The sequence below is a fragment of the Trichosurus vulpecula genome, chromosome 8 (genome assembly GCF_011100635.1).
Source record: "Trichosurus vulpecula isolate mTriVul1 chromosome 8, mTriVul1.pri, whole genome shotgun sequence".
Taxonomy (NCBI): Eukaryota; Metazoa; Chordata; class Mammalia; order Diprotodontia; family Phalangeridae; genus Trichosurus; species Trichosurus vulpecula.
The window spans coordinates 256,479,950-256,731,651 of NC_050580.1; the positions used below are offsets into that span (position 1 = coordinate 256,479,950).

The window sequence follows — 251,702 nt, forward strand, 5'->3', positions numbered from 1 at the left end:
GGCTATGTTAACAGCATGAAAACGATGTACAAGATTGCAGGTAAAGTAGCATAAGTGTTTCTCCACTGCCAAGAAATCTGGAAAGTGGAAATGCCATGCAATCTGTGATTAAACCCCAGTTAGAATATATTGAATATTGCATATAGTTTGAAGAGTTTGTCACTGCATTCAGTGTCAGGACTAATCTAGGTCAGTTACTCAAGGGCCTATTTCTCCATTCTGCTCCATCAGGAAATGCCTTGTGGCATCTCCACTGAGCACAAAAACGTATGTCGAGGCATTGTGGTACAAGGTAAAGAGTGTTAGATTTTGGAGTCAGAGGATCTGGGTTTGAATTCTGACTCTATTTACTACCTATGTGACTTTGGGCAAACCACCTAATGAACTCCCTACATGACTTCTTCCATCCAGTGACACCAACTTCCTGGCTATTCTGTGAACAACAGACTCTATCTCTGGGCACCAGAAATTCTGGTGAATGTCCCTCTCAACATCTAGAGAACATTCCCTCAGTTTAGAAGACAGCATCAAGCAATATGCTATTGACAAGGTGTTCATGCAAAAAATGTGCAGCTCTTTGTAGTGCACAAACAACCTGGAGCTCAAACTCATGAGCATAAGACTCCTTATTAGTGGAGAATGATTCCTCATTCTCCAGCCTGTGTGAGGGGCAAACCTGACAAGAGCTTGGGAAAAGAGAGAGCCTGCTCTGGCTTCCAGCTTCAAGAGAGGACAGGGAGAAAGACTCCAAGAAGAAGTCAGTATATAGAGGAGTTGGTGCCTTAATCATGCTCCCACCCCCCTCTTACCATGCTAGGGTCCTCAAATAATTTCTTCTTAGTTGAGATTTGGGACCCTCTCTCCCTCCCTCTGCCTCTCCCTCTCCCTCCCTCCTTCCCTCCATCCTTTTCTCTCTCTCTCTCTCTCTCTCTCTCTCTCTCTCTCTCTCTCTCTCTCTCTCTCTCCCTCTCTCTCTCTGTCTCTCTCTGTCTCTCTGTCTCTCTCTCTGTCTCTCTCTGTCTCTCTCTCTCTCTCTCTGTCTCACTGTCTCTCTCTCTCTCTGTCTCTCTGTCTCTCTCTCTGTCTCTCTCTCTCTCTCTCTCTCTCTCTCTCTCTCTCTCTCTCTCTCCATTAAACAGAGATATCTTGCTCCCAGTGAAAGAACTCAGTCACTTTGTGCATTGTCTGGCATATTCTCATTTGGTTTTCTATTGGTTATCAGCTTGAATAAATGAGTTCATTTGCTATTCTCTGTGTTTTTGTGTAACTGGCGTTTATTGGCAAGGGAGTCAAGCTTTTGGATACGTGGCTCAGAGCATTTCTTCTCTGTTAAAAGTAGAGCGATCAGGATAGAAACTTGAAACTAAGAAGTATTTCCCCTAGATTAACAATATCTAGGAGGACAGAAAGATATAATTCTAGCCTGATACTCCCTCTCAGAGAAAAGCAGAGCAGCCAGACTCCTGGCCCCAAGCTCCTGCTCCCCCTCCTGGCAGGAGTCAAAGTCTCCCTTGGGGAAATGTGATTGGAGTAGACTGCAGTGATAGCTGGAGTCCCTGCAAGCCATATCTAGTCAGACCCATGTGGACATACATAACTGAAATGAGAAGACACACAGAGACCCTACACTAGTAAGATGTGGTTTCCATACACCTCCCTATCCTTATTACCCTCCAGTTGCTGAGCACTGGGTTTAAAGTTAGATACTGGGGTTCGAGTCCAGACTTCACTTATTAGCTGTGTGATCTTGAGCAAATAGCTTTATTTCTTTGAGTCTCAAGTTCCCCAACTGTAAAATGAAAGTAATATGATTGATTAGCCAGAAGAACCTATGGTCCCAGTGGCTCCTATTAAATAACCCTGGTATGCTTAAGGCGAAACAGAATTTTCTTCCTACTTGGAACTGAATGATAAAACGTTCCTGCAAACTTGTTCATTCTACACAATTATAACTGCTCCTTTCTCATCCTGAGCAGGCATTAGGAAGGCCTACTTAAGTAGTTAATCTTTAAGTATTTAAATAAATTAAGTAGTTAATTTACCTACGCAAACTAAATAGTTAATTTTTGGAGAACCTTACTTTTGCTATTGGTCCATTGCTCCACCAGTAACCTGGAAGCTGCCATGGTAGGCCCTTTGTCTGAATATCTTATATAAATCCAGGCCTCCAGTAGCCCTGTGCACAAAGGGATATATCCCACTGCTCATCCAGGCTATCACCATGCATGCTATCCTATGGGAAAGAGGACTAGGGATACCTAATACAACTCTACCCCTGGCTGAATGGCTATTCATAGCTTCTCAGTCTGTTCTTGGCCGCAAGCATCAGTAAGACATTTTGATCCGTACAACTGCTACTTTGTGCCATTCGTCAGAACTGGAACTGAATTCTAAGCATTCATGAAAATAACCCAAGTTCCCCTCATTGATGGATTTGAGGGAATTGCATGAGAAATAGAATCTTAGGAACTTTCCAAAAAAGCTATTGTGCTCTGAGCCCCAACATTTGGAGAAATATAATTCTTAATCAAATGTACTTGCTATAACAATATCCTTGTACCACCTACTCCACAGGATTGTTGTGAGGTATGGAGTTGGTAAACTTCAAAGAGCTATAGAAATGTGAACCATTATTATCACTATTAGTCAGTCAAGAAACATTTGTTAAATGCTTACTATGTGCTGGTGTATTAGCAAGGCAATAAACACAATATTGACAATAATTGTGAATATGCGTATGTAGTTCTATATTGCAAAATATGAAAGACTCTCCATATAGAAGGCAGAAGAAGTAAAACATTTATTCAGACACCACAGGACCAAATCCCATAACCAATAAGTCCAACCCATCCAAGCAGCAACCAGCTCCCCAAACCAGTAAGCCTACTTTATCACAACATCAAGGAACTTAAAACACAGTATCACAGCATGGAGCCTTGCCATCCCATAACCTTCTGCCCCCCTGCTGGGGCCTTCCCACAAACACACTCATAGCACACCACAGGTCTGCTCTTTCCCTCAGCTCTAACTGCTCTCTCCCCATTTCCTGTGACACACTTTCCTTTTCCTCTCAACAAGCTCCTCCTAGCACATGTCACTTGGGCTTCCTAGGATGTAAACAGGTCACATAGCCTATTAATGGATGGGAAAGATCTTCAAATCTAAATTGTCATTACAGTGGGAATACAAAGGAAAGCGAAAAAAAGTCTTCCTGTTAGGCTCTCAAGAGCTCATAGTCAAATGGGGCAACATGAAAACAGCTATGGACAAACAGGACACATGCAGGGTCAATTGGAAGTAATCTCAGAAGGAAGGCATTAAGATTAAGGAGAATTAGGTCAAGGTTCTTATAGAAGAGGGGACTCTGACTTAGAACTAAAGGAAGCCAAGGAATCTAGGAGGCAAGGAAGAGGAGAAAAAAAATTCCAAATTAGATTGCGAGCTCCTTGAGGCCAGGAACTGTCTTTTGCCTCTTTGTATATCCAGCTGACTGACTGACTGGTGTCGACCATTATTAAGTTCGTTCATAGAAAGACAAACAAAATTAGTCTGAATATGAGTGTTTATTTCTCTCAAAGCCTGCAGAACGTGCAGATAGAGATACGCATGGAAGCTCATCGTAAGACAACGAACTCAAAGGTGGACAAAGCAGACCTTATGTCTTCAGAGCAATTCCCTCTCACCCCACCCTCCCTTCTGGGTTCAGGATGCCTATGTCAGCCAGACGTATAGTCTCTGTATGGTTAACAATGATATGAGACAGGAATTTCTTAAATGAATAGGTTGTAAATACAATAAGACAAGGCAGTTGGCAAAGTGTCAGTTGAAATTACAGTCCCAGGATATCTGTGTTTGCTTTACCATTAACATGATATAACATAGTATATGTCCATAAATACTTAAGATATAATACTGAAGTATTATAAACACTTAATTATACTTAATTATAAAAACACTCAAAGAGCAAGGCATATCTGTTATGGCAGAAAATGCAAAGCATTATGGTAGATTAAGCTCAGAGTGGGCCACAATGTCTCTCCTGCTTGGCCAATCCAGGTTTTAGTCCTTTCTCAAATCTTGGGGGTTCAAAATGGTTTGGAGAGGGGTATATACTGGCATAGGGGGGAAGCCAGTGAAAATGCCTCATCAGGAGATGAAGAATCCTGTGCAGGGAATAGCAAGGAGGCTGATAATCACTTGGTTGCACAGTATAGGGGTGGGTCAAACAACAACAACAAGGAGGGAGTGGTTGGGTGGGAAGTAAGGTCTAAGAAGACTGGAGACGTAAGAAGTACCAGGTTATAGAAGGCTTTAAAAGCCAAATATGGGTTTTTATATTTGATTCTGGAGGCAATAGAGAGCTACTGAAATGGATTAAAGTGGGAGGGCATTAAATGGTCAGATCTTTGTTCAGGAAGATCACTTTGACAGTAGAATGGGGAGGATGGCCTGGAGCAGGGAGAGACTTGAGAAAGGAAGACCAATAGCCCAGGTGTAAGGTGATGAGGACTTGCAACAGGGTGGTCAGGTAGTGTCAGAAGACAGAAGGGGCTACATATGAGAGAGGTAAGTAACAAATGTGGAAATGACAGGACTTGGCAACTGATTGGACATAGGGAGCAGGGAAGGAATGAAGAGTTGAGAATGACAGCTAGGGTGTAAGCCTAGGTGAATGGGAGGATTTGTGATCTATACTAGTGGAAGGAATACCCACACCGAAGAAATCATAGATCCTTAAAAATATTGAAATAAAATGCAGTTTATTTAATTGTTTTTTTAAAAGATAGGTTTCTTCCAGTAGTGTTAAGCTATCATAAAAGTAAATTCAGAAACAAATTAAACAATTCTTTCTTCAGTTATAGCCTGAGTGCAAAATTCAGCACTGTATTCTAGAAATTCCAGTGAAACACTTTATAGACTTGACAATGTTCTACTGAATCTTTGGAGAGCTGTCACAAAAAATTAAGGTAGGGAGAACCTGAATTAATTGTTTTCTCCTGTCAATGAATTCAGGTTGCCCTACCTGAATTTTTTGTGACAGCTCTCCAAAGATTTAGTAGAACATTGTCAAGTCTGCAAAGTGTTTCACTGGTGGAATGATACATCACCTATCCACTTTTTCTCACAATTTCCCCTTAAGCTTTCTAGACATTGCCTCAAGGATCTGTGACTTCACCTACCTAAGTACCCCTTTAGTACCTCTTTAGCCAACACTTTATAGAATCATGGGGGTCATCTCCAGTCATCCTGATCCCTATCTTGCCACTGGAACCAGATGGCTCAGGAGGAAAAAGTGAAGCTGGTGACTTTGCATGGCCCTCCCTCACATAAATCCAATTTACTTGCAAGTCATGGCATCACCTTCCTGATGTCATGGTCCTCTTCAAGAATGAAGGGCAAACAACAACCTATAGAATCATACCTTGGTGGATTTCTAATTTCATGGGTGTGGTTACTCCCTCCTCCAGTGCTAATTGCAATCCATATATGCTTCTTATCCTGTGTAATTCTCATTCTTGTTTTGCTAAAACCCTACATAATAGATGTACTTTGTAGGCCTTACTCTGGATTCAAAAATATTTCATGAACACTAATGCATCAAACTGTCCATCCCCAGTTCTCGTGAGGGTTCCTCCAAAGACATGGTTTCCAGATGACCTCACTATCCTGGTCCGTTCTCTTGTGGATGCTCTCTAATTTATCAATGTCCATCCAAGATTGGTGCCCAGAGCTGAACACAATATATTAGATCCTATCTATCTTCCAGCATACTTGATATGGCCAATCTACTCCTGTTAATAGAGTTTAAAATCTCATTAACTAGTATCAGCAGTTGAACTACATTACTAGGCCATACTGAGCTTTAGGTCAACTAAAACACTCATCTAAACTGCGCTAAGTACAATGCTCTTTTCAGGCTACCATGCTGCCTACCAAGATAATGTATGTTAAAGTGTTTTGTGACCCACATGTACAAAAATATTTCTAGCAGCTCTCTCTGTGGTGGCCAAGAACTGGAAACTGAGGGATGCCCATCAGTTGGGATGGCTGAATAAGTTGTGGTGTACGAATGTAATGGAATACTATTGTGCTATAAGAAATTATGAGCAGGCAAGACTTCAGAAAAACCTGGAAAGACTTATATGAACTGATGCTGAGTAAAGTGAGCAGAACCAAGAGAACATTGTACACAGTAACAGCCACAGTGTGCAATGACTGATTTTGATAGACTTAGCCTGTCTCAGCAATGCAAGGACCTACAACAATTCCAAAGGTCTCATGATGGAAAATGCCATCCACATCCAAAGAAAGAACTATGGAGTCTGAATGCAGAGCAAAGCAGACTATTTTCTTTTTGTTATTGTTTTCTTTTGGTTTTTTTCTTTCTCATGATTTCTCCCATTCATTACAATTCTTCTATACAACATGACTAATGTGAAAATATGTTTAATAGGAATGTATATGTAGAGCCTATATCAAATTGCTCACCATCTTGGGGAGGGAGGGGGAGAAAATTTAACACTTATGGAAGTGAATGTTGAAAACTAAAAATAAATCAATTAACTAATAAAAAAGTTCACAAAAAATATTTTTATCACTGTTAAAAAAAATAAAGTGCTTCGTGATTATAAAGTGCTATATAATTTTGTGCTGTCATCATTTAAAATAATGCATTGTCGTTATTTTGGAATATTGTTTTGTCTTGTAATGTTTTATCGCATTATCATTCTCAACTTTTTGCCATCCATAGATTTGATGGAGATGCCTTCTATTTTTTTTTTGACAAAGTCTGATAGGAAAATGCTTAACAGAACAAAGCCTCTTCGCCACTAGACAATACACTTCGGATTAACATCAATTCAATAAACCTTCATTTGGAGACTACTATATGCAGAATATGATAGATGGCAAGGATCAAGTGAGGAATTTTTGAGAATGGGGGAGACCTGGACATGTTGTTTTGTTTTTTCACTCGAAAAAACTGAATTTATTTCCATTTAGTACCATAGGATATTAGAACTAGAAGACTCCTCAGGGACCATCTACATTGATATGTTAGTGGGCAGTAGTGAAACAACCGGTTGACAGAGAGAGATTGAAAATAAGTGAGAGAGTGGAGATGACAGAGGTGACCTTTGCACTGGCAGCTCCCATGGGCTTAGTTATCATCTCTATGCTCTCATTCTCACATCTACCTATCCTGCCCCACTCTCTTTGCTGACCTCCAGTCTCACATCTCCAGCTGCCTTTCAGACATCTCAAACTGGATATCCAATAGACATCTTAAACTCAATCAATCCAAAACAGAACTCGTTATTTTTCCCCCTACACTGTCCCCTTCCTCTACCTTCCCTATTACAGAGGCAATATCATTGTTCCAATCCCTCAGGCTTGCAATCCAGTCATCATCCTGAACTCCTCAACCCCCACCCCTACACCCTTACTCACTTTCTGTCAAGTTTCACCTTTGCAAGATCTCTTGACTCTGAATGTCTTTAGATATTTTCGAAACAAAATCTAGCTTGAAAAGATGAAAGTTTGAAAACCCAATTTTTTTTAACTTGGTACCACATTCTCTAACACAAAGCCATTTTTTTATTACTAGACAGAAAGAGGCTAATTGAATGTTAGAACATTCCATACAAACGATTTTGAGCAACAGCTTCCAACACATGAACAAAAGTCTCTGACGTGTAAATTATCAGGGCTCCAATAATTCTTGTACCAAAATAATCCGTATTTGTTACATAATGGGACACTAGTCTCTGATTACCTAGGAATCATTTATCCATAGGTACAGTATTTGTCCTCCCACCATAAGAAATTGAGGCATAACGGGTTGCTTAGTAAAAGAAAGTCCCAGTGTTCTTCATAACGAGCTTGGGTCTGATGCTCCAAAAACTTGACGAGGTTACTCATACAAGTGATCTTGCAGAGGGGGTGGAAGATCCAACTGATACAAAATGACAGCCCAAGTTAAGTCTTTGTTTTGCAGTGACAGCTATAAAATGGCATTAGCATGGAACTGAAAAGATCAAGCTGTTAATGTGTTTTTGTTTCAAAATGAGAGGCAGCTGTTCTGCAAAGTGAAAGACTAGGACTAGAATCAGAAGAACATGGAACTTATTACCTATCAGATTTATGGATAGGAGGAGAATTTATGAATAAACAAGAGATAGAGGGCATTGTGGGGTGTAAAATGGATAATTTTGATTATATTAAATTTAAAAGGTTTTGTACAAATAAAACCAATGTAGCCAAGATTAGAAAAAAAGCAGAAAATTTGGGAGCGGAGTGAATTTATAGACAGTTTCTCAGATAGAGGTCTCATATCTCAAATGTACATACAACTTTGTCAAATTTATAAGAATATATGTTATTCCCCAATTGATAAATGGCCAAAAGATATGAACAGGCAGTTTTTGAAAGAAGAAATCAAAGCTATATGTAATCATATGAAAATAATTCTCTAAATTGTTATTGACTAGAGAATGCAAATTAAAATAACTTTGAGATACCATCTCACACCTATCAAACTGGCTAAAATGACAGAAGGGGAAAATGACAAATGTTGGAGGAGATGTGGAAAAGTTGGGACACTAATACACTATTGGTGGAACTGTGCACTGATCTAACCATTTTGGAGAGCAATCTGGAATTATGCCCAAAGAGTTACAAAACCTTGTATTCCCTTTGACCCAGTAATACCACTATTAAGTCTGTTTCTCAATGTGATCAGGGAAAAAGGAAAAGAACCTCTATGTTCTAAAATATTTATAGCAGCTTTTTTTGTGGCAGCAAAGAGATGGAAATTGAGGTGATGTCCATTAATTGGGGAATGGCTGAATAAGTTGTGGTACACGATCGTGACGGATTACTGCCGTGCTGTATCATGAGCAGGCTGATTTTAGAAAAAACATGGAAAGACTTGCATGAAATAATGAAGAGTGAAATGAGCAGAACTAAGAGAATGTCGTATACAGTAACAACAACATTATTCGTAGAGTAACCGTGTATGACTATTCTGAGATATTAGGCTGCCTACCAAGATGAATGGTTTACAGAGTCGCTGTGCTATTCTGAGCACTACGAATACTCAAATAAACTACAAAAGACCTATGAAGGAAAATGCTATCCCCCTCCAGAGAAAGAACTGATACGTGGAACTATGGATTGTATAGTTTCATATATTTATATTTGTGTCAAATGTTGGCCTTTTCTAGTGCAGAGTTGGGAGGAAGGGAGACAGCTTAGAACTCAAAATGCAACCCCACCAAAAAAAACTTTTTTAAAGCCAGAAGGCTAAAGCAGCAAACCATAAAAGGAAAAAAGAAAAAGACTTTGAATGACTTTTCACACAGCGGGATTTATGGAGTGCTCAGGGAGGGCTAGCACCTGTTGAGGGCTTGCTGAGCCCTTTTCAGCACTGCTCATCCACCTTTGGTATCCACCTGTTATCCAGCTCTCACCTGTGGCTCCAAGAAGCTGTAATAGGCATAGCGGTCACACCCCAGTAAAACTGTCTCTGCCGATGGGCTCAGTGAGGTTGAGAGGAGTTGACAGGCCTCAAGCCTATTGTTAGGGGCATGTCTACCTCAAGCGTGTGAAGTCTCCTCCCAGCAGAATTGAACGATATACTTCTATCTGTGTCCATGTTTATATATGCATCTATATCTGTATCTAGCAAAGTATCTCTTTACGGTATATGTGTACAGTTGTTTGCATGGTGTCTCTCCCATTAAATGTAAACTCCTTGAAGGTGGGGAACTTGCTTTTTCCTTTTTTAAAAATTTCTTATGCTTAGGATGGTGCCTGGCAGGCAGTAAGTGATTAATAAATGCTTATTGACTGACTGGATCAATTTCATGGTCAAATACCATTTTCTGCAAGAGGCGTAATAGAGTGTAAACGTAAAGGATTAGATGTTCTCTGTGTGAGTATAAAACCTCTCATTTATACTAAATACTGTATTATAAAAATAATGTGTAATATATCTATTACCTCACACTTAACTATATACATATAGCCTTCCATTTATACTATATGTATATGTGTGTGTGTGTATCTCAAACCTCCCATTTACTATCTATACATGTAAAACCTCCCATTTATATTATATATTGTTATATATTATATTATGTTATGTTGTATGGTACTATATTGTATTGTGTGGTACTATATTATATTGCTTTAATTTATTTAGATACTAGCTAAGGACCCAACTGGAGTGCTTTCCAGAAGTATTTTTTGTTTTAGAAGGAAGGAATTCTTTGTCGTATTGCCTATCTTGAAAGGTATAAATAAATACATCCAGTCATTGTAAACAAAACCTCAACAGAATAACTAGCAAAGTTCAGAAGCAAAAACAACAAAACAAAAAACACACTTTGTGCTCCTTGTATCATCCTGAACGACTTGTTCCATCTTTGGGGCTGGGTACCAACCCAGAAAATGGCAGAACTAGTTTTGCTGCATCACTAGGTCGCTCTGTCTTTAAAAGCCACAGTATTCATAGCCCGCATCTGCACTCAGTATTTAACAGCTGTAGCTTAGCGGGATGACAGTGAACACTGTACACTGCGGATATTCCTTTTTACCTTGGTCTCCAATTTCACATAAAGGAGTGATATATCATATATTAAAATTTTCTCATTTACACTATATCTATCTATAAAAACCCTCATTTACACCATATGTATATTACCTCCCATTTACATTGTATATATAAAACCTATTTATACCATATAAATACACGCATCTGTCTCTATCTATCTAATCTATTGTCTATCTATTCACATTTGGTAGTTCCAGAGAAAAGGTATGGGGTGAGGGAGAGTGGGAGAAAAGGACTAGGAAATGCTTCTTGCAGAAAGTGGTATTTAAACTAATTCTCAGAAGAAGCCAGATGGCAGAGGTGAGGGGGAAAGGGTTCCAAGTAGGGAAGGGGGCTCAAAGTTGAAAGATGGAGTGTCAAGTGCTGGGAACAGCAAGAGGTCACGTTGCTGGACTAGACTGAAGAACACATAATAGGGAGTAGAATGTGAGAAGACTGGAAAGGAAGGAAAAAGCTTTTGATTATTTGTGGCTTTGTAAACTAGATCTGAACACATCCAAAAGATTTATTGTAGAAGGTGTGCCCAGGAGAAACCAGGTTAACAATGTTAAAAGAAGAGGCTTTTGTTCTAGCATAAACATGCTTAATGGCATCACATTTGACACTTTGTTCGGCCATTAATTGTTGCCTCGATAGGTTATGAACCCTCATTGCCTTGAGTATTTGGTCCACTGACATCACATTAAGGATGATTAATGGATTCACAGTTTCAGGCACCTAGGCTATATTCCTTTAAAAAGGGAAATTGCAATAAAATTGAAAAGGTTTTGCACAAACAAAATCAATGTAGTCAGAATTAGAAAGGAACAGTTAAATGGGGGAAAATTGTTGCAGCAAATTTCTGAGAAAGATCTGATACTTAAGATATAGAGATGGCACAGTGGATAGAACACTCAACTTGCAGTCAGGAGGACCAGAGTTCAAATCCTGTCTTAGACACCTACTAGCCATGTGACCCTGGGCAAGTCACAATCTCCCTCTCAGCCTTGGTTTCGTCTACAAAATGGGGATCATGATAGCACTTGCCTCCTAGAATTGTTGTAAGGATCAGACAAGAGTATATACAGGTACATCTCTTTATATGAATATGGATATATGTATACACACACGCACTTGCCTCATAGGATTACTGTTAGGATTAAGTAAGAGTATAGATTACATATGTGTGTGTGTGTGTGTGTGTGTGTGTGAATACGGATGTGTGTATGGATGTATCTTTGGAAACCTTAAAGTGCTCTATATATATATATATATATATATAGGGAAGTGATAAAAATATATATATTCCATTTTGAAACAAAGAGTCAAAGAATATGGACAGATGGTTGTCAAAAGAAGGCAAAGCTAGCCACTGCCAGATTTGGGGGGCGGGTGGGGACAATGCCTTCAGATCACTAATAAGAGAATTAGGAGGCATAGTGCATAGAGCACTGGCCCTGGAGCCAACTATAGACGATTCATTTCTTCTGGTTTGGTTGTAATTTCACTTTGCTCATTTGCTGTTTTATCAGTTTGATTTTCTTCCTTTTCAAACTAGATTAGCTAAAATTTACCAATTTTGTTAATCTTTTCAAAGAACCATCTTCTAGTTTTGTCATATTTTTGTTTGCATTTACTTCTCATCTAGTTTTAACGTCTTCTTTTGGGCACAATTCAGGTTTATTTGTTGATTTTCTAATTTTCAAAAATGTGCATTATGTTCAGTTCATGAATCTTTTTATTCCTATTTGGTAATGGTTATTTGTAGGGATATTTTTCCTGACAACTGCTTTAGCTGCATCCCCATAATTTTCTTTCACGTATTATTCCTATTCTTTGACCATCCTCCAATCTAGCTATCAAAGGGAACTTTGAAGCACAAATCACCACCACCATTCAACAAACTCCAGAGGTTCCCCATTCCCTCTAGTAACACATATAAAACCCTACTTGGCTTTTCAAATCTTCCTGCCTTTCTGGTATCCTTCTGATGAGGGTTTGGGGTGAGAGGTGCTCAAAACCCCAAAGTACCGACACACCGGGTCGGGCCAAAAGAATTCGACTCAAGCTTTCTCAGCCAAGAGAAAAGATAAAGTTTATTAAGAGTTAGCCAAATAAGCCTGCCCCGAGAGATCCCACCCCTTGCGACGCCTGTAAGGAAAAAGGGCCAGACCCATCCGAGCTAGATTGGTTCTGACCAACCTTATGGAGGCAAGATGGAGATTATATACACAAAGGTTGTGGGAGGGATTGAGGGGTAGTCTGGGGTGACCAGAAGAGGGGTCTAGGGAGGGACTTAAGGATGAGGTCAGACTCCAGGGTGGGGGAAAATAGCTGAAGGCTATATGGAAATGACAGACCATAAAGGGCTAGGGTAACAGAGCTAGGGTATAGATATTTTGGTCAGGATTAAGGATGGGAAACAGGATTAAGGGTAGGAAACAGCTGGACAATAGAGGACTGGGCAAGGTAGGCATTTGGGCTTAATGGTTATAGCCTCAGGCCAAGGCTAGATCAAGTGGGAAGATTCAAGGAGAGTTCAAGGGTTCAAGGGGTTCCCAGAGACTGTGCCCTCATCATTCCCCCCTCAAACAAATAGGACCCAAATTCTTTTGGGGTCAGGGACGAAGGTCTCAGCTTCTGAAACTGCTTCCTGCTGACAAGGGGCGTAGTAGAGTTGGTCCCTGCATGGATGGGCCCTGGTCTGAGCAATCATCTGCAAGTTGATGGCTTGGAGCCTGGAAGAGATGAACTTGGCAAAGAGGTTAAGCAAACAAGCAGCAAACAGGCAGTATATGAGTATTGAGAAAAGACAATTTCCCCAGAGGGAATCAAAGATGACTATTTCATACCCAGCTCCCCCAACCACCGGTTCTGTGTACCACACTGCCTCGGGTTTCAGGAGCGTGTAGCACATCCAAATCAGGTCGGGGATATCCAAGAGCAAGGTTTGATGTTTGGTGAGCCTGTGGTTAGCCAGGCACTGGTGGCCCTCTGCTTCCAGGGTGCTCTGGCAAGGCAGAGCTTCTAGGGACTGGTCTGCTAGAGGCTTAGAAGCTTCCTCAATTGGAATGGCTGTAGCAGCCAGAGAATCTAATTGTTTTGGAAAACAGGGGTCAGATCCTAAGGACTGAATTAGGATTCCCAAAGCCTGTCCTCTCCTTCCTTCAGCAGAGTGAGTGAAAGGTTTTTCTAGATTAGGTAAGGCTAATGCTGGAGTGGTGGTCAGTTTAGTTTTCAAAGTCCCAAAAACTCGTGCTGGGTAGGGGCCCCACTCTAGAGGGAGTGAGTCAGGGCCTTGAGTGGCAATTAATGGTTGCAGTCTCTCCCAAGCCTTGGGCTTAATTGGATATTGAAGGCTATGGAGGGGAACTATGGCTGGGGTGGCAGAAGTAGCTTGCCCAGGAATTCCCTGATCCCAAACAATTGGCTCAACCTTCTCCCACACCTCTGGGGGAACATGGGGAGGTCTGGTAAACAGAGGGTAAAAGGAGTTATGAGGTTTGACTAGAGAAAATTGGCTTCCCAATTTCACCATCAGGTCCCTTCCCCAAAAGGGGGCAGGGCCAGAGAAGGAGTGTTCAGACAACAGATCCTTGATGCCCACGACCTGATGGGTCGAGGGGCATGTGGGGCCAGAGCAATTAGTTAAAACAAGAGAACATAGCCGTGATAAAGTGGGTAACCTTACCTTCTGCCTCGATTTTGCCCAGGGCTCCGCGAGAGAGGTGGAGAAAGTGGGAGCACAGCCAAGCCCCAGGCTTTCCCCTCCTTCTGAGTCTTGAGAAGACTGGAGGACAGGGTACTGGGAGGAGGCTCTACCACTTTTCCAACCTCGGGGACACCTCCAATGTCCCTCCTGGTTACATGCTGGGCACAGTCCTGGGGGCCTGGATCCTGGAGGCTTCTTCCAGGGGGGCGCCCTAGAGGGGCACTCCTTAGACCAGTGACCCTCCTTGTGGCATCGAAAGCAGGTTTCCCCACTGCCCAAGCCAATGGGCTTCCAAGGGGGCTCCCTGGAGGGGGGCTCCTTGGGTCTTTTCCTGGCCATGGCACCAGCTAAGAATTGAGTGTGTTCTCTGTCTCTAGCTCTTTGCCTGCGTTTCCTTTCCTCTGCTGCAACCAGGTCTCTGTTGTTGAAGACTCCAAAGGCCATCTCCGGCAATTGGACCTGAGGTGTTTGGGGTCCCATGGCCAATTTCTGCAGTTTCCTCCTAATATCTGGGGCAGACTGATTAATGAAATACATGTTAAGTATTGCCACCCCTTCAATTGAACCAGGATCCAAATTTGTATACTTCTTAATAGCTTCTACTAGCCGGGCTTGGAAAAGGGCAAGGTTTTCTTTTTCTCCCTGAGTAATCTCCCTAATTTTTTGAAAATTTATTTGCTTTTGAAATGCAGTTCTTAGGCCTTCTAATAGGCAAATTACCATATGGTCTCTCTTTTCTCTATCCTCACTCCTTTGATAATTCCATCCTGTGTCACTAGTGGGAGCAGCAGCTGTTCCTAGGGGATATTTTATGGGGTTATTGCCAGCCAAACTGTCCCCAAATTTTTGAGCGTGTTCCCATATTCTCCTCTTCTCAGTGGTACAACAGGTAGAGAAAGGGATATGCAAATCACACCAAGAAAGTTCAAATTGTAGGGACAGATCCCTAAAACCCTCAGTAAACTTAGTGGGATCTTCTGAGTATCTCCCCAGTTTTTCTTTAACTTGAAGGAGATCTGAAATGGAGAACAGAATATGCAATCTCCTTGTTCCAGCAGGGGAGGCAGGCATTTCCCTCAGGGGAAAAAGCCTTGAAGGTGCTGTGGGACCTGGAGCTTGGGGCTGAGGTAGATTAGACTGCAAGGCCAGGGCATCTGGCTGGCAAGGGAGATCAGCTAGTACCTGAGGAGGGGTAGGGGTCAGAGAGGGAGACACCAAAGAGACCTGAGTGGGAGCCACCTCAGAGAGAGAGGGAGGAGGTACTGCCATGCAGGCAGGGCTGGAACCTGAGTAGGGGTTGCCTCGGGGGCAGGGCCCATGGTGGTAGATGTTGCAGGGCCTGCAGCAGAGAGGCAGGCCATGAGGCCAAAACCTGAGTAGGGGTCCCTTCGACTGGAAATTCCTTCCTCCTTAGTAAAGGAGAAGTTAGGAGTAATTGTCGGGGGACAAAAAAAAAATAAAACAAGGAAACAAAATATACAGAAGGTACCTGAAACTTTCCCAAATTCCCAGCGCCAAAACAATTGAAAGGATCTGGCACATGCTTCCGGATGGGGCATCCATCCATGTCCTTCATGCCTCAGAAGCCACATAGGTTCATGGCCTCCGACATGACCACTGGACCAAGAACCACCTGATAGCATCAGGTTGACCAGGACAGTCTGGCTGTCCGACCCACTGAGACCACTGGACCGAGAACCACCTGATAGCGTCAGGTTGACCATGACAGCCTGGCTGTCCGACCCACTGAGACCACTGGACCAAGCTGGGAAGATTCAAGGAGAGTTCAAGGGTTCAAGGCGTTCCCAGAGACTGTGCCCTCATCACTTCCATCTTTTCTCTACCACATACTCACTATGCAGCATCACTTGTCTCCATGCTGTTCTTCACACACATCATCTCTTAACTATGGATTATCGATTTCTGTCCCCCGGGCCTGGCATCTTCTCTCTGTATGTTGTGCCCCCATTAGACTGTGGGCTCTTTGAGGGCAGGGGCTGTCTTTTGATTTTTTTTTTTTGTATCCCTAGTGCTTAGCAGAGTACCTTGCTTAATAGCAGTTGTAAGTGCTTAATATGTGCTTGTTGACTTGACTCAGCTGACAAAGTGCTTTTTAAGTGTAGATCATCTAATCATGTGACTCTTACTCAATGCACTCCAGGGACTTCCTATTGCTTCTAGGAGAAAAGACTCTTTTTTTTTTTCCTTCCCCCACCTCCTCCACCCAATCCATTAAAGGGCCCATTCCTTGGCTCCCTTCTAAAGCAGTCTTAATCAGTGGATGGGTGTTGCCTCAGTTGAATGAGAACTAGGAAAGACCTTAGCTTAAAAAGGCCAAGATGTCCCACTGCATTCCAGCCACCTCTAGTGATCCTGATCTATATAAGGGCACCGGACCCAGATGGCTCCAGAGGAGAAAGTGAGGCTGGTGACTTGGTACAGCCCTCCCTCGCTTAAATTCAATTCACTTGCAAATCATGGTGATAGGGTGATGGGCCCTGTATCCCTAAAAAGAAAAGACCATGTCTTTATTTTTTTTCTGGAGGGGGGGAGAAGGCAAGGCATTTGGGGCTAAGTGACTTGCCCAAGGTCCCACAGCTAGTATCATATCTGAGGCCAAATTTGAACTCAGGTCCTCCTGATCCCAGGGCTGGTGCTCTATTCACTACACCACCTAGCTGCCCCAAGACCATGTCTTTGAAAGCAACCCAGTCCCTGGAATTTTCCCATTGATTTCAGTAGCCCAGACCACTGGCCTCTCGCCACCTAGGTCACCTAATTAGCTTACCTGACATTCCTTTCACCACTGCTCTCGGCCTACCCCAGACTACTTGCATATACTCCACCACTCCTTAATCCCATCTGGATCACCCAATAAGCCTACTTGATATTAGGATCAGCAACCCCAAACTGCATTAAAGGCATCGATCTCCTGATGTCATGGTCCTCTTCTGGAATGAAGGACAAGACCTTAACAATGATAAAAGATACTCTCTTTTACTTTCAAAGCCATATACAGCCAGGCCCTAACCTAATCTTCTGGCCTCCCTGGGCATTAGTTCCACTCCCGCACTGTGTGTTCCAGCCCAGCTTCTCTCCTGTTTCACCCCAACATCCATTTCTATACCTGACTGTCCCCCCCACCTGGAACGTATTCACTCCTCACACCCACCTTACAATCTTCTGGATAGAGCCTTTCCTGACCCGCCCAACTGCTGGTACTCCCAAACAACTGCTATTCAAAGATACACACACACTCTTTATTTGTTGTTTCTCCATTAGAATACAAGCTCTTCAACAGTAGGGATTGTCTCCTTTGCATTTGTATTCCCAATGTCTAGCACACAATAGACATTTGATAAATTCGAGTCAAATTTTCTAAGCCTCAGTATCTTCATCTTTACGATGAGAGAATTAAAGCTAGATTATTTCTAAAATCCCTCCTTGTTGTAAAGTTCTATGCCTTTAAATTGCTTTTTGAATATAATCTACTGATTGTTTTTCCTGTGAAGTCGTTGCAAGGAAAAAGAAAGATTGGTTTTGGAATCAAAGGGTCTGGGTTCACATCCTGCTGCTACTTATTGCCTGTGTAACACTGAGCAAACCTTTTCTGAGCATCCGGTTCCTCATTTCCAAAATGAGAGTTGGATTAGTATATCTGTAAAACGAGAGAGCTGAATTAGATGATCCCCAAGGTCATCTTTGTAGCTCTAAATCCTATAGAGTTGGGTTCAAAAGAAACCTGGTTATTACAGGCCATCCACTAGGACATGGAAATAACTTTATTATACAGAAGTTTTCTTTATAATGTATTCGATCCAATAAAAGTGAAAACCCTTTACAACAACTGCCATCTCTGGGCAACACAACAACAACAAAACCCCACCTCGGCCCATTTCTTCCAAAAGTACAAGGAATACAACACAGGAATTGTGTATACGGCACAGTAATTTTGACAGTTCCTCAGAATTTACTAAATACAATTTGAACTATCTCAAAATTATTTATACTTTTGGTTTTAGAGACAACATACCATAGTGGGTAGAGTTGGCTGTGGAATTAGGAAAATCTGAGTTTAATTTCTGCCTCTGATACATACTAACTGTGTGACTGCAGGCAATTAACCTCTGAGTGTCCCAGCCAACACTGAAGACCACAAGGGGTAGCTAAGAGTTTGGTGGAGAAAGTTTTTACACAAGGAGTTCTCTACAGCAAATGAAATCACAGGTCTAGACCAAATGTGTAAGTCTAGATGCGTGTGGATATTTTACAGCCACAATTTATTTGGGTAACAACTGAGAATGAAGTTCCATGGAAATGCAAATGAAACCTTTTTAGAAATTTTATTAACCTTGCCAGCCAAACACAGGTTAAAAAATACCAATCTTGCAAACGATATTTGTTTGCACAACAGCTTCTAGCAGCATTTTATATGAAATTCGTACTCATGGAATGTGTCAGGTAAAAAAAAAATTAGGCAAGAAACAAGTTTTCAGTATTACAATGGAAGATGAAATTATTGGCTGCTTTCGCCAAGACAAACAGTCCCAGCATTGCTCTGTACTGCAATGAAATCTCCGGGAAGGTTTCTGGTTAAAGCACTGACAGTGTCCACCTCTGCGCTCATCCACATTAATGCCAGCAATACAGTTTATCTTCTACTGCAGCTGCTGTCAGAACCTTCACAGCGGCTCTAGGAATACTTGAAAGTGAAATGCATCAGTTTTGTTTTAAGAGAAACCCGTCGATCTAAAGTGCTAAATGTAAGGACAGGACTTGGATCTTGGACTCACGAGATAAATGCCAAAGTCTGTCACGATTTGTCACTTCCTATGAAAACTCACTGGATTTCGAGGTTTTTCTTTAATGAGATGATCTGGATTCAATGTAAGCTATCTTGTGGCTAACACAAGGAAGTTATAAAACACAAAACAGTTACAGTTTTGGGGGGAGTTAGCTTCCTATGTAGCATTTTAGTGCCGACACAAGCTGTCTACATGCTGCTTAAGGGGTCTTAGAAGCATGCAGGCCTAAGAGATAAAAAATACCTATTTTGTTTTTAACCATAGTATTACTTTGTAAAAAAAAAATGATGTCCTATGTCTGCTTCTTTCATGAAACATTAACATCAGAATTTCTAACACACCACACACCAAATAACTCTTTTGAGCTATCTGTATTCAAATGACAAAATTGTATTTTATACTTTTAAAAAAAAAGCACAGAACAGGAAAAGATAAAAGCTGATTTGTGAGCAAGTATAACATGAACATGAGTTTAGAGGCAGAGTTTTAGTGCATGTACAAGCATATTTGTTGCTGTTGTTTATTTAAACAATCTATAAAGGTCCATTTTCTCAAAACAGCTGCTTTTGCACTGAGCAGCAGTTCCTTCCTAATTTCAAAATCTCCCATTTTTTTCCCATTCCTAGAAATAAAAAAAAAACCCATTGATTTTACACAAACTCTGTAAAAAATAGTTTTTATGAACATACATATACCCTCTGAAGCCAAGAACTTGTTTGCCTAGTTTTACTGTTAAAATCAAATAATACCCGCTTAGAAAAGAGGGCTTGTCTATAAAGAAAACCAATAACCTCAAGTACTAGGCCTGTGCTGCCAGTTATGGTATTTATCGATTTGAAAGTCAAAAAGGTGGAATGTTCAAGATTTACTAAGCAAATGGTCTGCATTTTTCACTTCTTTAGTATAATTTCTTGGGCTTAAAATGTTATCTCCCTACTAGTTCTCTCTGTACAAATTATAGAACAACAAAGGAAAACAACAAAAGAAGGTAAAGAGCCCTTCCCTTTTTTTTCCTTAGAAAGGGGAAACAGAGATTCACCTGGACAACAGGTCCTCTACACAATCGCATACTGTTCATATAAAAGGTCTCTTATCCTATAAAAATCCTGACAAAGGCAGCCTTCAAGTCCAATGCGTCCAGTTTCAGTCTAAGAAAGAGGGGAAAAAAGGAGTTTGTTAATTTTATAAAACATTTAAAAAAACCCTCAAAAAAAAAACCCCCCAAATTTCGAACTTCACATTTCCTAGTAATACTTCTGAAACATAGGATACAGCCAAGTACACAGTAGGCACTTATTTAACACTGCTGAATTGAAATGTTTCTAGATCATCTCTATAAACATCAACTATCAATTAACTTGACAAGTTTGGGAGATAATTCTAGTTTGCAAAGACTGGGTAACAGCATATGCAATATGCTAATTCAGTGATCAAGCCTTTGTTCAATTTACCCCCTCCTAAATTTTCAAATCTTAAAGAAACACTCGACTCATGATGGCAAGAACTATCCACATCCAGAGAAAGCATCAGAGTCTGAATGAAGATTGAGGCACGCTGTTTGCTCTCTTTTTTTCCTCTTTTTTGGTTTTGTTCCTTCTTTCTCATGATTCATTCCACTGGCTGTAACTCTCCTTTACAACTTGACTATTGTGTAAGTAAGTTTAATGCGAAGGTATATGTAGAACATATATTGGATTCCACGCAGTCTTGGGAGGGAGGGGGTGCAGTGAGGGAGGGGGAGAAAATCTGGAACTCAAAAACCTGTGGAACTGAGTGTTGTAAACCAAAAATAAAAAATAAGTTTAAAAAAAAACCACTCACTCTACGGACAGCCACAAGATTATTGCAAACAAGTACACCTCCTACAAACTCAGCCTGGATTCCCTCTCGCAATAGAACTTGTTTAAAATCAGATAGTCTTGGCTCATTCATAAACACTGACTGGTGTCCAGGAACCTTTAAAAAGATGAGACAAGGGGGGAAGAAGCAAATCAAAATCAAAATACCAGGTATACAACTCCAGATATTTTCTATTAATCCCTCAAAGCCATTTGAGAGATGATTTCAGGAAAGCATGTTCCCTACTGTTATTCTGAATTTTACTTTTTTTTTTTAACATTACAAAGAACTTCATATTTTAATGGCTTTACAATAAATTGTATTAGTCATGCTTCATTACTAATACACCTGCTAGGGTTCTATTATGCTCAGCAACTTCACTCACTTACCTAAGGTCAATCAGAGTATCAGTACTAAAGCTAGAGTCAGAACTCAAAGACCCTCAAGTTCCCAATATTTTCATTGGTTTAATGGATATTTGCTGCTCCCCTTCCCCAAACTCCTGCCCCATCTCCACAGTGAAGCTAACAGTACTCTGGCACTTTACAAAGAACTGTGCCCTAGATAATCACGTATGGATGCCCTGGTTATCAAAATAAGTATGATAAACCTGTGGCTACTCCTCTATGACTGCTGCTGGGGGGGAGGGAAAGGTAGGGCGGACAGGGGAGGAGGTATTACCCTAAAAGGGGAAAAGAGATTTTCCAATTTCTCCTCCCAATTCCAAAGGAAGAATACTTTAGTACATACAAGAACAAAGGCTATAGTCAAATCATGATGCTACCATTGGGCTAAAAATGTTCCAAGGTTAAGTCATCCAGAATGCTCACAAAGTACTGTCAAGAACAAACAACAGTCTTACAAGGCAGTAAGTGGAAGGTAAGAACAGTACAGCCAACTCATTCCTGAATACCCAACTCAAATGCCTGGGAAGCAGGGGAACTGAACCTTTTTGTGTGCATGTCATGGACCCCTTCACAGAAAGATATTTTTAAATGCATAAAATAGCTGAATTACCAAGGAAACAAGGTTCATTGAAATAGTTTTCAAAACATATTTTTAAAGTTCACAGACTCCAAGTTAAGACTCCCTGTTCTAGTCAATAACAATGTTCCCTTTTAGACCTTCCATAGCATTGTTTCATAATGATCTAAAGCACTTAGACGTCATACATTATTTTTACCTTTGTATACTGTCTCCATTCTAGAGTGACTCACAAAGACAAGGATAACATCCTATCTGAACTTTGCATCTCTTTCAATGCCTAGGACCGACCATGCTTAGGCTGTAGGAGGTATTTAATAAAGTTTCATGGAATAATTAAAGAACTGACATATATCTGGAGCTCTGAAGCTTGCTGAGCATTTTAAATACATTCTTATTTTATCCCCATAACAACCTGCAAAATGTTACAGATATTAATCTGATTTTATAAAGCAGGTAACAATTGAAAAGGCTCAGAGAGGTGAATCAATAATTTGTCCGGGGATTCCCAACTAAAATGTGTTAAAGGAAGGATTAGAACCAGTTCTCTCAACTCTAAGTCCAATGTTCTTTCCATATTACTATGGAGATGCCTCTTCACTCAACGGGAATAAACAAACATGTGCTAATCTTTCTTAATGATGCATTGCAGGCCATGTAAAATTCTAGGGAAACATATCATAGCGGGGAGGTTTAGCAAGTTCAGGTGGTAAATTTAAATTTGCAAATGACCAAAAATTTCCTTATTAACTTATATATGTTGGAGATCCTCCATTTTAAACAAACCCTAAGCAAACCAGTACGGCAAAGCTCCAACTTAAAAACAGACAAATTAGATGATGTCACATTACAAAAAAGTATCTACCACAGAGTTTCTTCAAATATTGATAATTTAGCTTCAAAAGCCATGATTTCATGAGCATGGATTCTCCCTCCATGTCTTAATAGTGTTATAAATTGCCTCACCAAAAACATTCATCCCCTGATATCTAAACTGAGTGATGTGCTTCTCTGAACTTAAGTTAGGCTGAACTTCGTATGACTCCACTGTGTATGTAAAGGCTTTCTAGAACCCTGGGTATCTGCACTGTGGTGCAACTGAAGAAGAGAAGATAAAGGACAGGGCTGTCCTGGTACATTTAAATTGTTCAGATTTTTTAAATGATTCAGCTTACAAACAAAACTCAAAAGGAGCATGTCTTGAGCAACATACTTAGTAGTTTATCACTTGACACAAAATTTTATAGACATTATCGTTAGAATCATCCCTACAATGGAAATAAAGCTGAAAAAAACTGGAAGGATTAATTACGAAGAGAAACCACAAACTTTTTTTTACCTCATGAGGTGGCAAAGGTTCCAAAGTGGGAATAATTTCACTCTCTTCACCTGTTTCTTTGTCATCATCTCCAAACAGGCTCTTCATAGCTTTTTGCTGGGCTATGACACTAGCATCTGAAGGAGTATCCACCTGCATCTCTGAGTCTTCTCCATCATCCTTCAGTTCTCCTTCCTCTAAAATAACGCCTGTGTCTACTTTGGAAACTCGCATGTCTAGGACACCATCTATCCAAGCTAGTTCAGCATCTTTTGCTTTACAGAATTGAAGAGAGCTGACAAGTGAATCCTTTAACCTCACCTACATGCGTATCATACAACAGACATTTTGAAAAAATGAATGTTGGAAAAGAAAAAAAGAATGAACATGTTAATATTTTGTAGGATATTCAATTTTCATAAACATTATACTTATAAAAAAGTATATCAAAAACTTACATGGAAATTTTATTAATGAAGACATGCAAATATGCCCCCAGACCTTAAGATGATAAGATTAAAATAAAGGAGATCACCAAGCAGCAGTCTGAGTGAGGACTAGAAGTGACTATGGTAGACTGATGACTTTGCTGCCCTTAAGAGGAGGGCCTGCTAACCTCACTACACATCAAGTATCAGTATTATGTAACATCAATGGTTTAGTACAATTCATCATTTCCTTTTATCTAGAGCAGGGACATGAAGCTAGAACAAGCTAGAGTAATTTATGAATGTCCATGAAAGCAGCACACCCCCCCACCCCCAAAGAGAGTCTACAAACCCCTTTGTTTAGCTAAGCTACTCAGGGTTGGTGCTGGGGGGTGGGGTTTTGCTTCCCCTGGACTGGAGGATCCAGCTCCTTTTGCCTACCTCAGTGTAAAACCTCACAGCCCTTAGTAATTTCAGCCAGTAGTCCGCTATTTGCCTGGATTGTATGACTTTCAAGGAGCAGTTACTTGTACTGCTTTGCTTCCTTTGGCCAAAAGCAGGGTGTCAGCAAATGACAACAAAGCAGATGTGAATTTTTCTTAGATTCTTTTGTAGGAGTGTGTGGTTTGTATATTATTTAATAAACCTTGCAGTCAGATCAATTGAGTACTAAATTTTGTTTTCTTTGAAATCCTCAACCTAGTAAATAGTATGTCCATTTGTGTCCTTGTTCATTTTGACAAGTAATGTATGCTAAAGACTAGCACTTTCTTCTCATCTGGGGGGGACAGGAGGGAGAAGAAATGGATAGATATATATACCCTAAAATATGAAAGAAAAAGAGTTAAAGGATCTTGTTAAAAGTAGACAGTTAAGAGAATTAACAGAAATTTTAACTACACTGTTATACACTAAGCTACATAATTACTGTAAATATGCTCCCAAATCCACACCTAAAAAAAACCCCACACATGCCAATTATGCAAACACAAAAATTCAAAGGCTAAATTTTAAAAAAATCTGGCTTGAGGGGAATTGTGGGTGTGGAACACCAGATACAATGACACTCAGGAGATATGCTGGTTAGTTTTCTGAAGTACTTCTCTTCCCAACCCCTCTTCTTTTGTTATAAAGAATGGCTCCCTGGGTAGGGGAGGAAAAAAAGGGATATAGTCAGAAATGAAACTGAGGAAAAACCAAGTATCAATAATTTTTTTTAAATCTGGCTTGACTCACACAGACTACTGTCAAACTTTCCTGTGGTAAGAATCTATACTATTTCATTCAGATCAAGATAGTGGTCCTTTTTCTCCCTATCAAAAAAGCATTATTTCTACACAGCTCCAACTCTAGTATATTATTACCTGATAGATATGCGTTTCACTGGTGGCATCTACTGTTTCATGCAGCTTTGGCATATACACTTTAATATCTTTTCCACCAAAAGCTCGGCAACATTCTGCTAGGTCTTGACTGGCCTCTGGTGGTCCATGCACGATAATCAACTGCCGTGGTTTCATCTGATTAATTATTTTTTTAATGGAGTCACCATCTGAACGTCCTTCATAGTCTATATAAGTAACTCTGGCTCTGTAACAAGGTACAAAGTAACAGAAGCTTATTCTCCTCAAGTTAATTTTTACTTGACCTAGGCCACGTTCACGGCATTTCTCAAAAATGTCAATTTACAAACAGAACAAAGCATTCATTCCGATTTTAAAGACAAAAGCACCTATTGTTGTACTATAGAAAAAAAAGAAAAAATGCAAGACAAATGAGTTAGGTAATATGCATTATTAATAATAAAATACAATTCTTTAAAGTTAATGTATGTTTTCCACTTAACTTCTTAAACTTTCCTGCCTCCTCTTTCATCCCCAACATTTTCCCCACCCAAACTTCCTTAAACACAACTGAGGCACTTACTTGATTTCAATCGATTCTGTTGCAGAAATGCACTTGGTAGGAACATCTGATAAATCTTGATCCATAGGTTCATCTCCGTTTGTCAAGCCAGATTCTAATTTGCTTTTTTCTTCTTCAGTAGCTTGAAGCTCAGGCACTAAGAAATCTTCTGGTCTAAATAATGAAGGCTCACTATTAGTTCAGTAATATGCAAGATATTATTCCATCACTACCTAGTGGCACCATTAGTAACATCTGTCCAAGTATTTTAATCTATAAAGATGACTGTAGTTCAAAAACAATGCAAAATGTGACTGAAAAAAGTTCCACCTTTTACTATTCCGATTTTTGAGTTCTAAGATACTTATGATGACAAGTTACAAGGCACTCGTGCATATTTTCCTTAAGCCTATCTAAAATCCCCATGTCCGACTTCACCTTTGCCTTCCATGCAAGTTCAGTTCTCACAGGTAGAGTGAAGTATGGAAAGAGAACTGGATTTAGAGACAGAAAACAAGTTCAAATTATGTCAAAGATGCTAGCTTAATTAGGAGACCTGGGTTCAAGTTGCAGCTCTGCCAATAACTACCTGTGTGACTTCCAGTGTATCACCTCTTCCTCCTCCCCAACTCTGAGCACATGATTTTATTTTATCCTTTATGGAGAAGTTTTATATCTTCGCCATAAGCCTTTTCATTTAGCTGGCATCTAACTTCTCTTCTTACTTTTGCTACTAAACCTTGAAAACATTTTCTACCTCACTGACTGTACTTACACTCCCTTTTATTAAGTGCCTTCTCTAACATATTTGCAAGACTACTTGTCAAACATGACTTTTTCAGGCCTTGTTCTCCTCTACTTTTCTACAGAATGACTTTTAACCCTTCTGAAACTCCTCCCCTAGTGTCCTGTACTTTCTTGTTTCTCGCTATAACATGACCCTTCTTTTTACTTCTCCTGCCCTTTTAGTCCTAAAACTAGGCATGCCCCCACAAGATGTTTCTCCCATCCTCAGTTTATTTCAATACTCATATCCTTGAAAAATTTATATACTTTTCTACTGATGACTCACCAATCTAAAAAGCAGTCACCAGCCCTGACCTCTCACTTCTCCCATATATTCCAACCTTCCAGTAACCTGGGATAAAAATTTTAGAATCATCTTGACACTTAACCTTTCTCTCATCCTTCACATCAAATCTGCCACCAAATTCTATAGTTTCTTCCTTCCAAATGTCTTAGAATCATCTCCATTCTGACTATTACTCTTTAGTCCAGGTCTTAATCATCACAAAACTGGATTATTTATAACAGACTTCTAGCTTGCCTCATCGACTAGCTTTTCCACTCAACCTATATTACTTACTACCATTTCCATTATATAACTCCTTTCATATTGATCAAAAGTTCTCTACTACATTAAGTCTAAGTACTTCTGCCTGGCTTTAAAAGCCCTTTAAAAACCCTATCCTATTAGTCTACTCAATTTCCATTTACTCTTCAAAAACTTATCTCCAGTCAGACTAGTATTTTCTCATACAGTATGGGTCCCACTTCTGTGACTCTATCTGGAGATGCTCTCACCATTATCCAGAAGGCATTCTGACTATCTAAATCCTATCCCGCTTTCAAATCCCATTTCAATTTCCACCTTCTCACAGGTATACTCTGAAGATGAGAAATGAGGAACAGAAAAAGCACACCAGTCTAGGAGCTGGGAGCCTTAGGTTCTAGTCCTTGCTCTCTTATTAGCAAGCAGTGTGACCTGGAGCAAATCACTGACCTCTCTGAATCCCATCCGTATATCTCTTAATAGTATATAAAGGAGTCTTTGGGAACTCTACAATACTGAGCCCTTAAAAGATTTAATAATGCATGATGCTCTACTAATAAAATGGCTGGGAAGCCTTTCCCAGCAACACCAGCCCACATCGATTTCTTCCTTCTCTGAACTACTATTCAAAGTTAATACTATGGACCTAATCACCTAACCTCCTAGGTCTCCGTTTCATCACCTGTAAAATAGGAGGACCGGCTCAGGCAGCCTTTTTCTGCTATGTGTTGGTCTTATCCTCCTAACAAGATGGTCTTTGTCCTCAAGGATTTTTACATCTTATATTTATTTTAAAGACCAATTATCAAGTTTAAATATAAACCATAAGAAAAAAGAAAAATTAGCATTGCATAATATAAGAGTCCTGGATGCGCAGTCATAAAACTTGGGTTTGAATCCTGACTCTGTCACTTACTGCCTGTGTATTTTTCAGTAAGTCACTTAACTTCTTTGTTCTTCACTTTACTCACCTATAAAAAGGTGTGTGAGTGTGGGGAGAGGGGGGAGGGGAGTTGGCAGCATGGGGAAACAGGGCAAACTGATGAATGAGACAATCTTTAAGGTCCTTCTGGATTCTGAATCTATGATCCTCAGTCACCCGATCACAAGTTTAACAATCCTCCCTACAGGGAGTGCTAAGTTTATCTTCTAATATTGATCATAATCATTTCGATGTCCTATCTTTAGTGTTTATGGAAACTGAACATCATCTTCTATATGAAAAGTAACATACTCGAAGCCTACTCTATCACCTATCACTTTTTTCTAAGCATTTTTTAATATGTTCTATTTTCAGAGCTTCAATTATCTTCTTCGAACTCTTTCCAAAACTTCTACTTCAAAGCAACCTGGTATGACTGGAACCTGTGTAATGCTGGACAGATCATCTAATGTCTTCTGGATTTAGTTCTCTCATCTGTACAATGAGGGGGTTAGACCTAGGAGACCTTCTAGATCTAATTTCTACAAACTCAAAAATTAATACAGTAAACAGAAAATAAGAAATTAAGTTCACTAAGTTCAGATAATTCTTTTAGACTTACAGTCTAGTATACTTAATACTTTCACCGCCAAGTAAAAGGAAAGTTTGTTTCAATCACATACTTGATAATCTCTCCATACTCATCCCATTTAATTCTTTCTTCTGGGGCAGGAAACATAGGATAAGACTTTTTAGCCTGTTTGAAGAAACTTCCTTTTCGGCTACCTTCACCTTTCATCATCAAATCATGCTTGGTTTTGTGTGCTGACGGTTGGTCAATATCTTCTTCACCATCACTCTCATCACTAGAATCTATATCTGCCCTGAGATGATATTGAAAAATAGACTATAAGGTTTTAAAAATACAATTGCTTTCAAATTCCTATTTTTAGTCAAAAATACAATATTTAACAAAACATGGCATTGGTTGTCAGGTAATGAAATCATAGAAATACCATTGCTGGCTCAACTGTATAAGCTTCAACTGTGTGAAAAATAAATCTTCTCCTAAGATACCAATAACAAAGTCAAAAGAAAAATTTAAGCCTTAAATTAGTACTTCTCTAAAGTAAGTCTTTATCCAACGTGATCTCTGCTAAGATTTTTCTTTTAAGAACCAGTATTGAAAGTGACTTATTTAATCCCGGTAAAAATACTACAATCATATATTGAAAAAGTGATTCACAGTAATCAAGTTGGATTTGTACCAAAAATGAAAAGATGCTTCAACCTTAAAAAAATATATTTAATCACATTAAAACAAAAACATCTAAAACCACATACCAAAAGATGCAGAAAAATCCTTTGTTTTACAACACTTATTTATGCTAAAAACTCAGGAAAACACAGATATAGAGAGATCTTTCATAATATGATGAAAAGTATCCTTCTAAAATAAACTAAAAGTCAGAAATAAATGGAATGGGGGGAAAACCAGGAATTTTCCCAATTAATATGGGAGTAAATCAGGACACCCATTTCCTTTCTGTTATATGAAATGGTCCCATCTCTGATTTATCTATCTATCTTTCTATCTATAGATACTGGTCGTGTAACTCTAAGCAAAACAACCTCTCAGAGCCTCTGAACCATTCTCTAAAACCCTAAAGGCTGCAGAGATGCTGCCAGCTTGCACTGGTAGAGGGAGATTTCTCCTTTGGGAGTTACTAAGGCCAATGATATCACAAGTCCAGTACCAGCTAATACAGTTCTAGAAATACCAGTAATAGTAATAAGATAAGAGAAAGTAATTAATGGTAAAGAGAAGACAAAACTATCCCTATTTGCTTACGCAGTGTGATGGTTTACTTTTAAAATGCTAAAGAATCAGCAAAAAAAAAAAAAAAAGACGAAAATTAACAGCTTCAGTAAAGTTGCAGGTTGTAAAAGAAACACACAAAAATAAACAGCATTTTCCATAGAGCAACACCAAAATCCAGGAGGGAATGATAGAAAAGGAAGTCAGTGACACATAAAATATCTGGGATTTACCAAAGCCTAATTCAATACCTGTAGAACCACAGTTCTAACAAACTCCTTAAAGCAATAAAAAAATTAAAGAATTGGAGGAATATTCATCACTCATGTCTGCACTGTGCCAATACAATAAAAATGACCACCCTTCACTCTCAATCTCCTTGCCTGTCACTGGTTACTAAATCTGGTTGTTTCTGCTTCCACAAACACTGTCCCTCACATCTATTCTTTTCTTTCCACTCACAGAGCCACTACCTGATTTTGGGCCCTTATCAAAATTCACCGACACTAATGACACAGCCTCCTAATTGGGGCCCCCTGCCCCCGCCTCACATCTCTCCCTACACCAATCTATCCTTTACACAGCTGCGGAAGTGATCTTCCCCAACCGCAAGACTGCCCATGTCACAAGCTTAACTCACATTGCAGTAAGACCCTACTAACTGAAGAATCCACTAGTATTCTATCTTTAGCTTATCCTTTTATAATTTATATTTTTGTGTGAGGTTTAGTATACAAGTTTGTTAATACGGTAATACATATATGTAATTTATTTTTAAAAGGTAAATATACATATATTAGGGTACATGATCAAAAAAAGTTTGGAGTACACTATTATATGGGATCATTCTCTGAGTGGGGCATATACAGAGGGGTTTGTGTGCGCGCAAGCGTTATGTATTTGAAAATGAAGGTGATTTATAAACAAAAGATATTAATAACAACTGAAAAGTTTTAAAATTTTCAAGTAACTTACTCCTTTGATTGTTCTAGCTTTTTAGCAGCTTCCTTCTTCAGTTTCTCTTTCTCTAGATACTCTTCAAGTTCTTTTCCTTCAAGTTTCACACGTTTTCTCAACTAAAGCAGAATGGTTGAAGAAAGTGTCAAAGAAACTATTATCAATTTTGAGGTGGAAGAGGTGTGATCTTTAAATTTAAATTTTTTTCCCTTGAAATTATTCAATGTATCTGTTGGTGTTTACATTAACAGTAAAACTGAATCATCATGGCACTAGACTGGATTTAACTAATTAAACTGTATAAAATCACTACATAAGGTTAGCAGTTTTCTTCTACAACGAGCATGTCTATTTGTTGTTTAATAGAACAGCGGCTGAAATTTACATAATCTTTTGACATATGTACATCACCTGACAAATGTCACTCGATCTTCACTCTATACCATAGAAATTGCAGGTACTATGATCCCCACAATACAGATGAGCAAAGTAAGACCAGAGAAGTTAAATGACTTGCCCATGATTACACAGCTACTAAGTGTTCTAAGGAATACTTGAACTCAGGTGCCTCTGATTCTAGAGCCAGCACTGTATCATGTTGCTTACCTTTTATAATCTTAAAACTCACTTAAAATTTCTGATGTCTTGTTTTAATGATCACTCACAGATAAGCCATTTAATCATATTTTCTTATAATAATTTTACATTTCATATAATTTAGTAATTAAATATGCTCAGATATTCATAGATGAGATTCAGAAGGTTGTGATGGGCCACAAAAAAAGCAGCAATTATTTTTAATACATTTTACTGTCTCTCTCTGAAAAGGCATTCTTTTCATAATATTTTATTTAAGCAATAAATCCCTACATTTCTTTATGTTAACAGGGTCTCTTTTGCAGTTTCTAATATTTCTAAAAATGCTATGTGAACTTGATCTCAGTCCGATGCCTTGCACATAGAACAGCTCTGTAATCAAATAGTAAACATATTAAACTCCCTCATCTGACCAAATCAAGGAATGAAGCAGTCTAACTGATGAAATATCTTGGTCACTATATACAAACATACCTTGACTAACATTATGTTTCTAGGAAACCGATGATAAAGTGAAACATTACAGAGGGCAAGCAGCTCCATGGGAATTATCTTACAACCTGGAGATAGATTCCTGGGGGTCCAAAATTTGACTATAAAAGCCCCAAATGAGGCTTTTCAAAAACCCAAGAGGACAACAGGGAATTGAAGTATTACGTCTGAATTGAGCCCTAAGTGCACTGAACAAGTGCAGGTTGGGTTGAGCACTTTTTGTAGCAGCAAAGAACTGGAAATAAGTGCATGTCTATGGATTAGGGAACAGCTAAACAAACTGTCGTATGTAAAGGAATATTACTGTGCTTTAAGAAACAAAAACATGATGAATATGGAGAAACATGAAAAGACTTACACAAAAAAAGTGAAGCAAGGCGAGACAGAAAAACAACATTCATAATGACTACAACAATGTAAATGGAAAAAACAACACAACAATTGAAAAATAACTGCTGTGACACTGTACAAAAACAAGAATGGGCCCAAAGAAGACACCTCCTGCCAGACCTCTGAAGGCAGCGGAGGGGGAGGAACAGGGAGGAGTGGATTCAGAGGTATCAAATGCTACATATAATCTCAGATTTTTTAGTAGACTGATCAGTTTTGCTGATTTTTTTTTCTCCTTCCTTTAAAAAACTTTTCTTTGATATAAGGGGGGGGCCCTCTAGGGGAGAGGAGAGGGAAGAACAGGCAACAGAAAAACAAAAGATATCAATACATGTATTTTTTTTTTAAAACAACTTTCCTTTTGGAAAGTAACCATCTAATAATGAATTTCATGTGATCAACTCAACAATATCATAACAGCATTTTGTAGCACTATTGTAAGGTTTGGCTAAAAACGTATTAGTGACATTACTATGAAACAGTGTTGGCCGAGGTACCACTTGGGCAGTTCATGATTATAAGCCATACATGCATTAACAACTTTGAAAGAATTGGAATAATACAGTATCTTAAACACTAAAACTATGCTAAACACAATTTGATGTACTGATTTGAAATGTACTTTGGATTCTATAAGTACCTCAGAGTCATTGTTATAAATATAAACATTGATTTATACGTGAGATGTTCAAAAAAAATAAAAATTTTTTTATTAAGAGGATCCAGCTTGTGAGAATGTGCTAGAATTAGAAGTTAATAAGCTCTATTCCCCAATGATATAGATGAGCTTTAACACGTCATACATGGATACTAGTTAATATGTATGGTTTTTTTTCTTTATCAAAAAGTATTTATCAACAAAAGTTGAAATTGTACTTAAATGTAAATAATTATTTTTAAAGGAACATTTGTTTGTAATCCAGCTGTATGACACACTTCAAAAATCTTTAGGCAAAACCTAGAAAGGTGTTTCTTACCTCTATTTCCGTGATTTTCTCAGAAGGGTTATCTATTAGGAAACGTGCTAATGTTCCAGGGGTAGTTCTATAAGTTAGGATGATTGAATTTTTAGAGTCCTGGCACCACTGAATAAAGAGATCTCTTGAAAACCCACATTCCAAATCAGGCTGGCTGGCAAGTACAACTTTGGGGCTAGGCACACGAGCCAGATCAGAAAGACCATGACATAAAGAAAGATGGCGAAATTGAAATGGATTATTTCTTTTGTCTTCAAAACATCTCATCAATTTATCACTCATCCATTCTACCTAATTGGGGGGAAAAAAAGATAAGTCATTCAGAAATGGTTAGTTACTTTTCCATCTAGTTCTAGCACAAACTAAGTGTTCACAAACTATTTCAAATTAAAAATCATACATTCTACTCTAAGGTCCTCTAAGACACATTATAACCCTCGATGTAAAATCATTACAAATATACCACTAACTTTAAATTTTAGTATTTTACTATGAAAACTACATAATAAAATGTTTCTTTTTGTCCTTGTGACCAAGAAATTTAAAGCCAAATTCAATTAACTATAGAGTTGAATAGTATCTTAGAGGTCATCTAGTCGAACTCCCCTCCTTTTACATATGAGGAATTGAGGCCAGAAGACCTGTGTTGGCCAAAGTCACACAGTACACATGAGAACCAACTCCAGAACACAGATTTAAGTTCAAATTTGGTGCTCTTTCACTACACCACACCGACCACTGCAGTAATTAGCTTTTTCAGATGCCTCATCGCAATTTTTCCACATTATTCCTTTGCATATTCTTTGCTGTTTTTATACCTCACTGTACAATTTTATATCCTATTTAATTCATAAGACCTCTCAGAGATATACGGAGGAAGGCAAAGCATAAACCCTAAATATGTCTTCTTCTTGCCTAAAAATTATCACAAGTGATATCCCTTTCCCAAAAGAAAATGACCTCAAACGTTCTTGCATTCAAACAATGAGGAAATTTGGCTAAGTGAATATACAAAAAAAAAAAAAAGAAACAAAAATAAACAATCAGCAGAATTTGAAACTAAGAAGTGGACCAAGAACATTGTCCATACACACTAGCAAAAAACTTTTAAAAAAAAGCAACCAAAGAATCCCCACGAGCTTGAATTGCTGTCTCAAACCTTCAACCCCACTCATTGCATATACACATGATCAAATAAAACAAACCTGGGATTTAGAAAACTCCACTACATTGTAGCTGACGTTGTTCAGGAGTGCTAGTGAGTACACCCCCAGTCCTGCATCTTTAGTTCTCCAAATCTGATCAAGAAGTTGGGCAAGTTCCAAAACTCTGCCAGCCGTGTCCACAGCTATTAACACGTTCCCATCACCTCGAAGTGTTTCCAGGACATTTGCTAGAAAAATAGGAACATAAAATTTGGATAACAATACTTCGATCCAGTATTAAAAAAAGGTAATTTTGTCCTTCCCTTTATGTTTACAGTATGAAGATATGAAAGTTTAGAATAAACTGTATCTGATTTGGCATAGTAATTGAGGGCCAAATGAAGACCGAGATAAGGACATCATGAAATACTGTTTTTTGCTTTCTTAAACGCAACATGGAAAGAGTAAATGACTGAGCTGTCTGCACTAATAGAGGGGAACAGTATAGAATACAATAGAAATGTGTTGGCCTTTGAAATGTAGTATACAATAAAACTTCAATGGAAAAAAATCTATATACTAAGGAACCTTGCAGTGTCAACTGATGACCCATTTCAAACAATATTTGATACAACAAAATCTTAGTACAATAAAAGAATTTAAACATGTATTTAATGTGTATATGTGTGATTCTATGTGTGTTTAGTAGATGGTCCTATAAAAATACGATTTAGAAAAATATCAAAATTCTCTGGGCATTATAACAGATGACGAGAGACTTAGACATGTGCAAGGTGAGAGGTGAAAAGCCAAGCTGGAATGAAAAATGTTCTGAGGATAATCCTCACACTGTAGAATCAGCATCCACTGTAATGGATTCTTGTGTTAAGTATTATCATGATTACAGAGATTTAAAATAGAACACTGGAAAAGAAGGACACATATAAACCTTATCTCCTTTAAGTGGGTCAATTCAACTGTCACAATGAAGAACGGCAGGTACATAGAATAGCACATAACAATAATTTATTCTATAACCTACTGCTGATTTAAATATAACAAAATACATACTGAGTAGCTGTTCATCCCTTTGTTTTCGTCTGGGCTGCACATAAGTAGCATTAAAGGAATCTGTGATAAGCAATGAAGGTCTGCTTAACATTTCCAGGGAACATCCATTTAAGTGACTGTAAACAAGAGTTTAATTCTCAATATAAGATAAAGGATATCTCAAAAAATAAAAAAAATTAAAAAAAATTAAAAAAAAGATAAAGGATATCTCAATGTGAAAACTGCCACACATTATCACCAAAATAGCTCTACAATGACAACATAAATGCAGTATTATATATGCGCTCTACTTAAGAAAATCTGGTTTTAAAAATCAAGATTTACAAAACAGCTAAAATGGAGAGTAATTTTTCTGTACTACCAAAAGGAACCACCAAGATTCCTTTAAGTAGCAAGTGCTAAAAATTACCCATTGGTAAAAATTCAACAATATGCCATACTTCTAGGAACATCTATTATATGGAGCAGAGGTGTCAAACACAGGCCCTTAACCCCAGAGTGCAGCCCAAATCATATTAAAATGTGACTGGGAAGTATTTAACAAAATAAATAAAAATATAATAGAACAAAGATAGCATTAATATGTTGTTTACTAAGTCAATATGCGACCCTCAGGGGTCTTTATTAGACTGTTTAGTAGTCATTTCTATTTTAGTTTGACACCACTGAAATAGTGTATGTGACGCACACATACTGAAAATAACTTGCCATGCCAATTTTCACAGCCCCCTCCTCTCTTTTCCCCCAACAAAAATCTAGTTATGCTTATTTTTAGAAACTTAAGGGGAGTGGGGAGAGAAGAGGAGAAATCAACTAATATAAGAGTCATTTTGACAATAAGAAAAGCCCTTCAGTAGTTAAGGTTCTTGACATCTGATGCTTTGAGTTAATCCAAAATTAAGAGATTTGGGCAAAATAATTGAATCTAATTTAAATAAGCACTTTAATTTTCCAATTTCACCTTCATGTAAACGAAATTATAAAGTACATCCAATTGCATTTCCCATAATAACTTCTTGTTTTGACATACATACATCTCCCTCTTGTGGTTGAAGTCAACAGCATAAACGATTTCTTCTTCTCCATCTTTGACTATTTTCCATATTGTTCCTCCTATCATGTGACCAGCTGGCAGAGGTGTGATGGACAAACCATGCCCTTTGCCTGTATCAGCAAAAATAATAGTAACACTAAGACTTTGTGGACAACCCACTTGTGAATATGGAACTATTAGGTGACTCACGTGTCTGCTGGCATAGATCACAAGCTTTCTCTACATTCCCCACATAGTGACTGCTCAAGACTGAAACTGGGCACCAAAACAAGGGGCAATTTTCCTCAGAGAATAAATGGGCCACTAGGAACAACACCCTGTCCTAAGGGACTAGCTTTCTTCTGAATGTAGTAGAATGTATTCCCTGATGCTGGCACTGCTCTTCTCTAGCTAAAACTTCACAATCATTTGCTGAAGGAAAAATGAGAGAAGCAGTGAACTAGAGAAGGAATAGAAAAAAACCAGAAGAATGCCTCGCAAAATAAGTAATATGCATTTCTATAAAATACTAATGAAAACCAGGAACTCTATTCAAAATAATTACAAAATGCATGAATATCTAGAAATTAACCTAACAAGACACAAACAAGATTTATCTGGGTACAACTACAAAATATTCTTTAAAGGAATAACAAGAATTACCAGGTCAAAGAGAAAATGAGGCAAGCTGCCAGGAAGAAAACAATTTAAATATCATGGAACCACAGTTAGGATTACACCGCACCTTGCAGCTTCTACATTAAAAGATTGGAGGGCTTGGAATATGATATCCCCTAAAGCAAAGGAGCTTGGATTATAGGCAAGGAGCAACTACCCAGTGAAACTAAGCATAATCTTTCAGGGAAGGAGATGGATATTCAACAAATAGAGAGGACTTCCAATAGGGGACTTCCAAAGCTTCCTGATGAAAAGACCAGAGCTCGACAGAAAATCTGATCTTCAAATATAAGACTCAAGAGAGGCATAAAAAGGTAAAGAGGAAAGAAAAGCACCAACATGTTATTAATTAGAGCAAACTGTTTACATCCCTATAAGGGAAGATGACATTGTAACTCTTGAGAACTGTATTGTTATTATATCATTTAAAAGTGATATACATAGAGGGCGTGGGTATAAATTGACTTTGATGTGATGATAAAAATCTAAAAGAGAAGAGGAAAGAAGGAGGCAGACCAGGGTAGATTATATCACATGAAAAGGCACAAAAACCTTTTACAGTACAGGGAAAGAAGGGAGGGAGATGAGCATTATTTGAACCTTACTCTCATTAGATTTGGCTTAAAGAGGGAATAACATAATAGGTTAGGTATACAAATCTAACTTACCCTATAGGAAGCAGGAGGGGAAAAGAGAAAGAAAAGGGAGGGGGTAGATAGCAGGGAGGGAAGAAGTAAGGGTAAAGGGGAAGACAGGGGAGGGGGCCGATAGAAGGGAGGGCAGACTAAGGGAGGCGATGATCCAAAGCAAAACTCTAGTGAGGAGGGAAAGGGAGAAAGAAGAGAAAAGCATAAAGAGGGGGAAAATAGGATGGAGAGAAAGACACAGATAGCAATCATAACTGTGAATGTGAATGGGATGAACTCTCCCATAAAACAGAAGCTGACAGCAGAGTAGATTAAGAAACAATTCTACATGTTGTTTACAAGAAACACATTTGAAACAGAGGGATACACACTGAGTAAAGCTAAAATCCTTCAACAATCCTGATCTCAGACAAAGCAAATGCAAAAATAGATCTAATTAAAAGAGATAAGGAAACTACATCCTGCTAAAAGGTACCATGGATAAAATTGTACACACCCTTTGACCCAGCAACACCACCTCTAGATCTGTATCCCAAAGAGATCACAAAAATGGGAAAAGGACCCACACATACAAAAATACTTATAGCAGCTCTTTTTGTGGTGGCAGAGAATTGGAAATTGGGGGGATGCCCATCAATTGGGAAATGGCTAAACAAGTTGTGGTATATGAATGTAACGGAATACTACTGTGCCATAAGAAATAATGAGCAGGCGGACTTCAGAAAAACCTGGAAAGACTTATATGAACTGAGTGAAATGAGCAGAACCAGGAGAACATTGTACACAGTAAGAGCCACACTGTGCGATGATTGACTTTGATAGACTTAGCTCTCCTCGGTAATGCAAGGATCTAAGATGACTCCACAAGATTCATGATGGAAAATGTCATCCACATCAAGAGAAAGAACTCTGGAGTCCAAACGCAAAGCGAAGCAGACTCTCTGCTCTCCTTTACTTTTGTTTCTTCTTTCTCGTTGTTCCTCCCATCAGTTCTAATTCTTCTTAACATCATGACTGATGTGAAAATACGTTGAATATGAATGTAGAAGTAGAACCTGTATCAGACTGCATGCCCTCTTGGGGAGGGGGAGAACACTCAAAACTCAAAATCTTATATAAGTGAATGTTGAAAACTAAAAATAAGTAAATTAATTATATATTTAAAAAGGAATAAAGAGCAATCTATGGCTAAGCAATGTAAATACTTTTTTAAATGACAATATTACCTAAACTAACATGTAGATTTAGAGCTATACCAAATTACAGAGGGAATACTTTTTAGAACTAGATAAAATAACAACAATTCATTTAGAATAACAAAAGATCTAGCCAATCAAGAGAAAAAGAAGAAAAAGTATGAATGAAAGACCACAGCAATACCAGACCTCAAATCCTATCATAAAGTAGAGTCCATAATAACCAATTTGGGGGTGGAGCCAAGATGGCAGCTTGAAAACAGGAACTGGCTTAAGCTCTCCCACAAATCCCTCCAAACAACTGTAAAAAAACAGTTTCTAAACAAATTCTAGAGCTACAGAACCCACGAAATAACAGAGGGAAACAAGTCTCCAGCCCAAGACGGCCTGGATGGTCACTGGGAAGGGTCTATCACACCATGGTGGGAGCAGAGCATGACCCAATATGGGCCACACCAGGACAGATCAGGTGTGGAATAGATGGGGCAGAGCAGGCCTCAAAGCCCTGAATCACTGAATTGTGGCAGTTACCAGACTTCTCAACCAACAAACATCAAAGACAATGAAGCAGGTCAGTGGGAAAACTGCTGGATCTGGGTGAGGGAAGTGCACAGTCAGGTCCCAGCCCTGCAGCGGCAAAGGTGGCTGCAGCTGCAGCAGCAACACGGCAGCTGCTTCTGGACAAAGCCTACACAGTGGGAGGAATCAAGTGGCTGATCAGAGCGGGAATGCAGAGATCACCGTGCTGGCGCTAAGGCAAGGTTCTCTTGCTTTGCCCTGTAGTCCTGGTTGGCGATTCTTGGGGGAGGAGGAGCGCTGGTGTGGCAGAGCTTGTGATTGTGGAGAGGAAGTCCTCCTGGTTACACAGCATAAAAGAGTGCCTGTACTCACAGATCAGAGCACAGGCCAGGAAAGGAGCATCATACCACCTCAGAATAGAAGTAGCTCTGAAAACAGCAGTGCAAAACCCCTGAAGCTTGGGACAAAGCACTCTCCACTCTCAAAGCAGTCATACCCTGACAAAGAGCTCAAAAGTCAAGTAACTGCCTGGGAAAATGAGCAGGCAGCGTAAAAGGACTCAGACTATAGAATCTTTCTTTGGTGACAAAGAAGATCAAAACATACAGTCAAAGGTCAACAAAGTCAAAGAGCCCACATCAAAAGACTCCAAGAAAAATATGAATTGGTCTCAGGCCACGGAAGAGCTCAAGAAGGATCTGGAAAGTCAAGTAAGAGAAGTATAGGAAAAATTGGGAAGAGAAATGAGAGTGATCCAAGAAAATCATGAAAAACAAATCAATGACTTGCTAAAGGAGACCCAAAAAAATACTGAAGAAAATAACACCTTAAAAAATAGACTAATCCAAATGACAAAAGAGCTCCAAAAAGCCGATGAGGAGAAGAATGCCTTAAAAGGCAGAATTAGCCAAATGGAAAAGGAGATCCAAAAGACCACTGAAGAAAATACCACCTTAAAAATTAGATTGGAGTAAGTGGAAGCTAGTATAACTTTATGAGAAATTCAAAAATTATAAAACAGAACCAAAGGAATGAAAAAATGGAAGGCAATGTGAAATATCTCATTGAAAAAACCACTGACCTGGAAAATAGATCCAGGAGAGAGAATTTAAAAATTATTGGACTACCTGAAAGCCACAATCAAAAACAGAGCCTAGTCTCTCTTTTGCTGCCAGATCATCGCCATCATGGGTCTCATGCATGCTCTCGGGAAGGGCCTGTCCCAGTAGGCTCTGCCATACCACTGCAGCGTGCCCACGTGGCTGAAGCTCACCTCAGACAATGTGAAGGAGCAGATCTATAAGTTGGCCAAGAAGGGTCTGACGCCCTCCCAGATCGGTGTGATCGTGAGGGATTCTCATGGTGTGGCACAAGTATGCTTTGTAAATGGCAACAAAATTTTGAGAATTCTAAAGTCCAAGGGACTTGCCCCTGATCTTCCTGAATATCTTTATCACTTGATCAAGAAAACTGTTGCTGTTTGAAAGCATCTTGAGAGAAACAGAAAGGATAAGGATTCTAATTTCCGTCTGATTCTGAACGAGAGCCGAATTCATCAGCTGGCTCGGTACTACAAGACCAAGAGAGTGCTTCCACCCAACTGGAAATATGAATCATCCACAGCCTCTGCTCTGATAGCATAAATTTTGGTTTGTGTACTAAAATAATAAAGTCACGTCTAACTGAAAACAAACAAAAAAAAAAGAGCCTAGACATCATCTTTCAAGAAATTAACAAGGAAAATTGCCCTGATATTCCAGAGCCAGAGGGTAAAATGGAAATTGAAAGAATCCACCTATCGCCTCTTGAAAAAAGATCCCCAAAAGAAAACTCCTACAAATATTGTGGCCAAATTCCAGAGTTCCCAGGACAAAGAGAAAATATTGCAAGCAGCCAGAAAGAAACAATTTGAGTATTGTGGAAATACAATCAAGATAACACAAGATCTAGCAGCTTCTTCATTAAGGGATCGAAGGGCTTGGAATATGATATTCTGGAAGTCAAAGGAGCTAGGATTAAAACCAAGAATCACCTACCCAGCAAAACTGATTATAATACTCCAGGGCAAAATATGGATTTTCAATAAAATGGAAGACTTTCAAGCATTCTTGATGGAAAGACCAGAGCTGAACAGAAAATTTGATTTTCAAATACAAGAATCAAGAGAAGCATGAAAAGATAAATGGGAAAAAGAAATCATAAGGGACTTACTAAAATTCAACTGTTTTGTTTGCATTCCTACATGGAAAGATGATATTTGTAACTCATGAGACCTTTCTCAGTATTAGGGTAGTTGAAAGGAATATACATATATATAGACAGAGGTCACGGGGTGAGTTGAATATGAAGGGATGATATCTAAAAAATAAAATAAAATTAAAGGGTGAGAGAGGAATATATTGGGAGGACAAAAGCAGAGATAGAATGGGGCAAATTATCTCAAGTAAAAGTGGCAAGAAAAAGCATAATGGAAGGGAAGAAGGGGCAGGTGAAAGGGAGTGAGTGAATCTTGCTCTCATCGGATCTGACTTAAGGAGGGAATAACATACACACTCAATTGGGTATCTTACCCTACAGGAAAGTAGGGTGGAAGGGGATGACAGGGGAGATGATAGAAGGGAGGGCAAATTGGGGGAGGAGGTAGTCAAAAGCAAACACTTTTGACAAGGGGCAGGGTCAAGGGAGAAAAGTGAATAAAGGGAGATGGGACAGGAAGGAGGGAAATATAGTTAGCCTTTCTCAACCTGAGTATTATGGAAGTGTTTTGCATAATGATACATGTGTGGCTTATGTTGAATTGCTTGCCTTCTCAAGGAGGCAGGTGGGGTGGAAGAAGGGAGAGAAGTTGGAACTCAAAGTTCTAAAAACAAATGTTTAAAAAAAGTTGCTTTTACATGCAACTGGGAAATAAGATATGCAGGCAATGGGGTATAGAAATCTATCTTGCCCTACAAGAAAGTAAGGGGAAAGAGGATTGGGGGGGGGGGCCGGGGAGTGGGGTGATAGAAGGGAGAGCAGACTGGGGAAAGGAGGGTAAAAATGGGGAGAAAATTTGTAACTCAAAATCTTGTGGAAATCAATGTTGAAAACTAAAAATATCAAATAAAAAATTTTAGTATTTATTTTTAAGAAGTAGATCAATGAAACAAACTTAATTAAACAAGAGAGACAAAAGCAACTGAGAATAGTAGCCCACTGTTTGATAAATTCCAGAACATAACTTATTACAGGAAGCACTATCTGTTTGCCATGAATTGTTGTAAAGCAGCTAGCAGAAATTAGGGCTAGAACAACACGTTATATAATATTCTGTCAGTCCAAAAGATACATGTAAGCTGAATATGAAAGGTCAAACAAAAAATAATTAAATGAGACCTTACGCGCCCTTCACAACTGTGGCCACAGGAGAAATTCTTAACCAAACAAGGCATAGTAGAAATCATAAAAGATGACACCATTTTTTACTGCTTCAAATTTTAAAAGTTTTGCCTAAATAAAATCAATGAAGACAAAATTAAGAAATTGTAGAATGCAAAAATATTTGTATTAAATATAACCAATAAAAGTCTGATATCCTACACACACACACACACACGTATGTATGTAATGGACACAAATATATAACATCAAGAGCCAGTTTCCAATACATATGAATAGTTTTTAAAAGAATATAAATTCCAAGTATGAATTGGACTTGAAAACATGCTCCAAATCCAGCTTCTGACTGAGCTGAAATCAAAGCTGGGCTCTTTCAGCCTAGCAATAAAAGAAATGCAAATCCAAGGAACTCTGTCATTTCACCTCTGATCCACTAAACTAACAAAAAAGAAAAAAAGCAGGGGAAATCAATGTTGAGATATTACAAGGTGAAGCAGGCTGTTACTGTTGTTAGAACCACTAAATTCTAGATTCTGGACCACCAGTCTAGATTTCAATTTGCATTATGCAAAAAAAGTAAATTAAATGTCCATATCAGCACTACTACTACTGGGCATATACTTGAAGGAAATCAAAGACAGAAACAAAGGTTTAAAATACACCAAAAGTCATAACAAGAGTCTTCATAGTAGTGAAGAATTTTTTTAAAATATGAATTCCCATTAATTAGAGAATGGCTTAAAAAAAAATCATGGCAGGTGACTATAATAGAAAATTAAAATGCAGTACAAAAGGATGAATATGGGAAATTCAGAAAAACATGGGAAGATTTATACAATCTGATATAGCAAAATAAGGAGAACCAAGAGGACAACTACACCATAACAACGGCAATGTAAATTCAAAGATCACTAAATTAAAAGGGCTCAGCAACTGAAAAACTATCAAAAGTCCTAGGGGGCAGATGATGAAACATGTTCTCCCTCACAGCTGAGAAGGAAAGGGCTACCAGGACACATACACTACTGTATACATGGTCAGATACGGTCTCTGCATCAGATGTTTTGGCTTAAGTGTTTTCCTTTGTCATAAGGGAGGGTTAAATCTGGAGGGACAGTAGGAAATGACTGTAACATGAAAACAAAAAGCATTTAAAAACCTTACTGTCTCCTCTCAGACCCTCTCCTCTCCCTCCTCCCCAGGGCCTCACGCCATCGTTGCGTACACAGTAAAGACTCAGTTTATGACCACCTGGCTTCATTAATCAAACTCAAACTTTTCAAAGACTACATCACAAGGTCTGATGTGATCATCATTTTGTTGGTATTTAGTTTGGGATATCTGGGTCTTTAAGCTGTTTGGGAGAAGCTTTCTCTAGCCCCCAGAGGCAACATAAATTTTAGTGTTTTCAGAAGGTTTGAAAGTTTTATTGCAAAGCAGGGTTTTTTCCCTTAATTCCAATGGCTATTACCTTTCAGATTCACAATTTGAGAGAACTTGAGTTGCTGTATTTTATCAAAAGCTGCATCCACATCATCCAACGTAAAAAGTGTAAAATCCTCTGTATTATGACGAGACTAAAAGAACAACACACAGGGAAACAAAAGGTTAGTAAAAAAAAAAAGTTGTCACAGCTAAAAAATTTGAAAATATTAAAAAAATGTACCTGATAAAGATCATACATGAACATTTGTCCCATTTTATAAACAGGAATGGTTGCATAGATAGCACAATTCAAACCCAGTTTTCCAACAGCATATGGGAGGGCACCGAGATGGAGAGGATCAGGATGAGAGAGCAGTACTGCATCTACCTGGTGAACATGTCTAGAACACAATCAAAATGATTAGCTTCTGGCATCTTTTAGGGGTAGTATAGTGTAATGGAAAGAGTAAACTTGTAGTAAGGAAATCTGGGTTCAAATCCAAGTTCTGACACTTAACAGCTGAGCAGTATCATGGAGAAGTCACTTGGCCTCATCTTTCTAATCTGTAAAATGGGGATAATACTTGCCCTAGTTATCTTACAGGATTGTTGTGAAGAAAGCTCTCTGTAAACTTTAAAGCACTTTAGAAATCTGAATGATAATTATCTTATTCCCAAGGCAGAAATATGATGACAAATTCAAATTAGCCAATTCTAATGCTTGTTAGCAATCCCAAATCAACATTTTGTGATAGGTTGAAATTAAAAGCAAAAATTGGATTATGGATGTCAATTACAATGCTACCCTGTTCTCCTTTACCAATGGTAACAGAGCAGTCTACAACTATAAACATAACCTAAAATACAAGGTTCAAAAACATTGCTTTAAAAAAGGGAAAATCTGGAGAGTGAATTTAATTGTGACTGAGCTATGCATTCCTGCTTAAGATTCATGCATTCAAGTTGGAACTCTAGCAGGTACTCAGTTTTCTGGATAGTGACTGACAAATTCAGTTATTGTAAAACTTCAAATTAACCAGGATGCTTGGAAGAATAAGGTGTTTTGGCTGATCGAGAGTTGAACCAGAAAATACATTTTTTTTCAACTTCTGTTTGTCAAACATCTTTTTTTCACATGTATTGCTGCACTAGTGAGTAGTAAAAAGATTTTGGCCTTTCTCTGATAGATTAGAATCGCATAATAGCTTAAAGTTATCATTCTAAACACCAATTTTCATCACAGAATACTGCAGTTGCTGGAGAAGGAAATGGAAAACCATTCCAGTATCTTTGCTAAGAAAACCCCAAATGGGGTCACAGAGTCAAACACGACCAACCAACAAAATAAAGTATAGGATATTGTGCTGGATGTATCTTGACCCTAGAACACACCCTTGAAGTTTCTGATGCCTCTCTAAATCTCTGACATGAACTTCTTTCTGGTAATTTGTCTCTCTTCTTAAAGCAGGATATAGGAAAATGCTGGCAAATTAAAAGTTTGTTGCATTTCAACAGGCACATGTCATAAAGGCAACCAGGTAATATAAAATGAAGCTACTTAACTCTTTATCCACCATATCAAATAAAATTTTAAATATCTAATTTACCTTTTACTATGAGCACAATCAGAAAGAATATTAGGCTCACTAGGTAGAGGAGGAAAAAGGAGAATTGTTAAGAAATGACTTGTGATATAAAAACAAAAGGCTTCAATAAAATTTTCTTTAAAAATAAAAAAGAATATTAAACTTTTTTGATTACACCAAAAAGGCACTAAAGTATAGTAAAAAAGAGTATGCGCTGGCAATTACTTACTTCCTAAGGGAATCGATGATATCCATTGAAAAGTGCTCATCCCAGCCACAGTCCAATAAGAATCGAAACTCATCAACCTGAAGCAGATAGCAAAGTGCAGATTCTTCTTGCACCCCCGAGAGGGTAGTTAGTTTGATGATAGATGTCATTTTTGCATCCCAAGGTCAGCAAACAGAAAGGTTCCTTCAAAAGAAAGAAAAATAGCATTACAAGTTTATCTGATAAAGAAATTGAAGTCTTTACCAAACTGGTAAATACATGTGACTTAATGGAAATTGAATGAGCTAATATATTCAAATTCCTGTGCAAAAGCACAAATACCTATCATCTTTATCATCACAATAAATCACCAAGGACAGATAAAATGGTTGTCTTCTCCAGAGTCTCTGGGAAATGTAGATTTTGGGCCTTTTATTTGGCTAAAAACTTGGCCTTCTCCAGTTTTTTTTTTTAACTTTTTCACTCTAAGTAAAATCTTACCTTTTTAAGCCATTTTTCTCTCATTTAGACAAAAATAAATGCATATCATTTTTCTCTCAAAAGATATAATTACAAAGTGACAAATGATGATTTAACAATGAGTCTTATGGTCAATTGTGATTGTCATTATTCAAAACATTTTCAGATTTCCTTTTTTAGAATTCCTTTTAGAATCCCTGAGTATCAGAGCTGGAAGGTATCTTAAACTTAAGACCATTTTCCAACTCCTTTATTTTACAGATGAGGAAACTAAGGGCAGAGAGCTCAAGTGACTTGCCATTAGTCACAGTTAGCAGTCTATTCTTTTAAATTTCCTCAGCAGTAATAAATCATCTTCTGAGTTTGGGACTCATTTTTTGAAATAACTAAAAGTCATACGAAGCCTGAACATAAGATGAGTAAATTCAAGCTGGAGAATACCATTTTTTTGCTACCCCACCCCCCAAATATGAGGTAACAATTAAGTAATAGGGCTGGTTTGCTTACAATTTGGCTCAGATTATTCCAAAGTTGTTAAGCAGAGTTGCTACAACGGGAGGATAGCTTCCAAAGTGACATTAAAGGATAAAATCATTCTGATAATTTATGTTTACACAGCATAAATTAAATTATTTAATTTAAAATTAAATTATTATTTTAATTATTTAAATTACTTAATCAGCTGTATTACTTTGTAGTCAAAACCTTATATAAATCCCTTCAAACAGGATCATAGAATTCAACGCAATAAGCATTTTTAACAATCATGTGTCATGTTGCATTAGGTGCTGGGTTTATAAAGACAAAACCAAAACCAAACCAGTCTCTGCCCTCAAGAAATGTACATTCTATTAGAAGAAATCATGTACACAGAAAATTAAATACAAAATAATTTCCAGGACATAAGTGTGTGCACTCTGAAGAATGAGTACTATTGTCAATTTAACTGTCTATCGTACATTGGAAATCAGAATTCTTTATCTTCTTGGTTCTTCCCATGTTAACAGCCCAAACCCTACTGAATGAGAGATTTAGCATTAAGAGGCTCTGCAATGTTTTGGGGCTTGATGCAATCAGCAAGTTATCTACAAAAAAGAGTCCTAAAATGGTTCCTAACAGCATAATGCAAATGATTAAATTCCTCATCTACCAAATGCCTACCTTTGGGTTAAATACTATAAGAGATATATAAAATTAGAAAGAGTTTATCATCTTTTTTTTGAGGGGGGGGGGGGTTGAAGAGGAGACAAGACGAAGCAAAAAAAAAATAGAAATGAACAAAGACCACCACAAAAGAGAAATCAAAAAGGTGCTGAAATGAATATAATGTATAATGAAGTGACAAAATATGAGGAATCAAAAAATATTACCTTAAGGTTAGGTCAATTATCATCCCTATCTCTCTCTCTGTCACACACACCCCCTAGAACTCTAATCTCTTTTTTAAACTCCAATCCTGAAGGATATCTATACTAAGATGTCTGTCTATTCCACATCTGGAATTAATGTCCAAAATAGAAATCACTCCTCTCCCCACAAATCTACTCTTCCCGTAGACTTCACAATTTCTGCATCACCACTGTTCCATTCACAAATTATTCCCTTTCCCCAGACTTCCCCTGCAATACACAGTCTGATGTCAGATCTTTTCTACTCCACTTCCAAAATACTTCACAAATTTGTCCCATTATCTCCACTCATGCTATCACTACTCTAGTTCAGGCCCTAATCACTGATCACCTGGATTATTCTTAATAGTCTTCTAATTTTTCTCACTACTCCTAATATCTCTAATCGCCAATCAAGGTTCCATACAGTTGGCAAAATAATCTTCAAGTCTAGCCATGTCACCGTCCGTCCTTCTCAGAAATCTTCAGCTTCCTATTGTCTCTGGAATACAAACTTCTGTCAGTGAAATCCTGGCTCATGACCAACAAAATGGCACATAAGATATCTTTCAATTCTCATTAACTCTCAAAACTCCCCAACATAAAAATTATATGCAAGAAGTAAAGTGATTGCAGCTGTGTCAACAGGCCAAAACACCAAGAAGTCTACAGAGGTAACAACCCCATGAATTAATGGCAAAGAAGGCCAATTCTTTAACACATTCAGTAAGCACTACCCCCTCCCATCAGCCCCCACACTCAGGCAGGGCTGTACAACCTGACTCAGTTTGTGCCCAGGGACACCACTCTGTCTGATGCAGCAATGGGTTGTAAAAGTAGTACTCAGCCAGAGTACTAAAGAGCAGAAGGAACTGGGGCACTATGCCAGGGTCAGTTCTGTCCCCCCAGAAGTTACTGATTCCATGAAAAGGGAATTCAGCTTTGATGCCCAATCCCCCCAGGTGAATCTGCCATCAAAAGGGAAGGAGTTAGAAAGTATGCAATAAGGGAGTACAAGGGGGCCAAATTACTAAAGTTCTCGAGAGGAAGAAAATTCAGTTTAAAACTCTAAGCACAAGAAGCTATATCAATAATGAATGTACTAAAACAGAAGGGAAGACAGACCCTGGAATATCTAAATGAGTTAAAACATCTCTAAATAAATATTTCAAGACAAAAGAAATTGAGCCAACACCTAATAAGGCAAAGGTCACTGTCCATTCTCAAGATAGCATGGTCCCACAGCAGGACCAATTGGTTCAAGAGAAAAATAACAAGGATAAAAGAAGCATTTATGGCCTGTACAGTAGAAATAGTAGGCAGAACAAAAACAAAAAAAACCAAAAAAAAACAACTACCTTGAAATCCACAGAAACAAAAGAGAGAACAGTTGATTGAGAATGCAGAAACACACAAGTAAGGGACAATCTGGAAGAAGAGAAGCAAAAAGCAATCATGTTAAAACATGATCTTAAAAATGTGATCTCCATTTAAACAAAACATACTGATCTCAAAAACAAGATGCACAAAGACAACTGGAGGATTATAAGTCTCCCAGAAGAACAAAACAAATAAAAAACCCTGAACGTAATAATGGAAAAATTAACACAAGAAAACAAATTGTTAAATTAAAAACAAAATTACATGTAACTTCTGAACACAGAAAACAAAACACCACTAGAAAGTATGGGATGGAGAAGGGCAGAGTAGAAATGGACCACAAAATCAGGGACATGGGGAAATTTTTACCATGGGGCAATACTTCAAGTTTCTCTAATTCCTGCAAAAGCTGATGCTTTTAAGACTTGGTGGGGAGGATGGTCGAAGGGATTTACAGCTTTTACGAAGTAATAGCATAGAAATTGTTAAGAGAAAGAACTCAAAAATTAAATTATTTTAGCAGCTTTAAGAACACAAGATAAAGAAGGAATAAAAAAGTATAAGGATCATGAATCAAAGTCTTAAAGAGACGGAAAAGAAAGAGAATGAAGAGAATGTTGGAAAGAAATCCTTTTTGGAAAAAAGAAAACAAGTCAAAAGCTGAGGTGAGAGGAAGGGGAATTTAACTTGAGAGGGAAAAAAAAGAAGGGAAAGAATTGGATACCCAGATTAAAAAAAAAAAGATTAATTAAATTGAGCAAAGCTAAGGTTAAAATGGTAAGGGGGGGGTGGCGCAAGGAATGGAGCGAAGGAGGGACTTGAGGGTAAGAGAAAGAGAAGCTGTGGGACTGCCTCAAAGAAGATTAAAGAAGAAAAAATAACTGAAGAGAAAAAGTACTGTCTTTAAAGAGGAGGAATTTTTAAAATCCCATTAAGAAAAACACTACTAGAGACAAATGGGGGAAAACATAAGCCTAACTCTCATAACTTTAAAACTGATTGCATAAAACAATCCAATAAAACGAAAGAGTAACAGAATGAATAAGAAAACAAAACGCCACAATCAGTGGTTTACAACAAACATGCCTAAAAATCAAAGACATATACATAACAAAAATATGAGGTTCTAATAAAATTTACCGTGCCTTGGGTGAATTTTTTTTAAATTAGGAGTGTCAATCAAAGATAAAGGAAAAACAAAGAATTCACAAAATAAAGAGATAAACAAGGAAATCATATTATGCTAAATCATAAACTATTACCAATATTAAACTCATATGCTCAAAATGCCTTAGTATCTAAATTTACTTTTATAGTTTACATATTTAATTTTTCCCTTTTAAAAAAATTCTTTTTAGCATTCTTTTCTTTTTAAAATTGAGTTTCAAATTCTCTCTCTCCCACTGAGAAGGCAAGCAAAATGACATCAAGTATACATGTGAAATCATGTAAAACACACTAAATGAATAAAGGAAAAATTAACTGAATTCTAGGAGTAAAGCAACATGCCTACACTCCCCACTATTAGTTAATATAGTGCTATAGATGCTTGACACAAGTTCTACTTCTATGCTAGAAGGAACAAGACAAGAGAAAAGAATTAAAATGAAAAAGAGAGGCAAAGAGGAGAAAAAACTATTCCCAGGTAATGATATGATGTTTACTTTGTATTCATGATACAAGACTAAATGCCACCCTAATATACGTGATCAAAGCATAAGAACCAATAGTTCCCAAAACGAGAATTGAAAACTTCTAACAAACACATAAGCCAAATCACTAATAAGAGAAATGCAAATCAAACAATCCTCTGGTTCACTCTGCAAAGAGGCAAAGATAGTAAGAACAGTCAATGTTGGATGGGGTTGTAGGAAGATAGGGCACACCAGTACACTGTTGGTGGAGCTGTGAATCAATACAATTATTCAGTACAGCAATTTAGAATTATGCAAATTAAGTGACTAAAATGTCCATGACCTTTGACCCAGAGATTCTACCACTGGGCTTATACTCTGAGTAGGCACTAATAAAAAGCAACACTCCTATATATGGCAAAACTTGTAGTAATATTTTTGTGGTAGCAGAGAACTGGAAACAAAGGAGAAGCCCATTATTTGGAGAATGGCTAAACAAATTATAGTATATGAATGTAATGGAATATTACTGTGCTATAAGAAATGACAAATAGACAAACAAAGAAGGATGGAAAGGCATGAACTGATGCGGAGTTAAAATAACAATATATACAGCGGCTACAAGAGTGCAAATGGGAAGAAGAACCTCCACAAAATAACTACACTGAGTGTTGTAAAATTATAAAGAATGTATCTCCTTAAAAAGGAGAGATGAGAAATTATCCCCTTCCTTCCCCCCAACTCCACTTCGGGGAAGTGAGATTCACAGATGGGGAATACTGCATGTATTTTCAGCCTTTTTTGATGTTTTGATTGGTTTTGATAATTTTGTTCCTCTTCCTTTTTTTCCTTTTGGAGAGGGAAAGACAGGGGCAATACTGGGAGAAATTTTGGCTGTTAAAAGAGATCAATAAAAATTTATTTAAAAAAATAAAATAAACCATCTTCTGGCTCCAGTCTATTTCTCCAGACTTAATTCCTATCACTGCTCCAGACACAAGGCTACATTCCAGCAAAAATCAACTACTAGATGCTTCTCAGATTTTCATTTCACCTCCACATCCAGGCCTTTATTTGCACAGGTTGTCTGTACCACCTACTTGGAAAGCATCCCTGCCTTATCCACTCTCAGAATTTTCACCTTCATTTTGCTATTAGTTCAAGAGCCATCTAGGAGGAAAAGCCTCTCCCCAGGTGTTAATGTTCTCTCCTTCCTCAGTTTACTTTAAATTTGCTTATGCGCTTCCATATAATGTCCCCTCCATAGAAGGTAAGCTCCCTGGGGGGCAGACTTCGGTCTTACGAGCTCTACTACTTTGAATTTTCGTTGTGGTTCAGTCCTGTAGGTGACTCAATCTTTAGGACCCCATTCCGGGTTTTTTTGGGCCATTTCTTTCCCCAGCTCATTTTACAGATGACTTAACCAGGATCACACAGCTAGCGCCTGCCCTGAATTTACTAGCACTTAAACTTGAGCCGAACGGGACTGCCTCTTTCATGAAATTCACCGTGCCGTATGAAGAAAATAACTACGTCGGACATGGAGCCGGAAGAACTGGATTACAGCCAGAACCAGCTCCGTTACCGGCTGCGCAGCCACTGATGGACACGTCGCTTAACACCTGAGTGTTAATTTCCTTATCTGTAACCTGGGCACAATCCTCGCCCTACCCACGCACACACTCCTACTGTGAAGATCACGGCATCCTTGAAAGACACTTAAGGACGAGGGTCACTATTATTTCACCCCCAAACCCTGCCGTATCTTGACCCTTTGTGAGCTCAAATGCCCGTGGTTGGTGACAATGACAAGGACAGAAATAAGAACACAGGGGGCAGAAACACAAATTCCAAGATCCAACAGGTACTGGAAAGGAGGTGGTTATCTGTGTCCTTAACCCGTTGTGCCACGGACCCACCCTTTGGCATAAGCCCGCGTACCTTATGTGAAAAACGTTTTGAAAAGAGATCAGTGAAAATAAAGACAACGGGCAGCGGCCCTGTAATGTCTTTTCACTGAGTTAGCCCACGCGAGAAGGGTGAGAGAAGGGAAGTCATTCATTTAAAACACACATCTGTTAAATGCCTCTTCTAAGCTGGGTTCGAGCCAGGCTTCGAGCCTCAAAGAAAACAAGCCGAGGAAGGCGTGCCCACGGTCCGAGGGACACGCGAGGCTCAACTTCCCCCGGCTTCCTGCCTCACTTGCCACTTTCTACACAACGGCGGGGTGCGCAGCCTCAAAGCCGAAGCTCTTACACAGTCGAGAACGGCGTGGCGCCAAACGAGGGGTCGCGGGCTAATAAATGTGTCGGTAACGCGGGGAATGGGCGGATGCGGGCGAACAAGCGGACAACACCTACTGTGCGCCGGCCGCCGGAGCGGGGAGTCAGCCTGGAGACCCTCGGGAGGAAAGATGCAGGGACGTGGTGTGAGCGGGGACAAGCAGACGGACACAGCAGTCCAAGTCCCGAAGAGGCTTTACACGGCCGGGGGGAGAGGGCGCGGGGGAGGGCAAAAGCAAGGAAGCGAAGCGTGGGAGCGGAGGCGTCTAGTCTAGGCGGGCTCCCACCAGCGCCGGGGGACGATGCGAGGCTGCTCCGGATCGCGGCGGGCCTGGAACCACGAGGCTGGCGGCCGCGGCGGCAGCAGGAGGAGGAGACGTCCGGGGGCGCCTGCCTGCCCGTCCTCCCGGAGGCCCGGGAGCCCCCCTCTCCAGGCCGATTTTCCTCCTCTGCTCTTCCACTATCACTTACCTCCTCGGCCCTCCCCAGCACTCTTTCGTCTTCCCTTCCTCCCTCCCTCCCTTTTCACTTCTTCTCTAGGTCGGAGCCCGGATGAAAAAAGCCCGAGCGCCTCCTTCAGCAACAGCGGCAGCCGCCACTGCCCGCCAACAGCCAGCGCTGACCGGCAGCCGCCATGTTGGGGGGCGGGGCGAAGGGGAGGGGCGGTGCTAACTGGGAGCTACCACTTCATCCCGGGGGAAAAATAGACACAGCGAGGGGACATGAAGAATGCATCGACCCGGCCTGGGGAAGTTCCGCAGCAGCCGCACGGGTGAGCGAGTCCCAGAATTTAGTTTTCTGCCCGGAGGTCAAGGACAAACACAAACACGAAAAGGAGGGAAGCCGTGACTTGCCAGCACTCCTTGCCCTTCCCCCAGCGTAGGGAATGGTGGCGGCCCGCAGGACGTGACGGCGCCGGAGGTCTGGGTCGGAGTCCTCGGAGGCAGCAGCTGCCCTTGGCGGAGCTCTCGGCGCCCGGCCTCCAGGCCTGCAGGTGAGTCGGTGATTCGAGAGGGGAACAGAGGCCGGGGAGGTTCGAGGTGTGGGCCTCGGTTTCTTTCGTGCGGGCTCACGCTCGCCCCCCGGAGAACGGGCGGGCGGGGGGGGGGGGGGGGAGTCTCCCGGAGGGAGGAGGACGTTCATGGTCCCTTGGTCCGGCTGTGGTGGCGGCTCCTCGGACAACCTTGAGGGGTAGAGATTGGAGCTTCTTCTCGGGGGAGAAATCTAGTGGCATTTAGGAACGACCGTGACCTCCACGAGGACAGGAGCCTCGTCCTCCCAGAGCCTCATGCTGCGCTTTTGCTCCTAGGCGCTTCGTCTGATGACAGCAGAGACTCTCAGTCTATCAGCCAGTGAACAGATTAAGCGCCCACCGCACGCCAGGCACTGTGCTAAGTTCTTGGAAAACTGGCGTATTAGGAGGGGGTTCCTGTGTTACAGCACTGGGAGATTACAGGCTACAGCAGTATTTAGGACAGGTGGCAGTTTCCCTTTAAATTGTCTCTAAATCCCAGATTTTGGTACAACCACAAAATTTAATTCAGTTTCATCAATTTTATTTATCATTTGCTAAGCGAAAGATATTGTTTGGTATTTTTATCCCCAGCGCCTAGGCATAATACCTTTCTGTCTTATGGGAAACTGCATTCTTAAATACACTGACACCAACAGCATTCACATGTTTAAAAAAAACTGAATAGAATACATATTTAAAATCAGTACACGTGACAGCCTGGTGCAGTGGAAAACACACTGAACTGGAAACAGAAAACTGTTCACTTTAGGGCTATGCTAGAAACCAAACTTCTGGACTTGGAGTCAGGAAGACCCGATTTAAAATCCCTACTCAGACACTTGATACTTGTGTGCCCATGAGAAAGTCATTTAACCCCTGCCTCGGTCTCCTCATCTGTTAGCAAATCAGTAGGCATTTATTAATTGCCAATTAGTGCCAGGCACTGTGCTAACTGCTGCAGTTCCCCCCCCACACACACACCCACCCAGAAAAGGCCAAAGACTGCTATGTACAAAAATTACATATAGACACATACATACATATATTAAGTTAGAAGTACTTTTGATAGTGATAACCTATTGATTATATTTGAGAATGTTGCCATATAAAGAGTTGTAAAACTAGACCAGGTCATGCAGTCAGTCCAGCGTTTTCCAATAACCATACTTTTAGCTATTAAAGTTAGGGAGGGGGATGAGGGTGCATGTTTTCTCCATATGTGACAGCTCTTTCCTCCAAGGCTGACACATAAGAACAGAAAACTTGAAATAAGGAGCTATAATTGGAAGAAAAAAGATTCAAGAAGAGTTAGAAATAGGAACTATTAGAAGTAAAAGTTTTGTGATCAGTCAGAATTTGTACAGAGGCAGGAGAAAGTTTTCACATTGGGAGTTTCTTATATGAAGGAAATCACAGTTCTGGACCCCACTCTTCCTGCCCCTGCCCTCTCCCACCCCCAAATGCCTGGGTCCAGTGGTAAGGAAAAAAGAATCAGAAAGGATCCAGAAATGGGCCTGTTTAATACTACCCACAGTTTCACCCTTCAGTCCTTCTGTTCCTTTGACCTTCTGCCATTACTACAATGCAAACTCTTAACCCTGGGTGACTCCTAGCATATAGGAATTACCTCTTCTCTTTCTACTTCTGACCTGCCAAATGTGGAGGAAATTATGAAATCTTGCTGACCTGGGTCAACTATCTAATCTCACCTGAAATCCCACTGCCCCATGGGAATCCTTTTGTTATATTGCCCATTACATGTCCCACAAAGGCGATTTCAAACATTTAAGTGACCAGTTCATTCCACCCCACCTTATTCTCATCAATTGATTTTGCCTTCAGCTTTTCTGAGAAGACTGAGGTCATCCGATATGAAATCCCTTATCTTGGTGTAATGGAAAGATCACTGTGTTTGGAGCCAGAAGGCCTGAGTTTGGATGCTGATGGCTACTTAATATCTGGCAGTATCACTTACAATCTTAGCCTTAGCTTCCTCTTCCATAAGATGAAGTGGTTTGACCACCTGATATTTACAATCCATTCCAACTTGAAACGTTATGATTCTTTAAGTGTCCCCCTATTTCAGAGGTGTCAAACATACCTGGCAATTCTGAGTGCTGCCTGAATCAGAGTGAAATATAATTGGGAAATATCCTAACAAAATAAATAAAAATACAATAGAACATAGATAATAGTAACGTGGTTTTTCTAAGTCAATATGCTACCCCACAGGAATTATGGTCCCGTTTTTGAGTACCACTGCTGTAAATCTGCTGTCTTCAACCATCTCCCTTTTCCTTATCTATAATCTCAGGGGAAGAAGTGGCCCTCCTTACTGAAGTTAACCCCTCTACTTGTACTCTTAATCCCAAGAGGAGTCTTTGTCGCTCATCAATCGGGCCATCCTTCCTGTATCACCAATCTCTCCTTTCAATGGCCTCTTTCCCTCAGCCTACATTCTTAGATCTCTAGATCCTTAAAAAAAAAAAAAGTAATAATCCCTTAGAAGCAGCTAAGAGGCACCATAGATAGAATGCTGGGACTGGACTCAGGAAGACCCAAGTTCAAATTTGGCCTCACACACGTGGCCAAGTCATTTTACCTGTTTTCCTCCTTCTTCTCAACTGTAAAATGGAAATAACAGCATGTACCCCAAAGGGTTATTGTGAGGATCATATGAGATATTTGTGAAGTACTTGGCACAGTGCCTGGCACACAGCACTTATTCCCTGCTCTGCCCCTCGACCCTGCTTACCCCTTCAAGCTATCATCTTTTCTCTCTTCATCTTTACTGCCAAACTTGTAGTAAGAATAACCGGGGATTTAATGCTTCTCCACATACTCACTAATGATTTTATTGCTAAATGCAATGGCTTTTCCCCATCTTCATCCTCCTTGATTTCTCCATGGCATTTGGAAACATGGAGCACTCCTTGATAACTTCTTCACTGACATTTAAGATGCTTCTTCTTGTTTGAGTGTCATCTTCTCTCTTTTGCTGGTTTCTTTTCTTCCTCCTGACCCTTAAGTGTATATTTCCCTTGCCCTTATCTTCTCTCTCCATCCTCTGTTCCTTGGTTATCTCATGTACTCCCATGATTTTATTGGCAACTTTATGCAAAAGAATCCCAAATCTCTACCTTCTTCTCTCCCAGCCTTTCCCTAAAGCCCTAGTCCCATATGTCTGCTGTATGTTTCCATGTGAATTATCCTGCCAGAACCTCACATTGAACATGTCCAAAACAGTGCTCTTCGATTTTCTCCCTTGTCTTAAACCTGTGCTTCTCCTTACCTCATTTGTTTCTTTTAATTAGTGCCAGCTTCCTGGTCACCCAAGCTTTATATGTTCAGTACCTACCACAAGTACCTTGCACATGGTAGGTGTTTAATAAATGATGAATTTAACTGAACTGGACTTTAGGCTTCCCTGGGCATGAGTTCTTCCTTGAAGCCATTTCATTTACATATTACCATCCTTCATCCCTTATCACCTTTCCCTTCTTCTTCTATCCTTGTTACTGATGCTGAGTTTTTCACATTGAATCCCTTCCTCCCATTTACCCTGTGTCACACTACTCCAGACAGTAAAAGTACATTTTCTATGGTTTGTTTACAAAGGAACAAAGAAGATACAGAGCCAGAAAAACTATACCAAAGTAAGAAAAATAAAAATATACCAAAATAAGCCAGCTAGAACTTTAAATTAATAAAAGAAAACTACTTGGTCCCCAAATAGTCGATACTTCGATTTCTTGAGCCATTCTCTCTAGTCCCAGGTCCTTGACCTTAGCTTGGATCTTTAGGATTCTCTTTAGATAGAATCATTTATTCCTCCTCATAACCCCCAAGGTGATCATACCTTCTATACTAGAACATTCCAAAGATTATTTTGGGATTCATCCAGTAGTAATAACAACAAGCAACATAGTACTTTGTGTTTATAAAGCACTTTGCATGCATTACCTCATTTGAGCCTCACGATACAATTCTTTGAATTATTTTTATCCTCATTTTACATTTGAGGAAAGCCAGAAAGCATCAAAAGGATAATCTGAGCCTGAAGTCTTACTAAGTCTGATACTACTTCCACCATGTCACACTATGGATTAAACTTATTTGTCTGTTTTATAATATCTGTTTCACTCTCAGTCAATCAAAAAGTTTCCTGAATGCATGGTGGACTTTTGGTATTTTCCCCCCTTTTTAAAAAAGAACTAATAAGAAACTCCCTCTCCCAACGCAGGTCTTAAGAGTTTTAGAGTGTTTCCTGGGTCATTGTGAGGTTAAATGACTTGCCTAGGATCATACTACCAGGATGTGTTAGGGTTTGAGCCTATACCTTCCTGACTCCCAAATGGCATAAAAGCTCAATAAAAAGAATTAAAGGAAGAATTAAGGATGGACATTAGAATTCTCAGAATTTAAAAAGAAAAATACAACCATTTACTTAGAACAAACCATAGAAAATCTCACTAAAGCAGTGGATAGTGAAAAAGGTTGGTTTTCTAGAAAAGTAAGATGAAACAAATGCCCAGCTCCAATTGCATGACTCCATTCCATTCTCATCATTCAGCCATAATTGCTCTCTCCTGTGATCTCTAGTGGCTTTTTTCCAATGTTCATCCTTGACCTCTCAGCACCCTTTAACACTGTCAGTCCCTCTCTTCTCTTTGATAGTCTCTCTAAATTGTATTAATTTGGGCATATTTTATATCCCTAACTAGATCATAAGCTCCTTAAAGGCAAGGGCTATGTTCTTAATCATCTCTGTATTCCACTCAGAATGTAGCAGGGTGTTCTTCACACAGCATTTACTCAGTAAATGTTTGCTGAATTCATTCATCCTGGAGAGTTTTTAAGTGACTTATCCAATGGATTATAGGATTTAGAGAAATAAAGGGCCTTCCTTATAGATGATCTTCATCCACCAGCCTCATTTTGCAGTAGTGGAAAAGGGCCTCACAGTTTTGTCTCTTACCCAGATCATACAACTAGTTCAGTGCATCGTAGAATTTAGAGCTGGAAGGAACTGCATAAGTCCTTTAGGCTAACCCCTTCATTTTTTAGATGTAAAAACTGAGACCCAGATAGATAAACTGATTAACTTTAAGGTCCTAGGGATGGTATGTAGCAAAGTTAGGATTCTCACCCAGGTCTTCTGACTCCAAATCCATTTCTCTTTTCATTATTACACACTGCCTTCTGCATATTCCTTCTTAGTCGCTATATAATTAAGCACAATTTTGTAGTTCATTCATTTAGAGGAAATTTTTGTTTTCTGATAGCTCTGCTAGTCAAAGTAAAATGAAAAGATTACTGGCTCTGGGATCTAAGTATCTGGATTTATATCCTGCCTCTGTTACCATCTGTGTAACTTTGAGCAAGTTGCTTGACTTTCCTGTGCAGTTTCATCCTGTGCAAAATGAGAGTTGTACAAGAGGGCCTTTTCAGACCCTTACAGCTCTAAATCTGCTCTTCCTCCCTGAAACTCTTTGCAATAAATCTGAATTTAGGACCCAATTTTAGTCTCTGTAAAGAGGTTTTTGTATTAACTTGTAAATATCCATTGAAAAACCCTACTCTGCAGATTTCAGTTTTCTAGGAATTCTCAGTATTTCTTCATCTTCTTGTCCTCAGTACTGCAATTAGCACCATTTTTTAAGACACTAAGATCAACTGTTCTGACCTCCCTGTTAATAAGTTTTTTTGTTATGTTCATATTTTTCTTTTTATTAGTCACTTAATGATATTTGAAAGATTTACTGAGAAGTTTCTGTTTCAATAGATAGTAGTGCTTTTGACCTTCAAGCAAAAAATAAGTTACAAAAACTAAAATAATTCTAAATTAATTTTATGAGATGGATTAATTTGCCAGTAGTAGCTTCCATTTTGAAGATAGGGAATGGGAGAAGCAGCGTTATAAAGCCCTTTTGTGTTAACTCGTGCGTGAATGGGGAGACAAAACTCAAGAAACTATCTACTATTCAGGTCCACAGTGGTGGGTTCCCCATACAACAAACAGTTATCAAAGTACTTTTTGTGGTAGCAAGGAACTGGAAACAAAGTTGATGTTCATTGATTGGGGAATGGCTAAACAAATTGTGGTTCATGAATATCAAGGAATACTACTGTGCCTAGAAAAGGAAAAGCATGACTAATACAAAGAAGTATGGAAAGATTTGCATGAACAGTGAATTAAGCAGAGCCAGGAGAATAATATACACAATGAGTAGAACAGTGCAGAAGGCAACAACAACCACCACAAAAGAATTAAAACAGATTGCTGCAAAAAGACTGTAAGAGCCTTGTGATTAGGAATTTTTCATATATTACATTCCTATCAGCAGTGCCTAGGACAGTGCCTGGAACATAATATGTACTTGATGGTTTTTGATTTTTTTTTTCCTTAAAAAAAATCAACTTGCACACTAATCCATGCTACTGCTCCCCTTCATCTTCATCATATAAATTTTAGACATGTCATCTTGAGGAACTTGTATGCCCCTCCGTGGCTAACACAATTCCATACCCATAAATAATTTGAGCACCAGTTATTGAATGAATCAGTTAATGAGGCCCAAAGAATTTTAACAAGTTAGCAGTTTAAAGGAAATGTCAGTATTCTTATTTGCCTCTTCTCTTCCACTAAATAACTTCCTATTTTAGGTAAGGTTTTAGAGAGTTTTCTATCTTGTTATGTCTTTTTCTTTCTCTTTTTTTTTTTTTAAGCAATCATGGTGAATCTGATTCAGGCTGTGCGTGACCACTGGGTTCATATTCTGGTACCAATGGGATTTGTCATTGGCTATTATCTAGACAAGAGGAGTGATGAAAAACTAACTGCTTTCCGGAATAAGAGCATGTTATATAGAAGGTTAGTTTATATATGTTTTCTAAACCACCTGTTAACTGACATTATTTTTGACAGCAGTGAGTTAACAATAGTGTTCTACAGTTAGCATAAAATAAACAGAAGTTATTACATCCCCTTTGAAATCTCATTAAAATTCTGTCACCAAAAAAAAATGCTCTCACAATAAAATTGGTAAGGCATATCAATAGAATGAGGACAGTAGTCCTTGTGTTTCAAAAGTTCACTTATTATTAAGTTATTTGGAACTTAGAACATATTTTCCCATAAGAACATTGTTTGGGTATTTCTAACATCTCAAAAAACATGATTTCGCCTATACTTCAGAGATCTATGTCTTTACCAGTGTGGGTATTTCTTCCAGTAATGCATCTCAAAACCCCTATATGAATTAGGAGACAATGTGAGAGTTGCTATCACTGAAAAATTTATCAGCATATTATCGACCTAGTGATGAGTCTTAGATGATGATCTTCATACTGGAAGCCCTTCCAGTCTTGTAGGACCCAAGATCATTTCCATGTCATGATGAAGTATCAGTAGAACACTTAACTCATAGTAATGACCATGTTTTCGTGCATTTTATAGTTTTCAAACCAGAGTCTCATTTGATCCATAATAGAATCATAATGATAGTAATCTTAGTCTATGTCCCTCCAAGCCTTGAAGAGAGTTTTGGAGGAAGGTACATCACATGCAAAGGTTGGGAAGGGTGACTCAGGAAGAGGTACAGATTGACATGTGCAGATGTCACAGTGGGAGTTCCTCTGCTAGGCTATGAGCAGGGGAAGCTTCCAGCAGCAAGCCGCTCACATACTTGTTTACAGGTGTAGTCAAGAAGCTGCCTGCACTTTGTATAGATCTGGTCACTGTACCTCAAGAAATATATAATGGAGCTGGAGAAGGACCAGAGAAGTGCACCTGAAAAGGTCATGGTGATAGAGGCTTCCATATGAAGTCAGACTAACAAAGGAATTGGGCTGAGAATTTGAGAGAAATGAATAAAATCATGAAAGAAAGGGTAAAATGTATACCTTTCAGAATGCTGGACAAAACATCTTGAATAAGAACTTACATTCATACAGCATTTTACTTGTTAAGTCTCTGAAGGATAAAAGAAATAATTTGAGGGTACTGAGAAAGAATATGACCTAGCATGATGAGTAATAAGCTTAATAGAATTTATTACCCAAAAGGTGGGCTTCCCCTAAATGGGACTGAGGGATAAGGATGAAAAATAAAGGCAAAAATCTAATTTGACTAGGTTTTTCCCCTTCCCCTACTATTTTCCCCTACATCATTCACATTAATCGATACGCCTTTAGTTTTAACTGAGAAGATATCATGAAAACAAGGATTACCGTATTTTGAATATGATAGAAAGTAATAAGATCAGTTTGGAGCTAAAAGGACCTCAAAGGTCATCTAGTTCAATCCTCTCATTTTACATGCAAAGAAATTGAGGCCCACAGAAGTTAAGGAACTTGACAGAGCTCACATAAAACCTAGCAAGTAACGGAGTCAGGATTAGAACTAGGTCCAATCCACTTCTCTTTCCATTACGCGAGTGCCTCATAAAATAGTCAAATTAACAAAATAAAAAATAGTAAGTTAACCTTCCTTTAACTTTCTCTTTTCCTCTCACAAAAATTGTTTCTTAAATGTTTGTCCTTTTACCTCTCTTTTTCTTTCTACACAGGGAACTGAAGCCTAATGAAGAAGTTACCTGGAAATGAAGGCTTTGGCTGAATTGAGAAATTTTCATGTTGAATAAAAATATTTTATGAAAGAAGTGAAAAGTGCTTTCATTGCTTTTACTTAGGAAATTGTGTTGTCCTAATTATGATGAATTCCTATTTCAAACTAAGAGAGTAACAAGCCACAGAAAAAATTTCATTCATCCATTCGTTCATTCAGTTGTTCAGATGGATTTTTTTGTGGAGTCCCTCCAGAGGAGACAGGACATGATTTGCACTTCCTATCTTAATTCCCTATTGTTTTTACATTTTTGAAAACAAATCCTGTTCACAAATTTTTACAAAACTTTTCATTTTAAAACAAGGTATTTAATTTCAAAAGGAACAGAAAGCCACAGAGTTAATCATTAAAAAAAAAATGATGCTGTGCTTTGGCAGATAAACTTTAAATCTTCATTATATGGAGTTAGATTAAAATAAAAGATAGAATAGAGCTACTGTTTCAGGACATTGAAATTAGGGCATACACTCCCCTACTGTGGTATATTTTCTAGAAATATACTACTAAATGTCAAGGCATATGAAATTGGTTTCTCTTCTGACTCAGTCATCCATCTTCTTATCAAATAATATACATCTCAGCTCCTTGCTAGAACCAAAAGAATGTAATTTAGTACAGTCATTAATTAAAACAATACTTGAAATGATATTCCCTAATTCCTTCTGTAATATACTGTCAGATCTCTAATCAGGTCATTCTAGGGATATCAAAATTCCTAGAGTGAAAAATAGGGCAGTTCAGTGGTGCAGTGGATACTGTGCCAGGCAGACATCTTTCTGAGTTCAAATCTTGCCTTAGACACTAGTTCTGTAACCCTGGACAAGTCATTTAACCCTATTTGTCTCGGTTTCCTCATCTGTAAAATGATCTGGAGAAGGAAATGTCAAATGACTCCAGTATCTTGGCCAAGAAAACCCTAAAAGGGGTCAGGAGGCATCCAACATGATTGAAACAATTGAACAGAGTAAAAAATACATTTCTAAAAAATGTATGGAAAGTTCATTTTAAATTACATTAAATTATATATTGGCTCTGAGTCTAAGGAAATGAATACTAAATTATATTTACATGGAAAATCTCCAGTAAGTTGAGAACATTTTTCTTACTTATCCTCATAACAATTCTGTGGAAAAAATCAGGAGGTAAATAGAATACCTGAGGCATTAATGAGTCACACTGGAAATATGACAGAGGCATATCTGCCAGAAATCAGCTTAATAAGCTCTCTCTCAGAGCAATTTGGATGAATGCCCAAAGAGCTATAAACTCTGCAAACCCTTTGATCCAGCAATACCACTACTAGATCTGTATCCCAAAGAGATCATAAAAAAAGGGAAAAGTATCCACATGTACAAAAATATTTAAAGCAGCTGTTTTTGTGGTGGTCAGGAATTGGAAATTGAGGGGATGCCCATCAATGGGAATGGCTGTACAAGTGGTGTATAAATGTACTGGAATACTATTGTTCTAGAAGAAATGATGACCAGGCGGATTTCAGAAAAACCTGAATAGACTTATATGAACTGATGCTGAGTGATGTGAGAACCAAGAGAACACTGTACACAGTAACAGCAACACTGCAATGACCAACTTTGATAGACTCAGCTCTTCTCAGTAACACAATGATCTAAGACAGTTAAAGAAGATTCATGATGGAAAATGTCATCCACGTCCAGAAAAAAGAGCTGTGGAGTCTGAAAGCAGACCGAAGCATGCTGTTTTCTTTTTTTTTCTCATGGTTTTCCCCTTTTGTTCTGATTCTTCCTTCACAGCACAACTAATGTGGAAATGTGTCTGGTGGGACTGTACATGTATAGCCTATATTGGATAGCATGCCACCTTAGGGAGGTGGGACAGAGGGAGAAAGATCTGGAGCTCAAAATCTTATAAAGGTGAATGTTGAAAACTATCTTACATGTAATTGGAAAAAATAAAATACTATTAAGTGGCAAAAATTTTTTTTAAAAAAATCTCAGATGAGAGTTTCAAGACTTAGAACAAGTTTAACCTTAAGTATCTAGTCCTATATTGTTTCTCCCTCCTGTAAACTTCTAGAATACTGTTCTATCGATCAAACAACAAATGTTACACTTAACGCTTTAGGGTCTACCAAGCTGTATATACATTTGATCCTCATAAACAACCTTAAAGTAGCGAGAATGAAAAATGTTGCTAGTTCCCCAAATTTAAAGCAGACAGATAATCTAAGAGAAGTCCTCAATTCTCTTCCTTTTATTCCTCGTGTCATCTCTGGTCAAAAAAAAAATCCCTAGTCCTCTAGTCTATGAGCATCCTACTGCATCCTTGATCCTATTTCCTCCTACCTCCTCTTGAACCTTGCTCTAGCAATCAACCTCTATTTTCATTTGGCTCCTCAACATCTGCTTGTAAAGAAATCTCCCCAGTGCATGTGTACAGCAACAAAAACCTTCCTTTTGACCCTTCTGGCTCACCCTTCACTGCTAAATTTATTGAAAAATCTGTCTATGCCCAATGCTTCTACTTCCTCACTGGGCATGGTCTTTGAAATTGAAACATTTCCTTACCACCACTACTGTCCCACTAGCAAAACTGTTACCTCAAAAGTTGCCAATAATTTCCTTCTTAATCACCAAATTCTACATCTTTCAATATTGCTGAGTACCCCTCTCCACTGAATATGCTTTTTTTACTCAAGCTTCAGAGACACTACAATCTCCAGGTAGTTATCAAACCTCTAGAACTGTGTGTGCGCTTTCTTACCTAAGCTCCAGAGACATTACACTCTCCATGTAGTTATTAGAGTTCTAGAAGAGTGTGTGTGTGTATGTGTGATGGACTTCACCCTCCCCAATTTTATTTAAATAGTCGTCAAAATGTTCTTTAAAACAAGTTCAAGGACCCCAGGTTATGTACCCCTGCAGCTAGAACCTCCAGAGCTCTGCCTCCTTTGCTGCCACACACACACTTTTCTGTTCTCTGCTACCCATTAGCAATCTCATTCACACCATTTCTCTGCAAATGACTCCCAAATCCTATAGGTCAAGGCCTTCATCTCCCACTGCCCATCACCAAAATGTCCCACCAGTACCCCAAAGGTAATACATCCCAAACTTGGCTTTATCTTACTTCTAACAAGGCTCCTCCACCTGACTTCACTATTTTTATTAGTGGTGGCACCATTTATTATTAAGGTTTTCCTATTCCTTACACCTCAGTTACCAAGTCCTGTCCCATTTCTTTTCAGGCTATCTCACATCTCCCTCTCTTTTCCTACTGCCTTCACTTTAGTAGAGACAGCCCTTGTTACCACCTACATGGGTTATTAAAATAATTTTCCTGCCTTTGTTCACTCTCTTCAGTCCATATTGCTTCTAGAAAAAATCCAGTACACCTATATTGTTTATGTCATTGCAGAAATCTTCAGTGGCTGCTAAATAGAATTCAAACCCCTTAGCTAAGGAATTCAAGGTCCTCCATGATCCAGGGCTACTCATCTTTCCAGTCTTATCTCATTACTCCCTTCCACACTGTATTTCAGCCAAACCATCTATTTTCTATTTCCCAAATATACTCTATGCATTCATATTTGGTGGTGGTGGTGGGGTTGTTATTCATGCTTTTGTCTATACCTGGATGCTGTGTCCAACATTTCCCTGTTGAAAAACTACCAATTTGTTTTTAAAGCCCAATTCAAATGCGATTTCCCTCACAAAGCCTTGTCACAAACAGCTATCCCTCCCATGGCTTTCACAAAGTTCTTTGGTTTGCAACTCCCTAATATACCACTTCAATGCTATAAATGACCCATGATCTCATTAATGTGGATATTGCCTCCAACATTTCAGATCAAAACCCATCTGTGCTTGCCCATTCTGTATGACTGCTGTCCCATGTTTTCTTCTAAGTCTGCCACAGGAGGGTTATTTAAAGTTTTGGAGTTCTTTCCTGGGTTCTCTTAGTATGGCAAGGATACCAGTGATGAATTCAGGCTATCCATTGGTTATCTCTTGCTCCCACCATGTGACTTAACTCATTTTCTTTGAACATACATTTCTTTGATCTCCCTACACAATCATAAACTCCATCTAGGCAGAGACCACGTCATACATACCTAAATTTGGTATCACTGCCTAACAAAGCACTCTATGAGTTTAATACATGTTGGTTAACTGCTTGAATATTTCCACTCTAAAGATAAGGAAACTGAGGCTTAGAGGTTGCCATAGCTACAAGGCTAGTTAAATGGTGGAGTTGGCACTCCAAAGTCATTGTGCCTTCCTTGTATTACCAATGAGATGAGGAATATAAAATATCTTAGTTGTACCTACTGAAGTGCACTTTACAGCAATTATGTATTATCTTAACATTGTAAAATGAAGAGACTGGACCAATAAATGACTTGCATATGTTCCCACAGTGAATTAATGGCACAGCTGGCACTACAACCCAGGTTTCCTGAGGTCAGTCCCTCTCCCCAACTTGAAACTACCTCTTTAGTTGCCAGATTCTATAGTCATTAAAGTATAATGGGCTCAATACAAGCCATTCCCCAATTGAGAAATGGTCAAAGGATATGAACAGGCAGTTTTCAGAGGAAGAAATTAAAGCTATCTACAGGCATATGGAAAAATGCTCTGGATCGCTGCTGATTAGAGAAATGCAAATTAAAACAACTCTTAGATACCACATCTCTCCTGTCAGATTGGCTAAAATAACAAATCAGGAGAATGATAAATGCTGGAAAGGATGTGGGGAAATTGGAACATTGTTGCATTGCTGGTGGAGTTGTGAGCTGAGCCAGCCATTTTGGAGGGCGGTTTGGAACTACGCCCAAAGGGCTATAGAAATGTTCATACCCTTTGACCCAGCAATTCCACTTCTAGGGTTGTATCCCAAAGAGATCACGCAAGCGGGAAAAGGACCCATATGTACAAGAATATTTATAGCGGCTCTCTTTGTGGTAGCCAAGAATTGGAAATCAAAGGGATGCCCATCAATTGGGGAATGGCTGAACAAACTGTGGTACATGAAGGTAATGGAATACTATTGTGCCATAAGAAATGGGGATGATGCAGACTTCATAACAACCTGGAAAAACCTACACGACATAATGCTGAGTGAGCGGAGCAGAGCCAGGAGAACGTTGTGCACAGCCACAGATATATGGATTCCGTGAGGACCAACCCTGACAAATTGTGCTTTTCTCAGCAACCTAAGGGGCAAGGACAACTCCAGGGGACTCACGATGGAGAATGCTATCTTCATCGAGACAAAGAACTGCGAAGTTTGAATACAGACTGAGGCACACTACATGCTCGCCTTTTCTGCTTCTCTTTTGCTTTTGTTTTTGGGGGTTTTTTTTTTGGTTGTTTTTTTTTGGTTCTGTTTCTTCTTTCTCATGATTCATTCCATTGGTCAAAATTCTTCTCCACGACTTGACTAGTGCATAAATTAATTCAATGTGAAGTTATACATGACAGTTGTATGAGACTTCATGCCATCTTGGGGAGGGAGGGGGGAGGGAGGGGAGAAAAACTGGAACTCAAAACTATGTAGAACCGTGCGTGGTAAACTAAAAATAAATAAAGAAATTTATTAAAAAAAAAAAAGTACAATGGGCTCAGACAAGGGCAAAACCACTGTAAGCTAAACCAGTAAGGACAGCTGGTGGCACAGTGGATAGTGCTGCATCTGGAGTCAGGAAGACCTGAGTTCAAATCCAGTCTCAGATGTTTATTAGCTGTGTGATCCTGGGAAAATCATTTAACCTGTCTGCCTCAGTTTCCTTTTTTCTTTCTTTAAATTTATATTTTATTATTTATTTGGTATTTTTAGTTTTCAGAATTGATTTCCACAAGATTTTGAACTACAAATTTTCTCCCCATTTTTACCCACCCCCCCACTCCAAGACGGCATATATTATGTCATTGCCCTGTTCCCTAGTCAGCCCTCCTTTCTGTCACCCCACTTCCCCCCATCACCTTTTCCCTTACTTTCTTGTAGGGCAAGATAGATTCCTACACCCCATTGCCTGTGTATCTTATTTCCTAGTTGCATGCAAAAACAACTTTTTTTTTTTGATCATCTGCTTTTAAAACTCTCCTCTCTTCTCTCCCCATCCACCCTCCCTAAGAAGGCAAGCAATTCAACATAGGTCACACGTGTATCATTATGCAAAACCCTTCTACAATACTCATGCTGTGAAAGACGAACTATATTTTGTTCCTTCCTATCCTATCCCCTTTATTCAATTTTCTCCCTTGACCCTGTCCCTTTTCAAAGTGTTTGCTTTTGATTACCTCCTCCCCCATCTGCCCTCCCTTCTATCATCCCCCCTCCCTTTTTTTATCCCCTTCCTCCTTCTTTCCTGTGGGGTAAGATACCCAATTGAGGGTGTATGTTATTCCCTCCTCGTGTCAAATCCAATGAGAGCAAGTTTCACTCATTCCCCCTCACCTGCCTCCTCTTCACTTCCAATGAACTGCTTCTTCTCGCCACTTTTACATGAGATAATTTACCCCATTCTATCTCTCCCTTTCTCCCTCTCTCAATATATTTCTCTCTCACCCCTTGATTTTTTTTTAGATATCATCCCTTCATATTCAACTCACCCTGTGCCCACTGTCTCTATATATATATATTCCTTTCAGCTACCCTAATATTGACTGCCTCAGTTTCTTAATCTGTAAAATGGGGATAATAATAGCACCTCCCTTTCAAGGTTATAAGGATCAAATGAAATAATATTTGTGAAGCCTTTTCAAACCTATAAAGCACTATAGAAATGCTAGTTACTAAGAGTAGTAGTAATAGAAAAGTTCTATGGAAGAAGCTGGGACAGGGGTGGGGACCCTAGTTTGGATTCAGTCAAAGGGCAGCACTTGAGGACCTAGAGGGCCATATGAGGCCAGAAAGTTCCCCACCCCTGAGTTAGGACTTTTCTGGTACTGCCTTGTTGTGCTTTTTAACTTCTGATGTATTTCTGTCTTGCCTCCCCCTCTAAATTACTAAGTAGTTTTCATTTGAATAAACATTTTTTTTGTATGTATTCACTACTGCTCCCACAACAGTGCTATGAAATGCCTAGCTGGCTTCATCTTGGGATATTTTATTGCTCATTTACACTTCTAAAGGGGAGTCAATTCACAGAATCATAGACCTAGAGCTAGAAGTGGACCTCATCACCTAATTCAATCCCTTTAGGGAACTGAGGGGCAGAGAAGTTAAATGAGTTGTCCAAGGTCACAAGGGACAGTGACAGAGTCTGGATTTGAATTCAGGCCCCCAGGACCCCTTAAGAAAAAAGAGATTTCTTATTTCTGAACCCAGCAGAAAGCCTTCTTACAGCCTAAGTCTAACTACATCCTTACTCACAAACATCCCAGTAATCTCTGGGATGAAATACAAATTCTTCAATCAGGTATTTAGGGCATTCCACAATCTAATTCCAACTTCAATCAACAAATGCATATTAGGTACCTACTATGTAGTAGGCACTATGCTAAAGAGCTAGGGATGCAAAGACAAAGGTTGAACAGTCTCTGCCCCAAGGAGCTTATATTCTAAGAGGAGATAACTAGAACATATACTGGTATATAACAGGCATGTACAAAACAGACAGAAGGTAACCCTGGAAGGAAAGGTTCCAGCAGCTGGGGAGGACCAGGAAAGGCCTCCTGAAGAAGGTGGTGCTTGAGCTGAGTCTTTAAAGAAACCAGGGACTCCCAAAAGATAGAAGTTAGGAGGAAGAGCTTTCCAGGTTTGGGAAGCAGCCAGTACAAAAGAATGGAAACAGGAAGTATGGAAAGAAGGTAAAAAGGGGCCAGGTTCTAGTGACATTTAAATGCTAAACAGCAATTAGTGTTCATCATGTAGGGGCACAGTCATTAGAAAAATAATTTTAGCTGCTTTGTGGAGAATGGTTGGAGTGGGGAGAAATTTGGGACAGACTCATCCATCCAAGCTACTGTATTTTTTCAGGCAACAGGTCTGGCAGGGTAGTTGCTGTGTGAATGAAAAGAAGGGAAGCATAGTAAAGAAATGTCATGGCAACAGAAACCACAGGATTTGGCAACTTTTCAGCCTTGTTTTTTATTACTTCCCCTTCACTCTGGTCCAGCTGGAGTACTTGATGTTTCCTAAGTAAACACTGCACCTAATACTGCAAACATTCAAACTGGAGGATACTCAATGAACTCCCTCCTGGCTTATTTCTTCAAATCCTTATCTTCTTTCAAGGCTTGCCAAGTGTCTCCTCTTTGAAGATTTCCCTAAACCTTTATGTAGTGAATGAATGTTCTCCTCCTCCTCAAATTACCACCTACTTACACATTCTGCATGAAGTGTATGTAACCACTGAGGCAGTTAGGTGAAGCAATGGAGTACTGGATTTGGAATCCGAAAGACCTGATTTCAACACTCAATGAATTCCCTCCTGACTTATTTCTTGAAATCCTCGTCTTCTAGAAAGACCTGATTTCAAATTCTGCCTCAAATGCTTACTAGCTGTGTGAACTTAGGCAAGTTACTTTTCTAAGCCTGTTTCCTCACTCCAAACTGGAAATAACAGCACCCACCTCACACAGTTGTGTGATACATGATATAATATATCATAAATGACATAGTATATACAAAGTACGTTACTAACCTTAAAACACTAGGTGGCTCGATGGATGGAGCTGAAATGTGAAACCTGAATTCAGATTTAGTCTCCTGTACTTACTAGTTGTGTGACCCTGGGCAGGTAAACTACTACTGTAAAATGGAGATAAAATAGTACCTACCTCCTAGGTGTAAGAAATGGGAGGAGGAGTTTTGTTTCCACGTTACTAAAGGTGTACTTCCTCCCCCCCCCCACCCCAGCTTTAGCAGAAACCAAGCCTCAAGGTCAGTCAGGTGAGAGGTCAGAGGCTTGTAAGCATGTGCATACTTTTTGAGAAGGCACTCAGTGGAATTAGAGAGGCCAAACAGCTTGAACCAGTTTAAGCTTATCTAGGGTCTGGTCTTGGTCAAGAATCCAGGCCTACTGATTTGCATAATTTGCATATGTTAAAGAGGGAAAGTAGGGGAAGTAAAAGAATGTAGTTTAATCCTAAACTAAGACAAGGAAAATCTAATTAACTTCACTTTTGCTTCTGTATCCTTATTATCCTACCTACATAAACTGTATAACCTAGGAAAACTATGTAAAAAAATAAACATTGTAAACTAACCATGACTTTAGCAGGAGTGGAGGGAATGGTTACCCCTGCTCCTGCAACTGTATCAACATGAGTGTTCCAGTGAGTACTACACTGTTTCTCTGAAGGAACATAGTAAATGCCTTCTTCTGCCCACTCTAGTCCTGAGCTCTTTGGATGAGAATGGGCAAATCACATGGATTTTCCTAAGGTAAAGAAAAACAATGAGCAGCAGGAGCTTATTCAGGCTTCATTCTAGTTCCTGCCTTGGGGAGTCCTGTGATTCCCACTGCGGTGTTAAGAGGGTGACTGTGACTACTTGGGATTTCTGTGGGGAACCCTGCGGTCTGCACAGCCTTATTAAGAGGACATTACTTGGGACTTGTGGCCCTGTCTTGGGAGCCTTATGATCTTAGTGCTGTTCTAAGGGGCCAGGGGCCATCACTTGGGTCCTCCTTAGGGTCTAACCCCTGTGATCCCCACTGATTAAGGGGGCTGCCACTTGGCCTTCCTCTGGGAGTCCTGTGGTCTGCACAGCCTTCCTTACGGATTATCACAGGGTTCTTCCTCAGGACTTTGGCCCTGCCTAGGAAGTCCAGTGATCCCCAAAACCACATTTCTCACATAGGGTTGTTGCGGGGATCAGAGGAGATACTATTTGGAAATCACCTAGTATGGTGCTGGACAGTACACTCTTAATAAACGCTTGTTTCTCTTCCTTTCTACATGATATATCTTCAGTAGAAAGTAAGCTCCTTGAAGACAGGAATATAGTAAGCGCTTACTGCAATAAATTTGGGGCACTAGTTACTTTAAAATGAATATACACCTCTTTTAGCTGGGGCAAAACGATGAAAATGCTTGTTTCTAGGTTTGGCCTATGCTAACTTCCGTATTTCTTCTGGCGTATGTTGCGTGATGCCACTCAAACTGGTTAGTTTTAAAATTTACAGGAAGAAGGGGATATGTGTGTACACATACATTTATATATGTAATGGTGTCCCAAAAGTTCAAAGTATTTTGGGACACCCGGTTGAGTATATATTATGAATTTAGCACCAAAAATTGTGTGTGTATGTGCATGTGTGTATATATGTATATATACACATACATATATATACACAGACACACACATACACGTGAACCGATATATCACCCGCCTACGCAATAAATTAGTCATCTTTGTTCTATTAGGCTCAAATTTAAGTCTTCTCACCTCCAACCCGGTCCTCCTTCCCCTACCCCCCTCTTCGTCCCCCTCGCAGGAGCCTCATCTTTCGCAGGCTAGCACTGCGAAGGTGGGGGGGGGGGAGGGGGAAGCTTTCAGAACCCCGTGACTCGGGCTTCAGTTTCCTCCCAGTAAAAAGAGGGATAGAGGACCAAAGGATTTCTACGGCCCTTCTCCTACAGGCTCCAAACCCTAAGATCCGGAAAGCTTAAGGACCCACCTGGTCCGCCTGGACCCAGCTCAGTCAAACCATAGAGAAGAGCCCGCGGCGCCGGGCCCGGCCAAGAAGGTCCTACCGACAGCCCGAGGATGCTACAGGCTTCAGGAACCCGATCTGCAGGGGCCCGGAAGCGCCGGGCGGGCGGGGCGGGGCGGCTCCGCGACGATCACGTGAGAAATTACGCCAAGGGAAGGGCTCTTCGCGGACCCACTCCCTTCTTCCTACCCACCCCCTGCCCCCCCATCCCGCGCCTCCTTTTCACATGACTCGAATCTCTAGCGTTTTATTGGTTAGCGTCAGGGGCACGTGGGCGGGGCGCGGCGGAGCGGGTTGGGTTAGGGCGTGGGGGTGGGGATGGGCACAGAGCTGGGGCGGGGGGCGGGGGGAGGGGCGAGGGGCTGGAGGGGGGGGGGGTGGTTCGACGCGGGGCCGTTGGCTCCAGACAAATAAACATGGAGTCCATCTTCCACGAGAAAGTAAGTGTCTGAGGATCTGTAGGGCGCCCTTCCCACCTTGGGCAGTGCGGGAGGCGAAGGGTGTCCTGGGTTCTCCAGGGAAGCCGAGGCGGCCTCTCTTGCCACCTCCACCCTCCCGCCGGGGCCTACCTAGCCTGGGGAGGGGGCACCTAGCTCGGGCAGCTGCTTCCTTCCGAGGGCGCCCACCCATTTGCCAGCCCAAGGACCCTCCTCACGGAGCGCCGGCTGCCGGCCGCCGGCCTTCCAGGAGTCCGGGGAGGACCAGTGGGGCGGGGGTCGGAAGCCTCGGGGAGGGGCGGAAGAAGTGACTTGGAAGGGGACGGGGTCGTGTTCGTGGATGCGTGCGTTGGGTCAGCTCTTCCCTTGCTCGCTATTGTTTATTGTAATAATATTACCAATGCTCCAATTCCAGTTTTCCTCCCCGCCCCGAGCTCCCGTGTCTGCTGCTGTCAGGACGGGAGACCCCCACCCCGCCACCCCCCACCCCCCCGCCTCCCCACCTTGTAGGGTGGGTAGGTAGGTAGAGTGAGAAGCCTAGTCCGGAAAGCCCTCCTTCCCCTGCACTGAAGTGACTCTTTAATTACTTCAATACTTCAAGTCCTGCCCATCTTTGAACTGGCAGAGCGATGTAGCAGAAAGACTACTGACTGGACTGGGAATCGGGAGCTTTGGATTGAAGTACGGGGTCTGGAAGGTGTCAGCCGTGTGGTCCTTCCAAAGCCAGGCACACCCCAGTACAACCCTGGTTTCTTTGGGGATTTGCCCTTCCTGTCTTGCAGGCTTATTTTTGAGGACGGCATTTTTGAAAATCTAGTAGGCGCCATAAGACCCAGTTCAAATGCCACCCTCTCTGGTTCCTCTCCTTCCCCTGACCTTCCCCTCAGCCCTTAGCAGATAGCACTTTGTATTTTACTTCTTTCAGGTATTTATCGTGTGATATTCTGTGTCATCCCTATTTGTATTGATGTCTCTTATCTCTCTACTGTACTGCAAGCCTTTTAAGAGAAAAAAACCTAATTTCATTTTAAAAATTGTTATCCTCTCCAGTGTCCTGTGCAGAGTAGTTGTTTAGTCAATATTTGTAATTATTGTATGTCATTAAAAGCCCTCAAGCCAGGAATCTTTTCTCTCCCCTCCCCCATTGAAATGATTAGCCCAGAAGAGGTTTTGGTGTGGGGTGTCTGGACCACACACATATTCATCTATATAAGAAGTTAAGCTCAGCTTCAGTTTCTCATTAGATAAATGCTACTCTTCAGCCAACATGAGATTGTACTGGGTCATCTCAAACCTTTAATTAGTTGCAGAGGACTTTTGTACATATGTTTGTTCCTGATTGTTTCTTCCTTTTGATTCTTAAATGACCACTTGAAAATAAGGGCAATTAAATGGTTGTGGTATGTGGAGAAACTTGTCTTCTCTCTTTGTAATTATCAGGCCTATTGGGTGTGGGTGAAACCTTCCATGAACAGCTCAAGTCTTGTTTTCTTATTGTATAGTAAATGCCAGTGTGTAGAAGGGAAAACTGGCAGGATTAGTTTGGAAGAGTGCAGTCTTTTATGTTATCCATTATATATTATTTTGACATTATTTTGATAGGGTGAAGGTGTTTTTTTTGTACTTTAAATGATCAGGACTTCATTTAGACAGTTTATTCACAGATACCAAATAAAAATCCACCATAGCAGTATTATAATGGATTTGTTATAATAAATCTGAAGTAGTTCATTTTTTAAAAAATAGAAAGTTTTAGTTTCTGGAAGAATTTTCAAAATTTCTAAAGAAGATAATAGATTTTTCATTTTGATGATGTCAGTGGTATAGATACCCCATGATTGGCATTATTAATTATTTATTTTCAGAAAGAAATTTAATTGCCTGGCAGGCAGACATATAGTGAGGCTTTACTTATGTATATTTCAATACTTCAAAAGACATGTAATTCCATAGTTGTACATTCGCCTTCCATGATGCTGTTTGTAATCTTTCTACACATTGGTAGTCTGTTTGCTGAGTTTCTAAGATTCCAAAATTCACCAACATTCAGGTGATGGATGAGCCTTCCCAAGCAGCTAACCATTTCCTTGTTCAGTAGACAGTCTATTTCTTCTACTCAAAATCTTTCTGGTATGGTTGGTATGATAGGAAGAACTCATTGGTTCCAGAGGACCTGTGTTTGAATGTTGCTTCTGCCATTTAGTGCTCGTATGACCATATAACCTCTTTGGGCCTCAGTTTCCTTATCTGTAAAATTAATAGGTTGGAAAAGTTTACCTTCAGAGTCCTTCCAAAACAAATTTATCATCCTCTGATCAGCCAGTGCTCCCATTCAACTTCATGAATGGAATAGTCTTCATGAATATAGGGTTACCTCCATATCATGACATATTCATTGGTAATAGGACTTTAGTGGCAGTTGCTTCTGTATAATACATCAGATGTGTCAAACTCACTCTGGAGTGCTGCAGAATCAGATTTAAATGTATTTGAGAAATTTTAACAAAATAAATAGACAATACAACACAGGTAATACTAATTTATTACTATGCAGCCCCCAGGGATTGTTTCTATTTGAGTTCAACATCACTATAATATATGTCTTTAAAGTCATATGTATTTCTGGGTACTTCATTTTAGAATCCTTTAATCTTTTACATGCTACTTCATGAAATTACCCAATTATATTTTGGGAGGATAGAACCTGTAATTTCAGTGGTGTAGAAAACTTCCTCTACCAATGGAGATGGTTACCTGGTCTGCAATTTATGGTCTTAGAACATTGCCTGGGACACTGACAGATTAAGTGACTTCCCCAGGGTCACTATTACTGTCAGACTCAGAACTTGAATCTGGGTATGAGGTGACAAGGACCTGTACCAGTGTGTTGACTGTGTCACAGGAGAGAAGGGAACACTTGTGAGAAATGTGAAGGTAAAATTGACAGGACTGACAACAGATTGGACTTGAGAAGTGAGAGAGTAAGAAATTGAGAATGCAACCTAGATTTTGAGCTTGGCTGTCCAAAGGACTCCAGTTTGAGACCCTTGAAGTAGGAAAGGAAAGGCTCAAAGTCAGGAGAAAGGTTAGGGTTGGATAAGTAGATTTGAGAGAAGAGAACACCGAGAAGAGAATGATCAGTGATGTCAGAGGCTGCGGAGAGGTCAGAAAGGTGAGCGACAAGAAAAGATCTTTAGCTTTGGTAGTTTAGGAATCAGAACTGAAGAGGAAAGTTTCGATTGATGGTGGAGTTGGAAGCCAGACTGTATGGAGTGAAGAGAGTAAGAGCAAAGAAGTGGAGGTGTCCATTGTAGAAAGCCTTCTCAAGGAGTTTAGCCACAAAAGGGGGGATAGATATGGGATCATAACTAGCGGGGATGGAGGGATCGAATAAAAGCTTTTTGAAGATGAGGGAGACATGAGCTTATTTGTGGATAGGGAGAGATTGAAAATAAGTGAGAAGTAGGATTAATAAAGGATGATAATAAATCATTTAGCGACATAATAAATGTTGCTAAAAAGTTATATGTGTGTGAATGATCTCAGAAAAATGTTTAATCTCAGATTATCTTGCCCTTGTTACCCAGTACCCTTTACCTATCATAAACTAATATATGTTCAGGGAACAAAAACTCCATAAGGCATATTTTAGAAGTATGTAAGCACGTATGTGTTTTGTCCATTTTGCTTTTCTTTGTCCTTTATTGTTGTGTTTGAACTTCTTGTTTCTAGCATTAACTTCATCTAAAGTTCAAACTGAGCACGAATTTGTTCTTCAGATTTCCAAAGGTGACTTTTCAGCCCAGCACTTGTAGCCCTTCAGTTTCTCAGCCCTACTAATCACTGCTTCCACACAAAAGATAGTCCTTGAGTTTTAATTCCCATTCTGTTGCTTGCTGGCTATATAGATTTAAGTCATTTTGCCTCTCTGTGCCTCAGTTTCTTCATCTGTAATATGAGGATTAAACTAGGTGATTGCTAAGGTTCCTTCTAACTCCTATATTATTTGGTTCTTAGTGCTTCCTGTTCAGAGGCAAAATGAGTCTTGGATAAGTAAGGAGGTAAGCAAGAGAGGGGAAGCATGGAGCTGTGGAATTTAACCTAATAGAACATGACTGGAGGAATACTTGGGAGAAAATTGTTAACTCCAAAGCCTAATAGGAATAAGAGCTTTGAATGATCTTGCCTTCATTGTCAAATAATTGAATGTTGACTTTACTCAGGACTTCACATTCCTTCATAGTTCCTTTTGATTTAAGTCATAGGGCAATCTTTGCAACCTCATTTATTTGGAAACTTTCAGAATTGAGTATTTCTGAATAACTGAGTTTTCACATTAGCTGAATGGTTATCTATTTGTATAATTTTGCATATAACTTTAAAATGGAGTTCACATTTCCCTGCCTTCTCCAACAGTAAATAAATATCAGTTATACCAAACTATAATACAATGATGCCCTCAGAATTTGTTGAGATTTGTAGGTCTGGGCCCCTTATTCTTGAGTTCTTATCTGTTTTTTCCTAGTGCCTTTTTCTCTACCTTCTTCCATAAGCTGTTACCACTTCTCAGTAGCAGCCCTTGCCACAAAGTTGAGCCTGCCTTCCTTAAAGGACCTCTCTATAACCACTAATAAATACTCTGCCTAGATTCATTCCCCCATGGTTAGCATCATGATTTTTTTGGTCATTTTATCTTTCCCTATTCCTTATGACTCCTAACCAAATTCTTAGTCCTTGCTGTGATCTCTGGACCTTCTACCCATCAGTTCTTTTCCATGCCATCGCTTAACGTCATTTTCCTCCCTCCTGTATCTCTGCCCTTTGGTTAACTCATTGAAATCTTTACTCCATTCTGCTCTCAAATCTCTTGTTTCCTTGACTTATCGCCATCAAACTGTGCCAAAACTCCTGCCCAGAATTACTCTCACCATCTGCTTTCTATGTGCCCGTGCATATGCTGCTAAATGGGGCTGGAGAAAATCAGGAAACCAGTGTTGATTGAGTCGCCTCAAATTTATGTTATTTAATGTCAACAAGGCAATCCTAATCAATTTCCTATCTCTCTCACCAAAGAGGTTATTTGAAACCTATTTGTTTCCTCTCATTCTCTCTGATAAGGAGCTTTCATAGTATCACCAAAAAAAATGAGGCCATTAAACAAAAATTCCTTCCTCCTCTCCTCTTCATCTGAATCATCCTGACACTTCTTCCACTGTCTCCTGCTTCACTATAGGATGAAGAGGTGGCCTTTCTCCTTGCCAAGAAAAACCTCTCTACATGCATGCGTTCTTGGTTCTAAACAGCAGATTGCCCCCTCTATCATTCCCACTTTCTAATCTTCTATCTCCCCTTATATGTTGTTTCCCTGCAACCTACAAACCACCTTTGTTTCTCCCATCCTTAAAAAATCCTTCACTTGATCCTATCTGTCAGATATCATCCTATATCTCTTTTTACCCTTCTTGGCTAAGCTCCTTGAGAAAACCATCTACACTAGGTACCTCCACTTCATCTACTTTCACTGTCTTCTAAACCCTTCACAGCCTGGCTTCTGTTCATTATTCAACTGGAACTACTTTTCACAGTCAGCAATAATCTCTTAACTGTCAAAGCTAATGACCTTTTCTCAGTCCCCATCATCATCCTTCATCCCTCTCTATGTACTTAGACTGTTGATCATCAACTCCTCCTGGTATCTTCTTCTCTTTTCTTCCTACCTGTCTGGTTATTCCTCAGACTCTTTGCTGGTTTTGTATTCACATCATACCTAAGACTCTGTCCTGAACCCTCTTGTCTTCTCACTACATTAAATATGTTTGTTGATATCATTAGCTCTCATCTGCTCACTCATCTCTGTACAAATGATTCCCATATCTATATATCCAGCTTTGTCTATCTCCTAAGTGTCATTCCTGCATCACCAATTGTCTTTTGGACATCTTGAATTGGATGTCCTGTAGGCAATTCAAACTCAGCATGTCCAAAAATAACTTTCTCTTCCCCAAAACTCATTCCTTTTTCAAACTTTTCTAGATAGAGACATCACTGTTTTTCCAGTCACCCAGATTCGTGGCTTCAACTCTTGACTCTTACTCATCTTCACAAATTTGATCTGTGGGTAAATGTTATTGTTTCTGTCTCCACGACATCTCTTTTATGTATCCCCTTGTCTCTACTTACATAGTAGTCACCTTAGTTCAAGCCCTCCTTACCATTTGCCAGAACCATTGCAATAGTCAGTCAACATTTATTTTTTTTTTAAATGCAATTTATTTATTTAACATATTTGGTTTTCAGCATTGATTTTCACAACATTTTGAATTACAAATTTTCTCCCCATTTCTACCCTCCCCCCCACTCCAAGATGGCTTATATTCTGGTTGCCCTGTTCCCCAGTCAGCCCTCCCCTCTATCACCCCCCTCCCCTCTCATCCCCTTTTCCCTTCCTTTCTTGTAGGGCAAGATAAATTTCTACGCCCCATTGCCTGTGTATCTTATTTTTTAGTTGCATACAAAAACTTTTTTTGTTTTTGAACATCTGATTTTAAAACTTTGAGTTCCAAATTCTCTTCCCTCTTCCCTTCCCACCCACCCTCCCTAAGAAGTTGAGCAATTCAACCTAGGCCACACATGTATTATTATGTATAAGCCTTCCACAATACTCATGTTGTGAAAGGCTAACTACATTTTGCTCCTTCCCAACCCATCCCGCTTTATTGAATTTTCTCCCTTGACCCTGACCCCTTTCCAAAGTGTTTGTTTTGATTACCTCCACCCCCAGTCAGTCAACATTTATGAAATGCCTACTATGTACCAGTTGGTTTTCCTAATGCCTGTCTCCTCATGGTTCAATCCATTCTCCACTCAGCAAGCCAAGTAATTTTCCTAAAGCACAGGGCTGACCTCCCCCCTCCAGTAAATTCCAGTGGCTCAGTTACCTACAAGATCAAATATAATGACCCTCTGTTATTTAAAGCCCTTTACAACCTGGCCCTTTGCTACCGCAGTCTTACATTTTACACTCCTCCATGTATTTTATGTTCCAACTTCACTGGGCTACATACTGTTCCTTGCACACGATATAACATTTCCTTACTCCATGTCTTTGCTCTGAATGTTCCTCTTGTCTGGAATGCTATCCCAGTTCCTTACTTCCACTTGGGGAGAATGAAAAGTCAAGGATGTGAACCTGGGTGACTGGAATGATAGTGGTACCCTTGACAGTAATTGGAAAGTTCAGAATAGGAGTCAGTTTTTAGGGAAAGATAATGAGTTCTATTTTGGACATGTTTAGTTTGAGATACTTGTGGGTCATCCAGTTTAAGATGTCCAAAAGGGAGTTGATGATGACAGACTGGAGCTCAGGAAAAAGAGGAGTATATATATGCATACATACATACGTACATATATGCATATATATATATGTGTGTGTATATATACATACACACATGCACACATATATGTATATGTAGGAATCAGATGGCCTTTGAAGTCCCTTCCATATCTAGATTTCTGATTTTATTTTCAGCCAAATTCCTATTTTAGAGTCCAAACTCCAGGAAGCTTGACATTCATTTCAGTGAATAGTAGCCGTAGGAAAGAAGGCCAAGTGGTATAATGGAAAGAATTCTGGACGGAGAGTGAGGAAACTTGAATATTTAGCCTGTTTTTATAACTGTTTGGCCCTCAGTTTCTTCATCTGTAAAACTAATCTGTTGGACTAAGTGATTTCCAGTCTGTTCGAGCTCTTCATTCTCTTCTGTATTTGTCTGAACATCAGAAAGGACCTGGGAACCATACTGAGATGGCTTTAACCAGTAGGGGCCCAATCCCTAGGGTTATCTTCTACTCAAACCTCTGGCTTTTCACACCTGCCCATATACCACAATGTACCCTAGTTTGCAGAGAAGTGTGGTCTTATGTATTTGATAAAGCAGGGAACTTAGGATCGTAACTTTAGATCTCCCCTTAAGAACTCTTTTGGGCATCTTAGAGAGTAGTGAACCAACCATCTCATTTTATAGATAAGGAAAACAAGACTCATAGAGATTAAGCGACTTGTCCAGGGTCATACAGCTTATAAGTACCTGAGACAAGATTCAAATTCAGGTCTTCCTAACTCTTTCTAAGTTAGTTGAGAAACTCCTCTTAAAAGAATTTCAAAGTTACATAGCTAGAAGACTGTATTTGACATACCAGATTTTTCTCTGCTATATCAGTTCTTTCACAGTTAAAAGTTGGTATACAAAATAGCATGTTGGGAGATGGAGTAAGAAAGGACATTGTACTTGACAAAACAAAGTGATTGGAAATCAGTATGCCTGAAATTTCACATCCATGTTAATGGTGTGTAATCTCTCAAATGAGGTTACTGCTTGTTTATTAATTCTCCAGGGCCCTGAAAGTAAGAGAAACTAAATACTAGTAGTTGTAAAGTCAGTATGTGCTATATTAAATGATACTGTGATTTTTATTTCACGACATTTTAATATTTTATTACCTTGTAGCTAAATAGTTGATTAGACAGTGATTGCTTTGTTAACTGTTAAATTGTACCCTAAATTTAAGCAAGTAAGTTTAAATGTAGCATCTGAGCCTTTCTCGTTTCAAAGCTAAAAAGGTTGTGGGTTCAATGTATCAAAGACAAAACCACTAAATTCCTCTTCGAAGAAAATTACTATACAAAGATATTTAGCAAATGATAATCAAATCTTTTCTTTTGAATTATTAGCAAGAAGGCTCACTCTGTGCTCAACATTGCCTGAATAATCTATTGCAAGGGGAATATTTTAGCCCTGTGGAATTATCCTCTATTGCTCATCAGCTAGATGAAGAAGAGAGGATGAGGATGGCAGAGGGAGGAGTCACTAGTGAAGACTATCGAACATTTTTACAGGTAATGATATTTAGGTCTCTAGACCATTTTGCCCTTTTTCCATGAAGTATACTTTGAATGCCTTTTTTTTTAATTGCCCATTTTCTAGGGAATATTACACTTAATGATTGATTTGTTGAGTAACTGATGTTTTGAAAAGATGAACTAATTATTTCAGGAATTTGACCTGTTAATTATAACCATTAGCTGAACTTGTAAACTGGTGATTTTTAATTATGTATCCTAATGATAGTTTCTTCTCTTATCCTCTCAACTGTCAAAATTGAACAGCAACCTTCAGGAAATATGGATGACAGTGGTTTCTTCTCTATTCAAGTAAGTATTACTAATATTGTACGTTGCTTTCCAGATCGTTCCTTTTTCAGTCATTACAACAATATGAATATTTCTAAAGTTCTTCCATCAGGTTGACTGTAGGATTAGTCAGCAGTACTTAAAGGAAGCTACATAATTCTCACATCATTTTGCAGAATTTGAGCACTTTTAAATGCTTTTCAAAGTAGAGTTACATCATTTTCAATTAACTTTTAATAATGGTTCTACTAACAAACCAATATGTTTCAAACTTATTACCTCTTGGGTTAATTTTTGCCAGTCACTGCAAAAATCAGCATTTAAGCTACTATTTGTCTTTAAATCTGTAAAAATTTGATCCCTTGGTGATGCTCTGTGGCTTTTGCTTTTCTTTACTTATGGCTCTCTCCAGGGTCCTTGGGATGGGTAGGTGTGTATGGGCGTGTGGGTGTGTGTACATGTGTTTGTGGGATGCTGTCTATTTTGTATGAGTTTTTTCTTTTGTTTCTCACAGGGTCCTTTATGTGGTGCGTACAAAGTTACCTCTCAGTTCCTTTGAGGGGCCAATTTCTGCCTATCTCTTTCTTCATATTCTCCCTTTGTGCACCTACCTGGCCTCATCATTCAATTGCATTTCCTACCACTGCTTAATTGTGCTACTGTTGTAGGTAATGGCTACTGCTGGAGGCAGGATACGGGACTAGATGGATCAATGGTCTGATCCGGTATGGCAATTCCTATGTTCCTAATTGTGCTGCACTGCTCTTGATGCTAATTCAAGTTTGCCTGCTACATTGTGTCCCCCCTCCCTTTTTTTTTTCCTATGCCACTGCTTGGCTCACTTGCTACTTTATTAACTAGCTTGGTGGGGTGGAGGGTGAATATTCAGATTTAACTCCCTCTTCTTCCAAACAGCTTTAAATAATCAGCGTCAAGAGGTTTGATTCTTTCTATAAACCATAAACCCATGATCACATAAGTTTGAAATGCATAAGACCTGCATTTTATATCCCTAGAGTAGAACCTTCTTTGAGAGACATTTAATTATATCCTCACTAACTCTGGTAGTGAGCTTCATGTTAATTTTCTAAAGTAGCCCCAACAGCAGCCATATTCCAAACTTATATATTTAGATTTGTATTGTAGATTAGTTCTAAGACTAGAGCAAGACTGTGATAGCATATGCATCTGAATATTTGAGGCTGTGTTTTAGCTAGGGGTTGTGTGGTACTATGGGAACTTTTCAGCAAGAAAGCTAGTTTGATATTCAGTTCTTTTTTCAACGCTCTGTTTGTTGTGTGCTGTATGTAGATTTGTGAAGGTTGGGTTTTGAGTGTTGCCATCCTAAAGGTTTCCATTTAATAGCAGTTTAAACAAAAATAATAGCTTTGTGGGGGAAATCTGTGTAATTGTTAATAGAGGCTAAAATGGCAGCATTGCTTAAATTTGGAGTTGAATGGCTTATCTCATGAAAAGTTGCTATTTTTTAACAGGTTATAAGCAATGCCTTGAAAGTTTGGGGTTTAGAGCTAATCCTCTTCAACAGCCCAGAGTATCAGAGGCTCAGGATCGATCCTATGTAAGACTTTCTTTTTAGCACCCTGCTTTCATTTTTATACACACAAAAAAATAATGATAATAATAACAATAACTTCTCAAAGTGTGAAAAATCTGCATTAAACTCTTTTATTATGATGTTACCTTGTTTTGTTCCCTCAGCCTTTCCTTTTTCATCTTTTTGGGATTTATGTGAACATATGTCCTCTGAGCCTTCATGACATCTCAGTGTCTGTGGCAGTACAGTGCTTATTCTTGAATGGTATGTGATGCCATACATTAGCATGACATCACTCACTTTTCTGCATATTTACCACTATAGTTTGGAAAACTTTTAAAATATTGTTAACCACAAAAACCTAGACAGGGTAATAGATTGCCACAGTTGTACAAAAATATGGTAATTTCAAATAGTCACAGTAGGCAAGCTAAAATTAATATAAACTTAATCACTGGAATTATGTATTGTGTTTTATTTTTCTAGAAATGAAAGATCATTTATATGCAACTATAAGGAACATTGGTTTACGGTTCGAAAATTAGGAAAACAGGTGATTCCTTTTCTTTCCCTTGTACTATGCCCATTTCCTTATTTTAGCATCCCATTTAGGGTTTAGAAAATAGTCCCATTAGTGATACTGTGTTTATTTTTGTATTCCATAGCATCAGTTCAAAGTAGATATAGACATATGGTTGCCTTAAGAATATAATTATTTTGTGATCACTTTTTTAGCTGGCATGTAGAATCAGATAGTTTGAGTGATGGAGATAAAGCTTAGAGTACATTGGTAGGCCACTACTTGCTTAATGCCCTCTATTTGGTATATTGATTTATTGTTTTTGTATGATAATTTAAGTTCATGGCAAGATTCTAGAGTATATCAGTTTGTAAGTACTCTTAGAAAAGAGAGCAGTGGTAGACTTAGTCAAGGTAACTTCATGTCAGTTTCTTTTTTGACAAAGACACAGAATATGAGTCAGAGGGGGCCTTGAGAGACCCTTATCTGAACAAAAATCCCCTCTAAAATGTCCCTGGCAAAAACCCATACCTATGACGTGCTTGAAAACCTGTGGGAGCCCACTACCTTCTGAGACAGCCCATTCTACTTTTTAATAGCTCTTATTATTAGGAAGTTTTTTCCTTACATTGAGCCTAAATCTTCTCCTCTTCAATATCTACCCATTGCTTCCAGTTTTATTCTCAGTGGCTAAATGTAACAAGGCTGATCCTTCTGACACCTGCCAGCCCCTCAGATACTTGAAGAGAGTTATCATGATCCCCTCCTTCCCCCAAATATTCTGTTTTCCAAGTGGGACATCACTAGTTCCTACAACCAAGTCTCATAATGGAATAATCAAAGACCTTCACTATCTTGTTTGCTGTCCTTTGGACCTTCTCTTATTTATTAATGTCTTTTCTGAAGTATCAATCAATCAAGAAATATTTATTAAGTACCTTCTATGTGCTAGGCACATATAATACATAGAACTAAAGACCGTGTGCCAGATGTGGTCCTACCAGGGTAGAGTATGCCAGGACTAACACCTCTCCCTTTCTGGCCATGATACTTCCCTTAATGTAGCCTCAGATCACATTAGCATTTTTAGCTTCCATTTCACACTATTTATCCATTCTGAACTCACGGTTCTTCAAAACTCCTCTGAAAAAAAATGAAAAATCTAGATAAATTATATAGCATGTCCATGATTTACTAGTCTGTCCTGTTGTATAAGGTTAATCAGACCTGACCTGTATTTGCTGAAGCCTTACTGACTCTTGTGATAACTACTTCCTCTTCTCAATCCTCACTGTCTCTAATGATAATTCTAGAATTTTTCCACGAATCAGTCAGACTCAATAAGCCTATAATTACATATCTTACTCTTTTACTTTTTGAAAATTAGAACAGTGTTTGTCTTTTTTCAGTATAGGCACCTCTCCCATTCTGCATTATCTTTGAGAGATCACTGAAAATGGCTCAGCAGTCGCACAACTGCCAGTTCTCAGTTCTTTCATTGCCTTGGGAGGCAGTTCTTTTGGACCAGGTGGCTCAAGCTTATAAAAAATGGCTAGAGTGCTCACTTATTACTTCCCTGGCTTTCAACTCGTTAATGTCTGTTTTTCTTCTATCTTTTCCTATCCAAAGATTATTTACTTGGCAAAAGAAATCTTGCTATCATTTAATATTATCCCATGCAGCCTTCCAGTAATAGTCCTGTCTCTTCTTTGATTTTGATTTTTCCTAGTGTAGCCAAAACAAACAAAAAACTTTTTTTCTTCTAGGAAGTCCTTGCCATCCTGTGACCCTAGGAAGTCACTTAACCTTTCTTGGTCTGTTTCTTCATCTAGAAATCAAACAAAATTTGTGTAAAGTTTTTTTATAAACCTTAAAGCCTAAAGAGAATGTAGAATTATAGATTTAAAGTTTGAAGGAAACTTAGAGGTTATAACTTCCACCACCACCACCACCACCACCACCACCACCCCCTTGTTTTAAAGATAAGAAAACTGAGGCTAGCCTCTACTACATGACTTGTTGAGAGCTCATGTGAAAAAATTTGGTTTAGGTGGATTGCAAGTTCAGTATTAAGTCAGCAGTATAACATTGCAAACAAAGCTAATACAGTTTCAGGATGCATTAATTGAAACATAGTGTTCAGAACAAGAAAGGCTAGGATGACCTCTTAAGGGGCCTTCCAACTCTGAAAATCTATGATTCTGTGGCCCAACTAGCTCCCATATTTATTTAAAATTGTTAGGCCTTTTCTTCTCAACTCTTCTCTCTACCAGAGTATTCCTCACTTGAAGATAATAATGCTTTTAGAGACTAGGATATAATGCAGTAGAAACAGTGGTTCATGGACAGTGGCACGTGGAAATTTTCGTCTCTTAGTGATTCATTTGCCCCGCGTTGATGGTGACTAAAAGTCAGACCTATGTGATCATTCTTAAGTGTCAGCCAGACTTATTAGTTCTATCATCTTTTTCAAGGTGCCTAGGTTGTAATTTTGTTCTTCTTACACCTTTGAATAATAGAAGTGTCAATTTAGAGTCTTAAGAACTAAGATCATACTAGACTATTTTCTATCGAATTGTAATGGAGTAAATTTTATTAGGACCTATTCCCACCCCTTTAAAAAATAATAATAGTAATATAGAGGTATGACATTTTTTTTCAGTTTTCATTAATCACAGTCTTCTTGAATTTTTTGAAGTCTCCACTTGAAACAATTTTAGGCATTTAGAAATTTCTAATTTCTAGATCAAATGTGTTCTTTACAAATACAATATTGTTAAAGTCTGTAATATATGCTAATATTGATATTCTCACAATTTTTTTCTCCAGTGGTTTAACCTAAACTCTCTCTTGACGGGTCCAGAATTAATATCAGATACTTACCTTGCACTTTTCTTGGCTCAGTTACAACAGGAAGGTAAGAAAAACTAAGAATTTTTCAATGGAGTACTTAGCAAATTTTCTGCATGACTTTCAGACGTTTGGGTTTGTGAGTGAAATTGTTGGTGCCACAACTAGTCAGTATCACAACCAAAACCCCCAAACCAAAACTCAGTACCGTAAGTTTAGATACTAACAAGGGTTTATTGAATTTACTAGCAAGGGAGCCCCATCCATGCAGCAGAGATTCCCTGAAGGAATAGAATGACAAAGCTTATATAGGTTTCAATTTAGTCAGGATCTGACAGGGCTGTTGTTGGTGGAGTTGCCAGAGTAGGAATAGGAAAGGTGGTATCCCGTGATTGCATAGGGCCTGTTGCTGGGGGTTAGTAACAGAAAAGGCTCTTTTTCAGGTTAGCTATCTCTTGTAATTGTGCTCTAAATAGGATTATTCTTGCTGTTTCAGCAGTAAGGAAGATCACAGACAGGGTGGGGCTTGCAATACAGACAGTTAGGGCAAGACAGAGGAACTGCAGATAAAATGGAGTTGCTTTAGCTTTCTCTGCTACCTACAAGTTTCAGCTATTCATGTAACTCTTTTTGAGAAAGGTAGCAAAATGATGTTTTATGTTCCAATCTTTATGTTAAAATATATGACTTTCTTATGTTATAGCTCTTATTCTAAAATACTTTGGATATTTAGCTATGTATAGTAGTTCTTGTAATTTTTTTTCTTCAGGTTATTCCATATTTGTTGTTAAGGGTGACCTACCAGACTGTGAAGCTGACCAGCTCCTGCAAATGATTCGGGTACAACAAATGCATAGACCAAAACTCATTGGAGAAGAATTAGCTCACTTAAAAGATCAAAGGTAAAGAGGCATGTTACTTAAATAAGAATTTTCCCATATTAAGTAGATTTGGTTTTAAATAGATTGGTTTGTAGTCTCTAGACAACTTATGACTTATTATGACAGTTATAACAATTACGACCTCTCCCTAGATAAACCTAGGGTAGCAATTGTGTTAGTACAATGTCCTTATAAAAATTATGTCCAGTGCCTTATAGAAGTACGCTAGTTCTATGCTAATAGTGACGTATTTATATTTTGGTAAAATGTATTTGTTAAGGTGGTTTTTAGGGTTACCAAATATTTTATGCTTCCTGCTTTGTAGTATAGTTTAAGTCCTAGTACTGGTAAATCCCCTTGTCACTTTTATATTATTTCTCTTGAGACTTTTGATTCTTTGTGTTTCTTTAGATGAATTGCATTATTATTTTTTCTAGCTCTCTAAGGTAATCTTTTGATAAATTTGATTTCTGTGTTAAATAAGTAAAATGATAGCATTGTCATTTTTATTATGTTGGCAATCATGAGCCATTAATATTTCTCCAGTTACTTATTGGAGATAGTTACTCTGTCTATTTCTGGAAAAAGTGCTTTGTAGTTGTATTCATATGGTTCCAGTATATATCTTGGTAGATAGACTCCCAAATCTTTCAAATATTCTGTAGTCATTTTGAATAGAATTTCTCTATTGCTTTGTTCCAGGTTTTGTTAGAAATATGCAAAAATGTGGACATATGTGTATGTTATATCCTACAAGTTGGCTGAAATTAGTTTGAATTTTTTAGTCAACTCTTTTGGGTTCTCTAGATCATCATATTGTGTGCAAAAAAAAAGTTAGTTTCGTTTCTTCTTTTCTCATGCTTAGTACCTTAATTTTCTCCTCTTGTTATATAGCTATACCTAGCATTTCTAGAACTATATTGAATAATAGTGGTAAATACTATACATTTTTGCTTTCACTCTGATCTGATTGGAACACATTGTAATGTTTCTGCAGTACATATGATGTTGCCTTGATTTTAGATAAATACTACTATCTATATAAAGGAAAAGTCCATTTACTCCTGTGCTCTCTAGCATTTTTAGCAGAAATAAGTGTTAGCCTTTGTCTCAAAAGATTTTTTTCAGCATCTCATTATCATCGTGTTTTTTTTATTATTCTTGTGATTAATATGCACCATTATGTTTATAGTTTTCTTTAAGTCAATCCTTTATTCCTTATAGGAATCCAACCTGCTTATAGTGTATAATCTTAATATTTTATGGTAGCCTTTTTACAGTATTTTAACATTTTTGCATCAGTGTTCATTAGGGATATTGGTGCTTGTCAAATTTTTTTAGCTCTTGATATTTCTGTACATGTTTCTCATTGAATAATTAGAACTTTCTAATTAGAAAACCGAATTTCTTAGGTTTTTATTTAAATAAAAGCTTTTCATAACACATCTTCGCAACAAAACCTAAATAGAGTAGTTTTTCAAAATTCAGAATTAGGTGACTGAATTTTTATGTTTTCCAGAGTACAGAAAACAGACCTAGAGCAATCTTTAGAAGTAAGTCATACATATGATGGAACGGGAATGTTAGATGAAGATGAAGAGAATCTACAAAGAGCTTTAGCACTAAGTCGACAGGAAATTGATATGGAAGATGAAGAAGCAGATCTGCGTAGAGCAATTCGACTTAGTATGCAAGGTACCAATTTGCATATGCGTTGTTTCAGAAATCTTTCTGCTTAAGAAGTGTAGCATGGGTTTAAGTTGTTTAATTTTGATACCGGTTTTCATTACTTCCTGCCATTTCTGACTTTTCAAAATATACTTTCAATGTACATGTATAGATTATTCTCCACAGCTAATTTAATTATTTATAGGTGTTCAGATTAGTTTTATATCTGTCTGACAGAATTGCCAGGCCTTATCCTCAAAGCTTTTCCAGCTTGATGGAAAGAGCTTGTATTCTGCTAGCATAATCTTCAAGAAGCCAAGCTGGCCTCTTCACTTTATTGAGGCATCAAAGTAAGACTTTTAATAGAGTGCTAGTGACGGACTATCTGTGGCACAAGTGCCAGCCGAGCTGAATGTGGAGAAATGTATTATAAGAAAGTAGATCACCAGGTAATGAATTATTTTGGCCATAGCGATTCATGAAGCTAGTCTATTAAGGCACGTAAGGGATTGCAATCTGAGTTGGTAGAAGAAGAACTGACACTGATAGATCTTCTGAAATATGTAAGTGATGATTATGCTCTATTGGTTATAGCACTTTGTTTAGTGGAATTATTCTAATAGTTGCAGTGTCTAATGTGGGCCCACATGAGCTAGTCAGCTTTGGTCAGTTCAGTGGTTTTAACTACAGTGAACTGTTCTCCAAATGTTTGTGTCCACATGAGAAAATTTGGTCCTGTTAGACAATAATTCAGCACACATGCTCTACTGGCTTGATGGTATCTGCTACTTCCATTATTTGACACTACGGCATGGAAAGTATATTTCCTTTTTATATTTGACTATTTCCATCGATATCCGAATTGACAGAGGCAAGAAAAAAATAATTTGAACAGTGAAACGTTTACCCCATGGGGATCTACTCTGAGTAGTTTACATGGAGATATTAAATCTGAAAATGGGGGCTACCTGTAAATAGACACACACACAAGTAAGTACGTATACATACATGCATACATACGTATGTGTACATATACATGCATATGTGTACATGCACACATATACATGTGTGTGCACACACACGTACCGTTTTATTATAGACCCTTCTACTCTCATCCTAGCTGTAGACTGAGAGTTCTATACCATATATTAGCTGTGTAATGGGAGTAAAAAAGTTTGGTTCTCATTAACATGAGTTGTATTTAAATCATTAACAGAGCTCATTTAAAATCAGATTCATTGTAAAAAATAAACAGTTTAAAAACTTGGTGTAATTATTTTAGCTCAAATACAACCTTGTTTTATTACTGAATGGAAAAGTAAATTTTTAAAAAATTTTAGGTGGTTCCAGAAATAATATTTCAGAAGATATTCCACAGACATCAGGTACAAACTCACCAACATCTCTTACTTCAGAAGAACTACGAAAGAGAAGAGAAGCCTACTTTGAAAAGTAAAGTAGTTGATACTGAATTAAAACTGTATGTTTAAAATTTGTTTTGTGATTTTTGTAATGTGCCTAATTCTAAATGTTCAACTTTGACATACAAACAAAAAGTAAAAATATTTTCACTTAAGAATTCCTCCGGTTTACATGGTGAAGACTGACATCTCACAACATAGCCATTCATATATGCAAGCAAACAAGCTTGTATATAGGTCTATTTCCTTATTTCTGCATATTGGATTCTCCTTTCCCATTGGCCTCTCATAAAGTCAGAAGTGTTCCTTTGGGGAAAGTTTTTTTTTCCTCAAGATAAGATAAAATTATAGAGATAAATGAAGAAAATAATTTTGGATCACATTATTTCAAGAGAAAACAAAGTAGTATGACCAAGCCTGTTGCCTGTCTCTTTCTTAGAGCCTGCCTCTTGTTGCCTGGCAACAAACAGACTTTTTAATTTTTTAGCTCTGAAAATTCTTACCTTGAATGATAAGCAACAAAGGTGGCAATTCCAGCAGGGGAATAGGCACCATCCTGGCAGTGGTGAATTATAACTCTTTTGTGGGTAAGAAACAGGAAAACTTCTGAAAAAAAGAAAGGAAATATTTGTAGAGGAGATAGTTACTCCAAGTTCAATTCTGGACCCAATTTATTTACTGTAGCCCTTCTTCCTAGCTTAATTCACAGAATTGTTGCATATTGATGCAATTCTTGCTTCAGCTATTCATCTTCTTGTAACCTTCCTTGCTTATAGCTTCATTACTGTACTAGATAGACCTGCCTATTTCACATATCTTAATTCCAGATAAGAAATCTCCATTATCTTTGATTATTCTCTGACTTTCAAAAGAAATAGTCCTTCCTCAGTCATCACAGAGGACTATCCTTACTTCATGTTGGAGGTGATTGCCCTGCTTTGGAAAAGGCTAGCTATCAACAATAGATACAGTGGTGGTGTTGAGCCTCTGTCCTTCTTAAATTTAAATCATCATATGTCTGACATCAGATTTGTTTTTAAACATGTAACTTTGCTAAGTTTGAAATATATCAGATGTGGTTATAGTATATTGGCCAATATTTGGATTACCTTCTAAAATTGTCCCCCTCTTTTCCAACAGCCCATTGTCATGTAAATTTGTTAAAGATTCTATCCTCATATCTTAAAAGTTATAAAGTTTTTAGTAGATACCATCAAAAATTCTCTAACTCAGAATTCAGTGGTGGAATCTGGCCCATTTAATTTTTTCTAGCCTGTGATAAATAATTCTGAAAACAAATATACATGATGCTAACAATTTTAACTCTTTAAAAAATAGCATTTTATTCGCCATCTATCATCATTATAAAGAAAGTGAGTAGTATATTAATATGTTCATTGGCATGGCAGCAGACAGCTAATTCAGTTATATTTGATCCTTGTGTATGTTTTCCACTATTAATACATTTTTGTGGGAGAATGGCCTGTGATAGAAAAGTTGTTCCCTGGTCCTGCTGGAAATGTTCGATTTTTTACCTCGTGTACAGTGGTGAATACTCCTGTACGTAGATCCCTAACTTTCCGTAACGTTTCTCATTTTATACTACCTCTTTTGCCAAAGTGAAACTAAGTAACTGGTAAGATGTGCTTGTATTGGGGGAGTGGGGGTAAGGGTGGAGGTAGGGGGGAGTTGTCAGTGTATTCTAAGAAAAAGAAACATTGTTGAAGTGCAAAAAGTTATTCTTTCAGTAAATGAACTTTTAAAAACTCTTGTTGAGCAGTGCTGGAAAGTGAATAATGTAATGAGAGATCAATTATTTGAGTCCATCTGCTGGAACTTTCTCTGATTCTTCTGCTCCCTTGAAAAACTTACTGAGAGCAAGTGACTATCTGTGTGACCCATATGGTGCTAATATAACTGAGTACAGAATATGCTGAGTAAATATCATTTTGGTAAAACTACTAACTAGCCTTTTACTAACTAAGAAGGCTACAAAAAATGACATTTCTGGTATCTTCCTGGACAAATCTTGATTTTCATTGGAATTATTGTGGAAGTAGCTGAGTGTAAAGAATTTACTGCTTTGTGAACCTAAAAATTTAATAACATTTGTACATTTAATCACTATATTTTCATATTTGGATAGTTCCTTTTATAAGTGAAGAGCAGTTTGCTTTCTTGGAAAAATTTCTTCACTTTTTGCTGTCAACAGCCAGTTGTCTACTTTCAGAACTACTTGTTTGAAAATCTTAGCTTAAGAAAGGAATACGATACTGTCAAGAGATTTATAGCCTTATTATTAGAACTTACATTTAACCAAATCCTATGAATGACAACCTATGAATCAGGCACTTTTAAGAGAATTTGTTAGCTCTTTGGGTACTCTTAAATGAAATCTTTCCAATGTAGTTAAATTTGAATGAATGCTACTGGTGACCCAAAAGTTAATACATCTCTCAAAATATCTAAGTAACTTAAAAATATTGTTTCAGAAGTTTCTGACAAAATAGGAATAAAGTTCAAAATCATCTTAATTTAATCAGTGTCTAAAATCTAGAATATCATAAAGAAGCAAACAAACGCTAAAGTCAGAAATTATAACATGGTACCAGGTAAGCCAAATCTGGATACATATATCTATTTTCCGAGTGTAAATATAGGATAGTCAAGTGTAACCACAACATTATGAAAAAACACACAAAGTGTTGAAGATAGTTACTTAATGCTCTTTGCCATTTGATTTACTTTGTGTATAACTAGTCAATAAAAAGGCTTTAAGTGTATATCTTGTTTCAGCCATCATTTACCAAAATGATTAGAAATGTCCTTAGATCACTCTAACTTATTTGAACACTCAATACGTCAACCACAGCCCTTTCCCCCTTTGCCCTGACACTAAAGATAAGCCTTTGAAAAGGATGTTTTTAAAGAATCTCCTCAAAACTTTTATAACTATTTTTAAGTTGCATTTTAAAAACCATGCATTAAAAGTGCATGTAATACTTTAAATTTCATCACACTATAAATGAAATGATAGATCCAAAATCCATTAAGAGAGAACTCATTGTTTGAAGGTAGATAATTTGGTTGTGGCAGGATGGTATAAGTATAGAAATATGACTATTTCATTGTATACTTAATGAGGCCTCTTTTTCTGGGACCTTAGACACCCGGTGGTCATTTTCACTAGAGAATATATTTGTCCTAAGGCAGATATTTTTAGTGCTTCTCTATGGCCATTTAAAACCATATAATGAGCAGATGAATTGTTCTATTTTCATGAAATTTTTAGATAATTCAAGTATATCCTCTTTTCAATGGAAATTTTTTTTAAAAGTTAGACATTTAGAAAAATTGTAAAATATACTACCAACATTTTCATCTTTTAAAATAGAATATAATTTAGTCTTTTCTTTAAGAATTATTGCAGTTGTTGCTAAATTTTTGCTTTTGAGGTGTATAGATTATTAGTATTATTATTTCTCCCCTACACTAATAGCTTTAGTATGTGGACTTTGTAACATCTCTTTTGGGGAAGGAGAAGTTCCAAATAATTAAAGTTCCTTAATGAGTTATCTCCTGATAACTCAAGTGTCAGTGTCACTGAACTAATTGTGTCTTTATAAAATATTACTTTTTCATACTGCTACATGTAATCTTTCCATTTGAAGATTGCTTAGCAAAATTATTTTTGCTCTGTCATCAGTTAAATTGAGAATATACTTTTCCAAATTTTTCATGTTGCTAATATAAGCAACATAGCAACATATGCTGAGTTAGCATATGTTAGGTTTTTACATTGTTCTTGTAAAAAAAAAAGTTTCCTTTTTTTTTATTCTAAAAACCATGGCTTCTAAGATTTTATATTCTAAAAGTGCAGTTTTACTAGTATAATGCATGTTGATGGTCAGAAATTTTTCTTAACAGTTTTTATTTTTTATGTACTTTAATTTACATTTTGTAAAATATACAGATATGCCTTACTTTATGTATTAGATGGTCTGAAATCACCTTCTTTGATTGTAATCTCGTGTCTTTCTATCTCTCCCTTATTCTATCAGTCCATTATTTGTCTTGTAATGTTCCTCCCACTTCTCCTAATCCATTATCCCTTGTCTGGCTTCAGTTTCCTCTTACTATAGCCTTTACATTATGGTTAACCAGCTTAATTGTATACTAAATTCCATTCTTAAACCTGTATCTTCTTTTCTTACTGATGTTCTGTAATTTTGCTAATCCTCAGCCCTCATTCTCCAGCCCCACCCCTCCAAACACGTACCCCCAAGACATCCCCATCCCAAAAGGTGATATCATCTCCAATTTTTCCAAGAAAACTCAGTTCATCCAACTTGACCTTCTTTAGCCACAGCTTAAAACCTATACATTTTCACCCGTTCTCTGCTCTGGTCTCTGAGGAAGAAGTGACCTTTCTTATGAAGGCTAGCCCTTTTATATTATCCTTGATCCCAGCCCCTCCTGTCTCTCCCACTAGCTTACTTAGTCAAATCATTCCCTCTCTCTCTCATTTTCAGTCTTTTCTACTGGCTTCCCCTCTGCCTGTAAACATGACCAGATCTGTCTAAATCCTTAAAACATTATTATTTTATCTTGCCATTTCTTCAAGCTGTCATCCCACGTGTATCTTCCCCTTATTAAAGGAATCATAAGAGAATCATTGCCTGTTTCCTCACAACTCATTAACTTCTGGCTTTTAACCCTAACTACTCTAATGAAACTTTCTTGTTGAAGATTTCAAATGATTTTTTTAAATTACTAAGTCTAGCGACCTTTTCTCAGTTGTTAACCTCTCTGCATCTTTTGACAAAGTTGATTACTGTGCAATTTTGGATACTCTTCCCTTGATTCTAAGACACAGTGCTTTCTCCTAGTACTCGTAGCTGCCTGACTGTTTTTCAGCTTTCTTTCCTGGTTGATCTGTCTCCTGTAACCTAAGTTTGGGTATCTCAACAAGACTCTATTCTAAGTTCTCTTTTCTTCCCTTGTACACTCTGTCCTTTCATGATCTCTTCAGTTTCCAAGGATGCAGTTATTTCTACATCTGGATGTCCTACACCTATCTGGATGTCCAGCATTAATTTCTCTCCTAAATTCTAGTTCCTAATATAGCCACCTGCCTGTTAAATATCTACTCTTAAATGTCCCATTGGCATATTAAACACATTTGTCTAAAATGGAACTGATCAGTCCCCTGCCCCTTCCCAGAACTACTCCTCCAAACTTCCTTATTTCTGTCAAGATAACTATCGTCCTCCAAGGTGCATCATCTTAGGAGAGTCTTTGACTCTTTCTTTTCCCTGATTCACTCTCTGTCCTCATATCCACAAAATTGCCAAACCTTATCAATTCATCTGCAACATATTTCATTATCTGTCTTTGTATCTCTGTTCACAAGGCCATTACTCTAGTTCAGGTCCTTCCTAATTGTTGTCCCTGCTTCTAGTCTTTTCCCATTGTAAACTATCCTCCAAATAGAGCTGACAAAATGAATCTTTCCTAAGGTGTAAGTCTGACCTGTTATGCACTGTTGGGGGGAAAAAATACCCAACAACTTCATTTGTCTTTATCCTGTTGTCTCTAGAATAATATACAAACTCCTCAGCTTACTGTTTAGCACCCTCTACAATCTGGTTCCAGTGTTCCTTTCCAGATTATTTGATATTACTCCATTTAGCACAGTCTAGGTTCCAGCCAGTCCACAGTCAAGACGAAGGCAAAATACTTCTACAGTCTTATAAAAGGTTTTGTCCTCCAGAAGATTATAATAATAGTTATAAAAACCTCCTCATCATGTTTAAGTCTTTTTCAGTGCGTACTTGTGAGTGTTTTATGTTTTATGCATTTCTTTACTCCTAAACTGTCAGGGGGAAAGTTCCAGGCAAACTGGACTGCCATGATGGTCTTTGTATTTGACATGACAGTTTTCCCCTCTGTCTGGAACACATTACTTCTTCAGAGGATCAGAGAGTTAGAGCTAGAGGGGAACTTGGAAGCTATCAAGTCCACCTCCCTCCCTTTTTATAGATGAGCAAATTGGGGCACAAAGAAGTCAAGTGATTTGCCCATGGTCATACAGTCAGTAAGTGTCTGAGCTGAGATTTGAATCCAGATCTTCTTGACTCCATTTTGTACCCTAACTACTATACCACTGCCAGTTTTCATCTCCACCCATCAAAATCCTTATCTTCCTACAAGAATATCCCTTGTCAAGAGCTGGCTGTAATATTTCCACCACCATACCAGTTATTAATGCTCCATCACTCTTTAAATCACCTTGTCTTATACCTGTGTACGTGTTGTATACCCTAGTAGAATGTAAAATCCTTAAAGACAAGGACTTTTTCATTTTTATCTTTAGTAGATGCTTTAGTAAATGTTTGTTGGAGTCAGTTGAATTGAGGTGGTCCTGAAAAGTTAATTATTCATTAAGACAACAAACATTTATTGAACTTAATATTTTCAAGGGTCTGTGTTTAGTGATGGGCACATAAAGATGGAATGAGAAAAAGTCCATGCCCTTGAGGAACTTACAGTCTAGTGGGGGAAATTAAATAAGAACATAAATCATCTTAACAAAAGGTAGTATATATAAGTATATGGATTGGATACAATGAAAACTTTCTTTGAGATTCAGAGAGGAAGGGATAGTTTCCAGGTGGAATGATCAGAGGTTTTATGGAGAGAGGGGCAATTGAGTTGGGCCTTGAAGGGCAGGATTTCAACAAGCAGAGATGGGAGTGGGTGTCCAGCCCAGGCATGAGCCGAAGGACAGGAGGTAAGAGAGAGCAAAATAAGACTGGGAGAGAGTGTGTAGCACAAATTTGATGAGAGTTGTGTGAGAAATAGCTGAAAAGGTAGGTTGGAACTAGATTGTGGAGAGCCTTGAATGCCAAGCCAAGGAGTCCTTTAAATGCAAAAGGAAAATGATTTCGGCAAAGATTGAAAGGAGAGAATGGGTGTGGGTAATAATGAGGGTTCATACTTAAGTAGTCTTAGTGAATGTAGAGAGGAAAAGACAGATTCAAAAGATCCTGCAGGAATGGAATAGAAGGAACTCAGCAGCAGTTTGAGATCTAAGGAAAAGAGAAGCATCAAAGATAAACCCACTACTATAAACATCAAGATCAGGTGGTACTACAAATGAAATCATGAAGTCAGAAAGAGGAGCAGGTTTGGAAGGAATGAGCTTGGTTTTGGACATGTTGAATTTCGGGTACTGGTGGAATATCTGAGGGAAATGTCTTATGGTAGTACAGATAAGGATTTGAAACTTGGAAGAGAATTTGGGAATAGGAGTAATTTGTATGAAATTGCTAAAGGAAAGAGAGTGTAAGGTAAAAGATGAAAAGAGGGCCAAAGACAGAACCTTGGAGAACATTTTAAGGAGTCAGGAGGATGAGGAGACAGAAAAATGTTAAGGAACACAACCAGAAGAGTTTTGCTTGTGGACGACAAGGTGTTCTGGGGGAAAGACTGTTCAAAAGTAGCAAAAGCTCCTCAGAGTTTAGGGAGAATGACTGAAAAAAATGGATTGGTCATTGGTGTTGTTTGAGGGAACATTTTCATAGAGCAGTGGGGCCAGATGGCTTGTTAAGCAAAGGAAGGGCTGAGGGAAAAATTGTAGTGAAGAATTTGAGGTAACGTTTCCAAAAAACTTAGCAGTGAAAGAGAGAAAAATAGGATGGTAGTTAGACGGTCTAGAAGAGTGAAGAGAAAACCTTTTTTTTTAGGTTTAGAGACCTGAACCATGTATGTAGGCAAATGGAAGGAATCAGTGGCAATGAAGAAATGGAAGAGGCATAAGAGAAGTTGTGACTGCCAAAGCAAAGACCTGGAGAAAATGGGAGAGGATGAGATTAAGGACAAAGGTAGAGAAACTATCCTTTGTGAGGAGCAGGAGTTCTGTGAATAGAGGAAGGGGAAAAAGAGAGGGCAGTTAGAAGGATAAACTTTCAAGAACTGAGGGAATTCATGTCGCATGGCCTCAATATCAGTGAAATTTTTTAAAAAAGGCTCAACTTTTAAGTATTAGGACACTATGGGGGAAGAGAGGAGAGATGAAAAGGTTGGGAATAATTGCTGTGGGAAATAAGAGAGGAGTATAGAAGAAATGTCAAACAACAGCGAGACCCCAGCTGAACTTGTCTACTGCAGTATTCAACATCCATTAGCAAATATGAATAAGGACTTGTGGGAAGGGTGGCTAAGAGAATATAACATGGTAGCTGGCGAGACTTTAAAGGAACAGACCATAGGCTGTGGATGGAATTTAGGAAAGGCAGTGTTGGGGAGAGAGAAATGAGAGGATAAGGATGGGTCAGGAAGCCAGAGGTCATAATAAAGGTCAAGAGTTATTTTGGTGTGAACAAGGGGGCATGGGAGGTGGCATAACTACTTTCTAATTTACCTGTTTTATGAAAGCAGCTTTTTGCATGTCCGGTTTTCTTAAAGATGGGAAAAGCACATCCGTATTTTAAGAGTTATGAGTAATCAACCAAAAATGCTCTTTGCTTTCTGTTCCAGTGTTTGTACCAGTGAAGATTATAACTCCTGAAACAATTCTTTGTGAATAGTTTCTTTCATGGAGTATTCGTTATTGGGGTATATTTTCTTTAATTCACATTTGGTCTTTAAATGTTTCAGACAACAGCAGCCAGAACAGATAGCACATCTACATGAAAAGCCAACTACAGGTGCAGATGCACTTGAAATTGATCCAGGTATCACTTTTGTTTTTATTACCTTCTGATAACATTTGTTAGCTATTTAGACGTACGTACGTGTGTGTGTGTGTGTGTGTGTGTGTGTGTGTGTGTGTGTGTGTGTGAGAGAGAGAGAGAGAGAGAGATTGATCAGTGGTGTCAAAAGAAATGATCACTGCATGTTGACTCAGAAAACACAGATTAACATGATGTTGTACTACATTTTCAGTTATTTTGTTAAACATTTCCCAATTATATTTTAATCTGGTTATCATTTTGACACTTGATGCAGAGCTCTTTGTCATTTCTTTTATTTGGGATTGAAGGAAGAGACAAGTATATGTTGCTTTTTTTACTTCTCATATGGGTCACAATGGCCAACAAATCTATTATCTGGTAAGCAGTGACTAAATTCTCCTGACTTAACTAGTCTGGTATTTTAACAGCAATATTTGTTGCCAGGCCCATACCTAAAACTTTTCCACCTTGGTGTAGAGCTTGTCAAAGCTTATGCTTCACAGGCATAGCCTTTAAGAATTCAGGTTCACTTCTATGCCACAATGAAGCATCTGAGTAGGATTCTTGTTTTTTTTTTTTTAATTGCTTTATTATCCCCCAGAAAATGTTCTAATTCTTTTTTTTTTTTGTCTCTGACTGCCATAAATATGGAGTCTTTTTGTAATTCTCTGATTTTAGGAGGCAGGGAATCTAAAGCATTCCTAATGCTAGCAGTAGAAATGAATCTTTTGTGAAAGAAACTAGATATCTAGATGGTATCCTCAATTTATATTCAAATATTTAAAAGATGCACCTGCAACTTTAAAAATTACCTTTTCTCTAGTATTTTATACTTACAAGTTATATTCTAGTTCATTGCAAGTTTTGTTACAGTAATGAATTCATTTTTATAACATTCTACAGAGTTAGTTGAGAGCAGAATAATTCCATTTTACTATTGGAAAAATTGAGTCTCAAACAGATGAGTCAAAGCAATACTCAATTTCAAAATTCAGATTGGATTGTATATTGGCATTCCATACTTTATTAATTGAACAAGTTTTGATTTAATTGGACATACTGAGCCAGTTTTTGGCAGTAAGGTGTTAGGAAGTGAATAAAGAAAAAATTTGCATAACTGAATATTAATTAGATCTCTAAGAGCATATATTTTAGGGAGTTTGTTGCTTAATTGATTGTCTAGAAATAACCAAGTACTGTATTTAACTCCTTAATAGGTGACGATATGACTGAAGAAGACATGCTTCAAGCTGCTATGAATATGTCTTTGGAAAATGTTAGTAATAATTTGAAGACTGAAGGAAAAAAATAGCAAAGCAACTTTTTAAAAGAATATCAAAATATTCGTATTCCTCAACATTGACTTCTTGTGCAGATATATCCTATACAGAGCTCATTTCAGAAATACATCAGAGTAGCACTGTTCAGAAAAAAGTAGGGGGAGGTGGCTTGCAAATAAAAAGGATAGAAAAATGCGTAAAGTTTAGAACTAAAGACTATATCTTCCAAATACTAGCCGAAGAGGCATTCAGCAATTAAAGAAATAGGCAATAGTTTTCTAAATAATAACATTACTCTCTTTTTGGGGGTGGGCAATAACCTCTTAAATAGGAATTTTTAAAAAAACTATTTGCAGACCAACTGATAGGATCTAGCCACAGGTTTTTTCCAGCTCTGTTGAATAATCTGATTTCCTCCTGTCTCATAGTAGCTTGTTTCTTAGTGCCCCAAGTGGCTTTATTGCCAAGTTTTATTTGTCTGTAGTTAACAACAGGTATAATGTTTAATGGGGTGAATCGTTCTAGCCACAACTGTGTTTTGTGCGCTCTAGTTTTTTTTCCTTTATTTTTCGTTGTCTCTGACCTCAGTTTCTCTCCTATATAGTTTTCATTCCACCTTATTTGAAGTTAGCCTGTGATAGGAATAATTTCCTGTCGTTTTAATATGCCATAAAGGGCTCATATCCTGTGACTGATGCATTCCTGGATTGGAAGGGAACCCTTCAGAAGTGAGGTGTGGAGACAGAATATGCAGCTTGGGGAGAACAGAACTATTTTTCCAGGTGCTTTATGAATATCTTCTCTATTATGTCAAAATGTTACAGCTTTAGATGAACACCCCTGCGTTACACACCTCAATGTCAAGTTTCCTCTGTTACTAAGGAAAATGAGGGAAATAAAGTATGCAAGCTAGCTTGTGTTAATTGTAAGACTTAAGGTCCGAGATATATGTGTAATGAACTAAACTGGGCTACCTGGTTTAGATCATCCTGCAGCCTTTTATTGTGAATGGTGCTTTCTGTTTTACACAAATTTGAAATGTATGAAAATGTAGATAAATGCTGCTTTGCCTATATTCCATTTAACAGAAATATTTTCACCCATACAATAATCTTGGAACACATGAAAATAATTTACTTACTAAATTATATATAAAATTATGTTGTGACTTGAAACATACTATTTAGCTATAAATACAATGATAATTGGATTATTCAATAGCAAGTGAGGTTGTAAATAAAAAAAGGTTTTGTCAAACATCCTTTTATATGGTTCCCAAATGACTTTTTGTTTTATTGGAGTAGAATAGTGCTGTAATTTGGGTTGAGATTAACAGTGCCTTTTTGAAATAGGCATTTTGCTCCTGCCATCAGCCATTATTTGTTTTCATCTTCAGAATTTTTCAGAGTTAATATATTAAATAGGAATGTCCAAATTGCATCTCTGGAAACTAAAAATATCGTAGTATGTCATTAAAAAAATTATGGATGGCTATACTGATCAGGGAAAATTTTTTGCTCTGAGATATGTTGCTAGATGTCACTGAAAACATAGGAAATGCCTTTTATTGATGAAGTAATTTTTACTTGAGTGTGAATTTTTAAAAAAAATACCCATCTTGTGCCATATAAAATTTTCCAAAGTGAACCATATAGTAATAAGAAAAAGTTTTGGCTGCTAAGTCTTTTTAAGTATCTTTAATTTATAAAATAAAATTCTTGATTTTAGAATACAATAGTGGATAAATCTGGAAATATGCACAATTGTCCCTACAGTTTTGTATAATATTTCCATGTCTGTTTTCCATTGCCTTTTCTCTTTGAAAACCTACATTCAGCCCTTCATATATTTGAGTTAATGCTTTCTCTAACATAAAAACAGAGCTAACTGTTAAGATTGAAACAATTTTCTCTTATAGTTTCTTACATAATAAAAGCTCTTAATGGAAAATAAAACACAAGGCTTAAACCCTTGTAATGCCCAGATGAAACAGTTTTTAAAATAACACGTCAGCCTTAATTCTTGATGCTTTTTGTTGACTCAAGTTGGACCCTTAGGCCAGAAAGTTCAGACTGTATTCAGTTATGTCTACATTGAACATACCATATAAATTTTATATTCTAAAAAATAACTAGTGTATTGCCATCTTATCATGGAATATAGACATGGAATATAGATTTTTGATGGCTTAAATTCTAGTCATTCAGATTATATTCCTTAGTTCATATAATTTCAAAGATGGCTGCTCCATAATAATCCATCGTACAAAATAATTTGGCTGGAAGTCACACACCCCCGCCCCCACCTTCCTTCTTAATCTGGCATTTATACAGTGTGGTATAAAACTTGTGAATTTGTTTAAAATTTTAAACTGTATAAAAGTACACCAAATCCTGCCACTTTCTATAAGCATCTTGTACAGAAGTCAGATTCTACAACTTGACAGTAGCCATCCTGCTGAGATAAAGTTTCATTTGTGATGCTAATGTAGGGAACTACTGTAAATGTTCAAAACAGGATTTCTATTTTGGGTCAACAATTAGGAGAATATTAATGTTTAATATTTAAACAATATTTATTCTTATGTAAAATGAGTATTAAACAGGATTAACAAGGTACAGAAGAGTTTTGGTTGGATCTCCATAATATTAGTAATAAGTAATGACAAACTTGGAAATACCCATATAATGTGTATTTTCAGATAAGTGAATGACTTTTACATGGAAGGAGTACTGAGGAGATTTTTGTTTTAATTTGCAAGGAGTGATATTAAGATTAATGTATAAATAGTAAAAATTTGGAGACAGACTATATCTTAATGTGAAAAATTCAAAAAGGTAAAATTTACATTTTTGTTTAAAAAATATTAGGCAAATAGTTTTTTTTAATTCTTAAAACATTTTGTTTTATTAATGGAGATCCTTTTTTAAAGTAAACTGCCACATGGAGATTTTCCTAAATTAAGACTGTATATTGCTAAAAATCTAGTAAATCAATTAAAATAAAGTCAGATATATGTTTTAGTATCATAAAACAAAGCTTCTCATAGCTTAAATTTATGCCAAAACAAGAAACTAAAAATACAGCCTAACTTCTCCCTATCAGTACATTCAATGCTGTTTTAAAAATCATGTTCGTGCCAATTTCTGTAATATGAATATGTATTTATAGTTTTCGTATTGGCAGACAGGACCTGCCAGAATGCAGAGAAAAGCTTGATTAAGTGTGTTAAAAGAAAAAAAAAAGTGTAAAGTTTTTTTTTAATGCTTCCATTAGCTTGAAAAACAGTACATTGAAATAAGTTGTCACTTTAAAGAGAATATTTTTTAATCTGAATAAAACCTCTCTTTGCATTTGAAAGATCCCGTTTACTAATTTGCTACAAATGGATTGATTTCTGTATTTGGGCCTTCCTTAACATATGTACTTGCATTTATTTATGCACATATACACATTTTTTTTGCCTTCATTTGAAACAACATTTCCAAACACTTGCTTTACATTTCCTAGAATAAATAACATGATTTTGAAGTGATAAGCATTTTGATTGAAGAGGATCTAAATAAATGGGAAGGAAAAAGTAAATAAGAATCAGTTTCACTTATTTTTAGTTTAATTTTTAGATGAGTTTGGGTTTGTTTTTTGTTTTTTTTTTTTTTTTTAGAAAATTCATGCCTTGAAATATTTGCTACTGAGTTTTTTCAATCATGATTGCAAATGAAATTTTAAAGGCAGTTTTCATTTAATAGTGATTTAAATTCTTTGAGATTTAGAAACATTCCTGTAACTTTTAGAAGGGAAGGGTGGACCTGAAAAAATGTAATTTAGTGTTGTGGAATTGTTTTTGTTAATTTCCTTAAATATTCTTGCCCTAAAAACTGTAAGAAGACTATATTACTGGTATGATAAATTTTAATTTCATTGTAATTACTGTTTCTATACATTTAAAATGAAAAGTTTAACTTTCTTCATTCTGTTTTCAAGGTCTAAGTGGATTCCATCATCATTAATCCAAAATTTGATCTGCCTTTTAAAATTTTCCTGTACAAAGCCCTTGTAAATTCTTAATCTGGCTCTTCCAAAATGTGCTGTATCTTTTGAATGTTAATAGGTTCCCTTCTCACTTGGAAGTAGGCATGTTTAATTGGTGAAATAAAGGAAATATATCATGGTTTTTAAACTACCTGGGTCTTTTAGACAAAGCTATGGCAGGCATTAGCAAAATGTGTATGAAAGAATACTTTCTAGGCTTAATTGGTTAACAGTTACGTATGTCATTTTGAGAAACACTTACCAAATATGTTTCTGTCATCTTACACAGATCAAAGATGTGTGTTTCTGGGGGGATTTGTGAGGGTGTAGGTGTGTGAGCGCGTGCACACATGTGCAAGATAGCCTAATGTCTTATTTTTTGAAAGAGGAAAATATAAAAACTTGAAATGTGATTGATTTCTATACCACTGGATTACTAGGTTTTTGTAACTAACACTCTGTATAAATGGAAATTTTAAATGCAAAGAATTTAAGGAAAACATCATAAAAGCAAAACATTTTGTTTTGACCATGATAGAAATGCACTGTGACAGTGCTGTTTTCTCAGGGCCCAACTCTGCAGCCCTTTAGTGTGTACAACTCTATCTGATTTTATTTGGAAATATTAACACACAAAGGTTTTCATGTCTGGTCCTTAGGAAAGTCAGACTTCCAAAGCACTGTTTGAACATTAAGGATTCTATCTTATTTTGGTGGATGAACAACTAAGTTGTATTTTAAATATCAAAAGTTACTAAATAAAGATTACTCTGCTTTTTTATTTCTGTCTGTAATCTTTTTAACTTCGAAATCTGTTTACATGTCAGTTTTTAAAAACTTTGTTATTATGAACATCATACCTTTAATAATTTTTTTGTTTATCTTAATAACTTTTACAAACTAGTTTAATGGAACAGATTTCAGAAAACTGTATCTATGCAGAATTTAAATTCTCTATAGTACCTTAACTAGTGTCAAGTTGATACAAAATGTTAGAGAAAAGTTTAACAGTGATAAATACAAAGAACATCAAGATCATTAGAATTGGGTAGATATGAGAGAGGTGTCTCTCCATGAGTAATTCCTCCCATTTCTAGGTCAGACCAAGAAAGATGGCTTGGGGTGGGTTAATGACCAATCTCTAGTAAGAGAATTTAGAGGGTAAAAGGGAGAGGGCAGGGAAAGGAGCTAACTTTTTTTACGTTATGAGCCTTGTGCTAGATGTGCTTTTGGTAGGTTAATTATATTTCTACACTTGATCATTTACTATAGAGCAGATGTTCTTAGCCTTTTTTGTGTTATGGACCACTGTGGCAGTCTGATAAAGTCTGTGGAGCCCTCAGAATAATTTTTTTAATGCTTAAAATACACATATGCAAAAGAAATCAATTATATCGAAATACAATTATCAAAGTATAGGTTCACGGACCTCAGGATAAGATCTCTTGCTGTAAATCACATACACATTATAAAAGGTATGATTTCAGCTGACAAAATAGACTGTTTCATCATGGGAAGACAGTAGTGGTATCCCTACACAGGTCCTTTATATATCCAGGTTCTTTTTTTCTGCTTTCTACTGAAATTCTGAAATCCTTGTTTGCGTTTCAGTGTATGACCTGGTTAAGGGGTAGAGACAGCTTCTGGCACACCAGCAAGATTTACTTCCTATTTTTCAAAATTGTGATACGGCAATCCAACTGAGCCCTCAGTGTTGTGATTAGATCACTTCTAGATAATGGGGAAGATACAACATTTAGATAAGACACTTCCTCTTGAGGAGTTTAAATCTAATAGAGATTAAAACACCAACACTGATAGGTTGATATCGTAATGATCACATCATTGTGTATAATTCTCCAGGGCTCTGGGGGCTTTCCTCTAGGTCTGACATTCCTCAGGTGACTCTGGAGGAGAGAATGTGGTTGACAACTTTGCACAACTCTTCCTTGCAGAAATCCAAATCATACACAAGTCAAGACATCACCTTCAAGAGGTCATTGGTCTTCTTTGAGAACAAAACAAACATTAACAAACAAAAACAACTTTCCATCAATGCAATATTAGACTGTGTTATCTTACACTTTTGCTTCATGACCAGTCTGCTTCCTTTTCCAATTTCCTGTATCTTGTTTGTCACCTTCATATGCTATAACTAGAAAGATATTGCAATTTACTTATACCCAGTGTGAATCTCTCCATTTTGATTCTTCAGAGATTATAGAGTTCAATGATTTACAACCATATAGCCTCTCCAAAAGAATATTAGTGTTTTTAAATGATTTTCTTTCGGAGGAGGGAGGATGTCTGGAGGGTTGGGGAGAAGTTTAGAGTCATTGAAAGCCCTTTTTGCATCTGTAATCCAGTCCCCTTTTCCTCTTACTAATTGTAGGCCCAGGTACAAGGTGCAATCCCCACTTATGGCATAGGTGCTGATAGGCTGATTAAAGAGTTTGTGAGAATCTAGTTCACAGCATCTGAGTAACAGACAATGTCAAACTCACTCAGGAGCCATCCCCAGTGTAGTTTACCTGAACAAATGGGCACCCAGTCCCTGCTTGAAGACCTATAGGGAGAAGGAACCCACCACTTCTCAAAGCAGCCCACTCCACTTCTGAACAGCTCTCATTATTCGATCATTTTCCCTGAAATCAGACCCAAATTTGCCTCTTTGTACTCTGATCCAGCTCACAACCCACCCATTTCTGCCGTATGACTCACTATGTCCCACCCAAAATGAAAAGGTGGTGGAGTGGGGGGCAAGGGAAATAATCTATTCCACCTGAAACCTGAATCATAACGAGATATTCATTCACCTTAACACAGATATATCTTGAGCCTAAATTTATTCAGTGATAATATACCAAAGTACACATTCCATAGCGTGCCTTTTCTAGTAAGGATGGGATAGGACTTCATTTGGCCCCTTCTTTGTGCCAATTTGGTTTTCCAGAGGACTCCAGAAATAGCAAGCCTTTTTTTTTTGTTTACTTAATATTTTGTTTTCCAATTACATGTAAGAATAATTTTTAACATTTGTTTTTTAAGATTTTGAGTTCTAAATTCTCCCTCTCCCTTTCCTTCCCCCCCCCCGCCTTGAAAAAGCAAGCAATTCAATATAGGTTATACATATACAGTTATGTAAAACTTATTTCCCATACTAGTCATGTTGTGAAAAAAAAAATCCAACACCTAAGAAAAATAAAAAAAGAAAGTATGCTTCAATCTGCATTCAGACTCCATCAGTTCATTTTCTCGAGCTTTATAGTATTTTTCATCATAAGTCCTTCAGAATAGTCTTGGATCATTGTATTGCTAACAATAGCTAAGTCATTCGTAGTTGACCATCATATGGCATTGTTCTCCTGGTTGTGCTCACTTCACTCAGCATCAGTTCTTGTAAGTCTTTCCAGGTTTTTCTGAAATCCGAATTTTCTGAAATCTGAATTTTCTGAAATTCATTTTTTATTGCACAGTAGTACTTCATTGCCTTCATATACCACAACATTGACATGCATCCCCTCAATTTCCATTTTTTTGCCACCACAAAAAGAGCTGCTATAAATATTTTTGTACATGTGGATCCGTTCCCCTTTTTTATGATCTCTTTGGGATACAGACCCAGTAGTGGTATTGTTAGATCCAAGGGTAGGCACAGTTTCATAGCCCTTTGTGCTTAGTTCCAAATTGCTCTCTAGAATGGTTAGATCAGTTCCTTCTTATTTGATATTAAAAATCTTTTTTTGAGCTCCTCCAAGAATTCTTTTTTGGGCCTGAAACCAATTCACATTTTTTCTCCAAGGCTTTGGATATACTGGTTTTGACATTGTTGTAGTCTGAATTTGTGTTTTGTTCTTCCCCGTCACCATAGTAACTTTCTAAGATCAGATCGTTTTGTTGTTGTTTGCTCATTTTTCTAGCCTATTTCTTGACTTTTAACTTTATGTTAAAGTTGGGCTCTGGTCCTGGGGTGAGGGGGCACTGTCCCAAGCTTCAGCTTTTTTGTGCAGCTGTTTTTATAGGTAATTCTGGGGCCTGTAAGTTTTTTGTTCTTCCAAAGTGGTATGATCCAAGGAGATGTGTGTCAACTACTCTCCTGGCCTGTGCTCTGGTCTATGAGCAACCACAAGCACTCTTTTCCCCCCTGGAACTGTGCTCAGAGTCCCTGCTCCTCTGCAGCTGCATGCTCTGGTGTGCTAGTACTCCTCCTTACCCTGGGAGCACCACCCAGGACTGAGGCCAGCATCTACATATGGACAATGCAACAAAGTCCTGCATGCAGTGGCATCAAAAGGACCACTGTAAATCTCCCTCTGACCCTCTTACCATCTGTAGGTTGAGAGTTCCAGAAGCTGATTCAGTTGCCCCCAAGGCCTGCTGTTGAATTGCTGAGGCTTGCCCTGAGGTTGGCTTGCTGGGGTGTTGCCTGCTCTGCACTGTGCCCCACTGTCACTGTGGTGTGACAGATCTCTCCTGCCAACATTCTAAGTTGTCCTGTGCTGAAAAACTGTTTCACTCTGTATTTCTATGAGTTCTACTGCTCCAGAATTCTTTTTTGAGGCATTATTTAAAGTTGTTTGGAGAGGAATTTGAGAGAGTTCATAGTCCCTACCTTTCTGCACTATCTTGGCTCTGCCACAGATTGATCCGTAAGGCTTTCTTAAGGTATGAGGTAGAATATTATGTTTATACATGCAAGTGTTTATAGGAATCCAACGGGAATGTCTTTTTTTAGTCTTTTTAAAAACTTCAATCCATTTTGAACTTTAAAAAGACAAAACAAGGATTCAATATAAAACTATGAATTTCCATTTCACAGTTTACTTTTTCTGAAAAAATCATGTAATAAATCCTACACATCCGTGATGAAGGGGTTGTCTTTGAAGGACACAGGGATCATTTTCAAAGCTACCCTGCTTTTTCAGACCAAAAAAAAAAAAAAGGTTTTCTTTTGCTCTGCTGGGCACTTTTTTCCTCCTTCCCTCCTCACCCCACTCTAAAGAATGCTACCATTAGACACAAACATGTATATGTATAAAACTATACTACAGACCTTATCAGTTCTTTCTCTGAATATGGATAGCATCTTCCTTCATAAGTCCTTTGTAGCTGATTTTAGTATTATACTCGGAATGACTTAGTTATTCAAAGTTGTTCTTAAAACAATATTGCTGTTACTGTATACAGTGTTCTCTTGGTTCTGCTCATTTCACACTTAGTTATTTCATGCAAGTCTTTCCAGGTTTTTTTTTAAATCAACCCACTCATCATTTCTTATAGCACAGTAGTATCCCATCACAATCATATACTGTATCTTTTTTAGCTATTCCTCAGTTGATGGGCATCCCCTCAATTTCTAGTTCTTTGTCACCACAAAGAGATCGGCTATAAATATTTTAGAACAAGTTATTTTCCTTTTTCCCTAATTCCATTGAGGAACAGATCTAAGAGTAGTATTTCTGGGTCAGAGGTTATACACAGTTTTATAACTTCGGGCATAATTCCAGATTACTCTCCAAAATGGTTGGATCAGTTCACAGTTCCACCAACAATGAATTAGTGTCTCAATTTTTCTACATCCCCTCCAACATTTATTACTTCCTCCTTCTCTATCATTTTAGCCAAATTGATAGGTGTAAGATGACATCTCAAAGATGTTTTAATTTTTAATTTTCTAATCAATAGTGATTTAGAGCATTTTTTCATTTGACTATATATAGTTTTTATTTCTTCATTGAAAAACTGTCTGTTCATAACCTTTGACCATTTATCAATTGGGGAATGACTTGTATTCTTGTAAATTTGACAAAGTTCTTTATATACTTGTAATATGAGACCCCTATCTGAGGAACTGTCTATGAAAATTTTCTTCCAATTTTGTTTTCCTTCTGATCTTTGCTGCATTGGTTTTATGGGAATTTCTTGAAGAGGGGTACTTGCTTTTAATTGAAGGTAAGCTATTCAAAACATTTGTGAGATTTCAGTACATGTTTAGGGGACCTGGGATGCCCAGTTTAATTGGAACATAATATGAAATGAAATGTTGAAAAAGTAGAGTGATGCCACATTGTGGACAACCTTGAATGCTAAATAGAGAAGTACATAGAAAGCAATAAAGCATCCCTGAAGATTTTTGAACAGAGGAATGATATGACCAGAGCTATTTATAAGAATTATAAATTTATAAGATTATAATTTATATATTACAACATATATAAATTATAATTTATAAGATTATTTTGGCAGTGTTATAAATTGTAGATTCTTTCCCATTAGACTTTATGCTTCTTCAGGGCAGGTTCTTAGTTTTGTTTTTTGCCTTTCTTTTTATCCCTGGCACTTAGCACAAAACCTTGAACATAGAAAGAACTTAATACGTAATTGTTATGGTGTTCAAAATGAAAGGAGTGGAGGATGTTTTGTAAGGAGGTTCCTACAGTAGTCTGGGCAAGTGGTAATGAAGACTTACTTATACTAGCTTGCTTGCTTTGGAAATAGATGGGAAATGGGACTCTGAACCCTTGGTAACTAAATCCCTGGTAACATGGGGTACAAGAAGGGCTAGTTTTAGGGAAGAAGACATCTATATGCTTTCCATCTGTAAGACTGTTCTCAGGATAGATTACAGCTCCTCGAAGTCTCATTCTCCTATAGTCCACTGCTTCCCCAAATTAATAGCTGATAGCTGAAGGAAGAAGAAAACATGAGGTCACAGAGTTGTCCAGAGTCAGGGTAAAAGCATACTTTATTTAATTTACCGAACTGCCATTCTCTCATTAGCATGTCATGTGTTACTTTGTGTTGTTTCCTTAATCCCCTTGTTTTTTGATTGAGTTAGAGCTACAGAGGACAATTGGAAGCAAGGAAGAGAAGGTGAGAGATGGAACAGAAGGAAAGTTTTTAGATTTTTGAGTTTTTCTCACGCGCGCGCACACACACACACACGGTATGACTATTGTTCCTTCCACCCACCCAACCCCCAGGTTCATGCAATGCAGCAGTCTTGGGGTCAGCCATTTCTGACTCTGTGAACCTGGGGAGATCTCTCAGTACTGAAGGCAACTCTCTTAATCCTATAAACTGCAGAGCTAGCTGTTACTGATCTGCACTGGTAAAAGTTTTCCTCATCAGAAATTGCAGGTCTGATTAAAAAAAAATCACTTCTCTATTGACTGAGGCCTTGTCAAGTAAACAAATCATTACACTGCCCTGCCTGAGAATTCTTGCTTTAGTCCACACAAATGTTTCACCATTCTGCTGAGTAGCCGTAACATGCTTCACTATTAGTCCTCCGAAGTCTTGGTCTTTCACTGTCATTGCTCAGAGTTCTGAAGACTTTCAAGACTGTTTCATTTACGTTATTGTGTTTATAGTGTAAACTGTCCTGGTTCTTAGACTTCACTTTCCATCAGTTCATATGAGTCTTCCCAAATTTCTCTAAATTCTTCATATTTGTCATTTCTTATGTGCAATAATATTTTATTAACCATAATGTGTTCAGCAATTTCCCCAATAAAAACATGTGTTTTTGTACATAAAAATGAGGAAAGGTAACAGTAAAATTGTCCAATGATCAACTGTGAATGACTTAGCTCTTCTCAGCAATACAGTGATCCAAGACAATTCCAAAGGATGCACGATGAAAAATGCTATCCACTTCCAGAGAAAGAATTGTTGGAGTCTGAATAGAGTTCGAAGTATACTTTCTTTCCATCTTTTGGTGGGGTTTTTTTTGGTCTGTTTTTTTTTTCCATAACACGACTAATATGGAAATAGGTTTTGCATGATTGCACATGTATAGCCTATATCAAACTGCTTACCAACAAAGGGAAGGGACAAGAAAAGGAGGGAAGGAGAAAATTTGGAACTCAAAAAAAATTTTAAATGTCTAAAATTGTTTTTACATGTATTTGGGGGAAAAATAAAATAATATTCAAAAGAAAAGCTCTCCTGATTCAGGAGGTCAGTGGTTCTGATGAGGTTGGTGGGAAGAAGAAAGGTGGATTTGAATTCCAGAAGATTTTAATGGCTATGGAAGATATTGCCTTTCTTACACAATATATTAATTTTGACCACTACCATATGCTTATAAACAACATTTATGACTGTTAAAAAAGACCGTATAAGCCAGCTCACAATTTATATAACACTGTAGAGTCTATACTGAATAGAGAGACACAAGTATAATGAATATGCGAAGAACTCCAAAGCACATGGCTTAGAAGACCCAAGATAATTCATATTACAGAAAAACTAGATAACGAAGCTTTCCTGGAGAGAATACCTAATCAACAGAAAATCCCAACTGGAGTGAAACATTTGAACAAGACAACATTAAAATAATTTCAATCACAACTCACACTTTAGTGAAAATCTAAAAACTCAAAGGAAGCTCCCTTTAAATAAAGCAAACCTCTAATTTCCCACAGTGGTTGTTTCAAAAATGGCAAGTTTCCTCATCCAGGAAAAAAAACCAAACTTTTGCTCCATTTCAAGCTATCGTATCCTTTTCCTTCATAACCAAACTAGAAAAAAGCAAAACACATTCATTGCCTCCACTTTATCATCTCAACATATTTCAATCCTTTATAATTTTGCTTCTATCTGTACAACTCATGTGAAACTATTCTCTCCAGGGTCACCAATGATTTCTTCGTTGCTAGATCTAATGGCCTTTTCTCGGTCCTTATCCTTCACTACTTGGCAGTGTTTAGCTCTTTTGATCACCTCTTCTGGATGCTCTCTCCTAAACTTTTGTCGTTTAGCTCTGTTATATTCCCTTCCTATTTGATCACTCAGTCTCCTTCTCAGGATCATCATCCATGTCCTACTCTACAAAGGTCTGTCCTTGACCTTCTCTATATTGTCTCTGGTGACTAGCTTTGATGAGTTCGATTGTCATTTCTATGCAGATGATATTTATCTAGTCCTCATCTTTCTTCTGAGCTCCAGGCCCGTATCTCAAACTATTAATATTTCAGAGGATCAGAAACTGACTATCCAAATATCTGATATTCAGAACTGATACTTTGTGCAACTCTGCCTCACTTAAATCCAATTCATGCACAAGTCAAAACATTGCCTCATGTTGTCTTTGGTCTTAATTAGAACAGAACATGGTCTGCATTAGAGCGTAGAAAAAATACAAGAATTAGAATTTTCATGTTCTATATCTAGATAGCTACAAGATAGACAGATGATGTATAGAAACATCACTCATAGATATCAAACTCAACCTGTCTAAAGTAGGTCATACCTCTGTGGAAGAAACTGAACTAGCTTCTTTTTGTCCCCTGGATAAACTTCAAAAACATCTGTTGAGCATTTAAAACCCTTGACAATACAGACAATTGAACTCATGGAAACTGAGTTCACCAAGAAAGACAATATGTAGAGAGAACCCAGGACAAAACCCTGGAGAACAAGATGTGGATGATGGTTCTACAAAGAAGATTAAGCAGTGATTAGGCAGACAAAAGGTGTTATATCAGTTTGACTCATATAGTCCCGGCCCCCTAAAGTGCAAGTATGCCAAAACTAATAAACCTAGAGACTAGGTATTAACCCCTTTCAGCCTTTTGGTGTATTGGCACAAATAGAATTAAATTCCTTACTTTGCTGCCTCCCTTCCTTATTAGGCAATTTAGAAAATACCCTTACTTTAGATAAATAACAAGAAATTGTTATCATGCTGTCCCTTTATCTAAAATTCTATATGACTTTGAGCCCTGAGGGTCTCTGGGCCTTTGATGAAGCATGAATGCTCTCCCATATTGTCTTGCCCACTGTAGGCATGGAAGCCACACATCACAAGTATCCCTGCTAGGAGTTGTCTTTCTCCCCTTATAAGTAGCAGTAAGGTTGATTAAAGCTATCTTTGTGTGGGCTGCTGCTATCCAAATATAGGAAGAATAGACATTAAATCTGAGCTTTATTGCAGATTAATGGAGAGTGAGTACCTTTTAAAGACCCTAGGGACTATATCCTATTAATACACAATATCTGACAATCAAAATAGATACTTTGTGCAATTCTGCCTCACTTAAGTCTAATTTACACACAAGTCAAAACATCACCTCATGATGTCATTGGTCCCCTTTGAAAATGAAGGAGAAACAACAATCAGAATGGAACATGGTCAGCATAGAGTCTAGGAAAAAAAGAAAATACAAGAATTAAAATTTGTCATGTTCTACATCTAGAGAGCTAGATGATAGAAAGATGATCAATGATGGATAGATTATAGGTAATGATGGATGGATGGATAGATAAATAATAGATGATTGATAGATAAGGTAGGTAAGTGGATGGATAGATAATAAATGATAGGTAGATGATGGATAGATAATAGATGATGGATAGATAGATAAGGTAGGTAAGTGGATGATAGATACGTAGTATGATACAATGGAAAAGATCTGGGTTTGGAACTAAAGGACTTGGGTTTAAGCAGGTTCTGCCACTTACTACTTCTATGACCTTACGTAACTGACCTCTGGTCAGTTTCCTCGTCTGTAGAGTGGTGTAGTGGGAACAACTGTATCTCTGAAGTTCAGATCATGTGTTCTATGCTTATTTCTTGCACAACCTTGACCAAGTCACTTAACTTTCCTGGGCCTCAGTTTCCCCATCTCTCTGTTGTGTTTTCCCTGGCATCCTTTAAGTCTCAGCTAAAATCCCACCTTCTACAGGAAGCTTTTCTCCATCCCTCTTAATTCTAGTGTCTTCGCTCTAGTGGTTATTCTTGATTTATCCTGTCTATAACTTGTTTGTACATAGTTATGTGTTGTCTCCCCCATTAGACTGTGAACCCCTTGAGAGTAGGGGCTGTCTTTTGCCTCCCTTTGTATCCCTAGTACTTAGCACAGTGCCTGACCCATAGGAAATACTTAATAAACATTTATTGACTGACTGACTGATTAAAAGGAGAGAGGTTGGATTATATGCTCTTTAAGATACCTTCACACTTTAAATCTGTGAAATTATGAAAGGGGTGCCATCTTATAATAGATTAATGACCGTATTCGAGTCATGGAACTGCCTTTGTTCAGATTCAGTACTCACCAAGCAACTGTCTAATTTGGTTTCCCAAGTAAACTTTCTTATCATGAAGAGGATGTACTGACTGGCAGATACAAATATTTTGGTCCATTTGGCAGTTCTTTTTCATAATATATATTAGCCTACTGACAGTTTATAAATAAAATTTCCTGTGTATGTTTCCTTTTTTTACCCTAGGCTAACTAGAAAGAGAGATATGAAGGGTCTTATCTAAAATACCAAGAAATATGAAGCTATTGCATTCCAGCTGGAAACTTACCCATGAAATTTTGGGAAAAGAAAAAGACAATTTCTTTGCTGATTTTAGGGGTAAATGTAAAAAAAAGACAATTAATATGGAATACTTGCAGTTGATCTAGGCATGAATCTTCCCAGGGATTTCAGAAAGAGTGGCAGGGAAACGGCTTTGGTGCATTCTTTCAGAGTGAGAAATCAAATGGCTTCATGAAGATATTTACAGTTTTTTTCTCCATTTAAAAAATTAAATATGAATGCCAAACTTTAAATGTGAATGCGAACTCAGATTCCATAGAAGAGTAGAGAATATACTCCTGGATGCTCTCTTTTCTCTATATTTTCATGACATTACTCTTTCTTGATTTTCCTCCCATCTGTCTGATCATTCCTTAGTCTCCTTTGCTGGTTCATCATCCATATCACACACCCTATCTTTGGTGTTACCTAAGCTCTGGATCCTCTTCTCTCTCTGGCCTTATCAGTTCCTATGGATTTAGTTATCTTTCTTTCTGCACAGATGACTCCCAGACTATGCATCTAGACTTAGTCTCACTTTTGTCTTTGTGTCCCCTGAGCCTAACATAGTGCCTGACACAGAGTCAGTGCTTAATAAATCCTTGTTGATCAATTGATCAGTTACCTGGGTATAAAAGTCTCCCTAGACTTCTATTCTCACTCAGCCATCATCTCCAATCAGTTGACAGGTCTTTTTCATGCAATCAAAAAAAAAATCGATGTTGCTATCCAGATGAGACTCGATGGTGGGAAGAGCATAGTAGAGAGTTCCAGTGTGTGTGGGAATTCACCCTCTATCTTGCAGCCATGTCAATAGGAGTAAGGGTGTCCTGGTGTTTTGTTCCCCAGCTCTTCCCTCTGAAGCAAGATCAAAACCAGTGGCCACCACTGCTGCTGCTGCTGTTATTGTGGCCAGTGAATGAACGTGTTGCTGTGCTGGCACGCACCATGACTGGTGAGCTTGCCCATGTACCTCCTTGTTTTGGTTTCCTTTTCCTCAGCCTAAGAATTAGGGAAGGATAGAACTCTCATTAACGGAGTCTTTCTCCTCATAAGAAGGAATCTAAAGTCAGAAAAGCTGATTCTTGCTTCAGCTAGCTATGCGGCCTAGAGATGGCTGCTATTCTGTCCAATAAATTGTACCACTTTTGTTCTCTGTTTTTCATTGCTACTATCATGATTTCTGTTTCTGTAAATATAAATATAGTGGCCACTAATTCTTGTCATAAGGTTAATATTAGCAATGTTGAGAGAGGTTTAAGGGAGGACTTGAATTGGGGTATTAAATGAGGAATAGATATGTCCCACTTCAGTGTAAAGTGCAGGAAGGTGACAGAAGTCATCTTTTGGGGAATCACAAATTCTCTGAAGGCATTTTGTGATAATAGTCTCAGTCCAGCTCAAACTCTTATAAGCAGGAGAGACTGTAAGCAGTGAATCAGGAGCTTGTAGACGTAATAGAGAGAATTTTTTGAGCCATGACCTCCTTTGTCTGCTCCTAGGAGAATGGTCCATGGAGAACTACACAAACCAAACTACATCTTTCCTAGATATTCTTGTTTTGGAGTTGCCTATGTACACCATCTCAAAAATCAGCCAGTCAACAAAAGCTTATCAAAGCACTTACTGTGTGCCAGACACTATGCCAAGAGTGGCTTTCAACTCTCAGGCTATGTGGAGAGCGTGGCAAAAATACAGAAGGATCCAATGGAGCTTTCACAATTCAAGATGGACAAGAGATGGTTAATCTTGCCTTGTTCTGGGCAAGATCAAAGGCATGCAGTTGGGAGTTTTATCATATATTGTTCAGCGCTTTTATGGTTCCTATGCCAAGATCAAAACATTGTACAGAGTAGAACATCCTCTGCCTTTTCTTGTGGGGAGTTATGACATGTGATTAGAGTTCAATAAAAGTTGAAGGGAGGAGGCAGGATTAAACTAGTAGGTAGGTGCTCAAAGATGATCTGAGTGGGTAAAGCCACATTAGATTCATACCCTAGGCTAATATGTAAGGATAGTCACCCATGGAGAGATGGAGCTAGAGAAGAGAAGGTCTTCCTGAGAATCAAATAAATTGTCATTTCCCTAGCACCATAAACACTAGAATGAATTTAGGGTTCACTCAGCACCTGAGCCCTCCTATTGAATAGGATTAGATTAAAGGGTGTCAGTACCACTTGGTGAGCAAGTTGTATCCTCTGAGAAGAATGTGAACAACCTGAAGTCATGGACTCTTTAATTTTTGTTTTTGGATTCCCAGAACCTAGCATAGCGCCTTGAACACAGTAAGACCTTACTAAATTTTTTGCTGAATGAATGAATAACACTTTAAAAAAATCTCTGTAATGCATTTATTGTGTAATGTTGTTTCTTACAGCTATTTGTGTCAGTGTCCCACCCCTGTAATACACCAAGTTTCGTGAGGGCAGGGTTTTAGTCTCATCTACATATTGTACCATCCCCTGTGCCTAGTACTGAGTACACAGTGAACAATCTTAGATGTTTGTTGAATGAATCGATCTCCTGATTGAAGTATAAGGCAGTGTTCACAGAACCACACCTACATATTTCTTGAACTTATGTAAGGACTCTAGTAATAACGATGATAATTAATATCTTACATTCATGTAAAATACTTTACGATTTTAATACTATGCTACCTCTTCTCTCCTACTGCATAGTTTCCCATTCCTAATGCTCTAAAGAGATCCCTTCTAGGAGCTGGAAGCTGTGATATTTGGAAGTGATTTGGGGTTCAGAAGAAATTCTGTAGGCTCCCTGCTGCAACTAGTGTTCATTGCACGGATCTGTCTTTATCTTATGGCCCTACAACAGCTATTCAATAAAGTCCCAGAATCCTTCAGAGGTTTTCTAGTTTAACCTGAACCTGCCCAGGAATCACTTGCACAGTATTGCCCAATACCTTGAGAGGCAACCTATTCCATGTTAGGAAAGCCCTCATTATTAGGCAATGTCTACTTACGTAGAGTGGAAACATATCTATGTTCAATGTCTATCCATTATTACTTGTTTTGCTCACTGCCAACACTTTGCCCCATCCCATGGCCTAAGCACAATGAATATCCTCCCCCTTCCACAAGACAGCTCTTCAAGTACCAAAGATTGTCAAATCTAATGCCTCTTTCACATGATAGAATTTCAGATACTTGAGGTTAACTCTCATGTGTCCCCTAAGTCTTTTCCTTTCTAAGATGAACACCCCAAATTCCTTCTGTAATGATACACTGACCCCACTTTCTCAGGGCCAGGTGACCTCCAATCTCACCTCAGAGTTCTAGAGTGCCTTGAAGAGTTGAGGATGACTTTTTCTCTACTTCAATTGACTTTAGCCCCCACTCACTACGTTCCCCCATGTTTTTAGGGGGCCAGTAACTATCACTCAAGTAATATCTAACCACCTGATATCAACTAGCTTTTGTAAAAGGATATTTACTTCAAAGGTATAGCAAGAACAAATGTACAAATACTATCCCTAGCACCTCTACACTGTCTTTATCTCTGGGAGTTGGGGGAAATTAGGATCATAAACTACTCAGTTCTTACATAACATTAGTCCCACCGAGTCTATGTCCAGATGTGTCATCTCTGCTGGACAAGTCCTCACCCCAGCCTCCACCAGGCTGGAGTCCCCAAGATCCTCTTCAAGGTTGCTTCCTCTTCCCCAGGGTATTAATGCTGGGTTGGCTGCAACACTTGGCCTAGGGTCCAACTTTCAGATTTATGCATCTCAGTCTCTTAACCTCTCAAACTCTCCAAGGATGCTAGTCCAGGAATGGGGAGCCTACAGCCTCTAGGCCACATGTGGCCCTCTAGGTCCTCAAGTGTGGCCCTTTGACTGGATCCAAACTTCACAGAACAAATCCCCTTAATAAAAAGATTTGTTCTGTAAAACTTGGACTCAGTCAAAAGGCCTCACCCAAAGATCTAGAAGGCCACATACGGCCTCAAGGCCACAGGTTCCCTACTCCTGTGCCAGTCCCTACACTTAGAAAGGAAAAGAATGAGCAAAAAATCCAAGACCCAAAACTGACAGGGCTTTTTGAAGATGCTGACAGTTCTGACTGCATAACCAATAGAAAAAGGCTCTTTTTAACCATATGAATAGCCAACTTGTAATAGCCAATCTGTTACAGAATGTCCATTCATGTGCCAGTATATCCAAGGCATTTCCCTTATACATCATCACAATTCTCCTGAAAGTAGCTTCCAGAAGTATTCCACGTGAAGAGATGCCATTTCGTGTAGTCCAGGCATGCACCAGACCTCTATTGCGTTTTGATTGATCTATGCTTCATAAAGCATGGTTTCCAATCCCCATAGGGTTCTAGTTGTCCTGTTCTGGTTGCACTTCAGTTTGTCAATATCCTTTCTAAAATGTGGTAGCCAGAACTGAACTAATGGACATCTTAATCTTTTTGTATAAGTACAAATTGCTTTCCAAAATAGTTGTATTGATTCACAGCTTCACCAACAATGCCCTAGTGTGCCTATCATCCCAGTATAGCTCCAACACTTTGTCATCTTTGCCAGCTTTCTGAGTTCGAGGTAAAACCTTGGGATTTTTTTATCTGAACACAGTACTCCAGATGTGATCTGATCTACAGCTCTTCCAGTCAGTCAGTCAACAAGCATTTATTAAGTGCTTCATACTGGGCATATAAAGAAAGGCTAAAACAATTCTGGCCCTTAAGGAACTTACAACATGGAAAACCATTGTACATACAAGGTAATGTATATATACAAGGTCATTGGGAGATAATCTTAAACTGAAGGCGTTGGTACGGGCAAACCTTCTTACAGAAGTTCAGATTTGAGCTGACTCTTGAACAAAGTCAGGGAAGCCAGTGGGGCCGAGGTCAGCACAAAGAACATTCCAGGCACAGGGGACAGCCAAGAAAAAAGTAATGGTGTTTGTGTAAGACACAGCAAGAATGCCAGTGCTTCTGGATTGTAAAGTACATGGAAGTAAAAGAAGACTGGAGAGATGGAAAGGAGTCATGTTGTGAGAGGCTTTAAAAGCCAAAAAGAAGATTTTATATTTGACCTTAGAGATGACGGGGAACCATTGGGATTTATTGAGCAAGAGAATAACGTAATCAGGTCTGTGCTTTAAAATGTGGTCATTGTGGCAGCTGTGTGGAGAACGGACTAAAACAGGGAGAGACTTAAGGCAGGGACAATGTTTTTTTTCACTGCAACTTTGGTTACCTATTTTGGCTGCCATGTCAGACCAAGCTCATTTTGAGCCTGTAGTTCACTAAAACCCTCATATCTTTTCCTTGCAAATTGCAGTCCAGTCTTCCCTAAACTATATTTGTGAGGTTGATAATTTCAACCTAAATGCAGAATTTTGAATTTGTTTCTCTGAAATTTCATATAATTATATTCTGCCCCTTTTTCTAGCCTGTCAATACTTTTCAGGATTTGAGTTCTGTCCTCCATGATAGCTAGCCCTCCCAACTTCATGTCATCTGAAAATTTGATGATTGTGGTAGAGTACAATTCTTCATTTTGTTGACTAGCGTCACATGAGAAATGCTGTCATATGCTTTGCTGAAATCTAGGTGTTTTATGTCTACATCATTTCCTTGTTCTATCACTCTATTTATCCTATCAAAAAAGAAAATAAAGTTATTTTAGTATAACTTTTTTTTAAAGTACAACCTTTTTCTTGATGACATTATGTTGCCTCTTCCCTGTCTAAATGGTCATAAATCATACTTTTTAATACTGAGTTCTAGATTTTGTCAGGAATTAAAGTCATTTGAATTGAAGTCATTTGCAGAATCCATTTTCTTGACTTTTTTTGATAATTAGAATAAAATTTGCCCTTCTTTTGTACTGTAGTACCTCTCTCTATCTCCATGATCTTCAAAAATAAATAAAAATATTTTATATAGTTTGTTTTTATATCACCTGAATTTCCTCTTGTATTCCTTTCTTTTCCCTCTCCCAGAGATCCATCTCATACAGTAAAGAACTTTTTAAGAAAAAAAAGGAAAAGAGGAAGAAAAGAAAAATGAATCAGCAAAACCAATCAGTACACTGAAAAAAAAGATCTGAAAATATATGCAATGTTCCAGAACTGTGGATCCCCTACTTCTGAGGAGGAGATGTCATATTTCTTCTTGGGGGTCATGCTTACTCTTTGTAGTTTTGCAAAATGCACTTTCAATTGTTTTGTGATTATTCCTTTCATTTACATTGTTGCAGTCACTACATGTGTATACATATGTGTGCATATGTATACATACATACATAGGCTCTCCTTGCTTTACTTTCCAATAGTCTATATAATAATAATACCTAGCATTTATATATGGCTTTAAGATTTTCAAAACACTTTATCTCATTTATTTATTTAATATTTAATTAACATAAAATATAACATTTAATTTAGTTATATTTAATAAAGATATAGTATATAAAATATAATATTTAATTATATATAGTTATCTCATTTCATCCTACAAGGTAGTTGTTATTATTATCCCTATTTTGCAGATAAGAAAACTGAGGCTGAGAGAGGTTACATGATGTTCACAGGGTCACATACCTAGTGAGTATCTGAGACAGGATTTAAACTCAGTCTTTTTCACTCCAAGTCCAGTTCTCCATGCACTGTGACACTTAGCTGACTCATATAAATCTTTCTATGCTTCTCTGTATTCCTCATATTCATCATTTCTTAAAGCACAGTAATATTCCATTCCATTCATGATTTGTTGAGCCATTCCCTAATCACTGGGCATTTATTTTGTTTCCAGTTCTATGCTATCACAAGAAGTGCAGCTATATACATTTTGGTGTATATGGGGATTTAATTCGTATCAATTACCTCCTTGGGGTACAAGCCTTGTAGTGACTGGAATCTTTGCATCAAAAAATATGGACATCTTAATCTTTTTGTATAAGTACAAATTGCTTTCCAAAATAGTTGTATTGATTCACAGCTTCACCAATAATGCCCTAGTGTGCCTATCTTCCTACTATAGCTCCAACACTTTGTCATCTTTGCCAGTTTGCTGAGTTCGAGGTAAAACCTTGGAATTTTTTTTATCTGTATTCCTGTTATTAGTGACTTGAAACATTTAAAAAATATAGTTGTTAATCATTTGCAATTCTTTTGAGAACTGTTTGTTCATATCCTTTGACCACTTATCTATTGGGGAATGGCTTTTGGTCATTTGTATTTTTATTATTTGTCTATATATCTTGAATTTTTGCTCTTGTTCAATCATGTCAGTCATGTCAGACTCATCACAACCCCATTTGCAGTTTTCTTGGTGAAGATTCTGGAGTGGTTTACCATTTCCTTCTCCAGCTCATTTTACAGATGAGGAAACTGAGACAAAAAGGGTTAAGTGACTTGCCCAGGGTCACACAGCTAGCAAGTGTCTGAGGCCAGATTTGAACTTAGGAATAGGAGTCTTCCTGACTCCAGGCCAGGTGCTCTATCTACTGTGCCACCTACAAGTGCCATATGCCTTGGATACTAAACCCTTATCTGAGAAATTTGATACAAAGATTGTTTCCCCAGTCAACAACTTCCTCTCTTATCTTACATCATTAATTTTGTTTGTGCAGAAGCTTTTCAATCACTTGTAATCCAAATTAGTTATTTGAGTTTTTGTAATTGTCTTCATTCCTTGTTTGATTTCCTTGACCTGTTAGGGATGACTAACCATGGCTCAGTATTGCCTGTTCCAATTTATTCAATATTTTCGTATAACCCCAGAACTTTGCTCTTACATGTTCTGGGTTCCATCTTGGGGACTTCTCACTAAATATCCTTTTTTTCCTCATATTCCCGTCCAGAATTTCCTATATGAACATAAGAATTTATATAGTAACTAGGTATCTGCAGAAGTACAGCCCTTCAGCTCCTAGGTATAATCAACTAGAAAGTACTCAGGCTAACAAAGAACTGAAAGTAGGACAAGCTTTATTTAGTCAACTCTCCTTTTTTTTAGTGAACCTCACTTCTCTGGGATCTTAGTGCTTACAGCAATGGAGAGGAGATCTTCACTCTCCCATCAGAAACCCTCAGGTTCACTAGTTGACCCTCTCTGAGCCTACATACTTTATAATTCACCTATATCAAAAAAGGATAAGGTTCAGGCTTGCATTTCTATATTGCAATTTTGTCTGTTGCTGATCTATGGCTCAGGCTCCTACTTGTTCTAGGAGTTCCTTCATGTCCAAGAATTCCTCTGCTAGTTACTGTAAGACAAAAGACTTGGTCCAGCAACTCCACTATCATTTGTCACTGCCGCTGGCTTGTTTTCTTGCAGCCTCAGCTTGGCTCAGTAACTCCTTGTCCCTAGGTTTCTTTGTCCGAAAAATCATCTTTCAGAAGCGCATCTAACTATGTTACTCCTCTGCTCAAGTAAACTTCAGTGGCTGGCTCCCTATTGCCTCCAGGATTAAGTACAAACTCCATTTCACAGCCCTTCATGACTTGGCTCCCACCTACCTTTCCAAGAATATTGCACTTAACTCCCTTCCCCATACTTCATTCTTCATTCTAGGCAAACCAGCCTAATCTCTGTTCTCTAAATTTGACCTTCTATCTCCTTCTCTGTGTATGTAAGATAGGCTTTTGTTCAATGCCTAAAAAGCATTCCTTCTTTGCTTCTGCCAGCCAGAATTCCTAGTGTGGCTACTGTGAAGACCAGGAAAGATGGCAGAGTAGGAAGAAACAGTATAGTCTAGCTCTTTTCATAATTACTCCAAAAAAGACTGAGGAAGAGTACCAGACTGAGTGATGACTAAGGAATCCCCAGAGTAGCATCAGTGTGTCCTTTTCTTAGTCCAGGTTTATATATGGAGACAACTAGGGGTCTGTGGGTACTGGGGAAATGGGGGAGGAGTGTTCACTAGGAAGATCCAGGAGTCAGGGTTAGGTTCCATATATAGGACAGGGAGCACCGAACAAACAAGCTGGCAGCTGGTAATTGGCAAGCATTTATTAAGCACCTACCATGTGCTAAGCTCTCGGAATACAAAGAAAGGCAATAAAGGCAAAAAATGGTTCCCTGCCCTCATAGAGCTCACAGTCTAATAGGAGAGACAATATGCAATCAATTAGGTACAAACTTGTCTATCTATCCATCCATCCATTGTAACGCCAACGCAATGCCCATTGCAGTTTCTATGAACATGCGTTAAGTATTTCCAGGGTTGGTTCGCAAATATAATAAACTCTCTTCCTCCAAGACAAAACAAAAATATTTATTTGGAACATTACTATTAGGATACCAGAAGGCAAAATTTAGCAAGGTGCTCATCACCAATCCAGGGAGTTCTGACATCCCAAGCATTCCTTCAGTCAAGCCTCCCTGCAAGAAAGCCCATTTCTCCCTCCACCTGCTTCTTTCTCCACCCACACTCTCCTTCCAAGGAATATGATGTATACTGTTTCCAATCAAAGACTTGATTGGCACTTTATTGGCTTGGTGCCAATCAAGAATTAGAGAAGCTTGGAAATCAGCATTTAATTGGAAAGGAGCGGAATTCCTTGTGGCCCAGAGCCTAATTGGCTCTGTATCAGGGCTCCATGTGAGGGCTATTAATGGGCAAGGAAGATCTTATATCACATTAACTTTATATCCATCTGTCCATCTGTCCATTTATCTACCTATCTATCCATCCATTTATCTATCTGCCTATCCATCTGAGATCTATTTTGTTTTTTGGTTGTTTCAACTCTTTGTGACCCCATGTTGGGTTTTCTTGGCAAAGACACTGGAGTTTGCCGTTTCCTTCTCCAGCTCATTTTGCTGATGAAGAACTGAGGCAAACAGGGTTAAGTGACTTGCCCAGGTCCACACTGCTAGTAAGTGATGGATTTGAACTCAGAAAGATGACTTCATGACCTCAGGCCCAGCACTCTATGTACTCCCTGGGTGCCCTACACTGAGATCTATATGCATATATAAATAATGTATTTATATATATTATATAAACACATAACACTATTATAGAACATATAATGTTTTATACATTATACATAACATAGTAAATGTTTTTATATTCTATATTCATATATTATATAAAATATTGCAAATATAGTAAATATGATAGCACATTGTATATTACAGTTATAATCATCACACAATACATGATACATTATAATTTATTACAATATTATAAATATGTTATACATTATATATTTATATCATATATATATGCATACAAGATAAATCGGAGAGAATGTCAGAGGGGGCACTCTGATTAAACAAGGCTGGGAGAGGCTTTTTACACAAAGCAGTAGTCTAGCTGCGTTCATTTGACTCCGACCCTTTCAAAGCCTCCAGTTCCAGATCTGTTGCCTACTCAGCTCTTTCAGACCGCAGGTCCAGCGCTCCTGCATAGCTCCAAAGCGCTTTGTCTCTGGTGACTCTTTTCATGCTCCATATGGTGTCGTTAGGTACAGGAGTATTCTTCAGAACGCCTCACCGGTCTCTATTTTAAGCTCGGGGTTGTAACAGTAACAATCTTTCTCGTCTCTATTTTAAGCTCGGGGTTATAACAGTAACAACCTTTTTCGTCTCTCCCGCCGCGCTCAGGTCAGCGCCTCGCGCCCTGTTTGGGGGTTAATGGATGTTTGTGGGATGGAGGCAGTGCCTGGTGCAAAGGGCCACGCGTGCATCGGGAACAGAAGATGTGGCTTCTGATTCCACTTCCTAGCTCCCTAAACCTCACTTGTAAGAATGAAGGCGCTGTACTAGATAAACGGAATCAAACTTTGCCAACCTTAAGAGGCGTTTTATAAAGGCCACATTAATTTTACATTACACTTCATATATTAATACAATAGAGAATAACATTTAGAAAGCCTATGAACCGCCTCACTGGCGCGGCTCATTTTATCTAATGTAGAGGGGAGATAACACGTAGTTAATCAAATGTCAGGGAAAATCCGATTGCCCCGGCTGCAGCAGTACACCGTGAAGTGACACGTCGCCCTAAGTACAATGGAAGCCTTTCTCTAAGCTGGCAAACTCTGGTTTTTTATTTTTTATTTATGTAAACCCCAGGGCAAGTGTTTAGGGATTAGCGGGGAAGGAGGAAGTGCTCTCTGGGGTGAATACTGAAGGAAGCCCGGCCCTCGCCCACACGGTCCTCCGACATCCCATCGTCCCCCGCGACACGGACACGTCCTCTCCTCGGCGGCCGCTCTGCCCCGCCGGTGCCCGGCGCCCTCTCGGTGATCCGCCGCAACCCCCCCGAGCGGGTGTCATGGCTGCCGGCGTCGAGTTGGCAGAAGTCGTCCGCGGGGCTGGCGGAAAGTGGTCGAAGTAGCCCGACGGACGTATGCCCCGGCGTATCAGGAGCTCCCGGGCATGAGCCAGGCTTCCCTCGCGGGGAAGGATTTCTCGGTGTTGGCGGGTGTCCGTCGTTCGCGGCCCGCGAGCGGTCTGGGCGGTGGTGGGCTGTGGAGGGGCCGGCCTTTGGCTCCCTTCGGAGGCCGGCGTTACCTTGGAAACCGGTGGAGCGCTTCGGGCGTGTGACCGGGGGGCTGCGCTCTCCGCGGGACCCGGGCACTCGACTGTCGGGACGAAGCTCAGGCCCAGACGCGGAGGGAGCTGCTTCGCACTCAGCCGCCGCGATGTCTTCGTGGCTGGGCAGCCTGAGCTCCGGCCTGGGCCAGTCCCTGGGGCAGGTGGGCGGCAGCTTGTCTTCTCTCACGGGCCAGATCTCCAACTTCACCAAGGACATGTTGGAGGGCACGGAGGAGGTGGAAGGTAACGCCGGGGCTCTGGGGAATCCCGAAAGGCTTTGGGACCCGGACTGTCCCTTAAGGGTCGTCCAGCCCAGCCTTCGTATTTAGCAGTGGGGACATAGAGGCACAGAGAGGCGACGTGATGTGGAAGATCACGCCGGTAGTGATACTGCACCGCCGAGCTGTCCGGCCCCCAGTTTTTAGCCATCCCCTGTACAGGTCTGGAAAGAAATGCCACATTTTTCTTCTTTTCCTTTAGCCTCCTTATTTCCCTTTCTAGTCTGAGCTCATTCTGTGAAGGAAGGTTCCTGCCCTCCTCTCCCTTCCTTGCGGTCCCCTCTCTCTTAGCCAAGGGCACCTCCAGTTTCCTTATCCCTCTTCCCTCCCCCCAACTCCCGATTTAGTCTTCAACTTAGAAATGGTACCTCGGCATATTGGGCAGGGACAAACAACTCTTCAACGGTATTTTCCTGTCTAGGAATGCCTCTTTCTGGAATTGAAGGTGGACCTAGGCTCCGAGTCTAAACATAAATAAAAAATCTCATTATTCTAACTCAGAAAATATATTTGTTTATCACAATTTTTGCCAATTTAATTTTTTTCCCTTACTGTCCCATCTTTGTTAGACCAGTAAAACCAAAACACTTTTAACTGGCCTGAATGCTGTTGACTAGCCCCTATAAACATAAAGCAGCCTTTTCTGTGTTTTCTCTGACTTAGGGTATCTTCTATTAGTAAAACATGGCTGTGTTTTAAAAATTGATTCTTATGCTTATCACTTCTTTTGCTTTTTCTGCAGTCAAATGACAGTGCACTTTGACTTGTGCTTATTTTTATCTGTATTCTTTTTTTCATTTTCTGCATTTTTCCACTGTCAGATGGTGCTTTATATTCCAATAGTACTTCACAGTTTTCAAAGCATGTTTTCACTAATATAATCCTGTTGAATTTTGACAACAGCATTGTGAGATAGGCACAATAGACATTTTTTCCCTCAGTTTTTACAGTTAAGAAAACTGAAGCTTAGAAAAGCAAAGTTAGAGTTCCTGATCCACTGGAACCTAAGTAATCTAATATTTTAGATTCTCATTCCTTTTTCCTTTAATTACTGTTCTTGTAGACTTCAATAAAGAACAGTGACTCACCCAGAGTTTCACAATAGCAAATAATAGCTATTTGCAATTATATAGCACTTTGTGATTACAAATCGATTTGTATCTTGTGTCTTATGCAATATTCCCAACAGCCCTGTGAGACAGGCACATTACCTAACACTAACAAGGGGTGCTTCTGACACCCGGTCTTTAGACCCAAAGTGCAGTGTTCTTTCCATTGTATTGAAATACCTCTCATAAAGCTAATTGAAGGCTAATATTTACCAACATTTCTCTCTGTTTGACACTTTGTAATTGCTTTTTAGTGATTTTGGAGAGTCACAGAATTTCTGAGTTGGAACATCAGTGACCTACAGCTAGGTGGTACAGTGTATCAGGTGCTTAACTAGGAGTCAGGAAGATCTGAGTTCATTTCCTGTCTTACACTTAATAGCTGTGTGATTTTGGGGTAGGTCATTTTATCGCTCTCAGCCTCAGTTTCCCCTTGATGGGGCATGGAACCTTCCAGCTCTGAATCTGTGATCCTGTGATGCTATGTGGTCCAGCCTATTCCTCTAAAACAATCTTTACTCTATCTAAGAAGTGGTCATCCAGGCCCTTCTAGAAGAATTTCAGTGAAATGTAACCTACCACTTTCAGCCTTTTGCACTTTGGACAGCTTTACTTCTCAGGAAGTTTTTCCTGAAATCAAGCTTAAATTTGTTTCTTTGCATTTTCCAGTCTTCCGCTCTGTAGAGACAACAGAGCAAGTCTAATCATCTTCCATAAGATAGCCCTTTGGACGCTTGAAAATTTAAAATTGATCCTAAATGCTTTCCTCTTTACGATAAAGATACTTAGGGTGAATGTTCCTTCAACCAGTCTTCATATGATGTAGACTCAAGGCCCTTTACCATCCTGGTTGCCCTCCTTGCTTATGAATACCCTTAAACTGTGGTCCTCAGAACCTAGTTGAGTACTCTCGATATGGTCTGACCGAAGTAGAATGTAGAGGCGTCACTACCTTTCCATTCTTGCAAGCATTGTCTCTCTTTAAAAAAAAGTTATAAACTGGAAAATAATCAACAAAAATAAACATTTCCATGTGCAAAGTAGAACAGAAAAAGACTGCATATAAAACCATGAATCTATATACAACTTAGTCTTAAAAAAGTACCTGTTATGATAATTTAACATGGTAGTAAAGACATTGCTCTCCCCTTGCTTGTGTGTCTTCTGAACTTCTTTCTGCTTTCTTCTGCGTATTTAAAAAATAGCAGTGCCTATTTTAATGTAGCCCAAGATCTTATTAACCTTTTGGCTGCCTTATCACATGCTGACTAGCCTTTCACTCTACTAAAACTGGCATTTCTTTTTTTTAGACAGTCTGCTCTTTAAACATGGCTTCCCCATTCTGGACTTGAGCTTGGCTTTCTTGAACCCTAGTCTAAGACTATATTTATTCCTATTTAATTTCTTCTTATAAGCCAGTTTAATGCTGCAGACTGTCAACTTTTTCACTCTTGACTCTTGTTAACTATCCTTTTCAGCTTTTTGTCATTTTCATGTTTGATGAGCATATGTTTTATGCCCTTATTCAAGTCATTGATAAAATTGTTAAACTGCATGGGACCAAACACAGATCCTTAGGGCAGTCCATTGTATACATTGTGTCAAGTCTATGATTAATGACTACTGTTTGAGTTCAACTATTCAACTAGTTGTGCATCCATCTAAGTACATTATTATCTTATCCAGTGGTTTCCAAATCCATGGGAACTGGGAGAGGGGGATAGGAAGGGACAAATTTAAGTAATGGGAATTTACATAAAGCAAGAACTGTCTGTATACATATTGGGAGTGCGTGCTTAAAAACTTCTTACTGATAGGGTTTTGTGATAAAAAAAACTTGAAAAAGCATTACTTCACATCTTTCCATCTTTTCCAAAAGAATAACATGAGAGACTTTGTCAAATGTCTTTCACCTGTCTATTTAAGTTGTATCTTCAGCATTCCCATTCTACCAGCCTTCCTAATCCTGTGGAAACTGGAAATGAACTTAATCTGTCATGATTTGTAATCATTCAGTCCCTTAGGCTTTTTAAAGTGCCCACTGTGTTTTAGGCATCTTACTAGGTACTGGGATAAATCCAAAGGTAACATAGTTACTGCCCTTAAGCTTCTATTTTACTTATGTTCACACATATGTAAATACAGGAGATAAATGCAGAAAGATATGAAGAGCAAATCACTTAACACCTGGGGGAATGAGGAAAGACCTGTTGAAAACAGTAGCATTAGAACTGAGCCTTGTAAGGAATTGGAAGTATAAAAATCAGAGGTGAGAGGGAGAGCATTCCAGGAATGAGGTAAAGGCCGTGCAGAGGGATTTTGGTGGGAGATGGCATGTCATGTATAGGGAACAGCAAACAAGATGGAATCTGGGGGCTGGGGGGGTTAATATGGAATCAGTGTGTAAAGATACTTTAGAACCAAATTGGGAAGGGCTTTAAATGCTAGAAGAGATTGTATTTTATCTTAGAAGCTTCTTAAACAGTTAACTAATAAGGTCAGACCTGCACTGTGTACAGGATGGATTGGAATAGGGGAGAGACACAGGGAGATAAATTAGGAGACTAGGTGAGAAATGACAAGGGCCTGGACCAGGGTGGTAGAGAGAAGAGGATGGGTATAAGAAATATTGAAGCAGATTGGATTTGGGGAGATGAGAGTGAATGAAGTGTTGAAGATAATTCCAAGGCTGTGAAACTGAGTGACTGGAAGAATGGTGGTACCCTAGATAGAAATGGGGAAGTTAGGAAGGGTGGGTTTGGGGGAACAATGATGAGTTCTGTTTTAGAGATGATGAGTTTGAGATGCCTTTGGAGCATCCAGTTGGAGATGTGATATTGGAGATCAGGAGTGAGATTAGGGCTGGATATATAGATTTGAAATTATCTGCATAGGTATGATCATTGAATTTATGGGGACTGATAAAATTATTAAGAGAGTCTTGAGAGAGAAGATCGCCTAGGACAGAGCCCCGGATTACACTCACACATAGGACATGGATGATTATACTGCAGAGGAGACTGAGAGACAGTGTCATACAGGTAGGAAGAGAACCATAACAAAACAATGTCTAGAAAACTTAGAGAAGAGAAAGTATCTAGAAGGAAGGAATGGTCAGTAGTACAGAGTACAGTAAATACAGAGGTCAAGAAGGATAAAGACTGAGAAAAAGCCATTGAGTTGAGTAATAGATTATTGGTGACCTTGGAGAAAGCAATTTCAGTTGAGTGGTGTGAATGAAAGCGAGATTGCAAGGAGTGGAGAAGTAATTGGAAAGTTATGGAGTGTTGGGAGTTTCTTCTAGGAATTTGGCTGTGACAGGGAGAAGAGTTAGAGGCCAGTAGGTTGAAGAATTGGTAAGGTCAAGTAATGGTCTTTTATTTTTTTTTGTGATGGTGGAGATTTTAGTTATTTTGAAGGCATGAAGGAAGGAGCTAGAGGATAAGGAGAAACTAAAAATTAGGGTAAAAAGGGGTAATTGCAGGGGAAAACTGCAGGAGGAGGTGAAAGTCTATGCATTCATGGGTACATATAGGTTAATGCGGACAAGGAGAAGGGCAGCTTGTCCTAAGATGAACAAAGGAAAGGATGGGGATGGTTCTAAGACGATTTGAGGTTTTAAGTAGGATGGGAGAGGGAGCTTGTGAAATACGAAGTGAGATACTCTTAAGTGAGGTTGTGATGATATGTCGGTGGCTTAAAAGAGAATAAAATGTTTGTGATGGTCATCAGGGGTATTGTGATGAAAAAGTTAATCAGGAAAGTATAAATGAGTTGGTGTGGAGCAGTGCCATCCTATTGAGATTGGATTAAATAAAGGAACCAATCAAGCATGATTATGTGACTTTTTCCATTGGCATTCAGCAATAAGTGAGCAGGAGCAGAGAAGGCAAAAGGTGGGAATAATTTAGTGTTGGGATTGGGAAAAAAGGATAAATACCAAGAGGACAATGGGACAAATGATCCAAGCATCAAGGACATAATAAAATTCAACTGATTAATCAAAGGGTTAAGATTTTGAAGGGAGGGATGTGAGGCCAAAGTAAGAGTTGTAGCCTGAGAAAGCTGTTTGTAGTTCACTCTCAAGAGGACCATTGCATCAAGAAGTTGATGCTGTGACTTGCAAATGAATTGGATTTGTCTGGGAGGGCTGTGCAAAAGTCACTAGCCTCACTCTCTCCTCCAAAGCCATTTGGGTCCCTTGGCCAGATATTGCTCAGGATGACTGGAGATGGCTGTCTCTCACTGCATCTGGAGCCATCTTCAGTCATCCTGATCAATGTCTTGCCACTGGACCCAGATGGCTCTGGAGGAGAGAGTGAGGCTGTTGACTTTACACAGCCCTCCCATAGCATCACTTTCCTGATGCCATGGTCCTCTTCAAGAAAGGAGGCCAGACAATCTGGGTGTAATAGTAGCTGCTCTACTGGGACCCAACTGACCAGTTGCAGTTTGGCAACGCAGTCCCTTCCTTCCCTTCTTCCTTCCTTCCTTCCTTCCCTTCCTTCCCTCTCTCCCTTTCTCCCTCCTTTCTTTCTATATAGGGAATCATACTCTTATCTGCAGGTGCTTTGCCCAAAGGAATATTTACAAGATATCTTGGGGTTTACTGGCTAGATTTTTTTCTTAAGAACTATACCTTCACCCCACATCACTCAGGCTTTCATTGATTAGCCAACAATAGGTCCCAGCCTAACCCTTAGGTGGCCATTTTTTGGGCCTGCATGGCTCTGAATGAGTATAAATAGTAATTGTTTCTGTTTTGGCTGGTAACCCTGAAGGTCTTCCCCTCCCAGATTGATTTTTTTTTTTGACTAGGTAAAAGAGGCCATTCTTTGCCTCAAACTGAGACCTGGGAAACACCTTAGCTTAAAAAAAAAAAGCCTGCGAAAGCAATGAAGGGATGGAGTGACTGGAATTTGTAGTGAATTCAGAGATAGGAGATTTGGGAGGGGAAGGCACTGGGAGAGCTGGCAGGACAGAAAGTTATAGTCAGGAATTTCAGTTTTATGGATTGTGAAGGTAGAACAGTTTGGATGATGATATCAAGGGAATGAGCATCCCTGTGTGTGACTAAGGTAGATTAAGGCAGGTGCGCGCACGCGCGCACACACACACGATAGCATTTGAGGAGGTTAATGAACTGGTAAGTAACAGTATTTGAAGAGATAACATAAGTTGACATCTTCAAGTGTTAAGGGCAGAGTTTGGTGTTGAGAGGAAAAGACGCTGTGCCGGTACTGTACGTCTTGAGAAAGGAGGAAGAATTATCCTTGAGACTAGTAGGTAGTAGTTACTAGGTTCTGGATAGGGTGATATATATGGATATATATGGATGGAGTAAATCTCAAAGCAGGAAAGTCCTGGAGTTCAAGTGGTTGAGGGAAGGCCTGAAAATGTCAGTGAAAAGCAAGAAGGATCCCTCCTACTCCTAGTCTAGTGTAGTGGAATGCATGAGAGTACTTTCTAATACTAGATACAGTATTTTCAGGGGAGGGTCAGGTTTATGTGAGTATAAGAGGGAGAAAAGGTTGAATGTTAAGGATTATTTGTTAAAAATAGAATGAGCTATTGTTATTCTATTATTGATGAAGTCATGCTGTCTCTTTGTGATGAACACTTCCTTTTCCATATATTCATTGACTAACCTTTAAAAAGTACATTATAGAATTTTGTTAGGAGTGGTAGTCAAGAAGGGCTCCATTCTTTTCCTTTTTTTTCTTTGAAAATAGGGACATTTGTACTTCTCTGGTTCTATAGCCAGCATCTCTTCCATTTTCTAGAATTTTTCTAAAAGTATTGGCAATGGTTCAGCAGTCACATCTTTGAGTTCTTTCATTACCCTAAGTTGTAGTCCTTCAGGGCCTGATGATGTAAATGCGTCAAGGTACTCTTCCCTTTCTACCTCCCTTAAGTATCAACTATCTAAAAGACATTTTTGTTTTTGCCTTTGCAGTCCAGATTATTATGCTTGGAAGAGAATACAGAAGTGACAATAAGAGCTTTGTTTTCTGTCCTTTATCGTCATCCCTCTCATATTGATCTTATTTTTATTTTGAGTCAAGTAAACAAATCAACAAGCATTTATTAAGTGCCTACTACATATGCCAGGCACTGTGCCATGTTCAAGGGATACAAAGAAAGGCATAAGATAGTTCCTGCACTCAAGGAACTCGCAGTCCAGTGTGGAAGACATTACATAAATTATGTACAAACAAGGAACATAATCAGCAGAGGGAAGACACTACTATTAAAGGAGATTGGGAATGGCTTCCTATAGGAGGTTAGATTTTATTGAAGCTTGAAGGAAGCCAGGAGGCTGAGGTGAGAAAGGAGAGTCCGGTTGGTAAAAAAGCATGGAGTTGGAAAAGGGAGTGTCATCTGTGAGGAACAGCAAGGAGGCCAGATGCTTACTCCTTTGTTTTTGAGCCGCCTTTTCCCTAGGAATCGCAAAACAAAATGAAAACTACCTCACTCTTCTTTTTCTTTGTCTTTAGCATTGCCAATCTCATCTGATTTTTTAGGGCTTTGGACACCATTCTTATAGGACTATATACACATTTTTTTTGTCACTTCCTCTTCCTTCCATCTTCTGCACATACCTTTACAAATTTAAGTTGGTTGCATTCCCTGTGTATTCAGATCTGTCTTTTTAGACAACTTCCATCTTTAGAACTGTTATCTTCAGAATTTCTGTGTAGAGAGCTTTGCATTTCTACTAGATTGACTGTCTTGTTAGCATTTTATGCTTGAGGGTCCAACCAAACCCTTCTTTGAACCCTTTGAAATCTGTTTTTCTAAAATCTTGGGTACATGTCAGACTACGCTCAAATATATTCTCTTTCTTTACTACAGATTTCCCATGATTCTAATTAAAGTCACTTTCTCCTTGTGGGTGAGAATCTTTTCTGGAGTAGCATTTCTTCTCCTTGCTTCCTCTACCTAAATTTTTTTTTTTAAATGATCCATTTTGTTTTTATGTTAGTTATTTCTATATATTGAAGGAAAACTGGTGGTGGTCTGAGTTTGGCTCTTGGGCAGTTTGTCAATCCCTGGGCTAGATGATGTCTAAGGAACCTTCCAGCTTTAACTCCTATAATGATGAAAGCACTAGGTACTTTACTAGGTACTTTTTTTCCAACAAGCCTATGCGGTAAGTTATACAAGTATTATTATGTCTATGTTTTATAGATATGGAAAATAAAGCCTGGAGAGCCTTACTCTGATGGTTTGCCCAAAGTCATACAGTTAGTAGTGTCAGAGCAGGGATTTGACCCCAAGAACCTTAACTTCAGATCCATTGTTTTTCCCACTATATGAAATAAGCTTTCCCCAATAACGGTGTTTGTTTAAATCAGTGAGTCAACACGCATTTATTAAACACCTGCTATATGCGAGGCGCTGTATTATGTGCTGGGGATGCAAAAAAAGTAAAAAAAAATTGCTCCCTGCTCTCGAGGAGCTCACAGTACAGCGTGAAAGATGGCATGGAAAGAACAGTGTACTGTGTACATACGAGATATGTACGGTGTGAATGGAAGGTAGGGAAGAATAGGGAAGGCGCTGGGAGAGGAGGAGAGGGAGAGAGGGAGAGAGGGGGATATCTTTTATAGAAAGTGGGATTCGAGCTGAGTCTCAAGGAAAGCTAAGAGGTGAAGGTAAGGAGAGCGTTTAAAATTGTTGCCATTTGAAATGACTTACAAATAAAGATAAAATACCCCTGCTTTTGTAAGATAGGAAGATAATTAATACCTCTACGAAGTAGGTAGTGTCAAGTATTATCATCCCTGTATGTTACAGCTGAGGAAGCTGAGGTCCAAAGAGGTTTAAGTTACTTGCCCAATTCATATTTCTATAGTACTTTCAGACTTAATGGTTTTTTTCCTTAAATAACCTTGAGTGGTAGGTTGTGCAGGTATTATTTTACTTGTACAATCTCTAAAATTGTATATTTTGCAGATATGGAAACCAGTGCTTGGGGAAGTTAGGTGGCTTGGTAGACTATAGTAAGTTTCAGCCAGATTTCGAACCTAAGTCTCATGGTACCAAATACATTGCACTTTGCTCTATATACCACTTTGCTCTGTATACCTCTTATTGTTAGTGATGCAGTATTTTGCTTTGAACATTGCCTTGCTATCTTTGAACTTTTTTGATTGGATTTTAAAATTCTGTTAAGGCAATTTACTGTGCTTAAAGTGTCCCTCCACTTTTAACAGGCTGAATGAAAGTCAATGCATATTTCTTATTGACCCTTATTTAGAAAATTGGTGTTTACTACTGGGAGGGCAAAGCAGGCTGTGGGGAAAGAAACATTTAAATCTAGCTTTGAATCTAAAAGTGTATAAAAGATATATAAGATTCGGTTTCACAATTTTCGATGAATTGAATTACCTAATATATAAAATAAAACAATACTTTTCACTAAGTCCTATTTGGAATGGGATAGAAATATATGTATTAAGATTCCCTCAGGGCTTACGTCTTTGGTTGCCTGGTCATTGTTTTCCTTTAACACGTGGAATTTAATATTTATTTAGTGCCCATAAGAGTATGACATCATGGTGAAGACTTCAGCATATTACTTTAAAAACAAAAATAATTAAGTTTTTAAATGCAGGTAGTAGTATCTGAATACTCTAAACCAAAAGTGTCAAACTTGCTACAAAACTTTTAGATGTGACTGAGCCATATTAAAATGTAATTGGGAAATGTTTAACAAGGTACAGTAAAAGGGTATATAGAAATTCTGTACAAATTACAGAAACATAGATAATGTTAATTTATGGTTTTCTAAGTCAGTATGAGGCTGACAAGGCTTTGAGTTTGACATTACTACTCTAAAAAATTCTGGCATTTGACCTTGAACAATGGCGTACAATGTCAGTTATAGTTATGGTGTTTACAGTTACCAGAATTATTTGAAAAATCTGCTCTTAAAGGGGTGAGACATTCCCAAGGTATTTTATCCATTTATAGTATTGAAAACTACTACAAGTGTTAGGTACACCAGGCCAAAGGAATGTCTTTAATTCTTTCGTATCACAAAGGAGAATCTTATGGAGGCAGTGCCAAAGTTGCTATTGACATTCAAGCTTTTGTCTTATGGTCGTTCCGTACTTTTAAAAAAGGTTGCACTGTGTGATACAGTAGAAAGCACACCAAATTATAGTTAACTCTGCCACTAAATTAGATCTGAGCAGGTCAGTTAACATTTGGGCTTTGCTTTCCTCATATGTAAAATAAAGATGTTGGACTAGGTATTCTCTTAGATTTCTTCTGTCTCTTAACATTACATGTTTGTGGTAGCACCAGGTATATTTATTTGTTTATGTAGCAATGATTAAAACATTTAGGGTCTATTGTTTCTTTCAGCTACTATGGGAGAATTCCAAATGTTCAGTTCTAGGATGAAGGAGATTGAAGCCATTCATACAACCCTGAAGGCAGAGGTGAGGAGAATTACAGATTTTTCGACTATATGAACTTACTCCATTTCGCCTTTTTTTTGTTTTTTAAGTGAAGTTGGTCTTCATATTACTGCTGTAATGCAGTATCAGTAATGATAATTGAGCATACTGTTGTCAAAATATAGGGGAAGTGATCACATATAACAGAGTTCTTAACCTTTTTTGTGTCGTGGACTCCTTTGACATTCTGGTGAACCCTATGGACCCCTCCTCAGAATAATGTTTAAACTATATTGAAATAGTTATCAAGATGTTAACAAAAAAAACTTCAGAGGCCCCGTGTGAAGAACCGTGTTATGAGTATCATTGGTGTGAGGTTGCTTCTGATATTTCATTCCTGTACTATCTTGCTAAAGTTGCTACATATAAGATTGAGAGAGAATAAGAGAAAATCAGCTTTACTTGGTTCTCATGTGTGAAGACGAATTTTTACATATTCTTATTGTTTACTATTCTCTTTTATTCTTACCTTCGTCTGTTAGAAATAGAAAGATGATATAACATCAAATTAACAATTTGAGAATGCAGTTCTGTTGTTTGTTCTTTTTAAATTTTTTCCCAACTTAAAAAAATACGAGGATATTATTGGGATACATTGGAATAGAAAATGTTGAAGCTACAAGCTAATTTTCTTAGCACTAAGCAGACACTTGTTAAGGCTACATGTTTTGTGGTCTATGATTAAGAATAATGTAGATAACTTGGAAAGGTTTTAAAGGAGAACCACGAGGTGATTGTAGAAATTAAAAAAAGAATTTATGAAGAAAGATTGGCAGACCTCTGATTACGTAGCCTGAGAAAGAGAAGGATGAGGAGGGACTTAATAGTTGGACAATGATCGTCTGGTTTATTCACCCCTGTAATAACATTGTTAGTGGTGGTCACACTGTTGAGCTGTTTCATCAGTAGTATAACTGTCTTGGTCAGGCACTACAAATTGACAATGAACTGGACCAAGGATTGCATAGGAAGAGAGTGTGCTGGATCACATTTAGTCCATTTCCAGAGGTTCACATGTGCAACTGACAGTTGAAGCTGAAGTCCTGGTGTCTAATGACACTCAAAGAAACTATTTTAGAAAATAAGCTTATCGGGTAGATTTAATAGCTAGATTTTGTTTTCTTGTATGTTATCTGCCTTAGTATTGCTTCAGCTATGATGGGTTTGTTTAAAAAACATTTTAAACATTTAAACAAACAGTGATGCGGGGCAAAAAAGAGTAGAAAAAACCTAGATTAATAATTTTTTCAGTCCGTAAATGTTTTTTAAGCACTTAACTGTGTACAAGGTATATTCTCGGTTCTGAGGCTATGGTGATGAAAAATGACATGGTCCTTGCTCTTCTTAAGGAGTTTATAGTTTGTATATTGAATACTGTGTGCATACAAATAAATGTGATTCAAAGTAGAGTGAGCATGAAAGGTGGTTTGGAAAAGATAGAGATTGCGAGCAGAGAAACCGGTAGTAGATTATTGTAATAGTCCAGGTGAAAGATTGGGCCTGAACTTTGATGGTGGCCATAGAAAGAAGGGGCTGATGCGACAGGTAGAATGAATAGAACTTGGTAACTGGTTGTGGGAGAGGTAAAAATCTGTTTAGGATAACTTTTAGATTTGGAGTCTAGGTGACTTGAGAACATGATGATGCCATCAGTAGAAATAGGTAATGTAACTGGAGAAGTTTATTAGGGGAAAAGATAATGAGTTTGGTTTTGGACTTACTGATTAAACTGCTAGCTGGCCATCCAGATAGAGATGTTTGTCAGGTAGTTAAAAATTCAGGGGAAGATTGGACCTTAAGCGTATAGAGAGGAGAGACCAGAAGACAAAGCCTTGGGGGACAAGCATTTATAGAAGGCAGAAGAACAACAAAGAACCAGTGAAGGAGACAGAGAAGGAGTTCATACAGATCGGAGGTTCTGGAGAAAGCAGTGTCCCAGAAGCCAAGGAATGAGTTAGTTTCCAGAAGGAAGGGTATGATTAATAATGTTACATGGTGCAGAAAGACCAAGAAGGATAAGGACTGAGAAAAAGTCAGTAAATTTGGCAAGGAAGAGGTTCCTTGTTTATTATAACCAAAGGGTAGTTAAATGTTAACTTTTTTGCGTACTGTGGTACAGGTGAAGTAGTGCTGGATTTGGAGTTGGCACCAGCCCAGTGCTTGACATCTTGGATGAGGCACTTAAAATCCCAGTTTTCTCATCTTTAAAATGAGGGGGTTGGACTTGATAGTCTCTAAAGTCCCATCCAGCTCTATCATGCTGTGATCCAAAGTTGGTGTTGAGAGACCATGATTTCTTGATTCTTTCTTAAACTTGCATTGCCAAGTTAATTAAAAGAGTTTAAATTTTCTGGACCTCTGTTCTTGTATTTGTTAATATTACAGATCCTGTTTTGGATGTAATGTGTACGATTTTGAACTCTCTTTTATTTACTTTTCAGTGTACATATTTTATTCTACCGGTAGGTTGATTGTTGTCATTAGTGCTCAAAGAGGACCAAAATGACGTCACTACGTTGGGGTCCAGGCATAGTGTCCCTGACTGTGACTGATCAGACCAGTACTAGCTCTCCAGGCTCTCTACTACAGGTCAGGCACAAGCAGTCCGTATGGACATTTGGAGTGGAGATATCTCTGAATTTGTGCATCTCATGCTTTTTGAGCCATTGCAGTTCTGCTGTGCTCATGGAGCGTAGTGCCGTCGTTGATGCAGGCGTGCCATGCTGTTGTGGGAGTTCCTGTGCCATTGTCTCTCATGTTTCACAACCAATAGAATATAAGCTTCTTGACAGCAGGGATTATTGGGTTTTTGTCTTTGTCTGTTCAGTACATAGAATAGTCCCTTGCAGATATTAGGTACTTAGAAATGCTTATGGAATAGAAATAGAGAACAAGTGAGGGAACCATTTCTTCCCTCGCCTGTTAACTCCATAGCTTTGTTTATTAGTCATAGGTTCTCTGGTATTTTCAGGGGCATTCATCCTCTATTATACAAGTGTGTGCATGTGTGTTGGTAGCATAAAATTCTTAAAAAGCTAACTTGAAGGATGGTAGTAACTTCTAAATCTATCTTTTGTAGCAATGTTTTAGTTTTAATTCCACTATCTTGACTATGTTCTTTTATATAAAAAAGAATTACATTAAGTGGGCTAAACTAATTTAATATTTTAGCCAGTACAACTAATATATTTATATTTTTTGCTGTGCTTTAAAAAAATTTTTATATAGATACACACTAGTTAAATACATTCCATTCGTCTAACATGATTTGTTAACACTATGTATTTAGAAGTGTTAAAACAAACTGCTATATTTATAACTTTTAAAAATTAATTTATTTTGCTTCAAAATTCAGCCAGTTAGCGGTTTTGCCTTTGTAACCTTGATATGATAGTAGTAAATAAAATTTCATTAAGCTTTTAGTCTTTTATAACTACCTTGAAAATTAATATAGTACAGAATGGTGTCTTAATATTTATTCCTGACTTATACATTTTAAAAAATGCACTGTTTTCTTCCCACATAGAATGAGAGACTTAAGAAACTTTGTAGTGATCTGGAAGAGAAGCACGAAGCAGCAGAGCTTCAAATAAAACAGCAATCTACAGATTACCGAAATCAACTACAACAGAAAGAGGTAAAAGAAGTATTGGAATTGGAAGTATTTATTTACTTAAGTAGGTTAAAATTTTTCATTTCATTTTCATTTCATTTCATGAAAATTACATAAAAATTTAGTAGAAGATGCATTTACAGTATAAAATTTAGATTATTACTAATTCAGCCAGACCTATTTTATAGGATGTTAAATTACATGACTTTGCAAGTTACTTGCTTTCTTTGGGCCCCAGTATCCTCATCTGTAAAATGAAAGAGTTGAATCAGAACTCTCAAACTCCTAATGTTTCTAGCTCCAAGTTTCTTTGATTCTATTAATTCATTTCAAGTCATAGTATTAATAATTCAATATCTGCCTTTCAAGAGGAGTTGTCATTGTACTAAATAAACCTCATCAAAATTATTTTAGCGAACTTTTTTTTTGTTTAGAATTTTAAACTTCTGGCAGTGTGATACACTTTCTAGAGATCCAGCCTCAGAGTCAGAGAGATTTGGGTTTAAGTCTCACCTCTAACACATACTGACTGTATGACCCTGCACAAGTTACCTGACCTCTTATTGCCATAGGAAGCTCTCCGGTACTACAACCTGCAGAGCAAGTACTCATCTACATTGGTAGAGGAAATTTTTTCACTGGGCCCTCCATATATCAATGAGCTGCAGGTCTGGTCCAAAAAACCCCAAAGAGACAAAAACTTCCTTAGAGATAGAACACTCAGTAGGCTAGCAAACTAGTCATTTTGTTTTTTTAATAATACCCCCCCTCCCCCCAGGCTACTGTGTAGCTAGGAGCAAGTTGCTGACTGTTTTGTCATATTTCAAATTAGGGGTTGCTAGATAATGCCTGACACTGTTTCCAACTTTACAAAATTCCATGATCCTTCAGTTTTTTAAGTACTTCAAATCCATTTGACAATTCCTAATGTTATAGCAGAAAAATAAAATGAATTATTAGATTTTAGATTTTTCTTTCAAAGTCAGGAAAACATTTATTAAGTGTTTAATATGTACCAAATACAGTGCTAAGCATTGGGAATACAAAGAAAGGCAAAAAACAGCCCTTTACCTCAAGGAGCTCACACTCTAATGGGAGAGAAAATGTGTAAATAAGTAGGTACAAACAACATATACACAGGGTAAATGAAAATAATCTGAAAGGGAAATGCATTAGCAGCTGGGAAGCCTGGTAAAGTAATTTTGCAGAAGGCAGGATTTGAGCTGAGTTTCAAAAAAAGTCAAGGAGGCTTGGAGATAGAAGTGAAGAGGCATAGAATTCTAGGCATGTGGATAGTCAGTACAATGATAACGGAGATTGGAGATGGAGTGCTGTGTTCACGGGAAAGTTCACTGGCTTCATTGTATCATAGTGTGAAGGGGGAGCAGAGTGAGGGGTTAAGAAGACTGGAAATGTAGGTAAGGGCTAGGTTGTGAAGGGCATCAAATAGCAGAGAGGATTTCACATTTGTTCTTGGAGGTAACTGGGAGACTTTGGAACTCATTGAGTAGGAGGAGTGATAAGGTAGGAACTGTGCTTCAGAAAAATTAATCTTTTTGGCTGAATGGAGGATAGATTGGAGAGGGTAGAATCTTGAAGTAAAGAGGCTGAGTTAGAAGGCTAGTGTTGTGTAGGGGAGAGGTGACGAAGGCCTAAACTATAGTGGTAGCGAGGTAAATAGAGAGGAGGGGATGTATGTGAGAAATATTGTAGAGGTAGTATTGATAGCATCTGGCAAGAGATTTTGTATGTGGAGTGAGTGAGAATAAGGCATTGAGGATGACACCTAGGTTTGTGAGCTTGGGGGACTGGGAGGATAGAAAAACCTGGAAGAGGGGAGGTATAGGGGTGAAAGAGGATGACTTCTGTTTTGGGCTTGAGTTGGATGTGCCTGTGGGCCCTCTAGTTTGAGATGTCTGCCTTGTTGGAGGTGTGTGACGTATCTTGGCAGAGAGACTAGATAGACTTTTTGACTAGTTAATTTTCTCTATGAAAACCAGAGGCAAGCTGAGCATGTTGTTGTTTATCTTTCAATAATGTTTGGCTTTATTTTAGTGAAACTATTAATTTTGCATTGTTATGGTCTTTTCTTCATAGTAGTGCTGACTAAACTTGTTAGTTTCAATCAAGAGCTCATGAACTATTAGATGAACTAACAGGATTGTCAGCTCCGTTAGAGCAGAAGCCACACCCTTATGTCTTCTACTTTTGAATTTTCCGTAGTTTCTGAGAGTTCAGCCATCTTCTATGTAGCTAGCTATCTGGTCAATTATGATTTGTTTGTTACTAACTGTTAGGTTTTCTGTGGCGGTGAGGGAGTATTGAGGGAGATAGGGGAGGGGTAGATTCCTTTATTGGGTTGTTTTCCTTTTTAGCTTGTTTAGTGACATTCTGTGTTAAAAATAAATTTGTCATATTAGGATAAATGTAAAACTTTTAAAGCTACAGTTATTCTATAGGGGCATAATGGTATTTTTTCTCTTTCTTGGATATGAAAATGTTCTTTGTGACAAAAGAAATCTTTTGCATTTGCAGATGTATAACTCACTGTATTTCTGTTCTATGTGCACGCTTAGAGCAGTGGTCATGTATTGCATCGCCTCGCTGGGAGAGAAAATGACATTTGAATTCTTTCAGTGTTCTGTTGGTCTAAGTTTTCTCTTAATCATCTATTTGTCGCTCTTAACCTTGTATTCATATTGCCCCCAAAAGATGTAAATTATGTCATTTCTAAAATGTGAGTTAACTCATATGCGCTAACATGTGGTAATTAAGTTTCCATTACAGAGCAGCTGCAAACAGAACATTCCATGCATCTATATTCTGTTTCTCTTAAGGAAGTACAATGATGGAAGCAACAAGTAAAGCCAGCTCTTATGACAGATTTTGGGGGAGAGAGAGAGAGAGAGAGAGAGAGAGAGAGAGAGAGAGAGAGAGAATGTGTATAATACAATCATTTAAATGAAAAACAATTCCTGTGTTTGTTTATAGCACTGAAGAATTGATACTTTTATCTGAGTAATTTAGAACGTGGCTACTTAAAATAACTCAGTTAATGAAGCAGGATTGTGTTGCTTTGTTTTACATATATAGAAGCAGGCTTAGTTTACCTGACATCTTTCTGATCCTTTAGTAGTGTAAAGAAAACCCATAACTAACTGAGGACATGCATTGCTATAGTTTTAGTATACAAATTAAACTAACATGTATTTAAAATACTAACTTCTGTGAGTATCATATTGGGTTGCTTTATTAATGAGGGAAATCTTATAGTTTAAGAGGCTCTAGGGGACTGGAGGTTCCTTAGTGTGCTGTGCAAATTTTGGTCCTGAAGTCATTTTACTCTCCTGTTACTGTTAACCGATTATAAAATGGTAAGTGTTGTTATCCTTAATATCTTTACTAAAATAGACATTATGACTGTGTAGGTGGAAGTCAGCCATCTAAAAGCAAGGCAAAATGCACTGCAGGATCAGTTGCAGAAGTTGCAGACAGCTGCTCAATCAGCGCATTTGGAAGTTGGCAGTTTACCTTCAGCAGCTACATCAGCTTCCTTTGTTCCTGGAATTAGTCATCATGTTTCAGCTTTCCATGGAGATGACATGGACTTTGGGGATATAATTTGGTCACAGCAAGAAATAAACAGATTGTCAAATGAAGTTTCAAGACTTGAATCTGAAGTTGGCCACTGGAGACATATTGCTCAGGTTAAATAAATGTTTTTTATCAATAGGAATTGAAATAGTGAGAGACAACATGGAATGATGCATAGAAAGCCAGCCTTGAAGTCAGGGAGACCGGTGTTTAAGTTCTGCTGCTGATGACAACTGCCTGTGTGATTCTGGGCAAGTTGCTTAACCTTTCAGTGTCCTAGGCAACTCTAAAACTATTAAAGTGCAGAGCAGTTGCAGTTCTATAATAATAGAAGGATTTTTTTTCTTAATTAATTAATTTATTTTTAGTTTTCAACATTCATTTCCACATTTGAGTTCCAAATTTTCTCCCCATTTCTCCCCTTCCTCCTAGTCCAAGGTGGCATGCATTCTGATTATTCCTTCCCCCAGTCTGCCCTCCCTTCTGTCCTCCTGCCACCTTTACAACCCCCGCACCCCCGCCCCATCTCCTTCCCCATTACTTTCTTGTAGGGCAGGATAGATTTCTATACCCCATTGCCTGTATATCTGAAGGAGTTTTTCCTTGCCAAACGTTCCCCATACCAATGAAGTCACAAGTCTGGACCCTCTTCCAAGAAAAGAAAAAGGAAGTACTTATTTGTATAAGATAAAAATCTGTTATTATATGATGATTTTTGCAGGATTCGAGACCCCTCTGTATTATTTTTCATGCCTTATTATTTAATTTCTGGTACAATGTTAGTGTGAAACTTGCAGTAATAGAGCAGAGACCATCACTATCTTGACCACACTTTTTTCCAAGGAACCTATTTGCCTGTGAGGTTCAGTAGAGCATGATTTGAAAATCATGATTTAGATTTTGAAATATTAGACTCAGAAAAATTGGGTTATTTCTCATTTGGAATTAATCTTACTACTGTAGAAACAAAAATGTCTTAAGTTGAGAATATAATTCATTTATTTGGCTTTTGAGATTGTGGTCCAGTTATATTAGGAAAGAACTTTTCTCAGTTATGTTAAAGTAAAGATGTATATCTGTGGTCAATACCCCTATAATTTATGCTTTCTTTAAAAACACCAAAGATTCTAGTAACTCTCAAAGACAAACCATATAAAAAGACAATCTTTTTGTCAGCTCATTTCCTCAGAATATTTAAGTTTAGGGATTGCTTCTCTATGTTTTGACAAATGTATAAGATCTTTGACTACTGTAAATATTAAATGGTGATGAAGATTAATGACAGATTTTGTGCCTGAAGTAAAAAGAGAATAAATGAAACTTATTTTATGTTGTTATTTGTTCTTAGAACCAAAGGATATTCTAGTTAGAGAGCAAGAAATCCTTTATGTAAAACACATTATACAATATCTGTTACTAGGTTAGAACTGGTATTAACATTGCCTACATTTGGCATTTCCATATTTTTTCTTTTAAGAAACTGCCACATTACAGTTTCATTTTCAACAAAATAGTAAAATCCACAGTTTCTCTGCCTAGCTTTAATCTTTATAGAAATTCCATTTACTCAGCTAGTTTATGGACTTCTTAGGTAGGGATTGTATCTCGTAATTCTTTTGTATTCTCTCTGATAATAACCATAATGCTCAGTGCATTCTGGATGAAGTGAAAGCTATGTAATTAAAATGACTTAAGTTCACTGAAGAATTTTATGGCATCTTTTGGAAGATCTCTTTTAGAGACCATGAAAGTATATTTATGAGCCAAGGATCATGACCCAGGGGTGGGGATATGTCTAGATATAGAACAGTTTCTCTTAATACTTTGAATAATGATATTTACGTTATTAAGATGTTTTTATACTTGTTCTTGAAAAACCAATTTGGGTGGGATTGTTTTTAGATAGTGTTTTAGCTTTTTACTAATGTACAAATCAATATAGAAAAATATGTTTTCTTAATTCTTTTTTTTTTTTTGTTCAGTCTTCCAAAGTACAAGGAACAAATAGCTCTAATCAGAGTGAAATCTGTAAACTTCAGAAAGCTATCAAGGTAAGATGGTGTGCTTGTAAATGGACTACCATAATGTAGTCCATAATGTACAATAATGTATAGCCCAATTTCTGTTAAAATTGTACTTCAGAGTATTAATAATAAATGATTCTGTGGCTGTAATGCTCGTTTATTTCCTATCTGTATTTCATACCATTTCTGCTCCCTGTTTAAGGTACATAAAAAGACAACTCTTTGTACATGATGATTTCCAGAGTATACTGTACATGTGTTTGTTTTTATTTATATATGTGTGTATACACACACACACACACACACACACGTACACACATAATGTGTATATGTGTATAACATGTGCTCTTCAAAAATATAGTATTTTTCTAAAATTTTAAAAGTAGGACCAAAATCATAACTTATTCATTAACATGAATTTAGGGAAGTACTTTTTTTTTCTTCAAGATTCTAGTCAAGTGTAGCTATAGCTTTTATCTAGTGAGAAACTTAAAAATTCTGTGGAGTACGACTTTGCAAAGAGACCATCCTCTATCTTAGTACTCTGAAAAATGTTCTTAATGTTTATGAAATGCCTTTTTTCATGGGTTTCTTATGGATTTGTTGATGAGGCACTGCTACAGTTATGCCTTTGTTTTATTTAGTTCAGGAATAGCCTTATTAAGTGACCAGTCTCTAAACTGAGACAGTCTCATTTTATAACACTGTAATTTATTAGTGATTCAACCTTTGCAGAGGAATGAATGTTGAACATGGTTTTGGAAAGACCTAGATTTGAGCTCCAGCTTTGATACTTGCATGACACTGATAAGTAACTTTACCTTTCAGTTTCTAGGCTTCAGTTCCATTTCTAAAATGGGGTCAATAATACATTTATTACTAAATCATAGGGTTGTTTTAAATCCTTTGTAACTCTTAAAGCACTAAAGAATATAAGTAGTTTCCATTCACTCAGAGATAGAGTTTTTAAGGCCACATATTTTGACCAAGATTGATTATATGGTTTACCTTTATTAAACAAGAATTTTAAGGTCACAGAAGCTGATGCAGTATTTAACTGTCACTCAGGTGAGGAAATGTTGATTACTTCAGTGTTATAATTTATGTTATTCAGTGAAATTAATTTCTTTGTCCCGGAAGTAGAATCCTTTCAATTTGTATCAGTTTTTTTTTCTTTCAAGAAAACTGTGTATGTATTTATGTATGCATGTGTGCATGTAGGTATGTGAAAATAATGAATTGTCTTTATGGTATGAATTACTTCTCGGTACTTGTTATTGAACATAATTAATTTAGAAAAGTTTTTATATAGTCAGTTTTATATCTATATATGGACTATCACTTGGGACATTATTTTAGCAGTTTAAAAAAACTTTGACTCTTTTGTCAACCAGCTTGCTTTTAGAGTAGCTTTACCTTGCAGTCAGTTGGTGTGTGCACAAGGACTATTTTATCAGCCTACACCAAGTGTAACCAAAAATGTAAATGACTATGGAAAAGTCAGGAAATGTCAGCCAAAGTGATTTTTAAAAATTTGTGTGCCGTTTTTGATTTGCTTATTCTCTGTTGACTTTGAGTTTATTCTTGTTCCATTAAACATGGATAATCTAAGTAGAAATAGAAACTTCTGTTCTTGAAATCTTGATTGAGAGGAAGCATGATTTCAGATCATTTCAAATTTAAATTCTGAGTTAAAATCACTCTTAACCTTAAAACATTTAGGATATTTCAGTGTTTTAATGTAATAATTTAAAACTAACTGACAACAGTAACTGATTTATATTCCTTTTATTTATTGAACTTAAAAGAGGATTGATTTTTGTTCTTTTTTTATCTTTAGGAGCTTACACAGAAGTTAAGTCAGGAAATTGATGATCATCAGCATGAACTGTCAGTGTTGCAAGATGCACATCGACATAAACTAGGAGACATAAGTCGTAGGCATAGAGAAGAACTGGCCGAATATGAAGAAAGAATTGAAGAGCTGGAAAAGCTGTTACATCAAGGTATTAATCTTGCCTCCATCATAGTTACCTTGTAATTGGTAAATTATCTATGTAAATGTATTATTATTGTTATCTGAAAAGCATTGATACAAGATCAGTATATGTAATAGCAGAAGTTGCTGAGATCTAATTGGTTTGTTTAGTGGCAGTTGCAGACATGAAGAATTCACTGACGGGGCATTCACTGACAGAATTCACTGACCTATCTCTGTTTTGTTTTTCCTAGTGATAATTTCATTCACTAGTAACAAATGGGTAGTATAAATTAACTAATTCAGAGTTAATTTATATTAGCTCTATCATATATGTTAACTAATTTTTTTTAACTATATTAACTTTTGGAAGCATAATTTCTCTTGATACATTTTAAGGTTATGTTTCATGATTATATTTCTTGTGCTTCTACAAAGAGCTGACCAGAAAGAGTTATTTGTTGTAACTCTAAAGTACTCAATTTATATAAATTTTATCTATTAGAAACTGACCCCTTATTAACTTGTTAGTATTTATTATTCTTATATATGCAAGAATGTAGAAGTTGAAATTTTTCTTAGAGATAAGTTTCCACTTCAAAAATTGAGCAGCAGTTGTCTCTTCACAGTGGACTAGGACAGTGGCGTCCACATGTTATCATTTTCTGTGTCTCCTTAGTCTCTTTTTTGCTACCACTTTTTCCAGATAATGCTAGCTTCTGCAGCACCAGATCAAGGAGCCAGAGTCTGGCTTCTAAAGGTTTGTATGCAAAACTAGAATTTCTATTAGGGAGCTGAATTTCAGGTCAGGAAGTTGGACTTCCAGTTTCCTGATCATGAAAGTTCCAGTACAGTCTGGGCATTTTACAATAATGACCCTGAAGAAGCTACTTGGGAAGAATGACCTGACTTCACTTAAAAGTTTGCAGCAATGGTAATCTGGCTACCAGTATTTTTATCATCTCTCTCAGCCTGCTCGCGTATAAAATCTCATGGTTTGAAAAGACCTTAAAGGTCATATAATATAACCTGTTCCTGAATTCTGTTTTACAACTTCCATTTACAATTCTCCCTTTCGGGGTAAATGGATTGGAATTGCAAATTTCCATTGTGTATCTTGGTGAAAACACTTTAAAAATAATGGAAGGTGTTTTTATTTTATTTCAAACTCACATGTACATACTTTCCAGCAAATGTTTCAATGACTTTTTAAACTTCAGTGTTTTTAAAAATAATTAAAGTTGGTTTTATTATTTTGAAATTGATGAAAGAGTATTTCCATATACAAAGAACAGAAAAAGAGGGAAGAGCGTGCATGAAATCATGAATTTCTATCGGATACAGTTTGTTCAGTACATCAGTTCCAAACCTGTCATGCTTATCTTTGTTTTCCCATGTCTCCTTTGTTCTTTCCTGCTCGCTTTTAAAAAATGCCCGCGTGATCGTATTAGCTTCTTTTTTCCTGCTCTGCTGTCATTACCTGCTGCTTTCTTACCCCCCTCCCAATAAATAAATAAAACAACCCTCAATTGTGATGAATAAGCCCAGTCAATTAATATGAATTCACATATGGCCCATTACTGAAAACGTGTGTCTCGTTATCTACCCCTCGTCCGTCATCTCCTTGTTAAGATTTGCGAATCCTGTTCTGTCGTGATCCTCTAGTCATAGTCGATCAGTGCACAGAACAGTTATTAAGGCTTTCAGAGTTGTTTTCCTTTAATGCTGTAGTGACTGTGTAGTTGTTGTAGTTCAGCTGATCTCCTACTAGGCCCAGGTGTTTCTGAATCTGAACCTTTTGTCATTTCCCGAGGTGCGGTAATAATTCCATTACACTAATTTGCTTAGCCATCTCCCAGTTGATGGGCACTCCCTTAGCTCCCAGTCCTCTGCTGCAGCAGTTGCACAGAAAGTGCTGTTCGGATATCTTTGTACATATGCATCTTTTGACCTTTTTTGAATGTAAGCTTCACCTTGTATCCCTTTGTCAAAGGATGTGCACAGTTAAGTGATGTATTTTTTTCTTAGGTTCAGCTTCAAGTGTCTTTGTAGAATGGCCATGCTGGTTCTCAGCTCTATGAACAATGCATTTGGTGTGCCTGTTCTCCCATTTCCTTCGTTAACGGTCATTTTCCTTTTTTTTAATTTTCTTTGCCAATCTGATGTGTGTGAAGTGGAGCCTTGGACACTTTCATAGATTTGCCTAGCGTATTTATTGGGCTTTCAGCTCTTAATTAATAGGCTTAAATTTTATATTTGTTTTCCAGATGGCTCAGAGATTGGGCTTAGTGATCATTCTAAAGTTCATGAAATGCAAAAAACTATTCATGTTCTACAAGCCGAAAAAATGGAATCAGTGAAGAAAATACAAGAACTTGAGGTTGAAATAAAAAATAAAGACCAAAAATTGTCTTTAACAGAAAATGAAAAAGAAATCTTGAACAAAGTACAAGAACTTTTGAATGTGGAAAAAAGCCAAATAATACAAGAATGTGAAAGGCTGAAAATGGAAGTCAGTCAGTTTATTATAACAGAAGAAGAAAGAATTCTCCCAGATAATATGTCCATCAAAGAGGAGCTGTTGAGACTACAACAAGCATTGTCTGGTATAAGAAGTTTTTGAATTTCAGATCGTTACTAATTTTAGCACATAGTAGGTGCTTCATAGTTTTGAGTATATGAATAAATTGCTTCTCTGTACAGTATTTCACATTAGAAAATTAATTAATTATGGCATAAAAGCCACTATTGAAATGCTCTGACCTCAAAATACCTAGAAAATATGAATAGAACTGTTTTATTCATGGCTATTTATCATTAGGCTGTAAGTGGCATTTCTCAAGCAAATCTTAAAGAGGAGTAGTATTCCATCTCTCTCTCTCTTTTCCTTCCAATTTCCATGTGGGTATAGCTTATGTTATAGGAGAGCACATAGACTGAGAAATTTTTGCACGTTCTAATATTATGGAGAAAGCTGACGGAGTACTCATTCTTTTATGTAAATGGTAGGCTGATGAATCTATTCTGCACCTAATGATCACACAGGCAGGCAGTTCACTTAGTGTAGCTTTCCCTCTATCCTAACTGAATTGAACCTTGTAGTAGTCTCATGTCTGTTGGTCTGAATGATAAGAAAAGGGATTTTCCATTTCTGTGTCCAGCAGGCCACAGTTTCTTTTTGTGCATATGGGAAAGAATAGAACCCATTTTTATTAAGTTTGTAATTTTTAAACAATATACACCAGTATATGTCTTTTTAAAAGGAGTTATTTTATTAGGGTTGTTTTTTTTTTAAACTCTGGGTTTCTCCCTCTCACTCAGTCTGGAAGTACAAACAGCCACTCACAGACTGAATTTCAATACTGTGATTGGTATAGAAATTTTAAATTTTAAAAATTTGGCATAGAAATTTTAAAAGAGGGTTTGCCCCTCTTTTAGGCAGCCTGGTGGCTGGCCCCATTACTCCTGGGGTCTTACCTGGTACCAGACTTAGTATGTACTTCAGCTTTACTGTAATTTAGAACTTGTGAGCCCAAGTGATGCACTAACTCAACCTCTCCAGTAGCAGAGACTACAATTCTCTGTACAGGTGACCTATAAAGGTGTGTAGCACCATGACTAAAAAAAAGGAATTGGTACAATTCATCATCTGACAGCTGTTTTACACAATCAAGATCATAATTATTTAATAGACTAAGATTAACATTTATTTATTTTTGGAAGACAAAAGTGAATGGCTTTGAGTGTCAGAACAGAATGACAAATGAAAAAAGTGAAAACAATTTTCTGCTGCATTTTTCAGCCTAGTATCTTGTTATGCTTTTTTATTCCTTTCTCTAAAAATTTTTATCTTAACCTGTTTAAACACTTAATTTTTGTTGACTCAATTTTTTTTTTCTGGAAGCAGCACCTTTTAAAATTGTTATCTATGTTAGATATGGTAGAACTCTGTTGTAAGAGTTACTTAAATTTTTTCTTTTTCCAACTTAGTCCCCACAGCCTTTCGTAATATCCAAAATAGGTTAATCATATTTTTCAACAACGTAATAGTTGTCTGTGTTTTTTGTTTTAATAAAAACCATAATTGTAACCCATGTAGAATTAAGTTATAATTCTATGCTATTTGATAGCTTTTTTAACTTTATAGCACAGATTGGGCAGGCATGCATAGGTTGTAATCTGCATTGTTGGAAGGAGGGCTAGCTTTGAAGTCACTGATCTGTTGGAGTATATTATCTGAAGGTATGGTGATTATACTATGAAATACTTGGTACACTAGGATGTGGTTATGATAAGCTTATGCAAGTATCATTCATTTCATTGTATTTGTAGACATGCATTCTGCTTATGTTAATTGTGACGTGGGTATGCGTTATATTTTTGAATTTAGAATATAGGTGCTGATTTATGCACACTAAGAATTATGAAAGTTTTACACTTAGGAATTCAATTTTCTTTTTCAAATTTAACATGAAATAATTTGTTTTCACAGATGCACAAGAGGAAATAATGAGACTGAGTAATATAAATCAGGTAAACCCATGTCAAAGGAGAATTTTTGGTCTAACATTAGCTCTTGAGCATTTATAAGAAAAACTGCACAGTTGATTTTACTCTTTCAACTTTTGCTAGACATTCACACGTATTTACTTGAGGAAGCTTTTATCCTTTGTACTTTTATCTATTTTTATTAATATCACAAACTTTTTGTTTCAAAATACAGAACTGAGGAATTTGTTATAATGCAAAGGCTAATTTAAACACATGGTAACTTATGTGTGAGGGAGCATTGGAATATGGAGATAGAACAGTTTGCATGAAATACGGAAGATATTTTGAGTTTTTGTTCAATAAATACAGAAGGACATTCTTTTTAAAAAATTGCTTGAGACTTTTTCGATGATTTGAATATGCCTGAGGTGAATGTTCTTTATATGAACATAGAAATTCTTTAAAAGAATAGATTGTTTTTAAAATGAGGTGGATGACTGAGATCTTTCTGAAGCATCCAACTCCTTAAATCTGTGGTTATGACACTTAAGAATACTTGAGAAAAACACTATTGTCCATAGTTCTTTTATTTTAAACATAGTGCTTTTCTCACAACTACCGTATGAAGTTAATAGTGCAAATATGATCATTCCTGATTTACAGATAGGGCAGTTGAGGTTTATACTATTCCATAGTGTAGTTTACTAGAATTTTCACTTGAAATTCTTTTATCGATTTTCTGAAATTTACAGTGGAATATTTTTGTAGGGAAACATTCTTACTGAAGATAGTCTAGAACTTAAGAAGAGTCTGCAGATACTAAAGGAAGAAAATTCATCATTGAATCAAGAAAAGGTATATGCTGTGGAAATGATATTAAAAAATCTTTAAAAATTTTTATTTTTTCTGTGTAAATTAAAAGCAATAAATGTGAAAAAAAATAAGAATTTAAAACTTTCTCAAACACAAATTGAAGTTCATTCTCTGTCGTTTTGATCTCAGAATGAATTTTCCCATAAAGTTTAATAATGGTGGCTATGTTCTTAGGCCAGACTATAAAAACTTCCTTAACTTTTAATCTAGTTAAAACTATATAGTACTTATTTTCCATTGCTAGATTTACTGGTGGCCACTGTACTGGGCAGCCTACTAGCTGACTAAGATCCCAAGCCTCTGAGGTCTCTTCCAATTTTAAATCTATTATCCTATGAAATAGAGAAGGTTGAAGACTAGATATTATGGCCAGGGTATTAATTCATGTTGAAAAAGGGATGTTTAGTTATTCTGAATCCCATTAATGAAACTGAAATTAGGATTCAGAGTGGTAGGCTGTAAGACAGAAACAAGATTTGTCAGTTGAATCAATGAACCAGACTCTGCACTGAGTGACCCAAATGGGGCAGATGTCACAATCATCATGCACAAACATGGTTTGGTATTCAGGATTTGTTTGAACTAGACACAGGGAAACAGGTGATGATTGGAGTTTGTGAGGGGAGGCTTAAGAACAGGCGTAGTAGATGAACCAGAACAAGGAAGAAAAGAAACAAGCATTTGTTAAGCACCTGTTGTGTTCTAGGCACTATGATAAATGCTTTACAGGTATCTCATATGATCCTCAAAGCTTTGCTTAGAGGGAGATGTTATTATTACCTCCACTTTAGAGACTGAGGAAGTCAGAGGTTAAGTGACTTGCCCAGGGTCTTAGATCTAGGAAGTTGCTGAGGCTAGATTTGAAATTGGGTCTTTCTGACTCCAGGCCCAGTGCTTTATCTCTTCTGCCACTTAGCTGACGCTAGAACAAACAGGCCAGTCCGTGCAATATTGCAATCATGAGAAGGTTAACTCTACTTCCTGAATTAGTCTTTTTAAAATTTTTCTGGTTATATTTTAAATGCCCTGTTTGATGTGAAATGATAAAAGCTGATCATGTGTGAGGTGTTCTTTGAAGTGAAGTGGGATTCTTTGGCTCCTGGTGATGGCAGCCTATGGGTTGGTCCTCTTGAGAACCCTGAAAGTTCTTATAATAGGGCTCTAGAACTTAACTAGTACTTGTAATACTACTTCTGTGGGAAAATGTATTCAGAATTCCATCTTTATATATCAGCTAGTACATCTTTGCTCACTACAGCCTCAACTTCTAGAACATGGACTGCATCCTTGGTTCCTTCCCTGGTAGGTCAATAGAAGTAGGGACTTGTCTAACTCCAGGACATCAGCAACAATTCATGGGGTTGGGGGATACAGGCTGTTTTGGCAGTTAAGTTAGGGGTTCCTTGATATTAGGAGGCAGGTCAGGGTATCTCTGAAATATTCTTGGATGGTGGTAGTCATTCCTACAAAAGGAATGAGTGAGAATGAAAAGCTGAGGTGCATTTGTAATACCTACAAGTTAGGGGGTAACATCCTTGGAAGTGGATTTGGCAGTGATGTTTGTGGTCATGGAAGAAAAATGGAATTGATTGTAGTAGGATAATATATTTTACTTCAGGGATCTATGATTTTATCAGTAAGTATCTTTTTTACTGGCATAGATTGCAACTCTTCTGAACTTTAGTAGATTTATTTTCATGAATTGTTGTGTCTTGAAAAGAATTCATCAACTGGGAGGCAGTGTGATGTAATGAAAAGATTGTTGGATTTGGAGTCTGAGGACCTGGATTTGAATCTTGCCTCTCCTACTTTCTGTGTGACCTTGGGTAAGTCTCTTAGTTCCTCTGGGCCTCAGTTTCTTCAAGTATAAAATTAGAAGGTTGGATTAGATGTTGTATTAGGTTACCTGTGTCTTTAAATTTGTGATCCTGTGGTGTCCAGTGTTCTGATGATGAGCTCTTCTGACCTTATTCAGGCTGATCCTCAGATATCAGTTCATCAGTCTGTGTTTCTTCCAGTTTTGTGAGATCTTTCTGATCTCATGCTTTGCTAGTAAATACGAAGTCACGACTCTTCTACACAGAGACATCAAAGTAGGCATTTTGTTGGGTGAGAATATTAGTTAAGTGTTTATTGAAGTAACATTTTTTTGAATTGGTGAGTGAAAAGGGGAGGATCTTGTTACAATGACAGAGCATGTAATGGGGAGGAATGGAAATTTCTTGTATTTTTGCAAGTAGAGGCGGTGCCTTTTTAGCCAACACTATTTTTCATATGTAACACATAAGAAGGTTGATCATTTTTAGTTTGGTTGCTGCCATCATAGATTGTAATGTTTTTGTCGAATTTTTGTATTTGGAAAGCATATACTGGGATAGCGAAGCCTTTATTAGTCATTTTTCTGTTATTAGGAAAATGGGTTTGGGTACTTATGTATGTTTCACTGTACTTCCACATGGACCTTTCCAGCATTTATTCATCCGTTTCCAGCATTCGTGCATTCAAATCCACTCATTCATTCAATGGAAACCTTTTAAAGGACTATAATATACAGTGCAAGACACTATACTATTGCTTTGAGCCTAGGAATACTACCATGCTTTCTTAGTGAAACTCAGAACAGTGGTTTAACCATTCACATTGGAAAAACACTGGGTAAAAAAAGTCATTGTCAAAGCAGCCCATTCAGTTAGTCCAGACGGGTGTGTGTGTGGGGGTGGGTGTGTTTTGAACAGTTACTATAGACAATGAACTGGGCTCAGAACTGAGTGAGTAGAACTCAGACTGGCTGATGCCTGGTAAACCAGTCACTGCTGGAAAACCTCACAGCTTTAATACCAATATTGCCTTGGTGATGCTATATATAAGTTGCAAATCATGGAACACTACAACTTTGGAAGTCATCAAAATTAGAAATTATCCAAAGGGTAATGGGACGTTGCATATAGTATTTACATAGACTGTAATAGTGTTGGAACGTAGAAAGACATTGTCCAAGATTGGTATTATCAGAAGAGGAAGTGGAGCAGTTTATGTAGCAAGAGTGAGAAATAACTGATAGCAGTTTCATTGGTACTACTGAAATAGTTTTAAAAAACAGAGGAAGCCCATTAATGCATTGGGTGGATCATCTTTGAAGGATTTAGGGAAAGAAAAGGACAAGAATTGAACAGAATGAAGTTACGATAGAAGGAACACTGAGACCCCTGAAATCGTGGATCTCTTACATTGTCAGTGTATCTTGTGCAGTGTACTGTGTTAGGCCCTGGAGGGAGAAACTGACAAATAATATACTGGTCCTAGGTTAATGGGTCTGTAGCAGGTAGGTAAGATTCAAGACATAGCCTACTTGATGCCAAGGAGGTAAAATACAAACGATTCTGTATTTTGGAATTCAGTTGAACAGATATTTGCTAAATTCCTATTATGTGCAAGTCACAATGGAAAATAGAAAGATTAACAAGATCCTGCCCTCAAGAAGCTTAAAATCTAGTAGGGTAGAGAAGACATATTTGCAGGTAACTGTAATAAAGGGTAGAATGTGATTAGTGCTAGAAGAAAGATAAAATATAGGACATCCCAGGTAGAAGGAACAGTATGAAGAAAGATCTAGCAACAGGAAAGACATGGAAGAGAAGACTAGAGTCAGAATATAAGGGCCTTGAATGCCATTCTAAAGACTTTTGAATTTATTTTGTAAGTCCTAAAACCTGTTAAAGGATCTTGAGTAGTGTGGTGATGTGATCAGAATTACACTTCAAAAAGACAAATCTGATGGTGTGTAGAATGAACTGGAACCAGGAGAAAGGAATAGCAGAAGAATGTTATGAGTCTGAATTAAGGGAGTCATAGTAGAAAAGGAAAGGAAGTAGCTGAATGCCTTTTGGATTGTATATATGTATATATGTACGTAAACACGCACAAACATATATTAACCCAGTCTTATATTTTAAACCTTGGTGTTGTCATTGATTCTTCTCTCTTACCTTTGATATTTTGTTTCCATTCCTCTCCCTCACTTACCCACTCCTATCTGCCTCCGCCATAGTCCAAGCCCTCATTAACACATTCCTACACTATTGTTATGGTCTCCCAGGAAATAATATTCCCACCCTAATTTTTTGTTTTCCACCAAACTGTTTGTTGATATGGCTGCCAGACTTAATTACTTTGTTGACACTCATTTGTTTTAGTTGTGTCTGATTCTTAATTACCTCAACTGGGGCTTCTTGGCAGAGATACTGAAGTGGTTTGCCGTTTCCTTCTGCAGCTCATTTTACCGATGAGGAAACTGACGCAAACAAGGTTAAGTGACTTGTCCAGGGTCACATAGCTAGTAAGTGTCTGAGGCTGGATTTGAACTCAGGAAGATGAATTTTCCTGACATCAGGCACAGTGCTCTATCCTCTGCACCACCTAGCTGACAGACTTAGTACCATTTTGCATAGACCTGGTCATGTCACTCCTCTACTCAAAACAGTTTTAGGGGCTCTCTGGAATCTATCAAAGTTTATATTCAGCCAGGCATTAATTCTAAGTCTTCTAAAATGTGGTGCAAAACTCCTTTTCTAGCCAGATCTTTCCTTTCTCTATTCTTCCGTAAAACCAGACCACTTGTCACTTATCTAAATCCTGTACTTTATAACATTCATACTTTTGTTTACATTCTTTCTTATGTCTAGAATACTCTCCCTTGTGCTTTTCTGTTGAGTTTTTAACACAGTCTTTAAAAGCCATCTTAAAGGTTGCTTTCTGCAGGAAGCCTTTTCTGATATCCCTACCCTCATTCAGTTAGGATCTTTACTCTAAGATCTCACATATGCACTTATACTTACATATTTATCATGGACTGTTTTTTTCCTTCTTTTTAATTCTGAACTTAGTAAACAAGAAATAAACATTTTCATGTACATTGTAGAACGTAAAGGAGAGGATTGTACATTAACTTTAGATTTACTATGTAGTGCTTGCTTTTCTTTTTAGATATGTAATAAATTGAACATGTAACTTTTCCCTATAGAGCTTTAAAATTACTATTTTTTATTGTGAATTTTTTTTATTAATTTATTTTTAGTTTTCAACATTCTAAAATTATTGTTTTTTAAAAATAAGATTTTATTGATATATTTAGTTTTTTTACATTGCCTAAATTTCTCTCTATATCCTCTACTCTCCCGGAGAGCCATATCTTAATAACTAGCTTTTTTTAAAGGAAAAAGAGGAAGACCAAAAAAGTAAGCAAAACTGACCGATACTTTGAAGAAATATGAAATTTACTTGTTGTTCTGCAACTATGGTCCTCCCATCTCTGCAAAGAAGTTCGGGGAATTATATTCTCAAATCTCAGATTTTTCAGGGCCAAGGTTTTCCTTTATAATTTTGTAACATTCATTTTCATTTGTTTAGTGGTTGTAGTTCTTTCCATTTAAATTGTTTATGGTTTTCTTGGCTCTACTTACTTTGCATCAGTTCATTGGTCATGTAAATTATGTCAAAATGTTATTTTCAAAGCTCTCTTGCTTGTCTGGTTCCTTCAGGCCTTCCTTCTGTTCTCGTTTATTTTTAATATGATGGGTTGTTTTATATTGTAGTTATTTGTGCATATGTCATCGTGTACTACTGAACTTTAAACTCCATGAAGATAGGAGTAGTGTTTAATTAAACTCCCTAGTCATCCTTTCAGCAAACTTTAAGTACCTACTTGGTACTGTTCATTGTGCCAGGCACAGAGGTACTCTCCACTTAAGGCATGGTCCTTGCTCTTGTCAGATCTGTTAGGGGCAAGGGATTAACCTTAATGATGAGTAGAGATTTTTTTTGTTAACCATAACGAAGAGGGAGTAGGATGATTCTGAGAAGAGTTAGAGGAACCAAGGGAGTTCATAAGAGATGGCTTCAGTCTTTTCAGGAAAGTAGGAGATTAGGTCATTTGCTCTTCATTGTTGGGGTGGGGAGAAGAGAAACTACGGGGAACTCTAGGGATTTGATTGTGGTAGGGCAGGATTTGTTGCGTTGCCCACTATGGTGTAGCTGAAGTTATGTAATAAAAATTTGTAGTGGTTTAAATTAATTTGATTTCCAAGACATCCTTCAGGTATGTGCACCAGTCCTGAAACTATAGTGAAATGCAGCCTTCATGGAGTGGATGCACTAGCACAGTAGGGAGTGGTCAAGTGATAGGGGGTTGTCATAAAAAGGGGGGGTGGGAGGGGCAGAAATGGAGAGAGGGTAGGAACTAAATGGGGGAAGGAGAGAAGGGATGTAGGGAGGAGAGAAGTCATTTGAGTTGAGGAGGTATGGTCTTAAATAGGACACAAATTTTGACATTAGGTGACTAGAATGATAGTATGTCAGTAACAGATACCGAAAAGAAAGGATAAGCTGGTTTGGGGCATAGGATGATGAGTTTAACTTTGAGTATTTTTATTTTGAGGAACTAGAGAGAATTATGGAAGAAAATGTCTAGCAAATGGTTGTAAATGAAGGCATATAGCTTGGGAAAGAGATGTAAACTTGGAGATAGAAGATTTGAGAGTCACCCATTTAATGGTAATAGTTGAAGCCACAGGAATGATGACATTGTCAAAGGAGAAAATAAATTTGAGTTGTTAAGATATAGCATTTTTAGGCTCCTAACATCCTGTGAAGTAGGTAGTATAAATGTTGTCTCCATTTTACACATGAAGAAATAAATTCTGAGAGTTTAAGTGATCACATGGTAAGTATATAAGATGGGATTAAGGTTCAGATTTCACTGACTCCTAATTCTCATATTGTTTTTTAAATAAATGATTATTGCTGTCTGTTATTCCATCTAGCCACTGTATTCTCCCTGCTAACTCCCTCCGAGAGAGGTAGCCTTTATGATAAAACGTGAACAATGGAAGGAAGAGAAAAGCACCACTAAAACTAAACCTGTCCAGAAAATGTGATATCATGTGCTGTGTCCCTTACACATGGTCCCTTACTTCTGCAAAGGTGGTGGGGGGAGGTCTCATTTCATATCGCTTTGTGCTGTGCTCAGTCATTTTAATTTCACAGCATTGTTTGGATTGTTTTATTAGTGCTGTTCTTTCCATTTACATTGTCGAACTGGTGTGTTGTTTTCCCTGGTTCTGCTTAATTGATTTTGCGTGGTCCAGATAAGTCTTTTCATGTACTTCTTTATTCATCATTTTATATAGTACAGTGATATTCCATTACCTCCACATAACACATTTTCTTTAGCTTTTTCCCAATTTATTGGCATCCATTTTGCTTCCATCAAGTTGGTTGAAGTTGGACTCAGGGATAGAGGTGGAGGAGTTAGGCTTGGGCAGTGCTTTCTTTGCACATAGAGTTTAATAGATGGTTTTTTTAATTGAATTGGAATAGAAAGATAGGTACCTTTATGGTATGAGAGAAAGAATTTCAGTTCAGTTTAACAAACATTTGTATGACCTATGTAATATATACAAGGTCCAAGCACCATTAGGTTTATATTTCTCCTAGAGTGTAGGTTGCAGTGGCCCGCAGATTAAATCTGACCTATGGCCGGTTTTTGTAGGGGCCCAGCTAAGAGTGGTTTTTACATTTTAAAATAAAGTTTTGTTGTTTTTGAAAACATAAAAAAAAACACAGTCGTGAGCAGGGGGTGTTCAAAAACAGATTTTGGCCTATAGGTTGTAGGTTGCCAACTCCTGTCCCAGAGAGTGATGCAAGTAGTTATGGATAAGTGAATACAATATAATTTGAGGAGGAAAATTCTCAAGGTGGAAATAAGGGAAAGATTACATGTTATGCATGAAAGACTGTCTCAGTGCGTGTGCAGAGATGGGAGAAGGAAGGCTGGGTTTACAGACTAGCTCAGGTTGGCTCAAATGAAGGGGAGTAATATAAAATAAGCCTGGAAAGGGAGATTAGAGCCAGGTTGTTGAGGACTTTAGATACTAGTCTGCGAAGTTTATATTTTATCTTCTAGACAACAGAGAGGGAAGTAGTGAATATTTTTTGAGTAGGGCAGTGACAAGATTATTGCCTGTACCTACTCTTCCCCAGGGAAACTTGTTTTGGCAACTGTAATTTATGAATTGGAGTGAAACTGGAGGTGGGATACTAATTTGGAGGTTATTGCAGTAGTGTAGGCAAGAAGTGATGAGGACTTGAATTAGAATGATGTCCTTGAGTGTGGAGAGAAGGGAATGTATGTGAGAGATGGTATACAGGTCCAATAGCATTGTCAACTGATTGGATTTGTCAGGGGAAAGACAGAGAAGAGTCAAGGATGACTATGAAGTTTTGTACAGTATGGTGGAGCCTCAACAGATATAGGGAAGTTTGGAGGCAAGTTTATAGGGGAAGGTGGGGTGTTCCATTTTGGACTGAGTTTGAGATGCTTAAGGGACATACAGATAAAAATGATCCATGGAGTTTTTGACTTAGGACTAACCTTCAGGAGAGAGATTAGTGTTGGATATGGGAGTCTTCTGTCTAATGTTTGTAATAGAATCTATAGGAGCTGATGAGATTATCAAGAAAAAGTATACCAAGAAGGAAAGAAGGCCCAAGATAGAGCCTTGAAAGATACCTACAGTCTGTAGGTAGGAGGTAGAGGATGTTTTAACAAAGGAGATTGAGAAAGGAGCAGTAAGATAGGTAGAAGGAAAACCAATGTTATGAAAGACAAGGGTGGAGAGAACATCTAGGAGAGAGGGTGATTGAAAGTGTCAAGCTGCCAGGAGGTCAAGGAGGCTGAGGATTGAGAAAAGGCCATCAGATTTAGCAGTAAAATCCTTGGTAACCTTGGAGAGAGCAATTTCAGTAGAGTTGTGGGATTCAAAGCTATAGTGTAAGGGGAGGAGGAATGATTGGATGGTGAGCAAGTGAAGATAGTGAGTATTAGGAGCTTTACAGTGAAAGGTAGGAGAGATAGAGGAGGGTAGCTTGAGGAGATGGCTGGGGAAAATAGAGATATTTTAAAGATTGGAGCAGACCTTTGCATGTTTATAGGTTTTATTTGGGAAGGAACGAGTAGAAAGGGAGAGATGTAAGAGGAGGCAGAGAGGGGATGATTCAGCCAGTAAGCTTCCCTAGCAGATTGGAGAACACAGATCCAAGACACAAGAGGAATTAACCTTATCTCCAAGAGAACATAGAGATTTAATCTGGAACAAATGAGCAAAAGCTGGGGAATGGTAGAATGGTTTTTAGGTGTGGTGTTGAGAAGAGGGAAGTCACGGGTGGTGGGGGGAGGGGAGGGTGGTTTTGATTTTCTTTGTAAAGTAGGTTAGGTCCTCTTGAGAAAGGTACTTGATAGCATTTGAAGCAAGTTGCTTATGTTCTGTTATTTTTTACTGTCATTATCACAATTATTTTGTTATGCTGACATATAGTGTTCAATTTCCAGGCTGCTACAGCTTTTCTCCTTTGGTGGGGGGGAATATGATTTGTAAAAGCTATGTTTTTACAGAGGCCTGACATTATTAACTTTTTGTACTCTTTCCTAGTTGGATTAGCAGAACCTGATGGCTTCCAGAAAAGAGGTATTAACTCTTTGATGTGAACAGAACCAGCAGTTTATCTTTCACAACTGTGACCTTGTCATTTTTTTTTGGAAGAGCTTTAGGTTCTAAAGGAAGATTTTAATAAGGCTACATTAGTCATTACTTTTGCATGTAATATTTTAGTGTTAAACTTTTAGGACCAAGTAAATCCTGTAAGGTTTGGATTCATAGAGATGGACAAGGACTTAGCGGTCTATGATACTTTTAATTCAGTGAATAGCTATAGAACATGGTATACATACCTCTGTACTGCAATTCGGAAGTACCAAATGCAAAATGGAATTGGAAGAGGGGATATCACCCAGAATTGTGATGTCAGTCAGTTAATCAATGAACATTTATTAAATATCTACTCAGTGCCACACATTGTGCTGAACTACTGGAGAGATGTGAAAGATTCTCCTCATATACTTTCCACAAGGCTCATAGTTTTAGTTAAATCAACCAGTAGGAATCAGTCAGTCAACAAACAATTGTTACGCCCTCCTGTTTGTCAGGCACTGTGCTGGGTATGGGGCATGCAAAGACAGACTGTCTGTTACTCCACATCTCCACCCCATTGCCAAGTCTTGTGTGTATTCTGCCTCCACAGTATCTTTTACAATTGTCTGTTCAAACTCCAGTGGCTTCCTGTTCCCGTTAAGGTCATATGTAATTTCCCTGATTGACTTTTAAAGAGCTTTACAACCTGCATCCAGTCCAGTTTTTGAGGTTTATCATATACCACTCAGCTTCATTCACTATATGGTCCAGACAAAATGACCTCTTGCAGTTCCTTATATTTGACGCTCCACCTCATATCTCTGTGCCTTTGCACACTTGATCCTTCTTGGACTACATACCTTCTCCACTTGTGTCTTAAAATTCTTAGTGCCCTTCAAAGGTCAGCTCAAGCATGCCCTCCTATATGAAGCCTTTCTTATCTCTTCAGCTGCTCCCCGCCTCCCCCCCCCCAGTTTATCTTGTATTTAAATCATAAATACTTAATATATACATCTGCCTGATAGAGTGTCAGTTCCTTAAAGACAGGGACTTACCTCTTTGTCTGTATTCCCAGTGACTAGCAGACTGCCAGGCACATAGTAGGTGCTTGAGGAGTGCTTGTTGATTGAGTGACAAGAAGGAAACAGTATCTGCTCTACGTCCTGCTTGGGAGAACAGCACACACCCAAATAAGAAAATAAAAAACAGTATCCATACAACCTAAGTACGAGGTTATTTGGGGAGTGGAGAGGGGAGGAGGCACTAGTAGCTTTTAGGGATGGGAAAAGCACCCCGTGTTGGAGCTGAGTATTGAAGGAAAGTAGAGCTTTTTTACAAGGACAGGGTGAGGCTGCCTATTCTGGGCATGGGGACACAGCATTGACAAAGGTACAGACAGAAGATAGAATGTTGTTGTCTGGGTGAAGGACAGTAATGTGGAAAAGAGGGCTGAAGTCAGGTTCTGAAGGTATTTAAATTTTAGAGGACTTCAAATTTGAGCCTGCCAATCAACAAGCATTTGTTAAACCTTTACTATGTGCTAGGTGCTAGAGAAAAAATACAAAGAATGAAACAATCTCTCACCCCAGGGAGCTCGTATCCTAATGGGAAAGACAGCTAGTACATGTGTAAGTGTAGGACCAGTTTAATTGTACAGGGCACTCTCAAGTGAGGAAGTTCTCCCTACAAATTGCAATCAGTTTAATACCTTCTCTGCAACTTGAGTATTAGAGAGTTACCTAGAACATGAAGAGGTTAAATGACTTGGCCAGAGTCATAAATTATGTATTCAGTGGGAGGGGGTTTGAACCCAGGCCTTCCTGACTCCAAGGCCAACTCTTTACTCTGCTTCTCACATATACAGCCAAATGACAAAGGGTTGAGGTGTGATAGAGAAGAGAAACAAGTAGAGGCAGGTAGTGGGGACAGCTTTTTAAGGACATTTGACTGAGAAAGGGAGGAAAAATATAGGGCGATAGATTGCAGAATTAGTGGGATCTAGTGAAGGGTGCTTATTTTTTTTCTTTTGAGGATGTGGGAGACTTGGGCACATTTGAAGGCAGTAGAGAAGGAACCAGTGGATAGGGAAAGGTGAGACAGGAGGGAAAAGATGGGAGGAGAAAGAGGCAGAGAGAAAGAAAAATGTGATGATAATTGTGGTTACGATCTGCTGGAGAAAAAAAATGTATGTATTTACATATACACATACATACATAGATACATATATATCTATGCACAAGTTGGTCTTGGCAAGGAGAAAGTCTGCCACTTTGTTAGAGATTGAGAAAGGAGAGAATGGGACATGATGTAAATAACTTTTGAAATAAAAACAACAGGGACGAGGGAGCTCATGGTTAATGTGAGTTCAGTTGCCTCGGTTTTCTGAAGGGCTGAGATGGAGGGAAGAGAAGAACCTCAGCAGGGGTTGAGATAGGGAACCAGTTAGGGAGGAATAAAAGGACCCCCTTTTTGCTGTGAAGGGCCAGTTGAAGAGCTTTTTGGACCATGAAATATTATTTTGGGGCAGCTAAGTGGTTTAGTATGGACAAATAGGTGGTGCAGTGGATAGCGTGCTGGGCTCGAGTAGGACTTGAGTTCAAATCCAGCTTCAGACACTAGCTATATGATCCTGGGAAAGTTACTGTTTGCCTTAGTTTTCTCACCTCTGAAATGAGCTGGAGAAGGAAATGGTAAACCATTCCATTGTCTTTGCCAAGAAAATCCTCAATGGGGCAACAAAGAGTTGGACACGACTGAAAAACAACTGAACAAGATCCAACCTCAGGCGTTTGCTAGCTGTGTGATCTTGGACAAGTCACTTAATCTGTTTGCCTAGGAGGTAGCTGGGTGGCTCAGTGGATAGAGTATTGGGCCTGGAGTCAGGAAGGCCTGAGGTCAGTTCTGGCCTCAGACAGTTACTAGCTGTGTGACCACGGGCAACTCATTTAACCACTGGAGAAGGAAGTGGCAAACTGTATCTTCGCCAAGAAAACTCCATGGACAGTATGGTCTATGGCAGGCTTGTACAACCTGTGGGCTGCAGACCGCTTGCGGCACACCGAAGGACTTTAGGTGACCCGTGAAGAATGTAGAGGAAAACGTCCTGTACAGTTTTCGCAGTTGGTGTGCCGCAAGTGGCCTGCAGGCTGCAGGTTGTGCAGGCCCGGTCTGGGGGTCACAAAGAGATGGACACAGCAGAATGACCGAATAACTACTTTGAATAATTACTTTGGCAACTGTGTGGAGCAAAGATGGAAGAAGGAGACATGAGGCACACTGACCTTTTAGGAGGTTATTGTAGTAGTTTAGGTGAGAGGTGATGAGGGCTTAAGCTTGCATGGTGGCCAGGGCTAAGAGAATACATGCTAGAGATACTTTGGAGGTTAAAAGTTCCTGGCTATACTTTCACTCATTTTTCTCACTTGTTGAAGCAAGGGAGTTGGAATACCCGTTACTCCCCAATGCCACGTTCAGTTTCTCCTCCTCCCATTGTCGCTCAGTAACCTCTCTTTGAGGTTCATGCTGTTCATATTTATCACTCAGTTAAAATCTTCATAGCTGTTGCTCACAGACCTCCAAGTCACTTCCCTTCCTTTCTCAGTGAATTCAGTACACGGCTCACAATTTTACCATCATCCCCCACTCCTACCTTCATATCAGGATATCCTGTCCTTCAGTATTGACTCTCCTTCAGACATCCTCACCACTCAGGTCCTTATCCTTGCTTCTCGTGAGCTACACCCCATCTCAGTCACACACAAAGACCCTCATCCCCTTGATTTTGCCATCACTTCCATGTTGAAGAATTCTGAAGTCCCCTTCTCCAGCCACAACCTCCCTATGTCTTCCCTAACAAAACCATCTCCATGGTTCCTTCCAGTCCTTTGATCCCTCAGTTCTCCTCCAGTCTGTTTCCCCTGTACTATCTCCTCTTTTCCCCCTCTTGACTCCTTGGTGAACAGTAAATTGTACGCTATCTGGTATATATTTATCCTGCTTTTTTGTATATATCTGTTGTCTCCCCATTAGATTGTGAACATCTTGGGGGGAGGGGCAGTCTTCTGCTTCTTTTTGTGTCTCCAGACAGCGCACTGACCAGCACATAGTGGGTGCTTAATAATTGTTCGCTAATTATTCATTGATTGGCAAAGTGACAAGATCTGGCAAGTAACTGGATCCGTGGGGTGAATGGGCTTGAGTAGAGCATGACTACAAGAGTGCAAGCCTCGGCAGAGATAGGGACTTGAGGAGGAAGATTGGATTTGGCCGGGGAGGATAGCGAACTTTGTTTTGGCCATTTTGGGTTTGAGCTGCCTGTGAGACGTCCGTTTGAAATGGTCAGTAGACTGTTGGTGATTCAGGACTGGAGCTCCAAAGAGAGACTGGAGCTGAATGATGTAGCTATTCATCTGCTTAGAGGTTAGAGTTGACCCTGTGGGAATTGGTGATGTCACCAGGAAAGAAAACATATAGAAGAGATTCCTATTCCTAGTTAAGTAGAAGCCACTTTACAAAATTTTCTGACCAACGGTTTTCATATTTGACTGAAACTCTAATTTTTCAAATATATCTATGAAAGCGTATCCTCCATTCGAAGAAATTTTTGATATTTGTTTAACTTTATTTATCTATTTATTCATTAATTCATTTTTAGAAGATAAGTTTAATTATCACTAGCTGATGGGCTAGCAGCTCTTTAGGACAAAAGGAGATATATACATACATACACACATATGCACATATAGACATATATGCACACATAAACACACACATATATGTTTGTGTATATAGATTATAGACTTGTTTTATACACACATGTGTGTACATGCAGACACATACACACATAATACACACAGGTGCAGTTATACACACACATGGTTTTGCACAATTTTAGGGCAACATTACATGAGGCAAAAGGAGACTCTCAGGTGAGGCTGCTCAGCCACTTTCCTTATTTGGTTGATTTGAATATTAGGATGTCAGGTGATTGGGGGGGGGTAGGACAAATGTCTTATCCTTGGGATTATAACTTTTTAACCTTGTCCGAAGAGTTGCCATAGATCAGGTTTATTCTGGTACTTTATTCTGGTTAATTGCGTTGACCATCTTGGTACAGAAGGTCTCTAGTTAATCCCATCAGAATATAATGGAGACCTCTTTCATATTTGCTTAATTTTAAAATGGAATCTTTGTCCACATTTGTGACTCTTTATAAAAGTGCCTCCATTAAGGAAAAGCTTGAATTTCTTGGAGACAAGCCTTGGTGAGAAAGTTCATGGCGTGAGTTTAAGATAATATAGAACAGTGGTTACTAATTTGTGTATCTTAAGGATGAGGAATTTTTGCAAAGTGTCCACAGAGTTGTATGTGCACCAAGCATTGTCATTGTGATCCACCAGAATATACAGTACAGTAATTAATTTCTGGCCCATATTAGTATTTTTCAAATGTATGCTTTTGCAATTAATAAAATACAAATTCTTAAAAAAGTATTATTGAATTCATAGTTGCTTTTTATTGTTATTTGTTTTCTTAAATCAGTAGTACAATTAATAAGACTAAACAAAACCCACATCATGGATGTGGGTACTGCTATCAGTGGTACAATTTGTGTCCCATTCAGAAAACACGAAATATGTATCACTTATTCGTCATCTAGTCATATGGGGGCTTCTGGAGAAGAAGACAGGCATTGGCTGTGGAGAAAGTGTAAATGACTCAAAGTTTCCTTTAACTTATAAGAAAGAATTTCACAACTGAAGTTGAAAGACAGCTGCATTACTATGATGTTAATTCGTGTGAATAAATGTTTAATTAAAATATCAGTCAAGCAATAAGCATCAATGACTGGTTGTAGCATTTGTTTTGTTGAGGGGACAGGCTTAGAGGGAAAAGAGTTCTTTGGATTCTTGAAGGTGAGAGGGAGATGAGCTAGAGGGGAAAATATAGAAAAAAGTGTTTGGGAACAGGCAGTAGGCTTCAGAGTCTTCACTGGTTTGCAGTTTTTCTTCTGCAGCTGCAAACAAAGGCAATTCTTTGTTAATCATTTTTTTTTTTAAAAACGTTCTTGACTTTATTTAAAGGGTCTTTTAAAATAAGCCTTGTTCCCTGGTCTATTTTTCTAAGTATCATTGTTTATGCTACAACAAAGTATTTAGAATAGATTCTGTGGGCAATCTGTGGTTTTCTTGAATTCCTAAGGTATTTTTTTACTTCATTTTCTTTAAAATTATAGTTATTATAATGTTCTGTAAAATAAAAAATTGGACTATATGTCCTCTAATGTCCACATCTAACTATAGGGCTGTTTTTGTTTATGGGACTAAATATCTTTTTTAACCTCCCTCTTTTCCCTCCAAATTTAAGGAAGAACTTCAAAAAGCCCTGTTAACGTTTCAAAATGATCCTGAAGCCATTAAGTTCCCATCTGCTGAAGATGTGAATTTGAAGTCAGAGTTAAATAATTTAAAAATGGATTTGGAAACAAAGAAACTAGAACTTAATGAAAGTATTGCTGAAAAAGAAACACTAATAGCAGAGTTAGAAGAACTGGACAAACAGAATCAAGAAGCTACCAAGGTAACGTAGAAAAAACCTGAGTCTGCGTGGTCTGCTCTTGATTTACTGAATTGTGGACTAGCAAACAAAATGCCTCTTAAGTCTCTGTTTCATCATGGACTGGCAGTGTAAATTTGGTCAAGATATTCTCTCTGTGAATGCATTTCAGCCACCCGTCAAAATATGATGTCACTTGCATTTTCTACCTCCTGCATACAAATCACATACGTGTGAAAATGTTCTTACCACATGGTTTGGATGACTAGTTGGTTTCTAAGGTCACATTCACCTCTAAATTTCTATGACTTTATGGGTTTTATTGAACATTATGCTCCACTTCAAATAATTTTTCCCCGTTAGTGCTAGATGTCTGTACCACATATGTTGCCAGGGAAATTGATCAGGGCTTCTGTGAGTGTCTACAGTGATGTACTTTTAGTTATTTTGTAAGGAAGGTGGCTACAAGAATATTATTTCATAGCTGACCAGAGAATCCTTTCAGCTCTTCAGTTGAGCGAGGAATTTACCTCAAGAAGGACTAACTCCACTGGAGGGCACTCTTGATGCTTAGTATATTTTCTTGTCATTTTAATTGTAGTCATATTTATGCAGTTTTCCCTGTGCATCAAAAGGTTTTTTTAAAAATAAATGTCTTATTTTTAAAAGAGCTAATTTTATTTTGTTCATAAAACTAATGCTAAACAGTTTGCAGTACAAGTTTGTGGTAATGGTAAGTCTTTTTTTAGAAGACTATGCAGGTGAATTCCATTTTTAAGAAAACTCTAATACACAAAAATCTGAATTTGTAAAACATAAAGCATGATTACAAGAAATTTCCCTGTAACCTCCATGCTTAAATAGAGAGCCATCTAATTGGTCTCAAAAAAATCACCCTGTGAAACTGTGATTTATACACAGCTTTCCAAGAATATATTTGTGTCTTGTGGCTGTTTACTCTCATAGGTCAAAATAAAAAAAGAATTGAACTTTGCTCTCTAAAATAGATGGCCATTCAAAAAACCCTAGTAAGTGTTAGAATAAAGTAAAGACCTTTTTGCCGTAAGCCCTATTGGAAGCCGATTGTTTATCAATTGTTATGTTGAAATTCACTTTAAAAGTAATTTTTATGAATATATTTTGTTTTTATAGCCATGTAATTTCATTGTAGCAAATGTAAATAGGCCATTTGGTTTATTCGAAAATATTTTTGTCATGCTGAGAGTTTCTTAATTAAAATATTTTTATGATATTCAATCGTTTTTGAGGTATTGCCAAAGTACAATTAAATTGTGGCTATTTTGGATGTTGTACCCCATTAGTGATGTCACCAGTTCTTGGTATTTAATTCAAACTCTCTGGATTTTGTGATACAGTATTTTAAGTTCTTATATTATACCATGTAAAGGGATTTTATCCTGCTATACTTAGTAGTAGTAGAATAAGATTGATTCCTAACTTATTATGTACTTTGTATAATACAGTTTTTAGGACTCTTACATTTTGGCACATGCAGCCTTGAGAGAGGATTGCAAATAGGTAAAAGGAAATTGTTGGTTTTTTCCCCTCACATTTTCCCTTACTGTTAATTTATTTAAAACTCAGCATGCAGTTGTGTGGATAATGTTTATTTGTTTGGGAAGATAAATATGAAGATACTCTTTATCCAAAACTTGTATGAAAAGTGCCTATAAAAAGAATGAAAAATAAAACCTTTAAGTTTTAGTGTTTTATCTTTTAATCTTCAAATAATATGATATAGGTAATAGGTTGGAATAATTCATGTGTACTGAAGCCTCCTAAATGGTATGCTTGCAGGCTTAAGTCATTACATAAATAAGTATTAGTTGCTTTGAAATATGAAAACCTGTTTCTTGTCAATTATGCCAGTTAAGTTGGAGCACTGTTATTGGAAACTAGTGAAACAATTATTCAATTTTAGGCTGCCAGATGTTGAGAAATGCAACCCTAAAGAGGAGAGGCAAGTAAATACAAGGAATTTTCTTTTTTTTCTCCTTATAATTAGTTTACTTAAAACTGGACATCCATCTGCCTCTGGAATATAAAATAGCTACCACATTAACATAAAGAGGCATTGTTAGTCAGTAAGTGTTTATTAAGCACCTGCTGTGTGGCCAGGTACTGTGCTAGGTATGCTTAGAGTTTTCTAATGTGTTCTTTTAGTGTAGGGATACATTATAGTTCCCAATTAATTGCTTTTATTTTATCTAAGCACTTTATGGAAAGGATTTTGTAAATAAGGAAAAGTTGGTGGCTTTTCATTCATACTATAGTTTGCTTTTTTCACACAATAATGATGATGATAAAAGAATGTTAATTTTGTTTTAGAGTATAGAGGAGAAACTTTTCACAACTTTATTGCTATGTAAAGCTTATCAGACTAAAGACAAAATTTTTAGGCAGATAGACATCGTTTTAAAAATTATATATTTTAAAATTATTTAAAAATAAATTTATCGATTATATATATTAATATTGATATTTATAGACACACTTCTATTAGAAAAGAATCTTTATATGCAAATACATGTGTTCTTTGCATTATGTACTGATTATAGTCTTTCTTTTAATTTAATTTCGGAAGCTACCAAAGCTTTAGTATGGCTTAGTATAAATAAGTAACAAACAAAATGGTTTCTCTTCTCTTTGCTTAACTCGTTTATCTTTAGTAGGAAACATTGTGTTTTGAAGTTATCTAAGACAAACTTGATAATATAAAGTTACTTCAAAAAGTTTGGATATTTTTAAAAAGGTAGTGACATATTATAAACGGCTGATTTTTGATGTTGAAGTTTCATGAACGTTTTTCATTTGAAATAGATAATTTTATAAAATATTCATAACTGAGACAAGGTAAAATGTTTTAAAATTACAATTTTAATTTTTATTTTTTCAGCATATGATTTTGATGAAAGATCAGCTATCAAAACAACATAATGAAGCAGATATCACCATTAACAAACTAAAACAGGATGTAAATGATGAAAAGAAGAGAGTTTCTCAACTTGAAAATGAAAAGATAAAAATTGCTAAAGAACTAGAAGTACACAAAGAAAAGTTTAATCTGAGGGAAGTAACCCTTCGTGATTTGAATATAAATAAGCAGGAACTTGCAGATAGGATTAAGGATTTAATAGATCAACTAGATAAATCACAAGAATACATTTCAAGCATTAAAAAGGAAAATTCAGAGCTTCAGGAAAAAGTAAGACAGAATGAAGAGGAACTTTTTATCACCAGGAATGACTTAGCTAAGCTTCTCAATCAAGAATCTAACAGTGACTTTCAGAATGACTTACTTAAAGAAAAGGAAACAGAAATTAGGAACTTAAATAAACATCTTTCAGAAATGAAAGAACTCAATAACAATTTAGAGAAAACAGTTTTTGATGTCAAAATGGAAAATGAAAAGTTGGTTTTAGTTTGTGAAGATGTAAAACAGAAACTCCAGGAATCTGTTGCTGTTAAGAATCAGATTTCTCTAGAAAAAGATACTATAATTGAAGCTTTAAGAATGGAGAAACGGCAGTTAGAAGGAGAATTACATCAGTCTGAAAAGAGATTGTTGGAGCAAGGTCACAAATATGAGCAAACCATTGAAGAATTGTCAAATGCACGCAAGATGAATACTTCTGCCTTGCAGTTGGAACATGAGTGTTTAATTAAACTTAATCAAGAGAGAGACTTTGAGATTGCAAAACTCAAAACCAAAATTGAGCAAATGGATAGTGACCATAAAGAAACTAAAGAAATCCTAACAAGTTTAGCAGGGCAAAAGGAGTTAACAGAACTCGTAAAAGAGAAGGAGATATTCATTGAACAACTTCAAGACAAAGGGTTGACACTTCAGAAGAAACTTGATGCACATATTCAGATTTCAGAAAAGAATGAAATTTTCAGACAAACTATAGAAGAAAAAGATAAAAATCTTGCAGTTATGAAAGAAGAAAACAATCATCTGAAGGAAGAACTTGAACGACTCAGGGATCAACAAAGTAGATCTGTGCCTGTGGCTGAGCCTAAAACCCTGGATATTATCACTGAACTTGAAACTGAGGTAACACAGTTGAATGTAATAAAGGGTAATCTTGAAGAAGAAATAAAACATCACCAAAAGACAATTGAGGATCAAAATCAGAATAAGATGCAACTTTTACAGACTTTACAAGAACAGAAAAAGGAAATAGATGAGTTTAAATCTCAACATGAGCAAATGAATATTACGCACACACAGCTGTTTTTAGAAAAAGATGAAGAAATAAAAAACTTACAAAAGACAATCAATCAAATTAAAACTCAACTGCATGAAGAAAGACAGGACATCCAGACGGAAACCTCTGTTATCTTTCAGGAAACTAAAGGTCAGACTCTTAATGTAGAAAATGGAAATGAAAAGCATGATTTATCAAAAGCTGAAATTGAAAGATTGGTAAAGGGAATAAAGGAAAGAGAGATGGAGATTAAACTTTTAAATGAAAAGAATGTTTCTTTAACTAGGCAGATTGATCAGTTGTCCAAAGACGAAGTTGGTAAACTGACACAAATCATTCAGCAGAAAGATTTGGAGATACAGTCTCTTCATGCCAGAATTTCTTCTGCATCCTACATGCAGGATGTTATTTACCTTCAACAGCAACTTCAGGCTTACATTATGGAAAGAGAAAAAATAATATCTGTTTTGAATGAAAAGACTAGGGAGAACAGTCAGTTAAAAACAGAATATCATAAACTCGTGGATATAGTAGCTGCCAAAGAAGCAGCTCTCTTAAAACTTCAAGATGAAAACCAAAAATTGACTAGTAGATTTGAAAGTAGTGGTCAGGACATGTTTAAAGAAACCATTCAGAACTTATCTCGTATCATTAGAGAAAAAGACATTGAGATAGATGCATTAAGTCAGAAGTGTCAGACTTTACTGACTGTTTTACAGACATCTGACTGTGGTAATGGGAATGTGGTTGGGGGTGTTAATAGTAATCAGTTTGAAGAACTTTTACAGGAGCGTGATAAATTAAAACAGCAAGTAAAGAAGATGGAAGAATGGAAGCAGCAAGTGATAACAACAGTGCAGAATATGCAGCATGAGTCTGCTCAGCTTCAAGAAGAGCTTCATAAACTTCAGGCTCAGGTTTTGGTTGATAGTGATAATAATTCCAAGTTACAGGCAGACTATAATGGTTTAATCCAGAGTTACGAACAGAACGAAACCAAACTCAAATGTTTTGGTCAGGAGTTGGCGCAAGTGCAGCATAGCATAGGGCAGCTTCATAACACCAAGGACCTTCTTCTGGGAAAACTCGATGTAGTCTCACCCCAGTTGTCAATTAGATCTTCAGTTGTTTCACCGACTGTAGACAGACAATCTGAAATGTCAAACGAGGCTTCTAAACCTCTACAACGAGAGTTAGACCAACTGCGGAAGATACTACAAGAAAAAGATGCAACGATTAGGACTCTCCAGGAGAATAACCATAGACTGTGTGATTCTGTTGCTGCCACCTCAGGGCTTGAAAGGAAGGAACAAGAAGAGATTGATTCAGAAATTAAGCAGATTAAGGAAAAACAAGACATTTTACAAAAATCACTTAAGGAAAAAGATCTCTTAATCAAAGCCAAAAGTGATCAGTTACTTTCCTTAAATGAAAATCTTACTAACAAGACAAATGAAAATGAACTTTTAAAGCAGGCAGTAACAAACCTTAAAGAGAGAACGCTGATTTTAGAAATGGATATTCATAAACTAAAGGAAGAAAATGAAAAGATCGTAGTGAAGTCCAGGGAAAAGGAAACAGAATTTCGAGCGCTCCAGGAGTCCAATATGCAGATTTCCATGATGCTAAGAGAAAAAGAATTTGAATCAAATTCAATGAAGGAAAAAGCTCTTGCTTTTGAGAAACTATTAAAAGAAAAAGAACAGGTACATTCTCTTTATAGGTATGTGGAAGGGCTATGGGGATTGGGGGAGAGTTTTTTCTTTATGATTTTGTTTGTCTCACATAATCATCTTTGTTGGAGAAAATGTAGAAATATAATTGGGTGATTTTTAAAAAAATTGTCAAAGGCAAGCCCGAGGGAGTGCTGGTTGTTGTTTTTAAGAGACTACTTCTTCAATACTAGATTTAATACCCGCTACTAAGTTCATAGGGTCTTCTGTCTACAAAATAGCAATGCTATTCATTATTCATATGAGAAGGAAATCTCTTTAAATTTTTCTGTTACTCAAACATGAAAAGGATCCCAATGCCATATAGTATCTGTCCTTTTTATACAGTACATTTTTACATATGAAATCCTAAGTACTTAATAAGTCTTATTTATTGAATGCTACACAGGCCAAGGCATGTGTATTTATAGTTCTTACTGTTATACCTAGAGAAGAGAGCACTTAGAAAGCAAAGCATCCCAAGAGACTTACCAGCGTACATGGTACACTCTGGTAGAATGTAAGTTACTTTAGGCCAGGGAATGTTTTACTTTTGCCTTTGTGTACTTAGTGCCTAGCACAATGCCTTGCATGTAGTAGTTACTTGATAAATGTATGAATTGAATTGAAACTTTTGTTCCATACTGCCATTTGAATGGAAACTTGAATACCATAGGAATTTTTCTGCTGCTTTACATGATTAGCTGCCTAAGTAGAGTAGTATATAGATGGGATTAGACTTCTGGTTACAACTAGCATTCCTTACTTAGCTTAAAAGGATCTTGGTCATTTCTGGGAAAAAAAAAAAGCTCTACAGAACAAAAGGTTGTTTCTTAATCACCAGCTGTAAAGAGGCATTCAATGAGTGTATAATTTCCCTATGAACTATTTAGATCTATAAAATATATTTTAAGTTCCTCAATAGTACATGCCAGCAAATAGGCCTTTTTAAATATATAGAACTCTTAAAGACCAACTTTTCATATGTCTGTTTCCTTTCTGTTGTTATTTGAAGGCATGTAACATATATGTTATTGTTATAAAATTCATTTGCCACCCCCCAACCAAGTGCATTAGAGTTAGGTAGCTTTTTAACATTGACTACAGTTGTGTGTGTGTGTGTGTGTGTGTGTGTTAACTCAGGATATGAATACACAATATGATTAAAATATACCTTTAAATCATTGTCATTGAGAAAAGTTTGGTAAGCAAAATCATTTTATTGAAAAGAAATGTTTTTAAGCTTTTGTATTATAGTTCACTTCTTTATACTTTATCTTTCTTGTACTAGCTGTACTTTTTACCTAGAAAACTGTTTGAAAATTTGGGGCTTCCTTTTCCAAGAAGAGACATTGAAATATAAGCAACAAATTGTTTAGTTTCAGTGACATGTTCTGAATGTTCTGGGGTCAAATTATAGATATTATATGTTATAGAAGTGAAATGTTTATATAAAACCTTGTTTTAGTACATATTATATGTTTACCTATATCATATGTATTTAAACAGTGAGAAAAATCAGTAATAAAACTAATATTTTTTAAAATGATTTTTTAGAAAATCTGGCTATTGCCTAAAACATGACTCTCCTTTAAAATTGAGAGGCTATCTTTCTTCCTGAAGATTATAATGTACTGTACTTGTGTGGAATGTTTTCAGGAAATAAATTTCCCTGACTGTTGAGTGGCTAGCATTCTAAAATTGCTTTCCTTAAATCTATGCCAAAATGTTTTTTTTTTGTTTCCATATAGCAAATGGCTTGTTTTCTCTTTTTAATACTACTAATTTTCAATAAAGTTGTTGGGTACATTTAATGAATGCACATTTAATGAATGCAATCTAATTCTTTGTTGAAACCAAGGGTTTTTTTAAAAAGACTATGTAGAAACCTAAAGATTGTTAATATTTTTTTTTCAAAAGGGTAACACTGGGGAGTTGAATCAGCTATTAAATGAAGTTAAGTCCATGCAGGATAAGGCAGTTAAGTTTCAGCAGGAGAGAGACCAAGTCATGTTGGCCCTGAAGCAGAAGCAAATGGAAAGCAGTTCCCTACAGAATGAGGTATGTGCTTCTATGAGAATTTTTTGTTGTTGTTCATTTTCAGTTGTGTCTGACTCTTTGTGACTGTATTTGGCGTTTTCTTGGCAAAGATACTGGAATGGTTTGCCATTTCCTTCTCCAGTTCATTTTTCAGATGAAGAACCTGAGGCCAACAGAGTTAAGTGACTTGTCCAGTGTCACACAGCTAGTGTTTGAGGCTGGGATTTGAACTCATGTCTTCTTGATTCCGGGCCTGACATTCTATCCACTGTGCCACCTATTTGCCCCTTCCATAAGAATAAAGAATTAAATAATCTTATTTGATTAATAAATTAGAAAAAATTCTAATAAAATTAACTTTTTTCACATAGCTTTCCTTACTCTTTTTCTCACACTACATCTCACTATTATCCACAAGTGTTCCCCTTCCAACATCAAAAATACTGACATTCTGACCAAACCCACGGATAACATCTCTTCCTATTCCTCACGTCTTTTAAACCTTTTTGCCCTCATCCTGACGTCTTATCCCTCCAACTTTCATTTCTTTCTGAGGCTTGATTTTACTTAGTCAGTGAACAAGCATTTATTAAGTGCTTCCTCATCACTCTGCTTAGTGCTGGAGGTACAAAAAAAAAAAGCCCCAAACACAGTCTCTGTCCTCAAGGTATTCATATACTAATGAGGGAGATGATAAGCAAATAACCGTACTTGGAAGGTATCTATCTCTCTCTGTCTGTCTATCTATCTCCTCTGTTCACACACACACACACACACCCCTCCCCCCCCATGTAGTAATGGATGTATGTGCAAAGGAGCCTGAAAAGGAGTGGTTATATAGGTGTACGAGGTGTTCAGAAGGACCAGCACCTCTGGCGTGAGGGCTTGCTGAGCCCTTTTCAGGGCTGCTCATCTACTTTTGGTGTCCACCTGATTCACCCAACTTTTACCTGTGGCTCCAAGAATCTGTAGCACATCTCAGCAAACAGGCTTAATCAGGTTTAGGGTAACTGACAGGCCTCAGAACTGTTGGTGAGTTAGAGGGATGTTTACCCCAAGCATGTGAAGATGTTCCCCCGAGGAATGGATGGCTAAGAGTAGTTTGTTCCAATGGCCATGAAGGTGGCTGAAGCAAATGCTGTGGAGCGCTTAGAGCTTGGTTAGGCATCGAAGACGCCAAGGTCATCCACTGCATCCTGGGCCATTGTTGATTGTCTTGGCTTTTGTTTTGCCATTGGACTTTGATGACTCTGGAAGAGAGAGTGAGGCTGATCACTTTGGGGAACTCTGCCTCACTTAAGTCCAATTCACACGAGTCAAGATGTCACCTGTTATTTCATTGATCCTCTTTGAAAACAAAGGACAAACAACAGGAGGAGAATGAGAGAGCAGTCATGAAAACCTAGAGAGGAGAGTGTGATCAACAGTGTCAGAGGTTGCAGAGAGGTTATGAAGGATAAGGATTGTGAAAAGGCTGTTAGATTTGGCAATTAAGTTATCATTGGTTTTAGAGGAGAAGGTAGTTGAATAATGAAGTTGGAAGCCAGATTATAGAGGGTTTGGAATAAAGTGAGAGGAGAGGAAGCAGAGATGAGTGTGTATACCCACATCACCAGTTGCCTTACTGGATATTTCAAATTGTATATCCTGGAGACATCTCAAACTAACCGTGTCCAAAACAGAACTCCTTGTTTCTAACCACCCCTGCCCCCACTTCCCTATATCTCTTCCAAACTTCCCTAATCCTGTTTAAAGCACTTTGTACTATCCTTCAATCTCCCAGTGTTGTTTTCAGCATCTCACTTACCATTAGATTAGGAACTCCTTTGAAGCCTCTCTCTGTATCTCCGGTGCTTAGCATAGTAGTAGGTGCTTCATAAACATTTGCTTACTGACACCCCATGTATCTAACCATTTGCTAGATCTTGCTATTTCTGCCTCCACAGAAATCTTCCATTTCCTTCCTTCAACTCAGGCAGACACCATTTTTGTTAAGGCCTTAGGATGTTCCAAAGCCTTAGAAACACGTACTGCTGTGGTACATTTCATTCCGAGAATTCAAGGGTGGTTTTTTTTTTTTCAAGTTTTTTGAAATGAAAGTTTTTATGAAAAAATGTGTGGTTTCTTAGACAAAAAAGACTGATATTCTTGTTCTCTCCTGAAAAATTGGAAAGGATAATGTAAAATAGGATGTCATGAGGGGTCAAGTCTGTTTGGATTCCTTCATTTTTCAGAGTGCTGCCCTTCTAGGTTTATAAACATAAGCAGAGGGGTACTAGTAGATGAGGATACAGGATAATATCTAGTCAATTGTAACTAAGCTTCGGTACATTTTTTCTTTTTACGGCTTACAACTGTGATTTTTGCCTAGGGGAATTCTTGGTCTGGAAGTTCCTCCCAGTAATAGAGATCAGCAACTCTTGTGTAACTTAACATCTTTAGATATAATAATATACCTTATAATTTGGTAAAGTAATTACCATTTAATAGTTGTGACATTTAATAAAATAATTTTAGTAAAAAAATTAAAATGAAGTATTATGAGCATAAAATAAAGAAATATGTTCTGCCCAGGTTCAACATTTTCGTGACAAAGAATCTCGCTTAAACCAGGAGCTGGAAAGATTGCGTAATCATCTTTTAGAAACAGAAGATTCCTATACTCGTGAAGCTTTGGCTGCAGAAGATCGAGAAGCTAAACTAAAAAAGAAAGTTACAATATTGGAAGAAAAGCTAGTTTCATCTTCTAATGCAGTGGAAAATGCCAGGTAACATTTAAAAATTTTAGGCATTAGACATACATTAGACCAGTCCTTTTAATATATGCAGAATTTTTGCTGATGTAATGAAAAATCTTTATTTCAGATTTTAATAAAATAGCTGATACACGTCATACACTTTAGATTTTATTAGGTAAATGATTATTACAGAATATGTGTTTCAGTGGGATATTAGCTTACCATTTTGTTATAGGTTAACTGTTAGAAAATAGGAAATAAAATGCCATTTTATTATAGGTTAACTGTTGGAATATAGGAAAATAGGAAATAAACTACATTACAGAAGCTAAGTTAATTAGGTAGTATGACTTGATATTTTTCTTGCTTATGAGACTATAGTCTTGAGGGAAGGGACCGTGTCTTAATCATCTTTATACATCCCTATATAGCCTTTAACCTAGAAATGTACTGAGAGAAACATGTAAAATTTTCAAGTTATATATCTTCATTATTCTTATACTCCAGCATCAGCTATATATGAAGTTCTCTCAGATCTTAAATTGAGAAAAATATTTTTGAAATGTATAATGTCAATTGTTTCAGATTTCAGTTTTGAAGTAGATTGCTTAATATTAAATAAATTTTATACTAGTTCAATAGAATAAGTGATTTTTCCCTCCGAATTTGAATAATCTGTTATAAACATGAAAATATATAATGAAAAATTATAAACACAAATTTTATAATACCTTATCATTGTCTAGTGTTTTGTACATTTTACCATCTTAGGATTTTTATTATTTGATGCTCAGATATTATAGGCCAACATGTTATTATGGGAAGAGTACTGTAGAGATACAAGAGACCAAGATTTGAAGTCTGACTCTGCTACTAATGCTTTTGTGATCTTTGGCAAGTTGCTTTCCATTCTGTGAGTCTCAATTTCCTTCTCCAAAAAGTGATGGGGTTGGACTCACTGATACATAGGCAGTCATTATATTCTTTTTATAAATGTGGAAGCTTTGTCTTAGAGAGATTGAAATCCCATCTTTTAGCACTATTTTTTTTTTCTGGTGCTTCTGTATGATTATGAATCATAAAACATGGTCCTTGAGAAATCAGTGTTGTGAGTCCTCCAGAAAGTACTAGAAAGATACATGGTAGATATAAATAGGTTGTAGGATATTAAAACCATATGCTAAATTATACATGTTACAGCAGTTATATGCAAGTATGTAAAATATGTGTGAAGTAGTAGAAAAGCTATCATCAGAGAAATTTAAAATTGGACCTACTAGTGGTAGGTTGTTTATGAGAGCAGCTGGTAATAGATGGACAGCTCCTTTACTATAGGAGAGCCATGTAAGGTTAGAAGATGTAGGGGAAGGCTTCCAGTATGTTGGGTAGAACTTTTTTGAAATTTATGAGAAGAAATAGTAGAAAGTCACAGAGAATGAGAAGGGCATGATGAGATAGTCTTTTGGACCACTGCAAGCAGTAGCTAAATTGATGAAGTCACAAATTTATTGAAGTATTGAAGGAGGTAATTGCAAAAAGCTTAAAGGAATAGAAATACACTTTTAAATTTTTAAGAAAGTACAAAGTTAGAATTGCTTCTGATAGTTTTACTTAAACTGAGTAAACCTAAATAAGAAAAATAAAATTCTTTCTAAAACTTCGTATGCACGGGAAATAATCAGCAGGCCATATGAAATGATAATTATTTAAAAAAATTAACTTGACAAATACCAACAAACATAGTGTTTCAATATACAGAGATCAGAAAAAAAGTATTGCATATGAAACCATTAATCTGATTACATACAGCTTATTTTTTTTAAGTATGTACTTTTAGTTCTAAAAATTATTCTACTTGCCTATGTTTCCTTCCAAACCCTCTCCTCTTTCCTATATGTTTTTTAAGTGCCTCATTGAAGCTCTTTTGTTTTTTACATTGCTAGTGCAACCTCCCTCACTACTACCCCTTCCCCTGCCCTGTAACAAGTTGGCATAATTAGGCAAAACATCCATGCGTAGGCTGTGATTAAAAATGTATGGGACCTTTTGTACCCCCACTCAAAGGCTGGGAGGGACGTTTCATCTTTGGTCTTTTGGAGTTGTAGTTGGTCACGGCATTAGTCATTGTTTTTAAGTTTTCCAAAGCGGTCTTTATGATGTTGTAGTCATTGTATAAATTGTTCTCCTGACTCTGCTCATTTCATCCTGTATCACTTCTTTCTAGTTTTGCCAGGTTTTTCTGTATCTATCCTTTCCATCATTTCTTAGGGCACAATTATATTCCATTGCAGTCACATGCCGTGATTTTATTCAGTTTTATTCATTATATTGAATTTATTCAATTTTATTTCCCATTCACTGTGCCAAATATGTGGAGTGGGTAGGTGATGCTAAGTGGGAGCTTTAAGTGTTTATGATGTTACATCTAATTTCTATTAAACAGCAGGCATTTGTTACCACGCATTTTGCCTGGTGCTGGGGATACCATGATAATGAATGAAACAGTCTCTACTCAAGGAACTTACATTCTAAAGGGGAAACAACAAGTATAAGAATAAGAATATACAGAATAGATTTAAAGAGAATAGCTACAAATAATATAAGTTATTAAATATAAGTAGTTTGAGACGAAGGGCCGTCCAACCTTAGGTTTTTATTGAAACAACAGACAATATATTTTGATTTGCCATTTTAGCGAGAGCTCTGCAGTAGCTCGGCTTTGTTTACTAAAGCATGCTTGTAGGTGGGTCACATTTTGGACAGCCCTGACTTAGAAGGTGGTAGGTACTTGAATTATGTCTTAAAGGAAGAGAGAGATTGTATGACGTGGAGGTCCGGGGGGAGGGGTACATTTCAGGAATGAGGACAGCCAGTTCAAAGGCACGGAGACAAGAGGTAGAGTATTGTGCATGTTGAACAAAGAGAAGCCAGTTTTGCTGGATTGCAGAGTCTAGGATGGGGAGCAGTATTTAGTGAGGCAGAGAGCTAGGTTGGGGCCAGGTGGTGAAAGGCTTTAAAATTAAGCAGAGGGGGTGGAGCCAAGATGGCAGCTGGAAAGTAAGGACTTGCTTAAGCTCTCCCCCAGGTCCCTCCAAACACCTGTAAAACATGGCTCTGAACAAATTCTAGAGTTGTAGAACCCATGAAATAGCAGAGGGAAGCAGGGCTCCAGCCCAGGGCAGCCTGGATGGTTGCTGGGAAGGGTATGTCGCACAGAGCTGCGAGCAGAGCGGAGCACAGCCCACAGAACCAACCAGACCGGGAGCCAGGCAGAACAGGCCATAGGGCCCAGAATCATTGAGCTGTGGCAGTTACCAGACTTTTCAACCCACAAACACCAAAGACAACAGAGCAGGTTAGTAGAAAAACTGCTGGATCTGAGCGAAAGTAGTGCGCTGTCAGCCCCAGCAACAGGGGCGCAGAAGTGATGCAGCTCTGGGGCTGCTTCCAGAGCTCCAGCTACGGTTGCTTCTGGCCCCAGGCCCACCTGGTGGGAGGAATTAAGTGGCAGATCATAGTGGGAGTGCAGAGCCTGCTTGGATCTGAGTTGCAGTCAGGGGTTGGAGGTTCTTGGGGGAGGAGGAGCACTGGTGTGGCACAGCTTTCTGTGTAGAAGTAGCTCTGAAAACAACAGCACATTCCCTCAAGCTTGGAACAAAGTTCTCTCTACTCTACAAGCAGTCGTACCCCGACAAAAAACTCAAGGGTCAAGTAGTTGGCTGGGAACATGGCCAGGCAGCAAAAACGTGCTCAGATTCAGACTCAGACTTTGGAATCTTTTTTTTGGTGACAAAGAAGATCAAAACACACAGCCAGAAGAAGTCAACAAAGTCAAAGAGCCTACATCAAAAGCCTCCAAGAAAAATATGAACTGGTCTCAGGCCATGGAAGAGCTCAAAAAGGATTTGGAAAAGCAAGTTAGAGAAGTAGAGGAAAAATTGGGAAGAGAAATGAGAGTGATGCAAGAAAATCATGAAAAACAAGTCAATGACTTGCCAAAGGAAACCCAAAAAGATACTGAACCTTAAAAATTAGAATAATTCAAAAGGCAAAAGAGCTCCAAAAAGCCAATGAGGAGAAGAATGCCTTGAAAGGCAGAATTAACCAAATGGAAAAGGAGGTCCAAAAGACCACTGAAGAAAATTCTACCTTAAAAATTAGATTGGAGCAAGTGGAAGCTAGTGACTTGATGAGAAATCAAGATATTATAAAATAGAATGAAAGGAATGAAAAAATGGAAGCCAATGTGAAATATCTCATTGGAGAAACCACTGACCCGGAAAATAGATCCAGGAGAGATAATTTAAAACTTATTGGACTACTTGAAAGCCATGTTCAAAAAAAGAGCCTAGACATCATCTTTCAAGAAATTAACAAGGAAAATTGCCCTGATATTCTTAGAGCCAGAGAGTGAAATAGAAATTGAAAGAATCCACCAATCGCTCCTTGAAAAAGATCCCCAAAAGAAAACTCCTAGGAATATTGTAGCCAAATTCCAGAATTCCGAGGTCAAGGAGAAAAATACTGCAAGCAGCTAGAAAGAAACAATTTGAGTATTGTGGAAACACAATCAGGATAATACAAGATCTAGAAGCTTCTACATTAAGGGATCAAAGGGCTTGGAATATGATATTCTGGAGGTCAAAGGAGTTAGGATTAAAACCAAGAATCACCTACCCAGCAAAACTGAGTATAATGCTCCAAGGCAAAATGTGGATTTTCAATAAAATAGAGGACTTTCAAATTTTCTCAATGAAAAGACCAGAGCTGAATAGAAAATTTGACTTTCCAATACAAGAATCAAGAGAAGCATGAAAAGGTAAACAGGAAAGAGAAATCATAAGGGACTTACTAAAGTGGAACTGCTTTGTTTACATTCTTACATGGAAAGATGATATTTCTAACTCATGAGACCTTTCTCAGTATTAGGGTAGCTGAAGAGAATATACATATACATAGACAGAGGGCATAAGGTGAGTTGAATATGAAGGGATGATATCTAAAAAAATAAAATTAACGGATGAGAGAGGAATATGTAGAGAGGAGAAAGGGAGAGATAGAATGAGGTAAATTATCTCACATAAAAGTGGCAAGAAAAAGTATTTCATTGGAGGGGAAGAGGGGGCAGGTGAGGGGGAATGAATGAATCTTGCTCTCATCAGATTTGACTTGAGGAGGGAATAACATACACACTCAATTGGATATATTACCCCACATGAAAGTAGGGGGAAGTGGATAAAAAAGGGGGGACAATAGAAGGGAGGGCAGATGGGGGAAGAAGTAATCAAAAGCATACACTTTTGAAAAGGTACAGGGTCAAGGGAGAAAATTGAATAAAGGGGGACAGGATAGGATGGAGGGAAATATAGTCAGTCTTTCACAACATGACTATGGGAGTGTTTTGCATAATGATACATGTGTGGCCTGTGTTGAATTGCTTGCCTTCTTTGTAAGAGTGGATGGGGAGGGAAGAGGGGAGAGAATTTGGAACTCAAAGTTTTAAAATCAGGTGCTCAAAAAAAATTTGTTTTTTCATGCAACTGGGGAACAAGATATACAGGCAGTGGGGCATGGAAATCTATCTTGCCCTACAAGGAAGTAAGGGGAAAAGGGACGGGGGAGAGGGGGAGTGGGGTGACAGAAGGGAGGGCTGACTGGGGCATGGGGCAATCAGAATATATGCCATCTTGGAGTGGGGGGGGGAGGGTAGAAATGGGGAGAAAATTTGTAACTCAAAATCTTGTGGAAATCAATGCTGAAAACTAAAAAATATTAAATAATAAAGTATGGAATTAAAAATAAAATGTAAAAAAAAACATTAAGCAGAGGAGGTTATATTTGCTCCTAGAGACAGTTGGAAATCACTGGAGTTTATTGAGTAGCAGGGTGACATGGTTAGATCTGTGCATGAGGAAAATTTCTTTGGTAGCAGCATGAATGGTGGACTGGAGTTTGCAGTAACTTGAGGTAGGAGGCTGTTGTAACGGTCTAGGGGAGAGGTGATGAGGAACTGAGCTGAAGTGTGAGTAGAGAAAAGGGAAAGGGCTTGTATGGGAGTTGAGATAGAAACAGCACTTCTCTTATTTTCCATATATTGTATGGATTGTATGGATAATGTATAGATTATCCCAACCCCTTGCCACCAAATCCATAATATGAATATTAATTATCACCAGTGAAATGAAATCTGGGTGTTCCTAAAGTGTGAACGCATAGGCAAAAATGCATGTTTTCAAGAAAGGAAATGAATGAAATTTTCAACAACATTTTATTTAATTGGCATATTAACAAATAACATCTTCAATATGATTTCCATCATTTGTGATGCAAAAGTTGATGCGCTTTGCAAGATTCATGTGAACTTGATGCAGTAACTCCACGTTGCCATCAATTTTAGCACATTCACTCTCTATAAGTTCAATCACGTGTGTTGCATATTTCATAATACTCATTTTTTCCTGCGTGTCAGACTTTAGGGATACCCTCTATACTGATGAATCGTTTGTCTCTGTGTGTGCCATTATAATACAGCCAATTGAATTGACTGACCCTTAAATGAGATCTTGCCACTTTCCCATGGAACCAATTCCAGGGGCTCTTTATTACCTTTGGGACACAATTTAAATTCCTCTTTTTAAGCTTTAGCCATCTTGTTTTTCTAGCATTTAGCATTTCTAACATTATTCTCCTTCCACACTTTGCAGTCTAACCAAACTGGCCTTTTCCCTATTCCTCTCATACTACACTCTACCCCCCATCTGTATCTTTGCATCGGCTGACTTATATTCCTGGAATGTACTCTTTCCTCGCTGCTACTTAATAAAGTCCTTCTTTTTGTAACTCAAGCACCCTATTTTTATGTGTAGCTTCATCCACTCGACTGCTAGTACTTCCCCCCTTCATTCTACCTTGTAGTTAATAACTTTGTATCTATTCTGCATATATTTATACCTCCATTTATTGTTTGCTCCTTTAGAATTTAAGTTTTACTTGAAAAGTTCACGTGAGCTTTGTATAGGTTTTTTTAAGTTCAGTTTTGTGACACTGATTTTCAGGAAATGTGGTCTATTAAAGACCATCAAAAGTTATATTATGATTAAAAGGGAAAGTCATTGGAGGAAAAAATGAAACCAAGATGCTGATTGTGCTTTAATGCCAAAATTCTAAAACATAATTGACTTGTTGCAGTATCATAGTGTCTTAGGCTTTGGAAGTAACTTAAAGAACCCTGGTTTTGAAATAAAAAGACTTGAATTTTATTCCAGTTTTGCCACTTCCTAGTTTGATGAAATAACTTGACCTCAACCTCCTTGAGCTTCAGTTTTTTTCACCTGGAGTAACTGTTGTATCAGCTAATAAGGGATATGAAGAAAATTCTTTGTAAACTTTGTAAAGGTGCTTTGTGACCATGTGATATAGCAGTAGTCTGATTTTTATTTTATTGTAAGACTTTTACATCTCTTGAAGCTTACCTTTCAAAGTGCCTTGTGGAACAGACAGCTGTGGCCCAAGCTACTTATCTTACTTCTTCCCACCTGGCTTTTGTTAGATATCAAAATAAGAATACTCATGAAAACTAAAGTTAAATCCTACACCAGAAGATCTGGTTCAGCTTGGACCAAATAACCACTAAGGTTCCTTCCAACTCCTAAGATTTTATTTTTCCATGAGAAGTTATAATTTACAATTTTACCTCTGACACACGTTGATAGAATTATATTAACATTTATTTTCCTTTGATGACTGTCTCTAGTCATAGTATCATTGGATCAGATATCTAGAGCTAGAAGGGACCTAAGAGGCCATCTAGTCTAACTCTTTGATTATATAGATGAGAAAAGTAAGAGAGCAGTTGTTACTTGTCCAAGGCTACACAGGTGGTTAGCATCAGAGATAGGATTTGAACATAAATCTTGTGTCTCTAGAGTCAATAACTTTGTACTTTACCTCACTGCCTCTTAATTCTTAATTTTTGATATTACCATTATTTATTGAAAATCACTATCACAATAATAGCTCAAAATTATTCTTCAATAAAATGGTTCTAACCTCAACTTGATTTAATAAATAAAATATTCATATCTAAAATGGTTCATGTTAAAGGCCTATTTTGTAAATGTTCCATTCTTGTTAAGGTATCTTATTTTGATTCTTTTTTGTTTTTAAGTCATCAAGCCAGTCTCCAGGTGGAATCTTTGCAAGAGCAATTGAATGTAGTTTCCAGGCAGAGAGATGAAACTGTACTTCAGCTTTCTGTTTCTCAGGACCAAGTAAAACAGTATGCATTGTCACTAACCAATCTACAGATGGTACTAGAACAATTTCAGCAAGGTAAATTATGTGTTATATCTGATCTAGTAAAAAATAATTTTATAGAGACAAGGTTTTTTTTTTCCTTTTTCCATTTTAGGTTACATGATCTAATCTCTTTACTCTTGAGGTCCACTGACCCATAAGAAATAAACATGGAGGGCCACACACAAATAACAGCTCAATTTATATTTCAGTTCTTTTATAAATTTCTGATGTCTACTTCAAAATTAGGAATAGGGAATATTCGCCACATACAGTAGGAAAATAAGCAATAGAAATAGGGCATTGAGGATAAATGAGGGAAAAGAGGGAAAAGATCAGCAAAAGGTATTGAAATGTATATTGGAGGTTTCACTCTGCTGTTTGTGCTGGCAGTGGTCTTCAGAGCATTTTCACCTATTATTTATTGCTCTTTGAAAAGTATATTAACTGATTAACCATTATCATAGCTCTTCAGCTGTACTCTGAATGGGATAACTGGAGCAGCTAATCTGATTTCGTATAATTTTCTGGGGACAACTACTCCAGTACCCATTAGTAAGTTTACCCTGAGGGCCAGATGAAATCAATTAAAGACTAGCTCCACTTCTTTTTAGATAATAATGTTACCTTTATTTAAAGTACTGCCTCTTTTTTCTAAAGTTAATGTCTTAAGTCAACTTTCCCTTTAAGAGAACATTTCAGATGTTTCTGTCACGTTACCAAAAGCTTGTTAAAATGTGTATGAAAATTTAAATAAAATGAAAACATAAATAATAAACTTTTTTTGTAGAGGAAAAAGCTATCTATTCAGCTGAACTAGAAAAGCAAAAGAAAGAGGTGACTGAATGGAAGAGAAAAGCAGAGCATCTGGAAGGACAGGTTACATCATTACAGGTAAGTAGAAGGGATTTTCCTTTTAAGTATGCAAAATATAATCTCTTATAGATTTCTCATTCTTATTTCTTTGAACAATTAACTTATATGTGTGAAATGATGTAAAATCAAGGTGAATATTAGAGAGCTCTTGTGTATCATAAAGGAGAACACTGTAATAAACTCAGAGGATGTAAATTTTGTCCCTGAATTTCTAGCTTTGAGCAAATTGTTTGATCTCCAGAGTGTATATTTTTTATTGGCAAAAAATAGATTACTGTCTGTTACTAGGCATTTAAAAACTATTTGGAAAGAAATAATTATAGCCTATATATACAGATATGTACATTCATACGTATATACATATACAAAATTGAGCTAGGAAATTGAGTCAGTCTAAGTCTCTCTAACCAAAGCAAATTGGGAAATAGAAGTAATACCTACAAAATCAGACACACAAACAACCTACATTCATCTTTATTTATACAGGTATTCATTTAACTTTTACTCTTCTCTGACTGTAGAAACTTTGCCCCCCACCCTCACCCCCTTTTCATTTTATTTGGAACAAATAATTTGATAAGGCATGATTAGATTGTGTGTCTGGTTGGTATATTGTAGCATTACTATACTGACACCTGACATTTAGAGATTTTTGTAGTTTCAAAAACTTTAAATACAGTAAGTTTCATAATAACTTCTGATGTTCACAGCCCTTTTGTGGATCATTAGTAAAAATAGTAGTACTCCTATTTCTGAGATCATTGCTATAATCAGTTTTAGATCTCTCTAGGTCCTTCGTTAGGGATCTTTCAGTCTGGCCACAACGTTTTGCAGATGAAGAGACCAAGATCTGGAGAGATGAAATGAATCATGATGATGTAGCCGGGGAGTGAGAGAGCCAACGTTGAAGTTCATCTCACTGGTTTCCATTCCACTGTTCTTTTCACTATATGCTATTGAGACTCAGAGAGGTTGTGACTTGACTAAGGTCACACAGCTAGTATGTGGAAAGTCAGGATCCAAACCCACATCCTCCAAATCTGCAATTATGTGGCATCTCTGAGGAATAAACAATAGCACATTAATGAATTTTCTAGATAATTGAAGATTATGCCTTTAGACACTGAAATTTATTTTAATCATTTTTGTTGGCATCTGTCTAATTCATAGAGTGTTTGCATTGATTGGGAAGCTTAGAGATCATCTGGTTTCAATTTCATCATTTTAGATAAGTAAACTCAGGCCCAGTGAGGTAAAATGATTTTTCTAAGCCCCGTGTATGGTTAGAATTCAGGTGTTTGAGTTTATTGTTATTTATTCTATATCATGTCTAAGATGCAATACCTTCCTTTTCAAAGAAAACTAAACATAATTTAACCTGTTCTTGATAATTCAGGGTCATCAATATTAACCTCACTTACTGAGTAATGGTATAATTATGTTCTTTGAGACTATTAATGAGTGTAACTATTATTATGCAAAATAGCTCTAAAATGCTATGTTTTTTGAGTAATTCTTTGTTTTTTATAGTTTTTGTGATTACTGCCTTTCTTTTAGCATTTTGTCCTCTTATAGTCCCAATAACTTCTTTTCCATCTTACTCTTTAAGTTTACCACTTCTAGGAGAGCTATTGTGGTAGTGTAGAAAGAACAGAGGAGTATGAGTTGTGAGGCCTGGATTAGAGTGCCATCTTTGATTCTAACTAGGTATGTGGCCTTGAGCCTCTTTGCCACCTCAGTATCCTAATCTGTAAAATTTAGAGACTGAATGACTACATGATCTCTGCAGTTCACGTCACCTGTAATTCATAGAATATCAGATTTGGACAGTATCCTAGAGGTCATCCACTCTAGTCTGTGTAGGAATGTCTGTTCTGAAATTCTCAATAACTTTCACACTACTTTATGAGGCAGTTTGTTCCACTTTTAGATAGCCCTGAATGTTAGAGGAATTTTTTCTATCAAGCAGAAATCTACCTCTTTGTACCTTTCACCCATTTCTTCTATTTCTGCCTAAAATAAGTTTAATTCTCCTTTTATGTGATAGCTGCTTAAGTGCTTGATGATAGCTTTGATACTTCCCGCTGTCTTCTCTTCTCCAAACTAGTTCTTTTATTGTTTATTTTTCCCCCTCACCATCCTAGTTGCCCTTTTTGAACGTACTCCAGTTTTAACTGTCCTTCTTATAATGTAGAATCTAGACCTAAATTCTGTGCTATTGATTTTGAATAGTAAATTCTAATGCGCTTTCTTCCCTTAAAGGAAAACTTGGAAGAAGCAAATGCTGCCTTAGATTCAGCATCAAGACTTACAGAACAGTTGGATCTCAAGGAAGAACAAATTGAAGAACTTAAAAAACAAGGTATGAATGTACATCTTTATTCTAAAACAGTAGTGTTATAATTGAGATGTAGGCATTTAATAGCTTTAACAGTATAGTCAGTCTCACTGTAGGGTGTTTGTGGCTTACATTCCGGTTGACTCTGTTTGTTCTATTCCAGTTCATTGAAGCATAGCGCTAATAACCAGGGCCTTTAATTCTGTTCCTTTCTATGCCTTTAATTTCACTCTGTTCTGTGGTCACAAATTGCATCCACAACTGTGGCCTGGCATCTAGTCAATTTTTGCCTTTTGTCACGAGGAGAAGATTAACTAGACTGGGTAAGGACCATCTGTCCATATCCATCACTCTAATGAAAAATAATTCTACATACATATGAAAAATGGCATGTATCAATCCAAATATCAGAAGATGATGTCAGGACGTTAGCATCTTGCTTACTTTTAGTTTCTTGAGAGCGGTTTACATGGAATAAATATTTATTGAGGTAAGGTATTCTATAAACTCAGCCAGTTCCTTGAGATTGTTGGTAATAAACTATAAGGACATAAATTTGAATTCAGACTTGTCATGTGGCACAGTGTACATTTTGGAGAATAACATTTGGCTAATATGTCATCCCTGTGCATAAGCTCTTTGGTTATCTGTGAAAGTGGTCTATTCTAGGGCTGTCTCTGAAAGTACTGTTCAAAGGACTCCTAAGAATTTATAAAAACATACATATGGCTCAGGAGAGGTAATATACCAGAGACAAGGATCTATGTTAGGTGATAGCTGAATAGCCCAGAAGCCAGTGCTCATCAGTGGGACTGTGTTACTCAGGGTAGTCATTGTGTCAGAAACCATGCAAGCTAGGAGTCAGTGCATAGATAAATATTGCATGGTAGGGCAGGTACCGTGGGCAAGGACTCAGGCAGATGAGACCCTAAGAACAAACAAAGTCCAGACAGGCTGTTAGGAAACAGAAGGTCTTTAGAAACTCAAGAGGCCAGAGAGTTATCCAGGAAAACAGATGTAAAGTACTAGCACCAAGAATTTCTTGGTTTTGAGTCACTGATCCATAATATTCTTATTCACATAGAGAGCAGTTCCTGGGCTCATTGGTGGATATAGGAAAATGATTACACCTCTTTAGGAGTATATGGTTGGAAAAAAAATCCGGAGTCCATCACCTCTTTCCGAGGAAGTAGGTGGCATGCTCTGTCGTCCGTCCTTTGGAATGAACCTGTGTTTTGGACATGGCCAATGCAGGGATTTGTTTTGCTTGACTATACGTATTTGTTACAAGGGTTTTCTTTTTTCTTTTTTTTCAATAGAAGAGTAGGAGGGAGAGAAAAGAAAGTTAACAGATCCTAACAGGTCTAGCCTTTATACAGTTTGGTCCATAAGACAACTGGAAAACATTGGGAGTTCCAATCTACCCTAGTTACTAAAGAAATCTACATCCTAGAAACAGACTAGACAAATAGAGCCAAGAAACATTCTCAACTTACAAAGGATTATCACCTCATGTACTAAGTCTATAAAATCTAACCAAGCTCACAATTGAAGACATTGATCTGAATTTCATAATTCCTAGCAGCGGGAACTTTGCGGAGTCAGAAACTCTTCTGTTTGATCATAGATGACAGGTATTATCGAAGTTCCTGAACTACTTGCTTCTCCAAAAATATTACCCCTTCAGTAACGATGCCATTTTAAAATCTTATCCACAGATTTTGTTACATGTTTGTTGTCTGTGTATGTTATTGTCATATTGTATCATCTACTTCACTGATGCATATGAAATTCAAAGTAATTTTCATCTTGTGTTCAATAACTTTGGAGTCATTTTATAGAATTAACCAAAAACACACAAAAGTTCTGTTATTCTTAAACAACTATGGTATTTGAGGCAAAGGCAAGCAGCCATGTTGTACAGATAGGAAAGTGGTGTAAAAAGACATTTCTTCTCTTAAAGTTTTAAGTATGTTTTTGCCAGTTTTACAACCCTTCTTAAAAGGTGTCATCTCATTCATCTGGTTGATTTAATTTGTCTTTTTATATACATTCATAAATGTTAAGATTTAAATTCTTAAGAAGCTATATGCCTTTTTGATATTATAAATAATTTCTTAACTTACTTGATTCAGAAAGATCATTGTAGTTTTGCTTTCATAGATCATTAAGCACTTTAAATGTTGATGGATGTTGTAATACTGTACTTTATTTTTAACACAAAACTTGGCCAGACAGTAAAGAAATTTGCCAGGAGAAACAACTTTGAAAAAGACAAATGACTTTTGCTCTAGGAGAGTACATAGTGCATTAAACTGTAGAGGAAAAGTTAATAGATTGTTTTTCTTTATAAGCATCCGTAGATTGAGGATTAGAATGATTAGTTAATATAAAGCTTCAACATTTAAACAATATAAGGAAATACTTTAAAAAAAAGTTGTGTTTTATTCAGAGTTTTTAATTATCTCATCTCTGTAGAGATGAGATAATTTTTTGTTGTATACTCGGCCTAGGAAAAGCTAAATTCAATTGGAAACAGGATAGCCTAACCAACCAATAAGACCTGTTTAATGTGTAGTAACAGTATTAAAATTTTAAGTTGTTTAATTACTTTAGCATTTAGTCATACAGTAAATCTCATGTAGATAAGACCATAGCAGTCATCTAGTATGACTTCTGTCCAATGCAGCAGTATCCTTTACAAAATGTCTTACAGAATGTTTAAATGCTTTCAGCAATGGTGCACTTTTAACAAGGCAGTCTCTTCCATTTTTGAAGGTCCTAATAGATTTATAGTTGAATGTCTAGAAAAGTCTGGTGCAGTAGAAAAAAAAATAGTATCATCAATCAGTCAATAATCACATATTTATTAAGTCCCTACAATGTGCCAGTCACTATGTTAGAAGGATTTAGGAATACAGATACCATGGGAGAGACAATGGGCACTTGTAAATTTCATCAGCATTATTAACATTTTTCTTCATAATTTTCAAAAATCTAGTCAGAGGCTCCCAAAATGGGTGATACCACCCCTTTTGGGAATAATCCAGGGGGGCAGTAGTAGTCTTGAGTGCCTTTGGGGGATGTTGAATAAAAATAAGGGGGTGGTAGAAGCATAAGAAAAGAAGAAAAGATAAGAAAATTTTGAAAAGCCATTCGTACATGTTTCATCTATTGTATAACAGAGTTTAAGTTGTAGTGATTACATTATTTTCCAAATAAACATACAAAATGTTTATACTAATCAGTGGTCAAGTCGGCTGATAGGTCTTAACAAGAAAGTGTTGACAGGTGAGTATGTTGCACATTGTTGGAAAGTCCAGCATGCATTGACAGGAATATGTTCATGTAATGACCTGTTTACAATATGATATTATGCGGTTACATGACGCAGTTTTGCTTCATCAAAATTTCAATGCAGGAAAAAAGCCCACAAATTTACAATGAATTACTAAATTTAAGATGTGTCATTTAAAAAAAATTATATATTTTTTGAAATGACACAAACTTAAAAAAACACTAAAGGGTTAAAGAAGGTATATTTCCAGGGGGTGCTGAGTATTTTTTTTTTTTTGAAAAGAGGGGGTAGGCCAAATAAGTTTGGGAACCTCTGATCTAAATAGTCAACAAATAGTCAAGCTTGATTTGCAACATTTGTTCAGTTTCTTTGGTATAAATACATTCCCCCATTAGATTGTAAAGCTCCTTAAGGACAAGAACTGTCCTCCTTATTTCTCTTTTCAGTGTTTAGCACAGAGCCTGGCACATAATAGGTGTTTAATACATGTTTATTCATTTATTCATTTATCCCTGCACTGAAAATTTAACAATTGGCTCTAACAAGCTGGTTTGAGCTGGTTCCATCATCACCTCTGAAGTAAGGGCACTAGCTTTTGGGGTATCAGGAAAGGTTTTATGTAGTGTATGGTACCTCAGATGTATCTTAGAGGAAGAAGGTTCTTTGTGAGGTATTTGGGTAAGTGGATATGGGAAGTGGGCTGTAGAGTGTAGTGTTCGAGTAATAGAAGGCTAATTTAGATTGATAGCAAAATGTGGGAGGAGTAGGAGGAGTGTCCAATCAGGCTAGAAAAATAGTTTAGGACTGGGATGTGTAGGACTTTAAAAGCTAAAAAGAGGAGTTTATAGTTTATCCTAGAGGCAATAGGAAGTTACTTGAATTGGTTGAATTGAAGAGTAACGGTCAGATTTTGATTTGAGGAAAATCTTGGCAGCAGTGTGTAGGTTGTCATGGAGTAGGGAGAGACTTGAGGCAGGAAAACCATAAATATAAAGAGATTTATCTGACTAACATCCAGTGGAGGAACTTTTATCACTGAAGCATACAGCATGAGAAAATAATGAAAAGGAACATGTATTGACAAGTCTTGCATTTTAAACTGTATAAACAGAAAGATAAATACTGATCTGTAATATAATTATTTCCATCCTTTGGGAATAACTTTTGCAACATTTTACCTAGAAAATGTGTTTCCAGGTCCTCAAGGGCCTGGGTTTGAATTTTGTTTCTGACACTAGCTGGGTAACCATGGGTAAGTTACTTAATCTCTCTGAGTATGTTTCCTCATCTGTGAGATGAGAGATAATAATGCCTTACAGTTGTGAGCGTCAGTTGGATAATCTATCTACAGCTTTTAGTAAAATTTAAAGTGCTGTATAAGTATTATCATCACTCCTCAAAAGGTATTTCATGTGTTTTCTCTCAAATGGAAAGAATATTGGTACTCCAGACAGCCTTGTTTTGGTTAGCATTCACATTTTCACTAATATATTAATCTTAGGGGAAAACATGTTGCAGTGGAATCCGTATTTGAATTTAAATGGATATTTATGCTAATAAGTTGTCATGTAATTTTGCACACTAAATCGAATTTTTTTTTTTATCTTATGCCCTTGTTCTTTATAACCGTCCTCAAAACTTTTTAAGTAAAAGAAATGCTATATTAGATAGATAGGTGCTTAGTTAAAAATAGAAATAGAAGATGGAAAATAATGTGAAAGCTCTTGTTTTGCTAGCAGTCAATCAGTGGTCTTTTATTAAGCCCCTGCTAGTTGCCAGTCATTGTACTTGGTGCAAGGCATTCAGAGACAAAAATGAAAGACAAGCAGGCAGCTAGCATTTGTTAGGCACTTACTTTTTGCCTGGCACTGTAGCAGGTGCTGGGGATACAAATACAAGTAAAAAGGAAGGCAATCCCCTGCCATCAAAGGGTTTACATTCTAATGGAGGGAGACAACACACAAAAAGGAGTTGAAATGTTGGGGACAAGGCAGAATCACAGCTGGAAACAAAATGAAAATTGGCAGGCCTGGGCCCTTCCACAAAATGGAGACCCCAGGAAGAAAACTCAACAGTTGGAGAAGGGGTCTGGCATGGCAAAAGGGATGTTTTGCTGGGAGGATCCAGGGTGGATGACAGGCCGAGGAGGCCACAGGTGTTGAGGGAGATTTCAAGGTGAGACTAAAGCTCAGGTGTGAGGTATTGAAGTCCAGAAAGTAAGAAGCACAGCTGAGAGGGGAATAGTCTTTGCCCTATTGAAACTTACATTGTAATAGAGGGGAGGGTTGGTTGGTATTATATGCATAGGTGTATACAAAACATATAAAGCAGATGGATAACCTTAGCCTGGAAGGCTCTAGCAGCCTGGGAGCATCCAGAAAGGCCTTATGTAGAGAGATTCTAAAAGGTAAAAGAGAACCTTCTAGATATGCCAAAGAGCCAAGGCAAAGGCACTGAGACAGTGGGGTATCACATGTGAGAAATGGCAAAAAGGCTATTATGGCTTTGGGAAAAATATGTGTATAGGAGGATAAAGTGTTAATGAGATTAAGAAGCTAGGATGGAGCCAGGTTGTGAAGACCTTTATTTTTTTTAAAATAAGTTTTTATTGATATCCTTTTTTTTTTACATCATCATAGCTATTCCTAGTATACTCCTCCCTCTCCTTTCCATTTGCCCTTCCCCTCTCAGAGAGCCATTCCATATAATCCAATAGTAGTTTTTAGAAAGGAAAAAAAAATCAGTCCTAAGGAGTAGAGGGATTAGAAATGACAGGGAGGCTGAAGACTAGGTTTTGTAGGAGTAATGTATAGGAAGAGATGGAATAATATAATTGAATAAGGGAGTTTCAGAGTATTTTTTTTATCATGGAAGCATGGAATACTTGGGGGTAACGGTATCAAGGGTGTGAGATGTACTGGGAGAAGTAGCATGGGATTTGAGTGGATTATGAAAATGGGAAATGAGTGTTTGTGGGAACACCAGTGTCCATGTTGAAGTCTTTAGTATAAAGGCAGGAGTTGAAGTGAAGGGACTATGAGGCAGGCATTGTGGTCATTGAGAAAGGAGGGAGCAAGTACTCAAAAGAATAGTGAATTTATGCTAGACTTTAAATGGATATTGTAACTGTAGACTGAAGAAAAAAGGATATTTTTATACTAATTTAGTCTTCACCACCTGAGATTTGTTGAAGGTCTTCTCACTACTCTGATTTTTTTTTCCTTTTCAAGAAGATTTAGTCTCTATGCCTTACCCCATATTTTCTAAAAATGAGAATGAAAAGGTACCTTAAGAGTTTTTCTTTTAAGAGAAAATTTAAAAAATATATGAGATAGGACTCAGACTTTTTTCTGCATTATGAAGTATTAAAACAAAGGTTTACAGTACCATATGTAAAGGAAGCTTCTAACATTCATAGAACTACTTTCATGATATTGATTGATAGAATTTTCTACATAAGACATTGAGTTTTCTGGGCAATTATTTACACAAAAAACTTGTAACATTCTGTTGAAAATCTTCCAAATACATTCCCAGACACAGCTTTGTTGGCTAAACCTTTTGAAGAATTTCTTTATAGTTATCTTTAGCAAAAGTGGTATTTAAGTGGAAAAATATAAAAAGTGCCAGATGCAGTTTTTGAATTACCATAAATGGTTAACAGATTATTGTCATTTGGATAAAAGTCTGGATTCTAATAGCGTTGCTAAAACTTGGGTGTTAGTTTTGTTTTTTTAGCCTAGTTTATAATATGCAAGTATGTTGATTAGTTTCCTATTTTATAGATATAATTTTACTCATTTGAAACTGTAACCGGAATGGCCTTTGTTTTCTTTGAGTGACTCAGCTTACCTCATTGAGCCTCTGGACACTGTGGCTTGCTCTCCCGGGGCAGGAAGTCCAGCGACCATACCAGGAATCAATTTCCTGTGTGATGATTCATGGGGCTGACTGAGGGGAGGTGTTAGCTCCAGAACCTGGTCTACCCTAGGGGGAGGGGCCAAGTCAAGAACCAATCGGCCCTGGTCATTCAGGCAGCGCTTGATGATGTCAAAAACTCTATAAGAGGGGAGAGGACAGCTTGAAGCCCTCTCTTTCCTTTTCCAGTTGGTGTGGGAAGCAGCGGCAAGCAAGCGTGACTCTGGGCCAGCCCTTACTCTCAGGCCGAGCCCAGATGTTGGTAACTACAATTGGGGCTCAAAATCTTGGGGTAAGGGGTGAAGGTCTCATTTTCCATAGCTTCTTCATGCTGAAATTGGACGTAGAGCTGTGCCTGCCCCAAAAAGTCCCATTCCAGAGGTCAGTTCTTTCAGTGAGCTGGCAGGAATTCCAAGAACGCTACATGTTTAGGCAGTCACTGGAAAGTGCAGGGTACTTAAGCCTAAAGGAGACAGAACTAGCAACAAAATTAACCAAAACAAAGAACAAAAAGAGTAGGCAAGTATGGGCTATTATCCTTCAAACAAAATCATCTCCAGTTTGGTTGAGATTTCAGTTATGCAAATATTCAATATCAGAAGCCAAACTCAGGTGGGAAATGTTTCTTTTCAAAAGGAACACTGAGGAACACTTGGCTGAGGAAGCCAAGAGGATCCCACCCTAGATGGAGACTAGGATTGTCCTCCCAGCCTTTCCCCAGATGTACAAGCTTTCCTCTGTTAATCACATGAGGCCACCTTCCCTCAGAGTATGACTTCATCTGGCTTCCGTTTTACCCATACCTTAGCTCCCAACTTTATTCTGTCAATGGAGCAAGACCCTTTTGCTCCTGTTTCAAAACTCCATGTACAATATAATCTCAGGACATCGGCCCTTTCAGCGCAGTCCTCCGGGGCCAGGCTTATCAGCTTAAACCCTGGGAGGAAGGGATTATCTCCTGCTTTAGGCCCCTGGGAAACCTCGCCCAGCACTTCCACTCGCCTGTTTTCCTTCAGGTCTTCCTTGCTCCTAAGGCTCCAAAGTACCCGCCTGTTTTCCTTGCTCCTGAGGCTCCACAGAACCATAGCCACCTCAAGTACAAAGAGCAGTCCAAAAACAGGGAAACATTCAACCAACCCAGCACCCCAAAACGCCATGCTCTCTTGTTAAAGCCAGATCCTGCCGACTACACCATATGTTTTAACTAATGACAGGGTATTCTCTAGGAATATGATTTATAAGAAGCAAACGAATTTAACTACCATTCCTGAAGGAAAAGAAATATTTCCTCTGGAAAGGGAAAACGTCTGTAAGTACAGGAACAACAATCTGTGTTCTAAAGTTATCCATTAATATAAAAAATTAGAAGACTACAAACAAAATTAATTTTTAACACTTATTCTGGACTCAAATTTTTAACATTTATTCTGGACTCCTGTTTTGCTCCCACCCCTACCCCAACTTATTGAAAGACAGGAAATTTCTGAAGTTTAATGCAAATAAATTATTTAGTAGTCAACTAAAAATATTTTAAATTACCTAGACAAATGAAATAATTTTTTAAAATAAGTTTCTGTTTTAACAACCCAGCTAGCAGCTTCGGTGGGGGCGTAAGATTCCTCCCCCACAGCCGGCACCCAGGGGGCTGCCGGAACCCAGAAGGCTGCTAGGAAAGCACAGGTTCTTTTTATCTGCTTAAACAAGGAAAGTACCGATGTACTAACAGCATATTTTGGATTTCCGATAATTATATAGAAATGCACATAATTCAATACTGTTAAGTAGAATTTTAAAAAGACTTTTTAAGCACTATGTGAGATAGCCCTTCTGCTCACCTAGGCTAATTCTTCTACATGTACCCTTGATTTCATTCTTTTCCCCTTCCTCCATGGTTTTGTTCTATAGTCATCTTTTTTCTCTCATATATCTACTAATCATAATTTTTTCCCTCTCTACTAGCGTTTTTCTTTTTGCATGCAAACATGCTCAGTGTCTTCAAACCTAGAAAATGCCTTTTCCCTTGATCTCTGTCCTATATCGATTTTCTTTCTGTTATTGATAAAGTTGAACAGATTTATCTCTAATGCTTATACTTCCTAATTATCTGCTTTTTACCCGGCCTCTTGTAGTTTGGCTTTTATCCTCACCACTTTAATGAAAACTGCTCTCTCAAAGGTCACAAGAACTGAATTGTCAAATCTGTAACTCAACAACTCTGGCCAGTATTGTACCACTTCTGGATTCTTCATCTTTGCTGGATTTCAGAGACACTACAGACTTCTGGTACTTCTGCCTCTTTTTCTTATTTGTTTCCTTCATTCCTTCCTTAACCTCTTTCCTGACACCTTATTGTAGGTATTCCATGAAATTCTATCTTTAACCTTCTCTCTGTTAACTATTAATTTTATGATTTCAACTCTGAACTAGACAAACACTGATAAGTAAGAACATTTTCTTATGCAAAGAACAGAAAAGAGCATTGTATATGAAATTGTAAATATTGCCTACAGTTTATATTTTTTAAAAATACGCAATTTGACCCACCAATTTCAAAGCTATCTTACTTATCTATGTTGTCCTCTGCACCTCTTTCTGCCTTGTCTCTCTTGTTCACTTCCTTTAAATGTTTTATGGATGGCTCCCTCTTTTTATTTTTTAAACATTTCTAACACTAGCTCCTTTTTCCCTACATTCTTCTCCTTCACACCAAAACAAAATCCAAAATCATTCCCTTGTAACAAGTATAGTTAAGCTAAATTAAGCCAAATAAATTCATGCTTTAGCCACATCTGAAAATGTATACTTCATTCTGTACCTCTGCCAATGCAGGTTGATGCCCTTTTACCAACTTATAGTCTTACAAAGCTGGCTGAAGCACTGAGAAGTTAACTGATTCCTCAGGGTTATGTAACCATTATATGTAATATGCAGGACTTGAACCCCAAATCTTTCTGACTTCAAGGCTGCTTCTTTATCCATTGTACTGTGCTGCCCCTCTTTCTCATCCTTCTAGTTCTTCGTTACAACAAAAGGTGCTGCTATGTATATTTTTGTATATATGGGTACTTTTCCTCTTTTTTCCCTGTTTTTTCAAGTTTACTTTTAGTTTTCAACATTGATTTCCACAAGATTTTGAGTTACAAATTTTCTCCCCATCTCTACCTCCCACTCCACCCCAGGATGGCATGTATTCTGCCTAGCCCTTTCCCCAGTCTGCCCTCCCTTCTCTCACTCCACTCTCCCTCCTTTTATGTCCTTTCCCCTTACTTTCTTGTAGGGCAAGATAGATTTCTATACCCCATTGCCTGTATATCTTATTTCCTGGTTGTGTGTAAAAACAATTTTTTTTAACATTTGTTTTTAGAACTTTGAATTCCAAATTCTCTCCCTTCTTCTCTCCCCGCCCATCCTCCTTGAGAAGGCAAGCAATTCAGTATAGGTTATACATAAAAGTCATGTTATGTAAGACTAATTATATTTCCCTCCATCCTGTCCTGTTCCCCTTTATTCAGTTTTCTTCTTTGACCCTGTACCTTTTCAAAAGTGTTTGCTTTTGACTACCTCCTCCCCCAGTCTGCCCTCCCTTCTATCATGCCCCCCTTATCCCCTTCCCCCCTACTTTCCTGTAGGGTACACACCCCAATTGAGTGTGTATGTTATTCTCTCCTTAAGCCAGATCTTATGAGAGCAAGATTCACTTATTCCCTTTCACCTACCCCCTCTTCCCTTCTATTACAACAGCTTTTTCTTGCCACTTTTGTGTGAGATAATTTACCCCATTGTATCTCTCCCTTTCTCCTCCCAATATATTCCCTCTCACCTCTTAGTTTTATTTTTTTAGATATCATCCCTTCATATTCAACTCACCCTGTGCCCTGTGTGTGTGTGTGTGTGTGTGTGTGTGTGTGTGTATATTCCTTTCAGCTACCCTAATACTGAGAAACGTCTCATGAGTTAGAAATATCATCTTTCCGTGTAAGAATGTAAACAAAGCAGTTCAGCTTTAGTAAGTCCCTTGTGATTTCTCTTTCCTGTTTACCTTTTCATGTTTCTCTTGATTGTTGTATTGGAAAGTCAAATTTTCTATTCAGCTCTGGTCTTTTCATGAACACTGTTTGAATGTCCTCTATTTTATTGAAAATCCATATTTTGCCTTGGAGCATTATACTCAGTTTTGCTGGGTAGGTGATTCTTGGTTTTAATCCTAGCTTCTTTGACCTCCAGAATATAATATTCCAAGCCCTTCAATCCCTTATTATAGAAGCTGCTAGATCTTGTGTTATTCTGATTGTGTTTCCACAATACTCAAATTGTTTCTCTTTGGCTGCTTGCAATATTTTCTTCTTGACCTGGGAATTCTGGAATTTGGCTACAATATTCGTAGGAGTTTTCTTTTGGGGATCTTTTTTCAAGAGGTGATTGGTGGATTCTTTCAATTTCTATTTTACCCTCTGGTTCTAGAATATCAGGGAAATTTTCCTTGATAATTTTTTGAAAGATGATGTCTAGGCTGTTTTTTTGATCATGGCTTTCAAGTAGTCCAGTAATTTTTGAATGATCTCTCCTGGACCTATTTTCCAGATTAGTGGTTTTTCCAATGAAATATTTCACATTGTCTTCCATTTTTTTCATTCTTTTGGTTCTGTTTTATGATTTCTTGATTTCTCATAAAGTTGGTAGCTTCCACTTTGATCCATTCTAATTTTTAAGGAAGTGTTTTCTTCAGTGGTCTTTTGGACCTCCTTTTCCATTTGGCTAATTCTGCCTTTTAAGGCATTCTTCTCATTGGCTTTTTGGAGCTCTTTTGCCATATGGGTTAGTCTATTTTTTAATGTGTTATTTTCTTCAGTATTTTTTTGGGGTCTCCTTTAGCAAGTCATTGAATTGTTTTCATGATTTTCTTGGCTCACTCTCATTTCTTTTCCCAATTTTTCCTATACTTCTCTTACTTGCTTTTCCAAATCTTTTTTGAGCTCTTCCACGGCCTGAGGCCAATTCATATTTTTCTTGGAGGCTTTTGATGTGGGCTCTTTGACTTTATTGACTTTTGGCCATATGTTTTGATCTTCTTTGTCACCAAAGAAAGATTCTATAGTCTGAGTCCTTTTACTCTGCCTGCTCGTTTTCCCAGTCAGTTACTTGACTTTTGAGCTCTTTGTCAGGGTATGACTGCTTTGAGAGTGGAGAGTGCTTTGTCCCAAGCTTCAAGGGTTTTGTGCTGCTGTTTTCAGAGCTACTTCTGTTCTGAGGTGGTATGATACTACTCCCCTGGCCTGTGCTCTGGTCTGTGAGTGCAAGCACTCCTTTCTGCCATGTAACTACCAGGAGAACTCCTTCTCCACAGTCACCACAAGCTTTGCCACACTGGTGCTCCTCCTCCCCCAAGGCCCACCACCCAGGACTGTGACCCAGATCCAAGCAGGGCAAAGTGAGAGAACACTGCCTTAGTGCCAGCAAAGAGATCCCTGCACTCCTGCTTTGATCAGCCACCTGATTTCCCCCACCATCTGTGGGCCTGGAGGGGCAGGAGCAGTCCCCACTGCTGCTGCTGCTGCTGTCACCACCACCGCAACCACCTTCGCCGCCCCAGGGCTGGGGCTGGACCTTGTATTTCTTTCACCAAGGTCCAGCGGTTTTCCCACTGACCTTCTAAGTTGTCTTTGGTGTTTGTGGGTTGAGAAGTCTGGAAACTGCCACAGCTTAGTGATTCAGTGTCCTGAGGCCTGCTCTGCCTGCTCTGCTCTCCTCTCCTCTGGCCTGGTTCGTGGTCTCTTCTGGCACAGCCCATGCTGGGCTGCACTCTGCCCCCAGCACGGTGCAATAGACCCTTCCCAGTGACCATCCAGGCCATCTTGAGCTGACTTATTTCCCTCTGTTATTTTGTGGGTTCTGTAACTCTAGAATTTGTTTGGAGTCATTTTTTACAGGTGTTTGGGGGAGAGCTCAAGCAAGTCCCTGTTTTTAAGCTGCCATCTTGGCTCTGCCCTCTTTTTCCTCTTTCTTTAAAGTATGCATTTGGCATTTGTGTTGCTGGGTCAAAGTTTAGCACAGTTAGAAGAATTTTGGGGTATAATTACAAATGCTTTCTATAATGGTTGAAACAATTCACAGTTTTCCCAACAGCGTAGTAGTATTCTGTTTCCTCTTGCATCCACTGCAAAAATTGTCATTTTCTTCTTTTGTTATCTTTGCCAATCTAAATGTGAAATTGAACCTCAGAGTTGTTTTAGTTTTTATTTATCTTTTTATTAATAATTTAGAGCATATTTATATGTTGTTGATAGCTTGGATTTCTTCCCTTGAGAAATGCCTGTTTACATCTTTTGACCACTTATCTATTGGAGAATGGCTCTTGTCCTTGGAGAGCTTCTCCATGCCATATTAATGTTGTATTTGGTATAGACATTCATTTGGCTTAGACCAGTGCAGCTCAGAAGTCCTGGGTTCAAGAGATCCACCAGACTCAATCTCTCTGGAAGCAAGGATTATAGGTGTGCACCACCATGCTCAGCTCCACCCATTCTTTAAAGCCCCACTCAGATTCCCCTGTTAGGGAGTCTTTTATGATCCTCCTTGTTGACAGTAGTGTTCTTTCACAGATCACTCACAGCACTTTATTTTTTTTTAACTCAGATACATGTGTGTAATCACATAATGAATAACTTGATGTTTTATACCTGTTATACTACATAAGATACAGGAAGGCAGACTGTTTAGCACAGCAGTTTGTACATAGTAGGTGTTTGATAAATATTTATTGAATGAATTTTGAATTTATATTTTTAAACTTTGGTTAAGCATACTCTTTATGCTTTTGTTTATACCGTTTATTTTATTCATTCATTTGAATATCCATTCAGCAGACTTTCATTAAGCTCTTAGTATATACCTGGAAAAATTATTAAAACATTTTATCCATAAATTTAATTTTAGTAAATGGAATCTTTTGAATGATTTTTGCACTTAACATTCAGCTTTTTCTGAAAGTTTATGGACAAAATCACTTACCTTCTGTACATTGCCTCCAATAATATGAACACTTAAATATTCATGAAAATGTAAAGCTTTTTCATCTCTTAATCTTTAATTAAAAAAATTTTTTTCCTTTTCTGAAGTTATTGTATCAGAAATTAGCTTTGAGAAAGTACTAAAAAAAGCAATCTTGACTTGAACCTTTTTCTGATGGGTGTTACTTAAATTTAAAAGTATTCTTTATAGAACATTCTTTCTTTTATACAGCATTCCAACAAGATAGATTCCAAAGATAGTCAGTGTTAATAGTGAAACTCCAATGAGCTTTTCCCTCTCTGAAAAATGTAAAATCATTCCATGTTGTTTTAATGTAACTTTGCCATTGTGTGACCAAATATTTTATAAACAAAGAAACCTGGACTTCAATTTAAAAAAAATGGAAGAACCATTTTGGTATGTTACATTACCTCATAGAGATGTTACATTTGGCTTACAAAGCCACATTTTGCCTGCCTTTATATAAATGTTCCAAATTTGAGCTGTGGTTTGAATGAATTATGAATTTTTCTCCAGAAATAAAATTGATGAGAAATTGAGAGGAAGATGTGGTTGAGAAGTGGTTTTATTTAAGGATTTTTGAAGTGGGTATTTGGCTCTCTCAAACTTTTCCTGATTATTACCATTACCCTTCTGACCCTCATTCCTCAGATTCTGAGTGTTTTCCAGACTCATATTCAGAATATATTCTAACTATTGCTTGACCTTGAAACATCTTTTTGCATATAGGTAAAATATAATACTGCAAACAACTGCATTAGAATTAGGGAAGAATAAAATCTGGAACTCAAAATTATGTAGAACCATGTGTGGTAAACTAAAAATAAAAAAAGAAAAAAAGAAAAAAAAAGAATTAGGGAAGAATGAATAAGGATATATGCATGAAAAAAAATACTGTGTCACTAGGATTTTGTTGCCATTAATTGTTCCATATATATATATATAAAATTGATGCTTTAAGTACCATTATTTTGGTGTTAGGTTAGGAAGAGTTCCAGATATTTTTACTGTGTTAAAATTTTAATTTTACTTAAATTCTGAACTTTATCATTTGGATTTTTACAGTGTTTTTGTTAGGCTTTCTGTCTTTACCTCACAATTATTTCAGCTCATCTAGACTGGGCTCTCCCTTGTAACAAAAAAATCATGGACACAGTGACCATATCCGACAGTATATAATATTCTTCCCTGATGGTTCCATGACTGTCTGACTTGAGGGGGAATGTTTGTTTCACTGTCTGTTCTGTGGGATTTTCATTGATTTTTCAATTATTCAGAGTTTGACTTCTTTCAAGTGATTTTTTTCATTTACATAGTTGTAGATTTTTTTTTGTTCTGCTTCTGTTCTTACATATATTTCTCTGAATTTCTTATATTATACAGTAATTTTTTTTCATATGCCATAGTTGTTTAGCCAGTCTTCTAATGTGTACCCACTGTGTTTTTGTCTTTTTCCACCAAAAAGTGTGCCGCCATTGCTGTTTTGGCAACTACTTTTATATTTGTCCTTGGCATCCTTAGGATGAATGCCCAATGGTGGAATATCTGGGCCAAAGGACAGGGAAAATTTAGTCACTTTTTAAAAACATAATTCTAAATTGATATTCATAATGGTTGGATCATTCTGTACCTTCACCATCAATGTATTAGTGTGACTGTCTTCCTAAAGCCACTCCAGTATTGACTGTTCCTGCCTTTTGTCTTTTTTGCCCATTTTCTAGTTATAAGGTAAAACCTCAGAATTGTTTTAATTCGTACTTCTCAATGATTTGGGACATGTTTTCATGTGGTCATTCATACTTTGTAATTATTTGTAATTATTAATTAATTTGTAGTTATTCCTTTGTACTAAAAACTGTTGCTTCTTAACAACTTTGCAATTTCCTAGAGGCACCTTAGCTTACTCTTCTCTTCTGCTTAACTCTAGGCTCAACTTATTGTCTATTTATACTTCCTATTCCTGATATACATGTTGATGCACAAGCTCTGTAAGCTGTCAGTCCAATTGCATGAATGATTAACGCAGATGTTTTTAGATTAGATTTCTTTTAAGAGATTTTGTAGTGTCCCGGGCATAATGCAACCAGCATGACATCTGCAAGCATATGAGCATATGGAGAATTTCACCTCCTATAGGGTCAATAGCCCTCTTCAATTTGGACTATGCACAGATTCTCTCTTCCATCATAATGGCAAGCACCTTTTGGAAGGATACATCTCCCATTTTTACATCTCACCTGATGTTTATGGAGGTGGTCATTGAACAGATATTTCATAATTTTGGTGTGTGAATGGGTAACAACTTGTTGAAAGAGAGACTTTGAGGTCATGTTTTCTTTTACTGAATCAAAAGCCTTTTCCTAATAAACAATGAGCACAGTGGGATCTTGTATTTTATGCCTTTTTCAGTCAATTACAATATGGTAATAATATTTTATTTAGAGTCAGGGTTATTAAGATAAAATATTTATTAGATATAAATCATGTAAATTTCAAGAAGTCATTTCCCAGCATGATGTTTTAATGCCATTCATTTAGAGAGAGAGAAAACACTGAATAATAGACATGATCTAGTAGTAATCAAGGTGGTTATTTCTAATTTAGCATTGTCCATTACTTTTTTTCATTATCAGTAACTCCTTTGAATAGATTAATTGTGCACTACATCTTTTTCTTATTTTTATTCTTCTAGCTTCTAATTTTGATTTTTTACTGTAACCTAGAGTTTTTGCTATGGGTTGACTTTACATAGCTGATTCAGGAATGGCTCCCATATCATTAATGAGTCATTTCTAATCTGTTAAAATATGATCAATTTTGTGATGGTATTTGAAGCTCTTCGTGTACAGTACTTAACTGATTCTTTTCTTGAAGAAAGTGTTCATGATGTATATAGACCTGAGGCTCTGAGCCAGTTGTAGGGGTGAGTGGGAGGTGTAGCTGACTGAGGGCTTGGTGGTTGTTCTTCCCAGCTCCACTGCTTTAGGGGAGGAATGCTCCTGGGAAGCTGATGGGCATTCCATCCAGCCTATAACTGGGCCTAAAGTTAGTTGTCAGTTTTTAAGTAATTCTTAACTCGGGTTAGCAGATTTTTGTAGGACTAGCCCCTCTGTAGCCTGTTGTTTGCATTTCTTTTCTATTTGGCTTATCAAGCACTGGGTTATTCATTTCCATTGTTTTGATTTTCCCTTTTCTAGTGTGTTCCGCTGATGAAGCTATTTCTTAAGCAGTAACAGGTGGTTTTGATGACCACCGCTTTGTGGTATCATTTGAGGCTAGAAAATTCCTCCTGTCCCCCCCTTCACCTTTACCTGTATTAAAGATTTCATTTGATATTCTTGATCTTTTTTCTAATTGAATCTTGCTGTTCTTTTATCAAAATTTGGACCATTTTCAATGCAATCTTATGATCTATTTGGAGATAAGAGTCACATACACACGTGAAAGATTAACTAACATGAGTAGGCATTTTGTGATGAAGTGTCAAGTAGATGGTGAGAAACATACCATAAACTTTAGAGGAGGGAGAGCTCACTGCAGTCAGCTGAAGGAGAAAGACTTGAACTGGGCTTTGAAATGGGTAGAAAAGTGAATGCTGTTGACTTGTGTACACTGGAGAAAGCATTATGTTTGGAGCAGAGGAGCTAGGTTCACATTCTGGCTCTGCTACTTACTTATTATGTGAGCGTGGACTAATTTCTTTAACTGTCTTCAGCTCAAATATGAATGTAAATCCTATAGAATGTTGGCTTCTTCAGTGCAGGAACTTGAGTGCAGTTTTATTTATTGCAAATGCTTGCTGATTAATTGATTTCATGATTTAGTGACATGTGGGGTTATTTCTAGCTCCAAAATTCTGTGATTCTGTAACTGAGATAGACTGAGAGCATTTGTACTCCTAAGTCGTTCATACTGCTGCTTCAGAGGGTTGTTGTGCTGCTGTTTCAGAGGGATATTGTGAAGACAGATAAAGGAAGAAAGCTTTTGTTATTAAGTGCTTATTTGCCAGGCACTGTGCTAAGTGCTAGAGATACATTGACAAGCAAACAAGACAGTCTCTGCCTTCTAGGAGTTTATATTTTAATGAGGGAAGATAGGAGTTAGAAAGGGAGAGGGGAAGAAAGGATACCTGGATAGGAATAAGGTGATTGGTGAGGAAGTAGAGAAATCAAGCCAGAAGTGAAATGAGCAAGGCTGGGACCTCTTGTGAAATGACCTGGGATAAGGGTTTCACCAGCCAGGAAAGCAGGCCTCAAGGTAGAGGTTTCCACAAAGGAGAATATATGGCAAATTATTTTATAAATTGTAAAGCGTCATACAGTTATAGGATATTATTACTTTAGGAATTCTTGATTCTGCTTACATGAGCATTCTTCCCTCAATGTACATTGAAACCCTTTTGTGCATTTAATGAGTTTCTGTGGCTAAAAGTAGTCAACACTCTTCTAGGTTGGCCTTCTAGTGGAGTGAATTTCTCCAAACTTAGGCTGGTGTGTGTGGGTGCGCATGTGTGTGTCTGTGCTTGTGTGTTTGTAAACAGATGTAATAGTTTTGTTCTGAAATCATTGCTTCCATATTTGTTTTCTTTCAAACCAGAATTTAGTCTCATTTATAATGAAAAGTGAATGAATAGTTACAGTCATTTTAAAACAATTTTAAAAGCAAATGTTATAGAGAGGCTAGTTGTTGTAAGGGAAAATTTTCCCAACAATTAGCGCTATACAAACCATTGACTTCCCCAGGAGGTAGGAGTTCCTTTTCACTCTAGGATCCTTAAGCAAAGGGCTTGATAGCCACTTGAATATTGTAGGGGGGATTTGTGTTAAGATATGGGTTGGAGTAGTTGACCTCTGAGGACACTTAAAATGCTGCCAGTTGGTGATTCTATGAAAATTAATAGGAAAATATAGCGTAAACATAAAGAAAGAATGGTGGTTCACCTTAGTTCTGTGGGATATGAGGATGTTTCTTATTTTGAATGACCATCTGTACATTTTTATCTCATTCTCCTTTGTTGTACTGAAAAGAGATAACTTCCTATCTCAACTTGGATTAAGCAGTTTTTTTCAGCTCACATTATTAATTCATAAAGTTATCGGTTTAAACAAGGAATTTGATATGAAACATTCTTAATACAAAAGTCTCTTTGGTCCTGGTATATAGTTGGCTTTATGAAAAGTAATTCTACAAATTATCCGTGATAATTCCAACTGTGTCTTCAAGGTTTTGTAGGTTTCCCTTGTGTAGTAAGAATTTCTTTTTAAAAATTAATGCAGAAGTTTGTTTATAGCCCTTGAATCTGTTTTAATCCAGTTATATTAGAGCAAACATCCTGGCTTTCAATTTATACCTTTTTAACCAGGGTTCCTTGTTCTACCAGCTGTATCCTGGGCCATGTTCTTAGTTCCGTTAGACAGTCTTCCCAGACAGCCTACCAAGAACAAGGTCCAGCCAGGAAAATGGGATAAAGGAAAACAAATAATCCTTTCCATTTCCTAGCATTTACCGAATGACTCTGAAACTGCCACTGATATTTCTACCATGCTTAAATGGGTTCGCCAGACTTTCTAATGCAAGCAAATAAATGAGAAAACTCTCTCCTTTGCTTAGTTGAGCTTTTCCAAAGAGGATGAAAAACATTACCTAAAATGTACTATTGAACATTTTTGTATACCTTTTACCCTGACATGAATAAGATAAGTTGGAGCTACTGTACAGATTTATTGATTTCATTTTGAATTCTCTCCAAGTTCTCCCAATACAAGGGGAAAAGTTGAGCTAAATACATTCATATAAAATAAATGTTAAAATTCAGAGTAAAATTTGTATACGTCTTCTTGCATTTGATTATTTTTAATATGCTGTTTACTATATTTTTAATTCTTTAGGTGAGCTTCGTCAGGAAATGTTAGATGATGTACAGAATAAATTGATGAACCTAATAAATAGCACAGAAGGAAAAGTGGACAAGTAAGGGAGTTTTACTCTTTGTTGTCATATTTCACATTATGTTGAGATTTGTTTTTATTCTACAAATGAGTTTTAAAGTTTAAAAAATTGCCATATGCAGATAAGTATTAACCTTGTTTCATGTAATTTGTTCAACATTTTCATTTAATTTATATTTTCTTTATGATATAAATATTATGTAATTTAATTATATAATAATCTAGTAGCATAGATGCTTCATTATTTCCTCTTTTACAATATTTTTTCACCCTAAAATTTTTTGGGAAATTTTATTATTGCTTTAAAATTCAAAGCAAAATAGAAAAATTCTGTTCATAATATTTTTGGCCTTCACGTTATCTTTTTTAAAATGCAATTATTGTGAGGAAAGTGCTTTGTAGATCATAAAACATTTTTGAATCAAGAGCTCTTATTTCACCTCATTCACATTCATTGGTTCAGGGACATTATAGTCAGGCTGGTATAGTGGAAAGAACCCCAAACTTGGAATCAGATGATTTGTATTCAAATCCTGGTGTACTGGCAAGAGTTCTGACTTTAGAGACAGGAGAATCTGGGTTTGAATCTGGTCTTCCACACTGAGTGGCTAGGTGATCATTGATGAGTCACTTATCCTGAGGAGATCTCAGTTTCCTCACCTATTAAATGTGAATGTTAATAGTACCTACCCTGAAAAGTGGGTGTGAGGATCCAACGAGATAATATATGGAAGTAATATATAATATATGGAAAGTGCTTTGCAATCCTCAAAACCACTATGTAAAGTTAGCGATTTTTATTATTTTTATGTTACCTTTGACAAGTCACTTACGTATTCTATGTCAGATTCTTCATCTGCGTAGAATTTGTACTCTGTGTAACAAGGTCATTATGAAGAAAGCATTTTGCGAACCATAGATTTTAGCTGTTATTATTTATGTATTTGAGAGAGTCATTCAGTATTTACTATTACCCAATAATAATTGTGAAAATATAAACAAGGTAATAATTGAAGGGCCTAGAGTTCCTTGGTTTTCTTAAGGAAATTTGAGATGTTTATGTTATGGGAGATACTAGGCAAAAACCAGCATATACATTAAAAATTAATTTAGAGATGATTTTTCACTTTAAAATGTGGCTGTGCAAGGTGATTATTTGATAGGATATTACTATTATTATTACAGGAGGATGTAGGATTTGAGTGTTTTCACTTGAATTTGCTAGGATAAGAAAATGGGAGAGTAGCTAAGAATATTTGGTGCTTGGAATAATATATTTAGCGACATCTGTTTTGGAATTAGTATTTATATAACAGTTGATCTCGATTTAATTTTTTTTTTTTGTCTTTTAGGGTTTTAATGAGAAACCTCTTTGTTGGACATTTCCATACACCAAAGAATAAACGTCATGAAGTGTTAAGATTAATGGGAAGTGTCCTGGGAATTAAAAAAGAGGAAATGGAACAGGTAATGATAAGCTTATAACTAAAAGTGTTGCTTTAGAATTTTGTTTCTTGTTAAGTGTTAGTGGGCAGAATATTTTTACTTAGATTTGTGAGAAATGAAAACATGATTCTTTTCTACAGAAGATTCATGTCATCTGAAGTTAATTTAATTCCCAAACACATTAAATGTTTCCTTTGTATAAAACTTTATGGGAATACAAAGATGAAATAGGATAGTTCCTGTCTTTTAGAGTTTACAGTCTGCTATGGGATACGCAAATATATATCGATATGGTAACATATGACAATATGAAAAATGAAAAGAAGGGAGCTAAACAATATGCCTTGAGGAAGAAGTGATTGCTTTCAACTGGTGCGGTTGGGTGGGAAGGAGAGGAATCGGTAAAGGTTTCTGGAGGTCGCTGCATCAGACTGGGATTTTGAACAGGCTAAAAGTGGAGACTGGAATTGGGGTAGGGAGGAAGGTAGGCAGAGTTAATTCTAGCCTAGTGAGATTGTATTAATAAGGCACCAGGTGTAGGAGATAGCAGAATAAGAGAGAATAATGATAGGGTGTGGGGGAGTGAGGAACAATTTTGCTTAAATATTAGAATATGTGATGGTAAATAATATGAAATGAGGGTAAAAGGTAGAATCATAGACCAAAGCCACTGAAGCTTTTTGAGTAGGGGAATGATATAATCAGTGCATTAGAAAAATTGTGTGGACTGCAGTGGGAAGTACTATAAATCTTAGGTGTTTAATATCAGCTAACCCCTCAGAATCCTCCTTCTCTACTTATTTCTTAAAATTTCCACACAGTGAGTATTATGAATTTTTCTTCTTACAATAAATGATTCAGAATGTCAGTTCATTGGAGATAATGAAATTTCCCCCCCAAATTCCTTCAACTCACCTCCTCTCAAAACTTCTCACTATCTTCCCTAATGATTCTTTAGTCACAGAGAAATTCCTAGTCATTCCTCTAAAGCTAGTCTCTTTACTTATGCCCTTAATCCTATTGAGTAATTTCTCTTCTGGGACCTTACGCCGTTAGTCTCTTTTAAGAATCTTCAGTCTCTTCCACATCACTGGCTCTTCCTATCTACCTAATATCATGATCAGCTCTTAAATGTTCTCATAAAAAAACAAAACAGAAAAAAAATTCTCTTGATTTTTCAACACTATACATTTGCTGTTCTCTTTTGCCTCCCTGTCAGATCCCTTGAAAATGTTATCCCTACCTGGTGCTTCTACTCTCTGACTTAACATTGTCTCCTTGACCCTTTGCAATTCGGTTTTAATATCTATTGTACTGAAATTGTTCTCTCAAAGGTGATAAATTGCTTCCTAATCTGTGGCTTTTCCCCTTATTCTTCATCTTCTCTTACCTCTCTAGGGCATTTGATCATTACTCCTTTCTTTGAGGCCTTTCTTCTTGGGCTTCAAAGATGCTATATTCATCTGAGTTTCTTCTTATGTCTCTAACTTCACTTTTTTATGTTTGCTTTGTTGGCTTCCCATCCTATTCCCACTGCCCTAAATTGGCTGTTTTAAGAGTTTGCTTTTTATTGTTTCCCTTTTCCTTTTTGCGCTTTTTCACTTGATAGTCTCCTTTATCCTATAACTTTTAATTACCACCTCTGTCTAGATGAGAGAGCTTTCAGAAGCTTTCTCTTCAGTCCTGAGCACTTGATCCACATCTTTGCCTGCGTATAAGAAATTTCTGCCTGCATGTTTCAGTTTTACCTCAAATGAAGCTTATTACCTTTCCCGTTAACCTTCATCTTCCTCCTTACTTTGTTATTTCTATCAGCTATACTGCCATTTCTCTAGTCTCTAATGTTTGAAACTTTAGTGTTGTTTGAGACTGACTCACACTTTTGCTTTTCTAACCAGTTACCAAATTTTGATTATTTCTCTGCAATATCTAGTATATTGCCCTTCTTTTCTATTCTTCCTGCAATTATCCAAGTTTAGGGTTCATACCATCCACCTAGACTTTCTTTACTCTCCTAATAAGGATTTTCTTTCTGCTTTTCCCCTCTTCCAACCTATTCTTCTTTATTTCCAGCCAAGATTGCAACCTGAATGAGAGGCCCAGTTCCCATAAATATGGCTCTGGTAAAGTCTGTATTAGACTGAATGATGATAAAGAAATTCAATGAGAACTACAGTAAAATGATTTATTATTCCATTCCAGAACTCTACGAGTCAGCTAGAAGCCCAGAGGTAGTAGGAAAAGGGACACTAGCAATGCCAGTGTCTGTGCAAGGTAGCCTCCCAGCATGAACAGAGATCACATATGCGTAGCCACAAGACTTTGTGTCTGGGAGCAGCAAGAGTAGAGAGCATGAGGAGCTGCAGGGTGTGGACATTGAAAGTACCAGAAAATAGCAATGGGCAGTAACCAGCATGTTGCCATAACACTCAGACTAAGACAGGTCCAGGAGCTCCGAGGTTCATAACATCTTGAGATTATAGAGAAGGCCCTGAGGAATGCTCTGAATCTCAAGATCTAGGAGTGGGGTGGTGCCTAAACTTAGGAGGAGTGGGTTAGCCCAGGAAGGCACCTTATCTAGGGTTAGACTAAGCAGGGCTGATCAGTTCATCCAAAAGTGCATCAGGGGACAAAGCCTTGCTTTGGGCATAAAGCCATAGTTCAAGAACTGAATTGCTAGAAAGATAAAGAGATGAAGAAATAAAAATATCTTTCCAGTAAAGCTGGAAAGATGTGCTAAAAACAAAAAAAGTAAAGTATCAAAAGTTGTTGGAGAAAGGCAGAGCCAAGATGGCAGAAAAAAAGGTAGGGATTCATCTGATCTCTACCCAGATCCCCTCCAAACAACTTTAGATAATACCTCAAAACAAATTCTGAAGCAGCAAAACAAATAAAAAGACAAGGCGAAGCAATTTTCAGCCCGAGACAACTTAAAAGGTTGGCAGGAAAGGTCTGTTTCAGTGGGATGAGGATGAAGCATAGTGAAGTGTAGGCGATGCCCTGGTAAGCCAGCAATAGGCTTGGGGGAGAACAGTAACTTTAATTTACAGTGGTAGCTTCTGGAGCTCTTAGTTCACAGATGGTAAGGGGGTCAGAAAACTGATCAGAAGGAGATTATAGGGGATCCTTTGCTGGCACCAAGAGCAAGACTCTGTTCCATTGTCCACATATGGTTCTGGGTCGTAGTCCCAGGGCGAGGAGGAGCACTAGCAGGAGCAGGGACCCTGGACACAGTTCCAGGGTAGAAAAGAATACTTGTGGTCCATTCACAGATCAGAGAGCTGGAGAGCAGTGACCACACATCTCTGGATCATATTACCTTGGAAGAACTGAAAACTTACAAACCCCTCTCCTAGAACTAGCTCTGTAAACAGCAGCACAAAAAATCTGAAGCTTGGGACAGTGCCCCTCCATTCTGGGAGTAGAGCCCAATTTGAACATAAAGTTAAAAGTCAAGAAATAGGCTAGAGAAATGAGCAAACAACAACAAAAAAAGAACCTGACCATTGAAAGTTACTATGGTGACAGGGAAGATCAAAATACAAACTCAGAAGAATTGTTAAAACAGTTACTTATTCAAAGCCTCAAATGAATTTGTCTCCTGTTCTCCCTCCCCCCACTTTCTGGAAGAGCTCAAAAAGAATTTTCATAATCAAATAATAGAGGTAGAGGAAAAATTGGGAAAAGAAACGAGAGTGATACAAGAAAATCATGAAAAAGGAGTCAACAGCTTGGTAAAGGAGGCATAAAAAATACTGAAGAAAATAACACTTCAAAAAACAATAGGCCAAATGCTAAAAGAGAAACAGAAACCCATTGAAGAGAAGAATTCCTTAAAAAGCAGAATTGGCCACATGGAAAAAGATGTACAAAAATTCACTGAAGAAAATTACTCTTTTACAAGTAGAATTGGCCACATAGAAGGGGAGGCACAGAAGTTCACTAAAGAATATGATTCCATGAAAATAGGCAAGTGGGAGCTACTGACTCCAGGAGACATCAAGAAAGAATAAAACAAAATTAAGAGAATGAAAAAATAGAAGATGTGAAACATCTCATTGGACAAATAATTGACCTGCGGTTAATTTACTTTAAATATTTAAAAAAAATTTTCCCTAATTAAGTAGAAAACAATTTTTAACAATCTTTTTCTTTAGTTTTGAATTCTAAATTCTTTTCCTCCTTCCCTCTTACTTTTCTTCCCCTCCTCCCTCCCTGAGACAGTAAGCAGTCTGATATAGGTTATACATGTGCAGTTGTGCAAAACATTTCCATATTAATCATTTTGTGCAAGGAAACTTTAACCAGAAAAAAGAGAAAGTGAGAAACCGTATGCTTTGGTTTGTATTTAGACAACATCAGTTCTAAGTTTGGAGGCAGATAGCATTTTTCTTCATGAGTCCTTTAGGAATATCTTAGGCAGTTGTATTGCTGAGAATATATTGCTAAGTCATTCACAGTTGATCATCATAAAATATCACTGTTACTATGTACACTGTTCTTGTGGTTCTATTCACTTCATTTTGTATCAGTTCATGTAAGTCCAGGTTTTTCTGAAATCACTGCTTGTCATTTCTTGTAGCACAATAATATTCCATTACAATATAACATGACTTGTTCAGCTGTTCCCCAATTGATGGGTGTCCCTTCAATTTCTGATTCTTGGCCAGCATAAAAAGAGCTGAGAAGCAAAACACTGTGAGAAGAGAGAGAGAGAGAGATAGTGATAGTAGTTATAATTGTGAATGTGAATGGGATGAACTCACCTATAAAATGGAAGCAGACAGCCAAGTGGATTACATGGTTTAGACATAAAAAATGATACCATGAGCAAATTAAGGGAGCATGGAATAGTTTACTTGTCAGATCTATGGATAAGGGAAGAATTTATGACCAAAGAAGAGATAGCATTATGGGATATAAATAGATAATTTTGATTACCTTAAATTAAATGGTTTTTGTACAGGTGAAACCAATGTAGCCAAGATTCATAGAAAGCAAAAAACTAGGAAAAAATGTTTACAGCAGGTTTCTCTGACAAAGTCTTCTTCCCAGATATATAAATATAAGAGTCATTCCCAATTGATAAATGGTCAAAGAATATGAACAGGCAGTTTTCAGACAAATTAAAGCTATATAAAAATGGTCTAAATCACTATTGATTAGAAAAATGCAAATTAAAACAACTCTGAGGTACCACCTCACACCTATCAGATTGGCTAATGTGACAGAAAAGGAAAGTGACAAATACTGGAGGGGATGTGGGAAAATTGTGACACTAATACACTGTTGGTGGAGTTGTGAACTGGTTCAGCCATTCTGGAGAGCAATTTGAAACTGTCCAAAGGGCTATAAAATTATGCTTACCCTTTGACCCAGCGATAATACTAGTAGGTCTGTATTTCAAAGAGATTTAAAAAAAAGGAAATGTTCAAAAATGTATATGAGTTTGAAAATATTTATAGCAGCTCTTTTTGTGAGGCAAAGAATTGGAAATTGATGGGATGCCCATCAATTGGGAAATAGCTGAACAAGTTGTAGTATATGATTGTGATGGAATACTATTGTGCTACAGGAAACGATGAGCCGGATGCTTTCAAAAACACTTAGGCTTACATGAACTGATGCAAAGTGAAGTGAGCAGAAGCAGAACATTGTACATAGTAACAGCAATATTTTATGATTGACTGTGAATGACTTAGTTCTTCTCAGCAGTACAGTGATCTCATTTTGAAAGACTTAAGATGAAAAATGCTATTTACCTCCAGTGAAAGAACTTTTGGAGTCTGAATGCAGATTAAGCATATTTTTTCTTACTTTATTTTTCTTGCTTTTTTGGGGGGGAATTGGTGGGGTTTTTTTATAACATGACTAATATGGAAATATAATTTACATAATTGCACATATATAACCTATTCCTTGACTTCTCAGGGAGGTTTGCAGGGAAGAAGTGAGGGAAAGAATTTGGAACTTGAAATTTTAAAAAGCAAATGTAAAAAAATATTTTTACATGTGATTGGAAAAAAATCAAATATCTAAAGTTATAAAAATAAAGTTGTTGCAAATATATAGGACTCCCAGAAGAAGTTAATTCTGTAACAGCTGCAAAATTGATTTTTCACCAGGACTACATGAAATGAAGAAATAAATAAAAAATAAAATAAAAATTCTAGAGGAAAGAATTCAAAGTGAAATACATAGAAAGTGCTAAGTTACCTAAATTAGAATACATGAAAGAGAAATCAGTGACTCCACAAGATAAGATATGTTAGAACAAAATAAAAGATTGACAAAATAGAAAAAAATGTAAGATATCTTGTATAACAAAACTGACCTGGAAAAGATGTTCAGGAAAAGAGGATGTAAATTGGATTCTCTGAAAACGATTGAAAAAAAACTGGCTACCTCATTATAGTTAAAGAAATAATAAATGAAAACTATTAGAACCAGAGGGCAAAGTAAAGATGGAAAGAACCACTGATTACTTCCAGAAAGCAACCTGAAAAGGAAGAGTCCCAAAAATGTCATAGCCAAAATCCAGTTCTCCGAAGTCAAAGAAAACAATGGTGATGCAAAAAAGATGAAAAAAGTCTATTTTAACAGTTTTTAAAATACACAGAAGAGAACAAAAGGAAATTCAGGAGGAATAACAGACAAGCAAGACAGTCTGAAAGTAATGTAAAGAATTTATTATGTTCTAAAAAGCAAGTGGTATGGTAATGGAGATTTACAGCTTCATAGAGATATCTTACTGTGTTCTGAAATGGAAATTTGCTCTTTTGGTTCTTTTCTTCTCCCTCTCCAAAAACAAACGGAAAACCACAACTCACCTATTTTCCTTATTACTTCCAGACATCTTCTTTATATAGAGCAGGAGGGTGGGGGTGGGGGGAAGAGGGGAGGAGCCTGTAGCCTCGAAGCCACATGTGGCCTTTTAGGTCCTTACATGCAGCCTTTTGACTGAGTCCAAGTTTTTTATTAAGGGGATTTGTTCTGTGAAATTATATATTATGGAGATCTGGCCATATGACTTTTCTGCTTAGAAATTTCCCTGCTACCCACCTGAATGAAAGTTACACTCTTTTTTTTTCCTCATTCAAAGATTTCCATAGTCTGGCAGCACTTTAGTCTTTCCAGCTTTAATTTATATTATTTCCTTTCTTATGTACTACTTTCTAGCAAACTACTCCACTCCATGTTACTAGTTTACTTTGTTGCCTACATCTGAACTGTACTCCCTGACTCTCTTTTCCTGTTGAATTCCTCTTCATTTTTTAGTGCCTAATTCAGATGCTGCTCCCTCAGTGTATTCTTTTCTGATTTTCCCAGTAGGTACCCATTTCCCTCTCAGATCTAATATGGCACTTTGGTACTCAGTAAATTTATCATATATTATTTATTATAGTTATTTGTCACGTCTCCTTTTCAGACCTCATGCATGAGGACTAGGACCTTCACCTTAAGGTATTAAGTATTTTAGAATAATAACTTCCCTAGAGCTTAGCATAGCATGGTTCACAGTAAGCATTTGATGAATTTTTGTTGAATTAAGTTACTTTGAAGGATTTATTGTAGAGGGGAGAGATTAGAGGCAGAAAATAGTTTATAAGTTTTGAACTTAGATAATTACAAAAAGGAGTAGGAAGGACTTAGTAGATATGAGAAATATGCACAGCAGAAAGCAAATTAGATTTGTAATCATAGAACCTAGGTCCAAATATAGATTCTCCCATTTACTACCAATGTGACCTTGGGCAAATAAATCATATTGCAGAAGTAAAACTCCTGATGTGGTAAAGGGGAGCATATTTAAAAATTCAAGTTTCCAATAGCCTGTGTGTCTGAGGATGATGGTGCCATCCCCAGAAATAGACTTTTCAAAGAATAAACTTTTATTAATAATTCTTGTTTTTACTTCCTTCCTGGAGAGGCATCCCCTATAACAAGGAATTTATAAAGGAAAAGAAAAGAAAAAGAGTAAGAAGAAAAATAACACAGCAAAACTAATACCTCAAAAACAACCCCTGATACCCTAGATAAAATTCCACACCTATGGACTCCCTACCTTAGCAAAAGAGTAGGGGAAGTATTTTCTCATAAAAAATAGACTTGAGGGAAAAGTGAGGAATTCAGTTTTGTCTAGTTTTGTACTTGGCACAAAATATAACCTTAATATAGTGTATCACCAATCTGATACCCACAGCGAATGCCAGCGTAGTTGTGAATCACAAAATATAACAGACTGTCTCCAGTCTTCAGAAGACAGAACCAAAACATTCATTCAAACACCAGAAAGCCAGATCCATCATAGCAACAAGGAAATGTATACACATTATCGATGCAGGGGGCACCCATATCCCTGAGCCTTCCCTCTGTCAGGGCCTCCCCACAAACAAGGGCAGAATCACTCCCTGGCCCTCACTCACACCAGCTGCTGCTCTGTGTGCCTGTCTCACTGCATTTCAGTCCTGCTCCACCCATTCAGCAAGCTCCTCCCACCACAGACTCATGTGACTCAGGCTTTGATGTGACTCAGACAGGTCACATGGGCCTATTAATGGATGGGAAAGATCTTCCCATTGCATTAACAATACATACAGGTGGATATTTTCAGCAGACAACTGGAAATTTAATATTAGGTTATTGAAGAGTTCCAATATCAATTTTGGAGTTAATCTTCAAAGAGCTGATAAATATTGAATTGAAGCTATGGGAATGGATGATGGTCATGGGAGGGAGAGAATATAGAATGAAGCAGTCCAATGCTAAAACTTGGAGGCCTCCTTGTGTTTAGACTGGACATGGAGATGAGAGAAGCCACAGAATTGCAGCATCATGGAGTATAAGTGACAGCTTTCAGAAGTCACCGCATATTTTAGAATGATAGTATTGTGAGATACAATTAAAACTATGTGGAAATGAATTTGTGGAAAGGGAGGGAGGGGTTGTTTGGATTATATTTGGTTATAATCCTAGCTTTTATCAATTAATATTTACCAGAAGTCAGCTTGGGATAAAGCATATTTCAAATCAAATATAACAAATTCTTATTTTTTATGACCTGATATTATGGTGATTAGTTATGTCTTAAAATTAATCTTCTAGTTGTTGAATGAAGATCAGCGTGGTGTCACTAGGTGGATGGCAGGATGGCTTGGTGGAGGAGGATCAAAGAGTGTACCCAGCACACCTCTGAGACCAAATCAGCAATCAGTGTTTAATAGCGTAAGAACCTTTTTATTCTTTCTATGTATGGGTGGTGAAATGACAACTCTGCTCATCGGTTTATCATACAGTGCTCTTAGAAAGATAGGATAATGCATTGCAAAGAATAATGGCGTAGGTGACTTCTCGAGCCCCTGGATAGGACTTAATGGTGTGTGGCCTTGAACAAATCATTTGCTTCAGTTTCATCATCTGTAAAATGAAGCTTTTGTACAACTTGATAGGATCATTGCAAAAATTTGCTGCTTTTTCCACCAAAGTTTTTTTCTTTTACCTCATCATGATGTAGAGGCAACCCTAGGTTCTTGAAGGCTGTGGCAGTGGAGCCCAAGCTTTGGCAAGTCTTACCAAGCTGGAAAGACTTGGAGAATGGACTCAGCAAAGTATGTCCAGCCTCACTGAAATCCAAGAAGCTCGTCCCTTGGTTGGTTTCACAGTGATTAAAGTTTTAGCTACGAAAGTTCTTGAAGACAGTTTACAAAATTATGGAAGGATTATGATGTGTGTCAATGAAGGAAGTACTCTTGCTGATCCTTGAAGTTTTGAAGTATTTAATTTGTACATTTATCATGCTTGTTTTAGTGTTTTCCAAGTCTTTTTACATATATTCCATTGGTATAGTCTTTGAAAAGCTAATTAGCTCCAAGCAGTATGGCAGTGGAAGAGGATTTAAGGGGAGGACAACGTTATCATAGTTTTTAGTGTCTATGAGTGTAAAGAAGAATTTTGGAAGATATTAAGTCTGTCTGATGGACTAGAATGACATAACATAGGTTGGGAATATTACCTTCAGATATTCATATTTAAATCTTGAAATTTCTGTTGTGATATTCATGTTGCAAAGCAAGCATTAATCCTTGAAACAAGGGTTTAGATTTTGATTAAAATTACACAGTTTAAAATTAAGTAGTATTTTACAACACACATTTTTTATTTTAGTCTTTTTCAGAACTCTTTGTCAAGTTTCTGGAGACAGAATCCCGTCCAAGTCTTCCTCCACCAAAGCTCTCTGTTCATGATATGAAACCTTTAGATTCACCAGAAAGGGGAAAACCAACTAACACTGCATCAGGCAGTTTTACAGGTAAAAAATATATTAAGGATAGTTTTTGGGGCAGCTAGATGGTGCAATGAGTAGAGTACCGGGCCTGGAGTCAGGAGGACCCTGAGTTCAAATCTGGCCTCAGACACTTGACACACTGGCTGTGTGACCATGAGCAAGTCACTTAACCCCAATTGCCCTGCCTTCCCCCCTCCAAAGACCAAATAAACAAACAAACAAATAAATAAAAAATAAAAAAGAGTAGTTTTTAGATTTAGTATGTTAATTCTGTCTGTGTGGGGAGCTCCTGGTGAAGATTAATACATTTCAGTTCCTTTTCTGCAATTTATGTAGTCTCAGAGAATTTGCATGGGGCACTGGGAGGTTAATTGAATTGTTCAGGGTTCCACAGCCAGTATATGAAGTGGGACTTGAACCCAAGTCTTCTTGACTCTGAGGTTATCCCTCTATTTACTTGTTTTGATGCCTCACTAATATTTAATTTTATTATTATTTCTATTTTAAAGTGATGCTAACTAATATGGAATATCTTTTAAATTTGTGTTTACTCTTTTTAAAACTGTAAAAAAGACCCGGATTTTCTCTCCTTGTCTTCCACATAATAGATAAGTATTTATTATGTTTTTACCTTGCGTGCTAAAATGATACTGACTTACGTTTCTTGAATGTATGTTTTTTGGGTTTTGTTTTAAATTTTTATTAATGACTTTAGTTTTTATATCACTTTCATTTTCAAATATATCCTTCTCATCTACTCAGCCATGTTGTTGAGTCATGTCTGACTCTTTGTGACTCTATGGACCATACTGTGTGTGGGATTTTCTTGGCAGAGATACTGCAGTGGTTAGCCATTTTCTTCTCCAGTGGATTAAAGCAAACAGAGGTTAAGTGGCTTGCCCAGAGTCACACAGTAAGTGAGGTCAGATTTGAACTAAGGTCTTCCTGACTCCAGGCCCTGCACTCTATCCACTGAGCCACCTAGCTTCCTCTTCAGTCATCCCTTGTAACAGATAATAGTAGCTAGCATTTATACAGCTCCTACTACGTGTCAGACATTGTGATAAGCACTTTGCCTCATTTGATTATTACAACCCTGGGATGTGGCACTGTTATGGCTCCATTTTATAGTTGAGGAAACTAATACAGACAGGGTAAGTGACTTGACCAGGCTCATATAGCTAGTAAGTGTCTGAGGCCAGATTTAACTCAGCTCTTCCTGGTTGCAGGCCCAGCTCTCTAGCCACCGTGCCATTTAGTTACCCAGATAACAAAGAATAAAAGAGGAAAAATGGCTCAACAAAACTAACCAACATACCAACTGAGTCTGAAAGTACATTAAGTAGAAGGTGTATTTTAAATTGAATAAAAGTTTGTTGTATACCTACTGTGTGCACGACCCCATCTGAGCCTTGACATTTTAGTAATGATGATGAATTAGTGTTGATTCAACTACACTGTTACCTGATTTTCCCATGTGACCAAGGGGGTAAGTGTGTAGTACATCCCAAGAGTAGGAGTGACTCGTCAGGGAATGAATGCCATTTTCTTCTCTCTAAAATTTATCAGGTCCATTCTGGGATTCAAACCCACAGTCTTAGCCTCATTAACAAAGATTGTACAGACCAACTCAGCTGATGTAGGCATAATAGATAGATATAAAATGCTTTCAGGTGACAATTTTGTTTTAGTGTCCTATGGATCTAATTACCACTGAAAATAAAGAATTGTCATGGAAGAGATTTCTTTTGTTTTTTGGAATCCTCCTGTTCTCCTCATCCAGAAAAAAATTAACTTCTGTAAACTTGGGTTTTACTTTGTAAATAACATAAGGATACTGCTTTATTGCATACTTCCTAGTTTTTAAAAATTGAATGTTAGACATCCCAATCCAAGCAAAAAGATGGAAGAATTTTCACTTTGTGTTATTGAAAAAATTACTTCAGTGGTCACTTAAGTTATTCCATTTCTTAACTGAAAATATCCTTTATATAGGGAGGGAAATGTTGATTGTTCTCTCTTGTATAGATGGTTCAGATGTTTCATGGTGATCTAATGAAAACCCTTGGTGTTGGCTCTATAGCTACAGTTTGAATTAAGGATAATTTATGCTTGGTCATTCAGGATTTGGCATTTTGAGGTACTTTCCATGGTTGTACTATAACAGGATTTCCTTTTCTCTAAAATTGGGCTTTTGCTGGTGACAAATAATAAAAAAAGAGGCCAGTGGAAATGCATGTGGTGGGTTTGAATAGACTGCAACACATTGTCAACAGTGACTTGCAAGGAAGAAGTAGCATGAATAACCAGAAAATGCACGATCAGAAAGGGTAACAGACGGACAACTTAACACTTGTATCATGACATGTTAAAGACCTAGAGTCTGTAGTATATTTGTTAGGTCTTCTATGAAGGATTTATGGGAAGATGCGACCAAGAATTACAAAGGATGAGAATGCGTGCATTGTTTGTGATCTTTTTTCTTAGAGGAAATATTTACATTAATGAGGTCACAGATTCATTGAAGAATTGCATTTTTCTTACTGTTTAGATAAATCTAAACTCAGCTATTTTATCTTTTTGAGTAGGAAGGTGGCAGATAAATTTAAAAATTGGAGCCTTTTTATATCTTAGTCATTACTAAGTTTTGTAATATCAAAATTAAATGATATTTAAATATAAATGAACCTAGTAGGATAGTAGATCACTTGAAGCTTTTCCAGATTGGTAAGACTTCCCAGACCTAGAGTTCTAGTGGCATAATCTTTGAAAAACTCACATCACTTCCATATCACAATAAAGGATTTGAGTTGTACCCTGTCTCCCCTTGGAGGATAGTATAATAATAATAATAGTAAATATAATAAGCCATATCTATTTCCCTTTGTTATGTTCATTCAGTCCTTATTTCAAAATATCTGCATATGTCCTGTGGAACTTTTAGTTACCTCTCAAATGCATATATCTCCATTTGTATAGTCGAGAAGCAATATTCTTTTGAACAGTTAGAGCATTAAAAATATGCTGAATATCACATTGGTTAAAATTTATACGGACGTTGAATTCTTTAGAGTGTCTATCTCTTCCTTTTTTAAATAGATTCAGAATTCATGTGTATTAATCATGTTTATGTTACTATAAATATCAAATTTTGCAATTTTGCTACATTTAGAGAATAAGCTTATGCTAGCATGAAATGATTTTTATTAAGAATATGATGCTAAATAAACCGTATTCTTATATCTTAGATGCAAAAGGATCTGGAACCAGTAGAAGACCAGATGTAAATCCATTCTTGGCACCACGTTCTGCAGCTGTACCTCTAATTACCCCAGCTGTGCTTGGAGCCGGTGGAACTGGGCATCTCCTTATGAAGCCCATTTCAGATGCTTTGCCTACATTTACACCTCTGCCAGTGTTACCTGATAACAGTGCTGGTGCTGTGCTCAAAGATCTCTTAAAGAAATAGATGATGCTGAAAACTGAGTTAAGATATAGCACTTTAAAGAAGTCATGAACACTATTTGTAAATAACTTTACCACAAGAGGCCTTTTGAAAAAGTCATGTATTTGTTTTCATTTTTTGCTTATTTCTCTAAATTTGATTAGGAAGTAGTGTATGCTTTTGGGAATTGTATATGTCCCAAATCAAGTGCCCATTGCCCAGTATTTTTTGTTGTTTTGGTTTTTGCCTTACTGATTCTGCAAGCTCATTTTTAGCTGATAGAAATTTGGTTTGTCTTGGTTCTTAGGAAAAAAAATTATTTGTAGCCAAAGTACAGGAACTTTGTAGCTAATTCTAGATTTCTTTGTATAATGGAGAAATCAGAATCAAAGTATGTTCTAAGCTGCTCTAGAGCACTTAATGTAGGCAGACCTAAGAAAAGATTTGAGGATTTTTTTCCTTTTATCAATTATGAAAGATTTAAGCCATGCCAAAGTGGAATGTGCTGCTTGATTCTGAGAGTTAATATTTCCAAGAGGATGGCCTATTACTGATATCTAATATGCAAAAAGAAACCATTTAAAAATGAAATTCTAAGGAGTCTGTCCAAATTAGAAATTCCTTATATTTGTTTTTTACTGGCTTGTAATTATTGACATTTTTTAAATGAGGCAGTTGGTGTTATGTCTAGTTGTATTATAACTGTAGTTGACAAATAGATGGAGTAATGTAGTTTAGTAACTATATACAAGTTAATTACATAACGGTACATTTAGTTTCACGAGACCATTTTTTTCAGATTCGAGGGTTTTTTGTGAGACACCCTAATCTAAGAAAGTCAAGTTTTCCTGATGGTTGTTTTTGACTGTGACACACTCTAGACCACCAGCATTAAGAGTTTGAAACTAGAGAAAGAATATTTCTTTAATTTTGTATAAAACCTTCATAAAGAAATAATGCCGACCTGGAATTTGATTGTACCAGGATGTTAATATTTGTATTAGTAGTTGAAGATGTACATTTAAAAACACATTTCTTGCCATTTTTGTATATTTCCATGTGGATTTAAAATGTAAACATCTGTATAGAAATGAAGTTACTTATCCAAATATGTAAATAGGTCTGGTTAATGCCAGAACTGAAGCTGGTTATTTGTAAATTTTGCTATAATTAACTGTATACTTTATACTCTGTGAGACAGAATGGAAGATTTTTAATTATATGTGGATATGTATAACTTGCCTTTCTGGAAAATTAAATAACCTGGAATAATGCTGTCTCATATTCAGCTATCATTTAACTTGTTTTATCATCTAACTAGTTTTATTATCATTCCTTGTTTAGTCTATGGAAGTTATCATTCAGGTTCTATATTAGAACTGTCACACTATCTATTACGGTTTTCCATGGTTTCCCCATGAAATTTTTACTGTTATAGAACATATTTAAAATACAAAATTGTATAGAATCTTCCAAAACAATAAATACAAGTTCTTTTTTTTTCATTATTTAAGTGAAGATTAAAAGATACAATTGTTCAACTTAAATTTTTTCAGTGAACTGAACATAACTCCATTCTTTGTGTAAAATTTATTCAAGGTTTTTTTGGATACTTTAGAAATTGAAATGAGGTTTGTGAAAATTTCAACCATTATTCAGTTAAAGTAACTTTTCCATTCATCACTCATGTTTCTTTTCTAGCCTGAAAACATCTTAAAGATTATGAATAATAATGAAAGAGTTCTTACAGTTTTTGAAATTTGCCTTTTGGAAATTTGTTACATGTCTTGAATATACCAAAGAAGCAATAGGGTTTAAAACTCATTTAAGAAATTCTTCTTATTTTTGGAGTCTCACAATAGTGTAAATCTCTTTGTTCTGGTTTTGTTTCTTAAATGCACCTTGTGATAATAGTTTGAGTCGGTGAAAACATTTCTTACTCTTGCTGAAGCACCATTTCTTTAGAATAACAGAAAAAGCATTTCCTAAATGTTTAAAGAAAACTTAGGACATATAAATTTCTATTTGGTGGGGAGGGAGGAAGAAGTGGAGTATGCAGAAATGTTATTTCATTGTTTTCTATCAGAAAAGAGATGTATGATGGATGCTAGAATGACTAATGATGACATTTTGGGTTATTTCTTCTCCAGCCCAAGTTGTTTTAGGTTTTTTTCTTTCCTGTGACTTAAAATAAGTATAAAAGTACTTAATGTAGTTATGCACTGACTACTTAGCTACTATAATAAAGAGTGCAGTTTTACATAGTTATCATTTGAATGACAATTGTCTTTAAAATTATACTGATTTATGTGTGTTATTACAACTAACTTCCCACTGTTAGTGATTATTATCAGTTTAAATCTTTTTAATGGCAGTGTCATTCTCTTCTCACATCTCCTGCTTTTCTTCTGAAACCTCTTAATGTTGAATGAATGAGTGAGTGAATGAATGAAAAGAATAAAAAAAGATTAAGCACTTACTGTGTGTCTGGCATGATGCCAGTGCTATTGTTTCAGAAGTGAACCATCTGTCATTTTATCAGAAGGGACACAGTTTTAATGTTAGTGCTTAAACATTGCTGAGCCTAAAAGTGATTTCGCTGCTTTCTTGGATTTAAGCTTAGTGAAAGTTTGCGGTTGAATTCTGATTTAGAAGCCACAGTTTTTTCACAACATTCCTAATTGTTGAAGCACTATATTACAATTTAAAATTTAACCAGTCACAATTAAAAACAACCCAAAACATAATCATGCACCATCTGACTGCTTGATTTCTGCTTGCTTCTGTAATGGGTAAGAATTTGGTCAGAAGAGGCAAAGAATGGTTTTGTTGCAACCAGCTATTTTAAAAAATTAGCTTTTTTTCCCCAGGGCAAAATCCCTCCACTTTTCTTTCTTAAACAGGGAAGTGCTATCTATTTGGAGAAATGATGATCAAAACAGTTGCCAAATGAATAGGAAAAAAACAAAAGCCTGTGGCTTGGAGAGCAGTAATCAGAACTACTTTAGAATGCTAAAATAAAAGTAAAAACTTTTGAATTGCGTTTTTCAAAGGTAATAAGATTTTTTTGCCTCATCTGTTCATTTAAAAGGTCTTCCACTTGCCAAAACTATTTTTAAGGTTTCATAAATATCACACCAATATATTTAAAGAGAAGCATGTTACTCTGGGGTGGGGGGCACTTTTAATCTTCTGACAGTTGTGCTCATTTGTCGTCAGCCTGTAAGATATAATTTTCAAAGTTTCCCTTACCTAATACTGGAAATTTATTTTTTTAGGTTTTAGAGGAATAGTTTATTTGAAGGGCTGGAAATTTATAACATAGCCTTCAGATCAGTTTGTGCTTTATTAAGTCACAGGCCAATGTATTTCTGAACTTCTTGGGAGCATTGCAAGTCCTAAAAGCTCCAAACAAAGATGATATATGTAAGTTGGCAATGTATAACACAATAAAAAAATTAGCAAGCAGCTGCTGGCCTTTTCTTTAAGAGGGAGAAAAATGACTTACACATGTTGTTTACAGCAGCAATGAGTGAACTACTGCACCCAACTTCCGCAAGTTTATAGTTGAAAACCAGATATTTCCAGTTATGTTGTACAGTGTAAGCTTTGGAAATGTAAGTATAAAAGTTTTTTTGCTTGTAGTTTCAACAGATCAAGATGATGTATTAAAGTATGAGAAATGGTGAGGAAGGGGGTCCAGTTACTATGGATTTCGGATTGTTTTCCTACTGCCTGATATAGGCCAGTTGGTAGGTTCTTAATTCTTTAAGGTAATAGACCAATTGATGAATTTTATCTTTATTTTCCTATAATTTGATTTGTGTGAACTCTTAACAATAATAAAAATCAATATATCTATTAAGTATCTACTGGATCCCAAGCACTATCTTAGGTATTGGGAGGAAAAGTTTAGATAAGAGATAGACCTTGCCCTCAAGTAGTTTGTAGTACAGTGAGGACTTAAGACAACAATACATGTAGCTAAAATAACCAATATTTAAGATAAAGACATTAGAAAGTTAGAAACTGAACTGTAATTTTAAAGTCCAAGAAGTAAGGTAACCTTACTGAGTGGGGATCAGTGAAGGCATCATGGAGGAGGCAGCATTTGTATTGAGATTTAGAGGATGATTAGGGAATTCATCAGGGAAAGATGGGGAGGGAGAGAATAATACAGTGGGTTGAATATGTTCAGGCTATGTATGGGGGGGAAGAGAATAGTTAGGTTTTTCTGAGGCATAAGCTGTTTGGTGGTGCCAGAATATGTAGTGGAATTCCAGGTAGAGGAGTTTGAACTTTACTCAGTGAATAACGGAACCACTGATGAATTTTGAGCATAAAAGACATGACCAGATCCATTCATAACAGAAATTCTATTGATAGCAGCATAAAGATAGATTGGAAAGTTAAATAGAGTTGAGGTGGGAAAGGCCCACCTGTAAGGAGGACTATACCATCGTGAAAATCCTGGATCCTTTGCACATCTCTGTTCTGCCAAAAGTACTAAGAGAGCATATCTGTTGTGGAGTCAACCTGAGTTTAAATCCTGGCTCTGTTATGTATTCCTTGTGTGGTCTGGGATGAGTCATTTGTGTTTCTGTTTTGTTAATTAAAATGAGGGTTAGATTTGACCCTTTCAGGCCCCTCCTAACTTTAAACTCCTGTGATACTAGTGGTTCAGGAAGGTATTAACTGGAACCTTTATTAAGGTGATGGAAATATAGGATGGATATGAGAAGCGTTGGGGAGGTAGGATAGGAATTATAAGTGATTAAATATTGGAAGTGAGGAAATGGCAGAATCAAATATCTATGCATGGGAGACTTACTGGTGCCACGGTACTATGGGCAGAATAAATAAATTCTGAGGGAGAAGAAGGTTTAGGGAGAAAAATTAAGCTACACTGGGAAGTAAACATGGAAGTGCTGTTGGGGACATCCTGATGGAGATGTCTTATATGCAATTGAATGGAGATAAGAAATGAGGTTTTATTGCCAAAAACCTCATACTAGTTAATCAGAACAGTAGTAATATGATTATTTCATCTCAGAGGGTCATAAGACAAACTATAAAGCAGATTAGAACTGTTAGTACCTTCAAAACTTTGTTTTTAATAGAGTAGTAGATTTAAAATTGGAAATGACTGCGTCCATATATTGCAATCTCCTCATTTTATAGATGAGGACATTTAGATTAAACGTAGAGGTTAAATGACTTACCCAAGATCACACAAGTTCTAAGTGGAAGACTGAGTATTTGAACCCAGGTCCTCTGACTTTAGAGTCATTAATAGCTGACATTTCTCATTTGGTTATTACAACAAGCCTCAGAGGTCGGTGCTGTTCTTATTTTTACCGTTGAAGAAACTCTGGCTGTGAAAGAGGTAATTGATGCTATGGGCCACGTATCTAAGAAGTATCTGAGGAAGGATTCACCCCCTGATGTTCTTGGGCACTTTTCTTACTAAGTCACACTATTCACAATAGAAGTGGAAACACTGTGTGTAGAGTTTTGCAAATCTTACAAGACTTAGAAGTCTTACAATAATTTACGTAAAACTATTATTAACAATAGTAGTAGTAATTACCTACTCCTTTGGGTCATGTCAGTATACACGTTACTCTGAACTTCATAATATGCTTTTGTTTCACTTATGTAGATCACCCTGTATCCTGGAAAACCATTAAACTAAAAAACAACATATACGTAGTAGTTGGATGAAGACTTTTAAAAAGTGAATAAAAAAGGATGATTTAAAGTGAATGCTTTGCATACCCCAGGACTAGTTTATTAGTTTTGTCCCTAATGTTGAGCCTTTATATACTTGAATAACAATGCTCTTGGCTTTAATCAGAAAATGTTTTTAGAAAATTGTCAAAATACTTTCTCTAAACTATCTGATAATCTTTAGCAATAGACTGCTGCTCGTGAAGAGAAAATGGTTTTTATTTTTATTGCAGTTGATGACATTGCATCAAGTTGGATTTGAATCAAGAATTGAATAATTTAGATAGTTGGAAAATTCAAATCTTAATGATTTGAAAATATGCCTGATACTTTAGAAGATATCTAAAAGTAGATTATTTCCTAAGACACTGAGAGTCTTGATCTGTATGAAAAATGGGGCATTTGTCATTCTGTTCTGAAAAAAATGCAAGATATTTAGATGTTCAGAGAAACACCATTAGGTAATTTCCCCAACCAGCTGCTGTTGACTCTCAAGTGCTTTTGGATATTTTACATAAAAATGACAATACTTGACGTGGCCAACAGAATGGAGGACTAGACATTTTCCCCTTCAAATCAGGGACTGAAACTGATGACAAATGAATTTTTCAACATGGGAATAGGCTGAGGCAGTTTTGAGATCTAGCCTTTAGGGGATCATCAAAGTGGAAGGAGTCAGAAAGTGAGCATTAGAGGAATATAAGGGAGAAAAAAGATGGAAGTCACTAAAGGACTCATGAAGAAGAAAAAAACTCAAAACCTTGAGAAAAACATAAATCAGCAGGAAAGATAATAATAACAGGAGAGAAGATGGCTTCCAGAACATAACATCCAAACATCTCTGAATAAATATTGCAAGCAAAAGAAAAATAATTCACCTGATGAGGCAGAGGACCCTGTGGACCCAAGAAAGCCACTATATAACCACTTCAAGATATTCCTTAATGGTTCAAGAGAAAAGTAAGATTCATGAAAGCAGAATTTATATTCTATAGAACAGAAATAATTGGCTGAATAGAAAACTTGAATCTGTAGTAGTGAGTCTATCCAAAGAAGTGACAGAACAACTGGTTGGAAATAGAAATATACAGAAATGAGAGGGCAGCTAGGTGGCGCAGTGAGTAGAGCACCGGCCCTGGAGTCAGGAGGACCTGAGTTCAAATCCAGCCTCAGACACTTGACACATGTACTAGCTGTGTGACCTTGGGCAAGTCACTTGACTCCAATTGCCCTGCCAAAATAAAAAAGCATTTTAAAAAAAAGAAATATGCAGAAATGAAGAATCTGGAAGAAGAAAAGCAATCATGTTAAAAAAAAAAGTACAATTTCTGTATAAGCAAGCATTGATACCAATGACAGGGTGTATAGAGACAACTTAAGGATTGTAGGCCTCTCAGAAGAACACAGTAAGTCAAAAAACCCAAACATGATGGCGGGGATGGAGGGGGTAGGAAGAAAGCTGCCTAAAACTTCTGAACATTGAAAACCAAGTGCTAATCAAAATAATTCACACAATGGCTTCAAGAGGAGGGGGAAAAAAAAACTGCTGAAAACTCCAGGAGGTGGTGGTTGTCTTTAAAAATTGAAATGATCAGGGGAAAAACGTTCAAATTTAAAAGAAAGATTGCTCAAATACCAAAAGACGATTCTGCACCTACCAGAAACTATGGATGGGAATGGAATAATGAATTCCAAAGAGCAAAGGAGCTCAAGATGTACCCTAAAGTTATATGCCTTGCAAATCTAAACCTAATCATTAATGATAAAAAAGATGTTTAATTAGAGATCTCTGAGACATTCTTACAAAATAAAAAAAAAAACCTAAATGTGAGCCAATTATTTTCTTTGTCAATACACTAGACATCAGAAATATTAAAAAGGTAAATACAGCAATTAAGGAAGGCACAGCTAACTAAATTATTCTGGGGAGGGAGGGAGAGATAAAAGACACCTTTGGTGTTAAAAACAATAACAACAAAATAGGGGACTATTAAGAAATTTCTAAAAGTATGCAAGGATACAGGGGTAACAGCAAAACTTAAATAGAAGTGATAAGGGAGGAGAAGACTTGAAACACCATGGATTAAACGTCAACACCCTGCCTAAAGATGAATCAATATGTCTTTGTAACTAAACTGAAGAATGGTAGGGCACTTAAAAGGGTTTGAGAGTGGAGGAAGAATATAGAGGAGAATATGTAATGTGTCCCAAACAAGTAATTTGTAAACAAGAAAAGGGAAATAACCCCTTCGATCTCAGGAAGCTGTAGGGGGATGGATGAAGTGGCAAAGGGAGGGATTTCCTCTCAACCCAAAAGGGAGGGAAGGGGGGAAATCTTGATTCAGAAGTGGGAGGGGTTCCACTGAAGAACACTTCCATATTGGGGGCAAAAGATTCTTGTAATGGCAGAAGGGGTCCTTACAATGGGGTAGCCCACAGGAATTTTGCACTTCATTTTGCCTCTGAGCATGTTGTCCCACCAAAGAGAGCATTCTGCCTCAAGGGAAGTGGAATCAAAGTTCTAAGGTGCAATTGTCATTGAGAAGCTTGGGAGGGCATGGACCCAGAGAGTAGATTTCAAGGAAAATGGGGAAGCGAACAAGCAAACATGGGGAGTTATAAGAACCAGGAGAGAGTACTGTCCTGAACTGCACAATAAGAGACACAGGAGAACTTCCACCATGAGCCATTATTTCTGTCCTCATCTACAGGAGCTGAAGCAACAGAAAAAAGGAAGAGGGCAATATCTACAAGGCAATAATATAATATCTATAAGAGGGAAGGCTTACAAGTTTTAGTTTCATGAGGACTGGAGAGACTAAAGGAATAAAGAACTAAAGACAATGAATTGAACTAAAATAGAGAATGAGGGAAAGAAATTCTCTTTATAAAAGGTGCAGAAAATGAATAAAAACTAATAAAAGTTGGAGAAGGGGGATTTTTACCTAATGATTGACAAAAGAAAAGGGAAAAATTAGATAAAAGCCAGGAAAAAAAGGAGTGAAGTAAAACCCTGCAGGGAAAGGGGTTATAAATGGGAAGAGTCAAGCTTAAGGTGAGGGAAAGACTGTAGAAATAATATTGCTTTCAAGTAGATTAGTCAATAAATATTAATTGCTCACTATGTGCTGGGCACTGTTAAGCACTGCGAATATAAAGAAAGATAAATGACAGTTCCGGATCTTGAGGAATTCACAGTCTAGTGGGGGAGACAACATGCAAATAACCAGGTACAAACAAGCTGCAGATAGGATAAATAGGAAATAGTCAACAGATAGTCATCACTAGAGTTAAGAAGATTCAGGAAAGGTGTCTTGTAAAAGGTGGGATTTCAGCTGGGACTTGAAAGCCAGGGAAGCAGAGATAAGGAAGGAGAATATTTTGTACATGGGGGACAGGCAGGGAAAATGCCTGGAGTTGAAATAGAGTCTTATGCAAGGAACAAGGAAGATAATGTCACTGGATAGAAGTGTATGTTGGGGTGTAAAGTGTAAGAAACTGGAAAGATGAGCAGGGCAGGTTACAAAGGGCTTTGAATATCAGAGTTGATATATTTGATCCTGGAGGTGACAGGGGGGCACAACACTCATTTAGTAGAGGGTGACACCATTAGACCTGTGTTTTAAGAAAATCACTGACAGCTGAGTGGAGAATAGACGGAGTGGAAAGAGCAGGTAGACTAACCATTCTATTGTAGTAGTCAGAGAGGCAACAAGGGCCTGGTGGCAGTGTCAGAGAAGGTTTATGTGAGAGATGTTAACAAAGATAAAATCAGCAAGACTTAGCAAAAGATTGCTTATGGAATGGGTGGAGGGTCAGAAAGACTGGGGAGCTGAGGATGACACCTAGGTGGGAACCTGAATGACTGGGAAGATGATGGCACTCAATAGTACTAGAACATTTTGGAAAGGAGACAGGTAAAGGTTTAAGAAGAGGGGGGATAATGTGTTCAATTTTGTGCATTATATTGCCAATGCTGTATCTACAGCAGGTGCTATGAATATGCTGGTGTATTTACAGGTTTGAATTGCAAGATATAACAGACTCTAGTTCAAAGACAAAGTCAAGACATTGATTCAAACACTAAAGAGCCAAATCCATCATGGTAATAAAAAAGTCTATACGCATTACCAATGCAGAGAGAGTACCTCTATCCCCAAGCCTTCCCTCCAACGGGCTTCCCCACAAACAAGCTCCCCTAAGCACAATCACTCCCTCTCTCACTCATGCTAGCTGCTCTGCCTGCCTACTCTCTCCCAGCTCTGACTGCTCTGTCTCACTCACTTCCTGCTCCACGCATTCAGTAAGCTCCTCCCACCACAGGCTAATGTGACTCAGGCTTCCAGGTGACTCAAGCAGGTCATAGAGACCTATTAATGGATGGGAAAGATATTCCCATTGCATTAACATTACAGACATGTTGCATTTAAGATGTCTTTAGGGCATCCTATTTGAGATGTCTAACAGGCAGTTGGAGATGCAAGTCAGCAGGAAGGTTAGGGCTAGATAAGTAGATTTGAGAATCATTAGGATAGAGATAATTGAATCTATGGGAGCTAATGGGATCAAGGAAAATAAAGGGAAAAGGGGACAGAGGACAGAACCCTGTGGACCAGCCAAGGTTAGTGGGAATGACCTGGAAGGAAATTCAGCAAAGGAGACTAAGAAGTAGTTGGATAGTTAGAAGAACCAGGAAAATGTAGCATCCTGAAAACCTGGAAAGAAGAGAGTATCGGTGAGAAGAGGATGATTGACAATGTCAAAGAATGCAGAAAAGTCAAGATGGATAAGGATTGATGAAAGGCCATTAGATTTGGCAATTAGAAGATGGTAATTAACTTTAAAGAGAGCAGTTTTGGTTAAAAGAGGCTGCAAAGCCAGATTGTAGAGAGTTAAGAGGAGAGTGAGAAGAGAAAAAGTGGAGACACCTATTGTAGACGGCTGTCACAAAAAATAGGAGAGGTATGAGATGATAGCAAGGATAGATGGATCAAGTGAGGGGTTTGGGGTTTTTTGAGAATGGGGGAGACAGACACGTTTGTGGACAAGGAAGCAGTCAGTAGACATTGAAGATAAATGAGAGATTGAGAGTGAGAGGACGGCAAGTTGGAGAAGACAGGAAAGAATGGGTCAGGTGCATGTAGGGGCATTAGTCTTGGCAAGTAAAAGGGTCACCTCTTGTTGTGGAATAGGGGCGAAGGAGGAGATAGTGTTAGAATGCTTCTGGGTTATGTGAGGTGAGGAAGAGAGGAGAATGGCCTCAGTTTTTTCAGCAAAAACAATAAGGCAATTTTCTCAGCTGAGTGAGTTGGAGCGGGGGCAAGGATAATTTTGGGAGAGATGAAAAGGTTTGGAAAAGCTGCTGTGGTGAGTGGGTTAGTAAATTAGGCAGATATAAAGGGATTACCTTGTTAGCAACAAGGGTCTAGTTGAGGTTATGTAACAAATTTAGGAGGAAGCTAGGTGGTACAGTGGGTAAAGTGCTGTGCCTGGAGTCAGGAAGACTCATTTTCCTGAGTTCAAACACTTACCAGTTGTGTGACCCTGGGCAAATCACTTTACCCTGTTTGCCTCAGTTTCCTCATCTGTAAAATGAGCTGGAGATGAAAATGGCAAACCACTTCAGTGTCTTTGCCAAAAAAAAACTTCAAATGAGGTGACAAAGAGTTGGACACGACTGGAAAAGGACTGAATAGAACAAATTTATGGTGGACTTAGTCAGCATGGTTTTGTTATTTTCTCTACCTTTGCTCATCAGCACATGTGTAAGAGTGAAGGCAGCAGATAGTGGGAGAGCCAAGGCGGAGGCTTGGCAGAGCATCATTAGTAATATGATTAAGGGACAAGGGACACAAGAGAAGATTGTGCAGAGTTCAACTACTCAACCAATGGATCAAGATGGGGAAAGGAGAGGCTAGCTGGTGCAGGAGTGATAGCCTGGGAGACAACTGAGGATTTAAGGGATTAGAGGTCACAGTGTAGGTAAAGAACAGAGTTTGGCGTTGCAAAGCAGAGGGAGAGATGAAATGACAGACTGTGATCAGATAATCAGAGTTCATGAACACAGAAGTGGTGCATTTGTCAGTGATGGCAAGATCAAAAGTATGACCATCTTTTTATATGACTCTGGTAGGGTGGAGGAGTAGGTCATGTGAAATGAGTAATTTGAGGAACTGTGAAGTTAGGGTGTTTAAGAGAGTATCAATATATATGTCGAAATCCTCTAGAATAAGGGCAAGAGTATGGGAGGAGAGAAAGCTTGTGAGCTACACACTAAATTCATTTGGGGAAAGCAGGTCACTTGACCTGGAGCTTGGTAGACAATAGCTACCAGAATTTTGATTGGGTGATAGAAAGGGATTTAGTAAACCTCACGGATAGGGAAATTATTGAATGACGTGATAGAGGGTAAACCTAGAAGTGGCAGGAGGGAGCAAGGAGTATTCTAATTCCCCCACTTTGACCAATGAATTGAGTGAAATTGCAGCCAGTGTTGGAAAGGGGAGCCAAGGAAGTTGGGTCGTAGGAGGGAACTCAGTCTCAGCGAGAGCCGGGAGATTGAAAGAGTGGAAAATGAAAGATTTAAGATGAAAACAAATTTGTTGCCTATGGGGCAGACATTCCAGAGAATACAGAGGAACAGGTGGATGACTTTGGGGTGGGACATTGGAGAAAGTGAATTGAAGAGGACGAAAATAAGGCATTGGGGTGTGGGAAGTGAGGAATAGGGTTTGAATGATAACCAATGGGGGGTCCATATCACTGGGCTGGGTAAGGCATAATGGGAGACTTTGTTAATCATTAAGGGGAGATTTTTGATAGATTTTTTGATGTCCCCAGGGCTTTGACTTTATAATGAAGTCCTTTCAGGGCCTTAGGCAGTTCAGGGAAGGGAACAAATACTTAGAGCTGGAAGAATGATGCTACTCTCCTTCCCCCGAGCAGAAGACCAGGCTGGAGACTTGATGGAATGGTATTTTTTGTCTTTTCTTGAAGGGATGGGTCTGGTGCTTGATGGAATGGCACCCTCTTCTCACCACAGCAACAGGAGACTGGTGTGATGGAATGACACCTCTCCTCTTCCTGTGGGAGACTAGAGAACAGGCAAGACAACATGCCTGGGCATGACAGAATGGTACCTTTTCTCCTCACCACAGAGACAGGGGATGGGTGTGATGGAATGGCTCTTCTTTTCTTCCCCTAAGGGAGTGGAGAACCTTCATCACAGCAGCATGAGACTGGTGCAAAGAAATGGATTGTTACAGATCTAAAGACACTGCAAACTCCAACCCTTTCTCATAATTGTGGCGCACGAGACAAAGGGCATACAAATATGGAAGAAGAAGGACTGAACTAAAGACCCAAAGTTCTGTCTTTACAGAGGAAGAGGAATAAGTCCACCAAATCCTAGTTATGAAAAAATTAAAAAATATTAGAGAAACCAGAGAAAATATAAACTTAACTCACAATTTTAAATATGAATGCATTAAAATTATTAAAATGAAAGTGATAGATTGGATAAGAAAATAAAACTCCACAGTGTATTGCTTATAAGAAACAAAAGGCTCACAGAATCAAAATGAGGTGGGGGGAAAGAGACACCGATTTACTATGAACCAGAATGTTATCAGACAAAGCAAAAATAATAATTCACAACATAAAAAAAACATAAATGAGGAAACTACATAATACTGAAAGGAACACTAGAAAACCAGCATACATATTAAATCTATATGCTAAAAATACCTGAGCATCTAAATTAAGAAAGAAAAATTAACTGAATTACAAGAAGGCACAGACAATAAAAGTAGGAGACTTTACTGGACCTAAGTTTTGGATAGTTTTAGCAGAAAGACAAGTAAAATGGAAAATATTGAATTGAACGAATTTCTAGAGATTCATCACATCTTCTAAATGAGACTGTTAAAGAATATAAGTATTTCTCAGCATCACATAGAACTATTACAAACACTAACATTGTACTAGGGCATAGATATTGCAAATAAATATAAGAAGGCAAAAATTGAAAAGATATTCTTTACAGATCATGATAAAATATCAATTATTTCGGGGACAAAAATACAGACACAAATGGAGACTATAAAATCCTAAATAATTATTGGGTCAAAAAAAATGCTGAAACAATTATGTGAAAGAAAATAATGGTAAAATAACACGAAAATTTCTGGGATGCAGCTAAAGCAATCCTCAGGAGAAAACTTTTATTTCTAAAAACAAACATTAACAAAATGAAAAACAAACTGAATATGCACTTAAAAAATTAGCCAATAAATAATTCTTCCCCCCCCCAAAATCAAAATAGGAAATATGGTAAATAAGTGGAGAACTAATCAAACTAATCAAAAAGATTATAGAAATGATAAGACTAAAACCTAGTTTTTTTTTAAAAAAAAGCTAACAAAATTGGTAAATCTTTAACCAACCTATTTTAAAAAGAAGAGCTCAGAAAATCAAATCAACAAAATAGCAAATAAATAAGGTGATATCACAACAAAACCAGAAGAAATAAAAAGAATTGTCAGAACCGACTATGCGCAGTTATATGCTATCAAAACTGAGAACACAAAAGAAATAGAGGAATACCATTAAAAATATAAAATACCTAAATAATAGAAAACTAAATAGAAATCCTCTATAATCCAATCTCAGAAAAAGAAATAAAATGAGTAATAAAGGGACTATCAAAGGAGAATGCTCCTGGTAGATTCACAGGATATTTCAAACTTCTAAAGAACAATTAGTTTTAATACTATACAAATTATTCTCAAAAATTGAGAAATTGCTTTATAAGAATCTTTTTGTTCTATTTTTAAGGCATTATTTTCTTCAGTGTTTTTTGGGGTCTCCTTTAGCAAGCTATTAACTCATTTTTCATGGTTTTCTTGCATCACTCTCATTTCTCTTCCCAATTTTTCCTCTACTTCTTTTACTTGATTTTCAAAATAATTTTTGAGCTCTTTCATGGCCTGTGACCAATTCATATTTTTCTTGGAGACTTTTGATGTAGGAACTTTGACTTCGTTGTCTTCTTCTGGTTGTATGTTTTGATATTCTTTGTCACCAAAGTAAGATTCTATAGTATGAGTTTTTATGCTGTTTGCTCATTTTCCCAGCCAATTACTTGATTTTTGAGCTCTTTGTCAACACAGCTGTTTTCAGAGATACTTCTAGGCACCTGTTAATTTTCAGTTCTTCTAAGATGGTATGATCAAAGGAGAGGTGTTTACTCTCATCCTAGCCTGTGCACTGGTCTGTGAGTGACCACAAACACTCTTTTCTGCCTTGGAATTGCTAGGATGACTCCTTCTCCACAGCCACCACAAGCTCTGCCACTCCAGCACTCCTCCTCAACCCAGGACTGCCACCCAGGACTGAGACCCAGATCCAAGCAGGGCAAAGTAAGAGAATCCTGACTTAGTGCCAGCAAAGAGATCCCTGCAATCCCTCTGTGATCAGCTGCTGGATGCCTTCACTGTCTGTGGGTCTGGAACTTCAGAAGCAGCTGCACCATCGCAGGGCTGGGGCCTGACCATGATCTTCTTTCACCCAAGTCCAACAGAGTTTTCCTACTGACCTTCTATTTTGTGGGTTGAGAAGTCTGGAGACTGTCACAGCTGCTAGTGATTCAGTCCCCTGATGCCTGCTCCAGCCCCATCTATGCTGGCACGGCCCATGCTGGACTATGCTTTGCTCCCAGCCTGGTTTGATAGACCTTTCCTGTTGACCTTCCAGGTTGTCTTGAGCTGGAGATCTGTTTCATTCTATAATTTTGTGGGTGCTGTAGCTCTAGAATTTGTTTAGAGTTATTTTTTACAGGTATTTGGAGGGTTTGGGGGGAGAGATCAAGGAAGTCTTTGTCTTTACTCCACCATCTTGGTTCTGCCCCCCTCCTAAAAATCTATCAGACTCTTTTTGGGATGCAGATGGCCTTCATTCTTAAACGAGGGTAGGATAAAGGAAATGAGAACTATAGACTGATGTTATTACTTAATATTAATTAAAAACATTTAAAGTCCTGTCAAACAAGGCATATCAACATAATCATGTTAAGAATAAAAACATACAAAACCACATGATTATCTCATTTAATAGAGAAAAAAACCTTTGACAAAGTATAATATTCATTTCATGCTACAAATCCTACAAAATATAGGCATAGAGGGATCTTTTGTTATATCAGAAAATGAATCTAAAACCAAAAGAGAGGATCATATACAACAAGGATCCACTAGAAACTTCTACAAGAAATACAGGAATAAAGCAAGCATGCTCTGTTTTCCTGCTGTTATTTGGCATAGTTCTGGAAATGATAGTGACAGCAATGAATCAAGAGAAAGAAGTTAAAGGTGAAAGATAGGCAAAAAGTTCATAACACTATTCCAATTTGCTAATGACACTATGATTTATTTAGAAAATTCTAGGCGAACGGCAAAAATATTAACTGAAACAAGAGTGTCAAAATTTCTGGCTGCAAAAATAACAGTATTTCTATACAATAACAACTCAAAAATAACATTTCTATACAATAACATCAAAATGAAAGATAAATACCATTCAAAAAAACTACAAAAGCACAAAATATCTGGAGTGCAATCTATCAAAGCACACAAAACACCTGTCTATATTCAATTACAATATATTCTTTATGGAAGTAAAGAGCTTAAATATTTGGAGAACTATTCAATGGTCATGTCTGGACTGTACCAATATAATAAAAATGACAGTTAAAAGTTATGATTTTCAGAGGGAATTAAAAAAGAAATTTACTTGATAACTTTATTATATATTTAAAATAAATAAATTGTATGTAATAGATTTGTAGTTTCATGTGGTTTTATCATTTTTTTATTCTACTATGTTATAGAAATGCTTATTTTAGTTCATAAATTAAAAATAAATAAAATTTTATTAAAATTACAGTTTTAATACCATACCTATCAAACTACAGAGCTTGATAAAATTATCTCAATTCATTTGGAGAAATAAAATAGAATATAAAAGAAAATAATGAGGGAAAAAGGTAGGGATGAAGAGGGGAGGAGAGCACTTCCAGAGTATTATAACCTGTCAGTTATCAAAACCATTTGGTATTGGTTTAAAAAAATAAGGAAGTGGGTCAGTGGACAGACTAGACAAAGGAAGATTAAAAAAATAGAACTCAATAACTCAGTGTTCAATGAACTAGAAAACATAAATTAGAAAAGAATGCATTGGAGAAAAACTTCTGGGAAAACTTGAAAGTAGTCTGGCAGAAATTAGACTTAGACCAATACCATTCCATCATATTCCACAATGCATTCTAAATGGATGGATTACCTTATTATTAAAAACGATACCATAAAAAATCAGAAGAAAAGTAGATCCTATATGTCTTTCACAGCTGTATCTTTCACAGGTAGAAGATGTATTCTTAAACAAATAATTGATAGGAGTAACTACAAAAGATAAATATATGAAACTTAAAAGCTCCCACACAAACAAGATTAATGCATGTAGGATAAGAAGGGAAGCAGTTGATTTGGGTGTCCAGGAGGGATCTCTATCAAATTTCTTTGATAAAGATTTGGTATCCAGGATATACAGACTACCAACACACATGCATGTATATTGTGGTACCTAAGTATAATGAAATTTTACTGTGCTATAAGAAATGATGACTAATGAATACTGGAGGCCGGGAAAGTCTTATATGATCTATTGTTAATGTATTGTTAATGGATTGGGAAGATCATTCCTGTCCATTTATAGGCCTATGTGACCTGCTTGAATTGCATGGAAGTCTGAGTCACATGAGTCTGGGTCACATGAATGGGTGGAGCAGGAAGTTGGAGTGAGTTGGAGCTTGGAGGGACAGAGGAGGCAGAGAGAGCACAGCAGTTAGTGCGAGTGAGAGAGGGAATGATTTTGCTTAAGGGAGTTTGTTTGTGGGAAGGCTTGAGGGTGGCAGTGCAGGGAGCTGCATTGATAATGTGTATAGATTTCTTTGTTGCTATGATGGATTTCATCTCAATGAAGAGAGTCTATTATATCTTGCTATTCAAACCTGGGAATTTGCCTGCATATTCATAACAGCCACTGTGGGTATCACATTGGTAATGTATTTGGCATCATGAACAGGATTGTAAGGTATAAAAACTCTACTTGGAGACAAGAAAGCTTTAGGAAAGAAAACTGGGGATATCCTGGGATGGGAGGATTTACCTTATTCCTCCTTGGCAAGAGAATGGGCTAAAAGCACAAGACTTGGTGAAAACTGGGACCCGAGGCTACAAAAAGGAGAACCCAGAGATTTAGAAAGATGTTTGCAAGGAATACCAATAGAACTGGAGAAAGAAATGGCAGGGGTGTGTAGAAGAGGATGGGCCTTGCTAACAAGTTATAGCATCATATGCAAAAGCAGAGATAAATTGCTAGAGGAAAAGGTTCGTATGAAAAAGGAGTTGGCTGATTTGCATGAGAAACTTTCTATGCTACAGGGTTCAAACTTTTCTTTAGAAGAACAAACTAGAAAGTTTCAGGGGGTAGAAGAGAAAGCAGCTATGAATTTAGCTCAGAAAAAGAAGTGAAAAGTTAACAAGAGGAAGGTGCTTGCAGTCCTTGCACAGGCTGGGCTTGATTGGGGCCCAAACACCTGGCAGGAAGATGTATGGGAGGAAAATGAAACAAAGTTAGATGAGGAGGCTTCCAGGAATGCAGAAGTTTGTCCAATACTAAGAAGGAAGCAGAAGAACCAGGGGGGCCGCACAGTGTTTAGGGAAGTTACTGAGGACTTTACTCAGCAGGAGGTCACAGATATTTTGAGTTGTCACCCAAAAAATGGGAAAATCGTTAGTATCTTGGATGGTGAGAATCAGTGATGAAGGGGCCAGGGGAGTAGGGATAGATAAAATAGATTGTTTGAAATTCATATGTATTAGTCAGAATCCTTTTGTACAGCAAGCTTTTAGGGATCACCATATGTAAGGAGGTAACCATGGAACTAATCTGTTAGCTTTGGCTGCAAAGGGATGCAACAAACAATATCCCACTGACTCTATGTGGTATTTGCTTAGAGACTGTATGAGAAAGTTAAAGAAAGAGGTAATGAAGACTGCAATTACCATTGGAGATGCAGATGCGTATCACAGTACTCCCTTAACAGTTTCTCATAGAAACGTTATAGTGAAGACCGCCCCTCCTGCTTATAAGCACCTAATTCTGACTCTACTAATTGGAGAAATGGGGCACCCTCTTTCAGAGGTGCTGGATAAGATTTCACAGTTAGGCGGCTTAACAGAATGGGGGAAAGATAAATTTCCTCAAGAGAGAAGAGCAAATAGCCAGTGGATTCAAAGTCAGAACAGATTAACAAGGACAGAATTGATTACCGCTTTATTAAGAGCAGGGATAGTTTTTAGAGGAATAGACGGTATTCCAACTAATGAACTATATAAGATGTATCTAGGAAAGGGACTTACTATTAGACTGAATAGGGAAGTAAGAACTTCCCCCACAGATCCTCCTGAATCATTGTATCCAAGTCTGTCACACCTTCAGGGAGAACAGGAAATTGGTCAAGCCCCAGCTTAGATTAAAGAAACATATAGCAGTAAGGAAGATAGGAATTAATACAGTTTTAGCGGGTTCATGGACTCCAGAAGCATGGCTGACCTTATATTTACCCTGCTTCTAGTTGTGGTCTCCTTATTCTTTTCTTGTTGGCCAGCTTTGCTTCCTGCAGGCTTAGTACCCTCCACTTGTAGATGTCTGACCGCTTGAGCTAGATATCGCCCCCTGTCCAAGACTGCGCCGCATCACCCCTGACCTGGTGTTGACCAAGCTCCAGACGCCAGCTAAAGAACTGACCCCTCAAATGGGAGGTCTTGGGGTAGGGACAGCTCTATGTCCAATTTCAGCAGGAAGTAGCTATAGAAGAAGAGACCTTCACTCCTTCCCCCAAGGGATTTTGGGCCCCATTTTTTTGAGGGAGGAATGATGGCGTGCTTGTGCTCAAGCCCCACCCTAAGATATTGTTTTGTATTATCCCTGTTATATTGTTGTATTGTTGATACCCGTTGCCCCTAAACTCCCATTGACCTATGTAATGGATGTGAAAGATCTTGGGGCCGAATATGTTGTTAATGGAAGCCTGAGTCGCATAAGTCTGGGTCGCATGGAACCTGTGGTGGGAGGAGCTTGCTGAATGGGTGCAACAGGAAGGGGTAGAGCAGGAAGTTGCAGTGAGTTGGAGCTTGGAGGGACAGAGGAGGCAGAGAGAGCGCAGCAGCTAGTGTGGGTGAGAGAGGGAGTGATTTTGCCTAAGGGAGTTTGTGGGAAGGCTTGAGGATCGCAGTGCTCCCTGCATTGATAATATGTATAGATTTCTTTGTTGCTATGATGGATTTGGCTTTCTGGTGTTTGAATAAATGTTTTGATTTCGTCTCAATGAAGAGAGTCTATTATATCTTGCTATTCAAACCTGGGAATTCGCCTGCATATTCATAGCAGCCACTGTAGGTATCGCATTGGCAACAAAATGATTAGACAAACAGCAAAATAGACAGTCCAAAATAACAATACACACAATGACTACAATGATGTAAATGGAAATAACAATCACAAAATTATCAAAAATGAATGTTCAGAAAGGACAAAGGTCAAGCTTGGTTCCAAAGAAGAGATACGAGAAGACACCCTAGCTCCACTCCTTTGTAGAAACGGGATATCTACCGGTCTAATACATCGTATATATTTTTCAGACTTTTTTGTTGTATTGATTGATAATGCTGATTTTTTACTTTTCCTCTTGATTATTTTTTCTTTAAAAATATTTATGAGACAGCCCTCTGGGAGGGAAGAGGATGGGATATGGGAAATGTTAATGATGTTAGAGAATGAAATATATACAAATCTATTTTAAAAATAAAATAATATTAATCCCCCATACAAAAATAAATTCTACTAATTTAAGTAATTTCTCAAAGGAAAATGATAAAAGGAGACATTCGTTCTTTTAATTAAGAGTTATACATTTAAAATCCAAGATCAACATAACAAAAAGCAAAGCCAATTTGATTCATACCTCTGTATCTATAAAACTTCAATTGCTTGAGTAATTCTTAGTCCTGGTTTTTCACCCACCCCAAATAACAGCTGTGTTCACTGCCCTCTTTTTTCCTTATAGTGATAATTTGCCATTTTTAGTATGGTTTAATTAGTGAGCAAGCATGGGAGAGGTAGCAGGTGTAGGGGGTAAAACCATTCCTCGCTGTCAGAAGGCCTGGGTTTTAGGCTTAGCTGTGTCCCTATCTGGCCTATTTTTTTTTTCTGAGTCACTTTAACTACTGGACCCTTAGTTTCTTCCTCCATAAAATGAAGAAGCTAGATTAATAACTGGTAAATTCCCTTCCAGCTCAAGTTTTATTCCTTCTCCCCTTCTAAACTCCTTTATTACTGTTGAGTCCTTCCAGGCTCCAAATTTAGGTGTCATCCTCAACTCTTTGCTTTTTCTCACCCCCATCCAATGTGTTGCCAAGGCCTGTAGATGTTACCTTTGTAAAGTCTCTTGTATTTGCCCCATTTTCTCCTCTGATACCACTACCATTCTGGTGGTGGCCCTTATTACTTTATGCCTGGACTATCATAATAACCTGATGGTTGGTCTGCCTGCAATAAATCTTCTTACTGATCCAGTCCATCCTCAACTCTGCTGTCAAAGTGATCTTCCTAAATCATAGTTCTAACCATGTATCCACTTACCTTTCACTAAATTCCAGTGGCTCCTTATCACTTCCAGGATCAAACATAAAAAATCCTCTGGCATTGCAAGTGCTTCAAACCTACCACTGTTCCCCACCCCTACACGCTTTTCCAGTCTTCTTATACTTTCCTAACCTTTGCACACTCTCGGTGACACTGGCCTCCTTGCTCTTCCTCAAACAAAACATTCCATTTTTTGACTCCAGCCATTTTCACTGACTTTGTCCAATACCTGGAATACTCTCCCTTCTTATTTCTGCTTTCTGGTGTCCTTGTCTTT

At 37.6% G+C, this 251,702-nt stretch overlaps 4 protein-coding genes and 1 pseudogene across 7 annotated transcripts; 4 read left to right on the forward strand and 1 right to left on the reverse strand.

Moving 5' to 3' along the window:
• Positions 1 to 18,559: 18,559 nt before the first annotated feature.
• On the reverse strand, positions 18,560 to 73,539 carry CPSF2 (cleavage and polyadenylation specific factor 2). Of its 3 annotated transcripts, none has more exons than XM_036734553.1 (15): positions 73,376 to 73,539; positions 45,980 to 46,162; positions 44,406 to 44,565; positions 44,211 to 44,316; positions 36,323 to 36,452; positions 35,289 to 35,404; positions 34,278 to 34,465; positions 33,073 to 33,363; positions 30,635 to 30,735; positions 28,524 to 28,724; positions 25,607 to 25,759; positions 25,045 to 25,270; positions 23,274 to 23,573; positions 20,933 to 21,067; positions 18,560 to 20,259 (listed from the first exon to the last, which is right to left on the reverse strand). In XM_036734553.1, the coding sequence occupies exons 2-15, from the start codon at positions 46,126 to 46,128 to the stop codon at positions 20,167 to 20,169; spliced, it is 2,349 nt and encodes a 782-aa protein (XP_036590448.1). In that variant the 5' UTR covers positions 46,129 to 46,162; positions 73,376 to 73,539; the 3' UTR covers positions 18,560 to 20,166. The 3 variants fall into 3 exon arrangements, with proteins under 3 accessions (XP_036590448.1, XP_036590447.1, XP_036590449.1); XM_036734552.1 differs by lacking the exon at positions 73,376 to 73,539 and adding an exon at positions 53,594 to 53,796; XM_036734554.1 differs by lacking the exon at positions 73,376 to 73,539 and adding an exon at positions 49,185 to 49,254.
• Positions 40,549 to 41,004, forward strand: LOC118828133 (annotated as a pseudogene).
• Positions 53,894 to 62,807, forward strand: NDUFB1 (NADH:ubiquinone oxidoreductase subunit B1). Its single transcript, XM_036734555.1, has 3 exons — positions 53,894 to 54,116; positions 60,867 to 61,011; positions 62,708 to 62,807. Exons 2-3 carry the CDS (start codon positions 60,872 to 60,874, stop codon positions 62,742 to 62,744), a joined length of 177 nt encoding a protein of 58 aa, XP_036590450.1. The 5' UTR covers positions 53,894 to 54,116; positions 60,867 to 60,871; the 3' UTR covers positions 62,745 to 62,807.
• A 224-nt stretch (positions 73,540 to 73,763) lies between the features above and the next one.
• Positions 73,764 to 106,764, forward strand: ATXN3 (ataxin 3). 2 transcript variants are annotated; one of them, XM_036734891.1, is made up of 12 exons: positions 73,764 to 73,851; positions 82,580 to 82,744; positions 83,015 to 83,059; positions 84,532 to 84,617; positions 85,080 to 85,146; positions 87,943 to 88,030; positions 88,733 to 88,865; positions 90,364 to 90,539; positions 91,853 to 91,964; positions 100,595 to 100,671; positions 101,889 to 101,947; positions 102,627 to 106,764. In XM_036734891.1, exons 1-12 carry the CDS (start codon positions 73,828 to 73,830, stop codon positions 102,681 to 102,683), a joined length of 1,089 nt encoding a protein of 362 aa, XP_036590786.1. In that variant the 5' UTR covers positions 73,764 to 73,827; the 3' UTR covers positions 102,684 to 106,764. The 2 variants fall into 2 exon arrangements, with proteins under 2 accessions (XP_036590786.1, XP_036590787.1); XM_036734892.1 differs by lacking the exon at positions 73,764 to 73,851 and adding an exon at positions 77,845 to 77,909.
• A 21,770-nt stretch (positions 106,765 to 128,534) lies between these two features.
• Positions 128,535 to 232,201, forward strand: TRIP11 (thyroid hormone receptor interactor 11). Its single transcript, XM_036734419.1, has 21 exons — positions 128,535 to 129,067; positions 139,587 to 139,663; positions 143,208 to 143,318; positions 146,723 to 147,001; positions 148,871 to 148,939; positions 150,753 to 150,918; positions 153,158 to 153,496; positions 155,383 to 155,423; positions 156,150 to 156,236; positions 172,145 to 172,357; positions 175,251 to 178,271; positions 180,198 to 180,338; positions 182,892 to 183,085; positions 191,223 to 191,386; positions 192,141 to 192,244; positions 194,489 to 194,588; positions 214,698 to 214,779; positions 216,110 to 216,224; positions 225,309 to 225,428; positions 226,368 to 226,512; positions 229,737 to 232,201. Exons 1-21 carry the CDS (start codon positions 128,932 to 128,934, stop codon positions 229,955 to 229,957), a joined length of 5,925 nt encoding a protein of 1,974 aa, XP_036590314.1. The 5' UTR covers positions 128,535 to 128,931; the 3' UTR covers positions 229,958 to 232,201.
• The last annotated feature ends 19,501 nt before the right edge of the window (positions 232,202 to 251,702 follow it).

Bases quoted from the DNA above. Each gene is read 5' to 3' on its own strand.
- TRIP11 (XM_036734419.1), top strand. From the start codon at position 128,932: ATGTCTTCGTGGCTGGGCAGCCTGAGCTCCGGCCTGGGCCAGTCCCTG. The intron at 129,068-139,586 runs GTAACGCCGGGG...TGTTTCTTTCAG, and splicing joins GGGCACGGAGGAGGTGGAAG to CTACTATGGGAGAATTCCAA. The intron at 180,339-182,891 runs GTATGTGCTTCT...TGTTCTGCCCAG, and splicing joins GCAGTTCCCTACAGAATGAG to GTTCAACATTTTCGTGACAA.
- NDUFB1 (XM_036734555.1), top strand. From the start codon at position 60,872: ATGGTGAATCTGATTCAGGCTGTGCGTGACCACTGGGTTCATATTCTG. The intron at 61,012-62,707 runs GTTAGTTTATAT...CTTTCTACACAG, and splicing joins AAGAGCATGTTATATAGAAG to GGAACTGAAGCCTAATGAAG.
- ATXN3 (XM_036734891.1), top strand. From the start codon at position 73,828: ATGGAGTCCATCTTCCACGAGAAA. The intron at 91,965-100,594 runs GTAAAGTAGTTG...TAAATGTTTCAG, and splicing joins AGAGAAGCCTACTTTGAAAA to ACAACAGCAGCCAGAACAGA. The intron at 100,672-101,888 runs GTATCACTTTTG...ACTCCTTAATAG, and splicing joins TGCACTTGAAATTGATCCAG to GTGACGATATGACTGAAGAA.
- CPSF2 (XM_036734553.1), bottom strand. From the start codon at position 46,128: ATGACATCTATCATCAAACTAACTACCCTCTCGGGGGTGCAAGAAGAA. The intron at 23,574-25,044 runs GTAATAATATAC...ATACGCATGTAG, and splicing joins GTGAAACGCATATCTATCAG to GTGAGGTTAAAGGATTCACT. The intron at 21,068-23,273 runs GTAAAAAAAAGT...ATCTTTTTAAAG, and splicing joins AACCTTTGCCACCTCATGAG to GTTCCTGGACACCAGTCAGT.